Source organism: Ovis canadensis, chromosome 23 (genome assembly GCF_042477335.2).
Source record: "Ovis canadensis isolate MfBH-ARS-UI-01 breed Bighorn chromosome 23, ARS-UI_OviCan_v2, whole genome shotgun sequence".
Lineage (NCBI taxonomy): Eukaryota > Metazoa > Chordata > Mammalia > Artiodactyla > Bovidae > Ovis > Ovis canadensis.
Genome location: NC_091267.1, coordinates 20,438,398 through 20,695,952, shown reverse-complemented (window position 1 = coordinate 20,695,952; position 257,555 = coordinate 20,438,398). Strand labels below are relative to the sequence as shown.

General features: G+C 41.5%; 2 protein-coding genes across 4 annotated transcripts; one reads left to right on the top strand and one right to left on the bottom strand.

Moving 5' to 3' along the window:
* Positions 1–37,134: 37,134 nt before the first annotated feature.
* RTTN (rotatin) lies at positions 37,135–146,090 on the bottom strand. 3 transcript variants are annotated; one of them, XM_069569153.1, is made up of 49 exons: positions 145,720–146,090; positions 145,207–145,394; positions 144,191–144,368; positions 142,223–142,312; positions 140,100–140,190; positions 138,836–138,950; positions 137,735–137,885; positions 133,536–133,701; positions 131,435–131,613; positions 128,635–128,750; positions 125,217–125,387; positions 119,729–119,941; positions 118,390–118,502; positions 116,507–116,633; positions 114,714–114,839; positions 114,088–114,204; positions 113,129–113,268; positions 109,900–110,071; positions 108,209–108,308; positions 106,153–106,241; positions 105,455–105,572; positions 103,771–103,867; positions 103,079–103,147; positions 100,497–100,685; positions 99,674–99,913; positions 98,310–98,454; positions 92,286–92,440; positions 90,724–90,943; positions 82,639–82,767; positions 82,065–82,175; positions 80,004–80,162; positions 78,787–78,858; positions 74,728–74,917; positions 73,232–73,323; positions 66,558–66,651; positions 64,119–64,311; positions 62,491–62,581; positions 59,186–59,339; positions 57,692–57,829; positions 57,161–57,378; positions 56,542–56,647; positions 55,477–55,574; positions 53,722–53,799; positions 49,933–50,059; positions 48,665–48,867; positions 45,146–45,413; positions 40,127–40,230; positions 38,528–38,597; positions 37,135–37,442 (listed from the first exon to the last, which is right to left on the bottom strand). In XM_069569153.1, exons 1-49 carry the CDS (start codon positions 145,748–145,750, stop codon positions 37,357–37,359), a joined length of 6,687 nt encoding a protein of 2,228 aa, XP_069425254.1. In that variant the 5' UTR covers positions 145,751–146,090; the 3' UTR covers positions 37,135–37,356. The 3 variants fall into 3 exon arrangements, with proteins under 3 accessions (XP_069425254.1, XP_069425253.1, XP_069425255.1); XM_069569152.1 differs by having other exon boundaries at positions 140,100–140,193; positions 145,720–146,075; XM_069569154.1 differs by having other exon boundaries at positions 78,787–78,840; positions 140,100–140,193; positions 145,720–146,075.
* Positions 146,091–210,051: 63,961 nt separating this feature from the next.
* Positions 210,052–243,986, top strand: SOCS6 (suppressor of cytokine signaling 6). The gene is made up of 3 exons (XM_069569304.1): positions 210,052–210,281; positions 215,759–215,949; positions 238,359–243,986. Exon 3 carries the CDS (start codon positions 238,488–238,490, stop codon positions 240,060–240,062), a length of 1,575 nt encoding a protein of 524 aa, XP_069425405.1. The 5' UTR covers positions 210,052–210,281; positions 215,759–215,949; positions 238,359–238,487; the 3' UTR covers positions 240,063–243,986.
* Positions 243,987–257,555: the final 13,569 nt, after the last annotated feature.

Below are 257,555 nucleotides of genomic sequence, written 5' to 3'. Positions count from 1 at the left end.
TCGTCTCCAAGGCAAACTATTCAATATCACGGTTATCCAAGTCTATGCCCCAAACAGTAATGCTGAAGAAGCTGAAGTTGAATGGTTTTATGAAGACCTACAAGACCTTTTAGAACTAACACCCAAAAAAGATGTCCTTTTCATTATAGAGGACTTGAATGCAAAACTAGGAAGTTTAGAAACACCTGGAGTAAAAGGCAAATTTGGCCTTGGAATGCAGAATGAAGCAGGGCAAACACTAACAGAGTTTTACCAAGAAAATGCACTGGTCATAGCAAACACCCTCTTCTAACAACACAAGAGAAGACTCTACACATGGACATCACCAGATGGTCAACACCGAAATCAGATTGATTATATTCTATGCAGCCAAAGATGGAGAAGCTCTATACAGTCAACAAAAACAAGACCAGGAGCTGACTGTGGCTCAGATCATGAAGGCCTTATTAACAAATTCAGACTCAAATTGAAGACCGCTAGACCATTCAGGTATGACCTAAATCAAATCGCTTGTGATTATACAGTAGAAGTGAGAAATAGATTTAAGGGCCTAGATCTGATAGATAGAGTGCCTGATGAACTATGGAATGAAATTCGTGACATTGTGCAGGAGACGGGGATCAAGACCATCCCCATGGAAGAGAAATGCAAAAAAGCAAAACGGCTGTCTGGGGAGGCCTTACAAATAGCTGTGAAAAGAAGAGAGGCAAAAAACAAAGGAGAAAAGGAAAGATATAAGCATCTGAATGCAGAGTTCCAAAGAATAACAAGAAGAGATAAGAAAGCCTTCTTCAGCGATCAATGCAAAGAAATAGAGGAAAACAACAGATTGGAAACTCTAGAGATCTCTTCAAGAAACTTAGAGATACCAAGGGAACATTTCATGCAAAGATGGGCTCGATAAAGAACAGAAATGGTATGGACCTAACAGAAGCAGAAGATATTAAGAAGAGGTGGCAAGAATACACGGAAGAACTGTACAAAAAAGATCTTCATGACCCAGTCATAATGATGTGATCACTAATCTAGAACCAGACATCTTGGAATGTGAAGTCAAGTGGGCCTTAGAAAGCATCACTATGAACAAAGCTAGTGGAGGTGATGGAATTCCAGTTGAGCTATTTCAAATCCTCAAAGATGATGCTGTGAAAGTGCTACAGTCAATATGTCAGCAAATTGGGAAAACTCAGCAGTGACCACAGGACTGGAAAAGGTCAGTTTTCATTCCAATTCCAAAGAAAGGCAATGCCAAAGAATGCTCAAACTACCGCACACTTGCACTCATCTCACATGCTAGTAAAGTAATGCTCAAAATTCTCCAAGCCAGGCTTCAGCAATACATGAACCGTGAACTTCCTGATGTTCAAGCTGGTTTTAGAAAAGGCAGAGGAACCAGAGATCAAATTGTCAACATCCATTGGTTCATGGAAAAAGCAAGAGAGTTCCAGAAAAATATCTGTTTCTGCTTTATTGACTATGCCAAAGCCTTTGACTGTGTGGATCACAGTAAACTGTGGAAAATTCTGAGAGAGAGGGTAATACCAGAGCACCTGACCTGCCTGTTGAGAAATCTGTATGCAGGTCAGGAAGCAACAGTCAGAACTGGACATGGAACAACAGACTGGTTCCACATAGGAAAAGGAGTACGTCAAGGCTGTATATTGTCACCCTGCTTATTTAACTTATATGCAGTGTACATCATGATAAATGCTGGACTGGAAGAAGCACAAACTGGAATCAAAATTGCTGGGAGAAATCACAATAACCTCAGATATGAAGATGACACCACCCTTATGGCAGAAAGTGAAGAGGAGCTAAAAAGCCTCTTGATGAAAGTGAAAGAGGAGAGTGAAAAAGTTGGTCTAAAGCTCAACATTCAGAAAACGAAGATCATGGCATCCGGTCCCATCACTTCATGGGAAATAGATGGGGAAACAGTGGAAACAGTGTCAGACTTTATTTTGGGGGGCTCCAGAATCACTGCAGATGGTGATTGCAGCCATGACATTAAAAGACGCTTACTCCTTGGAAGAAAAGATATGATCAACCTAGATAGCATATTGAAAAGCAGAAACATTACTTTGCCAACTAAGGTCCGTCTAGTCAAGGCTATGGTTTTTCCAGTGGTCATGTATGGATGTGAGAGTTGGACTGTGAAGAAGGCTGAGGGCTGAAGAATTGATGCTTTTGAACTGTGTTGTTGGAGAAGACTCTTGAGGGTCTCTTGGACTACAAGGAGATCCAACCAGCCCATTCTGAAGGAGATCAAAACTGGGATTTCTTTGGAGGGAATGATGCTAAAGCTGAAACTCCAGTAAGCCCATTCTGAAGGAGATCAACCCTGGGATTTCTTCGGAGGGAATGATGCTAAAGCTGAAACTCCAGTACTTTGGCCACCTCATGAGAAGAGTTGACTCATTGGAAAAAGCTCTGATGCTGGGAGGGATTGGGGGCAGGAGGAGAAGGGGACGACTGAGGATGAGATGGCTGGATGGCATCAAGGACTCGATGGACGTGAGTCTGGATGAACTCCAGGAGATGGTGATGGACAGGGAGGCCTGGCATGCTGCGATTCATGGGGTCACAAAGAGTCGGACATGACTGTGTGACTGAACTGAACTGAACTGAACTGATTCAACATAGTTCTGGAAGTTTTGGCCACAGCAATCAGAGCAGAAAAAGAAATAAAAGGAATCCAAATTGGATAAGAAGTAAAACTCTCACAGTTTGCAGATGACATGATCCTCTACATAGAAAATCCTAAAGACTCCACCTGAAAATTATTAGAGCTAATCAATGAATATAGTAAAGTTGCGGAATGTAAAATCAACACACAGATATCCCTTGCATTCCTATACACTAATAATGAGAAAGTATAAAAAGAAATTAAGGAAACAATTCCATTCACCATTGCAACGAAAAGAATAAAATACTTAGGATATATCTACCTAAAGAGACTAAAGACCTATATATAGAAAACTATAAAACACTGATGAAAGAAATCAAAGAGGACACTAATAGATGGAGAAATATACCATGTTCATGGATCAGAAGAATCAATATATTGAAAATGAGTATACTACCCAAACCAATCTACAGATTCAATGCAATCCTTATCAAGCTACCAGCGATATTTTCACATAGCTAGAACAAATAATTTCAAGATTTGTATGGAAATACTGAAAACCTTGAATAGCCAAAGCAATCTTGAGGAAGAAGAATGGAACTGGAGGAATCAACCTGCCTGACTTCAGGCTCTACTACAAAGCCACAGTCATCAAGACAGCATGGTACTAGCACAAAAACAGAAATATAGATCAATGGAACAAAATAGAAAGCCCAGAGATAAATCCACACACCTACGGACGCCTTATCTTCAACAAAGGAGGCAAGAATATACAATGGATTAAAGACAATTTCTCTTTAACAAGTGGTCATGCTGGGAAAACTGGTCAACCACTTGTAAAAGAATGAAACTAGAACACTTTCTAACACCACACACAAAAATAAACTCAAAATGGATTAAAGATCTAAATGTAAGACTAGAAACTATAAAGCTCCTAGAGGAGAACATAGGCAAACCACTCTGAAACATAAATCACAGCAGGATCCTCTATGATCCACCTCCCAGAATACTGGAAATAAAAGTAAAATAAACAAATGGGATCCAATTAAAATTAAAAGCTTCTGCACAACAAAGGAAAATATAAGCAAGGTGAAAATACAGCCTTGGGAATGGGAGAAAATAATAGCAAATGAAGCAACTGACAAACAACTAATCTCAAAAATATACAAGCAACTTATGCAGCTCAATTCCAGAGAAATAAATGACCCAATCAAAAAATGGGCCAAAGAATTAAATAGACATTTCTCCAAAGAAGACATACGGATGGCTAACAAACACATGAAAAGATGCTCAACATCACTCATTATCAGAGGAATGCAAATCAAGACCACAATGAGGTACCATTTCACACCAGTCAGAATGGTTGCGATGCAAAAGTCTACAAGCAATAAATGCTGGAGAGGGTGTGGAGAAAAGGGAACCCTCTTACACTGTTGGTGGAAATGCAAACTAGTACAGCCACTATGGAGAACAGTGTGGAGAATCCTTAAAAAACTGGAAATGGAACTGCCATATGACCCAGCAATCTCACTGCTAGGCATACACACCAAGTTAACTAGAACTGAAAGAGACACGTGTATCTCAATGTTCATCACAGCACTGTTTATAATAGCCAGGACATGGAAGCAACCTAGATGTCCATCAGCAGAGGAATGGATAAGAAAGCTGTGGTACATATACACAACGGAGTATTACTCAGCCATTAAAAAGAATACATTTGAATCAGTTCTAATGAGGTGGATGAAACTGGAGCTGATTATACAGAGTGAAGTAAGCCAGAAAGAAAAACACCAATACAGTATACTAACACATATATATGGAATTTGCTGCTAAGTCACTTCAGTCGTGTCCAACTCTGTGTGACCCCATAGACGGCAGCCCACCAGGCTCCCTCATCCCTGGGATTCTCCAGGCAAGAACACTGGAGTGGGTTGCCATTTCCTTCTCCAATGCATGAAAGTGAAAAGTGAAAGTGAAGTCACTCATTCGTGTCCAACCCTCAGCGACCCCATGGACTGCAGCCTTCCAGGCTTTTCCGTCCATGGGATTTTCCAGGCAGGAGTACTGGAGTGGGGTGCCACTGAAAGATGGTAATGATAACCCTGTACGCGAGATAGCAAAAGAGACACAGATGTAAAGAACAGACTTTTGGACTCTGTGGGAGAGGGAGAGGGTGGGATGATTTGGGAGAATGGCATTGAAACATGTATACTATCATGTAAGAAACGAATCGCTAGTCTAGGTTCGATACAGGATACAGGATGCTTGGGGCTGGTGCACTGGGATGACCCAGAGAGATGATATGGGGAGGGTGGTGGGAGGGGGGTTCAGGGTTGGGAACTCATGTACACCTGTGGTGGATTCATGTCAATGTATGGCAAAACCAATACAGTATTGTAAAGCAAAAAAATTTAAAAAAAAATTTTTTTAATTAAAAAAAAAAAGAATGGGAGTGATGTGGTAGAGAAGTATTTGTTATAACAGGCAACACAAAGGATCCTCATGATATTGGAACTGTTTAGTATCTTGACTAAACAGTTGGGAGATATGCAAATCTACATAAGTGATAATATTGTATACATCTTAAAATAATTAATGCAATTATTCTTGTATTAGTATGATATACTTAGAGCATCTTATACACGTTAACACACTAGAACTTAACACACACAAGCACACACATGCAAATGAGTACAAGTAAAACTGGGAAAAGCTGAATAGTGTAGGTGGATTGCACCAAAGTCAGTGTCCTGGCTGTGATATTGTGCTCTAGTTTGTAAGATGTTGGGGAAAACTGAGTGAAAAATATATGGTTTCTCTGTATTATTTCTTACAACTGCATGTGAATCAATAATTATCTGAATTAAAAATTCAATTAAAATAAAGAGAGAAGGCAATACCATATCATAATTTTGATGGTTCTCTGGTGCTCCACTGCCAGGTGACTCCTGCCAAGACATTAAACTGGGGATTCATTCACCTTTTAGGTGCCATTAAGAAGGGTATTTACCTTGGGCTTTTGAGAGTTACAATTCCTGCATTTCCTGTGATTTTCTCACCTCAAACAGATGGTGATATAAAGTAGCATCAGTTCAGTTCAGTTCAGTCGCTCAGTCGTGTCCAACTCTTTGCAGTCCCATGGACTGCAGCACACCAGGCTTCCCTGTCCATCACCAACTCCTGGAGCTTGCTCAAACTCATGTCCATTTGAGTCGGTAATGCCATCCAACTATCTCATCCTCTGACATTCCCTTCTTCTGCCTTCAATCTTTCCCAGCGTCTGGGTCTTTTCCAATGAGTCAGTTCTTTGTATCAGGTGGCCAAAGTATTGGAGTTTCAGCTTCAGCTGAAACTTCCCTTCCAATATTCAGGACTGATTTCCTTTAGGATGGACTCGGATTTCCATGCAGTCCAAGGGACTCTCAAGACTCTTCTCCAACACCACCATTCAAAAGCAACAGTTCTTCAGTGCTCAGCTTTCTTTCCAACACTCACATCCATACATGACTACTGGAAAAACCATAGCTTTGACTAGATGGACCTTTGTTGGCAAAGTAATGTCTCTGATTTTTAATATGCTGTCTAGGTTGGTCATAACTTTTCTTCCAAGGAGCAAGCATCTTTTAATTTCACAGCTGCAGTCACCATCTGCACTGATTTTGGAGCCCCCAAAAATAGTCTCTCACTGTTTTCATTGTTTCCCCATCTATTTGCCATGAAGTGATGGGACCAGATGCCAAGATCTTAGTTTTTTGAATGTTGAGCTTTAAGCCAACTTTTTCACTCTCCTCTTTCACTTTCATCAAGAGGCTCTTTAGTTCTTTGCTTTCTGCCCTAAGGGTGGTGTTATATGTGTATCTGAGGTTATTGATATTTCTCCCAGCAGTCTTGATTACAGCCTGTGCTTCATCCAGTCCAGTGTTTCTCATGATGTACTCTGCACATAAGTTAAATAAGCAGAGTGACAATATACAGCCTTGACGTAATCCTTTCCCTATTTGGAATCAGTCTGTTGTTTCATGTTCAGTTCTAACTGTTGCTTCCTGACCTGCATACAGATTTCTCAGGAGGCAAATCAGGTGGTCTGGTGTTCCCATCTCTTTAGGAATTTTTCACAGTTTTTTGTGACCCACACAGTCAAAGGCTTTGGAGTAGTCAATAATGCAGAAGTGGACGTTTTTCTGGTATTCTCTTGCTTTTTGGATGATCCAACGGATGTTGGCAATTTGACCTCTGGTTCCTCTGCCTTTTCTAAAACCAGCTTGAACATCTGGAAGTTCACAGTTCATGTATTGCTGAAGCCTGGCGTGGAGAATTTTGAGCATTACTTTACTAGCTTGTGAGATGAGTGCAATTGTGTAGTAGTTTGAGCATTATTTGACATTGCCTTTCTTTGGGATTGGAATAAAAATGGACATTTTCCAGTCCTGTGGCCACTGCTGAGTTTTCCCAATTTGCTGACATATTGACTGTAGCACTTTCACAGCATCATCTTTGAGGATTTGAAATAGCTCAACTGGAATTCCATCACCTCCACTAGCTTTGTTCATAGTGATGCTTCCTAAGGCCCATTTGCCTTCACATTCCAGGATGTCTGGCTCTAGGTGAGTGATCACACCATCGTGATTATCAGGGTCATGAAGATCTTTTTTGTACAGTTCTTCTGTGTATTCTTGCCACCTCTTCTTAATATCTTCTGTTTGCTAGGTCCCTATCATTTCCGTCCTTTATTGTGCCCATCTTTGCATGAAATGGTCCCTTGGTATCTCTAATTTTCTTGAAGAGATCAGTCTTTCCCATTCTGTTGTTTTCCTCTATTTCTTTGCATTGATCGCTGAGGAAGGCTTTCTTATCTCCCCTTGTTAGTCTTTGGAACTCTGCATTCAAATGGGAATATCTTTCCTTTCCTCCTTTGCTTTTCACTTCTCTTCTTTTCACAGCTAGTTGTAAGGCCTCTTCAGACAGCCATTTTGCTTTTTTGCATTTATTTTTCTTGAGGATGGTCTTGATCTTTGTCTCCTGTACAGTGTCATGAACATGAACCTCTGTCCATAGTTCATCAAGCACTCTGTCTATCAGATCTAGTCTCTTAAATCTATTTCTCACTTCTACTATATAAGGGATTTGATTTAAGCCATATCTGAATGGTCTAGTTGTTTTCCCCACTTTCTTCAATTTAAGTCTGAATTTGGTAATAAGGAGCTCGTGATCTGAGCCACGGTCAGCTCCTGGATTTGTTTTTGCTGACTGTATAGAGCTTCTCCATCTTTGGCTGCAAAGAATATAATCAATCTGATTTCGATGTTGACCATCTGGTGATGTCCATGTGTAGAGTCTTCTCTTGTGTGTTGGAAGAGGGTGTCTGCTATGACCAGTGCGTTCTCTTGGCAAAACTCTATTAGCCTTTGCCCTGCTTCATTCCACATTCCAAGGCCAAATTTGCCTGTTACTCCAGGTGTTTCTTGACTTCCTACTTTTGCATTCCAGTCCCCTATAATGAAAAGGACATCTTTTCTGGGTGTTAGTTCTAAAAGGTCTTGTAGGTCTTCATAGAACTGTTGAACTTCAGCTTCTTCAGCGTTACTAGTTGGGGCATAGACTTGGATTACTGTGATATTGAATGGTTTGCCTTGGAGACGAACAGAGATCACTCTGTCATTTTTAAGATTGCATCCAACTACTGCATTTGGGACTCTTGTTGACTCTGAGGGCTACTCCATTTGTTCTAAGGGATTCCTGCCCACAGTAGTAGATATAATGGTCATCTGAGTTAATTCACCCATTCCAGTCCATCTTAGTTTGCTGATTCCTAGAATGTCAATATTCACTCTTGTCATCTCCTGTTTGACCACTTCCAATTTGCCTTGATTCATGGACCTAACAATCCAGGTTCCTATGTAATATTGCTGTTTACAGCATTGGACCTTGGTTCTACCACCAGTCACATCCTCAACTGGGTTTTTTTGTTTTGTTTTGTTTTGCTTTGCTTTGGCTTCATCCCTTCATTCTTTCTGGAGTTATTTCTTTACCTATCTCCAGTAGCATATTGGGCACCCACCAACCTGAGGAGTTCATCTTTCAGTGTCCTTTTTGCCTTTCATACTGTTCATGGGGTTCTCAAGGCAAGAATACTGAAGTGCTCTGCCATTCCCTTTTCCAGTGGACCACATTCTGTCAGACCTCTCCACCATGACCCCACCGTCTTGGGTGGCCCCACAAAGCGTGGCTTATTTTCATCGAGTTAGACAAGGTTGTGTTCCATGTGATCAGATTCAGTAGTTGTCTGTGATTGTGGTTTCAGTCTTTCTGCCCTCTGATGCCCTCTCTCAACACCTACCGTCTTACTTGGGTTTCCTCTTACCTTGGATGGGGGGTATCTTTTCATGGCTGCTCCAGCAAAGCGCAGCTGCTGCTCATGACCTTGGATTGGGGTATCTCCTGTAGGCCACGCTCATGACCTTGGACATGGGATATCTCCTCTAGGCCTCGCTCCTGACCTTGGGTGTGGGGTATCTCCTCTCAGCTGCCGCTCCTGACCTTGGACATGGGGTAGCTCCTCTCTGTGGCTTCTCCTGATCTTGGACGTGGGGTAGCCCCTGTGCCGCCACCCCTGTGCCGCACGCACAGCCGCTGCCCCCAGCCCCTGCCCCTGCACTGTGCAGCTGCCACAGCCAGAGATACTAAACATCCAACGAAGTTCCCTCTTCCCCATAAATTAAAAGAAATCTGGGGAATTGTGCAGGCAGGATCCATGAGCACAGGTAATACTAGCACGTGAAAGAAGATACCACACCAGTAAAACAGTGGTAAAAGTTTGATTTTCTTCTCTTATGCTTAGGAAGAAATACACTACATTGTGTTCAGGTGGTAGAATGGGTATAATATTTTCTTTTTCTTCAGAAAATGAGCATGCTTTCATTTGGTAAAGAAGAATTTTTAAAAATGAACCTGTCATTTTTTCCTGCCACTAGAGAAACACTTTACTGGAGGATTAAAAAAATGAAAATGATGCCATGATATAGATGATGGTGGTTGTCGGGGTTGATGCCTTAACGTCAATCTTTATATTTCTATTTATGAATCTCTTTAGTTACAAATTTCATGTACAATCAGACAAGAACATTTTAAATGAAAAAGGCAAATGAGTAATTATTTATCGAGTGGATTAATAAGGGCTGAAGTCAGCCTTGTATAACCTACTGCAGTAAAACCATCCATGTAAATATGGACAAAGTCTTCAATAAGTATTGATTGATCTGAATGGGTTCTGAACAAAAATATGTGAGCACAAAAAGTATATGAATGTGCTTGGTTCTGAGGAAGACAAAGTCATGGCTAAAGTCAATTTCAGAGAGATAACAACACACTGAAAGCAGTTCACTTAGACCACGTGACTGTGAACACAGTTCCCACACAGAGCAGAAACTCATTTGAGTTTGCTTTGGGCAAATGGCATATGGTGTCCTTCACAATTTGTCCACAATGGATCTTTATGAATTACCAAATTACACACTCCAGTCACATTCACAGTGGTGAATTTCAAGCTGTTCTTCAAACAAAACATTCTCTTTCAACCTCTGTGCTTTCACATTGAAACAGGCCTCCCCTCTGGGTCTAGTGAACTCCTGCATCCACCTCAGGATGAGGATGGAGACACAGGTGCTGGAGGTGGGCAGCTGTCAGTGACCTGGAAACTGAGCATCATAGCTGCGGGACTCAGGGGTGCTGGGGAGTGTGGGCCAGAGGTTACAGGCATCCTACAGCATCTCTGGGGAGACAGGTCTCACACATACTCCAGGGACAGGTGGTGGCCTAGGGGGTGGAGACCAATGCCCAACAAAGGAACCTGGGAGGAGCAACAAAACTCTCCATCTGGATTGACCCTTTGACCTGGAAATTCTAGTTCTAGGAATTTTCTCTAAACCTGTACAAGTACAAAACAACAGAGGAACAGGTTTTTAATCACTGTGGCATTACTATTATAGCAAAACATTGGGAACAACTTAATAGTCATTCATGAGAAACTAGTTGAATAAAGTTTGGCACATCCATATACTGGAGTTCTAAGAATGAGGAAGAGCCCTATGAACTCATGGAGAGTGACTTCCAGGACATACTTTAAGTGGAAAAAAGTACAAAAGAGTATGTATAGCATGCTGTCCTTGCTGTAAGAAAGAGGAGTAATTTCATATATATATGTATATATATAGCAATATATGTATTATGATGTATACACTGCAAAAAGAAATACAGAAGGAACTGGGAGAGTGGCATGGACACATGCACTATCATATGTAAAATAGACAGCCAGCAGGAATTTGCTGTGTGACGCAGGGAGCTCAACCTGGTGCTCTGTGATAACCTAGAGGGGTGGGTTGGGGGCAGTGGGAGAAAGGTTCAAGTGAGAGGGGACATGTGTATACCTATGGCTAATTCATGTTGATGTATGGCAGAAGCCAACACAATATTGTAAAGCAATTATCCTCCAACTAAAAATAAATTAAAAAAAAAGAAATATGAGGAATAAGTCATAAACTACGGTGATATTTATATGTGCAGTTGGTGGGAAGCAGGTGGGGACAAAGGGATGGGACGGAGACCTCTCAGGCTATTTCTCTTTAGATGATTTTGACTTTTGAGTTATGTATGTTTTACATAGTCAAAAGAAAAAAATTAAAGGATTTAAAAAATAAAACTAAAATTGGTCACAAAAAAATGAACCTAAGTATACATCAAAAATAGAACCACACAGAAGAAGAATTAATTCAAGCCACTTTGGAACTCAGTTCTCTGACTATGAACTTTAATACTAAGGCTATATTCTAAGTACCAAAACAACTGCAGAAAAACAAAATAGAAAAACTCAAACTTTACCTAGTAGTAAAGTAGGACCAACTTGCTGCAGGTGGTATCACTTGAGGAGTGATTCTGAAACTATTTTGCTGGGGTTGCAGGGTAGAGGAAATAATAGATACATTCGTTCTGATACTGTAGGGAACCAGGGTTCTCACTGTGAAAAAGAGATATACGAATAAGGAATGAGGCAAGGAGAAGAACTCTGTGTTCCTAGGCTAACATTAAAGTTAGCAGTGTAAACTCATGAAATTTAAAAATAAGTTTCCTGATTCTATCTACCAGAAGGGTCTAGAAGCAGGGACAGCTGAATAGCCCCATCAGCTATGAATGCATTAAAGACATTGTATATTTGATGACACAATTGGGCACTGAGGTGCCTTTTAATCTAGCCACCCACACAATGAGGTTGGGTGAATTTTCTGAATCTAATGATCTGAGGCCTTGAAGAGGAAGTGGGAGTGGAAAATTAAAGAAGGAACCACTTCTGAGAGTGTTAGTGGAGTTGCCATGAAGCGCACTCTGTTATGCTGTAATTTTAAAAAATATTTATTTGGCTGCCCCGGGTCTTAGTTGCAGCATGCAGAATCTTTAGCTACAGCATGCAACATCTTAGTTGTGACATGCAGGATCTAGTCCCCTAACCAGGGATCAAACCTAGGCCCCCCTGCCTTGGGAGCATGACGTCTTAGCCTCTTGACCACCAGGGAAGTCCTTGTTATGCTATTAATATAATTTTTGACAAGGTCAGTGGGTATGAGAGCAAAATTGTTGTCTATTGAGGATTTGGAAACATTTAGAAGAGATAAACATGAGTCTCTAGTAATATACTTTACTCCTTTTCAGAGTCACTTATCTCTTTATTATTCCTTAATTCCCACACTTGTGCTCAGACTCTCAGTCATATTCACCTCTGCAACCCCATGGAGCCATATTATTTACTCTATCAATATTCATTATGTGCAAAGTCTCTTTAGTTGTGTCCAACTGTTTGTGATCTCATGGACTGTAGCCTGCCAGGCTCCTCAGCCCATGGAATTCTCCAGGCAAGAATACTGGGGTGGGTTGCCCTTTCCTCCTCAAGGGGATCTTCTGGCCCAGAGACCGAACCTACATCTCCTGCGTCTCCTGCATTGGCAGGAGCATTCTTTTTACCACTGCGCCACCTGGGAAGCCCTTAACTCCCATAAAAATCTATGGATAAGAAGACCAGAAAACTCTCCAAGTTATTTACATGTCACGATTCTCTACCGTCTGCGCATGTCCTGCTGAGACTGTCTGTAACCTTGGTTGTGTGATCGCTGTCGTGTCAGCCTGAGCAAACTGCAGTTACGGAGACAAAGAGTAAGTGTTAACAACTGGATGTTTCCTCAATGTATTGCATGGAATGTGGAGGAAACCTTAATTCCTCTGGAATGGGTGGCTCTGTGTGTGTGTGTGTGTGTGTGTGTGTGTGTGTGTGTGTGTGAGTTGCTCAGTCATGTCCAACTTTTTGCAACCCCTGTAGCCCTCCAGGCTTCTCTGTCCATGGAATTTCCCAGGAAGAATACTGGAGTGGGTTGCCATGCCCATTCCCCAGGGGGACGGGTGGCTACTTAGGTCTAAAAGGACCTAAGAAATCAGGTCGATGTGGAGGCACGTGGACAGCGAGAAGAACGGTAGAAATGAGCCAAGGGTTTACAAGCAGAGCAGGGTCTTCCCAGTAGAGGCAATAACTGGTCAGAGGGGGTGGTGGCATGATGTCTTGGGGAAAGTACAGAGAGAGAGCTGAAGAATGTTTAAAGTAAAACTAAACCAAAAATAACACCAACCAAACCATAAACCATATGTTTCTAAAGGGTCCTTAAAAGATCAGAAGACAGATCTTAGGGTGGGTTCAAATTCTCAGAAATGAGAACCAGCCCATAGCTGAGCAGAAATAAAAGTGAAACATAAGCACTTGCCACAGTGTTTCCAATTTAGTGATCATCCTATAGCTAACAATAAATAATAGCATCTGTCTTCCATAGAGTACCAACAGGTATGCTAAATAGGGACAAAGTAATAAAAAATTTAGCCATCCTAAAATGCTAGAAGAAGAATATTATGGGCCCACAAGGCGCACGCACACATATTGAATTCAGATGTATGAAATGTCTTGCCTAATGATCAAGCAGAGGGAAGGAAATCAGTGGCTGTTGCCCGAGAACTTGGGATATATGATTCTCTGAGTACAGAATAGAAACAGACCAGTAGTTGTTTTCTTTTCAGTTTAATAACTGTATTAACTTGATCTGTGCTCTTATCAGCTCTAAGCAGAGAGGAAACAGAGCTTTAACTTCACTGGGCTGTAGAACAATAACCCATAATTCAGATGTTTCCGGAAGTGAGGTTGGTGATTACTGTCTGGCATCCAAACGTAAACTGAGGTTGAGCATCACTGTATGGTCAGCAATACCCTACTTGTGGGAGCCAGTGGACGTTCAAGTTGGAGGCGAGAGGACCTCCACTCAGTGCAAGGTGACCGGACCCAAGTAAGGGCATCAGCAGATACGGGCAGCCCCGCCTGTGACCTTGGAGACTGAGCCGCTCAGGGTGGGGGCGGGGGGTGGGGTTTGCACAGGAGCATGGCCCACCCAGCTCCAAGCAATGCTGGAGCCCAAACAGGGCATTAAGTAATCAATTTGAAGATGTTTACGCTGCTTGGTGTCTATGTCAGAAGCTTTCTCTATCTCTTTTATACTTTAATAAAACTATATTACACAAAAGCTCTGAGCAATCAAGCTTCATCACTGGCCCCAGATTGAATTCTTCTCCTCTGGAGGCAAGAATCCCAGTGTCTTCTGTGGTTCAGCAACAAACTTTCATCTTGGAGGCTCGTCCGGGATTCTTCAGGACAAGGTTAGGATGCTTGGAGCTCTAGTTCTTTGTTCTCCTAACAAACATGTTTTCTGCTGTACTTGACTAACTCTCCAGTGTGCTTGTGTGTATGACACACCCTGCGTGAAGCAAGTGAGGAGCCCTGCTCTGCCGTTCCACGGTGACCTCATATGGCTTATAGCAGAAACCCTGTCAGGGGTTTATACTGACCCACTGTTAAGACTTCCCTGGTGGCTCAGATGGTAAAGCATCTGCCTACAATGCAGGAGACAAGGGTTCAACCCCTGAGTCAGGAAGATCTCTTGGAAAAGGAAATGGCAACCCACTCCAGTATTCTTGCCTGGAAAATTCCATGGACGGAGGAACCGGGTAGTCTGCAGTCCATGGGGTTGCAAAGAGTTGAACACAACTGAGTGATTTCACTTTCACTTGCGCTGCTTGGTATCAATCTCTTCCTGTCTCTAAGTACCTTCCCCAGACTCTAATATATGCCCATGATATGTGTGTGTGTGCTGCACAAGTTGTGTGTTTCTCCTGCCCTGGAGGATAGTGGGGTCGAATCCACATATTTTCAAGTCCATCAAGAGCAAACCTCTCTCTTATCCATTCCTCTTCTTTGAGATTAAAATATGTTTAGGTCTTTCCAGTGTTCTTGCCTGGAAAATCACATGGACAGAGGAGCCTGGTTGGCTAAAGTCCATGAGGTCACAAAGAGTCAGACACGACTGAAAGAGGCAGACTCCAACGTGGAGGAGCTGGAAGGCTTTGAGCAAATACTGAAAATGTATTTGCTCCATTCATGATGAAGATTGAAAGCTGAAGTGAGCATAACAAAGGGTTATGAGCTTTCACCGAGTGCCTGAGGCTAGGAACGGATAACGAAGGGTTATACGCCCGGCCTTGAGGCGTTCGAAGGCTTCCTTCTGACCACCTGTTTCTGAGAGCAAGGACTGTTGTTTCATGATAAGGCTCCCTTTAGAGTTTCGCCAAAGCTATGTTATGGCTTGGGTGGTGGGAACTGTATTTTATGCTTAAATGCTTTGAAGTTTATCTGAAATGGCTACGTGCAAGTCTGTCTTATGCTCTATTCCCTGAAAACTATAAAACTACACAATTAGATAATAAACTTTGTCAGTCCACTAGAGGCTGTCCCTGAGTGTCCTTTTCAGAGTGCGGTTCTCCGAGCCTTACAAAGCAACTTAGCATCATGCATTCAGGTCATTTGTGGGTTGTGTCTAGAATTTCATTTGGGTTTTTCTATACCAGTTTATGGAAATACCCAAACTTTCTGGCCAACCCAATAATACTCTTTTCATTTCAGATGTAACCTAACAGCGACATGAGCTGAACTAATTTTAAGATGCCCCACAAAGTCAGCATTAACTATAAATCAGTGCCATCTTCAGCTTGAGCAGTCTGAGGCAGGCACAGTTAGCTGCCTCATCCACTGGACTCTAGGAGCTCACTGATCTTATTTGGGTCATGTCAGCCAGCAGCTGATGTGTGTATGTGTTTGTCTCTGCCCTGAGGGCTAGGAGCTGCTTAACCAGGGGCTCTGTGTTTCATACCATGGTGTCAAGGCCTGGAACATAGTGTTCGATGTGTGCTGACTTAATACAAGTCTACGGCAAGCGAAACGCACAGCAGACTCATACATAGTATTGTTTTTGAGATTTTAGACAATGATGCTCAAACTCTAGGTATGCTTTCATAATGATGAAATCCGAGAGGTTCTTTCTAAATTACAATAGGTTAAAGGCATCTTTTAAGCTTTTCAGTTTAAAAACGTTGGCCATTAGACCCCCTTTTAAGAAACATACAATTTCCATTTTTCTTGTTCTACCAATTTATTTCTCAGTTTGTTTCTGCATTAAATAATGCTTTTCTCCTGTGTTACTCATACGTAACTGGAATAAGAGAGAGGGCAGTCTTAAGCTGAAGTCTACCAAACAGACTTGCAAACCATATGAATATGTATTATCAGGTTTCATTCTGTGCATTTGTGACATGAACTTTTAAAAACCCATCACACATCTATAGCTTGGAATGTAAACTGAAGGAATCGATTCTACAAAATCAATGAAATAAAAAGCTCCAAGTGACTACTTTTACAGTTGACAGTTTGAAAGAAGAAAAATTTCCACTGTCCGTGCACACATCAAATCTCACTCAAAAGCCCTGGGCAGCCCATGTGGAAAAGAGGAAGGGAAACATGATCACCAAGGTTTGCGTCATGCACCTCATAGCCACCAGAATCAGTATCCTCTCAACAAAGGAGGCTGGGAAAACTGGATATCTACAGGCAATCTATGCTCCCTCTGTATCAGCTTCATTGAGTTTCTATTATGAATGGACACTGGATTTTGCCAAAAGTTTCTTCAGCATCTGTTAAGGTGATCATGTGATTTTCTTTATCCTTCACTTTGTTACTATGTTGTAGCATGTTGATTAATTTGAAAACTAAATCATCATTGCATCCCTGGGAAAAAATCTCCCTTAATCACGATATATGATCCTTTTGATGTATTGCTGGATTTGATTGGCTAATATTTCATCAAGGATTTTCACATTGACGTTCATCTGGGATATTACCTATAATTTTCTTCTTTGGTAGGGTCTTTGTCCTGTTCTGGTTTCAAGGTTATGATGGCCTTATAGAATGACTGTGGAAATGTTCCCCCCTTTTCAATTTATAGACTAGTTTGAGAAGGCTAGGTATTAACTCTAAGTGTTTGGTAGAGTTCCCCTATGAAACCATCTGATCCTGTTCTTTCATTTATGGAAACTGTTTTGAATAATGATTCAATTTCATTTCTAGTAATTGGTCTGTTTAGATTTCCTATTCCTTCCTGATTCAGCCTTGGAAAATTATATGCTTCTAGGAATTTAGTTATTTCTTTTAGGTCATTCAATTTATTGGCATATAACTGTTCATAGTATTCTCTTAGGATTGTATTTCTGTGATATTGGTTGTAACTTCTCTTTCTAGTTTTATTTATTTGGGCCCCTCTCTTTTTCTTGATGAGTCTGGGTTAAGGTGTATCAATTTTATCTTTGGAGAAGATAATTTTATTGATCTTTTCTATTATTGGTGGTGGTTTCTCATCCTACTTTATTTCCTTTCTTCTGCTAACTTTGGGCTCTGTTTGCTCTTCTTTTTCTAATTCCCTTAGGTGGAAATTTACGTGGACTATTTGGGACTTTTCTTATTTCTTGAGAAGGCTTGTATTGTTACTAACCATCCTCTTAGAATTGCTTTTGTTGTGTCATATAGATTTAGGAAAGTTACATTTCTATTTTCATCTGTCTCAAGGTATTTTTAGTTTTCTTTTTGATGATCATAGGATTTCTAGTAGCATGTTGGTTAGTCTCCACGTTTTTGTTTTATTCCAGTTTTCTTCCTGTAATTAATTACTAGTTTCATACCTTGAGTCAGAAAATGAAACAATATAATTTCAATTTTCTCAAATTTATTAAGGCTTCTTTAGTGCCCTAGCAGATGACTTGGAGAAAGTTCCATGTGCACTTCAAAAGACTGTCTATTGTGTTGGGGGATGGAATGTTCTGTAACTGTAAATTCCAAATGGCCTAACATGTCATTTAAGGCCACTCTCCTTACTGATTTTCTGTCTAATCTATCCACATTCATTAATGCAAGTGGAGTAATAATGTCCTCTACTATTAATGCAATACTACCAATCTCTCCCTTTATGTCTGTTAATAATTGCTTTATATATTTAGATGCTGTTAGGTACACATATATTTATGAACATTTTATATCTTCTTGGATTAACTCCTTTTTCATTACGTAATGCATTTCTTTGTCTTTTGTCATAGACTTTGTTTTATATGAGCATTGCTACCCCGCTTCCTTTTTGTATCCATTTGTATGGAATATTTCTCTCCATCCTTTCACATTCCTCTGTGTGTGTCTCCAGCTCTAAAGCAAGTCTCTTGTGTTGTTGTTGTTTAGTAGCTAAGTTGTGTCCAACTCTTTAGCAACCCTATGGACTGTATGTAGCCTGCCAGACTCCTCTATCCATGGGATTTCCCAGGCAAGAATACTGGAGTGAGTTGCCATTTACTTCTCCAGGGATCTTTCCAAGAGATGGAATCTGCATCTCCTGCTTGGCAAGTGGATTCTCTACCATTAAACCACCAGGGAAGCCCAATTCTCTTGTAGGCAGCTTATTTACAGGTCTTGCTTGTTTGCTTTTATTCATTCACTTTATGTCTTTTAATTGTGGCATTTAGTCCATTTATCATTAAAATGATTATTATTAGGTACGTACGTATTGTCATTTTGTCACTTATTTTCTGGTTGTTTTGTAGTTCTTTTAGTCTCTTCTTTGTGGTTCAATGATTTTATTTAGTGTTTTGTTTGGGTCCCTTTCTCATTTTTTGAGTATTATCTATTGTAGGTTTTTGGTTTGTGGTTACCATGAGGTTCATATATATTGATATGTTATTGATATATATTATAAATGGATACATAATATTGATTATATTTTTATTTTAAACTGATAGTGATTTAAGATCCAGCACCTTCTAAAAGCCTTTGACTATGTGGATCACAGTAAACTGAAAAATTCTGAGAGAGATGGAAATACCAGACCACCTGACCTGCCTCTTGAGAAACCTGTATGCAGGTCAGGAAGCAACAGTTAGAACTGGACATGGAACAGACTGGTTCCAAATAGGAAAAGGAGTACGTCAAGGCTGTATATTGTCACCCTGCTTATTTAACTTCTATGCAGAGTACATCATGAGAAACGCTGGGCTGGAAGAAGCACAAGCTGGAATCAGGACTGCTGGGAGAAATATCAATAACCTCAGATATGTAGATGACACCATGCTTATGGCAGAAAGTGAAGAGGAACTAAAAGGCCTCTTGATGAAAGTGAGAGAGGAGAGTGAAAAAGTTGGCTTAAAACAAAGCCAAAAGCTGGTTCTTTGAAAGGATAAATAAAATTGACAAACCATTAGCCAGACTCATTAAGAAACAAAGAGAGAAAAATCAAATCAATAAAATTAGAAATGAAAATGGAGAGATCACAACAGACAACACAGAAATACAAAGGATCATAAGAGACTACTATCAGCAATTACATGCCAATAAAATGGACAACGTGGAAGAAATGGACAAATTCTTAAAAAAGTACAACTTTCCAAAACTGAACCAGGAAGAAATAGAAAATCTTAACAGACCCATCACAAGCACGGAAATTGAAACTATAATCAGAAATCTTCCAGCAAACAAAAGCCCAGGACCAGATGGCTTCACAGCTGAATTCTACCAAAACTTTAGAGAAGAGCTAACACCTATCCCACTCAAACTCCTCCAGAAAATTGCAGAGGAAGGTAAACTTCCAAATTCGTTCTATGAGGCCACCATCACCCTAATACCAAAACCTGACAAAGATGCTACAAAAAAAGAAAACTACAGGCCAATATCACTGATGAACATAGATGCAAAAATCCTCAATAAAATTCTAGCAATCAGAATCCAGCAACACATTAAAAAGATCATACACCATGACCAAGTGGGCTTTATCCCAGGGATGCAAGGATTCTTCAATATCTGCAAATCAATCAATGTAATTCACCACAAAAACAAATTGAAAAATAAAAGCCATATGATTATCTCAATAGATGCAGAGAAGGCCTTTGACAAAATTCAACATCCATTTATGATAAAAACTCTCCAGAAAGCAAGAATAGAAGGAACATACCTCAACATAATAAAAGCTATATATGACAAACACACAGCAAACATCCTCAATGGTGAAAAATTGAAAGCATTTCCCCTACCTAAAGTCAGGAACAAGACAAGATTGCCCACTTTCACCGCTACTATTCAACATAGTTCTGGAAGTTTTGGCCACAGCAATCAGAGCAGAAAAAGAAATAAAAGGAATCCAAATTGGAAAAGAAGAAGTAAAACTCTCACTGTTTGCAGATGACATGATCCTCTACATAGAAAACCCTAAAGACTCCACCAGAAAATTATTAGAGCTAATCAATGAATATAGTAAAGTTATAGGATATAAAATCAACATACAGAAATCCCTTGCATTCCTATACACGAATAATGAGAAAGTAGAAAAAGAAATTAAGGAAACAATTCCATTCACCATTGCAACGAAAAGAATAAAATACTTAGGAATACATCTACCTAAACAAACTGAAGACCTATATATAGAAAACTATAAAACACTGATGAAAGAAATCAAAGAGGACACTAATAGATGGAGAAATATATCATGTTCATGGATCAGAAGAATCAATGTAGTGAAAATTAGTATACTACCCAAACCAATCTACAAATTCAATGCAATCCCTATCAAGCTACCAGCGATATTTTTCACAGAACTAGAACAAATAATTTCAAGATTTGTATGGAAATACAAAATACCTCGAATAGCCAAAGCAATCTTGAGAAAGAAGAATGGAACTGGAGGAATCAACCTGCCTGACTTCAGGCTCTACTACAAAGCCACAGTCATCAAGACAGTATGGTACTGGCACAAAGACAGAAATATAGATCAATGGAACAAAATAGAAAGCCCAGAGATAAATCCACACACATATGGACACCTTATCTTTGACAAAGGAGGCAAGAATATACAATGTAGTAAAGATAATCTCTTTTAACAAGTGGTCATGCTGGGAAAACTGGTCAACCACTTGTAAAAGAATGAAACTAGAACACTTTCTAACACCACACACAAAAATAAACTCAAAATGGATTAAAGATCTAAATGTAAGACCAGAAACTATAAAACTCCTAGAGGAGAACATAGGCAAAACACTCTCCGACATAAATCACAGCAGGATCCTCTATGATCCACCCCCCAGAATACTGGAAATAAAAGCAAAAATAAACAAATGGGATCTAATTAAAATTAAAAGCTTCTGCACAACAAAGGAAAATATAAGCAAGGTGAAAGACAGCCTTCGGAATGGGAGAAAATAATAGCAAATGAAGCAACTGACAACTAATCTCAAAAATATACAAGCAACTTATGCAGCTCAATTCCAGAGAAATAAACGACCCAATCAAAAAATGGGCCAAAGAACTAAATAGACATTTCTCCAAAGAAGACATATGGATGGCTAACAAACACATGAAAAGATGCTCAACATCACTCATTATTAGAGAAATGCAAATCAAAACTACAACGAGGTACCACTTCACACCAGTCAGAATGTCTGCAATCCAGAAGTCTGCAAGCAATAAATGCTGGAGAGGGTGTGGAGCAAAGGGAACCCTCCTACACTGTTGGTGGGAATGCAAACTAGTACAGCCACTATGGAGAACAGTGTGGAGATTCCTTAAAAAATTGCAAATAGAACTGCCTTATGACCCAGCAATCCCACTGCTGGGCATACACACCGAGGAAACCAGAATTGAAAGAGACATATGTACCCCAATGTTCATCGCAGCACTGTTTATAATAGCCAGGACATGGAAACAACCTAGATGTCCATCAGCAGAGGAATGGATAAGAAAGCTGTGGTACATATACACAATGGAGTATTACTCAGCCCTAAAAAAGAATTCATTTGAATCAGTTCTAATGAGATGGATGAAACTGGAGCCGATTATACAGAGTGAAGTAAGCCAGAAAGGAAAAACACCAATACAGTATACTAACACATATATATGGAATTTGGAAAGATGGCAATGATGACCCTGTATGCAAGAAAGCAAAAGAGACACAGATGTGTAGAGTGGACTTTTGGACTCAGAGGGACAGGGAGAGGGTGGGATGATTTGGGAGAATGGCATTGAAACATGTATACTATCATGTAAGAAACGAATCGCCAGTCTATGTCCGATGCAGGATACAGGATGCTTGGGGCTGGTGCACGGGGATGACCCAGAGAGATGTTATGGGGAGGGAGTTGGGAGGGGGGTTCATGTTTGGGAATGCATGTACACCCGTGGTGGATTCATGTCAATGTATGGCAAAACCAATACAGTATTGTAAAGTAAAATAAAGTAAAAATAAAAAAAATTTTAATTAAAAAAATAAATTAAGAAATGAAAAAAAAATAAATTAAAAGAAAAAAAAAGTTGGCTTAAAGCTCAACATTCGGAAAACGAAGATCATGGCATCTGGTCTCATCACTTCATGGAAAATAGATAGGGAAACACTGGAAACAGTGCCAAATTTTATCTTTTGGGCTCCAAAATCACTGCAGATGGTGATTGCAGCCATGAAATTAAAAGATGCTTACTCCTTGGAAGAAAAGTTACGACCAACCTAGACAGCATATTGAAAAGCAGAGACATTACTTTGCCAACAAAGGTCCGTCTAGGCAAGGCTATGGTTTTTCCAGTGGTCATGTATGGATGCGACAGTTGGACTGTGAAGAAAGCTGAGCACCGAAGAATTGATGCTTTTGAACTGTGGTGTTGGAGAAGACTCTTGAGAGTCCTTTGGACTGCAAGGAGATCCAACCAGTCCATTCTGAAGGAGATCAGCCCTGGGATTTCTTTGGAAGGAATGATGCTAAAGCTGAAATTCCAGTACTTTGGCCACCTCATGCGAAGAGTTGACTCATTGGAAAAGACTTTGATGTTGGGAGGGATTGGGGGCAGGAGGAGAAGGGGACGACAGAGCATGAGATGGCTGGATGGCATCACCGACTCGATGGATGTGAGTTTGAGTGAACTCCGGGAGTTGGTGATGGACAGGGAGGCCTGGCGTGCCGCGATTCATGGGGTCGCAAAGAGTCGGACATGACTGAGCAACTGAACTGACTGACCTTCTAAAAACTGCATTTTTTAGTCCCCCCTCCAAAGTTTTGTTTTTGATGACATTGTGTATTCTCTATTCATTGCAACTATAGTTGATTTTACAAATTTTTGTCCTTTATTCTTCTTTTGGTCATGCTGCATACCATGTGGAATCTTAGTTCTCATGTAAACATGTTACCCGTGTTCCCTGCAGTGGAAGTGCAGAGTCTCAGCCACTTGACCACCAGGGATGTCCCTCCTGTTTTGTTTTTTTTTTTTTTCTTTACAATACTGTATTGGTTTTGCCATACATCAACATGAATCTGCCATGGGTGTACACGTGTTCCCAATTCTGAACTCCCCTCCCACCTCCCTCTCCATACCATCTCCCTGGGTCATCCCAGTGCACCAGCTCCAAGCATCGTTTTTAAGTGTTTGATCCTCTGCCTTTACTAGATATTTGCCGTTACCATTGAGGTTTTTTTCACTCATATATTTTATTATTTCTTCTTATGACCTTCTTTTACTTAAATAATACTCTAACATATTTTTGTAAGGCTGATTTAGTGGTGATAAATTCTTTTAGCTTTGGCTTGTCTGGGAAACTATATCTCCTTCAATTTTGAATGATAATCTTGCTGAGTAGAGTCTCCTTATTGTAGATTTTTTTTTTCCTTTCAGAATTTTTAATGTATCATGCCACTCCCTTCTGGTTTGCAGCTTTTGCTAGACCTCAATATCTGTTTCCTTCTTCAGTTAGGAAAGTTTTCAGCCATTATTTCATCAAAAATATTATCTGCTCCTTTCTCTCCCTCTTATCCTTATTGGATCCCTAAATGTAAATGTTAGTATGCTTGAGGTTATCCCAAGAGGTCCCAAAAAGATTGGTGTTTTGTTTTTTGTGGGTTTTTTTTTTTTTTTGCTGTTTTGACTGGGTGATTTCCACTATTCTGTCACCCAGTTGCTTATGCATTTTTGTCACCTAATCTGCCATTAATTTCATCTCAGTTCAGTTCAGTTACTCAGTAGTGTCCAACTCTTTGTGTCTCGAAGGACTGCAGCACTCCAGGCTTCCCTGCCCATCACCAACTGCCAGAGCTTTCTCAAACTCAAGTCAAGTTGCCATCATGATGATGAAACTCATCATCGAGTCGGTGACGCCATCCAACCATCTCATGCTCTGTCATCTCCTCCTCCCACCTTCAATCCTTCCCAGCATCAGGGTCTTTTCAAATGAGTCAGTTCTCCGCATCAGGTGGCCAAAGTATTGGAGTTTCAGCTTCAGCCTCAGTCCTTCCAATGAACATTCAGGACTGATTTCCTTTAGGATCTCCTTGCAGCCCAAGGGATTCTCAAGAGTCTTCAACACCACAGTTCAAAAGCATCAATTCTTCGATGCTCAGCTTTCTTTATAGCCCAACTCTCATATCCATACATGACTACCAGAAAAACCATACCTTTAACTAGACGGGCCTTTGTTGGCAATTCTGTCTAGTGTATTTTAAATTTCAATTACTGTAGTCTTCAGTTCTAATTTTTCTTAAATTTTCTAATTCTTGATGAAGTTTTCACTGTACTCCTCTTTCTCCATGTTCAGTAAGCAATACTTTGAACTCTTTTTCAGGTCAATCAATTATCTCCATTTCATTAGGGCTTTTTTCCTGGGGTTTTATTTAGGCCAAGGCCTTTTCCAGGATGTGCTGGGGTTGTCACTTTCGTGACGGAGGGTTGGAGTGGGGTGTGGTGGCCACAGTCAGTATCAGGTATGAGCCATGGCTTCTAGGGGTGCTAAAGGTCTATGAAGGTGGGGGGCAAGGCTGAAGCTCAAGGAGTTGGGGCCACAGTCCAGTGTGAGCTGCATCTTCTCTCCTAGGGTACGTTGGCAGCTAGAGCCCCGTGTGGGCTGGGGGGTATGCTATGGTGGTCTCAGTACACTGGTCCAGAGCACCAGCCACTTTTCAGACCGATGCCTCTGTGCTGGAACCAGTAGCAAGCAAATCTGGGTGCACACTGTAAGAGTAGAGTCTTGGTTTCCTACAGCCCTCTGGTAAGCCCATCTGGTTTCTAAAACCAGCCAAGGAGGCTCCACTTCCTGGTGCTGGACCCCTGGGCTAAGGTGTCCAATGTGGAGCTGAAACCCCTGCTCCTTAGAGAGGCTCCACAAGTTTGTAACTGCCCTCCTCTTCTGGGTCACCCACGGGGCTATGGGTCCTAACCAGATGGCTTCTCTTCCCCCGTCTGTGTTTTTTCTTTATAGCCTTCATTGTAGAACAGCCATTCTGCTAGTCTTCAGGTTGTTCTCAGAAAGAGTTGTTCTACATGCAGCTGTAGTTTTGGTGTGTTCATGGGAGCAGGTGAGCTCAAGGTCTACTCTGCTGACTTGATCCTGCTTCCCCAAGTGCCAAATTGTTTTTGTTGTGTCGTTGTACTTACTTATACTTCCCCTAACAATGTATAAAAAACTCCTGTGGATTTATATCCTTGCCAATATTTGTTATTTGTCAGAGTTCTTTACTTTTTGTCAGTCTGAGTGTGGTCTTAACTTCTACTTCTCTAAATGAAACTGATATTGAAGATCTTTTCATATGTGTATTGGGCATATGCACTTTTCTTTGAAATGCCTGCTCACGATTTGTGCCTACTTTTCCACTGGACTGTTTGGGTTCTACTCACTGATTTGTAGAAGTTACTTATGTATCATTGATATTAGTCCACTGTCAGTAGCATTTGTTGTTGTTTAATCACTAAGTATAATCCAACTCTTTTGTGGTCCCATTGTCTGTGGCCCACCAAGCTCCTCTGCCCATGGGATTTCCCAGTCAAGAATACTGGAGTGGGTTGCCATTTCCTTCTCCAGTCAGTAGCATATGGTGAAAATATTTCCTTCTAGTTTATAAACATTTTCAATTACTTTTTGGTGCTTTTTAATTAATAAAGTTAATTTTTATTTATTAAAATTTATCAATCTTCTTATATTCAGTGCTTTCTAAAAACTAGTAGGAAAAAATTCTTTCCTAGCCCCAGGTCTAAAGGGTGTTCATGTTTTGTCTTTGACATATCAGTCCTTAATTATTTGTAGTTTTTACATATGTTACGAAGAAGGAATCCAACTTCATCTTTTCCCGTATGGATAACACTTTATCTTCTCCTGTTAATCAAACTGTCCTGCCTTTCTCCATTATCGTCATGCCACTTTGGACATATACCAAACTTCCATAAATATGTTTTGCTTATCTTTGCACCATGTCAAACAGTTTTAATTACCGTTATTTCATATGAAATTCTGCTGCTTGGTAGTAAGGTAAATTCCCTCCTCTTGCTATTGATCTTTAAAAACGTACTGGCTATCTCATTATTCTTTCTTGTAGACTTCAGAATAAACTCATCAAATTCTACCAGGAATACTCTGTTGAAATTCTGGGTGCAATTAAACCTATCCATCAATTTGAGAGGGCTTCCCTGGTAGCTCAGAAGGTAATGGATCTCCCTGCAATGTGGGAGGACCTGGGTTCAATCCCTCTGTCAGGAGGAAGATCCCCTGGAGAAGGGAATGACTACCATTCCAGTATTCTTGCCTGGAGAATACGACACACAGAGCAACCTGGCAGGCTACAATCCATGGGGCCCCAAAAAGCCGGACACAACTAAGTGACTAATGCTTTCACTTTCATCAGTTTGAGAAGAACTTACATTTAATGATATGAAGCAGCCACCATTTTGGTGGTCAGGAATCCAAGGATTGGGACTCAGAGGAAGCAAAGCACTGACAGTTTTTCAGCTACCGTGACATCTGGGGCCTCGGGTGGGACGATGGAAAGGCTGAAGGGGGATGCAGTGGCTAGGTGCAGGACTCGTGTGAAGGTTCCTTATTCACATGACTAACTGGCTGTTGAAGCCAGCCATCTGCAGGAAACCCAGTCGCTATCATTCAGAACACCCATTTGTGGGAATAATTTCAAGGGAATATCACTCCTCAATAACCACAAGGTATTGGCTCTAGGACCCACACAAATACCAAAATCTGCTGATACACATATCTCTAAGATGGGGCAGTATTTCCATATAACCTACGGACATCCCCCCTCACTTTAAACCATCTCTAGATTACGCAGGACACCTAATGCAAAGTGAAAGTGAAGGCTCTCAGTCGTGTCCGACTCTTTGCGACCCCATGGACTGTAGCCCACCAGGCTCCTCCGTCCATGGTATTTTCCAGGCAAGAGTACTGGAGTGGGCTGCCATTTCCTTCTCCAGGAGATCTTCCCAACCCAGGGATCGAACCTGGGTCTCCCCATGCAGACGGGTGCTTTACCATCTGAGTCACCAAGGAAGCCTGTAAGTACAATGGAAATCGTTGCTGCTGCTGCTGCTGCTGCTGCTGCTAAGTCGCTTCAGTCGTGTCCAGCTCTGTGTGATCGAGACGGCAGCCCACCAGGCTCCCCTGTCCCTGGGATTCTCCAGGCAAGAACACTGGAGTGGGTTGCCATTTCCTTCTCGTGTGACAAATCCAGGTCTGCTTTGGGGATTTTCTGGAATTTTTTCCCTAGTATTTTTACTCTGCAGTTGGTTGAATCCAAGAGTGCAGAACTGTGGATACGGCAGGCCAACTGTATGTCTGCTGTTCCTCCATTTAGAATGATGGTGCTCTATGTTTTTAAATATACTCCTTATTGTTTAACGTATTGCCTTCTACCTCTGATTCACTGAGAGCCTGCCATTAAGTAGAATATTATCAAGTACTTTTTCTACATCTTATCAGTGAAGAGAAGCATATAGATGTCTTTATATATATATATATGTATAGTCTAGGATTTTTGTCTCTATTCATAAGTGGGCCTATACTTTTCCATTCTCATATTTTCCTGGTTTGGTTTAAGTATCTGTTATACTGGCTTCATAGAATGACACATTCTTCCCTCTTTGGGCATTCTTCCCTCTTTTCCTATCACTCTTGCAAACAGCTTGACTAAAATTGGGATTGCCCTTGGAATGTTTGTTAAAATTTGCCTGAGACCATTAGTCTTGTGTTTTCTTTATGGGACAATTATAATCACTACTTCAATTTCTTTATTAGCTACAAGACTATTGAAGTCTGTTCTTTTTTAGGTCAATTCTAGTAAGTGATATCTTTCCAAGAATTTGTCAGTTTATGCTTTTAAATTTGCTCGTACAGAACTGCTGGTATTTTGTAGTAACTCTTCATGCTACTTTATCTGTATTATGTCCCCCTTTATATTCATTACACCATTTGTTCCTTTTGCTTTTTCAGTTGATCATTTATGGCAGAAATTCGTCTACTATTTTCTTCAAAGAACCAGTTTTTGCTTTGTCTTCTGTTTTGTAATATCTTTGATTCTATCTCACTACCTTCTGCTCTTGTTTCTTTATTATCTCTTCAACTTAATTTAGGTTTATTCTGTCATTAGTTTTCTAATTCTTAAGACAGGCACACGGCTTATCATTATGAGGCTGCCTTCTTCTAGACAGATCTAAAGCAAGAATTTTCTAAAGGATTAAAAAATGTGAGAGACTTTCACTTTTGCTGCATCCCATAGTTCTTTCTGTGTAGAGTTTTCATTATCATTCAGTAACTTTCCATTGTGGTTTTCTTTCATTGTCAGTTATGCAGAAGTTTTTAATTTCCAAGTATACATTCTTATTGTTTTATTAAAATTTAACTCAATTACAAAGTGGTAAGAGCTCATGCAATATGAATTTATTCTCTGAAATTTAGAGGGCTTTGTTGCCTGATACTTGAATAACTAAATGCTTTACATGGATTGAGGGGAAAATGTGTCTAATTCTTGGTTGCAGAAATCTGTAAATATCCACTAGATCAAGTTTATCAATTGTATTATTGAGATTTTCTATATCTTTTTTGAGTTACTGCCTACTAAAACTTATCAGAAATCAATAGCATGGATATACAGCTATTCTTGCAATAACAGATTCATCATTTCATCCTTATTGTTCTGTCACTTTGGGATTCAAATATTTTGAGGTTATTTTGTTAGATATATGTATGTTAAAATTGCCACATCTTCTTAAAGCATAGAATCTTTTATCATTATAGTGACCTTTTTCATACCTATATGTTTTATCTTAAGGTCAATTTCATTTCACATTAATATCAGTTTTATTTTTGCTACATTTGCTTTTTTATCCTTACTTCAGCCTTATAGATAGCATATACTTAGATTTCATCATACAATCTTTCAAGTTTGTCTTTCACTTGAGTTTAACCCATTTACTTTTATTGATATATTGATATAAGGTTCTGTCATCTTATTCCTTCAATTTGTCACTGCTTTTTTCATCCTCACTAAAAACAAAAATTGATACCTGCATTCCCCTCACAATAGCAATATAGCACTCTTTTACTTGCTTTGTTCTTCTCCTCACTAATGTCCATGCTGTTGATATTATCTAAATATAATTTTCCTTCTTTCAGGTGTCTTATTGTATGTATAATATAATATACATACAATAACATGCACATTTTTAAGACTTTTTTTTTACATATGCATGTTAACACAACCTGAATCAAGGGATAATATGCTATAGATCAGACACAGAACCAGGATGATTGCTTTGTGTCTTTTAAGTTAACACAAGACAAAAGATTATTGTTACTATAAACTCCTGCCACCAGAGGTTGGGTTTACCTGTCATTTGATTTCATGTAAGTGGAATCATCCAGTACATTCTCTGTCAGGCTTTTTTCGCCCAATTTAATGTTTTGACATTTATTCATGATGTTGTGGTTATTGGTATTGTTATTTTTTATTCCTGGGCAGTATTTTGTTCCATATAGTACAATATTTTTTAACTTATTCTTATTGATGGGCATTTAGGTTGTTTCCAGTTTGGGGTTATTATCCTTTCTATTGGGTTGTTTAGGGGCTTTTTGTCTTTGACATTCTTAGATTTTCACAATGAGTGTATAATATATATATATATTTTTTCTTCCCTGTCTTCTTCGGTTTTCTATGGGCTGTTTAAGTACAAACTTTATTGTTTCTTTTTAGTATTAGGAAAGTTATGTCCACATTTCAAGGACTTATTTTCAATTTTTTTTTTTCCATTTTTGAGACTTCTGCCATCCAGATGTGAGCACTTCTACTTTTAGCCTCCACATCTCCTAGTGTTTATATTTTTCCTTTCTATTTCCGAGTCACTGTTGTTTTCTTCTTTCTCAAAAATTTCCTCAGTCATGTTTTCTGATTAATTCATCCTCAGTTGGATCCATGTTACCACTTATCCTACCCATTGTCATCTTTCAAATTTTCATATCCATTGTACATATTTTTGTACCTTTTTCATGTTTCCTCATGTAGGTCTTTTATTTTTAATTTCTTATCTCTTTCAATGTATTTATTTGGCTAATTTAAAATTCCTGGCTCATCTGTTTTGACATTGCTGCCGCTTTAAAAAATTTATTTTCAGCATGTGATTTTCCTTCTAAAGTGGTCGTAGTTCTCAAATGTCTTGTTATTCAATATTTGGTGAGTGAGCTAATCTTCCCAAAGGAATAGCAGGAGACTACTCACAGTGAAAGGCCAGGCCTTGGTCTGTAGAGGCCCAGTCGGCTCAAGGGCTGGAGAATGGAGTCTCTGGGGCACCCATCATTCAGTCATCCCCAAACCAAAAACCACTGCTGGTCAGTGAGAAGCAGCATGAGGAAGGAACACTTCCATGACTGCATGTCCAGGCCTGGGGATCTGAAGTGTCAGGGCACAGGAGGGCCTGATGGGCATCAGAGAGACCAACTCTCTGGCAGCACAGCGGCTCTGGGTTGCAGCTTCGAGTTTGCTTGGAAGCACCCCCAGCCTAGAGATCTGAACAGAGAGGCAGGCACTGCTTCGCTCAAGGCATTGGCTGGTGGAGGCGAGAACAGGCTGTCTTCTGCCCCTGAGTCAAGACACCACCACCTGCTGCACACAGCGGTTCCAACAGCTGCCCCGTGACACCAGGGTTCGCTCACCTCGCTCCCTCTCCAACTGGAAATGAACTGGGGAAGGTGGACCCACAGTCCTGAGAGCTCAGCACTGTGGTGAATACCAGCCCCCATCTCCTTAACAACTTCAAATCTTTAATTCAGAGTAAATGTCATATGCATTGAATCTATCAGTTTTCAATTAGTCTCTGCATACTTAAAACTTCCCCATTTGGGTAAAAATGTGCAGGCACTATAGTAGTATCCTCACCTTGCAGACAGAACTGTATATTTTCAGCTGGGGATAGAAAATCTACATGAAAAACATAACGTGAAGCAATCCCAGACTTCATTCCCTATTGTAGTGGTATCAACCAAAAAAGCATTTCCCCCCATTTTAAGTCAAACTATTAAAAGTTTCCTTTCAGCCATTACCACTGCCCCCTCCTTCCTTTCTGTGCAAAGCAGTGTCACGTTTATTTTAGTCAAAGGTTCTCACAGTGCCTGCCTGCTGCTGCCAAAATGTGGGCACGAAGAAGCAAACTGGAAGAAAGCCAACAGGTTATCTGTTGGTTTGTGCTTTGTACACAGCATGGGCAATGCAAACTGGCTTCTTCTGTTCTTTCCACACTGCTGGAGCTACAGCTTATATAACTTTCAGAATTGAAGGTTCCGTTTGCAAAAAGTTGATACCTACATCCTGCCTCCCAGAAAGAATAGCCTAAATAAGATTCCTCATAAGTAATGGGCCTTGACAGTTTAGATCAGAATCTCTGTTCCATGTCAGTGATGGTTATATTTTCAAATCAGATCTAAAATATTGGGGTTTTATTCTTTCTCTACGAAACTAAAAAAAAAGAAAAATTCTACAGATTTTAAAGTGTTTTTAAGCAGTGCTTTTTGCTTTCATTCTTTAAACACCTAACAAAAATCTACTCTCATAAAAGCTTAAAATAATGCCTATTTTGACAAAGTCAACAGAATTTGAGCCTAACTTTCATGGTGAAATTCAACAGCTTTTACTAATAAAGTATTTTCTATATCCATCCATCCATTCAATTCAAGTAAATCAATATAAACTGAACACTTGCTTTGTGAGGCATTGTCGGAGGCAGAGAGTCTCAGCTGTCAGAAGTCATGTTTTGAAGCAGATGGTGGGGAAAATGACTTTATGCAAATGAGTATAATACAAAGGGAAAAGGGCTAAGTGATATAAAAGTTAAAAAAAAAAATTCGACTAAAATCAATGCGGAAACTCAAAGAGTAAAGACGTTCTTGCCAGTCGGGGAATCTGCCACAGCTTCATGGGAGAGATGACCTTTGATCTTGGCCTTTGAAAGCAGGCAGAAGTGGAAACGAAAGGTGGGTGGAGGCACGCTGGTGGAGGAAAGTTGAAGAATTAAACCAAGAGGCAGGAAGAGAAAGGGCACGGAGGAGCAAGCCAGAGAACATGAAGAGAATAAAAGGGGAGTTGACAAGGCTGCTGAAAGGGGAACAGATAGCCGGGGGAGGTCTTTCCTTCCCGAGGTCCACAGGATAACTTGCTGGAGGAAAAATGCACCAAAGAATGGGCACTTGAGACTGGAGATACTGGCACCCAAGGACTGCCTTCCAGTGGGAGGAAGTGGGTGAGGGGGGTTTCCTAGGTGTGGGAACAAAAAAACAAAAAGAACAAGAAAATAAAACTCTTCTCTCACTGAAGCCATTATCATTTTGGGCTTTCTACTTTGCATAAAGCAATCATGGCTTTTCCTAACAGATAGAAGAGGTAAGCTTTTATAAGAGGTACCATATCCATAAACTGATTCTCTGCAACTCAAGCTTTACAAATCTCATCAGAAAATGATTAAAAATAGTTTTCCACTTTATAATCTGTTTCTTTCCAGGGTAAGCCAAGGGAAGAATGTTCACAGAGGATCTGAGGAATTCATGTTTCCAGAATGTGCCCAGAATGCAGGCAATCTGCTACCAGATCACCGAGCACTGCTGCCTACATGATCGAATGGAACAAGACGCAGACGCTCCTCCAAAGGCACAGTCACGGGCAAGCCACAGGGCAAGCCACAGGGCCAGCCACAGGAAAGTGACATTGTTGGAAATGGAGAAATGCATGGAAGAATTTTCCTTGCAGTCTACATTCACATACATATATTTCTCTTAGATTAAAGAGAAATTTATGGAACATCACCATATGGAGCACTTTAAAAGAGCAAATTTCTTTTCTCAGGCAGACTTCCCAAAGGCAGGAGTGAATGAAACACAAAAACGGACGTTGAGAACATCTGAAACGGGATCACGCTGAGCTCTTTGCATCTCACTACCAAGTCTCGGGACCCAGGTCTTGGCTTGGTCTTCCATATATTCTAAGCCTCAAGGTCTACCTACTCAGCTCAGCAAACCCATCTCACTTGGAACCAGGTGACTTGTTACTTGAGTTTTAAAAGGAACATCTTGGGATGAATAACTTCTGACTTAAGAATAAACTGAAACTAAGTCTCCTAACTCCCCAAAACAATGGTCTTCTGTCATCCATTTCCCTAACTGCTTGGATCATGAGGTCAACAACAAGTGGCCAGAGGAAAAATCAGCTCCCAAACTGATGGGTTCTTTAGGCTAAGATTTTCTGTTGGCTGCTAAGATTATAATTTCATGTGTTTTTCATTTTCACAATTCAAATGGAGAAAAAGCAATATTTCACCAACTGACATTCAATCAAGACAACTTGATGGGCCAAAGAACAAGAAGCCTCAAGTCACCCAGGTGTATAAAGTGCCTCTATGCAATGCTTTACAAGACTTAGTTCTTCCTGATGACTTGCTCAGTGTCTGCCATTAGTGACCACAGGACTGTGGACATGAGCCTCCACCAGAAATGGATGATCTTTGGGGAATGTAGTTCTGAGTAAAACTCACTTTCCAGCATATCTGGAAAGGGACGGAAGTATTGCAAGGACACAAAAATGTTAATGTTTTAATGAAAGATAGTAGAGATCATAAGAATAATCAATCACTGATAATGTCCAAGAGACAATCACGTACGTACAGGGAGGACCAGGCACTCAGTCTTCTCCCTCACTTTACAAGGCGGGTGTCCGTATCCCCAAGGACAGCAGAAGCAGCAGGCTGTTCCCGGTCCCACAGCCATGTGGGGCGAGGCCAGGCTGGCCCCGGGTCCCTACACTCGAGAGCCCTAGGCCCTGAACCACTGCACCATGCTCTCTCGTTTGCCGAAAGAACTGTGGATACACCTCACGTGACAAGAGCAACTGTTATTCTTATCCATCAATCTGCCAGGTACAAGAAACATAAGGGGTCAGGCAGATCTCAAGAGAAAGGAGCAGACAGGTGCGGCCACCAAGACTGACAATGGAAAATTACTACGGATAATGAGTGCATTCAGCACTCCAAAGGGAAACTGGTGACCTGCAGTTAAACCCGCAAATTCCATCTTTCATTCCCCTATTTACAGAATACCAAAGAAAAGAACATCCAGTTATTCACTTTTGAAAGCAATTTTTGGAAGAGTGTGGAAGGGCTTCAACTAGGTCAGCTAAATATTCTATGTGTTTCCTCTGTTTTCAAAACCGGGGGCCACCTTCTCCCCCAGAGGGCTCGAGATCTAGAACACAGACACCTCAGGACCAGTGTTGGCCTGCTGTGGCTAACATGGCACAGTCTTTGAGCTCATTCTTAGCAGTTACACATACTAACCCCTCCAACAAAATGGCCAGGAAATGGGAACTCTGGAGACAGGGAGGTGTGAGCTAGTACCCTACCCCCCAACCCTGTTGTGCACTGGACCGCTGCCTAAATGAGGGATGTGTGATGGGAGGGACATCTGGCTCGCAGGCAAGAGACCCAAACTCAAGCCCTGACTTCCTCACTAAGTGACTGAGTGATGTTAAGGCATCTGTAAAGCTGAGGTATTAATCAGTGGTTCTCAAGCTGTGATTAGGATCAAGTTCATCTGGCCAGTTTGCTAATCGTTCCAGACACAGGCCTGAGACTATGGTTCAGGTGGCCCAGGCATCTGCATTTCAAGGCATCCTGGGAGATTCTGATGCTGCTGGGTCCTCAAGGTAGAGCCACGGTGGCTGCTGAAACAGCAGGCCAGTGACCTCAGGGACCGTCTGCTCAACAGCTTCCCCACTGGTTGGCTGGACACAAGCTGAAGAGACAAGGACAGGCGGGCAAGCCACCAAGGCCCTGGAACACCACATGCCCCCGAGGTTCACACCTTGGATGCGTTCTCCTAAAGCCAGGACCTCCCTCCCACTTTCCAGGGTGGCGGCCCTTCTGTAACGTCCCTGCGGGGTCACAAATCCCCCCATGGCACTGCACTACCCTGAACTGCTAAGAGAATACAATCAATTACAGTTCTCTTAGCTTCCAAGGACATGAGGCAAAGCGAACCCTGAGATGTGACTCAATCAACCAATGAACCAGAAAGGAAGTGATGACTTCCCTAAAGAAACCCAACTTTTGTAGAAAAAATGGAAGTTATCTATAAGATCCAAACACAAAGACAGGGATATCAATGAGGGGGGAAAAGAAGCAGGGGGAACAGAGTACAGTGGTTGGAACCCCCAGGCTAGTCAACAGTTATCCTGGACTCCAACCTCGCCTGCACTCTTTGTCAGCCACAGATGAGCCACCAAGCCGACTCCATTCACTCACCTCCAACCTAGCAACAAAGGCAGTATTTTACAGGAAGACAGATTAAATAATAAACATTCTGAGAATAGTGCCTGACACACTGAAAGAAGTTCTTTAAATGAAGTTACAAAGAAATCCATTTTATCATTCATCAGTGAAGACTTAAAAGGTAATACCCCCCAAATGACATAAATATAAGAAACCAAGCAAAAGGAAGAAATAATTCCTAAGGTTTCTGCTCTTAGAATTTTTCACAATACTGCCATGTCCATTGCTTCAAATTAATTTGGGCTGCCTGGAAACTTCTGAACTTCCGAGATCTACTTCTCAGATCTCTAATCAATAATTTTCAGACACTAAAAATTAATCTGCTTCTATCTCAGTATTTAATATATATTTTGTCCCCATGCTTCCAGCTTAAACATTACATGGGTTATTTTATTAATGATAGCAATTTGCTAACAGCACTTAGTAAAAAAAAAAAAGTGCTTTTTTTCTTATTAATCACAATTTATTTAGAAAACAGTTTCCTAAATAATGAGTGTGTATGTACATGTGATGGAGAAGGAAATGGCAACCCACTTCAGTATTCTTGCCTGGAGAATTCCCATGAACAGGAGCCTGGCAGGCTATATAATCCATGGGGTCACAAGAGTCAGACACGACTTAGTGACTAAATCATCATCATCAAATCACGTACAGTGAGGTATATGTGTGTATACAAACAGAGATTTGTATATACACACATACATCTATGTATTTCTGCTTTTATTTTTCTTTTTTCAGACAAAATTTTCTCTTCTTAATTTCAAAAATGTCAGGGAAACTGCTGAAAGTGATTACATCTGAAGTTCTCTTTTTTTCCCCTGCATGTAGCTTGCAGGATCTTAGTTCCCCAATCAGGGACTGAACCCAGGCCGCAGCAGTTGGATGTGCCAAGTCCTAACGGGTGGACCACCAGGGAACTCCTGACCTTAAGTTCTGAGTTTAGAACTACATGCTGGCTACGAGTTATGTCCAGAGACCTCAACAGAGTTGGTCCTATTAAATTTTTCACATTCTTTTTCTTCATGATGTTCTAAGCTGAGACAGAATTTGAATCCAGGTGTAAATGACCATACATTCCACTTCTTCCTTTTTTTTTTTTTTTTTTACTACACAGCATTTCAGAAGTTGAAAGGTGAAAATAATAAGATATAACACATTTATAAATCATATGGAAAGGAGTTAATATTACTAAAAATTGCAAAAATAAGCTACTCACCAAACTAAACACATTTACTACAAATATCCATTCACTGATGTGTATGTTTTGAAAAATAAGGATTTGTATTGACAAGAGCCAAATTTTACATACAATGTTTTTTTAAAAAAAATCAGAACACAATATCTTCTTTCCATTCCTAAAATTTATACTCATGAGACTGATAAAAGCCTGCAAGCAGAAATTGTTAGTCAATTTTCAGTTACTAAAAATATTTTATTAAATAATTGATAAATAAGATTTTTACAAAACACATTGCATAGAAAAAGGTAAAACTGCTTGTGTTTCCAGGACTCTCTACATCTTTTGTTGCGGAGGCTTAGCATGTCTTCGGGAATGGGTCTACATACAACTTGCTTCAAGGTTGGCTCACCTGTGCAGCGGCCGCCTACTTCGGAGCAGAGCACCTCAGGGCATTCATGAAGAGTTAAGCTGCTGCACAAGATTTTCAAGACATTTCAAATAATAGGCACTTAGAGGGGTTTCTTCTGAGTCTGAGAAAGCTGAGACAGAAAGATCAGAGCACAGAAGAGTAAGTTTATTTAACGTCAGCACTGCACTGAGCAGCAGACACACACACTAACCTAAGAACTGTGTATAGATTCCAGTTCTATTTCAATTCTCGATGTGCTAGTACTATAAGGACATTTTTAAATTTAATATTTAAAACACATTTTAAATATTAAGACACTGTAAAATTTGTCTTTAGTTAATGGTTTAGCCAAAGAATAGAAACAAAAAATAATATAGCTCCATAATGGACACTTAACGACCTATAAGCCCAAATGAATGTCTTGCTTTTTTATGTACCATCCCTAATACATAACTCAGTTATTCACTACCGACAGAAACCCATGGTCACAGCTAGGAAAAGAACCCCAAATCCCACAACCGAACCACTTACCAAAAAAAAAAAAATCACACTTTATAAAAACACAAATTAATAACCAATAGACACAGAGTAGTACAGGAAAGACACAGTTCAGTGTCTTAACAGAAAAAAGGTTTAGAGAATAAAGCTTGTTGAAAACTGGTGTCACTTAAAATGAAAAATGCCCTTTGAGAGGAAAACCCTGCCTCATACCATGATCACATCACAGGGCTGAGTGGGTGCAGGGATAATGGGATCTATTCTTAGACGACTGTAATTCAGCTCCCTGACGTTGGGTCAAAGTTTTCTGTTCAAGGTCAATTTTAATTGGGCCCAATTCTTATCACCCGAGAACACACTGTAGCAGTGGTAGCCATTGGCAGAAACAGATTTGGTACCAGAAAAAAAATGACCGAGAGAAAGACCACTGACATGTCTTAAGAAACTACTACATCTCAAATATTCTCACCTATTACAGCATTTTATTACTGAAAAAAATATTTACAGTGAAAAGTATAGATCAAATACTGGTCCACTTTACAATGCCTTCACAAAGAAGTCTGCTTCCTCACAATACTTTCACAAAAAAGCTCCTCAGATGTCAGTGTAAAAATCAGTGTAGGAAACTGCCATTCTGCTGTGAACTGTCCAAATATTTCATTAATCAGGGAAGTCTGTATAGATTTCAACTATAATCTCTTTAATAATAAAACTTACTTTTCTTTGCTAAGGAATATGCTTCTTCCACTCTTCTTTTTATTGATGGATTTTTCAAAGTTGTTTTTGCCTAGAGACAATACAGAGCCATCCATCAATCACGTTTAGTCCCATGTGCCTAAGAATCAGGACAGCAGAGCACTAGCTCTGCGCTTGTGGACTACAGTATTCAACAAGACACTGCAGAAGAGAAGGAGGCAGCTGGAGAAGCCGGTCTGCCCCGCTGTGCCCCCCACTCCCCTCCCCGTGTAACCAGGTTCTTCCTCCGCTGTCCCGTGCTCACTCCCCCCGCCCCCATGTAACCAGGTCCTCCCTCCGCTGTCCCGTGCTCACTCCCCCCGCCCCCGTGTAACCAGGTCCTCCCTCCGCTGTCCCGTGCTCACTCCCCCCGCCCCCGTGTAACCAGGTTCTTCCTCCGCTGTCCGCTGTCCCGTGCTCACTCCCCCCGCCCCGTGTAACCAGGTTCTTCCTCCGCTGTCCGCTGTCCCGTGCTCACTCCCCCCGCCCCGTGTAACCAGGTTCTTCCTCCGCTGTCCGCTGTCCCGTGCTCTTCCTTTCCTCCCCTCCCCCCCGCCCCCGTGTAACCAGGTCCTCCCTCCGCTGTCCGCTGTCCCGTGCTCTTCCTTTCCTCCCCTTCCCCCCGCCCCGTGTAACCAGGTCCTCCCTCCGCTGTCCCGTGCTCACTCCCCCCGCCCCGTGTAACCAGGTCCTCCCTCCGCTGTCCCGTGCTCACTCCCCCCGCCCCGTGTAACCAGGTCCTCCCTCCGCTGTCCCGTGCTCTTCCTTTCCTCCCCTCCCCCCCGCCCCCGTCTCAAGTCGCTACTCTCAACTGTGCAATCTCAGTTTCAGTGTCTCATCACTCCCTCAAACCTCCGATTTCAGATCACCAACACGGAACATGAGCAGTTGGTCAGTTGCTCACGTATTTACTGAGGGACTCCAAAACGCCAGAGCGTGTGCTGGGCCCTGGGGGTCAGGGGTGCCGGGGACAAGAGTGGCCTCTGTCCCCCTGTGCGCTGACGCAGCCAGCAGGGAGGGCAGCCCACTGGCCAGGGCCGGCTGGCTGCCTGAGCACCACTCAGGGACCCCCCTGCTGGTCACCACCTAGCCGCCAGGGACACGCAGCTATCTCTCTGAGGAGTGAGATGTCTGCCATCAGGAGAGCTGAGGCCAGAGAACCTGCCTGCCATTCTCACAGGGCTGGCCCTGTGAGAAGTGAGCTGACTCCAAAGCTCGGCGATGACATGTCTGGGAGAAAAGTGAATCCCACAATTGGATAAAAATTCACTGTCTGGCTGGATGTCAAGATGAATTTCTCCCGGACACATCCTTTAGGAAAAACGATTCATAGTAACACCGCAGGAATATGGCAAATCTAGTTCTATTAACAAGGGAGAATTCACCCAAGAGAGACACTTGGGACTGAGGCGCCTCCTATGGAAATGATAACATGAGAGATTCCAACCAATGGTTTACTAATGGTTTGAATGCACAAAGGCAACACTGTCTTTGACTTTTTTTTTTCCTTGCTTGACACTCCTCTGACATCCCGAGAAGCTTGGCGTTTGCCCCCCAGGGACAATGATTTTAACAACTGACCTTCTGGTAATTGTGAATGAGAGCCCACAGTGCGGCTGCTCCAATCCTCTGGGCGTTTTGATTCTCACTTTCCAGACAAGCAGCGAGCACACTAATCACTTTCTCTAATAATAAACAGACACAAAAAAAGAAAGGGTCAGGTCCAGACAGTAGTATTCAAATCTCAGACTAGTCAAAGATACCCACTTTTCACCCATCCAATACATACAAAGTTGGCAAAAACAATCTTTTACATCATGTGATATGTGGGAGGACAACCCTAAAACAATTTTCAGAACAGGCGCAGAACCACAGAAGCCGTGGATGCTTATCTTTTTCGTCCCTAATTCAACGAAGCCACACTCCTTTAAAGACAACGACAGGGCAGAAATAAGCAATTACACAATGAGTTTACTAATGAACTCTTTGATCATAGCTGACATTTTCACATGCAGGAAAACAGAACTTACTCTGACGATAAATTATAAAGACATTATAGGAACATATCAATAGCAAGGGCTGCTATAAAGAAAAAAAATCAAGAAATACCATAGTAGCTAAGCCTTTTAAGAAAGGACTAAACATTTCAAAGGTATTTTTGTGTGTAGGTATGTGAGGTTATTTAAAGATACAACAACATATAAGATACACCCTCTTTGAGCAAAGCTAGCCAGAATATGGAATCAAGACTTACAGATTATCTGCAGCAGCCTCCTCCTTTTAAAGTAGAGACATCTAGCCCCAAGGAGACTGTCCAAGTGTTTCAGAGCAATACATGAACCCATTTTATTACTTAACTCTATCAAATTATTTTCCCTCTTAAGAGAGTGATTTTTAAGACATAATATATTCTTAGGGTTGAAACACTTGTCATTGGGAACTCTTCCTGTGCATGACTGAGGGCAGAGTCTGTGTAGAATCTGCTCACCGGTGAATATCCACAGTGCAAGTCTACTGTAGGGGCACAATAAACTCTAGCTGGATGAAAGATACCATAATGAAAGCAAACAAGAATGCTGTTTAAGTGATCCTATCTAGAATTTTTAAAGAAATTTTAAGAAATTTAAAATCTTCTATAGGAAATAAATAAAAAGCTGCTCCATAAAGTGAACTCTGTGCAGTAAAGGGACAGACAGAGAGGAAGGGAGGTGTGGGCGCTGCAACCTTCCCGCCACCCACCCACTCCTGCTTGACCACCTTCTCTGCGTTCTCTGCTTCTCCTGCACCATAACCTACAGGAGCCAGCCTACATAAATAGCTATCTGGCGAAATTCATCATGCGAGGTCATTTCAGACGATGAAATTCATCATGGGAGGTGATGCGTGGCAGACTCTTAGGGAACAGCATCAAATGGGAGGGTGACTTCTGTGTTCTCCATCTGAGTACCAGCCAGGGACATTTTCACACTTTGCAGCAAGCCCTCAGAACATATAACCCATGGTCTATGTAAGCTGATACAACTCCTCTGTCCAGTCACTGTCTCTTATATTTTTAAAAGAAAGTACATATACAGGACAATTCATGTAGTGCCCCCTCTGATAATGCAAGTAGATCAATTTTTTAAAAAAATTTTACTGTGAAATATAACATGTACACACACAAAAAGCATATAAAACATTTTTAAATTTAACCAAGAAGTATGATGTGAACTCTCAAAGAAACATATAGATAATCTCTTATTGTTACTTATCTGCTTGGAATTATCTGAGTCTCCTGAATCTGTGGATTAGTGTCTGATGAAAACAGTTCTTGAAATGTTTAGTGATCGCTGCCTCAAACACTTTCTCTCACTTCCCCTTTTCTGTGAGGACTTCAATGCACATGCAATCAGACTGCTCCAGTATGTCCACTCTGTCACTTAGCCTTTTTTTTTTTCCCCTTAACCCTTTATTCTTCTCTGTGCTACATTCCGGAAATTGTTTCCTGATCTATCTTTGAATGCTTAAATTTTCTCCTCCACTATACCCAACTTGCTGCCAGACATGTATACTGAATTTTAAATTTTGGCTATTGAAGTTCTGTAACAGTCTTCTGTCCATCAGAACTTCCCACAGAGATGGAAATATTTATATGCCTGTAGTCTAATAACATAGCCAATAGCCACCTGCAGCTAAGTGTGATAAACAAATTGAGTATCTTAATTAATTTGCACTTAAACACCTGTAAGGGGCTGACATTATCGTACTCAACAGTGAAGTTCTGTTTGGTTCTTTTTTCACATCTTTCAATTTTTCAGTTTCTCATTCCCTGCAAATACTTTCAAGCTTGTTGTTTACTTATCTAAACGCAGCATCACTAAAGTTGTTTTCAAATCTGTGTTTCACAATTCAGGCAGGTAAGCTGGTATTTTGCCCCTGTGTTGCTGTTGCTCTTTCATGCTGCCATTTCCCTGACATGCCTGGTCATCTTTAACTGTGAATTGGCTGATGCTTTTGAAAAACTGTTTGTGGAGGTTCCCTGAGGCCTAGGATGAACCTGTCCTCCGCCCGTTAGAGGGCTGTTCAACTGAGGAGCAGCTCCCACCAAGGTCATGGGCCACTTGTCTGTGTGTCTCTGGGCTGAAGAGCTGTAAGGGGCTGTCTGTGTGGCGCCTGTTTTTCTTTATCATCGCCTGGATGAGGCTCAGGGCACCAATTTAATTCTGATTCACCTTCTTCCTTTGTGGCTCAGCTGGTAAAAAATCCGCCTGCAATGAAGGAGACGTGGGTTTGATCTCTGGGTTAGCAAGATTCCCCTGGAAAAGGGAAAGGCTATCCACTTCCATATTCTGGCCTGAAGAATTCCATGGACTGTATAGTCCATGAGGTCAAAAAAAGTCAGACTCGACAATGACTTTCACTTTTACCTTTTTCTAAGAGGTTAGTTCTTTGAGATTCCAGCTTAGTATCTGCAGGATGGCCCATAGGACTTGAGAGAGCCTGTCCTCAAGGACCCTTCCCATTTGGCACTCATGGACCAAAGCCCGAGCACACTGGCTGGCCAACGTCCCTGGAGCGGAAGAGACTTCTCCAGACTTCTTACCATCCTGGGCACAGACTGCCGATCAAAATTGGCCTGGAAGTTTCCCACTATCTTCAGTTATTTGATTTTTTTAAGGTGAATTTTAATATATTTTACCTGGCACGTTTTTGTTTTGCTCAGAGGCCTGGTCCGACATGACCGGAAACAAGACGCCCTCTGGATCTGTTCACACAGCAGTCGAGCCCCACTGCCCACTCCACTCCAGACCACCTAAACCTAAACTGGATGTTGGCTGCTGCTGATCAGAGTCACGTGGCCTTGCCGGGAAGATCTTCCAGCCTCATGACTCAGCCAAGCTCCTTCCTTCCTCTGGATCCCCAGGTGGAAATGGAGGCCGCGCCTGGGACACATCCACGGAGAAACTGCACAATCACTGCCTCCCAGCCACCTTGGAGGCCCCTCATCTCACATCTGTGGGGCTAGGGAGCTTCCTTCTTCAGGCTCATGGAGAAGAGAGAACACTGCTGACGCAAGGAAATGCTTAAAAATAAATCCTGAGTGATCCAGAAATGGAAGATGCAGGCTTCTCTCCTTCAGCTCTTCCTGACCCTCTCAATAATAAAAATACAAAGAAACGTCTTTGGTCCCCAAAGAAGAAACTTATCCTGAGAAAGGTGATGCTAATAGGCGACCGTGGAACAGGGACAGGCACCTCCCAGAGGCTCTCGTGTCCCATGAGGTAGGGTCCTATTGTCACCCTCATTTCAGCAATGTGAGGACAGAGGGGGACACAGTGAAGGAGGGCAGAAACCTGGAAACAAAGCCACCAACACTCCCGTCGATCCCTCTCCGGGAAAGGAGATGACAGTTAATTCAGGTAAGTTAAAGGCTGGCTGAGCTTCTAAAATCTTTTGCTGAATTTCTAACAATTCAATAATTATCATCAGAAAAATAGAATCATGACTATACACAATAATATAATCAGTTTTCCATTTGAGAAATTCCATGTTTTGTAGAAAAACACTTCTAAGAAAAGATTAAGTGGAAGGCATGAAAAGAAAAGAGAATTAATACATCTAGAGCACCTACCACATTCTATAGACAGGGCTGGACAGTTTATGTGTTAAAACTGATTTCTACCAAAGTCAGGAAAAGAGGGGTTCTTTTCCAGATGAAGAAACTGGACCCAGAGAACCAGCACCCAAGGCCCTGGCGTCCAGCACTGGATACATGGGGTCTAGAGTCCACCTGTCCTTTTTTTTTCTCATGATAACACATCCCCTTATAAAACCTGAAATTCACATACTCCTCACAGGAACAGCACATGGCTGCAGAAACAGAGCACTCCATTTCCCCTGTTTCAGAATTTCTGATTCCTCACCAACCCTCGCCTCCATCTGTCCCAAGGGCAGAGTGAGGTCGCTGTGGGGCTCCTGTCACCGTGCGCTCGCGGGTCCTCAACTCCGCGGCCTGCTCACTCTCCCGTGCCCCCCGGGAGCCCGCTCGTGACGGGCACGATCATAGATGCCCTGGTACACACAGCAAAAGAAGCAGAAACCTCCTGACCCGTGAGACCTTCTGCTCTAGTGCAGACAGAGGAGGGATGCACGGATGTGCACTGAACACACAGCCTATCAGCTGGTGCTGACTCTCCAGAGGAAAGTAAAACGGGGAAAGGAGGCAGAGAGAGGGTGGGGGAGGCAGGAGACGGGCACGGGGAGCACCAACCACGCAGACAGGCCGTCTGGAAAGGCTCCAAGGGCGGGGCCGTTCTTGCCCAAAGGCACAAGAATCAGAGGACCAGGAGGAGGGACGGGGGGAAGGAGGAGCCCAAACTCTCCCAGGAGCTGCCTCCTGAGCCGTGTGGCCCTCGCGCGGTGATCTGTGAACGCCAGGCGGGAGTCACGCCCGATCCGTTCCCACAGCCTCCGCCTCCAGCAGAGCCTTGAACATGGCTGGTGCTGAATGACCACCAGGCAGACTGTTTATAAAAGTACTCTGTTTTAACCTGAACATAACGCTGTGTGGATAAGCACGTGTATCAATGGATTCATCTGGTGCTCAAGGAGAAGACTCACCGTTGGCCAGGATCTTGGGCTTGTTGGCAGGACTGAAGCAGATGTTATGGAAAATAAGAAGGGGGATGGAGAGGCTGCTCTTGTGCTTGAATCTGCTCATCTCCGTGAGCAAGTCTAGACAGCCATCCAGCCGCAGAATCACCTGCTGCCCGTCTTCTTCGAAGGACATGTTCAGTAGCAGCTTCAGCCAGAGCACGCTCAGGTTACTCAGATGTTTGTTTCCCCCTTTCGGCAACGTCAGAGACAGAAAGTTCTGCAGGAAGTTACTCTGTGGATAAATGGAGAGAACGTTACTTTACTTTCTCCCTGAGTCTTTTAGAATTACTTTCCGAGTCCCAGAGAGATCAATTAACCAGCATTCTACTCCTGTTCTCCTTTAAATTAAAGAAACTTTAATTTCTCCTTCCTCCCAATACCTTCCCAATACTCCATCGACACTGTTTCCAAGTAGAAGTGAAAAAGTAAAGGAGAACAAAATAGTGCTCAAATTTTAACTCCTACTAATCAGTCCCTGACAATGGATAAAGCAACTAGTCAACTCAGTTATTTAGGATTGATCATTCGGTTTGGGGACTATTTCAGGCATCCTGGGTTTTTCTCTTCCTGTCTGCCTTCTGGCAATTTTGCTACTCACTGAGAGCTATCCTACAGGGAGGAGAAAGAAACAAAATCCCAGTCAGTCTTGGACACCAGTTAATAACTGTGGTATTACTAAGGATATTTGAATCTTTATAGCTGCAAGTGTTTTGTTTTTTTTTTAATCTGTGGGTATATCTTATACCCACTTTACCCAACCACTTATCATCACTGAAGATTTCTCATGGCTACGTGTCATTCTTGTAAACTTAGAGCAAAGAAAGCTCCAGTACTTAACTGTAAGAGTCATTTCAACCTCCAAATAAAACCCCTTCCAAAAACCACACCAAACCCTGGACTATGTGAAAGACAGTGGCTTACTGCCTAGAATAATCTACATGCAACAGGAAAGAAAGCATAAAGGTATCATCAAGAAGCAGCCTGGGCCAGCATGGGAACCAGTCAAACGAGCACTTTGATCAGGGTACAGAAATAGGAACTTAACTTTCACAACTCTCCAGGATACCCATGTCTCTTCCTGTTTAACAATCTATTCGGGCTTATTTCTTAGGTTCCTCTAAACCTACATCAAGATTTTGGCTTGAATCTATAAAATAAATTTAGCACTTTTATGTAAAAGGACTCTGAGTACGAGAACAAAACGAGCTATAGGAGCCTTAGCCACCCCACCCAAGCATCAAGGAAATGGTCAAACTACACCCTGTTCTGTCCTGCAGCCATCACTCACGTCTGCTCTCCTCTCACCCAAACGAGGGCTGGTTAGATTCACCCCTTGCCTTTCCCATTCAGCCAGGTTCTGCCGTGACCTTGGAGACCTGGAGCTGACAACGGTGATAAAATACAGAGAAGAGTGTTAAATCGTAAATAGGCTCTGGGCATTCCCTCTTTCTGCTGGGCCTAAAGACTTGCGAAGAACACGCCAGCCAATGCAGGAGACACTAGAGATGCAGGTTCAATCCCTAGGTCAGGAAGATCCTCTGGAGTTGGAAATGGCAACCCACGCTAGTATTCTTGCCTAGAGAATCCCACGGACAGAGGAGCCTGGAGCTACAGTCCACGGAGTGGCAAAGAGCTAGACACGACTGAGAGTCTGAGCATGCACACACACACAAAGACCTTTTCAGACTTCCCACACTGGTTAGGATGCAAAGAAATATGCCCTGGTAGACAGATATTTTAGAATCTTAACTGTATAACAGCATTCTTGACATTTTCTGGTAACTAAACAAGAGTTAGCGGAGGTGTAACTCCAAGTGTCTAGGGCTCGTCATGACAGAGCAGCAGAGGGAAAACAACCTGACTGGCCTCTACCTGGAGTGGGGCCTGATCGCACTGATATCAGAATATACTGAAGTTCAGCAGCCAGATCAGAGATCAGGAGTTGAAATACTTTAGAAAGCATTTTGTTTAACCTAAACATTTTTTGAGTGAAGAAACTGAAGCTTTTTAAAGGGAATAAGCACCAGTCAGTCACACGTCAGATCCGAGCGTAGCGCTTATGTTCCACTTGGAAATTCCTACTTCGCTTCCTACCAACATGTTCTCTGTAAGGAAGTGGCAGAAAGCACTGTCCCCTCACCCCCAGGCTATGCTTTCACACATGTGGAAGGATGGCAACCACAAAAATTCAGTCCAGGATAGTCATACACACATACATACAGACCAGCTATCCAGCCACATGCTAGTAAATAAACAGCTGAGGCTGAAGCAGTGGTCCTCAATTTGCGTGGAGTGACGTTCCCACCATGGCTGACTTCAAGATACCATGATGATGTCAGCTGGACTGCAAAATTCTTGAAAATGATCAACAAGACTCATGAACCAATGCTGAGTTAGCACAACATATCACTGAGAAAAGATCTTTCTTTAGTAAGACTTTTCATTTAGAGACTGTACTCAAAGTGTATTTTTTTTCGGGGGGGGAGGGATTGCAGTGATGATACAATAGAGGAAAAGGGGGCTCAATTCTTATGAGAGCTGTCAACTTTTTCAGTTTATCTTGGCCTTCATGTAAATGAAACAGAAACACTCAAATGCCTGTGGACTATTAAGTAACAATAACCTGTTCATAATCAGATTTTAAGGAATCTTCCAAACTAGGGATTCTGTTTATATATCACTAAATACAGTCTAACTGAACATGTGCAGTAGATTTTGTTTAAACCAGCAAGCCTCCTTTAAAGTGCCCTAAGTTAAAACCAGTGATAAGAATTCAAGTTTTGGCACAAGGGTCCCAGAGAACTGAAAAATCACCTGTGACATAAAGAAGTTAGGTCTAACTTGGGGAAAAAGGGCTGCAATTTCAAAAATCATTTGACAATGTCAATTGACTTGAAATTGTTACTTCTCAATTTGGTCTGTTTAAAGACCAATATATTACTTTTGGGCTTCCCTTGTGGCTCAGACAGTAACGAATCCGCCTAAAATGCGGGAGACCCAGGTCCGATCCCTGGGTTGGGAAGATCCCTTGGAGGAGGGCATGGCAACCCACTCCAGTATTCCTGACTAGAGAATCCTCATTGACAGAGGAGCCTGGTGGGCTACAATCCAAGGGATCACAAAGAGTCAGACACGACAGAGCCACTAAGCATAGCACATACTATTCTTATGATCTCAGACAGATATAAGACAGCTGTCTTTCTGAAACTATCATTTTTGAGAGAGAGAAAATACAATCCAAAAGCTAAGAAGATAAATTAAAAGGAAACAATACAGTCATATTCTAGTTTCCATCACTTTTCATGTGTCAATAGGCTGTAAACAAAGTGAACCCTTCTAATCTCTTTACAATCCTTTAAAATGCTTGAAATCATAATAAGTTTCCCTAAAAACCGAATTCTAGACTTTTCACAAATGTCCTGGGTTGGAAAGGTATTTTACGAAGTCTCTTTTTTATGAAAGGAAGACGAGTGTAATACTCACTTTCTGAATTACCCCTTTACAGTCGTGAGATAAGGCCAGGTTTGAAAGAATCATGAACACTGTCTGCTGAACAGCCGTGTTCTCTGGAGGCACTTGGGAAGCCATCTTCAGGATACACAGCATCAGGGAGCTGCCGGGGGCCCCTCGGTGTGCAGCTTGAACAGGATGCTGTCCGTAACTTGACCAACAGAGGGAACTGCAACCTTCAAAAACAGCAGCCGTCACAAGGTGGCTCAGCTTCACGCTTTGGTTCAACCACCTGAGTGGTGAGCTCGTCCGTCTGTGGAAGGACTCGGTCATTAACCCGTCAGCTGCAAGCACCCCGAAGGCCGGTACTGGTGACCTAATGGACTGAGGGGCTGGCGATCTCAATAAAGCACGGAAAGCACTATGACTCCTGTCTCCATTTTACAGAAGGGAAAAATCGAGGAACACGATAAACTGGGGCCGCGGGGGAGCACAAATGCCATCAGGATGGGTGGCTACAGAGCGGAGGCCGAGGTCAGACTCTGAGGAGTAAGCCACCCTCAGCACAGCAGTGATGAGATGGGCTGCGTACGGTCCCCAGTTCTGGTCCCTTCTGTCTTTTGATATTTGGAAAAGCCAACTGCTGAGCTGCTGAATTTGCTAGAAAAAGCAGGCGAACCCCAGACTTGCTGGCTTAAACCTCAACTCTGTACCCCTGAGTTTACATGGGAAATGCATACTGCCTGCAGGCCCGCACTTTCTTTTGCTCAGAGAGTGTTTTTCAGTTTCTCCTCCCTTCCCAAGTCGTCGCCCGCCTGCCTTTCTCACTCTCAGTTGTCGGCCACTAACAACAGGGCCTATGGGAGGCGCTCAACAAAACGCCTGACAGAGGCAGGCGAGAAAGAGGCACCCCAGTGACATCAACTGTCACCAAGCCACCCGACCCCAGGACCACCTGTCATCACACCAGCCTCCTGTTCTAGAATCTATAAAAGCTTAACCTTTACCTGGTTTTTAAGGTCTTCTATCACACTTTTCCCTCTCCCAATTCTCCTATTAAATCCAGTGTTCTCCTGTGGTATCATCAGGACAGTTTCTCCCTCTATGCCCTGAGCTGTCTGATGACTCTTCTGTCTTATCAAACCATTCACTCTTATAAATCCCTACAGAAAAGCATACCTCTAACCAACACACCTTCAAAATAACTGGAAGAAACACTTCAAAAAGTATATTCATTTTTGCACTTTAACAATACTAGTACTTTAGTACATTACTGAAAAGCAGCATCAGGCTCAGTTTACCATTTGGGAAATTTGCGGTGTAGACACAAAGCAGCTGCAGCGCAACCTGCATCAGCGAGTCATCCATCAAGAGCCAAGGCCAGAGAGCGTGCAGGACGGGGACCAGGTGAGCGTCCAGAGCCGCCTCCTGTGGCGGGAAAAGAGGCAAGGTGGCATTAGTCTGAATAATGGAAACATAAACGAAAATCACAGCCAAAACATCTTCACCAACACAGGAGACAAAACAGAATTCATTTTGTTCTGACTGGAGAACAGAATCCTGTGGACAGGTTCAGCACCCTGAAACCAGGACCACCCTGACCATGAGACCCAGTCTCAGGAACTCCCTCCAACACTGGGTGACCAGGATATGCAACTTCGGTAAGAAATGAAGAAAAACAGCTTCTGAACACGTACATTAAGCAAGACAGTGGTATCTTACAGCACTGAATGAGCCCTTGCAAATGCTGTGATACAGCTAAGAAATGGGATTCTCTGCTCAAGGAAACATGCTGATCAACTCTGAGTCCTCCCCACCTGCTCTTCTCCTGTGTACATATACATACCTAATGTGTGTGGCCAGATAGATCAGAAGATCATTGCTTTTATTTATTTATTTATTTTTACTTCATTTTACTTTACAATACTGTATTGGTTTTGCCATACATTGACATGAATCCACCACGGGTGTACATGCGTTCCCAAACATGATCCCCCTTCCTACCTCCCTCCCCATAACATCCCTCTGGGTCATCCCCGTGCACCAGCCCCAAGCATGCTGTATCCTGCATCGGACATAGACTGGTGATTCGATTCTTACATGATAGTATACATGTTTCAATGCCATTCTCCCAAATCATCCCACCCTCTCCCTCTCCCTCTGAGTCCAAAAGTCCGCTATACACATCTGTGTCTTTTTTGCTGTCTTACATACAGCGTCATCATTGCCAAGATCACTGCTTTTAAATGAGTTGAATATGGCAAAATCCAGTCAAAATATTATGCTATCTCAATAATTCTTAAGGAACTCAGTTTTCATTATGAAGATCACTGGGACAGTATTATGGATAAAATATAACTATTGGCAGCAAATGCAGCAATTTCTTCATGAACAGACTGACTAGGCAGTTTGCAGACCCACACATGCACACACGTGGGCGTTTGTTCAATGCCCTCACAACTTCACAAAGAGAGAGGCGAGTTGTTCCCAATGCTGTTCCCCTTGCTCCCCACTTTCCACGAGCCTGGAGGGCAGCCCCACGACCACAGAGGACAACCACATTTGCTGTTTCGTGGAGAAGACAGAGCCAGGCAGGGATGAGCTCCTCCTCGACTCCACATGGCTCATCTGGGTCTCCTCCCATCCCCCCTTCCCACCTGGCAGGGAGGACCCGGAGTCCCTCTTCTGGCAGCACTGATCCATCCATCCTGGACAGAGCCCACTGCCTCCTCAGGGCTCTGAGTCCATCTAGGAGGTCGTTTCTTCCTCTCTTTAATAACTAGTCCTCGATTTGCTTACTTCTGTCTATACTTAAGCACTACCTGTTAGAAGAAGTCAACATATAGGCTAGCTTCCTTTACAACTACATATTCTCAACTATAAACGATGCTTTTCATAAGCGAGCTTCTTGCTGTCATTTCCCAACCGTTATTTCATCTTCAATTTCTTTTCTGAACTGATGATGCTGGTAAAATTGTTCCTACCTTTGTAGCTGTGAAACCCTCAGGCACTATGGCATCTATTAAAGGCTCTTTTTTCTTCATTTCCATGCAGCCCTTCTATCCTTTATTACCTCCAAACTCTCCAGCATTCCCTACACAGTCTCATTTTTAAATAGTTGAATTTTCCGAGGATATGACCTAGGCTTTCACTACGTACTCTACTGGGAAATTTCAACAACAGTCACGGCTACAAACATCTCTATCCAGCGCTAACTCCTAAGACCCCCCCAGTCTGTGCTGCTCCTCAGAGCCCCAGGCCCACGTGATCCACTGACTGCCAGCCGTTCTCCACCCCGATGTCCCACAGACGGGCAGACCCCACGTGAGCATCACTCACAGCAACATTCTGCTCTGCGACTCACGCCTACGTTACACTTGAGCCTGCAAGTTGCTCCACATCTCTTCATCCCTCGGATCCTCAAGTCCGCCCCTCCCTCCCCATTCTCCTCGTCACCTCCTGCCTGACCAGCACCGTCCCCCACCTCTAACCCTCAGTCCATCGACCTGACCAGCCCTGGGCTCGTCCCAGTGTGAAACTCCTCATCGTCACACACTTACGGACATCAGGGTGGCATGGGCGTGGAGGACTTGCTGAGTCACCACAAGAGTGACCAACACTTAGTACTGGGAGTGTGTGACACCCCTCAGGTAAGCTGGAACAGGAAAAGAAACTAAGGCTGTCCGTCCCACAGAACTATGTTTATCCTCAAGAGTCATCTGAATATTCTTCTTTGGGTTTATTCGTTATTAAGCAACTTGGAAATGCACACATGCTTTGACCTGTTGAGAGATTACACTTTCATAGCTGGCTAACGTGTTACAAATGTGAGCACTACATTTACACCCAGTGCCCAGGCCAGCATCTCGTGAATCTACAGGCAGATGCCACCTGGGAAGTGCGCCAGAGTACTGCCTGAGTGAGGTGTCATGGATGAACACTAACTGCATCCAGCTGCAAGGGCACCAGCAAAGTGAGTGGCATTACTAATGAAACATATCAATACTTAATTCCCGTGAAATTGTTTTGAAATGTAAATTGTTAGGCATGTGTCTTGAGTAAATTATTTTATATAGTTTAAGGAATATGTGCTCCAAATGTTCATTTTCTAAGATATACTTTTTCCAATTTCATCATAAGTAAAATAATGAAAAAGGTAATACTATATAGCACATGGAACTCCGCTCAATGTGATATGGCAGCCTGGATGGGAGGGGAGTTTGGGGGAGAATTGGATACATGTATACGTATGGCTGAGTCCCTTCGCTGTTCATCTGAAATTATCACAGCACTGTTAATCAGCTATGCCCAAATACAAAATTAAAAGTTTAAAAAGAGGTAGGAAAAACTTTTTTTAAAAGAAAGCTTCCTTAAGTTATCTCTGACTTACTCATTTTCCACAGTGATTCTGTGTGGAGGTTAGTGCTTCAGAAGTGTCCCATCACTGACAAAGCAAATCAAAGTGTTCCAGACACTGTGTTCTGCGTAAGAGCCCCGATGGCTGTGCGGAATGACAGCACCAATGCTCACAGACGGAGCAAAACATCTCAAGGGTCCCGACAGAGGGGCTGCATCAGGGGCCCTGCGAGCGGCAGAGCTGGGACTGAAGAACCTGCCTGACATCAACACAGCGATACGTTCTCTCCTCTGAAGCAGGAGACATCCTCATCTTCTTTCCTGTGCATGCGGACACCTCCGCATGGAGAGGTGTCTGACAACTGCCTAGGCAGAAAAAAACCCTGCCTAAAAGACATGCACAGCCATTCACACCATCTTAGTTAAAATTAAATTTTAAAAAAAAATGGCTAACAGTAGGAAAAAAGAGACTCAAGTTTGCTTTAGCTGCCTCAAGTCAAAGTTTCAGGGATAAAGTTAAAATGCTGATATGAACAAGAAATGTCATCCGGGCTGATGAACAACGGTAAGATTAGGTGCATTATTTTCTGAAATCAACGCTGAGCTTATGAACCAATCAACCGTGCATCTAAGGAAACTTCAAAGAGCTTTCCAGTTTCCCTAATTATCTCATATGAAATTTAAATTGTTTCATAACAGCACTGCTTTCAAAACTGAGAAGGAGCTCTACTTACTTTACATTCTTCATTCCGATAAAGACAGTTTCTTAGGAGCTGCATGGCAATGCTTAATTCTTTAATGAAACCATCCTCCTGTTTAAACAAAAAGCATGAACGACGATGGCGTATTCCACTTTTGCATACAATAGTTCCTTCTCCCTTGGATCATGTGACACCACAACTATGCTCTTTCTGTGGCCCGACCACCACGGTTTGGAGGGGACTAACAGGCTAACGATCTCTGAAAGATGACCACATCTCGAGAAGCGCACCCACCACAAAAAAGCTATTTCTGTTCTATCAGCCCCAGAGGGACTGAGATACATGATAACCTCCATATTTCATCTCAATAAAGTAAAGCACATACTGGCTGGTTTTCAATCATATCAGGTGTTGGCTGACTTTCTCAATGATGAGGAAAACGGCCTTTGCATGAGAGGAAAAAGGAAAACAGGCAAGAAAAGAAACTGACAAACATATAAGCACCTAGACCAATAAAATGATTAAATAAGGCTTTTTCTTGGTTTCTTATTAGATGCAGTAGAAACAAGTCATTACACAGACCGCTGTAATAATGGTCTTAGATATGCAGATATGTTTATAAACACACATACATCTTTATTTCCTCAATAAGCTTCTGTGGCAGATCTTTTTAACCATATTTATTATTATTAACCACTGCTATTATATAAAAACTGTTATTTTCAACAGTTGAGTTATGAAAATAATCTAAAGGACTATTGACAGATGATGGATTAAAAAAATGTGGTGTATGTATACAATGGAGTATTAGTCAGCCACAAAAAAATCTTGCAATCTGCAACAAAAGGGATGAATTTTGAAGGTATTATGCTAAGTTAAATAAGTCAGACAGAGAAAAACAAGTGCTACATGATTATACTCATATGTGGAATATTAAAAAAAAACAACAACAAAAAAAAACCAAAATAAATGAACAAACCAAACCAGACCCAAAAACAAAACACCACACGGACTCAGAGACCAGCAGAGCGGTGACCAGGAAGGAAGGGGTGAGGGAGGGCAAAGGCAGTAGAGGGAGTCAGCTGTTTGGTGATGGACGGAAACTCAAGTTGAGTGATGAGCAGGTATAGCATACACAGAAACAGATACCATGTAGTACAGGTGAAACTGATATAATGTTATAAACAAAAGTTATTGTGATATAAAATACAGTTTTCTTAAAAACCTATGTTACATCAAGTTGACAGTGAACATGCAGCCTGTCACGAGTCCAGCAGACTCAGTGCTAAAAAGAGACACTGAGAGTCACCAAAGGATATGAACTGATACTAGGAATACCAGTTCTGCAACTGCACAGACACGGGGCAAACAGTGGCTTTACCCGTTATTGGTTCTATGATTACTGTCATGAGTGAACAGTGGATAATAAACATGAAGTGTTCAGAACAGTGCCTGCCATATAGAAAACACTTAGTAAGTTATTCTATTTCTAGTGAACCTATGAAACATATTCTTTCTGTGGAATAAAAATGTATCTTACATATCCCCAAAGGCTTAAAACAACAACATATCATATAAATCTCACTTAAAGATCTTCAAGTGAGAAATAAGGACACACACGCACAAATAAATCCCAACGCAAACCTCCTAATGTAGAAATCCCATTAATTTATGTGGCTGTACCTTTCCTCTAAAACACTGACTTCAACCAAACATGGGTGTCATTAATGAGCACAAGGACTCGAGAAATGGTCACCCCTGCCTCCCAGAGTCTGAAAACTCAGTAACCTTTTTCTTCAGCGCTGCCCTCCCCGGCTTCAGAGAGCCCAGGTTCAGCTGTGCATGAATGTGCTTCATCTGCTCCACGCAGCTGTCTACGAGATGAGCTGGAAGACAATGTCCAAAATAACCAGAAAGATACTTTATTTCCAAATAAGTTAAAACTATATACAACAACCAAAGTTCTCAAAAAATGATATTTTCTGTTTCTGACCAATTCTATTTTCACATTTTCAGTGAGACATTAATGAACCAGAGGATAAAAACACAAGAGAACTACAATGCTAAAACCCACTTATTTTTAACTTATTACTCCTCTTCACACATCTCATCTATGTTGGAGGCATGCGGAGTTTCAGTAGCAAAGTTACAACTGAAATTAGTGGACTTGATATTCTCTTTCATCTCAAACACCTGTGTTCCCTGAATCTGGATGAGAAACTACAACACTCCAGAGGGAAACTGATATGAAAATATAGGATCACCTAACGCAGTTGTTATTCCTATCGAAACTACGTGTTTTCTTTGTATGCGCAATATGTGCTTGTAGTTAACACGTGATTATTATGAAACTGAGTGATATGTTACGTTAAAAAACTTCTCTAAGATTTAATAGATTCTCTCGAGAAAGACTCATTACACAAACAGTAATCCACATATGTAATCTTCTTACTTTAAAAGAAATGCGTGTCTGGACTTCCTTCCCATTTAGGCCACCACAGAGGGTGGAGGAGCGCTCCCTGTGCCGTGCAGCCATCCTCCCTAACTGTCTGTCTGTATACGGTGGTGTACGTGTGTCAGTCCGGTCTCCCAGTTCTTCCCACCCTCTGCCCTCCCCTGGTATCCACATGTTTGTTCTCTACATCAGTGTCCCTATTTCTGCTTTGCAAATAAAACCATGGAATGCATCACAGAAAATTTTTTAAAAAAGCAAAGCGTGTTTACTATGTTTCTGTATGGGGGGGATAAAAACTATTCTTGTTAGTGACACTAAGATTTTAAGTTCTTTACACCTAAAATAAACAGGCAGTAAAATATACAAGTTAAAAACAGCTGAGGCATCAGGTGGCTCACCCTTCAGCGCGTGTCTCTGTGCTCTTCTGCTGACAGCCAGAAGTGACATCAGTGCGTTCGCAGCGACCCTCTTCAGGACATCTTTGGAGGTTTTTCCTTCATAGCACTGCAAAGAATGCAAATCAAACTGCCTTCGAGAAAAACTTAAGCTGGAGCAAAACACTTGTGAATGAAAAGATGCGTCCTACTTAAGAGCTATCGTTAGTTTTCAACTACTTCATGAAATCCACTAGAATGTGATAAATCATTAAGATTTGAGAATGTTCTGTGTGGATGAGACTGAATAAGAAGTTTATAATATAGAGAAGACCGAAAATCATTCTCAAAGACTCACCTCTAAAGAAAAAACCTATGTTGAATATTAACATACAGCAAGTTTAAGCACTTAATCAATTTCACAGGGGAATATATATACATATATGTAATTTATTTAAAAGGCCCCTTAGAAAACAGAAGAATTGGAGAACAATTATCAAATTCCTTTCTTCTATTATTTAAATGGTCGTAATAAGCATTGTTTTTTAATCCAAATGATTAAATAAAATTCTTACAAGATCAAAACTGAAAGTCAATTATTTAAAAACTAAACCAAATTTTAAAAAATCAAGAAACCACTAACCTGAAGAATTACTTCAGTAAGTCGTTCTAGAGAGTTCTGACTTTCCTGGGTTTTGTCAAGAAGTGAAGCCACTGTTGGATTGTGGCATAAGCTTGTTTTATCCTTATCCTGGAGATGCCTTTTCGCTTCTTCAGTCAAGAGAATAGAAAGGAACTGCAGGCTGGCGGTATACAGAGCGGGGCTTGTGGTAGACAAACGCGCACACCTGCAGAATGTGTCTGAAAGATAGTTTCATGTGTAAATGACTGGAAACATCTTCAAAATTAAAGAAGTCAGTCAAATTTATTTGAGTAACAAAGTTTATAGGTTTTTTAATCCTAATGAAGTTTATTAGCACAACAATAACTGCAGTGTTTAAAGATAAATTAAATAGTACCAAGACAACCTATTGATCGAGAAATTGATTTCATTTTCATCTTGTTCTTTTCATATAGGTTCCTGTTTATAAGAATGTGTGAGTGTGTGTAAACAATGGATTATCTTAATTTTATAAGCAAAAACACCCTGAGCCCAGCAAGACCATCTCCTTACCGATCACTGCTGCCCAGGACCGGGCCAGACCCATGGTCACAGATGGGAAAGAGGCAGGGCCAGCTCGCCTCAGCAGTGCAGCCAGAAGGTGGAACAGGTGAGTCCACGTCTGATAAAAAGCTGACATTAACTCTACATCTGTAAAAAACATCAATCAAAATGTTTCAAGGTATTAACACAAAGAAGAAAAAGAGCCTTTTGAAAACTAAACCTCACCCAGACACTTCATTACACTTAACGTAAAAATCACCTCTTACTCCCTGGGGTGGATCTCATCCTATTCTCTATAGAGAACACATGGTGTAACCTCGCGAGCTCATCCGGACATCACTGCCACTTGTCAAACTTGCATGTTAAGTAACTACTGCTCCCGCAGCACTGGGTGACGCAGTGCTGGTGAGACTCTGCAGACTGCCTTTGCTGGGCGTTGTAAACCCCTTCACCTACCAGACCCAAAACCTGCAAAGCCATAAGTGCAAAGGACTAAACTAGAATGAGCCAATGGGCAAAGAGAATTACCAAATGAATGACGACTTCATTATAAACTCTTTCCTATCATATTTTAATTTTGATTAAAATACGATAGTTGCTGTAGGGTTCCCCACTGCTGCTGCTGCTGCTAAGTCACTTCAGTCATGTCCGACTCTGTGTGACCCCATAGATGGCAGCCCACCAGGCTCCCCCATCTCTAGGATTCTCTAGGCAAGAACACTGGAGTGGGTTGCCATTTCTTTCTCCAATGCATGAAAGTGAAAAGTGAAAGTGAAGTCGCTCAGTTGTGTCCGACTTTTATCGACCCCATGGACTGCAGCCTACCAGGCTCCTCCATCCATGGGATTTTCCAGGCAAGAGTACTGGAGTGGGTTGCCATTGCCTTCTCCGAGTTTTCCCCACTACTAAGCACTATATTCAACATTTCATTAGAGCATATTTTTTAAGAATTTTTAAAGAATTTTTTGGAAATTTCTGATATTATATTCTGGACTTGCTTATACTTGTTACTTAGCCATAGCTTATAAGAATAATTAACACCTAACACTCACTGTACTTTCTAACATTACATAAAGAACTTTACCCTCATTTAAAATGACAGAACAGGGTAACGGTCCTTCACTATACTGCGTACTTGCCTCAAACGGTCTCCTGGAGCCACTTAAAATATCCAACCTGTAAGACACTTTATGGAAAGTCTTCCAAAAACACCAGCAAAGAACAACCCAAAATGTGACCTTGATCTGAATACTTGGTGCAAAGTTAAGATTTTTTCCTCAGTATTATTTACTTTCCTTCTAAACTAAAAAAAAAAAAAAAAAAAAAAATTAAATAAAAATAAAGCTTACTGTGGAGGGAGGTGGGACAGGGGTTCAGGATGGGGAACGCATGTACACCCATGGTTGAGTCATGTCAGTGTATAGCAAAAACCACTACAATATTGTAAAGTAATTAGCCTCCAATTAAAATAAATTAATTTAAAAATAAATATATACAGCTTACCTAATATATCTTTGGTGCATAGGGTGAGAACTTGGATGATGTTTGGGATAAGAGGTTTCAGAAGCTCATCCTGAATAACAAGGTCAGGATCCACCAATAAACATGACTGCAAAAGCCGGGATAAGGAGGACAGGTATTCTAGGAGAAAGGACACCTGCCCGAAAGAGGAGATACAGTAAAAACAAAGCACATCATACGAAAAGCCAATCTCGGTGATGAAGCGTCACTTCTTTATAATACAAGTTAATAAAAAAGTCATAAAATATCCATCTTAATTTTGAAAGACCTAAAATGAACGCACAGCAGACACAGCATTATCTTTCTCATAAGCATGTCACTAACAGTCATTAATGGTGTCAACTATAATTATGCCAAACAAAACATCGTTTTCACAGCCAAATTCTGAATTCTATTTAGAGAGTTTAGAAAGTCTTTATGGTTTTCAAGTAGCTAAACTGTGGAGTCAAAATTCGGGAAGAAGCAAAAAAAGCAGTCCAAAGCTCTACAATTCTGTAAAGAAAGATTATAACATATTCTTCAAGGTGTACAATTGAGGGGTAGGAGAAGTCAGCATAACAGCCTAGTGATTACTACAAATAAAATGAAAACATGTCCAATGTTCGCCCTCAACTATCCTTTAGCATAAAAATACCATTCTTAAGTTTTAAAAGAACAATTAAATCCTCCCTAAAATTACCAATAAAACCACCTTTGGAATGTTACTTGTTACTAATACTGTAAGAAGCATTCATGGGCAAAAATACTGAAAAAAAAAAACACACACACAAAAAAACAATTCTCTGGATATGTAATAATAAAGAACACACTGTGATGACTTATCTCTCCACCATGCCCAAGCACTGCAACAATCCATAGAAATGAACTTCACAGACACATTCTGGTGCCTCTCTTTTTGTACATGTGTGCACACACACACACTCACAGTTTTTCCTCCCAGGTTACTGTAAGAGTCAGGGACTGCCAGGCATTTGTTGAGACCTAAGTACCTACAGGGCTTCCCTCGTGACTAGCAGTAAAGAATCCACCTGCCAATGCAGAGGACATAGGTTTGCTCCCTGGGTCAGGAAGATCCCCTGGAGGAGGAAATGGCAACCCACTCCAGTATTTTTGCCTGGAAAATCCCATGGACAGAGAAGCCTGGCAGGTGATAGTCCACAGCATTGCAATAGACGCAGGTACAACTTAGCAACTAAACAACAACATAAAGTGCCTCTCTGGTGAATGGCGTCAAGACTACTTCCAAAGAGTTCTTCTGAACTACTTCTCTGGATGAAAGGTACTCCCTTTATCTAATCTGTGAACACATTTTACATAAAAGTACAGGTGGCTCTACTTTTTTCCTATCAGGTGAAATGCAAGCAGTTTGTGAAATTTAATTTCCTTATCGCTGTGAAGTACTTCCTGACCCCTTGCTAGGCCACACCACTGCAGTTACAGTGAGTCTGCCCTCTGCGTGTGCTGTGTGACCGAGAACAGACAACCCATGGGAGGGGAGAGCCTGCAGGAAGCCTGAGCGAGAATGCCTGAGCTGTCAGATTCTCCTGTGAACTACAATACTGAAGATGCAGTCAGCTACCGGTAGGATAGCTCATAAAGTAACTTTTTCTCTTACGTTCGAAACTCTTTCTTAAAAAAAAAAAAAAAAAAAGCCCAACCAAGCAACCCCCAGCATCAGCACCTCATGTCTCTGTCCCCCGCAGAGCTCCGCCGCATGCTCTGCCTCGCCACCACAGCCTGTCTCCTCAGCTCTGCTCACATCTCACCTCGCTGAGGCTTTTCCTGAGGTCTCACCCATCCTCACTGCTTTTCTATATTCATCACCACCTGATAAAACCTGTAACTGTTGTTTACTGTTTACTGTCTCCTGTTCCGAGGACCCAGACTCTGGGGCAGGGGCGTGCTGCTCTGTTCAGAGGCATCACTGGTGCCTACGGCACGATATAGCGGGGCGTATGCTCCAGAGTTTCCTGGAATGAATGAACTATCTTACTAAGGACAAACAGGCAAGAAGCAGTCAGTCTACACAGGCCACACAGTACAAGAGGAAGACTGTGGATTCCAGAAGCAGCCTGCACGGGCTGGGATCCTGGTCCTGTCTCTCACTGTGGGAGCCGTCCTGGGCAAGCTCTCCATCTCTGGGCTCGTCGCTCCCTTTATAAAACAGGCCCTAATGGCACTTCCACCTTCATGGAGCCCTGGATGCTCTGGCCTCATCTCCACCTCGCAGACTCTGCTCCAGCCACTCCGTGCAGTTTCTTGAATAGGGCAACTCTCAGGGCCCCATGAGGCCCCACTCACTTCAGGCCACATGTCACTGTCTGAAAGGCCCTCTCTGAGCACTCGACGCAGAAAAGCCCTGCCCTGCCACCTCTGACACTACTTCTTGTTCCCCCTTTAGTTTTCTTCTTAGATGTCTGTCTAAGACACCATCAGGCACATATGTGTTTGACCACCGTCTACGCTCCCAACTTGAGGGGAAGGTTCTCTATTTTATTCATTTAGGGAAGATCCTGCTACTCAGTAGGCCCCCAATAAAGATCTGCTGGATGGACAGGCCGAAAAATGGAGGCGATGGCCAATAGGCAAACAAGCACACTCACAAGTGGAAACGCCGCACCGGGCCAGCGATTGGAAGGTGATGTACCGTGTTACCCGGCCTGTAGGACACGGTCTGCCTTAAGCAGAAAGCTCGAAGAAGACATCACAGAGCAAGAGATACTGGTCTGGCCTACCTTTATTATCTCTCACCCAAATAAATCTTTTGGCCCTTTTTAAAAATCTGATCTTAAGGTACCATTTCTATTAGCAACAACTCCACTAAATATCTGTGAAGGAACAAACATAAATTTATCCTTATTAAACTGAGCTTTGAAAATACACAGAATTTACTCACTAAGTATTTCTACAACTTTAATTTAGGTAGAAATAACAGAGATATCCTAAAATCACAGAGGGGGAAAGTGGGCTATACAATGAACATTCCCTTTGTCTAATACAGTACTCAAAGGTACCCAGATCCTTGATGAAACATGTCTAGCTGGTTAATGATGGAACCAGGCATAGAATCTAGGACTTCAAACCTCTCACTGCTCTTTACTACCATTCGGAGATGTCTCCGGTTGAAATATTAAGTAACCTATTTCAAATAACCTCATCAAACCATGTATACCCTAAGAGACTTTCACTCCTCTCCTGTGGTATGTCCTCCATAATTTCTGTTTTTAGCACCAAAGGCTATAGAAACGCACACACAGACGAGGTGAGAGGGAAACCTGGGCGCTCACCTGAGCTTGAGTGTGTTCAGCAGGAAGAGACGTGGGCAGCAGGGCCCGGAGCTCCTGGACGCTTGTCTCTAGGAGGGTGGCATCTGCGATGCTGTAAGGAAGAGAAGAAGCACCCTTCAGACCATCGGGAGGCTTGTTACTGAAGATGAACAAATCAGAATTTACAGTTTGGATATGACCATGAACAGAATTCAAGAAAAGGGGTTTTTATGAAATGAAGGAAATAAATGTTTATAAAAAGTTTCCCTAAAATATTTCAGAACATGGGAAAAGATATCATCAGCTAAATGTCAGAAACCAAGAATTCTAAGGAAAATATATAATGAAACCTATTACAAGCAGAATATAATAAAGTTCTTGCAGAAGGAAAAGACAAACAAGAGAAAGACCTTGGTGCTTATGTCCCTATTTAAAACAGGAAAAACACTTTCGAGGAAGTAAGTTCTGATTTAGAAAGTAAAAACCAAAAAAAAAAAAAGAAAAAAAAAAAACAGCAAAAAAATTTAAGTCAGAAAGAACACGGATGGAAATATAAGACTTTCCTGTAAGATTCTTTAATACCTCCATGCCCTCAACGTCACGACAGACTCTTAACAGGCTCTGCTGAAGCAAAAATATTCCTAACACTCCATTTTGACCATTTTTGAGATAGGAAACATTCAAGAAGGAAAGACAATCACCTAGCAGTTTCGTTTTCCAACTCTAGTAAGACAAGAAATGTAAACAGACCAAAGTCTCATCTTGCTGCCTACTATAAAGGGTAAGGAAACGGACACCACTGAGTAAGTGAAGCACAGCAGGCTTCTTTCTCTTGAGACTGCTCTTATCCCAAAAAGAAAAAGAAAGCATTGTGCTTTGGCTAAGACAAGGGAAACAATTCAGAGAGCGGATGTTCAAAGGGCAGAAACAGAGAAAGAGAAATGCAAATAAGCATATGGGGAAAAGGAGGTGGGTATATGTGTCTGGAATAAGCAGGATGTCAGGACGGAAGGAACACTTTACTCAAGAGAGTATCATAGACAACACCTCTTTTTAATCCTAACAATTAACTAGTGTTATTAATGACGCATCAGAGATTAAAGTGCCTTTCCCAAGGCTGCAACACTAGTGAGAGAATGAACCGTAATCAAGACCTAAGCTGGACTGAATCCAATCTCCTTGGCCTTTTAACGATACCATACAGCCAATCACAAAATCAGAAAAAGTCCGTTCAGATGCCAATTAATATTAGATACATCAAAGAACCAAATCATGATTTCCTTAACTTTTATCAGACTACTTTCTATTAAAACTTTCAGCCTCCCATAACTAAACAATTCCAAATGGATTTTAAAAATGACTTTTCAACCCAATGACGTTATTCTGATATGACGACTAGGCAGATGAAACCCAGAACTCCTTCACTTCCATTCTGAACAATCAAGGAGGCTTGTATCATATTTCTTTAGTGTGGCAGAGGACAAATTTCTGAGTTTTAAAATATCAGGATGGGGTACAGGAAGTTTAACAGTTAGTGAAACAAAGCAATGCAAATGCTTTAACAGACTGAAAATAAAAACTGTCCAGACAAATCTGGCAAAAGCGAAAACCTCGGTCTCCCTGCTTCCCTGGGAGTGTTTCTCTCTTACCTACAGAGAAGCTCAATGAGACGGGTTCGTCGGAAAGCGCTGGCAGTGTCGCCTGGAGTGGCCACCAAGAGGCTGTCTAGGAGGCTGCACATCGCGGAGAGGAGGGGCGGGGTGACAAACACACACTGCCTGGGCAGAGGAGCAGAGAGGGGTGAATCAGGAGGAAGCCGTGGAGACGCAGCTTCACGCTGACCTATTATTGAGATAGGTGTGAAAATTATCACCATTTTGTTTAGCTTGTGGTTACATACAAAATTCACAAGTTCTGATAATCAGATGAAAGTTCCTAAAAGTGCTAAAGAGAGACATCTGGGGAATTCCCCTAACTGCTCGGCACACCTCAACCGTGAGGCCAGCGAGTCAGACATTCAGCTCCTCCAGAGAGAGAGAGAGAGAGAGAGAGAGAGAGAGAGAGAGTGTGTGTGTGTGTGTGTGCGTGTGTGTGTGCGCGCGCGCGCGCGCGTGCGCACATGTACAGGCATGTATCTGAGGGATACCTTGGGTGCCAATGTACTGCCCAAGACGAGAAGAGCAGGGCATGGTTTTGTGTCTCATGCACTCAGACACTGGGTAACAAACAATCTCTGGGTCAGGAATATCCCTTGGAGAAGGAAATGGCAACCCACTCCAGTACTCTTGCCTGGGAAATTCCATGGGCAGAGGAGCCTGGTGGGCTATAGTTCATAGGGTCTCAAAAGAGTCAGACACAACATAACAACTAAACAACAACCACCACTCTACACTAATTAACACCCCCAGTGGAATCTTGGGCAATGCCCCACAAGGAAACAAATCTTTCTGCAGTGCAGCAGACACATAATCAAAACAAGTAGGACAAACATATAAGCAAGTACAACTTCCAACTAGAACTGGTCAGATTTTGTACTCAAATGTATTCAGGCACAGCTAAGGCTTACTGCCACCTGAGTTCTGAGAAAAATTTTCACTTTCAGAAATTCTGGATTTTAGAACTGAAGATACAAGAGTACGGAACTTTCCTAGAAAGACTCGGCAAGGGACTGTTAACAAGACAGTTTAATCTGCCTCAAGACTCCCTCATGACCTTTACTTCTTATTCCTATTTTAAGAAAACATTCTATTTTGAATAAACCAAACTTACACAAAAGTACAAAAAAAATTCCCGAGTTACCCTCACCCTGACCCCTAAATAAGATTCCATTTATATGCAACATTCCAAACTGGCAAATCTATAAAGAGGGAAAGCAGGCTAGTGATTGCAGCAGGCTGGGGAGAGCAGGGGAAATCAGGAGTGACTGCTAGCAGGAACGAGGCTTGTTCTGGGTGATAAAAGTGTTCTACAACTGACTGCGGCAATGTTTGCACGACTGTGTGAATACATAACATTTAAACCCAAGGAATTGTACACTTACAATGAGTGAACTGTATGAATGTGAATTATATCTCAATAAAGCTGTTTAAAAAACAGTAACTCAACATACTCTTAGAAATAAATGTTTGTGAGATTCGTTATCAAATTTCATTTCATGCTCTGTGTTCTAAGCTACTTAAAACAACCTGAGTTTGCTTCTTTTGTTCTTAAGAGGATCAAATAAGTACTTTCTAAAATTAAACATTTTTATATGTTAACATGAATTACTAAAAACCAAACTGGGACACTGTTCAGGCAGTTCTGGAACAAACACTGTAATGAAAATTCAGAGTAACGTCTTACTTAGACAAATATTTCTCAAGTTTTAGAAAGCATTTTCCCTGCAGATGCTCATATTTCAGTGTTTAAAATTACATTCTTTTTAGGTAGTATATTCATTACAGATTAGGGATTTAAAGCTACTGAATAAAGGCCTATCTACTGCCTTAGAAGAAACAAAAGCTAGCTGTAATCTACACAAATATATAAAGTGTGAAGCAAACAGAGCTGGCAACAGTCCCTAAAACAAAGAATAAAATTTACACATTGTCATTAATAAAAATAAATCCTAGGCTACTCATCATGACCTTCTTATAAAATAAGGACTCGAAATATTTTGTGTGCTTTAAACCGAAAGCATCGGCTCTGAAAAACCCTTATGACCCCACTTCTCATCACTTTCAAGTGGATTCACTTTTCAAGTGGCAAACTAAGGTATGTTCCCAAAAGAAGGAAAAAAATGAAGCTAATTAACATCTATCAGTTCCTTGATTCAAATACCACATATCCATTATTATCTAATAAGGAACCATATGGCAATCAGACTACTTGATGGCCAAATTCCCATTTATTAGTTAAGAGTATTTGTTTGTTAATTCCTGAAGTACTTATTCTATTATGTTCTGTGACATTTCATTTTGTTCTTATCTGGAGAGCTTGTTCTGTGACTTAATTTGGTTCTTTTATCTAGACATTTACTTTCAAAATTTCTGTCTGGACCAACTTGTCAATCTTCTTCCTGAAAGTAGAATGCCTTCCTAAAAGGATACCTTGGGCCACCAGCTGGTCGTGTATGACTTCAGGGTGAGGCACCATGGAGAGCACGAGAGACTGAAATTCAGCACTGCCCGACGAAGCTGCCACCTAGGGATCAGCAAAGACAATTACTTTATATTTGGAGCACTCACTGGTTAACATCACCAACTGGGAAATGAAACACCAGCAACATACACACAAGATATCCTCACACAAAAAGGTTTATCACAAAAGCACACTAGTTAGTATAACTGAAAAACACTCCATGTCTTGAGAGTCATAACAGATTTTGGAATGGCATTTTCTGCTTCTTAGACCTGTTACAGTTTATGTAAATCAGTTAACTTAAAGGAGCAAAGTTTTGGTATGAAGCTCATCGAGGATTTTAAGGTCCTGAGAAAGCCCATTGCCAGGCTTCCCCAGTGGCGCAGCAGTAAAGAATCTGCCTGCAATACAGGAGTTGCAGGAGACATGGGTTCAACCCTGGGTCAAGGATTCCTGGAATAGGCATGGCAACCCACTCCAGTACTCTTGCCTGGATAATCCCATGGACAGAGGAGCCTAGTGGACTACAGTATATGGGGTTGCAAAGAGTGGGACACACGACTGAAGTGACTGAACATCCACGTAAAGCCCATTCCAACTTAACTCTCAAATGTTGAGAGGCTAAGACGCATACTACTTTAACTATAAATTGTTGAGTCTTTAAGGTATTTTGCACTTCTTAATTCATAATAAGAGTCTTTTCAGTTTCAAATGGCACACACAAATTTTAATAATGCATATAAAAGAATTAGAAGTATGAAAAGATTTTTCTCTATCTCTTCCCCATCACAAATGAACTGTTTTTAAAAATTAAGAACTATATCGACACTGTACTTCAGAAAACACTTTACAGAGTGTTAGATAGAAATTTTCTACAGAATTTCTATCATGCTTTTTGGAAACACTAAACAGGATAGAAATTTTGTAGAAAACAAACAGAATTTCACATGTAGATTTACAGATTATAAAAATTATAAAGCTGAAAAAGCCCAAACTGTCAAGTACCTTCTGTGTAAAAATTACTGAGTTCTCCCATCAGTTTCTTTTCTCTGAGACAGCATAAACTTCCCATACCTGGGTCAGCTCCAGGTCCATGCATGCACGCAAATAAGTTGTCAACAGAACTTACGAATCAACCTACCACAAACCCAGACACTGTACAGCTCACAGTATCTGTACATTGATTCTGTATTTGTCCTAATCCTTAAAGTAGGGTACCTTAGACTTGATTTGACAGGATGAAAGCAAAACCCAAGGTGATTTTCATTTGCAGTTTCTGATAGCAAAAAAAAAAAACAAACAAGAATTTGAAGAAAATGGCACATGAAATTAATAGTTTTTAAAATCCCTCTTTCAACTTCTGACCTCAATCACCTCTCACCACTTGAAGTACGACATTACAGCAGCAGCAACTAAGTGACAGAAAGCTGCAGCCAAAAGCTGTAAGCTGAGTGGATAAAGTCATCTACAGATGGAGGCTAGATAAACCTCAGTCTAGATAAATCATTCATAAATAAGCATGTATTAAATGTCTTATTTTATATAACATGAGATCCACACAGGAGGAGGGGAAAACCTAAAGACATTTTAAAATTATATCTGCCTATAACTGGCTATAAGAGATGTGTTTAAAAAAAAAAAAAAGAAAGAAAGAAATGTCCCTGTCAATGGACATCCAGATAACTTTCAGTCTGTGAAGAAACAACCACACACTGAGACTGACATCACAACCACCCAGGAGCCGCCAAACAAGCCTGGCTCCAGCTCCCTCGGCTATAGGGGAAAAAATTAAAGAGGACGAGGAGTTGAAATCCTCCATCTTTTCACTGAACATCGCTTCAACTGACAAACACTCAAGCAGTCCTCTCTACTGATGAAAATGAAGATTACACTCACTGCAGGAAAAGAGCCTCTGAGGACCCACTAAATACCTGTGTAGAAGAACGCAACAAACATCAGGCCTTAATAAACACTGGGCTCTTCCTCAGTATCAGCCAAGGAAGGGACAAACAAAGTTTGAAAAATATGATTTTACAAAGTATCTAATGGTTGCATTCTAACTTACCCCACCCCATATGATTGATAAAACGTAAGAACTTCTTTCTAGACCAATATACTGTGTTTTAAAAACTGACTGGGGTTATTTGTATTTCTACTAAACAATCTAAATTTTTAAAATTTGCTGTATTAGCATGAAACTATTAGTTGTTGAATCATGTCTGACTCTCCACAACCCCATGGACTATAACCAGCCAGGCTCTTCTGTCCATGGAATGCCCCAGGCAAGAAAACTCTAGTGGGTTGCCATTCCTTTCTCCAGGGCATCTTCCCAACCCAGGGACCGAACCCAGGTCTTGTGCAATGCAGGCATATTCTTTACCATCTGAGTCACCAAGGATTACTATTTTAATAGATAAAAGTAAAAATGTATTAAGCTGACTTGCTCTATACTGTCCTCAAATCTTGCTTGCTTGAAAATAATCTCCAAAGGACATTCATTTGACCATATTTAATAATACACATCAATATGTGAATGTGTTATTTGTCATCCTGGTCTATAAAATAACTTTTAACTATCATCGAACAAATGTCAATTCATATTTCTCTAATATCAATTATAATGTTTCATGACATTTCACTCTGCTGGAGTATCTTTACATCTTTATAGCTATTACAGATTCTCTCTTCAAAACCATAAACCCAGACTCAGGTCTCCTGGTTAATCCCATCTGGTCACACCAGTAATCAAACTTAAGCCTTTCTCCCACACTCCAAACAACTCTATGCATTTTCTGAATATCTAATGCTTTCCACCACCTCACAGCTTGGTATTCAGTTATTTTCTAATTATGCTTTATGTCTCAACTAGACTTTCAAATCTCATATGTGGGCACTGAATTCCAAGACATATTTGAGTATCATTTTCAGTTCAGTTCAGTTCAGTCGCTCAGTCGTGTCTGACTCTTTGCAACCCCATGAATCACAGCACCCTAGGCCTCCCTGTCCATCACCAACTCCTGGAGTTCACTCAGACTCACATCCATCGAGTCAGTGATACCATCCAGCCATCTCATCTTCTGTCGTCCCCTTCTCCTCCTGCCCCAGCATCAGAGTCTTTTCCAGTGAGTCAACTCTTTGCATGAGGTGGCCAAAGTACTGGAGTTTCAGCTTTAGCATCATTCCTTCCAAAGAAATCCCAGGGCTGATCTCCTTCAGAATGGACTGGTTGGATCTCCTTGCAGTCCAAGGGACTCTCAAGAGTCTTCTCTAACACCACAGTTCAAAAGCATCAATCCTTTGGTGCTCAGCCTTCTTCACAGTCCAACTCTCACATCCATACATGACCACAGAAAAAACCATAGCCCTGACTAGACAGACCTTAGTCGGCAAAGTAATGTCTCTGCTTTTGAATATGCTATCTAGGATGGTCGTAACTTTTCTTCCAAGGAGTAAGCATCTTTTAATTTCATGGCTACAATCACCATCTGAGTATCTTTTTAGCTCCTTGTAAATGTGTACATAATATAAAAAAGAAGGTGGTGATCCTTTAAAGCCCACTTCAATTGCCACTTCTCACACAAAATCACTCCCATTTCATCATTCCTTTTCACCTAAGCTCACTGCAACCTCACTGTCACATCTATTTTGGCACTAGTCACATTTGCTTTGTGGTGAAGGGGCATGACATTATGGCCAGCTTCTCTGGATTCAAATAATGCTTAACCAGTCAGCAATGCTGGAACCCTGCACAAGACACTTACTCATTCCATGCATTCATCCCTTCATTTGTAAAATGCCAATAGTAAAAATGATTTTCAGTTTTTTAAAGGGTATGAGGACCCATGGGTAAAATTTCTCTATAAATGTTTAAATAAAACCAGTGTTCCTTAAATTAGTGCTCCAGAAATTAAAGAATCACATATTTCACAAAGAAAAGCTCAAAAGGAAATGACCCACATGTCCTTTACTTTGAAAATTGATAAAACAGACATAATTTTGCTCAAGATCACAGAAAAGACCAAACTTTGCTGTTAAAGCTGTTGATACACACTGGTATGTCCAAGGAACAAACACTCATCTAGTTCGAATATCTCTGAGAAGTAGAAATGTGATTCCAAGAGGAAAAACAACTGATGCCTGATCCCCCAACTGCCACCCCTGCCCTGGGGAAGGAGACAGTGAGTTGAGGAAGCCATCTCTAAAAAGGCTTTATTTATAGGGCAATACCGCCCAAGGTAACAATGACACTCCTTACTCTATCTGTAATTCACAAAGCATACAAGCTGCAGTCGCCTATATCAATATGCATCAGATAACGCTGCTCAGGCACCTAGTGTGGCACCAATACCAGACAATGGTGCAGCCATAGTGCACTGAATGGCATGGCCCACAGCAAAAGACAGTGCCCTCCTTGGAAAGACACAGTGGAAAAACAAACTGATCAACAAGCTGTGTCTTTTCTCAATTCTGGAAGACATACAAAACTATGATTTAAATAACCAGAGAAGCTTATTAGCAAGATTTACAGCCATTTAACTGCTACCTCAACATTTTCTTATACCTGAGGAAGCATTAGTTGGTCTGGGTACGGACTGCTTAGGTTTAAAGTAACACTGACATAATGAATAAAAACTCTCCACATCTGTCTCCTGCTGGAAAAAAAAAAAAGATATGGTACCCCTCATATGATAAGGAAAACAAGACAATTCGTAGAACTGGAGTAATGAGACTACTTTTTGTGAATAAAAGTCAGCAATTTGGTGAGTAAGTTACCAACACTAAAACTCTTCCATTTGGAAACCTTGAAAGAAAGAAAGAGCTGACTGTAAAAATTCTAACAGGTAGTATTACTCTTTTGAGAAGTAAGTTTTACATAGGACTATACACAAGAATTCTTAACAACAGATTTCACTGGTATATACTTCTCAAAGTCTATGTGATATCCTCACATTAAAAAGTTAAAGACTTGCGTTAATAGTTCAGTTCAGCTCCTCAGTCATATCCAATTCTTTGTGACCCCATGGACTGCAGCATGCCAGGCTTCCCTGTCCTGGATTAATAGGGGTGTTTCTAATTTAATTATTATAAAAAGTGATATATTTACAAAGTGTTTCTCAGAAAGACTAGTATCTTAATCTATAAGATTTACATATTATTATAAAATAGAGAAATATAAATGCTTGATTTGCTTTTGGGTTTTTTAAGTCTCCTTGTATAGAAAAAATACAACTTGGTTATCTACCAAGCAGCTAAGATAACTCAGTTACTTAGAGTAATTACTATTTACTATATACCTTCTATAAACAAAGAACTGAAGTATGTACAGATTGCAAAGTTAGCCTATAGCCCTTAAAACAAAAAGGGTAAACCTAAGAATTACTATTTTTAAGCACATAATTAACACTGTCCTTCTATGAACTATTTAAATAGCCAATTACTGCAGTTCCCTTTAGCACTGAGTCATATCATTATTTCTCTTACGGAAACAAAGATACTATTTCTAGCTTGCAAAAGAGAGCATCATTCCTACTAGAATTGGGGTAATTATTCTATTTTTCTAAATAAAGGTTCAATTTAGCACTGAACATAAACTCTTCTGAGTCTGGAGACGGGGGAGGGAGGGAGACTTAAAACTTAGCAAAAAGTACCACTTTCTTGAGAAACTGCAGGAGGTGAATCTCATTAATTCCTGTATAATTATTTAATTCTCATATTATTTTTGTTCCTGGAAGCATCGGAGTCAAACCTTTGCCTTCCTAATTGGTTCTACTACACAGTGATTGTTCCAAAAATACATTGCAATGTTTTCCAGTTTAGAATGACTTTGTATGCTTCCAAAACAAATGAAACCTATAGCATGTTATTATTTAAAAATACTTAGTGTCTCAAACTTTTTAGAACAAAGCAACTTATAAATAAAAAGGAAGAAAGACAGGCAGATATACATAAATTTCAAGCATTTCAGATAATTAAAACAAGCTCCTCTCTGATGCAAGTATTTAGAAATGTGTTTAAAGTCATCAGTACCACACTGGAATCGCCTGAATGGGTCAACATTCTTCAAACTGTTTGGTCCTTAAGCAAAATTTCAGGGTAATCAAGCACTGCTAATCACATGGGGTCTGTTCTCTTCTTCAGCTACTGTGTGCTCAGTCATGTTCGACTCTGTGCGACCCCATGGACTATAGCTCACCATGCTCCTCTGTCCATGGGATTCTCCAGGCAAGAATACTGGAGTGGGTTCCCATGTCCTTCTCCAGGGGATCTTTCCACCCCAGGATCAAACCCACATCTCTTACAAATCTCCTATAATACCGGCAGGCAGGTTCTTTATCACTGCGCTACCCAGGAAGCCCTTTCTTCTGCTACTACTGATAAATATTTTAAAACTTTTGAACTTCTGTAAAAAAAAAAAAAAAAAAAAAGGTAGGAAATAGGTTGAAAATTCATCTATAAAATTATATTCAGTACACTTATTTGAGCCAGGCAGAACCTAGTTCTAGACAGACAGCAAGCCCACTGAATCCCAGTTGCCATGGTGGTCATAACCTGATTCTTCACATCCATCCTTATCCCTCCACTATGTAAATGCAAATTTTTGCAGAAATTCAAAACGCAGCACTTATGTGTTCTTTGGAAGTACCATTGTTTCCGAGGTAGAGAGAGAACTTGGATCTCGATCTTGACTGGACATTCGAGATGGAGCCCTCCAGAACTTGAACGAGTCATCTAAACCTGTGACAACAGAAAAACTGTCAACACGAACGGTCTTCTGGGCATCTTAACAATTAACAGGAAGAGTAGTCCTTACATGAAACCAGTCCAGAACTAAAGAAAAAAGTATGCCTAATTTTTATCATCTGTAATTAATTAATATATACAGCATGTTTCACACACAAAAAATTAACAATTAGTTAACTATGCTTTATAGTTTAATCTAACATGATTTATGGAGAGCACCAGTTCCCAAGCTTCAAAGTGTAGAAGAATCAAAGGGAGCTTATTAGAGAGGTTTCCTGAGTCCTATTCCCAGAGATTCCATTCCCCCAATCAAGGTGGGGTATGAGGAGCCCATAAATTGGCATTTCTAACAAGATGGGAGCAGATGTCAATGCTGCTGGTTCCAGGGCCATGCATCTAGTGACCCCAGTACAGAAAATCCAAACAATTAAACGGGTTGCTTTCCACAGGGACATTTGTTTAGAATGTTCAGAAACTTCATCAAATGTCATTCTCTTCTTAATTCCTCCAGGAAGTGAGCAGAAAAGTGAGCTAGAAACTTACACTTGAGTATTTCAGGGTAAAGAAATTTCATGTTTACAATTTACTCTTAAATGGCTCAGGAAGAAAAATGTATATATATATATGCATATAAATAAATTTTTCTTATATGTAAATACATACACATGGGAGGGCAAATACAGTAAAATGTTAATATTTGGGAATTTTTTGTTCTACTCTTAAACCTTTTCTGTGGGAAATTATGTCAAGTTTCTTTAACATTATATTAAAATTTAAATTTAAAATTTTTATTATTTATATTTTAAAAATATTTTTTCATTATTAAATTGCTATTTCTTTTTATGAGACACAATTATTATTTATAGGCACTAAGATCTTATACTTAGGAAATCCAAGAGAATCTACAAACAAGTAGAAATTGAAAGATTTCAGCAAATATTTTGATAAATAAGTAATATGCCAAAACAGGTTTTCACTATATTAGCAAAACAAATTAGAAAATTTGGTAGGAAAAATCTCATTCTTGATTGCCTGAGAAAAGCCTTCCAAAAAAAAAATTTAAGACATAAATAGAGGAAAAAACTATAAAATTTTACTGAAGGGCATGAAATAACTTATGAAACATTAATAAGATGTCAAAAATGGTTTTCATGAAGAATTTATAACAAGAAAAATTCTTAGGCAATGTTCAGTGAAAGGAGGAAATACAAAAATGTACGGAAGATTGGAAGGAAATATACACCCTAAATGCAACAGCGGCAACCTCTGGGTAGTAGAACTAGATATGAATGTTTTCCTGGTATTTTTCATTGTTTTCAAATACTTTGTAACCAACACAAAGGTTTTAAACAATTTACAAAATATATTTTACTAAAAATATAAACAGAATACACTTACCATTTAAATCATTGCCTTCAGGAGCTCCATTAAGAGCTGAAAAACTGAAATCAAATGCATACCGTCCCAGGTAACAATGTTTTACCATCTGATTCAAATGTTCATAAAAATGGCAGTGGTATAAAAGAGCCTGGAGGGCAGGTTTTCCTATGAGAGACAGGCCAGAGTCCTCATCATGGACACAGGGGCCCTGCAGGAAAAGAGGGATTTTTTTCTTTTTATGTGGAGGAATTCACCACATAATTTCTTCCAAAAGACCCTCTGTCTCCCCACAGCCCCCTTAAGGAAACAAATGCTACTACACTCCTTCACTTCTCTCTGTCCTTCCACACATACACCAGCCTGACCCTGACCTAGAAAGTTAATCCAGCTCTCTGCTGTCAAAAAATCCACTAAAGGCAGAAAGCTGATCTAGCCTCTCTTGAGGGGTCACTTAGTTTAAAATGTTTCTACAAAATGGTACAGCTCTAATCAAGTAATTACTTACTTCAGCCACAAATACAGTAAAAGTAGTGTGTTGCAACCCACACAAAACAATGAAATGGTTTGTATTAAAATATCTGAAACAACGTAATCCAAGTTATTTTATTCAAAATTATTTTTTGTGCCTATCAGTAAGCTAGATAAAGTGAAAACGCTCAGTAATATCCACAGTAAAATCTGCTTGTCACTTTATTTTCCATTGAGTGAACCCTTCTTCCAAGGGCATTTCACATGTGTGCATGCTAACACAATCATAAACACGTGTGTGCACAAACACACACACACATTTTCCAGCAGAAGGCTGAGAAGAATCTACATTGCATACTTTTAATCTCTTTGCACTTTTTTTTTCAAATAATTTTTTGAGGTGCCACTCATGACTTTTCCTATAATATCGAAATGGCTAAAACCAAGCAATCAGTTAAAAGTATGCCAAGGCTCGGTTTAAAGTATGCTAATTATCACATCACTAGATGGACAGGGAGGCCTGGTGTGCTGCAGTCCATGAGATCGCAAAGAGTCAGACACGACTAAGTGACTGAACTGAACTGAGTTCATAACTATTTCTATTTTTCTGAAAATGATAATATAGTTCAGACTTTTAAAACAGAACATAACAGAGAGAAAAATAAAAACAAAAAATAAAAAGCTAAGTGCCGACAGGAAAGGTCTGCATTATAGCATTAACTATGAAATTTGCACATGTGCCCTACTTCTCATGGCCCCTGATCACCAAGGAAAGATGAATCTTTAAAACGTACCATCCAGGAAGATGAAGCAATAGTTAAAGGTAGAGTTACAAGTTAAAGGTAGAATTACATTAAGATGAGTTTCTCCATTAACTCTCTTCTTTAATATATGCTTAAAATTAAACCTCTTACCTTCAATATGTCATGGTACTAACATATCCACTAGCTATGATTCAAAAGAAACTAAAGCAAAACAAAATTACATATGAGAAGAATGTTTTCAAGAAGAAAAAGGAATTATTTTGCTGTATACAAACTTGTAAAATGCTATAATTAATATATAAATTGAAAAAATGACCTTAATTACATAAGAAATTCCTTATGTAATTGCTTAACTACATGTTAAGAATTCAGTTAAAATGAAATTGTTTCTCTGACATGAAGCATTCACTGTTTTGTGAAATCAATACCCATAATGATTTATGATGAACACAATAGAAAGTGAAAATATGCACTGATAATTCTCCCATTAAATATGAAAATAGTACATACTACAACTATAAATGAGTCGGCCATCCCTATACAACAGACATGATCACATCTGCAGACAGTCTACCTACATCCACTGAGAGTGCACAGAAGCAGTGACCCCTTCTTAGAAACATCAGCATCTAGATATTAGTGCTACTTCCTGCTACATCCCCCAGAACACTTCGAAATGTACATCAAGACAAGTAAATGAAACGTCTTGTTGAATAAGATTATTATTCCTCATTCTACCAAAAACAGTTGTAATTTTAAAGCACTGAAAAAGGAGCATCTTCTTTCTTAGCTGTACTGAAATGGTGGAGGTCACACTTCTTGGAGATTATAAAATTCCATTGTCTACATGTGAAGATCATCTTTCTCCCTTACTAGAGCAGTTGTTTCCACACTGAGATTTAAAGTACCAGTAAACTTTTTAAAAACTGGGGGACAAATACCCCTGGAGGAGGCCATGGCAACCCACTTCAATATTCTTGTCTGGAGAATCAATCCCAAGGACAGAGGAGCCTGGAGGGCTACAGTCCATGGGGTCACAAAGAGTTAGATCCAACTGAAGCGACTTAGCACAGCACAGACTTTTTAAAACTGGGGGACAAATACTAGATTACCAACTACTTATATTGCCAACTGAGGACACATAAAAACAAAAACTAATAACCAAAACAGATAAAAAAAAAAAGACAGGAAGAAAATGAGTGCACATTAAAAATGCCCCCTGAAAATTAGACTTAAATTTTGCTTAAGACTAGCGACTGAACTGAACTGAGCAGAAGTTTCATCACCAAGTACTGTATTTCAGAGTAGCTCCCAAAATATCTTTGATTCTAGCCAACACAGGCAAAGCAGAAGACTCTGTGAAATCATACTTAAACCACTGTTTTCAACTTTTTAATAGAAAACTAATTCTGTGATGAAGAACTGGAGAATAACAAAACCAAAAAGCTGCACATCACCAGCATCAAAAAGGAACTGCAGACTATTTAACTAATTAGAAAAAAAAAATGTGAACTTCTACACATGGTTTATAATACAGAATACGGTTCTGTTCTATTTAACAAAACCAAGAAAACTTACTATGCTTGCCTTTGCATCATATTTATTTCAATTATTTTTTAAAAAATTCACTGGCAGAACATCAAGATTATAGTATAAAAAGTGTCACTAGGTTAATAATGAGAGTACAGATTATATGCATCTGAGTCAAAAACAACACATTTTTAAATCTGGTAACTGGATAATAGGCATTAAAATCACTATGCTGTTAATATAAATATTAATCCTGTATATTCTTTTCTAGTTTTTTTCCTATGGGTTTACTACAACACAGACTGTGAATAACAACCATTATCAGAAGGCCGGTTAAACAAACAAAAGGAGTCAGGGCAAAACCTGCCTGGGATATTCAATAATTGGCAGCGTTACGAGGTTTGTAAAGTCTGGAAAAATAAACTGTCCAAGAGTTAAAGGAGATCCAGGCCTTAACAACCACCTGAGTGCCCATAAAGCTGCCCTCAATACAGCTCAACTAGCTTCAGTGACTCCCCTGAAGACGTATTCTAACGAAAACTGAACAAGCAATCTTAGACCTAAGTAAGATCCTGGGGTGTGAGATGCCACAGTGTGCCGCATACACACATACATGGGATGAGGACATGTGGATGAGGAACAGGGCAGAAGAGCATGTCCCGTCTCCCCACAGACAGCACTTTTCTATCTTCCAAAACATCTAAAAAGCAGCAGGCTATAAAAAAGTTGGCTAAAACTATTTACTGACTTGACATTTAGAACATGAAACAGAAAATTAATCCAATAGAAACCAAAGAAAGGTTAAGTTATGACTCTGTGTACTAACCCAGAAAAGTAGATGTTAAAATCAATGTATATTTAACTACAAACAAATTTGCTTATTATTAGAGAAACAATATAGTCAGTGGGAAAGAGAAACTGGCTGGACTGAAAGCAAAAGGGTGTGATGTAGGGCAAACTACTTAAACTCTTTGTGCTAAATTTTCTTCTACAAAATGAGGAGAATAATGGTTCACAACTCAAGCCATTATACAGGTCGATATTTGTAATGCTTCTAGAAGAGTGCCTAGAACATAGTAAACACCATGCTAATGATTATTATTTCTGCTTAAAATTATTTTTAACACCATAGAGAACTGGTAAATATGATCAAGCATAAAAAGATCTCTATATTCTCTTTTAAGGGATCCTGTTGGCTTGTACGAAGTTTCATCACTAAGGAAATATATACCAATATAAAAATATATTTGCTGAAACTCTATCATCAATTAATCTCAAAGATCTACAAGGCTGATAACTGTTTAAAGGCACCTACCTGCCAAGTATAATCCTTTAGAATTACTGAAGGCATTGGAATTACAAGGAGATTCTGAAAAATAAATGCAGCCTGAAATTAAAGGGGAAAAAAAATGTCAATACTGCCATCTTGTTGTCATGTCTGAAATAACCAATACACTGTAATTTAATAACAAAAAAAAGCATATCCCTGGTCAGCTGAACATGCTAAGAGGTCACTGTGAGAACTCCCCAACTGTTGTAATAAGGGGAGAAACTGCTTCATCAGGGTTTCCTATTTCAGAATGTTGTCTTTCTAAAAAATGATATGTAAAACAGAAACTATCCTGGCAGCATTTAAGAAATATATTTCCTGTTTCTATTACTGTCTTTCAGATCACACACACACCTCTCTCCTCCTGTCTTTCTACCTAAGTTCCTCTCAATAAAAAATGGCAAATTAGAAACACAAACTACAAAAATCCAACTTGACCTAGGTCCTGAAGACAGCCAAGTTAAATAATCACACTAATATGAACACTGATTACCTATTCAGTGAAAGATTACATTATAACAGGAGAACCACCAGAGTAACAGCGGATCAGAGGGAGGGAAATTTTCAGCCTCTTCACTGGAGGCCAACAGGTAATCTGAACAGCTTCAAGAAGAAGCTATCCGTTTAAGCATTACTATCAAGAAACAGGTTAACAAGAAAACTACAGCTTCTGGATTTTGGAACTGGAAACTGGCTAATGGTGGTCCTGGGAGCAGATGTTTTCTTTACAAATCTCTAAGCACTATTGGATTACTGTTTCTAAAATGGTCTACGTCAATCATCTCTGATAAAAGCAGCAGTAAAGAAAATCACAAACTGTCTAGAGAGAATTAAAATAGCATTGACTTTTCCTCTTTACATGTTATGAGTACTTTGACAGCTCCTTATCTTGAGTAAAGCTTTATAAACTTGAACACTGAGATAATATAATTTTTTCCCTGTGAACTACTTTTCAACGTATAATAAAGTAGAAGAGTCCATATTAAAACAGACTCCATTTTGCTTTGATCTTTCAGAGCAAAGGACTCCAGGTTTTACTGTGAATCAATACCATTCTGTTCTCTGCAACCATTTAATTGGGTTTTTCGCAGGCAGAAGAGACAAGGGTGAGCAGTCAGTCACACAGGGAGTATGGTTTATAAGAACATTCACAACAGATTTCCAAGGGAAACAGGAAGGAAGAACTACACAGACAGGCCTACCTCCCGGCGCACCATGCTGCATTCCGACTGGTCCAGAAGAATGTTCACCACCGTTCCCCAGAGCCCACCAGAAATGTTTTGACAACTGTTTGCCAAGGCCACACAGCCAGTTTCAAGGGTGGTTAGTGCTGATCCTAATCCCAATGAAGTGAACCTCACCTGGTCAAATTAGAGAAAACGTTGTAAAATAAAAAAAAAACCTGATTCCATAACATGAATTGTTAATCTTTCTGGTACATAAAATACCATATTCTTATGACATTGTCTTGGCAATCCTAAATTATAAGACACAAAGAATACTGTACTATAAATCTATAAAGGAATAAAAATTCTATACCTAATATAAATAATAAAAGCAAATATCACAAAAAGTCAAAACCAGGTATAAATAAGAAGACTAAAAAAGCACAGTTCAAAAGCCTTTTTCGAGGGAAAGCATACAGTGCTCACATATCTTTTATGAACACAATTCTTGTTTATTTCTCATTTTTAAGAGGATACTATTATTTTGTTCCATCTTCCTTAATTTTTCAGTGTTTCTTTCAAACGAACAGTTTAAACTTCTTTGAAATTTATTTTCAAAAATAAATAACTGAATTATCTTTTTATAAGGCACTTAGTATTTCTCCCAAAATTATTTTAAAAGAAAAATGTTTCAAGTAAGATGGATAAGATATAATATGTTTGCCACGGTACTCCTGCTGCTCAAGCTATGTATTTTGGTGAACTTCCAAATTCTAATTACAAAATAGAGCTTCCCTGTGAAAACCACAGGGTAACAAAAAGCAATGCAGTCATAACACGGTGAAGCAACAAGTCCAAGTTCAACGTGGCTAAAGAATGTACCTCTAGCTGCTAACCCTATATATTTTTAATATATATGGGCTTCCCTGATGGTTCATATGGTAAAGAATCCCCCTGCAACGTGGGAGACCTGGGTTTGATCCCTGGGTTGGAAAGATCCCCTGGAGGAGGGCATGGCAATCCACTCTAGTATCCTTGCCTGGAGAATCCGCATGGACAGAGGAGCCGGCGCACTACAGTCCATGGGGTCACAAACAGTTGGGCACGAATGAGCAACTTAGCACAGGACATTATTAATATATACTTAAAAATTTGCTAAGAGCGTAGATCTTACGGTAAGTGTTCTAATCACAAAAACAAACAGTAAAGAAGACAAAATGAAACTTTTGGAGGTGAAGGACTGGTTTATGGCATTGATTCTGAAGAGGTATATTTCATGGGTGTATATCTCCAAATTCATGAAATTGCACACATTAAATATGTACAGAATTTTGTATGGCAACCATACCTCGATAAAGTGGTTTAAAAAAATAAGATCAAATGGCAAAACAGGAAAACTCCTTAATATAAAACACTGCAGTGTAGTGTGTTATAATTCTATTAAATGACACTCAAATGTCACTTGGCCACTATTCCTCTAAACTGTTCAAAAATGGCTGGACTTCTCCAATAATTTTTTCACTGTTCTTTATAAATCTCATTGACAGATTTTATAATACTTCCTCTTTCTATTTTTAATCTGCACTCTGAATTTGGCTGAATATGGAGGTGCCATCAACTATATTATGTACCCCCAAAGTTTGTATGTGGAAGCCCTAACCCCCAGTGTATCTGAGGATAGGGTTTTTCAGGGGATGATTAAGGTTAAATGAGGCCACAAGGATCGGGTCCTAATCTCACAGAACTGGTGGCCTTACAAGAGGAGGAAGAGAGAAAAGGTGCTATGAGCATGAAGTGAAAAGGGAGCCACATGAAAGCCAGAAAGAGTCCTTGCCAGACCTGACCACATGGGTAGACAACCTCATCAACTTCCCGCCTCCAGACGTGTGAGAAAATAAGTATCTTTGTTCAAACTAACCAGTCTATGGTGTCTTATTATGCAGCCCAACCTGCTCAAGATAAGGGGTAAATACAGCTTAAGGGTTAGTCACTAAAATGATCTCATTTTGGAAAATATGAACATGTGTACACATGTGTGTTTTGCTTCATCTGTTCTCTAATCCACACAAAATAGACTCGATTCTCCTTCACACTGACCTCTGGGTCTCGGTCAACCCACAGTGGAATCAGCCAAGCCAATCCCTGCTGAGTGGGAGCATGGTCTTCACTCTGACTCCCCAAAGGCAAGAACCAAAGTGACATCCACTCCTAGAATGGAAAAAGGGAAGAGAAACACACTAGGTAAGTTTCTAAGGACAAAAATAGAGTTTAAAATACCTGAATTTTAAAAAGCAAAACAAAGTAAAAATCTTTACTTAAGACTTGGCTTTAGTTCATTATTTAGCCAACATACAACAAACAAAAATCTCAGCTCCTCCTTAAGAAGTCACACGTCTCTTTTTTCTTCAGAATTGCTATTTTCCACGTAATTTAGACAAAAATCCAGTTCTCCAGTGCATGTAGATTTCAAGCAAAATAAAAAAGTAAAATTCAGATTTGTATAATATACAGCTTCTAAGAAACTGCTTAGTTAAAAATCATTTTTGTCTCCTAAAAAGGAGATATCAAAAGACATTTTTCTTGAGTAATCAGACAGGCCTGAAACCCATCAAGCACAGCACACCCCTTTCCTGGCAACCGTGGAAAGACAGACGGCTGCAAGCGCACTCACCGAGCTCTGGGCCTGGGCCATCATCTCGTGCGACAAGTGGAGCAGGCAGAGAACGGTGCTCTTTGTGACACCTTTTCCCATGAAGGACATCGCATTTCCTCCTCGCTCCACGTAGAAGGATGTGATGACCTGAAGAGCAAATGCACACAATTCAGGGGCAGCTTTACTCTTAGAGGCTAAATATATACCTTTCTACTGACTCATCTGAGCTGAACCCTAACCACATAAAGTATTCATATATCATCATATTCTCAGTTTATACATTTAAAAATGGTTCAGAAGGTAAAATTTCGTTATGTGTATTGCATCACAAGTAAACATTCTTCATATAAACCTTTTTTTCCTTTGGAATTTGTACAAAGCATATGTAGTATACTCCTAGGAGATTGTGTGATTTAAAATATGCTCATAACATATTTCCAGTATTATAATATCCTTTTGAAGTAAGAGTTCAGTTTACAAATACCTTGCTGAAAAGTATACTTAGACATTTGGTAGCTATACAGAACTCTTACTAACCACCAGAGTTAGGCTAGGTTTCTAGAATTATGGTTCAAATGTAAACAGTTTCTCCACTGATAAGCCATCTTAGATTTCTATTCTATATCTAAATATATATTAACTATTTAAATCATTGGCTGTCAGCTTTTTATCTCCCACATATCTGAAGGATTTAACACACTTCCATCAATAACAACAAAATAAATGTTTCTTATTTGAAGCTATCTCCCCTTTTCTGGGCAAAGGTCTGTATAGTCAAAGCTGTGGTTTTTCTAGTAGCTATGTACTGATGCGAGAATTGGATCATAAAGAAGACTGAGTGCCAAAGAATTGATGCTTTTGAACTGTGGTGTTGGAGAAGACTCTTGAGAGTCCCTTGGACTGCAAGGAGATCAACCCAGTCAAGCCTAAAGGAAATCAATCCTGAATATTCATTGGAAGGACTGATGTTGAAGCTCCAACACTTTGGCCACCTGAGTTGAAGAGCCGACTCACTGGAAAAGACCCTGATGCTGGGAAAGACTGAAGCAAAAGGAGAAGGGGATGACAGAGGATGAGATGGTTGGATGGCATCACCAACTCAATGGACATGAATCTGAACAAACTCCGGGAGACAGTGGAAGACAGAGGAGCCTGGAGGACTGCAGTCCATGGAGTCACAAAGAGTCGAACATGACTTAATGACTGAACAACAACCCCTTATCTGAGAAGCTGAACCAGAATGAACATAGGGAGTTAAGAGACAGCCGTTTGAGGAAAAAGTCCTTCCATCTGATTTAGAAAATCCTTTAAAATATGTTATAGACTCTTTTGAAGTATGTCTGTGTAAATCATATAATGTCTCCCATGCAGGGGTTCAATAAATATTTGCTGACACTGAATAACAGTCCTCACAGCTTTCAATTCAAGCAAACAACAATAACAAAAAAAGTTCAGAGTGACAAAAGATCACTTCACAATTCACAAAATTTTAATTTAAAAAAGACTGCTGGAACGAAAAAATTTCACAGTTCATATGGAAACACAAAAGACCCCAAATAGCGGTAGTGAGAAAGAAGAATGGATCTGGAGGAATCAACCTTCCTGACTTCAGATTCTATTACAAAGCTACAGTCATCAAGACTATAGTACTGGCACAAAACAGAAATATAGACCAATGGAACAAGAGAGAAAGCCCAGAGATAAACCCATGCACTTATGGGCACCTTATTTTTAACAAAGGAGGCAAGAATATACAATGGGGCAAAGACAGCCTCTTCAATAAATGGTGCTGGGAAAACTGGACAGCCATATGTAAAGGAATGAAACTAGAACACTTCCTAACACCATACACAAAGATAAACTCAAAATGGATTAAAGACTTAAATCTAAGACCAGAAACTATAAAACCCTTAGAGGAAAACATAGGCAGAACACTCAATGACATAAATCAAAGCAAGATCATCTATGATCCACCTCCTAGAGTAACGGAAATAAAAACTAAACTAAACAAGTGGGACCTGATTAAACTTAAAAGCTTTTGCACAGCAAAGGAAACTATAAGCAAGGTGAAAAGACAACCCTCAGAATGGGAGAAAATAATAGCAAATGAAACAACTAGACAAAGGATTTATTTCCAAAATACACAAGCAGCTCATACAATTCAATACCAGAAAAACAAACACCACAATCAAAAGTGGGAAAAAGACCTAAACAGACATTTCTCCATAGAAGACATACAGATGGCTAACAAACACATGAAAACATGCTCAACATCGCTCATTATTAGAGAATGCAAATCAAAACTACAATGAGATAGCACCTCACACCAATCAGAATGGTCATCATCAAAAAGTCTACAAACGATAAATGCTGGAGAGGGAGTGGAGAAAAGGGAACTCTCTTGCACTGTTGGTGGGAATGTAAACTGATACAGCCACTATGGAAGAGAGAGATTGCTTAAAAAAAACTAGGAATAAAATCACCATATGACCAAGCAATCCTACTCCTAGGCAGAAAACCTGAGGAAACCAAAACTGAAAAAGACACATGTATCCCATTTCATTGCAGCACTATCTACAATAGCTAGAACATGGAAGCAACCTAGATGTCCATCAACAGATGAATGCATAAAGAAGTTGTGGTACATATACACAATGGAATATTATTCAGACATAAAAAATGAACGCATTTGAGTCCGTTCTAATGAGGTGGATGAACCCAAAGTCTATTATACTGACTGAAGTAAGTCAGAAAGAGAAAGATAAGTATTGTATTCTAACCCATATACACGGAATCCAGAAAAATGGTATTGAAGAATTTATTTATAGGGCAGCAATGGAGAAACAAACAGAGAGAATAGACTTATAGACATAGGGAGAGGGGAGAAGAGGGTGAGATGTGTGGAAAGAGTAACATGGAAACTCACATTACCATACCAAAAAAAAAAAATGCTAACTATTTTTAGGTGCCAATATATTACAAAGGAAACACTTGTGAGTCAAAGCAGTCAAAACCAATTGCTATCTAATACAACAGAAAGTATTTCAATTCCTCTACCCAAGAACTCAATGCTTTTACTCAGCACAGTAAGCCATTTTGTCTTAGAGACTACTTTTTAGTTTGTATTCTTTTTAACTCATGCAACAAAGAAGGTTAGTTTAAAAAAAAAAAGCATAAATCATGTTAGGTACAGCTTATTTAACAAAAGCAATTTATTTGTAAGATAACTTGGGGATTCTGACTTAAATTAGAACTTTCATAAACCAAATAATTATACAGTGTGTCTGAAAATGACATAAGTCTGGCCAGGGGATGAAAAGCTCCAGGTGACTGCTACATGACTATTCTTTCTGCATATGTGTATGTTTAAGGTTTTCCACAATTAAAAGCTTAATATTTTAAGGGGCTATTTTTAGAAGTAAGAAATGTGAATGATTCACTAGAGAGAGCTATATTATCATGGTTTTAGTTTTGGCTTATGATGGACAAGTTAAGAACTTTGATATTATCTCCTTTCAAATTTGACTTATTGTCAGATACCTGGAACTGCACTTCATATATAATTTTTAAGGATTTAATTATCATATTTATTTACCTATCATAATGAACCATGCTTAGTCTAAAAGCCTAATTACTCAACCACAAAAGGCAAATACTTGCACCCAAATTTCACTGCATAGAAACAAAATATCTAATAATGAACTGTAGTTCCCATCTGAAAAGGAATCAGCCTTAATTAGTGAAAAATTATGAAGCAAATCATTTGGATCAACAATGACTTTGTTTCAGTGTCCATTCACATAAGTATTATTTTACTTTTTAAAAGATCAATTTAGTCAGTAGTAAAATAAAGAAACCTGTTTAGCTAGTTAAGTAAGCAGAAGAACCCAAATAAGATTAAATATGTATTACTGTCCTGTCATTAATGTAAAGATAAAGATTTTCTTCCCAAGATGTTATATTGACATGAAGATAAAACGCATTCCTCTGTTTTTTTCAAAGCTTTGTAAATAAGGTTTTCATAAAACAAGGATCATACTTTTAATCTATTCCTTAGCTGTGCTGATTTTCACTACCCCAAATACAACTGAGCTTAGAATGAAATTATTTTCTTTTTGCCTTGACTTCTTACCTAGAACTAAACCTTTTTGTTCTTCAATAACATAGAAAGCTCATTTTAATTTCAGGTGTTTGAAACACAAGCGTGATCTGAAGTCTCTCCTCTTACACAGCTTTTACAAACAAAAAGCACTTCTGACAGTTTCTAAATATAAACACCAAAATATTTCTTCCGTTACTGCTGTAGCAGGTCCTCACCTATCTCTATTTGAAACTGACAGAATCACCTCATAGAGGCAATGTGTTCCAAAAGGTTGATACATGGAATATTTATACAATGCATTATAAATAAAGCTATAAATTAGATACTTGTAAGTCAGTTCAGTTCAGTCACTCAGTCGTGCCCGAATCCTTGCAACCCCATGGACTGCAGCACGGCAGGCCTCCCTGTCCATCACCAACTCCCAGAGTTTACTCAAACTCATGTCCATTGAGTCGGTGATGCCATCCAACCATCTCATCCTCTGTTGTCCCCTTCTCCTCCTGCCTTCAAGCTTTCTCAGCATCAGGGTTTTTTCAAAAGAGTCAGTTCTTCGCATCAGGTGGCCGAAGTATTGGAGTTTCAGCTTCAGCATCAGTTCTTCCAATGAATACTTGTAGACTGAATTATATTAAAAGCATTGGAGGAGTTGACTTTTTATTTTTTTTTTATTTTTTTTAAGCCAATTCATTTTATTCAATGATAATAGAGGTTACAGTGATAACAGAGTTTTGATAAAGATTTTTTTTTGTTTTGTTTTTTAGTTTTTTATTTTTTAAATTTTAATATCTTTAATTCTTACATGCGTTCCCAAACATGAACCCCCCTCCCACCTCCCTCCCCATAACATCTCTCTGGGTCATCCCCATGCACCAGCCCCAAGCATGCTGCATCCTGCGTCAGACATAGCCTGGCGATTCAATTCTTACATGATAGTATACATGTTAGAATGTCATTCTCCCAAATCATCCCACCCTCTCCCTCTCCCTCTGAGTCCAAAAGTCCATTATACACATCTGTGTCTCTTTCCCTGTCTTGCATACAGGGTCATCATTGCCATCTTCCTAAATTCCATATATATGTGTTAGTATACTGTATTGGTGTTTTTCTTTCTGGCTTACTTCACTCTGTATAATCGGCTCCAGTTTCATCCATCTCATCAGAACTGATTCAAATGAATTCTTTTTAATGGCTGAGTAATACTCCATTGTGTATATGTACCACAGCTTTCTTATCCATTCATCTGCTGATGGACTTCAGGCTCTACTACAAAGCCACAGTCATCAAGACAGTATGGTACTGGCACAAAGACAGACATATAGATCAATGGAACAAAATAGAAAGCCCAGAGATAAATCCACACACATATGGACACCTTATCTTTGACAAAGGAGGCAAGAATATACAACGGACTAAAGACAATCTCTTTAACAAGTGGTCATGCTGGGAAAACTGGTCAACCACTTGTAAAAGAATGAAACTAGATCACTTTCTAACACCGTACACAAAAATAAACTCAAAATGGATTAAAGATCTAAATGTAAGATCAGAAACTATAAAACTCCTAGAGGAGAACATAGGCAAAACACTCTCAGACATAAATCACAGCAGGATCCTCTATGATCCACCTCCCAGAATTCTGGAAATAAAAGCAAAAATAAACAAATGGGATCTAATTAAAATTAAAAGCTTCTGCACAACAAAGGAAAATATAAGCAAGGTGAAAAGACAACCTTCTGAATGGGAGAAAATAATAGCAAATGAAGCAACTGACAAACAACTAACCTCAAAAATATACAAGCAACTTCTGCAGCTCAATTCCAGAAAAATAAACGACCCAATCAAAAAATGGGCCAAAGAACTAGACATTTCTCCAAAGAAGACATATGGATGGCTAACAAACACATGAAAAGATGCTCAACATCACTCATTATTAGAGAAATGCAAATCAAAACCACAATGAGGTACCACTTCACACCAGTCAGAATGGCTGCGATCCAAAAATCTGCAAGCAATAAATGCTGGAGAGGGTGTGGAGAAAAGGGAACCCTCCTACACTGTTGGTGGGAATGCAAACTAGTACAGCCACTATGGAGAACAGTGTGGAGATTCCTTAAAAAATTGCAAATAGAACTATCGTATGACCCAGCAATCCCACTGCTGGGCATACACACCGAGGAAACTAGAATTGAAAGAGACACATGTACCCCAATGTTCATCGCAGCACTGTTTATAATAGCCAGGACAAGGAGTTGACTTTTTAAAAAACATTATGGTAAGTATTTACTTAACGTATCTGTTCTAAAATTCCATATATTTCTGACCACAGACACCTTTAAATATAAGGTGTGTGTGTGTGTGTGTATGCTTAGTCATGCCCAACTCTCTGTGACCCCATGACTATAGCCCAGCAGGCTCCTCTGTCCATGGAATTTTTCAGGCTAGAATACTGGAATGGGTTGCTGTTTACCACTCGATAAATATGAAATAATTAATATAGTAACACTTTGCTCCTTTTCAGTATTTATAATTACTCAAAAAATATTTCATTAAAGTGACTATAACAAATTTTACATTATAGTCACATTAAATTTTAGAGGACAGCTGGGAGTATTTAAAATTTTTTTTAAAAAGTAAGATGTACTTTTGGAAACAAATCCTAGATAATATCATCTGAAGTATGATTTACAAAAGGATTAATAAACACAAATAAACAAGTTACCCAAATAAATTGGCTTAATTAAGTGTAAGCCTTACTTTTCTTAAAAATGAGTTTATTCATAAAAGTAACCTTACTTACACCTTTGCTAATAAAAATCATTAAAACATTTAATCATGATGAGCCATAAACAATACTCCAGGACACAGTGAAGGTCAGGGAAGCTTGGCATGCTACAATTCATGGGGTCACAGAGAGTCAGACACAACTGAGCGACTGACCAACAACAACGTAAACAGTAGTAATCTACATTAAATACAGTAGCACCCACAATGCACTTCATATTGTGCCTGGCACACACTGAGTGATCAACAGTGAATAGCTATAGGAAAAGGAGTACGTCAAGGCTGTATACTGTCACCCTGCTTATTTAACTTATATGCAGAGTACATCATGAGAAATGCTGGGCTGGAAGAAGCACAAGCTGGAATCAAGATTTCCAGGAGAAATATCAATAACCTCAGATATGCAGATGACACCACCCTTATGGCAGAAAGTGAAGAGGAATTAAAAAGCCTCTTGATGAAAGTGAAAGAGGAGAGTGAAAGAGTTGGCTTAAACCTCAACATTCAGAAAATGAAGATCATGGCATCTGGTCCCATCACTTCATGGGAAATAGATGGGGAAACAGTGGAAACAGTGTCAGACTTTATTTTGGGGGGCTTCCAAAATTACTGCAGATGGTGACTGCAGCCATGAAATTAAAACACGCTTACTCCTTGGAAGGAAAGTTATGACCAACCTAGATAGCATATGCAAAAGCAGAGACATTACTTTGCCAACAAGGTACGTCTAGTCAAGGCTATGGTTTTGCCAGTGGTCATGTATGGATGTGAGAGTTGGACTGTGAAGAAAGCTGAGTGCCGAAGAATTGACGCTTTTGAACTGTGGTGTTGGAGAAGACTCTTGCGAGTCCCTTGGACTGCAAGGATATCCAACCAGTCCATCCTAAAGGAGATCAGTCCTGGGTGTTCATTGGCAGGACTGATGCTGAGGCTGAAACTCCAATACTTTGGCCACCTCATGCGAAGAGTTGACTCATTGGAAAAGACCCTGATGCTGGGAGGGATTGGGGGCAGGAGGAAAAGGGGATGACAGAGGATGAGATGGCTGGATGGCATCACCAACTCGATGGACATGAGTTTGAGTGAACTCCAGGAGTTGGTGATGGACAGGGAGGCCTGGCGTGCTGCGATTCATGGGGTCGCAAAGAGTTGGACACAACTGAGCAACTGAACTGGGGTTGTATTATTGCTATTTATTGTCAGTGACTATTTTTACTTACTTCAAGGAGACCTGACAAGTACTTCCCACAAATGTCGAGTGGCTTTGTGAGAGGAGAGTGTGCGCTCCACCCCGGACATGCCGTGAGGTGGGCCATCCCCCGCAAGGTCCTCTCGAGGGACGGCAGGCCATAGAAGTGAGGAGCGTCCGTGACTCTCAGACACTGGAGTAGTTTCAGGGCCAGCTGTGTTTGGAAAACGTAAAAAAGCTCCAAGCATTTCCTGTGTACGTAAAGGAGGGAAAAAAATCAACCACTGAACAAATGTAATGGGTTTAATGAGCTTTCTTACTGGTGGTAGAGGGTTACTAACAATTCACTGTATCAGAAAAGTAGGAACTAGTGGAAATGGCAGAAAATACTCCCTCTTATGTCTTTCCAAGGAAAACATAGTGAATATACCATCCAGAATATATAATGTAAAATACAAGTAACAATTACACTGAAAAATGCATAAATGGGTATCATATTGACAACTGAAAATGAAATTAAAAGTTAACACAGAATTACCACATGAACCCACAATTCTAGTCCTAGGTATATACTCAAGAACTGAAAACATACATTCACACAGAAATTTGCAGATGAATGTTCATAACACCACAATTCACCACAGTGAAAGGAGGACTCAATGTCTACCAGCAGGTGAACAGATAAGCAGAACATGGCATATCCGTCCAGGGACTATCATTTAGTCACTGACATCTGCTATAACATGGACAGACCTTGGAAACATGATGCTAAATGAAAAGAGCCAGACATAAAATGGTCACGTATTGTTTGACTCCAGTTATATGAAATGTCCAGATTACACAAATTCATCAAGATTAATTAATGGTTACCAGGGGTCTGGATCAGGGTGAATGGGGACAGACTGCTCTGGGGTAATGAAAATGTTCTGGAATTAACCAGTGATAGTTGCACACTGTATATATATCAAAACCCACTCAATTGTATACTTTAAAATTAAAATTATGAATTTAAAATTATGGGTTAAAATTATTAATTTAAAATTTTTAAGTCAGAGCTATGGACATACATTTGAAAATCATCAATGCAAAAATTTGTAAAGTCATAGAAATGGGTATGACTGCTCAGTCAGATGTATAGAAACATAAGAGAGAACCAAGAACTAAGTGAAAGTGTTAAGCCCTTAATCATGTCCAGCTCTTTTGTGTTTGTGTGTGTGTGTGTGTCCAACTCTTTGGAACCCCGTGGACTATAGCCCGCCAGGCTCCTCTGTCCACAGAATTCTCCAGGCAAGAAGACTAGAGTGGGTTGTCATTCCCTTCTCCAGATCTTCCTGGGTCTCCTGCACTGCAGATGGATTCTTTACCATCTCAGCCACCAGGGAAGCCCCAAGAACTAAGCCTACAGACAACAAAATAGTGTGCACATGTATGTAAAATTATAGTCAGGACTGAAATAAAACAGACCACAACAACTGATTTTTACTGAAATCTTTCCTCCTCTTAACTTGAAACAAGTGAAATGACTCTTTGGAAATCAAAAGAAAACTAGGTTCTACATAAACGTCCCCAAACTTCCAATTATCCCAACGGTACCTGTCAGTAACGGCCTCAAAACTGAGCAGCAAGGTACTAAAGAGAGCAATCAGCTCTTTCTGGAGCTGCTGCCTGACCGCAGTGCGGACATCATCCGTTTCCTCTTGCGTCTGGGACTCCGTCAGAACCAGCAGGTCCAACAGTGGATTTGGACTCTAAAAAATGAAGTTTGTAAAACATGTATTTACTCTCTCATTGAGCTATATGCTGTTCCTCCAAAATGTTGGTTTTTTGGTTGTTAATCATGTTCTGGAGAAACTAAGACTCAATAATTTAACATAATACTTAATAATTTAATCCTTGTAGCATGATATTAGAGAGTAAATTCTCCTTAAGTTACTCTGCTCATGTTTAAAACTATTATTATTATTTATAACACTAGTGATGATAATATATGAGAAGACAAGATAAAAGTCTTCTAAAACAGCTTTAATACCATACAAAGTCAAATACCAAAATTCCTTTTCTAAAACTGCATTAACATTACAGTATCATCATCTACAACTCTGAAGAAATTTCATTTAAACTATGAATAAATTATGGAATATATATCAGCACTCATGACATACTATAAAACTCATAATCATTGAAATATAAAGTTTTAATTGACTATATTTACACAATTTAGGTAAATATATTTTAATTTTTCTATTGTTATATACTATTTACAGCCTTATTTACAAACATTCAACTACTGTACAGATTTTCAAGAAAAGATTCTAAAACTGAAGACCGGTATATACCTGCTATTTTCACAAACCGAAGCCACCACAACTCCCAGTGTACAAAAACTCTAACCAAAGAAGGAGATTGTTTTAAAGGTTATTCTTTTCTTAAAATGAGCAAGAATATTATGAAGTTATAGAAAAGTATATAGATCAAAAATCAAGTAATCAAAAAACTCATTCAGAGGAAAAGTTCTATAGAAATTATTTTAATATCTTAATATCTAACATCTAAAATATTTAAGCAGGCTTAAAAGTTAAAAGAACTATGACATTAGGTTTTCCTGTTTGCTTTATTAAAGATATTCAGGAAAAAAACTGCCTCTAAATGCTTTCTTAATTTTTTAGTAATTAAAGGATAAGAGAAAATAAAAGCAAATTCAGTAGTTCAAAATCATCCTTGGGAAAGTAATAGAAGAGTAAACTTTGAACAATATGTACTCTGGAAGGACAACTATCTTATTAAGAACTCAAAAATTACAATTCAGGGAAATTAGCATGTTGTCTCATTGAGTTCAGTTCAGTCGCTCAGTCACGTCTGACTCTGCGACCCCATGGACTGCAGCACGCCAGGCCTCCCTGTTCATTGTCATCTCCCAGAGTTTACTCAAACTTGCATCCGTTCAGTCAGTGATGCCATTCAGCCATCTCATCCTCTGTCATCCCCTTCTCCTCCTGCGTTCAACAGTTCCCAGCATCTGGGTCTTTTCCAATGGGTCTTTTCACTTCTGGGTCTTTTCCATCTGGGTCTTCTTCACATCAGGTAGCCAAAGAATTGGAGTTTCAGCTTCAACATCAGCACTTCCAATGAACACTCAGGACTGATCTCCTTTAGGGTGGACTGGTTGGATTTCCTTGCAGTCCAAGGGACTCTCAAGAGTCTTCTCCAACATAATAGTTCAAAAGCATCAATTCTTTGGCACTCAGCTTTCTTTATAGTCCAACTCTCACATCCATACATGACTACTAGAAAAACCACAGCTTGGACTAGACAGACCTTTGTTGGCAAAGTAATGTCTCCACTTTTTAATATGCTGTCTAGGTTAGTCATAACTTTTCTTCCAAGGAGCAAGCGTCTTTTAATTTCATGGCTGCAGTCACCATCTGCAGTGACTTTGGAGCCCCCCAAAATAAAGTCTGACACTGTTTCCACATCTATCTGCCACAAAGGGATGGGACCAGGTACCATGATCTTAGTTTTCTGAATGTCGAGCTTTAAGCCAGCTTTTTCACTCTCCTCTTTCACTTTTATCAAGAGGCTCTTTAGTTCTTCTTCACTTTCTGCCATAAGGGTGGTATCATCTGCATATCCGAGGTTATTGATATTTCTCCCAGCAATCTTGATTCCAGCTTGTGCTTCATCCAGCCCAGCGTTTCTCATGACATATAAGTTAAATAAGCAGGGTGACAATATACAGCTTTGACGTACTCCTTTCCCAATTTGGAACCAGTCTGTTGTTCCATGCCCAGTTCTATCTGTTGCCTCCTGATCTGCATACAGATTTCTCAGGAGACAGGTCAGGTGGTCTGGTACTCCCATCTCTTCAAGAATTTTCCACAGTTTGTTGTGGTCCACACAGTCAAAGGATTTGGCATAGTCAATAAAGCAGAAACAGATATTTTTCTGGAACTCTCTTGCTTTTTCAATGATCCAATGGATGTTGGCAATTTGATCTCTGGTTCCTCTGCCTTTTCTAAATCCAGCTTGAACATCTGGAATTTCACAGTTCACGTACTGTGTCTCTCATTTATCTTATAAGTATTTTTCTCAGTTTACCATGTCTTTATATTAAATGGCTCGGCCTGGGGATAGTAATGGTCAAGGGATGAGAGGTCAGGTTTTTCTCTCTCACTCTCTCACATACATATATATACACACACCACACACACCCCTGTAGACTATACCTAAATGTAGAAATTATGATCATGGAGCACAGTTTAACTACAATAAAAGATGAAAAGTAGAAACAACTAACAAAAGCTAGGAGATAAAAGGGGTGGGTAAAATAGGAAAATAACTCCAAAATACAGAAGGTCAGAAGACTAATGGAAAAAAAAAAAGTTTGTAACCCATATCACAGATAAAGGGCTAATCTAATTTATGAAGGGCTCTTCTGTTACCAAAAATGAAAGAGAAAGGGGGAGAGTGTGTGTGAGCACATATGTGCTAGAGGAGACCAAAAATCAACTGTGGGGCAAAACGTAACAAAGGCATCAAGGGACAATTCACAGAAAAGGAAACAAAAGAGCTCCAAACTTTTGGAGCTTTGTAAATATCTTTTTATCATTCAAAATAAGGGTTATCTATTTAAAACAAACTCAACAGAAACACATATACATATGTCTCTGCAATTTGTAACTGTCTCCAGCAATTATAGTTCTAGGAGTTATTATTCTACAAATATACTTACACACGTAACACGGCCCGCAGTTTCCATTTATGTTCTATTCTAACATCTTATGAAATGAGGATTATGTGTGTTTCTTGTAATTAACTACACAGCTTCCTTAATATCACATGTTTACTAGTGAGTTAATAAATGTTAACTGAAAGTTCACTTGACTTCACATTCCAGGATGTCTGGCTCTAGGTGAGTGATCACATCATCGTGGTTATCAGGGTCATGAAGATATTTTTGTATAATTCTTCTGTGTATTCTTGCCACCTCTTCCTATCTCTCATCTTCTTCTCATCTTCTGCTTCTGTTAGGTCCATACCATTTCTGTCCTTTATTGAGTCCATCTTTGAATGAAAATTTTCTTGAAGAGATCTCTAGTCTTTCCCATTCTACTGTTTTCCTCTACTTCTCTGCATTGATGACTGAGGAAAGCTTTCTTATCTCTCCTTGCTATTCTTTGGAACTCTGCATTCAAATGAGTATATCTTTCCTTTTCTCCTTTGCCTTTCATGTCTCTTCTTTTCACAGCTATTTGTAAGGCCTCCTCATTCTGAATATTAAAAAGCAGAGACATTACTTTGCCACCAAAGGTCTGTCTAGTCAAAGCTATGGTTTTTCCAGTAGTATGTATGGATGTTAGAGTTGGACCATAAAGAAAAATGAGTGCCAAAGAATTGATGCTTTTGAACTGTGGTGTTGGAGAAGACTCTTGAGAGTCCCTTGGACTGCAACGAGATCCAACCAGTTCATTCTAAAGGAAATCAGTCCTGAATATTCACTGGAAAGACTGATGCTGAAGCTGAAACTCCAATACTTTGGCCACGTGATCTGAAAAGACCCTGAGATGCTGGGAAAGACTGAACGCAGGAGGAGAAGGGGATGAGATGGTTGGATGGCATCACCGACTAAATGGACATGAGTTTGAATAAGCTCCAGGAGTTGGTGATGGACAGGGAGGCCTGGCGTGCTGCAGTCCACAGGGTCGCAAAGAGTCGGATACGACTGAGCGACCGAACTGAACTGAGAGCTCACGATGTGCAAGGCACTATGACAAATGCTGGGTATGCACTGTGAACAGAACAGTCCTCCTTTACAACGATCACAATAACGTGGAAAACAGTAAACACTAACAGTTAGAACTGGACATGGAACAACAGACTGGTTCCAAATAGGAAAAGGAGTATGTCAAGGCTGTATATTGTCACCCTGCTTATTTAACTTCTAGGCAGAGTACATCATGAGAAATGCTAGACTGGAAGAAACACAAGCTGGAATCAAGACTGCCGGGAGAAATATCAATAATCTCAGATATGCAGATGACACCACCCTTATGGCAGAAAGTGAAGAGGAACTAAAAAGCCTCTTGATGAAAGTGAAAGTAGAGAGTGAAAAAGTTGGCTTAAAGCTCAACATAGATCATGGCACCCAGTCCCATCACTTCATGGGAAATAGATGGGGAAACAGTGGAAACAGTATCAGACTTTATTTTGGGGGGCTCCAAAATCACTGCAGATGGTGATTGCAGCCATGAAATTCAAAGACGCTTACTCCTTGGAAGAAAAGTTATGACCAACCTAGACAGCGTATTGAAAAGCAGAGACATTACTTGGCTGACTAAGGTCCGTCTAGTCAAGGCTATGGTTTTCCAAGTGGTCATGTTTGGATGTGAGAGTTGGACTGTGAAGAAGGCTGAGAAACAAAGAATTGATGCTTTTGAACTGTGGTGTTGGAGAAGACTTTTGAGCATCCCTTGGACTGCAAGGAGATTCAGCCAGTCCATTCTGAAGGAGATCAGCCCTGGGATTTCTTTGGGTGGAATGGTGCGGAAGCTGAAACTCCAGTACTTTGGCCACCTCATGCGAAGAGTTGACTCATTGGAAAAGACTCTGATGCTGGGAGGGATTGGGGGCAGGAGGAGAAGGGGACGTCAGAGGATGTGATGGCTAGATGGCATCGTGGCCACTGACTCGATGGACGTGAGTCTGAGTGAACTCCAGGAGCTGGTGATGGACAGGGAGGCCTGGCGTGCTGCGATTCATGGGGTCGCAAAGAGTCAGACACGACTGAGCGACTGAACCGAACTGAACTGAAACAAGTTTTACATACAAAAACATTCATAGACATATCTTTTCAAATCTATAACTACTTTTAAAAGCATTCTCAATTAGAATTTCTAACTTACATTATATGAGCACCTTGCATTTTTATAGAGAATCGAGTCTTTAAATGAGCTTTGCAGTGCATTAACATATAATGAAACATTTTTGTTTTATAAGGTCTACTATATTCTGTTTCAGTTTAGGCCCTTTTTCCTAATTTAACTGTGTTTTTTCATGATTATGCAAAGGTTTGTCTTTAGTAGGTTAAGTAAATCTCTACAGTATCTGTAAAAATAAAACACAGCTAGCTTCCTGGGTTCTTGGCAGGTTCTTAAAACACATTCATCTACAAAAAGTAGAGAATAGTCAGGGCTGGAAGGGTAAATACTACAGTAAACTTACATTAAAGCCTGAACAGTCTGACTCATTCTTTCCAACCTCACCACCATTGTCCCTCTGCCTCCAGGCTTGGCTCCCTGCCTCTTCACAGGCCTATCTGAACTTCCCCGCTCTAAGAACCTCACTGAAAAATACGGTTGCAAGCTGAAAGTTCACACAGAGATCAGGTTTTGTTAAACACCACGACTGAAGGTCCCATTTAGTCCATAGACTTTTAACTTAAACTCAGTCATGTTAGGAAGGCATTCTGCTAAAAGCTATTGATTACAACAGAACGACTACTTTGCTAAACATGAGCCATGTAAAAATTATATTTTTCCATATTTCCATACACAGTATTAATAATCTTTATAAATACATCATCTGTCCAACCTAAAACTCAAATTCCTTAACAGCACTTACTTGTCTAAGAAGTAATTCTAGAAGCCAGTTTAGAAGTTCTACAGGTACATTTTTCCTTTGTTCCTTCAATAACTTGCTGAGAAAATGTATGATATCTATTAACAGCTTCTCATCTTCAGTGCAAGCAGGAAGAACTTGTAAAAACCTACAATAAAAGAAAACCATAACCATGGTTTCTAGTTCTTTAAAATAAGTGGCACCCAGATAAGTATTTAACAACTGGCTGAGCAGTGAGGGGGAGGCTGACTTGCTGTGCTTGCCAATTTCTACAGTGTAAATACCCTGCCGTGTCTGCCTGCCATCCACCGAGGGACCACACAGCTGTCGGGGGAGGCCTGCAGCTCACCATCACACACCGTTCCCATCACACAGGCAGATCCATATAAACAGCTTCGAGAACACAGATAACACTGAAATGTTGTAAAATAATTAGGAAGCGATGACTTTGCATAATTGTTACCTTTATCTTTCATATAATTTGACTAGAAGTTTACAAAATATAATTTTTAAGAGTGGTTGTGTTTAACAACTAACTTGCAAAAATTCAGATAATTTAACCAACAGCTCTCAAACAAGGTGGTCTAGCTGGCTCCAGCACACCACTGAAAAAGGCAAATTAGATATCCAAATTGTGAGAGCTACGCTAAACGAGCGTCCACGTTTTAGAAACTCATATAAACCTTGCATTTTGAAAACTGCACACTTTCTGTTAACAGAAAGTTATACATTTTATACTAAAGTCATATGAAGACTGAAATGTAAAATTGCTGGCAGCAGCTATTTATCAGTCTTGTTTCAAATGCAGCCATCTGCTACCAGTTAAACATGTTAAATTTACAGGCCAGGGTTTTCCAGTAACTACCAAAGGACCTCCACATGGTTATCAACTTCATGAAATTCAGAGTAAAAATATCAATGAGATAATTTACTTAAGAACAAAACAAAGCCAAAAGCAAATAAAACAGCCAGGGTTACCAAGGCTTTAATCAATTCCCTGATATCTCAGCTCATTTACAATATGGACAGGATAAGCATTCAGTTTGTTTACCCCATCTTATCCTAATCACTTACTTTCGTAAGATAAACTAAGGTTTCCTATGATAGGACCGAAAAATAGAATAACGGTAATATCTATAAAAAATTATAACAATTTATTTATAACTCCAAACTGCAGTAATTACGTTCAAATTTTCTCTTTTGCTGTTATAAGATATGCATTACAGATAATTAAAAATCCTTAAGTTTTTCTTTCTACAATCACATTTCTCCCTCACAACCCCGACAATGAGAACACATGCTCGCATCTTAAATGTGTGGAGGGAACCCAAGGGCGACCCGGCCTAGGCCTCTGGGCTGACACTGACCTGCTTAGCGCGGTGTGCCAAGACAAGGACTTCAGGGCGACCCCGCAGGGGCCTGTGCCACCCCTGAAAGACAGTCTGTCGTTCAGAAGATAAAAGCCCATCCTTGTGAGGGCAGCCCTCACTGCCCTGTGGCCTGCAGCCTGAACAACGGAGCGGAGACAGTCCTCGAGTCCACTAGGTGTGTGGGTCATCTTCAGAGTAAGGGTGTCCTCGGTGGATAACTTCAGTGTATCTAAAAATCTTAACAAAGAGCAATAGAAGCTATTTAAATAAAAGCTCACAATTATTTTTAAACAAGCTCCCCCAAATTCTGTTTTATCTTTGTTTCCTTTTAATTAAAGAGTGACTCATGGCCAAAAGAAAATCTGATGTGTATCTATCAATATTAGGGTTTTACAGTAGCTTAAGGATGTTTATATTGACATTTTACTGCTTAGAGAAATATAAAATAATTTTCATCCAAAAGAAAACATTAATTTTTAATATATTTAAAAGTCATCACCATCACAGTAATGATGACAAATGCACACAGACTTATTAAGCTTTTACACTAACCCAGAGCACTTTTCCTAGTGAATTAATCAATCAACTAACCCAACTTTATACAATCTCTAAAACAGCAGAGAACAATGTGTTGAAATTCCTTTGTGTGATAGTTTTTTAAAAGGCATGAATACACACAACCTATAAAACAAAGTAAAAATTATTATCTTCAGTGAAAAAGCAGATGACCATAAGCAAAAAAACTACTTGATCTAAAGGAAAAATAAGGACTAATTAAATTAATTAAATGTGAATGCTTTTCTACATGTGCCACACTTACTCCTGGATCTCAGCTCCGGAGTTCACTTGCTTCAACACACTGTCACTCCCGTGATACCACGACAGGTTCCAAGCCATCCTCAGCATATCTGATACCGGCTTCAAGGCCAAAGAGTCAGCAGATAACGGCAGCACCATGGAGTAAGGACTCACGGCATGGTGGCCAAGTACATGCACTGGTAGATGATACCTGAAGAAAAGGAATAAAAATAATCACGAACTTTTAAATTCTTAAATGCTACTCAAAAGGGTGAGCCACAAAGGAGAGTTAATTCTATGCCTCCCACTTTACAATAACACGATTGTAATCTCTCTCATGATCCCGATTTTGAGCAGCTGTCACGCTTTATCCTTCTGCCCTACTCCAAACTTCCCAAAACACTTGATTAAACAATTTCCTGAGCATTTACCACAGTAGGACTTCCCTGGTGGCTCAGACGGTAAAGCGTCTGTCTACAATGCAGGAGACCTGGGTTCCATCCCTGGGTCGGGAAGATCCACTGCAGAAGGAAATGGCAATCCACTCTAGTACTATTGCCTGGAAAATCCCATGGACAGAGGAGCCTGGTAGGCTACAGTCCATGGGGTCGCAAAGAGTCGGACACAACTGAGCTACTTCACTTTGTTGCATTAAAGTTGTTTGCAGAGGGAACTGACACCCCCCGAAATCAAGGCCCATGGCTACAGTGAACAACACATACATGGTGTTCAACTGAAACACAAATGTCTACTGTATGCTAACAATGTACGTTACCTTTTATTCAGTTATATGGCATGGCAGTATGATATCCATTTTACACTATCAAAATGATACTTACAGAGGCTAAATGAACTGCCTGTGTTCACAGCAGTCAATAACGGACAGAATCACAACTTAACTATTTCCGCTTGAGAACACAGTGGCATCATCAATAAATTCAATCACTCTGTGTTACCAAGAGAACCTAGAAATATTTTTAGATCTAAGAAATATTCAATAGCAGCCTCTCCTAAAGTTAACTTCACAGTGTTTAACAGTACAGCAATGTCTAGCATCTCAAATGTTAAAGAAGAATTTTGCTAATAAAATAAATCCCAAATTCCTAATTCACATATTTGTAACTGTCAGGTAAACATCCTTGAGTAGGATTTCTAAGAGGAACTTTAGCATGCTTCTTCACTTCAAGCATCTCAATGAAAGAGGCTAAGGTAGGACTCTGTATACAAATGAGACTGCACAATTTAAGAAAAGATAAATTTCAAAAATTGGAATTTTCCTTAGGAGTAACCAGGGCTCCTCAGAGAAATGGCTAACGCGAGGTCTGAGATAGGGAAATCAAAGGTGAACGATGGACGTGCCTAGTGGGGATCCAGAAGTTGTTTTCATATATGTGGTATGGAGCGGCCGGGACTGCCACATTGGAGCTGGGAGGGTGAATCACTTTGGTGGTTCCAGTGCACCACTCTGGAATACTGTTTAGGAGCCCAAGAGTCGGACACGACTTAGTGACTAAACCACCACCACCACTAAAGTTAAACGTGTAAATACCCTCTGATCCATATATGTTCGAGAATATTCTTAGCAGTTATTTATTCATAGTAGCCCCAAACAGAAAACAACGCAGTGTCCATCAGTGGTAGAATGTAAACCTCACAGCTGTATACGCTCACACAGAATACTACAGAGCAATGAAACAAAACCCAACAGTGCTTCCTGACATGACACACACAAATCTCCCCAAGTTGAACAAAAGAAGCAAAAGACAAGAATATACTTTATAAAGTGCAAGAACAATGTATAATAACAGAAACAAAAGTAGAATTACCTTTGTGGGCACAGGAAGGTAAGGAAGAAGCATGAAAGTGGTTTCCGGCATGCTAATGATATTTTGTACCTTAATCTGTGTGTTAGATGCATGCATGTATTTATCAGGAAAAATTTATGACTTGTAAACTTTGTACACACTTCCATAGAAACAACTTACTTTTTAAAAAGTCTAAAGAAGGATGAATACCAAATATAATTCATGACCTGATTGGATCTTGCTTTAAAAAAAAAATTCCATGAAGGATATTTTGGATATAATTAGAGAAACTGGATCAAATTACAGAATTACTTTTGAGTTTCTTAAATGTGACCATTCATGGTACAGTGGTTATATAAGATAATGTCTTTACTTAAGGAGGTATACGTTGGAGTAATTGGGAGGGAAGTAAGATTATGTCTGAAGCTTATCTTTAAACTGGTTGGAGAAAAAGATTACATAAACATAAATAAATGTATTGACAGAGCTGGAGAGAGGGAGGGAGGGAGGAAGGAAGACCTACATCTTAACAGTTGCTGAATGTAGACTGCAGGGTACGCGAGTGTTCACTACGCAGTTCTCTCAAGCTTTCCGTAGACGTGAACAGCATCAAACCAAACATCTGGTGACGGCGGATGCACACCTACTGAGCCCTCAGAAGCCCCCCTAAGAAGGAGACGTGAAAGTGCTACAAGACATGTGATGAAAAGCTAGATGAAATTTTAACAAACCACAGTCTTGTTTCCCTTTCAGTACCAGTATTTTACCTTTGAGAAAATCAAAGGAAGAAATTCTTTACCTTCTAGAAACTGAAACAGGCAGACTGAAGACTGATGGTGAAGATGGTGTGCAGGAAGGACTCTCAGACCTATTTCACAGCAGAAACAGAAAAGCAAAGAGACAACTGAGTGGACCGTCATCATGTCAAACAAACACAACCCGCTTCCCTCCTCGACCGACGCTCGGATCAAGAGCTGCTCCTGATTCTGTCATTCACTCCAGTTACAGCACGGCGCCCCTGCCCAACCAACTTATAAAGAGCAAACAGTGCTTTTCTTTAAGAAGTCCATATAAGAAGTGACTCAGACGATGCAAGTGCTATCTGGCAGGTGGCCTCCGTGTCTCCCTCCCAGGAATCCTGCTGAAGGTCAATGTTAATCAGATGCTACCATCCTAAACATCTTCCCCAGGGTTTTTTAAATTAGTCAAGAAAACAAAAACACAAAATTGAGAGTATATACTAAAAAATGCATTTATGATAGAATTTACTATAGTAATTATTAAATTTTGTACTTAGTAATGTTCGAAAGTAAAGTTCAGGGTGACTTTTTGAGCCAATGTGCTTTTTAATACTGCTACTCAAACCAAAAATCATACCACATACCATGGAAAGCATAAGCTTCCTAAGTCAGAAAGTTCCATGTATTGCTGCAAGACTGTATCAGAAACCTTAGACAGATATTTCAGAGCAAAATTCGTTTAATAGCTCACCACATATCCATTCTTGATACTTCATCAAATAACAGAAGACAAAACAATGCTCCAACTTCAGTCACAATCGTACAATCTTCGTGAAATATCAAGGAAACTGAGAAATAAAAAGAAGCATAACTTTTATATTTTCACCTCAAAAAAGAACGAACCTCAAATTTAAAATATCTTAACTCAAAAAGAAGAGATGCCATTCTCAGAGAAATGCAATGTTAACCCAGACAAACTGACATTACTAAAACAGTGGCTCTCAACCTTTCAAATCTATGCAAATCTCTGCAGGGCTGGTTAATAGAGGTTAATAGAGTACACTTGGAGGATACAGACACTACTGGTCTAGCACACAGCATGCAGTCAACGAATGTCTGCTGAGTAACGAATTTTCCTTGTTGAGTACCTAGGTAAAAAACTAACTTTGCCCTGAAACTAAATTCATTAATGAGAGATATTATCATTTATTCTCAGACTCAATTAAGTAATGATTGGAAATATCAATGAGACAGAAAAAGTATTAAAAAGGGTACAGATTATGTTAGCTTAGAAATCGCCTTTGAATCTAATAGGCACTCATAATTAGTTGACTGCTTGAATAATTTAAATCAAAATCATAAAGAAATGGTAAGCTGGAATTAAGTTCTGCTGAATGACATTAATAGGAAGATAATTATTAATGAGATGAAAGAAAACTACAGATCTATAACTGCTACTCTTCCACATCAATCTATAAAAAAATTATAAAATTTTACACACTACTCAAAATATATGAGGCCAAACACTCTGAGTCTCTAAAACTTTACCTGGTTAGCATGGCTAGCAGCTTTATCAATATTATTTAAACTGTGTCCTATTAACTTGACAAGCAGGAATCATTAGAAAACAAGAATATGCTAAAATAAAATGACTATATTCTAAGGATATTTTGAACATAAGTATCATTTATCTCTTAATATGTTTAATAACTGACAAAGTTAAGCATATTGAGACATTAGATCAAGACATTTCTCACAGAATATTTAAAAGCAGTGGCCTACACTTCTAGGAAAGAAAACAGCATATAATGTTACTAAGCTCTCTACTGAGAACAGTCAGAAAAGGCAAGAAAAATTAAAAAAGAGAAAAAAATTACATAGAGTTTTCCCATCTAAATATGTTACTCAATTACAATCAAACTGAAAGGGGTTAAAAAAAAACCACACTTTATAAAATGTAATATAATACATTGATGCTCAGAGCCATTGAGGATGGTCTAGCTCCCACTCCGCACAGACTGGGTTTATATAACTCAGGCCAGTTTAAGGATGTAAGCGGTTATCTCAGCAAAGCATCAGATCTAAAGGCACAAAATAAAACAATAGAGAGGAAACAGATGCTGGAAAGAAGGCAGTGGTGACATGAGCTTTAGCCCATCGCTTTGTGGGTGAGAGCTGACCACTCCTGATGGCTACCTCACCGCGCAGGGAGCCGCCAGAGGCTTCAGCCCTCCCAGCTGTGAGGCCTACTCTGAAACAGGATTTTTAAGAAAATTTCCACAAAAGTGTTAAACATTTTCCACTGCGATGGATTCTTTTACCGGCATACCCACTTTGGTATTCTGTTAGTAAAGTAGAAAGTAAATGTCACCTACAGTTAAAGAATAAACACTTAAAGCTTAAGACTGAGCTCCTTACTATCAGAATTTATGTACCTCTGAAGAGCAGGGTCAGGACAGAAGTCTGCTGGGACAGAGAAACTCGCAGGTCCGGGTCGGCGCAGAGGACCTTCCTCAGGAGCGTGAGGCTCGGCTGAGCCAGGCACTCCACCACCTGGCCGGCGGGGGAAACACAGTTGTCTATGGTCATCAGTTTTAAGATGAGATAAAATATACTTTGCATATGTGTGTGCGTGCGTGTGTGCTCAGTCGAATCCCACTCTGTGGCCCCATGGACTGCAGCCCGCCAGGCTCCTCTGTCCATGGGATTCTCCAGGCAAGAATACTGGAGTGGGTGCCATTTCCTGCTCCAGGGGAATCTCCCCGACCCAGGGATCACACCTGCATTACAGGCAGAGTCTTTCCAGCTGTGCCACCTGGGAAGCTCCAATATAACACTATCTTATTCTAAATTCATGCTTTTTCACCAAAATTATGTGAAACTAAAATGCAAACATTAAGAATTGTTTTCCACTAAAAATAAGTTTTGTATATACTTATGCTTATACATCTAATATAAATTTTAAGGTTACTTTTCCTTTAGAGACCTCACTTCTAAGAAATTAAAAAAAAAAAAAAAAAGAACAGGTTGTGGGTGTTATTCGAGACTGACACTCCAAGAACTCATCCAAATCCAGGTGAATTCATTTCAAATTTAATTAACAAAAACAGCAGTCTGTAAAAATATGTCTTACCTCACCATCCTGACCCACACATTCACTTAAATACTCAATTATCTTGTCAACTAGGTGCAATTTTTTCACCACAGCATGCATTTTAATATCTGTAGACCAAAAAAAAAAAAAAGTTACTAAAAATTAAAGAACATTTTCTATAGTCTTAAAAATACAGAACAGACATCTACACAACTTTCAAACTGTTAAAAATAGCTGAAAATTAGAGGATGACAGCTTCAACTTTTCACTTTATACACATCTCAACAATTTGAAAACTTTTAAGTAACAAGCACATCTTCTATAATGTAAAGAAACTATTTAAAAAGAATCATTAAATGAACTAGCCAGATTCTGAAAAGTACTAGAATTTTAAGTATACAAATGACTCCTTTAATTTGTACATGGAAAATTACTTTTAGTTCTTTCATTGGCATTTCTTCTCTTTTCCAAATCCATCATCTCAAAACATTTAGATTCTCCACAAGCGAATGTGTAAATATCACTTGCAACATGATTTTCCTATTAACACAAGTTCTTTAATCTCAAACTCTTAATAGCAAATACAAAAGAAAGGGTCTGTAATATATTCTACATATTTCTAAAGAACTTAAACATATTCATGCGGATATGTGTGCACACACTGCACGGTCTGAGTGTCTGTGTCCTCACAGAGCCCATCTGTGTGAAAGCCAGTCTCCAAGGTGGAGGTTCCAGGAGGTGGGGCTTCTGGGAGGTCACCAATCATGAGTGTGGAGGCTTCGTGAATGAGATTGGTGTCCTGATAAAAAGAGGAGAGCTTTGTTGCCCCTTCTCCATGTAAGGACACAGGAGGAAGACAGCCAACTACGAACCAAGAAACAGGCCCTCACCAGACACTGAACGTACAGCACCGTAACCTTGGACTTTCAGCCTCCAGAGCTGTGAGAATAAATTTCTGTTGTTTATAAATCACCCAGTCTGTGGTATTCTATTAAAAAGCCACCCTAAAACATTAAGACGTATACACACACAGGTACTAGAGACATCATTAGGACCAAAAACTCTCATTGCTTCTAAGTTAGATATAAGTATTTCATAACTTGCAGACAAATTTTCTTAATTTGTCCTCCTATACTCTCATTAAGGAAAAACATACAAACATAAAGTCGATATTGAATTAGCAGCTATCACTGTAACTACCTTCAACTGCCACTTTAAAAGGCAGCCCCACTACCCTCCAATACAGTGCATGCCACATTATGAGCTTTCTTTTTGAAATATTAGACGATGCCAAAAGAATACTCTCTGAAAGCTTTTTTTAATCTTCTTAGCGTAGGCTTTCCACATTTGCTTGAGCCTGATTTTCTGTAGTTTCAACTACTGTTATTAAAACCACAAATATGTTGAATATGCCTTTCCATGTTACTCTCTCATCCCAATCAGGATGGTAACATTCATCATATCCCACCTTCCAAGTTGAAAAAAAATACTTTTATGTAAATGCAAAGGTACTTCTTTCAAACATTAACAATAAATTATACACATCACATATAGGAAAAAACTAAAAACTAAGAATTACAACACTACAAACAAGGTAAGAGTACATTCTGCTACTTCTTTTTAAAAATAAGCCTTTAAAGAAAATACATAGTTACAGTACATTATTTTTCTTACCTACCCAAAAAGTACAATTTGATTTATTTCTTTAAGCAAGACAGAACAAACAGAACACAACATACTAGGTAAAGTGAGAAAGGAAGATGCAATTTACTGTTTGAATTTATATCAACATTTTAAAAGGAAGATAATCTTATCAAATGACATTCCACAGGGCAAATAATGATAATCTAAACAAGAGGTCAGCAAACTTTTTTCTGTAAAGAAATAGATAGTAAATATATCAGGCTTTGTGGGCCACATATGGCCTTTGTTGCACATGTGTTAAAAACATAAACATCACCCTTAACTTGAAGGCTGTTAAGAAAAACAGGCCACAGGTCAGAATGGCCTACAAACCATAGTTTGCCAATCCCCGGCACTACTGTATGCAGCAACCTGAAATTCCATTCTCAGCAGCATGTTCCTTAGACAGTACCTTGCATAATCACCACTAACTGCTCTGCGGCTGACTTTCTCAAAACAAGATCAATATCATCTGAGACAAAGATTTCATACACCTTTTCAACAGTCTCCAACTGAAAACCAAAAAGAAAAAAGAAAATTATTTTTTCATCTACTTCCAATTCTCCAGTAAAATTCTACAGAATTCAATAGTTCATACCATAAAAAGAAAAGCTCAAAAGCCAACTTATTTAAGTAATCGATATATTTATATTTGGAAGAAAGATGTGCTAGGTCAGAGAGGGAGTTAGGATCTAAAACAAAGAGTCATCATGTCAAATAAGCCTCTCCTCTTGATGTACATTTTTGCCAGGAAGTCATTCACAACCCATTAGCAGCCACTTCTAACTATTTCAAAGAAAATATTCAAGTTATACAACATCACTCCAGGTGGTAGCCTGCTAGCCTGAGAACAGTGACCCAAGATATGTGAGTCGACCCCAGTGTGACTCGGGGTTTCTCTGCTGCTCCCAGAGGCCACCAGCTGGAGTTCCCCTGGCCCACTCCCGTTCCCGTCTCAAGCACCCTGGAGCAGAGAGCTCTCTGGGATGGGCTGCCCAGCTCTCCAACCAGCCCCTGCCCTGTACCAGTCCCCAAACGTTGCTTCCTGCCAGGAGAGAGTCTAAGGACGCAAAACATAACAGGAGCAGGGGAGAGAAAAGGACACAGACCACACTCTTCCTTCCTCCCACCCACTGCCATCTGCAGCCCTAACGTGGACTCGGGAAAGAGAGTTCTAGAACCCACTCCTTCCCCCACACCACACACAGGGCCAGGAGTGACACCAGGGGCTCAGTACACAGGATGACCCCAACAGGACCTGGTATACGGTCCATGGAAGGTTCTCCAACCACCTGTCAGGACCATGACATGGCCCCACTCAGGGTAGGAGAACGCTGAGCGTGTTTCCCCATTTAAAAATCCACTGTATTATGTGTGGCTCTACAGCAGTGACACAGGCCTCAAGGGCTGGTCTAAACTTAAATAAAACTGCCGGACTGCACACTTCAAGTCACAGGAGAAGCTATGAAACCTGGGAATGAACCAATGAAGATAACCGACAGCGAGCTGTTACTGATCCCACAAGTCCACCATGATTCGGGTGCAGCCCTGGGCAGACAGGAGATGAAGGCTAAACCTCTGAAGACAGGGGAAAAGCCAAAGATTCAGAAAAAGAGATTAACAAAAATATCTCAGAACCACTGTAACATTTAAGAGAAACTGCCTTTGACTTCTATATTATTTTCCTGTGATGAAAAGGCTGAAAAATTTTATCATAGGAATATTTTCTTTTTTGAATATTTCCAAGAGAAGAGAAAGAATAGTTTTTATGTCAGTGATGTTTGTTTTTAAGAGTCATCACAGAATTTCTTTCCTCGAGATTAGCCTTATGCTGTGTTTAAGATTCTATTCAAATGAATTTGCCTTTCCAGCATATACTCTCAATGAAAAGGGACATGATGCCTGGCAGACAGTGGGCAGTCAAGAAATATCTGTTCAATAAACAAATGTACCCAGAAGCCAGAAAAAGCCAGGATACAACTTCAACTTCATACGTGAAGCTACGCCTTCTCTCCCTATCTGATGTATAATGGAATAAAGAAGGTAACACAAAATAAATCACACAATTATAAACAAATGAATAAACTTGAAAGTTAGAGTCACCTTAATCATCAGTTCTCTTCGGTCATCCAATTTGAGTTCAATAGGTTTTTTCACAATAAATAAATTAGTAACTCTGGACAGAACTCTGGCGTCTATTGAAGGGCGCTTGGTATCAGCCCCCTCTTCCCTTGTAAGGTAAGATGCTAAGAGCTTTAATGCCAGCACCCGGACCCTGCAGAAACAAAGTCTTTAAGTCAATATTTTGTAACATAAACTGAATATAAACGGCTGAAAAAAAATAAGTATAGAAATTAGAAAGGCCCATAATCACAAAGAATCATCACAAATCAACACAATTATCAGCTATGTTTATGCTTCCCTTGTGGCTTAGATGGTAAAGAATCTGCTTGCAATGCTGGGGACACAGGTTTGATCCCTGGGTTGGGACGATGCCCTGGAGAAGGAAATGGATACTCACTCTAGTACTCTTGCCTTGAGAATTCCATTGACAAAGGAGCCTGGCAGGCTACAGTCCATGGCGTCCCAAAGAGCAGACATGACTGAGTGACTAACACTTTCACTTTTTCATTTTCTACTATACTGAAATTATACATGCCATTTTACTTTTTCTATTAACATATTTACTGTATATCTACAATTATTCTTGCATTTTATATTTATAAATAGGCAGCAGAAATAAAGAATAATTGGTAATCACAAGAGAAGACGCAGACTGTGACTGCAAACTTCACAGTCAATATCGCCTCAACTCCAAGTTAAAAATTAAAAATCCTGACTCCAGCCTCCATGTCAAGTGATTTACCTCAGTCAATCATGAAAACTATCACAGACGCAGGAACACAGTCCAGACAACAGGCCAAACCTTCAGGAGAGTAATCACATTAATAGCTAAAGTGAGATATTTGGAGTGAAATAGATCTCCTCAAATATGAAAATGCAAATACTTCTAGCTCCCATCAAAACTCTATTTTATCTGGACTTGATTAGCTTTAAAGCCAGTTGAGTGGGAAGGTAGAAGATTTCAAGAAAAGGCTGACTGCTGCACACTATTAGTTCAATTCAGTTGCTCAGGTCGTATCCGCCTCTTTGCGACCCCATGAACCACAGCACGCCAGGCCTCCCTGTCCATCACCAACTGAAACGGAAAACTAGAACCATCAAGTGGACAAGCAGCAATGAGTTGGAGGATACTGAGACAGGTTCTTGAACTACATGGACACCGGGACATTCTAAGTGGTAATCCAAGTTCCAGGTTTCAGGTTCCACCTGGGAGACTACAGTTAAAACCTGCACACCCACTCAGGCCTCCCTACCACAGCAAGCCTGTGTTTCGCCACCCTGAAGTCCCCGTCACTGATCTCGCTTTGTTACAATTAGTGATGAAGTATGACTGACACGATCTCTCCTCTCAGTTACATGCCCAGTTCTAGAAGGGCCGTGTCATGTCTGTGTAGTGTGCTGCCATGTTACAGCCAACCACAGTCCTCAAGTGCTCCCCAAATCAACAGAAAGCAGGAATTTGCTGTATTACAAGCAGGTACCATCTTTGAAGGGCACATATTTGCTCAAGATGGTGTGGGAAGGCAGGCACAGCTCCCTCTCCCCTCTGCTGTGTCACCCACACGACGCTCTTCCTTAGGGCCCATGCTCTGCATTAGTGTCTGGGGTCACTGGTGCAGGGGCAGCCACCACCCCCAGGGAAAAGGCTAAAGGGGAACACGGCAAGCATGGATTTATGCATCTCTTCCTCTGGGAGACAAACTTCGCATTTTCTGGTTTAGCAAGAGCACCAGAATCCGATTATTGCCCCACACTTATTTCTTTCAATGAATGTATTTTGAGCATATTTATGCCCAAGGTGGTCAATGAAGGTCTGAGGATGTAAAGATTAGCCAGGAGACAGCGTTCCTGCCTAATAGAGTTTATGGTCTGGTGAGATGAGAGAGGATCAGTCAAATAATGAAAACAATTACACACTGATTTACACTGCTTTGAGCTCTGTGTAACTGAGAAGTACCTGACCCGAGCCCTTGGCTCCTGGGAGGGGATCTCTAAGCCACTAGAATGTCCTGCCTGAGAACAGCGTTTCTGTTTACCTGGAGACTTTGGGCTGGGAAAAGCGATCCAGAAATAAACATCTGTTTTGCTAAATCACCAAATTTGAGGAAGGGAGTACTAAATGAGCACAGTAGTAACAAAGACACTGCCTAGGGAGCACCTGCAGAAGCCCGATCCCAAGGAGCACACGCACACTGACCCCGTCTGCCCCACCCGCTCCAGCATCACCCACAGCTTCCTCTCTGCGCGATGCACATGCTCTTACAATCTCCCTATTTTCCTCCTTCCATTCTCTTATTGTTTTACTTTATTTCATCTACTTCCTTATTTTGTCATCTGACTGCCTGTTGACAAAGAAGCCACTGTATCATCCTGACTAGGCAAGGGGAAAACAAAATTACCAATCGTCAAGAGAACGTCTTGTCTATGTCCCCCAGCCTTTCCAGCCTTTCCTTTCTCGTCATCACTGCTGATCCATCTGGACATTTAAGTGTTTTTTCTCTTCTTGGTGAGGGAAAATCTAACCCCTGCTACACCAAGAGAGTAACAGAAGATTCATGCTGCACTGACCGAGAAGGAAGACAAACAATCCTTCTCTCCTCTTCTCTTTTTAGTTAAAATGACACACAAATAGTGGAGGAAAGGGCACTTCTTCAGTTTGCCTAGCAAGAGGACAAGCTAAACGATGAAAATATACCCACACGCTGGTAAGCTCCAGGAACTGGTGATGGACAGGGAAGCCTGGCATGACACAGTCCATGGGGTTGCAGAGTCAGACACGTCTGAGTGGCTGAACAGCAACAACAGACCCTGGTATGTGAGGCAACTGGTCCACCACACTTTCATGAAAAACTTTAATTTTCAGAAAAAATATTTCATTGGAGAAGTTTCACTCCATGAGGCTAACAATTTCTAAAGAGAAAAGACAGTGCGAACACTCTACAGTTCCTGCATCTGCTTCTCTGCCCGGCTCCACCCCGCCTGCAGCAGTGCTGTGACCAGCAGTGAGCGTGGCGCAGCCACAACACGGGCGGACCAGGCGCCGAGGCCGGAGGAGGATGGGGCACAGAGGAAAGCACCCACAAGACCGCCCATGGGGCCCTCTGATAAGAGAAGTGCTCTCCCTGACCTTCTCTGGTTCCACACAGATTCACTCATTTCCCTGAATGCTCTCGTGGCCCCGCACACTCAGAGGACCTGCTCTACTTACGAGGGCTTCTTCACCAGCAGGAGCCGCAGCATAGACTTCAGCCGGGCGGCAGAGGGGAGCACCCCTTCGTCGGTCTCCGGACTCTCTCTGCTGAGGTGGAGGATGCAGTTCCCCAGAGGGTCTTCAGTGTCGGCGTAGCCCTAACAGATTTCATCAAGAGGCAAGTTATGATTTGACTGTATACATAACATGCTGCTTGATTGTTTACCTTGAAATTAAGAAACTGTGTTGACCCGTCAGGCAACTCACAAATTTCTTTCAATTCAGTTGAATAAGGACTTTTCAAAATAACCGACATGAAGTAAGAAGCCTACATCCAACTGTATTTAAAAAATAATACTGGAGAACTTCAGCAAAATGTGCCAACCCTCCTGACATGTGCTAATTTTTCTCCAGGAGTCGATCTGTGGGGCTGCCCTGGATGGGGCCCCTGCAGATCTTCAGAGCTGCCCCCTGCACCTCCCACCCCGCACACACAGCAGGAGCGCCTGCAGGAAGACGGGAGCAGTCTTGTGGTGGCCGGAGGCCCCGGATCTGTCTTCTGAAGGATGGCTCCTGTGAGGGTGGGCCTTCCCCATCTTCCCCACCTTCTCATCCAAGGGAGGAGGCCCCTGCATGCCCCTCACTCCTTTACTTGAGCCCAGAAGGGCTGCTAACAAAGCTGGCTCTCTGAGAGCTCAGTAATCAACCTATCACGCTAATCCATACATAAACAAGAAGAATCCAAGAAGCCAGTTTCATTCTATCAAGCCTGCTTGAAAAGCATGGTTAGCTTTGCCTATAAGCCTTTACATGAGGCTGAGCTCTATTTTTCACAGTCGGTGCCGAAGGCCAGTGCCTCACTTCTTAACCTCACACCCAGACACACAGCACCCCAGCGTCTCGTCTCCCCCACGGCGTGCGTTTCAGTCACGCTCACCGACCAGAAACGGTGGCCTAGGCGGGTGAGCGCAGAGTACCTGCAGCACGGGGATGACGGGGCACAGGGACTCGATGAACTTGTTCCAGGTCGGCGCCGTCACCCTCAGTCGGCCCTGCAGCAGGTGCACCAGGATGGCCTTGGCTGCGGCGCTCACCTGCCCAACAACATGGACAGCAGTCCAGTGAGGCGGCCGCCAAGTCATCTTACGTACCTGGGACACTCCATGCGAAGTCTGGAAAGCTGCTACAGTCAGCACCTCTTCCTTCAGACTTCCTATGTCCACAGCATCATCTTACACTCTGTCCTCAACCAGGTTTTCCCCGTTTTAATGGTTTCCCTTTTTATCTTTACTGTACACTTTCCCACTGAATAAAAATGTTTCTTATGGGAATACTCTTACTACAACTACTGCCTCATCCCTATACCTTACATGAAAACTTACAGTTTGATCTGAGCTCTCTGAGAACAAGGATGTCCTATATTTTGAGCCTCATTTTTTTTAACATTTTTTTAACAACAATTTAACTGAACCCACACATCAAAGACAAGTTTCTTTTTACTTTCTCATCCTACTGTCTTGTTACATTAGAATATTACCTTGATTTAGCTGACTATCTACAGAATTACTCTTTTGTATTGACACTTTCTCTTAACATGCCATACCTCATTTTTGGGCTCTTGAATGCCAAATGCAGAGATTTCATACAGAACTTTTGGGTGAAGTAGAAAATGAATTCCATTACAAAGGGAAGACACAGGTTTACTGATATTATGGATGCCTAAACATTCCTGCAAAATAATACAAAAAGTTTTTAAAAATCAGTGACACTGATTTTTCCAAAGGATTCCTCTTTCTTCTCTTTATAATTCAAATCCAATTTTAGTACTTAGGTCACTAAAACTTTTCTTTTAACTGGTAGGAGATAAAGATTCTCTTGACAAGTTTTGAGTCTCCATGACATACCTATTACAAAGTCATACTGCAATGAAACTGAAGAACAGCAGAGTTAAGGAAAAGATCTTAAAAGCAGGTAGAGGGGAAAAAAATACAAAGAAATGATCATTTAACTGACAGCAGACTTCTCAACAGTGACAGAAGCCTATCAAGAGCAAAGGAGTGTTGGAAAAGTGCTAAGAAAACACAGCAGTCCATCTACAATTCTATATGCAGCTAATCCATCATTCAGGAGTAAGATGGAATCAAGACATTTTCAAACATGCACTATCAGTTACAGACTGTTATTGAAAATACTGAAAAACTTTATTTCAGTAAAAAGTAGACCAAACCTAAATACTTAACTATAAACAGAAGAAAATACATTCAAAGTAAAGAGCAGTTAAGATGAATGAACCAGGTAGATTGAATGAAAAGAACAGGCCATAAAAACATGTGTACAGCATGAAATTATTTACTTTAAAAAGGCAGAAACAATAATATATATGATTTATAGAGACATGTATGTAAAACACATGGATGGGAAGGATAAACACCAACTTTTAAGAATAGTTATATTGGTGGCGAAAGGGAAGAAGCCTCAGTTGTTACTAATATTTTTACTTCCCTGCAAAAAAAAATGATAAGTAAAAATGGCAAAACGTACACATTATACCTAGATAGTACTTATAAAAGTATTGAGTACAAGAGGACATTTTCAAGAGTACATGGGAACATATATATTTTTCTATATTGTCCTTTGTACAGTGTTCTTTTCAATATCAAAATAGTTAATATTTATGTACTACTCTATCCTAAAATATTTTATACTTTAAAATATAGGAAATATTTGTTTCAAAAGAAAGAAAAGAAAAATATTACTAAGAAAACAGATCTGAAACTGCAAAATTTAAGCTGTAATAACCTAAAACTTTTCCTGTGCACAGAAATCACTTTGAATACTTGACAGAAGTCAACTTTCCCTTACAATTTTTCCATCATTAAATAATACAACATAAATGTAATTCTTAATAAAACTTCTAATAAAGCAATTCAGATGCTAGACTTACCAAGTTTGCAGTTACAGAATTTAATAGTATAAAGTTTTCAGAGTTGACTAACAATTTTGGGGGGCTTCCCAGAAGTCGCTAATGGTAAAGAACCTGCCTGCCAATGCAGGAGACTTAAGAGACACGGGTTCAATCCTTGGGTCGGGAAGATCTCCTGAAGGAGGGTACAGTAATCCACTCCAGTATTCTTGCCTGGAGAATCCCAAGGACAGAGGAGCCTAGCAGGCTATGGTCCATAGGGTCACAAAGAGTCAGACATGACTGAAGTGACTTAGTGCACACGCACACACACACATAGCACGCATGCAATAATATAAATTTTTTAGAGTTGACTAATGATTACCATCTATTTTTATGGTAATAATTCTTAGTTTTAGTGTTTTAATAATAAGAGAATCCACTGTTAATGCTTCCCCCTCAAAAGAAAACCCACAAAAACCAAAACAACCTACCTTAACAATTTCCAGACAGCAGTGGTAAGTTTCAACTTTCACTTGCAGCAAAGGGTGAGACAACATCCGCAGAAACACCTTCTGACTTTCTCCCTGTAGTAAAGGGCTGGCCTGCACGGACTTCCAGCTGGTAGGAAGGTAAACATCCAAGAAATCTAAGGCAAGTAAGTTACTAAACATGACATTGAAAAGCACAGTGAACGGGATTTCCTCCCACTCCAATTCCTCCACCTGGGGTCTTCTTTAACCAACCTAGAATTAATATTCAGCCAAGTTTACTTGTTTTAAGTAGACTTAAAACAAGGTGGGCTTCCCAGGTGGCTCAGTGGTAAAACAACATGGGAGATGAGAGTTCAATCCCTGGGTTGGGAAGATTCCCTGGAGAAGGAATGGCAACCCACTCCAATATTCTTGCCTGGGAAATCCCATGCTTAGAGGAGCCTGGTGGGCTACAGTGCATGCGGGTAGCAAAGAGTCAGACACGACTGAAGTAACAGCACATGACTTGCTTTAAGAAAGAGAATATTCTCTCTTAAAGAGAACAAAAAAAAGTCTTTAGAAAATTATATTTAGAATGTAAAATGGTACAGCCATTATGGAAAACAGTATGGAAGTTCCTCTAAAAACTAAAAATAGAACTACCGTATGAGCCAGCAGTCCCACTGTTAAGTATGTAACCAAAGGGAATGACATTGGTTTCTCAAAGAGATATCTGCAGTCCCATGCTCACTCTAGAATTATTCACAATAGCCAATACATGAAAATAATCAGTGTTTAAATATGTACAATGGAATACTGCTGTTGTTTAGTCCCTAAGTCACGTCCAGCTCTTTGCAACCCCATGGACTGTAGCCCGCCCGGCTCTTCTGTCCATGGGGTCTCTAGGCAAGGATACTGGAGTGGGTTGCCATTTCCTTCTCTACGGGGTCTTCCTGACCCAGGGATTGAACCTGTGTCTCCAGGACTGGCAAGCAGATTCTTCACCACTGAGCCACCAGGGAAGCCCCATAATGGAACACCATTCAGCCTGAAAACGGAAGGAAATCCCATCATTTGTGACAATACAGATGAAGCTGAACGACACGCTAAGTGGCATGGGCCAAGAAACAGGAAACCAAATACTGTATGATCTGACCTATATGTGGAATCTGCAAAAGTCAACTCACAGGAGCAGAATGTAGAACTGGTGATTGCCAGGGACCGGATGGAATGCAGAGATGTGGGTCAAAGACACAAGGTCTCAGTTACACGGGGCAGGGAAGTTTTGGGGACCATGGTTAATAATGCTGTCTTGTACACTTGATATGTATTAAGAGTAAATCTTCAATGTAGTTCTCACCAGGTAATTATATGAGGTGACTGACTTGACAGAGCAGGAGAGAGATAGAAAAATAAATTCCATATTTAATGGATATTTATCACCATGGAACTTACTCTATCCAAAAGCAATGAAAATACTAGGTTTTAAAGCAAACTCTGCTCCAATGTCCCCAAAATAAGTTAATCAATGCATTATATTTTCCAAAAATCTATATAAAAGATAGGATAATGAAACTTACATTTAAAAAACCCTCAATTCAAGTTATTAATTACAATGTTAAAGATAAATTAACAAATTTGGACACTTATTTGGAAAGACATCAGAAAGTGTAAAAATCTAAGGATAATTAATGTTGATTACAAGCACATTTCTAATTTACTCCTGAAGAAAACATTTAACTGTCTAATGCAGCTATACACCCACAGTTTAAAAATCAGAACATATAAAAGCAATTTAAATGAAAAAATAATAAGACTGAAAGCCAGTTTCATTTTCATTGTCCCTAAACTTACACACACACACACCCCATATAATAATATAATCATAATAAGAAAAAAATTACATTTTTGAACAAATGGAGATGATTTCCTTTATTAGGGGGAAATGCTGATGGTAGGAAAAGCTACGTAAGGCTTGATCTGCCAGCTCCACTAACTCTAAGAGATTCTTTTCTCCCTAAAAAAGAAGCAGAATGCAACAGTAAATGTCAAGGTCATATACAGTAAGATTCTCAACAGCTAACAAAGCAGCTTCAAGAAATTGGATCATCCAGAGGCCCTGAGCCTGTTCACATTTGCTTAAGTCAACCGTCTCCACAAGCAGACCGAAAAGGTCAGCCTCAGAGGAAAAACGAGGAGAAAATGCCCAACTCAACAGCACCTGAGACTTTATTCTATTCACCTCTGAGCGGCATGTTCTTTGACGGTGAGCCTGTGCCCTTGTCTCCCTATTAACTGCAGCTCAAGGCAGGACCCATGTATTTTAAGATCTACCTCCCCCCTCTAACATCCTGACAGGTTCTAGGAAAACAGGGTACGATCAATACATGTGTGATTAACTGGCCATGCAAAATGCCACAGGAATAATTCAACTAAACAGCAATTCAAAATTCTCTCATGGAGGAAACAAGATACAGCGGCATCAAGGTGAAGGGAAAAGAAAATAAAAATAAATAATAATTGGTAAATAAGGAAAATTTAAAATATGAGGCTCCCAAAAAGTCCACTGTAGGGGCCAAAAGGAGTAAGAATTTTGCTCCTAATTTTTCGAAATCTTCAGGACCCATTTTGGTATATCAGACAGTAAACAACTACTGAAGCAATGTCTATTTTAAAACTCATTAACACTTTCATTTAGAAAGTGCTACTTATTTATATTACTTAGATAACATACTAAGTAATATCCTAAAAGGGATAAATAACAAATACATAATTACTACTGTAACAGGGTACCGAAAGTAGACCTTCTACCTTACAATGCTGTTCATAATTTTATTTAACAAAAGAACAAGCTCTTTATATAAATAAATAAAGATCTATAAAATATTAAGGGGAAAATATGCCTACAAAGAAGCACTAAATTTGCCCTTATAATTCTGTTTATGTCACTTGTCACACTGTTCACACATTAAACCACTTCAAAGAGGAACTCAATCTAATAAAGATACTAATTGTTCTAAAAAATACCACTGGTCTCATGAAAATATACCATTCATTAAGCCAAATCTTCATTTTATTTTATATAAATCATATCCTTAATCTTATAATTGGGCCATTAAGTAATGATGAATCCTATCCAGAAGAATTCAATTGTTAAATGTCCATCAGTTTGAAAACTATAGGTTATATTTTCTAAACATTTTATTAAAGGAATTTTAAGGAGACGTTAACAAAACTTTTTACCTCCTTCCCAACATCAGACAGGAAGTTACAGGTACACTCAATTGAATAAGCAGCCTCTGCAGTTCGTTTATAAATACTGTAGTTTTCAGAATTCAGCTGTTCCAAATAGGCCACAACAGCTTCGTGAATGTCTGGATATTCCAAAGAAACTGGCATATCCAAAGAAATAAAAAATAATGCTGCTGACATAGGTTCCGGTAAAAAGCGGCTTGCCTTGATAAATTAAGAGAAAAAAAAAATTAACCGTTGTCAGATAAATACAGTAAACTATAATCTTAATGCACTTCAACTTTTTTTTAGTCATTTTCTATCACAAAATCTGTGCTTTTCCAAAGAAAATTCTATCCCCCAAGACTTAATTTACCTCTACACTTTTGTTCAATGCAATTTTTTCTAAGCCTAAAATATCCCAAGTCCAAATTTCAACTCCTTTCCAAAGCCTGGGGTCCGGAATACCTCCCCTCCCCCATAGCAACCCTTAGCATTCCTCTCTCCGGAGCCCACACCTTATGCTTAACAGGAGAGAGCAGAAGAGAAGGCACTAGGTCTCTCTCTCTCTCTCTCTCTCTTTCTCTCTCTCTCTCTCTCTCTCTCAGGCGCACACAGACGGCCAGGAAAAAATGCAGCAAACCCCTGAGGAGACAGCCCAGGGCTTACTAACTACACACTGAATTGAACAGCACTAAATCAAGTATAACTAAACACTGATTTGAACAGAAATTAATTTCTATTTGGTTTTGTGTTTTACAAGGGAAAGGAGAAATTCAACGTATTTAAAAGTTTTAGAACACTCACAAAAAATTGACCTTTAATTAGTATAAAATCAAGGGGCCCATTTTATAACTTAATTGATTTAAAACTAAGAAAACCCTGTTAGATTTTTTCTTTTAATGATTCTAGCTTTGTGATAGGATTCTATACATCAACTAAGAAAATGAAAAGGACTGAAAACTCAACACTCAGAGAAAACCATTTGAGAAGAGTTCAGTACTATGCTGCCTTTGTTTTAGTAGGTTTGGTCATAATATTTTCATGGATAACCTATTTTAAGGATAATCATTAACTGTCTGAAGGCCTAAGAGCTAAATCAGCTAAACAATGCTTTTACATGAAATAAAGTTGCCAAATGAAAGTCAAAAACTAAAGGAATCAAAATTGTGTTACTAAGCATGGGAAAAAAAAAACTATTAAGAGAGCAGCCATTATAAAGTCAAGAGAAATTTCTCTTATTCTGTAAAGAACACTCCTAATGGAAAAAAAGAGAGAAACTAAATCACCTCTTGACTGATTATTCGCTCCCCTGGCAAACACTCCCTGAGCCCCCACTGTGCGCGGGTACCATTTCAGCTCCTAGGAACACAGCGGGAAGAGACAGAACCTCTGCCCTCACAAAGCTAACATTCCAGCGGAGAAAGCAAAGAGTAAGCCACACTTGTCAGGTGCGGCTGGGGGTGCTGAGAAAATTCTAAAAACAGGAGACAGGAAGGATGGACAGGGACCGAGGAGTGACAGGAGGGGGCGCAGAGGAAGGACTCTGACAAGGCAACATGTAAGTGGAGACCTGGGAGTCAGGAGCCACGTGGCCATCTGAGGGAAAAGCAGCCACAGCGCAGGGAACAGCGAGTACAAAGGCTCAGACATGGAGCATCTTTGGCAGCAAGGAGGCCAGCGGACCTAGCGCAGGGCGATGGCCTCCAGGGGCAGTGGTGCCAGATCAGGGAAGGCTTCAGGTCATCAAAAGGACTTGTCCTCCAAGGGGGCACTGGAAGGCTTCGGCCAAACATCATGATCAGTCCAAACGAACAGGTGGAGAGGGGCAATGGTGGAAGCTGAGGGACCAAGGAGGAGGTCAGAGCAACAGCACAGGCAAGACGCGATAGCAGCTTCCACTCAGGCCGTAGCGGTGGGAGTGGTGAGAAGTACTCAGGTTCTGGACCGATGGTCAAAGGAAAACGACACTTTGTCCAGGGATTGGACCTAAGTGTATGAAAGACAGGAATCAAGGATGCCTGTAAGGTTTTCTCACGATCAACTACCAACCAGAATGAAAGTGTCATTTACTGAGATGGGAAGACCACAGGATGAACACACTTGGGAGGGAAGTGAAGAACTAGGCTTGGGGCCTGTTAAGCTGGAGATATGAACGGTCAAGGGAAGATGTAAGAAGGATACAGTATGTACATAGGACTTTGGGGTTCAGACGACACATGCAGTCTGGAAATATAAGTTTGGGAGGTGTCCCCAAATAAATGGCATTTAAAGACTCAAAATGGGATGACATTTCATGAGAGGCATGGCCTGTCTTGGGGTTCTGCCGCTTTAAGAGGTTAAGAAGACAGAGAGGAATTAGCAAAAAAGAATGAGTAAGGTGGGCACTGCACTGAGATAGCAAATCCTAGTGGATCAACTCCAAAGACACTGTGTTCTAGTTTAAAAGAGCTTTCTCTGACTTTAGGCAGAAAAATATAAATAGCTGACATGAGGATTAAACAAGTAAGAGTATGTGGTATATCCCACTCAATAAATATTAATTTCCTCTCTTTCCTCTTCTCACCCATTACTCAGGAATTTCTACATTCCTACATCTGAAACTCATCTCAGGAACTCAGAGCACCAAGGGAAGGGTGTACATTTAATCCTCGTAAGGGCCAGAGGACCCGTCACGGTTTACACCCCAGACTGAAGACAGTAGTCCTCCAAGCATTAGTCACATGTCAGTGAGGTGGGACTAAAAGTGAAGATATTTCAGTGGAATGCCATTACCACCATTAGGTAAAAAAGAGTCAACATCATTTGTTTCACCAATTTGATTTACCCAAGCAGAGCACTTTTCATAAGATTACCAATGCCTCCTTTTAACCTGTATGCGGATATTCTCCAAATTCATCTAACAACCAGCAATTATCAATTTCAAAAAAGGTCTTCCAGGGCATTCTGTCAAAATGTTAAAATTCAGGAAATCCTTACATAGAGTCATACTATCATTTTCCAACTTCCAATTACATATTTGGTAAGTGGCAACTCAAATATTTAAAAGCTACTTTCAGTGTAGAAAGTTTCAGAGTTCAGATTCAAGTTCAGTTTCTGGTGGGCTAGCAACAGGCAGAGGGCAGCAAAACCTTGTATTTTTATCAATTAAAGGACAAATTTAACAGCAACGGAAGAAGAGCATTTTTGTTTAAATTTCACTTTAAAGTTCTCAATCAAAGCAATGATAACCATCTATAAGCTGATACTTTTATTACAATCTCTTCATTGACCCATTTACTGCTCTAATGAAGTTCCAAGCTATATATTTAAGACAGCTACCAAAAATTGCAGATATTGATTTGCCTTCAAAACCAAGAAAAGTAAGTATCTTAAGAAAGCAAAAAAGTCATTGAGAGTTGGCTTTGCATTATTCTATACAAATAAATTACTGATTTGTATTTTAATTGATTCTTGCCCAAATAAGCATATAGATGAAAAACATCTATAATCAAAAAAGCAAAAATTAAGCTCTATGGTACAATTAACAAGTAACTTTTCCAACAACTTTCAACATATAGAATGTTGAGTCTGGTAACACTTAATAAGTTATTGTAGCACTATTAAGTTTTCATTTATATGATAGTATCTAAAGTGAGACACCTATATTTCAAACGTAATTCCAGTCTTTTATGACTAAAATCCTTCAAATTATGTTTATCCTTTGGGATTTATTAAATTAAAAGATGCTTGCTCCTTGGAAGAAAAGTTATAACAAACCTAGACACCGTATTAAAAAGCAGAGACATCACTTTACCGACAAAGGTACATACAATCAAAGCTAAGACTTTTCCAGTAGTCATGTACAGATGTGAATGTTGACCATAAAGAAGGCTGAGTGCTGAAGACCTGATGCTTACGAACTACAGTGCTGGAGAAGACTCTTGAGAGTCCCTTGGACTCCAAGGAGAACAAACCAGTCAATCCTATAGGAAATCAACCCTGAATATTCATTGAAAGGACTGATGCTGAAGCTGAAGCTCCAATACTTTGGCCACCTGATGCAAAGAACCAACTCACTGGAAAAGACCATGATCCTGGGAAAGATTAAGGACAGGAGGAGAAGGGAGTAACAGAGGATGAGATGGCTGAAAGGCAACACTGACTCAATGGACATGAGTTTGAGCAAACTCCAGAAAATAGCAAAGGACAGGGAAGCCTGGCGTGTTGCAGTCCATGGGATCACAAAGAGTCAGATATGACTGAGTGACTAAACAACAACAAATGCCTTGGAAAATTATCACTCTTTAACAGAATGTTACGCTTTTCAGAAATATAACGACTAGGGAATAAAAGTTAAAAATAAAATCAACAGAAATGATGTTACTTTTCCCTAAAGCAAAATACTATATTTAAAGTTTAATGTTTTAGTCTGATTTTCTCAGATGGCCTGGTAATATATTACATATATTGCATATGTGCTATTAAATGGAGTTTAGACTACGTGCTCTGCAGATTCTAGGAACCAAAAGGGAAAGTACCTACAACAAAGAACAAGAAGACACAGGAAACAGTTCTTTAGCTACATTAATTTCTCCCATACCTTCAGCTAAGCATGATGCCACACCCTTTTTTTTGCAGTAAGTCCACTGCACAACACTTGCATATGAGTCATTTGAGATATTTTTACTACTAACATTCAAATGCAGAGATATATCCTCCAATTAAAAGTACAGTCAATAAGGGGATTTAAAAGAAACAGTCACGCTGATTAAAATCACATTTAACATACAGTCACATAATGGAGTAATATTTTGTGATAAAAATTAACAACCTCCTACAAGCAACAAGGATGAATCTCAAAAGAAAATCTTGAGTGAGTAAACACTTTGTAAGTCCATTTATATAAAGTTCAAAAACAGACAAATTCTTCTATGGTGACAGATGTCAGAAAGGAGTTTAGCTGGGGGTGGGGGTGAGGGCAGGAGAGAGAAAGGACAGGAGGGGCGGTGAAATGCTGGCCATGTTCCACCTCATGTTTTGGGGTGGTGGTTATTTTTCAAATAGAGATATAGTTACTTAGAATGAAGACAAAAGGAGAAGGGGACAGAAGAGGATGAGATGGATAGACAGCACCACCGACTCAGTGGACATGAATCTGAGCAAACTCTGGGAGACGGTGAAGGACAGGGGAGCCTGGCGTGCTGCAGTCCACGCGGCTGCAAACAGTCAGACACAAGTTAGTGACCGAACAACAACACAGTCACTTAGTAAGAATGTACTTTTCTAAATATGCTTCACAAGAATTTTTAAAAATCACCTTAAAAAAAAAAACTTTACAAAATGAGTGCTTTTTTCTATCAACAGATTTGTCAAAACTAGTCAAATATGCTAAAATTAGCCATTTCTCAACTTCTACATTTCCAGTATAATCTCTGTACACTGTGAAATGATCAGAAGGAATTACAACAGGGACCGTAACACCCAGTAAACTACAACTAAGCCACACTACCCGCCTTACCTTTTCCACAGGGAGCAGCGTCTGCAGGAGCCGGACGGCAAACAGCGAGATGCTGACAAAGGCCATCCTGTGGTGCACAACCAGCGCCTCCGGCTGCTCCAGACTGACGCTGCTTTTATGGTAGCACATGGTGTCTCCAAGGGACGCCAACACCACGAGCAGCTTCTCTTTCTGCAAACGTTTAAACACCAATCAGGGACCACAGTCAACTGCAGGGGCCAGTATGCAAACATCATGGAGAATGACATAAAATGTCATCATTAAATAACACAAATGTACTCCTCTCGGTAAGAATAAACAATACATGCTGAGATTCCTTTAATGGCAGGAGAGAATAAGCAGCACACCTAAATTTTTTAAAAGCTACAAGTTTTAAGAAATTAACATGATGAACTCTAATAATAAACAAAACATAAAACCTTAAGGGACCATAAATTCCTCCTAGTTTCTCATGCTTAATTGTTCCAACTTTGAACATTACATGTAAACCTCCCATCCAGTAACTTACTGGACTTATTGTCTCCTGAACACAGTCCTAAGTATGTGGGGGAAAAGGCACTAGTTTAGGAGACATGGTCTCTGCCCTCAAAGGGATCCCAAATTTGCTTAAGACATGAAACAGGCACAGCCAAATAGTTTAAAAAACAATGAAATATTACATTATATAATCTCTCTTCAGGGAACAAGGCCAATTTAGAGCAAATGTTCCACCATCATAAATTTCTAGATAGCTTACGACTCCAACAGTAGTTGTATCTTTTAAACTGAAAGGTACAAGTAAAGTATGAAGAGACAAGACTGGCAAATCATAACAACATGTATCTATAAACGTCCTGCTAAAAGGACAGTGTTAGGAGATGGCAGAAGAAAAAAAAAACACTGTGGTTCTCATCTCAACTTTCCACAGAAAAGATATGAAAACTAAAATGAAAAATGATTTATACAAAGTAAACCTGTCACATGGATCATTCGATAAATCTAAAATATGGCACCAAAAAAACCCACCTACAAAACAGAAACAGACTCACAGACAAGAGAACAGACTTGTGGTTGTCACGGGGGAAGCGAGGAAGAAAAGGGATGAAATGAGAGTCTGGGCTTGGCAGGTGCCAACTATTCCATTTAGAATGCGTAAACAACAAGGTTTTGGTGTACAGCATAGCGAACTATATTAAATATCCTGGGATAAGCCATAATGGAAAAGATTATTGAAAAAAAGAAAGTATATATGTGTATAACCGAATTAGTTTGCTGTGTAGCAAAGATTCAAACAGTGCCATATATCAACTACACTTCAAGTAAAAAAATTAGCGTAGTGAAATATGAAAGAAATCTCTAAGGTATAAATAATGAATAATTCAGAACAAAAGAATTCGATAAAGTGGTAACTGTCTATTGATGAAATGCGTAATAGACAGTAAAGACGCAACACAAATGAGTCTTTGTGGTCTGAATAATACAAATATCAAGCAAAACCTGAAGTTGGATTTTAGGTTTTAACTCAATCTTTTTCAACTTAATAAATTAAACAGATATAAACTTTGGTTCAATTACCCTTCTTGAGCCCTTACTGGATACCAAGCCCCTCTCTCTAGAATCTTTCACAATCCTCACAATTTCACTTGAACTTCAACCAGCAACTCTTCTAACAAACCGGGAAATCTAAGTTACCAGCTCACAGCAGGTCAGGCAGGAATTTAGAAGGAATGAGTAAGAAAGAAGGAGCAAAGACTGCTTTTCGTGACAATGAGTGACAGCAGTGACAGAGAGGAAAAGGGCAAAAGTTGAAGAGAAGCAGCCCCAGGAGTCTGGAGTCAGCTGGCAAGGGGAAGAGAGCCTCACTCCATGAGCCTAACTTACCAGGCCAATAAGGAAAAATAAACACAACTTCCTAGGGAGGCAGAGGAGAGATGACATCCTTCAAGTCTTCTAACGTTTACAAACTTATCAATAAATTTTAAATTTTAACAAAATATAACAATTTCAATGAAAATATTTTATTTGCTTCAAGTGAAATAAAAATATTCAATTTATAGAGAAAAAAATTCCTTTGACTATGTTTACACAAACTGAGTTATGGGATTTCATGAGTGTTATTAGCAATATTTGGAAAGCTCTAGAGAATTTATTACACATCTTCAGGTATTCAATTACTGAACTGCTCAACTTTTATTATATTGTTCCTTTAACGACACAACAAAAATATACCTCTGTTCTCTTTTTAAACTTTGAAAGAGTAAGGACATTAAGAAATTCTACATAATTGTCTGCTTCTATTAATATATAGCCTAAAGGAATGAGACTTTTTTTCCTAGGGAGCATTTTTTTCTTTTTAAATAAGTGGATCAAATATAATTTCAAGCAGTACTGTTTTATTTAACATTTCTAACATACCAATTGGCTCTTGTACAACAGATTTAACCTTTAAAGTAAAAATAATTCATTGAATCATAAAAGATCAGCAGCCAAAAGTTAAAAGTGAATGACTAACTTTTACAGATAAATGCTCTGGCCAAGAAATTTAAGCTATTTTAAGAAGCAACTGATAAAACATTCTTCACACTTCTCAGGAAAAACTCACTTGTTGAAAATCTTCAATATGTGAAAATCTTCTAAAAGTACTACAAAATAGTGGGATAACCTTAAGAACGATCAGAAAACTAAGATTAAGAACTATAATCCCTATTTTATAAACAAGGAAATTGAAGGGCACAAAACAATTTATTAAACCTATTGTAAAAGATTTAAATCCTTTTTCTTCTCAAGAGATTTGTGTATATTGAAAAATTGGGGGATTTCTTCACACATAGATGCTGGTATAAAGTAAACCAGGATTTTATTTAGTTTTTCTGTTTTAACGTCTATACACAACGATTTCAAGCAGCCTATAGCAAAGATCAATAAAATGTAGACAGATCTAGGTAGGTCAAAATAACATAAAGAGGAAAAAATGGTAACTCTAGGAAGCAATATATACATTTTTATGACTAATAAATTTTACTTCCAATTCTCTGATGAAGGCAAAAAAAAAGGAAAAGTGAGGCATAAGTTACAAATTTACATTAATAGAAAAACAGAACACCAGTTCTACCCAGAAAAGCAAGCTCATTCGATGATAATTTGAAATTAAAAGATATAAAAAAGCAAATGATTTATGATATACAGGAAATGTAAAAAATGATATGGTTTCCATTACATGGAAGCCTGCATTAAGTGTAACTGAAGTGACTTAGCAGCAGCAGAATCTCTTGAGAAATAGTCGATTCTAGACACTGCAAAATAAGCCTGGGATCTACTGCATCTAAAACAAAGAAAGATTTCAAAGGCTAATGAGACAATGAAGCCAGCTTGAAAGGACCAAGATAAAACAGAAGACTGATACTGTTACCCACGCTGCAAGGAAAACCTTGAGTCTCACCATATCTATTGCAAAAAGACTGCTGTCATCCCACAGATGTGCTGAAATCGCTTCACCAATAAGCACCACAACTTCTGCGAGCAACTCCAGAACTCTTATTATCATCTGTCTACTACCTGGGAATACAAACAGGAGAAAGAAGGGGAAAAAGTTAACTTCTGGGTAAAGCTGAATAGCATACTGTTCAATCCTCTGGTTAGCTAATGCCCCCAAATTCCTATTTCTCTTCTTATTTTTTGGTGTCTTTAGAACTGTTAAAAGAGAGATGACTAGGGAAACCACAGTATACAGTCACTATTAGGCTTCTGTTTCAATCGTAACACTATTCAGCTACAAAAAAAAACAAATGTGCTCATAAGTAGGAAAGATAGCCAGGAAGAGAATAACAATATAACTAAAAGCACTGTGAGACAGAGTAAAGTAAGTTTTCAAATTCAGAGACCATCCACGTTACATGTAATATGTTGACAAGGCACAGGTCAGTTGAGAAGATATGGTCTAATAAATTCCCCACTTAGGACTAGGAGGTTTAAGCCTTGTCATGAATTAGTAGTTTCCCACACAAGAGTTTGGGAAACCTACCCTCACCTTAAACTCTAAAAACATTCCAGAAAACAGGGTGCTGTTAACGCACCTGAGCAGCCTCCTTCTCCACAGAGAAAGAACAACAAAGGAATTCCACCACCCATAATCCTAAGTGAGTATTCAATCAGGACTTTCCTGCCCCACATACCAAAGGTCAATTTCTAATGAATGAGAGTAAAACAAACTACCAGATCATGAGGGCCCAGATCAATTGCTTCACTGGAACAGCTGGAGCAAATTCTCTTAGAAATCTCTTATGACATTGAACAATTACAAATTAAGCAATAATGTGCCTTTACCAAAGGGCAAGAGAACATTTAGAAAATTTTATGTACCATGATACAGCTTTATAATTATCAATCTGACTTTCTACAGCAAATTAAGAAAAGGTTAAATGCAAAACCATTAAATCTAAAAGTGTTCTCCTCAGTACACCATGCAGACAAACATATACACCTGATGCTGAAGAAGTTCAGGTATTCCTTCATGTCACTTTATTAGTAAATGAATTAATCTGTTCTCCTCCCTCCCGAAGCAGAGTTCTCCAGTCAGTAAGAAGTTAAGGTATACTGTTCTCAGAATAAAAAATAAAAATTGTTAATGTTTCCAAATATACACTTACCTCCTGCCCCTTCCACATCACTTCCAAGCAAGCAAAAAATAGCCACAGGACTTATAGAACCATTAGCGTGGGATACACTTATCACTCAGCCAGTATAAAGCAAACAAAGCAAAATTTATCTTGTGTTTATATTTTGACAAGTTTATCAATTACTTAAAATGTATACACTTAGAGAATACAAATACAAAGGAGACTGCAAATGTTCCTTTACCTTGCAAAGTGTTAAGTGCATGGATTTTGGTCTCAGAACTGAAGTTCAAGTCTCTGGTTTTTGCTGTCTGACTTTGGATGAGTTTCTAAAGCACTCTAAACCTCAGCTTCCTTGTAAAACAGGGAGAAGAGCAGTAACTACCACTGAGGGGTGAACTGAATAGGCTGGTGTGAGGAGCACGTGGAATAACATGCACCAGACCCTGTTCGGAGAGGGCAATGGCACCCCACTCCAGTACTCTTGCCTGGAAAATCCCACAGGTGGAGGAGCCGGGTAGGCTGCAGTCCACAGGGCTGCTAAGAGTCGAACACGACTGAGCGACTTCACTTTCACTTGTCACTTTCATGCATTGGAGAAGGAAATGGCAACCCACTCCAGTGTTCTTGCCTGGAGAATCCCAGGGACGAGGGAACCTGGTGAGCTGCCATCCATGGAGTCGCACAGAGTCGGACACAACTGAAGCGACGCAGCAGCAACAGCAGACCCCATCCAGCAGCTGAGCACAGCGGGCCTTGGTGTGTGGTAACCTGCCCTGGACATTGGCCACGCTATTCTTTCTCCAGGAAGATCACAGCCAATTCCCAGAGTTCACTGCAGGACATCTGCGCAAACCTACCCAGCATAGTGGTAAGGAAATGTCATTCCAGAAGGTCTGGGTTTTCTGAACTCTGGTTTGTTTTTTAAGAGGAAGCTATTACTGCAAAGGTACAGTCCAGTGTTGGGACTGTTCTGGTTTTTAACATGTCCCCATCACTCAGGCTTCCCTCATAACTCAGTTGATAAAGAATCCGCCTGCAATGCAGGAGACCCCAGTTTGATTCCTGAGTCAGGAAGATCCACTGGAGAAGGGATAGGCTACCCACTCCAGTATTCCAGCCTGGAGAATTCCATGGACTGTATAGCCTATGGAGTCACAAACAGTCAGACACAACTGAGCGACTTTCACTTTCACTTATCACTCAAGTCAAAACTGAGTGGGAAGAGTGAACAACTGGAAGCAACTCAAAAAATCTCTAAAGAGCAAAACCAAGGAGTTTTTCTTTTGGTCTATTCCTGCCAGTCCATCTTCTCTAACTCACTTCAGTTGTGCTGTTTTCTTTCTCACTGCTTACCTTTAAAATAGCCACACACAAGTGGATGTCTGTGCCATAAAAGGCCAGAAGTGAAAGGGGACACTCTATCTGAACAGTGTTCCGTGACATCCACGTTTAACTGAAAGACAATAAAGCCCTTACTAAGTCCTCAGTAATGTAAACTCACTAAGTAAATACAGATTTTTAAAGATCGTAAGACAGAAGGTGAAAAAGAGAAAAACGAGAGTCCTAGAAAACAGAAACAAACACAAAGCGCACAGGCGAGCTCTGGCCCCAAGGCCCACCGACCTGTCCTCAGGAGGGGCGTGGCGGCCTCCAGGAGGGAGGCGCAGAGCTGGGGCAGGCTCAGCTGCTGCAGCTGCAGCTCCAGCGTGTCCTCCGCCAGCTCCGGCAGGTCCACGGGCGCCAGGTCCAGAGGCGAGGGGGCAGAGACCCGCGAGCTGACGTGAGCGTGGCTGCTACTCCCACTGTAAAGCAAGCAAAGACAATCACGACCCTGGGGTGGGGAAACCGCCTGCAGACAGACTACTGCACGGCTGCTGTCTGCCTTATTAAGCAGCTTCGAACTGGGCTCGACTATACTGTTCCATGGAACAACTGTGGTCAGACTGCTAGAAACCTTGACAAGTTTATGACATTAAACTCCATAAAGATGGCTCAAAATTGTAAGCGAAACCAAGAATGCATTTATATTTTGTTCTTCAAACTGATATTCTCCAAACATGTCAACATTCCTGTAGCAATAATAGACATAAGTACTGAAAACCCATCCACCTCTAAAGGAAAGCAAACAGATTCATAGCAAAGTTCTTCCATAACTTATAAAGGCAAAAACTAAATAGTTCATATGGCTCCCTAGACTTTCTGTGATTTTCACCAAATGTTCGAACGAAGCCAATGTTAGCAACTGAAGAATGCAAGAAAATGCCAGAAAAACATGATGAGAAATGGATTACTTTATTTAGGACGGTCAACATCATATGATTTTGAAAATGTACCCAAAAGTGGAACATCCCATCTTTCTTAGCTTTATTTAAAAAAAAAAAAATTTTACCTTGGGTATACAGGGTGGGGTGGGGATCAAAGTGCCATAGAAAGGCTTGAAACATCATGTTTACAAAGCATCCCAAAATGTTGACTTTTGATGTTACCCACAGCTGAAGCTGAATCACAGAGACAGACTGACGCTACTGAACACGTACAATTTAATACACGTTGTCATTCCTTCAGCAATTTACCAAGCATCCAAAAACATGGAAATGAGCTGGGCTTCTCTCTAACTCTGAAAGAGGCTGGAAGGAAGTTCACTCAGGAGTGAAAATTTAAAGCACGCAGCACACTACTTACAGCTCAGAGAACGAGCTGAGGAGGAAAACCACGCTGACCAACAGCAGCCGCGCTTTCAGCAGAGGAGCCATCTCGGACCGCACTGCCCAGCCCCTGTGCAGTGCAAACTGGGGTTGGCCCCCAGCCCTCCCAGCCTCAGGTTTGTCTATAAAATGATGATAATAATCATTCCAATCATAGCACAGGACTCCTATGAGGACACCACAGGAGACAAAGCACGTGAAGCCCTTGAGGTAACACCAAGAACACAGCAAGCATGAGTCGGTGTTAGCCTGGAGCGGCCACACTAGTCATGTCAGGAGAAAAGAATCAGGCCGACACACAAGTGTTGGTCTCAGGGAGCATTCAGTGTAACGAATCTAAGGAAGAGCCTAAGAGGTTTTTAAGATGCTTATAGCCTAAGGATGAGGTAATACACAAACACCGTGCCAGTTCCTTTAAGGAAACGATGTGCAAAAATCTTCTTTGTACAAACAAATAAATAAAACACCATAAACACCATGAACTCTGCACCTTGAAGGGGACTTTGTTTTAATTCTCCAATCATTCCCTTAAACAGTAAACACCAATATATTTAAATTACAATTAAATGAAACCCAGAAGTGGGTTTCATTAAAATGTTATCAAGATGTATCCAACATTTAAAAACTATGCTCTTAAACTAGATCACAGTCCATTTGTGGCTGCTACAAACAATTCAGTGGGTCAGAATCACCATTTTCTTGACAAAATAGAAATGAACAAATAATGCAATTCACTCTGTAATATGCAAAATCAGAGAATAGTTCTGTGAACATTTTGTTTTGGTGTACGGACACAGGGACACACACACACACACACATACTCAGGGTATATGTCTGTGCTTTGAGTGCTGGGTTGCAGTATAATACTTATTTCTTACTGGAGGTCATGGTCAAAGTATGAAAGCCACTGGTTAACACAAGACCAACATCTGAGTTAACGCTTCAAAAGATAAGACAGAGGAGAAAGGCGATCTCCCTCTAGCACTGACACGCGCTAGAGCTCCCTCGGCCCCGGTCACCTGGAGGACACGGCGTCCCAGTCCTGGCCGTCCCCCCGCGGCCGCTGACCCGTGCGCCCCACCACGGAGGGCCGCGGGCTGCTGCTTCCGGGAGACGGGTTCTGGGAATGCGGAGCCGCCCTGGCGTCAGGACAGTAAGACAGGGAAGAGTTCTGGGACACGGCATCTGAGGGAGAAAAAATAAAATTACTCCCTGGTACAGACAAATGACTGATTATGAGCTTTTTGTCATTAAAAAAAAATGGAAATAGTAGAAATGCTTCTCTGAGGGAAAAGTGAAGGTCAACCTTTTCGGCAGTGCTCCCTTAGCACGTGAGGTTCATATGAAACTGACCTGATTACACAGAACCTTCTAGCCAGCACCGTTCACCTACAACATCAGAAACCAAACCATCTACTCTCCTGCTTAAAGCCCTCTTAGAGACCATACCTCAAACCATGTGCAAAAATGAGCTCAAAATGAATTAACAACCAAAATATGAGTTAAAACCATAAAGCTCTTTAGCAGAAAACATAGGGGTGAATCCTCATGACCTTGGATTTATAACGAATTTTTAGATAATACAGGAAAAATACAAACAAACAAAGAAAACAGAGATAAACTGGACTTTATCAAAACTTTAAACTTGTATGCATCAAAGGACATTATCAACAAAGGAACAACCTACAGAATGGGAGAAAAATATCTGCAAGTCAAACACCTGCTAAGGATTTAATATCCAGGATATATAAATAACTCCCAAAACTCACAACAAAAAAAGTCAAATATCCCAACTTAAAAATGAGCAAAAAACTTTGATGGACATTTCTCTAAAAATCTATGGCCAATAAGCACACGAAAAGTCACTAGAGAACCCCTAGTCATTAATTAACAGCCATTAGGGAATCAAAACCACAATGAGATACCACCTCACTCCTAGTAGGATGACTATGATTAAAAAGAAAAAACTGTCAGAGAGGCTGTGGAGAAACTGGACGCCTCATACACTATTGGTGGGAATGTAAAATTGTACAGCCACTGTGGAAAATATTTTGGTGGTTCTTCAGAAAGCTAAGGGCTTCCCAGGTGGCTCAGCAGTAAAGAATCTGCCTGCTAATGCAGGAGACAGATTTGATCCCTGGGTCGAAGATCCCCTGGAGAAGGGAATGGCTACCCACTCCAGTACACTTGCTTGGAAAATCCCATGAACAGAGGAGCCTGGCTGGCTACAGTCCATAGGGTCGCAAAGACTAGGACATGACTAAGCATGCACACACACAGAGAGACAAACAGAAGTAGCACAAGACTCAGTATGTCTCTTCTTGGGTATACACCCGAAAGAACTGAATGCAAGGACTTGAACAGATATGCCAATGTTCACGAGAGCATCACTCAATAGTCAGAAGCTGGGAACAACCCCCACATCCATCCACAGATGAATGAATAAATAAAACGTGGTGTGTACATACAATAAAATATTATTCAGCCATAAAAGTGAATAAAGTTCTGACATCTGCTACAACATAGATGAACCTTGAAAACACTAAACTAAATGAAATCAGCCAGAAAAATATTGTATGATCCCATTTAAATGAAGAACCTAGCCAGAAAATAGGTTAGAGATTAGCGGGGGCTGCAGACGGAAGGAGAAATGGGGGTTCTGCTGTGCTCACAGAGTCTCCGTTCAGGATGAAGAGAAAGGTCTGGAAACACAGGATGGTGATGAGGGCGCAGCAGCATGAATGCAGTGAGCGCACCAAACTGCATGTTTATAATGGCACAGTTTATGCCATGTGTATTTTACCGTAATTTTTTTTAAAGAATTAGGTAAAACAAAGACATCTGCGGAGGGAGGAACAATAACAACTCTCCAAGAGCCTCTCACTGCACTTCAAAGAAAATACAAAGTCATACCAAGAGCTGCAAATCCCAATACCCGCTGCCCCAGGCCACCTCCCGCCTTCCCCTCCTGCACCCCCACCTAGTTAACCACCTCACTCACTCCAGCCTGACTTCTGCTCCTCAAGCAGGTCGCCCTTGTGCCTGAGGCCTCTGCTGCTGCTGCTAAGTTGCTTCAGTCATGTCCAACTATGTCTGACCCCACAGACAGCAGCCCACCAGGCTCCTCCGTTCCTGGGATTCTCCAGGCAAGAACACTGGAGTGGGTTGCCATTTCCTTCTCCAATGCGTGAAAGTGAAAAGTAAAAGTGAAGTCACTCAGTCATGTCTGACTCTTAGCGACCCCATGGACTGCAGCCTACCAGGCTCCTCCACCCGTGGGATTTTCCAGGGAAGAGTACTGGAGTAGGTTGCCGAGGCCTCTGGCCTCCCTGAATTCTCCTCCTGCAGCCCCTCAAATGGAGGTTCCTACTCACTGTCAGGCCACCTCCTCCTGGAGGCCCTCCCTGACCATCCTACCCAGGTGACCCGTCTCCCGGGTCACGTTCTGTCACAGCACCCTTCCTATCCCCTTCAGGCACGACCTACCTGAACACTCCTGTGTTTGCGGCCTGTACCAGCCTTCCACAGCATAAGCTCCAACAGGTGGCACCACACTTGCCCTGTTCAGTGCTTCACCTCTAGAGCTGTGGCCCCCAACCTTTCTGGCACCAGGAGCCGGTTTCATGGGAGACAGTTTTTCCAGGGACGGGAGGCCACAGGTGGATGGATGGTTTCAGGATGATTCAAGCACAGTGCACGTACTGTGTGCTTCACTTCTAACATATTGCCGCCACTGATCTGACAAGAGGTGCCGCCACCCCTGATCTGACGAGAGGTACCCCTGCCCACAAGCACTGGTTGGCACAGAATCGGTGATAAACATTTATTTAATAGATGAGTAAGTCTTCTGATTTATCTACTACTTTAACCAACCAAATTGCACTTAACTCTTTCTCTGATGAAATATGGGGTACCCACAAGCTCTCAAGAATGTTACTGAGGAAACTCCAGGTCCCCTGAAGTCCATAATAAAGCTGATATAAAGCATAACTATTCAAGTAGCACAGGATCAGTGATGCTCTCAACAAAACAGGTCTTAACTATGAGCATGACAAGTCACTGTAATTAAACATTCAACTTTCAATGGATACTGCACAAGAATACAGAAACCCTGAACTGAAGTGCGGGTGTGACAAGGCCAGCCCAGAGTGCTCCTGGTGGCCATTAGGTGGTGCTCTTTCCCTGAGGAGTCTGGCACTGCTACCATATTAACCACCTATACCACAAGTTGCATTAAAATAGTTTCCATAAAATACAGACAGGTATTTTTCAAACCGAACAATTTCTTAACACAACGTATAACTTGCTAAAATGCCCAAAGCCCTACGTGATCAGCTGGACTTACAATCCCAGTCCTTAGTTCCTATCGCCACTGCACGCATGGGAGAAACACATCGTGCAGAAGTCTCATATCAAAAAAGAGGACGCGGGGACTTCCCTGGCCACCCAGGAAACGCCTGGCAATGCAGGGACGCAGGTTCCCTCCCTGGAACAATTAAGATCCCACATGCCGGGGTGAAACTAAGCCAGTGTGCTCCGAGAACCCAGCCCGCGAGCCACAGTGAGAGCGTCCACATGCTGCGACAAAAGATCCCAAGGTCCCACATGATGAGGAAGACCCGCGTGCTACAACTACAACGAGACACAGCCAAACAAACAGAAATACAGCTACGACCAGACACAGCCAAACAGAGAGAAATACAGCTACAACCAGACACAGCCAAACAACAAACACAAATACAGCTACAACCAGACACAGCCAAACAAACAGAAATACAGCTACGACCAGACACAGCCAAACAGACAGAAATACAGCTACAACCAGACATAGCCAAACAACACACACAAATACAGCTACAACCAGACACAGCCAAACAAATACATCTACAACCAGACACAGCCAAACAGAAATACAGCTACAACCAGACATAGCCAAACAAACAGAAATACAGCTACGACCAGACACAGCCAAACAAACAAATTTTTTAAACAAAGTTAATGAGTTCATTCTGTTTAAAGAAAAAAAAGGGGATGGGCTCATGAGTTCTTCCGTCATTAATACACTGTTTTCAAAGATTAATTTGATAAACACTCAGGATGGGGCATTTCCTCTGTGAACATGTACACACACAGTAAGCCTGACAGTAAGTACAATGGGGAGTTCTTGGAAGAATCTACAAACACCACCAGTGCACAGGGAATAAACAAACAGAAATACCTTGTTTATTAGAGAAGAAACTTGGATCTCTGTGGAAATTGAGTCTGTTTCTTAAACACGTGCATAGCTGCTGCAGGCAGGACACTGACTGTAATGCCAGACGATGCTTCCCGTCTCCTCCAAAGGCCAGTTTCAACAGAGATAAAAGGCTCTGAAATGAAGAGTGAGGAAAACGACCATGGGAACAAAGTGCTCAACTGCAAAGACAGACACAAAGCTTACTCAAGGTTAAATGGACAATCAAAGAAATCACAATAAGGTGCCAAACATTTATAAGAAAGAAGTGGCAGAAACGGGTAAAAATGACAGCGTACTGCTGGAAGACGGGTTGAAGAACTAATTTAAAAGGAACAGTCAGCGTTTCTCATTTCTGAACTGTTAGTTGAGTACCTATCCCGAAGAACACAGGAAAAAAGTCAACATTCGAGACATTGTTACAGAGTATTTTTTTTTTTTAAGTACAGCAAGGCTTTTTCATATCAAACAGCCAAATCATTTGGCATGTTTTGCTGATTAACAGCTGTTCCTCTGCTATCACTTGGAGCTGGGACAGCATGTATTCACAGCCGCCACTCACAGCACCCATCTCAGCCTGGTAACTGCAGAGCAAGGGTGCCGGGCCTGACCGGACGCTGTGGACAGGCTGCAGCCCAGAGCAGGCTCCAGCATCTCTGCCGCACATGGGTGTGGCAGGCTGCAGCCTGGCGCCTAGAAGGCAGCCACACTGCTCACCTCTGCCGTCCCCACAGCAGCCGGCACTGCATGTTCGAACCCACACGCTCAGAGTGAGTCTCACTGATCAGACTGGTCACGGCCACCCAACGTCAGTGCCCCACGTCTGTCCTCCCCATCAAGTGACCCATCAATGGTGAGGCCAAGGTGGCCAAACTGGACTGAGTGTGCCAAATGAGACCATTGCCCATCAGGAGAACAACCTCTGTCCAAGTAAGTTAGAGAATAATGGGTCTGAAAAGTCCGGTAGTTCATTATCTAAATATGAGAGTGTACACTTGCCTCCCAAGGATTCCTACTTTGCACAATGTGTTTCACTGCAAAAAGTCCCCTATTTCAAAATCTAAAATAATTACAGAGGAAACGCACCTGAACAATTTTTGGCCTTTGAAGGAATATCTCAGCAGGAAAATCTTGCATGATAACATCTTTCAACAGTTCACAGGAGTTCCAGATTACAGTGTGGTTACTACTTCTTAAAGAGCTACAAAATATACAAAATACAGTCTTTATTTTTAAAAAATGTTTATCCATGCCAGATTCTATGGAACCAGGCAGCATAATGACCCTATCAGAACCCTTCAGGTCTCGGCTGATACATCGTCCCCTGGGAAACCTTCCCAGCTCTCCTCCCTAACCAATGAGCAAGCCTGGGCGAGGTGTTCTTTCACGTGCCCAGAATTTGTGCTGCAGTTACTGCCTGTTGACTTTGCAGGCCCCTGGGCCCTCCTCAAGAGCAGGGACATCACAGTGCCCACCGCTGTGTGCCCAGGGACCATCACAATGCCATGAAATGAGGTCAATGAAATCTGCTAAATGAATTAGGAAATAAAACAGAGGAAATCAGAGTAGATCCAGAATTAAATTCTAGGCATTAGATTCCTTACTGCTCTTCCCTACCCAACGCAGAACTGACAGATCAATGCCACCCGGGCCCAACCCCAGCTGCATGCAACCTCTTCAGCATGTTTTTCCAAAAAAATTCACTGCAGGCCTAGAACGGCCATCATCAGAAGTCACTTAATAGCATCCCCCTATTTGGTCCAAACTCTAGACATTGATCTTTATTTTTCAGACTCTCACCAAAACAAGGCAGACAACACATTTGGTGTGACATTCATTGAAATTAAGTTTTAGCAAAAAGTGAAACTAGACACTCTCCAAACTTCTAGATATCATCTCTCTATTTTGAGGATTAGTGACCAAATAAAATCCATTACATAAGATCAGATCAGAGGTCTCCAACCTTCCCCTAACAGAGTCCATGTTTTGAAATATACTGTCTACTAAAAAGACTGCATTTATGTTTAATTGCTCCATTTTTATACACCAAGGGCCTAAGCAATGGCCAGCTAATCTGGTTGATAAGAGATGACTCATGTCACCAAAGCATGCACAGGATTCCAAGCACATAAAAGAAACTTGATGTGAAGCCTGATTAAAGGCAAAGGGGAATTTTCTGGCTTGCTTTTTGAAATACTGAAAATCATTCATATATTCCCATTACTACCAACCACAGCCACTTTTAGAATCTTTTTTTTTTTTCCTGATGAAAATGTATAGCAATAACTCTCAGACTTCATGGCTACAAATACCAGAAGCCAAAACACCTGCCATACATCGGGCATAGTACCTTTCGTTGGACGAGAGAACATGTCTGTCAGCTGCAGTCAGGGGGAGCCAGGGGAAAGTAGAAAACTTCAAACACTTCGCAGTCCGATTCGCTGCTAACGGAAGAGCAAAACATAAGGCAGCGAAGGAGGCAACGTGGACAGATTTGCAATGTTCCGAGGAACGCTTTGCCTTCAAAACAAGTCCCCAAATAAAGTTACAGCTCACAGTTCCCTGAAGTATGTCAAAAAGATCAGCTGCAAATTTGTCTCCTCAAAGAAAAAATAACATCTCTTTTCACAATTTAAACACAATTCTTATTATTTTTAGAAACCAATATTGAACGACATTTACAGCAGCAACTATTTATTCTATCACGTGGCTACCCAGAACAAAGACCTTAAACAAAAAAGAAACTGGTATTTGGCGATCTCTAACTGTAGAAATTAAAAATGATATAAATGTAATCATACACTGTATTTAGTAAGTCAAGTTCAAATATCATAAATAGGGTTCGATATTTTAACAGTTACTCTTTGAGGATGACTTGAAGACCATAAGGTTAAAGATCAAATATCAGTGCTCAAACAAAATTAAAAGAAATCCAAGAAACCGAATGCAATTTTATACTACCCTCCTTCAAATTATTTTTAAACAGATCTTCTCGTGTACAACTTAAGGTGGCAACACAGAAGCCCTTCCAAATGGCAAATAGTCTTTCTGCCACATGCTTTAAAAAGAGCATGGGATTGCTAAATTCAGGTAATGATATTATTAAATTCCCAAACACAGCACAGTTGCTTCTTTCAAAACTGTTAACATAAAAGCAGGGCTTACCGTCTAAGAGAAAAGCAAGAGTTGGGAAGGACATAAAGATGCGTCTAAAAGAATCCACACCATCAAATCCACAAACTACAACTCACACAAAAATGCGTCACCGTCTCAGTCTTCCTGGATGCTTTCAACAGCTTCACTCAAATACCCCCCCTTCCCAGCCCTGGAGACACTCCCTTCCGATGTCTCCGGTTATCACTACATTAAGCCTCTCAGCCACAAACACAAAGAACTACCATATCAAACCTAAGCTCCCAAGAAATCTAACACAACTTTTACAGAAAGGAAAGGCCAAGTATTTTAACAGCTGAGCAAGTCTTCTGTTCCCTCTTACACTGTACTCAATCTGAGAATTTCTACAAAATCTTTTCTGTAACAGAGGGCTTCCAAACTGAGTTGCTCTGAATACTTGATGTCCATAGAAATATCACCGGAAACAGCCTTTTCATTTCAACTTCACAGGCAATAAAATATAAAGTTCACGCTCACTTAACCATGCCCTAACTGTGTCATCTACTACAAAGATTTTATCCTTTTCTAAGTCCAAAGGTCCTCACTAGTAAAATGGGGTTATTAAGAGTATCAATCTGGGACTCCATGAAGATTCACTCATTCATTCAAAAAATACATACTGAACACCTAGTGCATTTCCAGCATTGTTCCCCACACCCACACCAGACGAAGCGGTTCTTGTGGCTGCCATTAAGCTTACAACAAGGGAGACAAACAAGACGTAAATAAACACAGAGTTTAATAAACACATGTAAGAAGAAAACCAAAGACAGAGAAAAAGTGACCCTAGCTGGAGTCGTCAGGAAGGCCTCTTTGAGGAGGTGGCACGTGAGCAGAGGTCAGACACAGGAAGCCCTGGATGAGGTTCCCGGGAGAGGCTCTAAACCAGAACTCGCAGGTCAACCGATGTGGGGATAACGACAGAGGGAAAAACAAACGTGATCCAGAGTCTTTGGCTTGTGTCAGTGGATGGACAGTCCTGCTGGGTGAGCTGGAGAATTCACGAGGTGACGTGAATTCTCATGAGGTGACAGGGCACAGCTCAGCTCCTAACAGAGACTCCCCGCTCAACAAGCTCCAAGGACCTCGGCACCATTACCACACCCACAGGGCAGCTCAAAGGCAGTAAGAACAATTAAGTTGGACCCTTTAGACTATCCTAATCTAATTAGAGGAAATAAACAGTTTGGTGCTGAAACATTTAAGTCTGACCACAACATGTCTTCAGAACAATGAGGAAAAGTATATTATGTTCCAATTTCCGAGGTCAACAGTATCTACTTCACCACAGACACTCACCCACAGGTCGTGAAGGTATTTCTGTCTGCTGCAAAGTACTTTTCTCTTGAGGAAAATATCCTGTTACGATTTCAGGTTGATGCAGCAAATCTGAAAAGAAAATATATATATTATTAACGCATTACTTGCTGAAAGAAAAACTTGCTCTTTTCATATGTTAATGGTTTAAGTCTCTGGATCATTTTAAAAACTAAAAAAAATGCAGTTATGTTTCTCTGAATAATCTGTCCTCCTAAAGAGGGAAAAAATGTGACTGCTGAGTCAATTTCAAACTCAGGGAGTTTCTTCTTTTACTGTTAAGTAATTGCAATTATTTCTTAGAATGAAAACATGCACAATATACATAAAGAATTCGCTGCAAGGATTAATTCAAGGACTGTTCACCTCTGCTTCTTAGTCCATCTCTCTCCTCTTTTACGCCACATAGTTCCCCATCACTTCAATTTTCCATTCACGTTTTTAAGAAAAAAGTTGCCAAGGCAAGATTCAGGCACTACCTTTCAGTAACTCTGACTATCCCCTATCATACATGACCGCATATTCAGCACTTCAATTGTAATGAGACTGAGAATGAAGAAAAGGCTAAAACTCAATTTTGTAATTTTCCATTTGCAATTTTCATGCCAATGGTCCTCAGACTGATACAGATAACTATAAATTAGCCCACGACCACTCCTCTAACATTACCTGCAGGAACTACGTTGAAAATTCATGATATAAGATTATCCTTTCTTTGTTATGCCTTACAAAGAAATTCTAAAATACACTGTTAAAAATCACAATCACACAAGAATTCAGTAAATGGCAGCTGCTATTGTTATTTCCTGTTGTGAGCAGGCCCAAGGGTCACAGCAGGGACAGCAGAGCACTGCATAGAGAAACATCAAGTCTAACAGATTAAATGAGCAAAAACACACTTGTTTATACTTCTACTTCAATTTCATACTCAAGAGTATGAAAATCTTATACTTTTCACAAATTTCAGGAGCATTTGCTTTTCTTCACATCAATTTAAATGCTTTCCATGAGCAAGGAACTACTGGACATCAAATAGGAGTTCTGGGCTTAATAGACGCTGGGCTCTATGCTAAGTACTGTCTCACTTAACCCTCACAAAAATCTTGTAAGATGTTCTCGTTTATTGTACCTATTTCTAGAAGAGAAAACAAAGCCTAGAGGGACTGAGGCCCTTAGCCAAGACCACACAGCTAGTGGCAGACCTGGGACATAAATCTAGTCTCTTTGACTCTGATTTTAGCAGGTATACTAAATGTGTAGCTCATTTTGATTGTATCCCATAACAAAATCATGAGTATCACTATGAAGAACACAGTTCCAAAATGAAAGTATAAAACATTTAAAACAATGCCTGGCACTTAGTAATGAGTGCTCAATGAATATTTCTTATCGTTTAAAAAACAATCCGTCAAAGTAGTCTCACATAAAGAAAGTTACTTGCATCTTTTTATGCCCCTCAACCAAAAAGGCAAAATTACACAACTGTCCTCCTGTCTATAATGTTGGTGGTGTTAGTTGCTCAGTCGGGTCTGACTCTTTGCGACCCCATGGACTGTAGCCCGCCAGGCTCCTCTGTCCATGGGATTCTCCAGGCAAGAATACTGGAGTGGGTTGCCATTTCCTTCTCCAGAGGATCTTCCAACCCAGAGATTGAACCTGGGTCTCCTGCACTGCATGCAGATTCTTTACCATATGACCTACACGCAAGTCCCTGTATAATGTTAGAGGAGGAGAGTTATGGTCAAATTCATATAAATTAATACAAGAAAAGTAAGTTGTAACAGAGGAGCCTGGTGTGCTATAGTCCGTGGGGTCACAAAGAGTCGGACATGACTGAGCAACTACCACCACCACCACCAAGGTCCCTTTCCTTAGAATTAACCATTAGAAGCAATATATTAACAGAATGATTGATTAATTGACTTCATCAGTTTGATTTCAGAGAGTTACCAGTTTGACTGGTCTGATAAGATGAAGTATATGTTTCAGGAACTTCTGAAGGAAGACTAAAAAGTCCATCCAGAATGCCATCAATTTCCGCCTGCAGATTCGGCTCCACATTAGGGCGAAGTTTAGATAAGAATTCGACTGCACCAAGATCAACCAAATGCTGCACTGCTGGAGGATACTGCAATCAGAAAAGGAGAATCTTGAGAAAACCTACGAATATCAAAACCTCTAGAGTTTATGCTACAGCAAGTAAAACATGAAACTATTTTTGGTATATCAGATGTTCCCTTTTTAAAACATAAAACTTGCAATGATGTACATGACACACAGATTCATACAGACATATATGAAATATTCGGTCAAACTGACGAGAGAAAAGCCCAGACAATGAATATTAGAAATGCACATTATCAAACCCTACTTTTATTTATTAAACTGATTACTTCTCTCCACTGACACTGACCCTATCCTTTCCTACCTCCAACCACTCACAGGATGCCAAAGTAATAAGTACCCCCTACAACTGCACATGATTTATAAAGTTTGGAAACCTTAAACTAGCACTGAGCTATTCGACCCTGACAACTAACTACTCTCAAGACAGAAAAATAATCTGAAAACCAGGTATGAGAAACAAAACAGAACAACACGTGTGCTGTCTACCATCGGGATCTGTAACATCATCTTTCATGTGTTCTTTTATACAAAAGTACCTCTAATTTTTAACATGTAAACAACAGACCATAAGGGAAAACAGCATGACAAATAGTAACCTCCCAAGATGATGCCAAAATAAGGGGGACATCCCTGAACTCAGAAACCGTGTTAACTTCAGAGCATATGAGACCCTGGGAGGGTCAACATCACACATAAGAGGAAAGGAGGAAAATTATATACCCTGACGAATTAAAATTCAACATCTCCAGTTGTGATTCTTTTTTTAAAATTAATAATTTTCAACAGAAACTCCAACTAAGCGACTACGGAACACTTGCTTATTTCGAAGGGATGCTAACCTTAACCAGTCTGCTCAGCAGACCCAGGACCTCGTCCTTCATTGGGACGGACGGGAAATTGAACCATTCCAGCAAGTGGAGAAACAGCAGCCTGTGCGAAGCCAGGTCCGCGCCGCAAACCAAGCTGTGCTCGAGCTTGCAGAGAATACTCCTGAGCGCGCGCTCCCGGATCTCGGCCAGGGGGTGACCTGTCAAAGCAGCACAGCACACGTCTGTTTCCCGACCCCGAGAGCCGCCCGCCAAGGATCCCCCCCAACGCTTTCCCTATCCAGGCCGGGGGCGGCAGCCGGCTGAAGAGGCAAAGGAACAAGCCGGTTCCGTCTACACGCGCAGGCCGTGACGCGAACGCCCGGGTATCTACACCGAGTCCGACGTGGGTCCCCGGGGGGCTGCCCGGCCGCCACGGGAAGTCGTCGCCGCGGTGGCCCGGCCTCCGTGAGCGTGGCCCGGCCATCCTCGGCGAGCGGCCGCCTCAGCCGGGCGGCCCGGGCGCGGGGGGACGCGGACGGTTACCGAGTTTCCGGATGAGCCCGGTCAGGACCATCTCGTCTCTTCTCCACTCGCTCGGCCGCCGCCGGAGAATTAAACCGCCGCGCCACCGCGTCCGGCCACAATTACCGTCCCCCCGAGAAACACTGCCGCTCCGAAGGCGGGTTCTGCACCGTGGGCACGAAAGACCCAACGAGTGAGAGGTATACTCCGTGAGCTCTCCGCGCCCCCCGCACTGCCAGGAGAGCGTATACGGTCTCCACGGTTACGTATGCAGTTCTTAGACGGTGGTCTCCATCATAAGCACTGGACAGAGAGGGGACAAGCGGGGAGAGAACGGGCTTCGTGCTGTGCATCTCGGGAGTTGTAGTCTTCGCACTGTAGTGCCCCTTCCCGGAATTCCGGGCCCGCCCCCGCGCCCGCCTGTCCGAGGTTCCGAAATGCCCGCGGTTCCGGCCTGCCCGCGCGGGCTGCGGCGCGGGTTCTGCAGAAACTCAACCCCGCCCTGCGTCCTGCCTCCGCGAGGGCTGGCTCAGCACCCTGCCAGTCTGAATTATCACCTCCCAGAGAAGTCCAGCTCCCTTACCATTCAGAATGCAGGCTCGTGTTAGGATTACCCACCCTTACTTGCCTCCCTCCCGTGACTAAACGACCCAACGTCTTTAACTGTGGGATGTAACACATCCAGGTGGATGTAACCCGTCAAGTCGTGGTTCAGAGTAAACAAGTGGTAAAAGGCGTGAGTGCGGCGGAGGGGAAGTGCATAGGAGAGAAGGGGGCTGTAGAAAGAAAAGGACTGAGGAGGGGGTGGAATTCTTTTTGAATGCCACTGAGGTTGACTGCTGCACTTCGATCTCAACAGGAAAGAAAAATATATATATAGGCAATGGCAAAAGCGTTGACAACAAAACGAAATTTGTACAGTGATTTGCATTTTAGAGAACACTTTACCTCGGGGACCTGTTCATCCTGGGAAAAGGGATGTCGAGGCACCAATTCCCATTCTTATTTTGAAGGGAAAACAAAAGAGGCACTTAAAAATCTAAAGTTCCTGGCACACAGTCACATCAACTAGTAAGTGGCTGACTGAGGATTCGTTTCTTTGTCCCGTTTTTCGGAGTCGGCTACTTCTACAAGTGTATAGGTAAAACACACGCTTGTGGTGACATTTGAGCTGAATCTTGAGGGGTAAGTAGGAGTTTGGGCTTTGTTTGTTTGTTTTCCATGCAGTGAAAAGAGGTGAGAGAATTTCTGCCAGAGAAAACAATATATCAGTTCAGTTCAGTCCAGTCGCTCAGGCATGTCTGACTCTTTGCAACCCCATGGACTGCAGCACACCAGGACTCCCTGTCCATCACCAACTCCTGGAGCTTACTCAAACTCATGTCCATTGAGTCGGTGGTGCCATCCAGCTATCTCATCCTCTGTCATCCCCTTCTCCTGCCTTCAATCTTTCCCAGCATCAGGGTCTTTTCAAATGAGTCAGTTCTTCGTATCAGGTGGCCAAAGTATTGGAGTTTCAGCTTCAGCATCAGTCCTTCCAATGAATATTCAGAACTGATTTCCTTCAGAATGGACTGGTTGGATCTCTTGGCAGTCCAAGGGACTCTCAAGAGTCTTCTCCAACACGACAGTTCAAAAGCATCAATTCTTCAGTGGTTAGCTTTCTTTATAGTCCAACTCTCACATCCATACATGACTACTGGAAAAACCATAGCTTTGACTAGACGGACCTTTGTAATGTCTCTGTTTTTTTAATATGCTGTCTAGGTTGGTGATAGGTTTTCTTCCAAGGAGCAAGTGTCTGAATTTCACGGCTGCAGTGACCATCTGCAGTGATTTTTGGAAACAGTATATACAAAGGCCCAAAATCAGAGTGAGTCTGTCAGAGTCACTCTGAAAATGAGAAAGTCTTGGTGGCTGGATGAGGTCTGGGAGTAAGGGAAGGGGCAGCCGGCCTGCCAGTTCCTCTCCACGTGACCCCTCCAGTGGCTCTGCTCCGCTTGCCGGACCCTGCAAGTAATTTGTCCACGTGAAAAGGCTGCACCATCCAGGCAGCGGGGCCTCCAGCCCTGAGTTGACCGTGGCCAGTGAGAGGCACCAGGAGGAAATCGAGGGAGTGGGGAGGGGGGGATATTTAACCAAGACCCCACCAGCTGGGACCTAAGGTGGCCTGGTGCCCACTGAAAAAATATGCACAACTTAAAACACTGAGAGTTATGTTTTATTCGGTGGGAATTTTTAAAACTTCAAGCCCAAGAGGCAGAATCTCAGGAAAACCCTGAGAGAACTGCTCCAAGGAGGCGAAGGGGTAGCCGGGTTATATAGAAGTTTTGCAACAAGCAGGTAGTCTGAACGGAAAACCGGGTATCGCAAGTGAAGGAATTTAGTGCTTTTCTAGGCATATGAGAAAATGCAGGAGTCTGGGCTCCCTGGCATCACTCCTGTGACGTGCACCTCACCTATCTGGCGCCAGTATCCTGGGTTTTCACAACCCTCTGCCAGTGGCTGCAATCTGATGGCTGCCAGGAGGCAGGGAGTCTTTCCTCCCTGAGTTCCTGATCAGGTGGTGGCTGCAACTGCTGAAGACCATGATAGTCTTCATTTACTGATACAGCAAGAAATATTCCATACCTGATCCTAGGTTACCTGTTCACTCTCTAAGCAGTAGTGAGTTACTCACTCAGTCATGTCTGATTCTTTTGGACCCCATGGACTGTAGCCCGCCAGGCTCCTCTGTCCATGGCATTCTCCAGGCAAGAATACTGGAGTGGGTTGCCCTTTCCTTCTTCAGGGGATCTTGACTACCCAGGGATCGAACCTGTGGCTACTGCATTGCAGGCAGATTCTTTATCATTTGAGCCCACATCAAGGAAGACCCATCTAAGAGCAGAAGAGGCTGCTGCTGCTGCTAAGTCATTTCAGTCGTGTCCGACTCTGTGCGACCCCATAGACGGCAGCCCACCAGGCTCCCCCGTCCCTGGGATTCTCCAGGCAAGAACACTGGAGTTGGTTGCCATTTCCTTTTCCAGTGCATGAAAGTGAAAAGTGAAAATGAAGTCGCTCAGTCATGTCCGACTCTTCGAGACCACATGGACTGCAACCTGCCAGGCCCCTCTGTCCACGGAATTCTCCAGGCAAGAGTACTGGAGTGGGTTGCCATCGCCTTCTCCACAGAAGAGGATAACTAGATGTTATAACAAGATACTATGCAAGGATCACAAGGAGATGGGAAGACTTCCACTAAGGAAAAGAAGGGATATTAACATAAAACAAGGGGAAAGAATTGGGAGTAAGGGAGAAAAACTGATGCCTCTATAACCTCAACTTCTACAAGTAGAAATTGACATTAATAATTGTACCTTCTGATAGGACCAAAGCAGGTAACAGCATGCACCCCAGGACCTCCATAACCTGTAGTAACTACTAACAACAAACATTTTAGCAGCTGTGGCAATGGCACCCCACTCCAGTACTCTTGCCTGGAAAATCCCATGGATGGAGGAGCCTGGTAGGCTGCAGTCCATGAGGTCGCTAGGAGTTGGACACGACTCAGTGACTTCACTTTGACTTTTCACTTTCATGCATTGGAGAAGGAAATGGTAACCCACTCCAGTATTTTTGCCTGGAGAATCCCGGGAACGGGGGAGTCTGGTGGGCTGCTATCTATGGGGTCGCACAGAGTCGGACACAACTGAAGCGACTTAGTAGTAGTAGTAGTAAGTGAAGGGTGCTTCTTTGCCATGGACTGAACGTTTGTCCCATTACCCCCACAGCAAAAAAAAAAAAAAATCATATTAAAATCTAATCTCCACTGTGATGGCATTAGGAAGTGGGACCTTCAGGAGCAGATTGCGTCCTAAGGGTGGAGTTCTCATGAGTGGGATTTGTGCTTGTATATTATTATAAAAGAGGTTTCTGAGAGGAAAGGTTTCCTCCCTTTTGCCAAGTGAGGACACAGAAAAACAGCCATCTAAGAACCAGGAGGGCTTCCAAGGTGGCTCAGCATAAAAGAATCCACCTGCCGATGCAGAAGATGTGGGTTCCACATCCTGGATCGGGAAGATCCCCTAGAGGAGGAAATGGCAACCCACTCCAGTATGCTTGCCTGGAAAATCCCATGGACAGAGGAGCCTGGCGAGCTACAGTCCACCGGGTCGCAAAAGTGTCAGACATGTCTAAGTGACTGAGCATGCGCACAGGAACCAGGAAGCTGGTCTTCACCAGATGCCCAATCTGCCAGGGCCTTGATCTTACCAGCCTCCAGAACCATGAGAAATACATTTGTTTACAAGCCATCCATTCTATTTTGTTACAGTAGCCCAAAAGGCGGAGAAGGCAATGGCACCCCACTCCAGTTCTTTTGCCTGGAAAATCCCATGGACAGAGGAGCCTGGAAGGCTGCAGTCCATAGGGTCGCTGAGGGTTGGACACAACTGAGCAACTTCACTTTCACTTTTCACTTTCATGCTTTGGAGAAGGAGATGGCAACCCACTCCAGTGTTCTTGCCTGGAGAATCCCAGGGATGGGGGAGCCTGGTGGGCTGCCGTCTATGGGGTCGCACAGAGTCGGACACGACTGAAGTGGCTTCGCAGCAGCAGCCCAAAAGGACTGAAATAATCCTCTTTCTAAGAATCAAAGGCAATGTCAAGTCATATCCCAGTACTACCTGCAAGTGGAACCACAAGGTAGACGCTCCATCAGAGGAACCCTGGGCCCCAGCAATGACTTTGCTGCTTGGTGAGGGAGGCTCTGTGGTTGGAGGTGACTGCAGCCTTACAGCCATTTGTAGAGCCATATCCAGGAGATATTTCCAGCAAAACAACAGCAACAACAAAAACCCCCGCAGTACTTTGACCCCTTTTCCTCATTTTTCAGAGGGAAGAAATTATTGGTCCAAAGGGCAAATCGTTTTCAGGCTACTTTTGCATTAACTGGGAAACTCAGTTATTTATGGAGACAATGCAAGCAGGAGCCCTAAACAGAAGGCGCTCTCCCCAGCAGACGCGTGGGAGTTCTTCACAGGCCCCCAGGGGCAGCGAGCACTCTGTGTGCCTTCCGGGAAAGTCGCCTGGACCCCGGCCTGCCTTATTTAAAACTGAAGATCATGATTTATTAATAATTCTGATCTCTAAGAAGGAAAAGTGGTTGAGGCCTGAGGTTTCATTCCCCACTCATGAATTTTCCTAATCATGCCCCGTAACTTTGTCCTATGAATTTACATAATGTTTAATTTTTAAGGGGATTGTCAAATTCTAATTTATTGTCCCCATACCAAAATAGAACGTTCATAAATATTTCATGCCCTTTTAAAGTGGAAGGATGGAAACAAGATATATTCATGTTCCATTTCAAATAGCAGAGCAACATAAATTTGAACCCTGCTTTTTTTAAAATACAATTTAATAAGTAAGGGTCTTATTTATAGACGTAGAAAAGCAGACACAGATGTCTGCTATTGATATTTCTGTTCAATTTTGTCCTGGAAGTTTTTATTTAGGGTGATTGGGCAAGAAAAAGAAAAGTCCTCCAGATTAGAAAGAAAAAGTACATCTATTTCTGTTTTTTCATTGACATGATCTTATTTAGAGAAAAATCCTAAAGAATCAAAACAGAAACTATTGGAGGTAAAAAAAAGACCTTAGCAAGGTTAAAGGTACAAAATCAATATATAAAATCAATTATATGTCTATATACTGGCAATAAACAATTCAAAAATTAAGAAAGTTATTCCATTTATAGTAACATCAAAAAGAATAAAACACCTAGAAATAAATTTAAGACAGTAAATGTAATACTTCTACACTGAAAACTATATGATTGAAGGAAATTAAAGAAGACCTAAATAAATGGGAAGACATCCTGTGTCCTTGATTAAAATATTTACTGCTTTTAAGATGGCGATACTCTCCAAATTAAGCTACAGATGCATAGCAATTTCTATCAAATACCCAACTGCCTTTTCAGTGAAAATTGACAAGCTTATCTATCGGAAAATAATATTCACGTGGAAATAAAATCAGACTGACCAAAACAATCTCAAAAAAAGCAAAATTGAAGGATTTGTACTTCCCCATTTCAAAACTTACTGCAAAGCTACAGTGTTCATGAATGCTTGGTACTGACATAGGGACAGAGATATTGACTAATGAAATAGAATTGAAAGTCCAGAAATAATCATTCGCATGTATAATCAATTGGTTATCAATCAGTGTTCCCAGACAATTCAATGGGGGAAGGAATAGTGATTTTGTTTTGTGTTTTTACAACAAATGGAATCGGGTATCTACATGCAAAAGAATGAATTTGGATCTATTCCTCACATCGTCTATACAATTAACTCAAAATAGATCAAAATCCTAAATGCAAGAGCTAAAACTATAAAATTATCAGACAAGAATATAAGCATAAATCTCAAGGAGTGTGAATTAGGCAATGGTTTCTTAGACATGAAAGAAAAGCATAGGCAAAAAAATATACAGATAATTTAGACCATCACATTTGAAACTTTTTTGGTTCTAGGGACACTATCAAGAAAGTGAAAAGATAACCTGAGAGTGAAAGAAAATATGTACAAATCATATATGTAATAAAGATCTATTATCAGAAATATACACAGAACCTTCACAGCTCCACATTAAGAGGACACATGACTGAATTTTAATGCATAAAGATTCTAAATAGTTCTTCAAAAAAAGATGTAGCTATGGCTAGGAAACACATTAAATGATCCTAAACATTATTAGTCATCAAAGAAATGAAAATCAAAAACCAGAATGAGATACTACTCACACCCTCTAGGATGGCTATAATAAAAAATGTTGAAGATAACATTGTTGGCAAGGATATGGAGAAACTGTGAACCTCATATACATTGCTGGTGGAAGTGGAAAATGGTACAGCCACTGTGGAAAACAGCCTGGCAGTTTTTCAAAACAACAACACAGAATCAACGTGTGTGTGTGTGCTTTCTGTTCAGTCATGTCTGATTTTTTGCAACTCCATGAACTGTAGCCCACCAGGCTCCTCGTAGAGCAGGTTGACATTTCCTCCTCCAGGAGATCTTCCCAACCCAGGTATCCAACCCAAGTCTCTTGCATCTCCTGCATTGGCAGGCAGATTCTTTACGACTAGCACCACCTGGGAAGCCCCATGGAATCAAAATATGACTGAGCAATTCTGTTCCTAGATTTATGCATTCTAAGTCATTTCAGTTGTGTTCAACTCTTGGCAACCCTCTGGGCCATAGCCCACCAGGCTCCTCTGTCTATGGGATTCTCCAGGCAAGAATACTGGAGTGGGTTTCCACGCCCTCCTCCAGGCAATCCTCCCAACTCGAGGATCGAACCTGTGTTTTTGGCATCTTCTACCCCAAGATTATTGAAAACAGGAATTCAAGGAAGTACTTGCACATAAGTATCCATAACAACACTATTTACAATAGCCAAAGGTGAAAAGAACTCGCATGTCCATAAATGGAGGAATGGAAACAAAATACAGCAAATCTGTACAATTGAATAGTACTCAGCCATGAAAAAGGAGTGAAGGAGTGGTCCATACCATCACACGGATGATCTTTGAAAACATTATATTTGGTGAAAGATGCAAGTCACATAAGGCCACATATTTCATGGTTTCAACTATCTGTGTGTTAGTCTGCTCCAGATGGCAAAACAAAAATGTTACAGGCTGAGCGGCATAAACAAAAGAAACATATTTTCACACCGTTCCTGAGGCAAGAAGTCAAAATGCCTGAAAATGTAGTTTCTGGGGAAGCCTGTCTTTCTGGCCTGAAGAAGGCTGCCTTCCGACTATGTTTCTTCCTCTGTACGTATTGGTGGGGGGAGAGGGATGGAGTGGGAGGTGCTTTCTGGTGACTCTGCTTCTTCTTATAAGGATACCAGTCCTATTGGATTGAGGCCTCACCTTTTGACCTCATTAAACCTTAATTACTTCCTTTTTCTTTATTTGTTGCTCTAAGTCATGTCCAACTCTTTGCTATCCCATGGACTGTAGCCTGCCAAACTCCTCTGTCCATGGAATTTCCCAGGCAAGAATACTGGAGTAAGTTGCCGCTTCTTCTCCAAGGGATCTTCCCAACTCAGGGATTGAGCCTGCATCTCCTGAATTGGCAAACTTTACCACTGAGCTACCAAGAAAACCCTTTCTTTGGTATTCCTGCCGAATACTGGGTTGGCCAAAAAGTTCTCTAGGATCCAATCTTTTCCATAAGATAGGACAGAAAAACTTGAATGAACTTTTTGGTCAACCCAACACAATCACATTGGGAGTCAGAACTTCAACATATGGATTTAGGGGGCAAACCATTCAGTTTATAACAGCATGAAATATCCAAAAACAGGCAAATTTATAGACCCATACAGCAGATTGCTGGTTGCTAGGGGTTGGTGGGAGGGGCAATGGGGAGAAACTGATAAGTGACTACAAAGTATCCTTTTGTGGGTATTGAAGATGTTCTGGACCCAGATAATGATGGTGGTCACCCAATATGGTGAAAGGTACTAAATGCAGTTGAATGGTAAACTTTAAAATGTTAACTCTAGGTCATGTGAATTTTCCCTCAAGAAAAATTTAATCGAAACTTTAAAAGTAAAAAGTCAAAGAATAAATAATAAGAGAGAATCTGGAGAAATCACAACCCTGCTACACTGCTGGTGAACTGTAAAATAATGACAGCAACTTTGAAAAAGAGTCAAACAGTGCTAAACACAGAGTTAGCATAGGACCCAGCAATTCTGCTTGTAAGTGTAGACCCCCTCAAGTGAAAACATACATAGCTGCTAAACTTGACAAAGGAATGTTTAGATCAGCATTGTTCATGAGAGCCCAAAGGTAAAAACAACCCAAGGTCCATCAAGTCACAAAGAGAGAAACCAAAAAAGTATGGAATGGATAAATCATAGCTATAGAATAAAATACTGTGTAGCTAAAAGAGGAATGAAATAGTGATGCGGGCTACAGCGTGGATGAACCTTGGAAACACTGAGTCGAGTGAAAGTAGCCAGATGCGGATGACCGCAAGTTATATGATCTTATTTATAGGAAATGTCCAGAATAGGCGCTGTAGAGAGAGAAAATGGTTTCCTGCTTCCTTAGATTCGGGGTTCATTGGAGGCACAGAGGGGTAACAGCTAAGGGGTGAGGGGTTTCTTTGTGAAATGATGAAAATGTTCTAAAATTGCTTGTGGTTATGGTTGCACTTCTGTGAATATATTAAAAGCCATTGATATGTACTCTTTAAATTGGTGAGGTATATGCTACATGAATTATATCTCAGTAAAGTGTTACAAAATGAAAAGCAGTAAGGAGACATTCAGTTGAGAACAAGAATTTCTTTTATAAAAAGCTTATTTTTGTAAAGACACACAGCACCCTTTCCCACAAATCTGTGAGTGTTTTTCCCTTCTATCTGGTGACATTTTTATGTGGCCCTTCTTAAGTGATAGATTAGATGGGTGGTCCTTACGTGAACCTTGAAGATTCATTAAATTTATCATCTACGTTATTCGGTAAATGCAAGATGTACCTGCCCCATTCCTCTACTTCCTTTCCATTGGGATAACTGTCTACTCTATATTTTAACTTCCCCAAACATTCTCTTTGTTAAAATGAGGTAAATGTATGCTTTGATTTCCAAACTGTGAAATTTAACCGGCTAATGATGGGGAAGTCCTTGGATAAAGAGTGCAGGGCAAGTTCAAAGCAATCTTGTAACTATGTTCAGATATTTTTTCAACGTGTAAATTCACATAACCTCATTATAACCATCAGTTATATGTTGCTGGTCAAGTGTTACTTCCAGGAAAATGTAATAAAAGCCAGTTCCAAAAAAAAATAAAATAAAAACAGGCAGCTCCGTTGAGATCCAGCACACAGATATAGATTCCTGTGATCTTCAGGTGATTCCCATGTGGGTAACCTCTCTCAACTCAGCTTTAATAATAATGAACTCCATTTGTGCTCCAGCGAAAGTAATCTATTTAATCTATGTTCTGAAAATGACCCTGACTTTGAGTCCTGCTTTGGCTGATGAAACAGCTGTACTGAATATATCTTGGCTCTGTAAATAAAATACTGATTCCAACCACTGCCACAGAATGCATTTTGATACCGCAGATATTTTTCTGGCTCAGTTTTAAAATTAGGTATCTCTAAGGAAGAATGAGACATCACTTAAGGCAAAAACGTAGTCCAGAGCCTAAAGTGGTAATTTTAAAATAATTTTGATCTTCTCTTTAATTGGGAAGGTAATTTTCTACAGATATTAGATTAAACCCTGTGTCATTCTGACTCCCAAATGAAGACAGAAGTCTTGGAATTCCAAAGAACAGCTCTCATAGGGCTGGTGTCCAGTCAATAGACTTTATTTATAGTATCTCAGGACACCTCCTATGGCCCTGGACAGGCTGGGTATCAAGGAGGCCTATAGCAGATCCCTGGAAACTCTCCATCTTTGCATTTCTGTAGGAATCTCATCCACGATATCTGCTTAGTAAATACTCCAATGGAATAAATGGATGAATTTCCTGATGCTGCTTAGGTCATTGTGCTGGTAGTTTCGGAACTAAATTTTCTAAGTGTTAGTGTTCCTCCTTCTAGAAGTTTGCATATCCCCTGTCTTGTTCTGGTGTGTTCCTGGTGGACAGAATGATGGTTCTCCCAAAGAAGTCAATGTATTAAGTCCTGGCACATATGTTCTTTCCCAGGGCAAAGGAAAATTAAGATTCCTAACTAGCTAACTTTTAGAATAGGGAGATTATCCTAGATAGTGCAAGTGGGCTCTATGTGGTTACCAGGGGCTTTAAAGGTGGAAAAGGGAGCTAGAAAGGGAGGTCAGAGTGAGGCAATGTGAGAAAGATAAACCTGATTTTTCTAGCTTTGAAGAAGCAGGAAGGGGCCATGAGCCCAGGAACATCGGCACCTCTAGAAGCTAGAAAAGCTAAGAGACAGAGTCTCCTCAAGAGTCTGCAGAGGGTACAGAACCCTGCAGAAACAACTTTGATTTTAGCCCAGTGAGACCCACATCAGACTTCTGACCTACTAAACTGTACAGTGTAAATCTGTGTTATTTCAAGGCACCAAGTTTACAGTCATTTGTAATCATAGCATACAGAACATGAATACCATTCCCCATCTTGTTCTTGTTGACTGACGAGAGTCCTTTCATAATCTAGATGTTGCTCTATGCCCGCGTTTTGCACGTTGAAAATATCCTTTCTGGTCTGTCACTCACTTAACTTTTCCAGTGTTGTCCTTCATTCAACAAAGGTCCTCCCTTAATTTTTACGTAGGCAAATCTCTCTCGTTTTTAGTCACTATGGATGGTACTTTGGGGGATCTTTTAAACACCTCCTCCACCCCAAGTTTCAGAGACATTTCCCTTGCCTTCCTTGGTTAGTGTCATGGCTTGCCATGTCACTTCACGGAGGTGAAGTTTATCTTGTAAGAGGTGTGAAGTGATTGGAATACTGGCTCAGCTGTTCCAACAGAGACCAAACTATCTGCGGCTTAAGACAGACAGAAATGTAGACTTCCCTGGCAGTCCAGTGCCTAAGACTGCACGCTGAGTGCAGAGGAGTCGGATTTGATACCCAGCCAGGGAACTAGATCCCGCATGTCGCAACTAAGACCAGGCACAGCCACATAAATATTTAAAAGAGAAAGAAAGACAGGAATGTATTTCCATCTCACAGAAGCACAGATATCAGCAGGCGATACTGATGTGTGAGGCCTGCTTATATGCCTTGCATTTCCGAGGCCAGCAGCTGGTCTAGGACATGGCTGAACTCTAAGGACAGGGAATGTCTTTATTCTCATCTGCTTTCTGACAAATGTATCCAAAGGCATAAATTTATATTTTGCTTTAGATTTGTCCCCAAATTTTTGGCATGTCATGCTTTAAGTGTGAGCCACCAGGGAAGCCATTTATCTCGGAGTGTTGTAAGCGTCCCAGGAAACAGACTCACTCAGAAGGACAATATAGATAGTGGAGTGCAGTTTATTGCACCTGCGGACCCAAGGCAGAGTCTCTTAGCCAAGGACTCCGGCCGACTTTTGCGAAAAACTTATACACCCTAAGTGTACTGCTCAAGCCCACATCCACAAATTGCTTAAACCTAGCCTGGAAAGTGTTAAAGGGAGATTCAATCAGGTTACAGCCCTGATTCATAATCAGAAGGGTCAGCTGGTTATACAGTGTAGCCTACATCAAAGCGTGCCATAAAGATCACAAAGGTGATTGACCACATAGGAGAATATTACATTCTTTTTGGCGACGGGAAAGCTTGGTATGGAATCTGGTGTTTATCAGTCCGGGAGGACAGTTTGGCCGTAGGTATGTTATCCCCATGGCGACCAGGCACATAGTCCAAAGCTCACTGAAAGTGCGAGATGCAATTTCCTTCTTTTTCAAGATGGAATCAGCTCAGCCTGTTCCTTTCCTCCCTCATGAGTATTTTATAATTTCTAATGAATTTCTATGACAATTCGGCAGATATCGCCGGTTTTTTTGTTTTTCATTACATTCCCTGGTATATAACAGTCTTCTGTGAGATCTTTTTCTTTTGGTTTCAATGTTACACCGTGGTGTAATTTTTTGTAGACATGTATTTAATAATTAGTGAGCAAAGTGTTAATTACAATTTAACCCTGTGAACTGGCATCGATGGAAATAAGTAAGCTAATCTGATCAATGCATAAAATCTTCAAAGTGTGTCTACATTAGTAGGCAGATAGGCAATGATAATTGTTTTATAACTGACAGTAGGCAAGTTTCTTCTGTTGCTTATTTTTTTTAGGAGTTTGGATTTATTTATTTTTTTATAAATTTATTCATTTTAATTGGAGGCTAATTACTTTACAATATTGTAGTGGTTTTGCCATACATTGACATGAATCAACCATGGGTGTACATGTGTTCCCCATCCTGAACCCTCCTCCCACCTCCCTCCCCATCCCATCCCTCGGGGTCATCCCAATGCACCAGCCCAGAGCACCCTGTCTCATGCATCAAACCTGGACTGACAATCCATTTCACGTATTATGATATACATGTTTCAATGTCATGCTCCCAAATCATCCCACCCTCGCCCTCTCCCACAGAGTCCAGAAGACTGTTCTGTACATCTGTGTCTCTTGCCATCTCCCATATAGGGTTATCATTACTATCTTTCTAAATTCCATATATATGTATTAGTATACTGTATTGATGTTTTTCTTTCTGGCTTACTTCACTCTGTATAATCGGCTCCAGTTTCATCCACTTCATTAGAACGGATTCAAATGTATTCTTTCTAATGGCTGAATATTATTCCATTGTGTATATGTACCACAGCTTTCTTATCCATTCATCTGCTGATGGACATCTAGGTTGCTTCCATGTCCTGGCTATTATAAACAGTGCTGAGATGAACATTGGGATACACATGACTCTTTCAGTTCAGGTTTCCTTGGTGTGTATGCCCAGCAGTGGGATTGCTGGGTTGTATGGCAGTTCTATTTCCAGTTTTTTAAGGAATCTCCACACTCTTCTCCATAGTGGCTGTACTAGTTTGCATTTCCACCAACAGTGTAAGAGGGTTCCCTTTTCTCCACACCCTCTCCAGCATTTATTGCTTGTAGACATTTGGATCGCAGCCATTCTGACTGGCATGAAATGGTACCTCATTGTGGTTTTGATTTGCATCTCTGATAATGAGTGTGTTGCTTATTTCAATTTCAGGAACAAAAATGCAATAACAGTAATAGTAATAAATAAGAGAAAACTAAGCAATTGTTCTTTTTTTAAACACTAAAGTGAAGGTGAAAGTAAAAGTCACTCAGTTGTGTCCGACTCTTTGTGACCCCATGGACTACACAGCCCATGGAATTCTCCAGGCCAGAATCCTAGAGTGGATAGCCATTCCCTTCTCCAGTGGATTTTCCCAACCCAGGGATCAAACCAGGGTCTCCTGCATTGCAGGTGGATTCTTTACCAGCTGAGCTACCAGGGAAGCTCCCCTTTAACACTAAAGTCTACCACAGAATTAAATTATATGGGTATCTAACACCACTGACTGATCAAAAATCTAAAACAGAGAAAAGGACCAGAAAATAAAGCACAGGAAAATGTAGAGGTTGGAGTTAAAAAGGAAGAAAGAACTTGAATAAACATTTCTCCAAAGAAGAACTGCAAACGGCAGCTAAGCGCAGGAAAAGATGCTCAACAACACTAATCATTAGGGAAATCCAAATTAAAACCACAGAGAGATATCACCTTACCCATTAGGATGTCTACTATTATCACCCATTAGGATGTCTACTACTAACAAAAATATCAAGTGGTAAGTGCTGTCGAAGATATGGAAAAATTGGAATGTTTGAGCAGTGGTGCTGGGAATGTATGATGGTATCGCTGCTATGGAAACCGGTACAGCAGTTCCTCAGAAAATGAAACACTGAATTGCCAGCATATACCCCAAATAAATGAAAGCAAGGGCTTACACAGATATTTATTTATACCTTTTCCTAGCAGCTTTACTCACAATAGCCAACCCGCAGAGGCAACCCAAGTGTCCCTCAACAGGTGAACAGACAAGCAAAATGTTTTTTCACATATACAATAAAATAATATTCAGCCTTATATATGGAATCTAGACAATCTAGTGGTGATAAAGCTATTTGCAGAGCAGAAATAGAAACTCAGATGTGGCGAACAGAGGGGTGGATGCACGAGGGAAAGGAGAAGGTGGGGTGAATTGAGAGAGCAGCTCTGACATATATACGCTGCTGCTGCTGCTGCTGCTGCTGCTGCTGCTGCTGCTGCTGCTGCTGCTGCTGCTGCTGCTGCTGCTATGTCGCTTCAGTCGTGTCCGACTCTGCGCAACCCCATAGACGGCAGCCCACCAGGCTCCCCCGTCCCTGGGATTCTCCAGGCAAGAACACTGGAGTGGGTTGCCATTTCCTTCTCCAATATATACGCTGCTGTGTGTCAAATAGAAGCTGGTGGAACGCTGCTGTGTAGCACAGGGAACTCAGCTCTTTGGCAATCTACAGAGTGGGGATGGGAGGGTGGGAGGGAGGCTCAAGAGGAGGAGACACACATATATATACACATATTTACAGCGCATTCATGCTGCTATACATCAGAAACTGACACAACATTGTCAAGCATTATACTCCAATTTTTTTTTAAAGGCGATGGAATTCTGACACATGTTACAATGTGGATGGACCACAAGGACCAAGGCAAAATAAGAAAACACAGAACAAATACTGTATGATTCCAGTTACATGAAATACCTAGAGTGGTCAAATTTAAAGAGATGGAAAGTAGAAGAGTGGCTGCCAGGACCTGGAGGAATGAAGGGTTATTGTTTAATGAGTCCAGAGTTTCCGAAGATTTTTTTAAAAGTTCTTCCGAAGATTTTTTTTAAATTCTGAAGATGAATAATGGTGATGGCTGTATAGCAATGTGAATATATGTATGCCAATGAGCTCTACAGGTAAAAATAACTAAGATGGTAAACTTTATATCTTACCACAATTTTTAAAAATAATTTTTAAAAAAGAGATATGAGGATGTCCCTGGTCGTTCAGTGGTTGAGAGTCCACCTGCCAATGCAGAGGACAGGGTTGGATCCCTGGTCTGGGAGGATTCCACATGCCACCAAGCAGCTAAGCCCATGAGCCACAACTAGGAAGGAGCCCACGTGCTGCAGCTAGCAAGCCCAAGCGCCTAGAGCCTGTGCTCCGCGACTCGCGAGACCGCGGCATTGAGAGGCCAGTGCACCGCAACCAGTGTAGCCCCCTCTCACCGTAACTAGAGAAAGCCCACCGAGCAGCAAAGACCCAGCGCAGCCCGAAATAAATAAGAATAAAAAAGAGAAATTTCAGAAGTGAAAAGACATGGCCAATGATCGAGTCCTATAGTGTCTCATCTGAGGTTTCATGATTTTTCCCCAAAGTGTCACTTTACAGTTGGCCCAGACGGTTAAGCGTCTGTCTACAATATGGGAGACCTGGGTTTGATCCCTGGGTTGGGAAGATCCCCTGGAGAATGAAATGGCAATCCACTCCAGTACTATTGCCTGGAAAATCCCATGGACAGAGGAGCCTGGTAGGCTACAGTCCATGGGGTCGCAAAGAGTCGGACACGACTGAGTGACTTTAAAAAAAAAAAAAAAGGGAAATGCATACATGATGTCACATAGAAATGAGGCATCAGGGACGGCTGAGGATATTCAAGGCAGGTCAAGAGCCTGAACCAAAGAGGCTGGAGTCACAGGACACGGATCATCAAAGTGAACTTAGAGGTTGTGTTTCTGGTTTTGCTTATTTCCTTCTTTTTTTTTTTTTTTTTTTAAACCCAGTGGCCTTAGACCTCCAGGGTGCCAGTCAATCCCTAACTTTTAATAATATTTTCTTATTTGTCTGTGTGCACTATTTCAAGAGAAAGAACATGGGCTTCATTAGATTCCCAAAGCGCTGATCCATTGGCAGGAAATAAAGCTTCAAGGCTTCAAGGCTTCAAGGCTTCAAGCCCAAGGTCACAGAGTTAGTTAGGGAAAGTCTGCGGCGGCTTTTTCACTCAGGTATGCTGAGTTTCAGGTGATTTCCCCTGAGGGAGTACTTCCCCGTTTTCAAGCCGGGTCTGCTGGAACCATCTGTCCCAGGACAAAAGAAACAGATGATAACTCGACCCCTGACTTTGCGGGCCCTGCCCCCTGATTCCAATGGGAGTCCTTTCAGCAGGGAGGGAGGCGGGCGGCTGGGAGGGGACCAGTGGGAGGGGCGGTGCTTGCTGACCGCGGTGGGGAGGGGGAGGTGCAGACTGTATCTCCTTGCCTGTCCTTGGACCGGAACAACTCCCCTGAGAAGGTGGCAGGAACTAGAACCATTGTATTCATATCATGGCACAATCTCGCTGCAGGGCTGGGCACAGCACGATCCAGCTTCTAAGAGGAGGGATGGAAACTGATTCATGGCAGGGCCTTCCCAGAACAAAGCGAGAAGGAAGAAATTTGGACTGAGCACCGCAGGGACAAAGCCCAGACAGGCACCCTGATAAAGCATCAAGCCAGCCAATGAAACATAAACCCGCCTCTTGGCAAGGACTAGCTGTGTTTTAGAAACAAGATCCTTTCTCAGGAAAGCAGGTGCTTTGTACACAACTGGTCATTAAGAGCATGCATCAATAGGTCTGGCTGAACACCTTCCAATCCCAAAGAACAGAAGAGTTATTTCAAATAATGTCGGTGCCATATTGGTTCAGTGAATGAAGGCACCCTGCCCAGAAACTGTATGTTTTCCCATGAAGTCTTAAAATGTTGGGCCAAGTGACACAATGCTCAAAAGAAGTTAAACTAGTAAATTAGAATGATCAGCTAATTAAATTATGGGGCATATAGTCTTTCCATCATGAAGTTAGAAGCAAAACCCTATTCCAGTTTAGGGAGTCATGACATTTTCAGGATGAAGAGCTCAGATACGCTCCAACCTCTGCACAGCATCAGCTCAGAGGATTTGGCTAGTGAGAGACGAGTTTTAAGGATGGGGGAGATTCAAGCAATAAATCATTTTTCTATGAAAAAATTGTTAGTCGCTTAGTTGTGTCTGACCCTTTGGACTGTTAGCCCGCCAGGCTCCTCTGTCCGTGGGACTATCCAGGCAAGAATACTGGAGTGGATTGCCGAGCCCTCCTCCAGGGGATCTTACTGATCTAGGGAGGGAACCTAACTTGTGTCCCCTGCATTGCAGGTGATTCTTTACCCATGGGCGGTCAGGGAAGCCCTATGCACAACTATAAATCTGCTTCAGGTGATGTGGACAGCAAATATAAGAGACATTGGTTTGTTTTTCCTCATAAGCATGAAATGACTAGTCATGAGTTTTGAGGGATCAGACTGTCCTGAGCAGCCAGAATTTGAATTATTTACCCCAAGAGAAATAAAAATGATTTCCTTAGATGCCAAATGCACAATTTGCTGCTCATAAACTTTTTTAAACAACATACACTAACTATTGAGTAACCTAAGTATTCTCCATAGTAATGTATAGCATGAGTAAGCTTTAATGAGGAATAAAAATGAAACTGAAACCTATTCGGCCGAAAAAGAAAAACAAACCTAGTAAGTAGAATAGAAATGATTTGACTCTAAACAGTATATAAATGAATGCACCTGAGCTACTTAACATTAGAAATTGCAAAAAAAAAAAAATTATACAATTACCTGATGTCAATTTGACATTAAATGCAGCAGCTTTATTTTCAGCGTTGAAGAAACAAACATGCAGTAAGCTCTTGAAAAGAATGAATTGTACTTTCCATAGTTCAGTCTGCATATTTTATTTATTTAATTTTTTTTTCAGTCTGGGTATTTTAAGTTTCCAAATAGTTTTAGATCATTGAACTTTTAAAATTATATGCTTGCAGCTTTCACTTTATAGTAGAATGATTATTGTCATCAAAGACATGTTTGAAATTGCAAAAAGGTTAAAAAGGTAAAATTATATTTTGCTTTAGGATTTTTTTTTTTGGTACAGGTTAATTTGCTAAATAAATGTGTGAACTAAAAACCGTAAAACTCTTAGAAGACAGTCTAGGTCTGAATCTTTATGACCTAGACCTCAGTTCAGTTCAGTCGCTCAGTCATGTCTGACTCTTTGTGACCCCATGGACTGCAGCACGCCAGGTTTCCCTCCATCATCAACTCCTGGAGTTTACTCAAACTCATGTCCATTGAGTCGGTGATGCCATCCAACATCCCATCTTCTGTCATCCCCTTCTCCTCCCACCTTCAATCTTTCCCAGCATCAGGGTCTTTTCAAATGAGTTAGCTCTTTGCATCAAATGGCCAAAGTATTGGAGTTTCAGCTTCAGCCTCAGTCCTTCCAATGAATATTCAGGACTGATTTCCTTTAGGATGGACTGGTTGGATCTCCTTGCTGTCCAAGGGACTCTCACGAGTCTTCTTCAACACCACAATTCAAAAGCATCAATTCTTTGGTGCTCAGCTTTCTTTATAGTCCAACTCTTGCATCCATACATGACTACTGGAAAAACCATAGCTTTGACTAGACGGACCTTTGTTGGCAAAGTAATGTCTCTTGACTTAGGCAATGGTTTCTTAGATATGACACCACAAGTGCAAGCAACCAAGGAAAAAAACTGGACTTCACCACTTCCTTTTTATGAAATATCATAAGCTTAGGCATTTGACCTTCCAAGTAAGTGTGGACCTCTGTAAATTCCCAGCTGTTATATAGTTGATGGTTTTTGTATAGTTGAATGGTTTTCATCCCTTTCTTGTAAGTATACTTGTGTCAATCAAGAGACAGAAATGACATTTTTTTTAAACGTAGTTTAATGGAAAGAATCGTAAATTATGGGGACTTCCCTGGTGGTCCAGTGGATAAGACCCTGTGCTTCCACCGCAGGGGGCACGGGTTCGATCCCTGGTTGGGGAACTATGATCCTTTGAGCTTCGCAGTGAGGCCGAAGGAAAGGAAGGGGAAGAAAGAAAGGAAGAGACTATTGTTCACTATGTCTGAAGTGCTGAACAGGTTAAAAGGAGAACACTAATCCACTGCCACAGTAACAACTGCAGGGTGTTCCCTCCTCTTTGAGGAACTGGAACTTGTGTGGGGAGGTCCCTTAGAGCTGACGCCCTGAGAAGGGTTTGTTCCTCGGCACCGGGATTGAGACTTCTGCAAGCTGGCTGATGCTGGTGTGTCTTGAGGACGTACTGTGAGGCTAGCCCTTCATGGGTTAGAAAAACTGCAGACTGGCTCATCTTCTGCTGTCGTTGCTGGGGTGGCAACAGAGTAACAGGAGCAGACTGGACCCTCAGGAAGGGGGGTCCTCGTCCCCAGCCTGCCAGCCTCTCTCCACCGCCCCCGCCCCCACCACAGGCAGGACCCCCGGGAACCAATAGGCGGAGCTGAGACATGGATTGCAGAGACCCCAACGCCGTGTCAGGAAGCCTTGTAGAGAGGGTGCTTTGGCACTGAGAGCCAATGACTCTGTAACTAGTACCACCATTCTGCCCGCTATGGTTAGATAGTTTGTTATATGTTATTAATTTTACTCCTTGGAGAAGGTAATAGGAACCCACTCCAGTGTTCTTGCCTAGAAAATCCCATGGACAGAGGAGCCTGGCGAGGTATACAGTTCATGGGGCTCGCAAACAGTCAGATACAACTGATGGACTGAGCACAATATTATTATTTAAAAACACATGGCAATTCCTCCCTGACATCAGAGCCGCATGTGTACTGAAGTGACGAGGGCCAATCTTTGTTTCTATGTGTGATAAACTGGTATTCTTTTGTAGGTGAAGCCTAAGAATAGGTCCCCAAAGGAGTAATATATTTTTCCTCTCTTGAATAGGGAAACTATCATGAATTGTCAGCTAATGGTCGATTCTTTATCCTCCTGAATGTTTAATTTATAACCCATTTTTACTTTCAGGCTTTCAGAAAGGTATATTATCGGTGGCTCTTGTAGAATATAATGGTAAGATACTTCTAAGCATTAAACCTCTAGTAACTGCTCCATTTTCAGCAAATCTATAAAGGGTACCTCTCCATTGCCATGTGAATTTTTATCTCTATCACATGGGCTATTACATCTGGCTGTCAATTCTTTCCTTGATGCCACCCTTCTACTGAAATGCTGAGACGGTTGTTCAGAAGGAATTCCATTCAAGGTATATTATTATACTGGTTATGTTTAGTTACTTCTGTAGCATAAAGCTCAGTTTAACGATCAAGGAAATTATATCAGTATCATTAATCACAGATCTGCAGCTTGAGGGACTTCCCAGGTGGCGCTAGTGGTGGAAAACCTGCCTACCTATCAGGAGATGCAAGAGATGCGGGTTTGATCCCTGGGTCCGGGAGAGTCCCCTGGAGGAGGGCGTGGCACTCCACTCCAGTATTCTTGCCTGAAGAATCCAATGGACAGAGGAGCCTGGCTGGCTACAGTCCATAGGGTCGCACAGAGTCAGACACGACTGAAGTGACTTAGCACACACGCACCCACGTAGCTTGAATTGTTTTTAAATAGCAGTAGAAATTCAAGACTATATTGAAATTTTAATAATTAATCAGAAATATGCAATGTTAATGAAGCCCCATATACTCTGTATGACTTCTTATAACACAGAAGAATATGCATCATACTGTTTAAATGAGACCGCAGAGTTGGTGGAAAAACCCCACAATCCATCGAGGTAACATCTTCCCTGTTTTAATTTGAAGCAGGTTTGCATCATATTACTGAAAGCAGTGTAAAACTGGGGCTTTCCTGGTGGTCCAGTGGTTAAGAATCCATCTGCCAACGCAGGGGACACGGTTCAGCCCCTGGTCTGGCGAGATCCCACGTGCCAGAACAACCAAGCCCTTGAATTGTAACAAAAGAAGCACCTCAGTGAGAAGTCCGCGCTTCGTAAGGAAGAGTAGCCCCAGCTCGTGGCAACTCGAGAAAGCCCGTGAGCAGCGACAAAGACCCTGAGCACCCCCCAAAATAAAAACTTATTAAAAAAAAAAGCAGAGTAAAACCAAACCTAGGATTGGCCTCAGAGAGCTGTTAACTGCACACTCTACTTATCATAAGTGTCTTCAAAGTATTATTTGTTGATGTTATTGTTCAGTCAATAGGTCGTGTCTGACTCTTTTGTGACCCCATGGACTATAGCCCGCCAGGCTCCTCTGTCTTCCACTATCTCCCAGAGTTTGCTTAAATATTAGTAATATCAATAATAATACTCTTCTTTAGTTTTACATATCTGTCAGCTAAAATAATAATGATTCATCACCTCCGTCATAACAGAAGAATATGCAAGAACTGTGCACTATAGCAAGAGATACTGTTTTCATGAAGAATATCATTTTGCCAACGATAAATGTCGTCTCCATTGTGAAAATAGTTTTCGAAAGATACATGTCCAGATTTGAACCACTTTAGGGAATCCCCTGAGAGTCCAGTGGTTAGGACGCCGCAGTTTCAATACAGGGTGCACAAGTTTGATCCCTGGATGGAGAACTAAGATCCCGCATGCCGCAAAGAAAAAAAAAAGAGAGAGAAATTTTTGTTTAATATATATGAAGTAACAATTTTTATGCATTATCAATTATCCATTCAAAATGTCTTTCTTACAGAGATACAAAAATGATGTTACTGCTTGCTCCTGCCCCAAGTTTTACTGAACTTGGAGTTCAGTAAAATCTAAGATTTTAGTTCTATCCTTCATGTGCATTCATATACCTTCTACAATCTTTGAATCCAATCATTGGCTTGAGAAAGCGCCTGGTTTCAGATCCAAATGTAGTGCTTACAGATCCAAATAGTGTCACAATGTTACTCATCCGGTCTGGTCTCTGCATCCCGCCTTAGTGAGAAAGTACCTGCGATATGGTATCAGTTTAATCGACATGTTCAAGCACTGTTTATAGCACATACACAGGGATACAGAAAAGGCAAAGTCAAACAAGAATTTTTTCCAGTGAGATTGAGTCATTGATCAGACCCACCAGATTATTTTCACTAGATAATCTATAGTTTTCTCCTCTGTTTAACCACTTACATTAGTTTTTTGTTGATGTGGTTACAGTAGGAATTTTTAAGAACTTGTTATTGCTGCTTGCAGTAATTGAATTTAATGAAGTCTTAGTTTAAAGACATAAACAAATGATGATTGCGCCAACAGATGAGAGTTTTATTTATGATACTTTGAAGACTGTACCTCCTTTAAAATCAGAAATTCCTGGCAATTTTTAGATGACTGATGGGCGTGCAGGTTGCTTAACCATAGCAGTGCAGTGAGTAAACATGCCTATATTTAGTTCAGTGGTAGGGCTCTGGGATTTCAGGAAGATTGTGGAATAATTATTAACATCACAGACTCTCCATCTTGAAAATGCTTCAGTTTAGTTCAGTTCAGTCACTCAGTTGTGTCCAACTCCTTGCACCCCATGAATCGTAGCAAGCCAGGCCTCCCTGTCCATCACCAACTGCCAGAGTTCACTCAGACTCATGTCCATCTAGTCTGTGATGCCATCCAGCCATCTCATCCTCTGTCGTCCCCTTCTCCTCCTGCCCCCAATCCCTCCCAGCATCAGAGTCTTTTCCAATGAGTCAGCTCTTCCCATGAGGTGGCCAAAGTTTCAGTTTTAGCATCATCCCTTCCAAAGAAATCCCAGGGCTGATCTCCTTCAGAATGGACTGGTTGGATCTCCTTGCAGTCCAAGGGACTCTCAAGAGTCTTCTCCAACACCACAGTTCAAAAGCATCAATTCTTCAGTGCTCAGCTTTCTTCACAGTCCAACTCTCACATCCATACATGACCACTGGAAAAACCATAGCCTTGACTAGACAGACCTTTTTTGGCAAAGTAATGTCTCTGCTTTTGAATATGCTATCTAGGTTGGTCATAACTTTTCTTCCAAGGAGTAAGCGTCTTTTAATTTCATGGCTGCAGTCACCATCTGCAGTGATTTTGGAGCCCAAAAAAATAAAGTCTGACACTGTTTCCACTATTTCCCCATCTATTTCCCATGAAGTGATGGGACCAGATGCCATGATCTTCGTTTTCTGAATGTTGAGCTTTAAGCCAACTTTTCACTCTCCACTTTCACTTTCATCAAGAGGCTTTTTAGTTCCTCTTCACTTTCTGCCATAAGGGTGATGTCATCTGCATATCTGAGGTTATTGAGATTTCTCCCAGAAATCTTGATTCCAGCTTGTGTTTCTTCCAGTCCAGCGTTTCTCATGATGTACCCTGCATATAAGTTAAATAAGCAGGGTGACAATATACAGCCTTGACGTACTCCTTTTCCTATTTGGAACCAGTCTGTTTTCCATGTCCAGTCCTAACTGTTGCTTCCTGACCTGCATACACATTTCTCAAGAGGCAAGTCAGGTGGCCTGGTATTCCCATCTCTCTCAGAATTTTCCACAGCTTATTGTGATCCACACAGTCAAAGGCTTTGGCATAGTCAATAAAGCAGAAATAGATGTTTTTCTGGAACTCTCTTGCTTTTTCCATGATCCAGCAGATGTTGGCAATTTGACCTCTGGTTCCTCTGCCTTTTCTAAAACCAGCTTGAACATCAGGGAGTTCACGGTTCACGTATTGCTGAAGCCTGGCTTGGAGAATTTTGAGCATTATTTTACTAGCATGTGAGATGAGTGCAATTGTGTGGCAGTTTGAGCATTCTTTGGCATTGTCTTTCTTTGGGATTGGAATGAAAACTGACCTTTTCCAGTCCTGTAGCCACTGCTGAGTTTTCCAAATTTGTTGGCATATTGAGTGCAGCACTTTCACAGCATCATCTTTCAGGATTTGCAATAGCTCAACTGGAATTCCATCACCTCCACTAGCTTTGTTCGTAGTGATGCTTTCTAAGGCCCACTTGACTTCACATTCCAGGATGTAAATGCTTATGCTTAATAATTATGACTTGAATTGAATATATGTGTGTCCACAACTTAACCTCTCATTGAATCTCCATGATTTTATAAGGAGGTTGTTTACACATGAGTAAACAACTTTAACTCATTAAAAAGCTTAAAGACATTTGTCTAGGATTGACTAGTTAAAAAGCTTAAAGACATTTGTCTAGGATTGTCTTCCCAAGGGGCTCAGTGATGAAGAATCCACCTGCCAATGCAGGAGACTCAGGTTTCAATTGCTGAGTTGGGAAGATCCTCTGGAGGAGGAAATGGCAACCCACTCCAATATTCTTGCCTGGAGAATCCCATGGACAGAGGGGCCTGTCGGGATCCAGTCCCTGGGGTCACAAAGAGTCTGACACGACTGAGCACGCATGCACACACACAGCTAGTAAGTGACAGTTTCACTCTCCCCATAAAAGTACGTGAGAGCTGGTGTTCCTTAGAAAGGTTTTCTTTTCCCAGAGTTTCAAGGGGTCATTACACATGTCATGACCATGTAAAACTCCGGAACTTGCCAGGAGCAGCAGAACCTCTCGGTTCAAAGTCTGCTGTTGAACCTCATGTTGAAAACCTACAAGACCAAACTCAGTCATCGTTTTTTTATTTGACGTCGCTAGGGACCGGAGCTCCACTCATTTGTCCCTGTCACCTGTCACCTTCCTGACGGCGTGCGATCAGCCTCACGCTAGAGGTCTTTCCGTGGAGCTTTACCCTGTGCTCTCAAATTCTGAACGTGACTCTCCTAGGTCCGATTCCCTCTTCAGCCTTCAACCTCATCTCTGCTAAGGTTTCAGCTGACATCATCAAGTATGTTTATCCTTAGCTCATGAAAGGATCTCTACCTAGTACTTGACACAGAGTAGAATGTGTTGAATGGATACATAAGCAAATAAGTGGTTGAATGAAAATGTGTCCCAATAACTAGGGAGAAGCTATCATTTTAACATTTACTCTGAGTCTGGCTCAGCAACCAAAGCTAGAGAGAGAAGCAACATGCCTATTGCACTGGAACTATCCATCTTCTCTTGGTCATTTACTCTACCCTGTTTTGTCTTTCCTGTTGGTATTTTAAGACAAAAACAGCTCTCTCAACTCTCTCTCGCCCACTCTCCCCAAAAGACACACCTTTCTACTTAGGGAGTTAGCACAAAAATCAGTACATCACTGGGACTTCCCTGGTGCTTCAGTGGTTAAGAATCTGCCTTGCAATGCAGGGGATGCAGGCTCCATCCTTGGTCTGGGAACTAGGATCCCACAGGCTGGGGGAAAACTAATCGCTGGTGTGCCACAATTACAGAGCCCCAAAGCCGCAAGTAGAGAGAGACCCACACGCCACAGTGAAAGATCCCACATGATGCGATGAAGACCCTGCATGCAGTGACTGGGACCCGTCACAGCCAAATAAATACATAATGTTTAAGACGGTCCATCACCTCTAGTCGGTGGGGGGTGGGGAGGCCCTGAACGACAGGCTGGGGAGGCAAAGGAAACGTGAGGTCGGTGCAAACCGCCAAAGACGCTCCCCCCATGAGAATGCAAGTGCTTCACGTTCTAGAAATGAAAGCCCTTTGGAAGTAAGTTATCTCATCCAATGCTTTCTCTGTTTTACAAGAAAAACCCGAGACTGAGCAAGAAGGAACTCCTCAAGATGGCAGAGGGAGGGCTAGAGACCAGGTCCCTCCGCCGCCGCCCCCGCGGGTGCTTCTGAAGCGCCACTCCGCGCATGCTGTGTGCTGGAGTCATCTTTCTACAGCGAATCGACAAAGAAGGTTAAGTATGTACACTCACTTTCATTTAGCGCTTCCCTCGTCCATGAATAATATAAAATGAAGGTGCCCCATCCTCTTCATATTAGCAGCTACTCTAACGTCACACCACTCTGTAGCACGCCTATCATTACACTTTAAAAATATTTTTTTATTGGGATATAGTTAGTCGGGGTATAGTTGCTGTACAATGTTCTGTTGGTTTTTGCTGTACAACAGCATGAATCAGCTCTAGGTATACATATATCCACGCCATGTTCAGTCTCCCTCCCACCCTCCTCCCTCTTTATACTTTTAATTAAAGCCACTACTGTGTCTGAGGTCAAAATCAATTGCCAAGATGGAAAAGGAATCAAGCAACACCAGTGTCTGGTAACCGTGGAAGTGTGAAAATGTTAGTCACTCAGTCCTGTCATAGACTGTAGCTCGCCAAGCTTCTCTGTCCATGGGATTCTCCAGGCAAGAATACTGGAGTGGGTGGCCTTGCCCTCCTCCAGCAGATCTTCCTGACCCAGGGATCAAACCGAGGTCTCTGGAAGCCCAAAATGCAACTGCAGAAATCCTGATTGAACCAGGGACCTTTAGATCTTCAGCATGATTATCTCCCAACTGAGCTATTTCAGCATCTGATGAACAGTGCCTTTACTCAACTTTAAGTAATATAAGGAGAGACCCCTCCACGGTATTTTTCAAGACTCTAAGCTAGTTTTTATGACTTCACCAAAGAAAGTAAGGATCAGACTCTGCATTTCAAAAGTAGGTATGAGACCAGTGAAAATGGCCCCTAGGGTCAATGAAATATAAACTTTAGTACTTTGTTTCTAATCAGAAGTATCTTGAAGTCTATTAAATAATAACACTGCTAAATAACATTTGTATTTTTCCATTTATAAGTGGTTTCCCTGGTGGCTCAGCTGATAAAGACTGCAGCTGCAATGCAGGAGACCTGGGTTTGATCCCTGGGTTGGGAAGGTTCCCTGGAGAAGGGAAAGGCTACCCATTCCAGTATTCTGGCCTAGAGAATTCCATAGACAGAGAAGCCTGACAGGGTACAGTCCACTGGTTTGCAAAGAGTTGGACACAACTGAGCAATTCTCACACATGCAGTATAAGAAATTCTATAATGAATAGAACACTGCTGCTGCTGCTAAGTCACTTCAGTCGTGTCCGACTCTGTGCGACCCCATAGACGGCAGCCCACCAGGCTCCTCTGTCCCTGGGATTCTCCAGGCAAGAACACGGGAGTAGGGCGCCATTTCCTTCTTCAATGCATGCACGCATGCTAAGTCACTTCAGTTCATGTCCGACTCTGTGTGACCCTGTGGACAGCATCCCGCCAGGCTCCTCTGTCCACGGAATTCTCCAGGCAAGAATACTGGAGTGGGTTGCCATTTCCTTCTCCTGTACAGAACACTAACTAACAATTATTTGAAGATTCCCAATAATTACCAATAATTTCCCATTTAAAAAAAGCAACTCAATATTTGGTGTTTTTCATGCCAGTCATATTCTTATAAAAATATTTGGATGTGTTTATATATGTTAATTTTGACTTTAAATATAGTAAAAATAAAATATATACCTTACCAAAAAAAGTGGGTATGAGAGTTCCAAAAAGTTCTCCCATTACTTTCCCAGCAATCGTTTACAGATTTAGGAAAGAAACCCACACTTTCACTTTGGGTATTTATGCCAACAGTCCCTCTGACAGGTTCATGTTCACTAATTCAAAAAGAACAGGTTACTGAGTCAAAAGATCTGAATTTCAGTGTCTAGCTCTGCCCTGGCTGAGTAGCTGAACTCCATCCCTGAACCTCCACCTCCATCTGTGGAATGAAAATGATGTGAACACTTCTTTATCTTTTAGTTTTATGAAAATCAAAAGTGGTGATGCATGAGAAACGACCTAGTAAATATACTGCTCTAGTATTTACCAATCTATCTTCCAGAGAGGAAAAGTAATGTATTTAAAATAGATCTGCCTTTAGAAAATAAATCAAAACAATTTTGTTAATAATCTGCTTGTGAAGTATGCCAACTTCCAATTTTGAGAATTGATCACCACACAAAAGATAAGCAAAATATGATATATTTATCTGAAGTGAAGATCAGTGTTAGATGAGTTCACTCCCATTTTGTCAAACAGAGGCAAATAGTAGTAAATTCCTTAGAAGTTTCTGAACTTCACAAAGATCTTACAAAAATAAGTTTATGAAGAATTGCAGTGTGGTTAATTTATTGCTTTTCCCACAGTTATTATATTTTTAGTCTTGAAAAAAAAATCACAGAAAACAGCCAAGAAAGAATAAATGACATTAAGATTTCTTAAACTCTGAGTAAATGTGTCTTGAATAATGCATAAGTTCCTTTGTGGCTACATCTACAGTTTACTCAGCATTGCTTTCTATCTGAAAGCCCAAACGACTGTATTTCCCAATCACAGTCACTAAAATTCTGTGACTATTTTCAAATTAAGTTCTACTGATACATGGTTTATTCATTTTTCTCCACACATGGGAATGAAGGTAATGAACAAGTTTTGTTCTTAATTGAAAAATTGCCTCTCAAAACAGTATTGAATTCAATGGCTATCACGTGTTTGAGGAAGTTTAATCATCTTTTTTTTTAGGGTGGTGAAGTCCATTCTGAAGGAGATCAGCCCTGGGATTTCTTCTGAAGGAATGATGCTAAAGCTGAAACTCCAGTACTTTGGCCACCTCATGCAAAGAGTTGACTCATTGGAAAAGACTCTGATGCTGGGAGGGATTGGGGGCAGGAGGAGAAGGGGACGACAGAGGGTGAGATGGCTGGATGGCATCACTGACTAGATGGACGTGAGTCTGAGTGAACTCCGGGAGTTGGTGATGGAGAGGGAGGCCTGGCGTGCTGCGATTCATGGGGTCTCAAAGAGTCGGACACGACTGAGCGACTGAACTGAACTGAACTGGGGGTAAAGAATCCACCTGTCAATGAACACATCACTAAATTGCTTCAGTTTTGTTTTTTTTTTCAACATGACTCATCTTCCCCCGGGTGGAAATTGCGTCAGCATCAGTGGATGCTAGGCCCACTGACAGCTTATCTGTGGGCATGAAATCACCATTTTGCCTCGTTTGCTGCTGCTGCTGCTGCTAAGTCACTTCAGTCGTATCCAACTCTGTGCGACCCCGTAGACGGCAGCCCACCAGGCTCCACCATCCCTGAGATTCTCCAGGCAAGAACACTGGAGTGGGTTGCCATTTCCTTCTCCAGTGCATGAAAGTGAAAAGTGAAAGTGAAGTCACTCAGTCGTGTCCAACTCTTTGTGACCCCATGAACTGCAGCCTACCAGGCTCCTCAATCCATGGGATTTTCCAGGCAAGAGTACTGGAGTGGGTTGCCATTGCCTTCTCCGTTTTGCCTCTTTTACCTGGATTTAATTTCTGCTCAGATCCTGATAACAGGGACTAACCAGGGCTGGTAAAGGAATTTGAAATTACTCTGTGTGTGTGTGTGCTGGGCTGCTCAGTCGTGTCTGACTCTTTGCAACCCCATGGACTGTTGTCCACCAGGCTCCTCTGTCCATGGGATTTCCCAGACAAGAGTACTAGGGTGGGTTGCCATGCCCTCTTCCAGGGGATCTTCCTGACCGAGGGATCAAACCCATCCACATCTCTTGTGTCTCCTGCATTGGCAGGCAGATTCTTTACCTCTAGTGCCCCCTGGGAAGCAGAAGTTACTATAGATGGAGTGAAAAGCCACAGGCTCACTTCTCGGGGAACCTGGCGCTGGGGAGTCGCTGAGCCCCAAGTCTGCCCCCCTGCCCGCTCAGCTGGTTTCAGTCCCTCACCTGATGGGCCCTGAGGGCTTGGAGCTCGTGACGCCCGGTGCAGGGCAGAGCAGGGCTGGGCGTCAGCCCTCACTCAGATGCTTGCTTTGAAGCTCACTGGCTGTAAGTAACCTGGGCAAAACGACTTGTTCAGCCACACTCCCCCTTACATCAGAGGTGGGTGGATGGGAAGTTTAGGCAGAGGAAGGAAACCAAATCACAGAAAGTCCCGTTCCTATTCCTCATAAAATGTGGGTGGAAACACGAGTGAGAAGAAAAAGGCAAAATGCACCCACAATATCAAAAAGAGCCTGGCTTCATGATGAAGGGGAGCAGTTTAGTTAGGAAGCAACTCTTGGAGAAACTCCCACCAAAGTCATTAAGAGTTGGGAAAAGTCACACGAACATGTCAATTGGAGAGTAATACGGGGCTTCCTGCCTGCCAACATAAGAGACATGGGTTCCATCCCTGGGTCAAGAGGGATCAACCCAGAGGAGGGCATGGCAACCCACTCCAGTGTTCTTGCCTGGGAAATCCCATGGACAGAGGAGCCTGCCCGGCTACAGTCCATGGGGTCACAAAGGGTCAAACATGACACTAAACACCTGCAGCAGGAGAGGTCTGGCTTTCTCAGCCTAAAGCAGAGCCTCTGGTGTGCGAGCCTGGATTGATTGAGCAACCACCTGAATCCTGAATCCGGGGGGCAGATGGACTCTGGTATACATCCTGCAGGCTCTCTGGGTAAAAGGAACAACGGGACAGGACATTTACCAAAATCTGATAAAAGAGTAAAACACGGTAAGTTCGGCTCGCAAAGCATTCCATTTGGCCATCATGAGTAACTCCAACTTGTTCGGGAGCAGAAAAAAGGGACTCTGAGATAAGAATCTCTTTGAAGGGCACGTTCAATAAATGAGTAAAAGTCTTTGGCAAGAACGGTTTTCATTTGAACATTTATAGCCATTTCCAACCATTGCACTGCTGTTAGAATAAACAAGAAATGACTCTCTATTCATCATAGCTTTATGCAATTGCTTAAACACCAACAGCATCGTCACTCCATGGTGAGATTGTATAACAAGGAAACACCGACAGCACATCCTACATTCTTCTCAAAGGTGTGCCTCTGTGAATAAAGACTAGCTGGGGTGTGGCGGAGCCCACAGTCTTCGTGGAATTAAAGGCTTATAAAAACAAAAGCATAAGAGGATACCTAATTCACAGACAATGGAAAACTAACAAATTAGTGCACTGCTTACTCTGATGTTCAACCTGGAGCTAGAAACAGATAAAAGAATAGTCTCACTGAAAGTTTTGAAGTCATTCTTTTTAATATGGCATTTTTCCTTAATACACAGATTTGCAGGGCATTACGATGCAAGGCAAAATACTGGCCAAGCTTGAAGGAATTACAAATAATTCCCTGGATTTGTGTGAAGACCAATAATTAACAGTGAATACCAACAAACGACATTGTTTGCTAACTTGGGCACACCTGAAAACTTAATGGGACCTGCCACAGAGTAGTAAGAGGAACTGCTCTGTTTACCTTCTCCATATCCAGAAACAAAAGATCCACACATGATTTACCTGTGCTAACAAATAAAGTCTTTAGTGCTCTATTTCTTTCTTAAAATTATGTTTCTTACAATCTAATGACAATGGTGTGCAAGACAAAAGTCTATAATGTAATATTCACTCCCTTCACCCTAGTACAGAATTAAGAGGGAAAAAAAGACTATCACAGGAATTTCTGAAAATGTTTCAGGGAAAAAAAAAGTGACATTTTTTGAGTAGCAATGGAATGTTTTTTTAGTGGGTGGAAAGAGTAACAACAGACACTCAGAAACATAGTACTTTACTCTTTATTTAACAGTTTTCAAACAGATTACAGTTTATCTATTTAAAAAAAACCAGTGTACAAAAAAGTGACATGTATTGAAAAGTGAAATAATTTTCAGAATCGTAAAAATCAGACAAAATATAAGAACTTTTATTGATGTGGAGAATGTATCAAAACCTCAGATGTAAAGAAATATTTTTTTAAATAGTCATTGTGTTAAGGTGATCAGGTAATTAATGCCTTTCTTTGTTTTTACAAATATTCTGATGTAGATATATAAAAATAAGTAGCGATATATAGATATTAAAAAGAATCAATTTATATCAGTGGTTTTCCATATGTATATTTTAAGTATAAGAGAACATTTAAACAGAATCATTTACTCAACTTAAAGCTGTGTTGCATCATCTTCTATGGCATTGCTCAGGATCACGGGTTGTTGGTATAACTATCAATACCTATTAAACGTCCACAGTACTCTGTAAAACAACCAGCCAGACACTTTTATGCCAAAAATGCATCAAATGAAAAAAACAAAAAACAAAAAACCATGAATTCCAAGCTTACCATTTCCTTTTTGCTAACACCCACATTCCCATAACGTCATACAGGAAGACTTCTGCAGAATTTATTTCATCTACGCATGCAGCCTTTGCTGTAATTCCTATTATAGCCAACATACTGATGAGACGGGAACCTAGAAGTCAGATCACGGCCAGTGGTTCCAAGTCTAGATGGACATCGCAATTACACTGGGAGCTGTTTCTGAAAATTATGATAAAGCCGTGAAAAGTATAGAGCTGCAAGAACTAGGCACTGGAAGTCCCCACTCTCTTCCTTCTCCCCACAATCCATTTCCTAGAGATAACCCTGTTAATGGCACAATGTATATTTTTCCAGATATTGTGAATGCCTATACAAACATATAGGAGGTATGTGGAAATAGGATGTGGGCAGAGTAATTTGTAGATAACTTGTATCCTATTGTACGTATTAAACACTTGTTTCCTCCCTTCATGCATGGTGAAGACTAGAGGTTTATTCATGGAATGCACTGAAGTAGAGGGTTCTTGATGACAGATTTCTAGCAAAGCCAAAAGTACAGCAGGCTGGGTCTTGGCAGGAAACAGATGCACACTTTCCCCCGTACTGAGAAGTCGGGGCGGGGGGTGCAGATTAAGTGAAAGTCCTCATTATGGAAGTGTCTTTTGTCCCCTCCTTGAGAACACAAGCAGCCACGTCTTCCTTTCTGAGGAAACCGGCCAGTCTTAAAAAAAGAGAACATGATCACGTACACAAACAAACAAAAAAAAACAACCTTAAAGATACGTCTGTGTCCCAGGCACCTCCAAGACAAAAAGTCCAGCTCAAACACATAGAGCTTCCGAATAACTCTTGTAAAGCCTCATTTTAAAGTAGGAGTAGACCAGGAGAGCTCACTACTTATTTGAAGAAACTCAGAAATGCAGGAGATGTGAATTTAATCCCCGGGTCGGGAAGATCCCCTGGAGAAAGAAATGGCAACCCACTCCAGGATTCTTTCCTGGGAAAACCAACAGAAGGAGGAGCCTGGCGGGCTACAGTCCATGGGTTGCAAAGAGTCGGATACGACTGAGTAATTGAGCACACACTCACAGAAATGAAAGATCAAGAACAAAACAAAGAAACCTGGAAGGGGGAAGCAGTGGGGGGAAAAAAGTAGATTCTCAGAGTTACACAAGAATATATTTCCTCTATGAAACAAAGTCTGGTCTTGCATAAAAGGGAGCATTCCTAAAACCAAAACAGCTCTGGGAAATTAATATTATGATAGTGTTGTAGGAAGGGGGCCCCAAGAGTAGGCTTTTGCCTAACACTCAGAAAAGAATTGTCTGAGGAGACATCTGCTGACAAAGCAAGAGATTTTATTGGGAAAGGGCATCTGGGTGGAGGGCAGTAGGGTAAGGGAACCCAGGAGAACTGCTCTGCTGCGTGGATTGCAGTCTCAGGTTTTATGGTGATGGGATTAGTTTCCGGGTGGTCTTTGGCCGATTACTCTAATTCAGTGCCTTTCCTGGTGGCGCACGCATCACTCAGCCAAGATGGATGCTAGCGAGAGGGATTCTGGGAAGTGGACGGACATGCAGTGTCTCCTTTCGACCTTTCCCGAACTCTTCCTGCTGGTGGTGGCTTATTAGTTCTGTATTCCTTACCAGGATCTCTTATCAGAAAACAACTCATGCGAATGGTTACTAAAGAGCCTGGCCAGGGTGGGCGGGTTCAATCAGTGTGCTTCCCCTAACAATAGCAGAAATAAAACATACAATCGAAGGATTGGAAGATAAAGGAGAGCACACCTCTCAGAGAATTACAAGCATAGAAAGAATACATGAGAAAAGTATGAAAAGAATAAAGTCACAACATAAAGAGCCAACATCCAACTGGTAAGAATTCCAGAAAGAGAGAACAGAAAAAATAGACTTATCAAAGGTGTAACAGAAATTCACACAGACTGAAAAATAAGACCAATAAACCCCCTATCAACAGCACAGTGCAATGAATGGGAAAACGACCAAAGTCAAAGAATATCTTGGTGGGACTTCCCCAGAGATTCAGTGGTTGCAACTTCCCCTTCCAGGGCAAGGGGTGTGGGTTTAAATCCTGGTTGAGGGGCTACGATCCCACATGCCTCGTGCCCCAAAACCCAAAATATAAAACGGAGGCCATATCATAACAAATTCAATAAAGACTTTAAAAATGATCCACATTTTTAAAAAAAAGTAATAATAACTAGGGCCTCAGTGGCTCAGTGGTAAAGAACCTGCCTGCCAATACAGGAGACAAGGGTTAGAAGGTCCCATTCTAACCCTTTCATTTGCAAGGTCCCACGTGTGGAGGAGCAACTAAGCCGTGCCCCGAAACTATTGTGCCTGTACACTAACACCCATGAGTCACGAGGGCTGAGCCCACGTGCCTCAGTGACTGGAGCCTGCCAGCCCTAGATCCTGCGCTCTGCAGCAGGAGAAGCCCCCACAAAGAGAAGCTCGAGCCCTGCTGCTGAAGAGTGGCCCCTGCCCGCTGCAACTAGAGAAAGCCCGAGCAGCAGCGAAGGCCCAGCACGGCCACAAGTAAAAAATCAAATAGGAATAAAAAATGTCTAAGTCTTTAAAAAGATCTAAAATAAAACAGAAACTATTTTATGACATTTCAAAGCAATGGGGATAAGAGGAGGATCTTACTTGCTCCTAGAAGGAAAAAAAAAAAGAAAGCAAAAACAGATCCTATGTAAAGGCAGGGAATTCAATAGCTGGAAGACCATAGGGCCATGCGGTCACCCTTTAGAGGAAAAATTCCAACCTAGAATTATAAACCTACCCTAAACTCAAAGAAGGATGCAGCATGATGGTTAGTTTTATGTCTCCAGTCGACGGGGCTAAATGATACCTCAATAACCGGTGAAACATTATACCTGGGTGAGTCTTTGAGGGTGTTTCTGGGAACAGGTGCAAGGGTGTTACCTGGAAGAGATTAGCATTTGAATCAGTAGATTAAGTAAAGAAGGTTGTCCTGCCCTTGCAGGTGGCGTCCTCCATTGGAGGACAGAAAGGCAGGGAAAGGGTGAAAATTTGCTGTTTGCTTGAGCTGGGATGTCCATCTCCTCCTGCCTTCAGACATCAGCACTAAAGCTTCTTAGGACTTAAGACTGGGACTTCAATTTACATCATTAGCCTTTCTGATTCTTCAGCTTGTACATGACCCTGAGACTTCCTGAACTCTGTAATCACATCAGCGAGTTCTTATAATACATCTCTCTCTCTAGCTCTCTATTGGTTTTATTGGTTTTGCTTCTGTGGAGAAACTTGACTATCAAAAAAAAATAGTTATTAGCTGTATGCAGGCTCACAGTCACCTTCTGCATGTAATCTGCCAGATGAAGCAAATGTCCTGATGACGAGTGACAAGGTACACAACTGACTTCCAGAAAACTATTCCTACCTTCTGTTTTGCCTATGGATCATAGCCTGCTACATTCTAGAAGTTAACGATCTGCCAACAATGACTTCTTTTTAGAATCACTCAGGTAGCTTGTAAAGTATGTGTATTCAGGTGCTCAGTCGTGTCCAGCTCTTTTGCAACCTCTCGGACTGTAACCCACCAGTCTCCTCTGTCCATGGGATTTCTCAGGCAAGAATACTGGAGTGGGTTGCCATTTCCTTCTCTAGAGGATATTCCTGACCCAGGGATCAAACCCACCTCTCTTGTATCTCCTGCACTGGCAGGCAGGTTCTTTACCAACTCCTCCATAGTGACAGCTTTTTAAAGGTATATGAGCCCCAGAATCCAATAGACGTTGATTTCTACACTGGCTGTGCCTTTTACTGTGTGCCTTTGGGCACACCCGTTAACCTCTTTTTAAACGTGGACATTAATATCATTATTATGTGAAAGTTTTGTAAGGATTAAATGGGACAACAGAGAGTACCAGAGTGCCTGAGTAAATACTTAAACAAGCTCCTGTTTTAAAAATTGTTGTTACTGCTAAATTATTTAACCTCTCTATACCTCTTTATTGTCATCTATGAATAAGAAGAATAATAGATTCTAATTCATAGTAAAACCCTATGAGTTAGAATAAAATACTAAGGAAATAAAATACAGCATTATGCTTAGCACAGAAAAAAAGCATACTCAAAAAAGCTTGCTATTATTTAGCAGTTTAAAAAATAATTTAGAATTAATATTATAATTCATTAAATTGAATGTTGAAAAAGGACAAATAGTGACTTAATCTTACCTAGAAAAGGAGTTTGCCATTATGATTCCCATAAGTTTTTGAAATTCAATAAAACAATACCTGTCTTGTCTACCCTTCTGTGTTTCGTAATATTCAAATGAGCTCCTGTGAGTGAAAAGTACTGCTCTTAAAATATATATATATATATTTGTGTTGTGCTTAGTCACTCAGTCATGTCTGACTCTTTGAAATCCCGTGGACTGTAGCCCTCCAGGCTCCCCGTCCATGGGATTCACCAGGCAAGAATATTGGAGTGGATTGCCCTGCCCTCCTCCAGGAAATCTTCCTGACCCAGGGATTGAACCCGTATCTCTTGAGTCTCCTTCACTGTTAGGCAGATTCTTTACCACTAGCACCATCTTGGAATCTCAAACAGCATGAGTACAGTACACATGTAAGACACGTGAGTATGACCATGTATACATATCTCTGTGTGTATATATACACAATGTATTCATAAAACAGCTGTGGAAATCCCTCCCTGAGCCTGACTCAATACTGGCCCTCTCCTGCAAAGATTCACGTCCAAGTTCTCCAGACATGTGACCATGTGACCTTACATGGTAAAGAGATTTTGCAGATGTGGTTAAATCAAGGATTCTGAGATAGATCGAGATTATACTGGATTCCCAGAGTGAACCCAATGTAGTCACTAGGATCAGATAGAAGAAACAGAAAAATCAGAGTGAGTCCTCCGGCGTGTGATGATGGAACAGGAAGTGGGGGTGATGTGAAAACAGGGTCATGAGTCAAGGAAGGCCAGGGACTTCTAGAACAATGCATTCTCCCCAGAAGCACCAAGGAGGAACCAGCCCTGTTGACCTCTTGATTTTAGCCCCAACAGATTCATTTTGGATTTGTGACAGGTAGAACTATAAGAGAATAAATGTGTTTTGTGTTAAGCCACTAAGGTTGTATAATTTGTTACAGCAGTAACTGGAAACTAATATATTTCCCTTGAAGTCAAAGAAAATGAGAAATAAAAATTAAGGTGGGTGATCTGATGATTATTTTTAGATACAGTATGTTCATTGTTTTTCTGAAGTAGGGACATACACTGACTCAAAAAATTGTTTTTAACTCTTCTAAGAAAGAAGAAAATCGCACATCAATTAAACAAGTGTTTAAGACTTAGCTATGCAAAATTTTGTGTATTTGTTACCTGCTAGATATGAAATTTTATAGCAAGTATTCTATGGTTTCACACAATGAAAAGTTGGAAAGATAGAACATGATTATCTCAACAGCAAGTTCAGTTCAGTTTAGTCACTCAGTCGTATCCAACTCCTTGTGACCCCATGGACTGCAGCATGCCAGGCTTCCCTGTCTATTAACAACTCCCAGAGATTACTCAAACTCATGTCCATTGCATCAGTGATGTCATCCAGCCATCTCGTCCTCTGTTGTCCCCTTCTCCTTCTGCCCTCAATCTTTCCCAGCATCACAGTCTTTTCAGATGTGTCAGTTCTTAATATCAAGTGGCCAAAGTACTGGAGTTTCAGCTTCAGTTTCAGTCCTTCCAATGAATATTCAGGACTGATTTCCTTGAGGACTGACTGGTTGGATCTCCTTGCAGTCCAAAGGACTCTCCAGAGTCTTCTCCAATACCACAGTTCAAAAGCATTAATTCTTTGGCACTCAGCTTTCTTTATAGTCCAACTCTCACATCCATACATGACTACTGGAAAAACCATAGCTTTGACTAGACGGACCTTTGTTGGCAAAGTAATGGCTCTGCTTTTTAATATGCTGTCTAGATTGGTCATAGCTTTTCTTCCAAGGATTAAGCCTCTTTTAATTTTATGGCTGCAATCACCATTGGCAGTGATTTTAGAGCCCAGGGAAATAAAGTCTGTCACTGTTTCCATTGTTTGCCCATCTATTTGCCATGAAGTGATGGGATCAGATGCCATGATCTTAGTTTTCTGAAAGTTTAGCTTTAAGCCAACTTATTCACTCTTCTCTTTCACTTTCATCAAGAGGCTTTCTAGTTCTCCTTTGCTTTCTGCCATAAGGGTAGTGTCATCTGCATATCTGAGGTTATTGATGTTTCTCCCAGCAGTCTTGATTCCAGCTTGTGCTTCATCCTACCCATTTCACATGATGTACTCTGCAAGTAAGTTAAATAAGCAGAGTGACAATATACAGCTTGGACGTACTCCTTTCCTGATTTGGAACCAATCTGTTATTCCATGTGCAGTTCTAAATGTTACTTCTTGACCTGCATACAGTATCTCAGGAGGTAGGTCAGGTCTGGTATTCCTATATCTTTAAGAATTTTTCACAGTTTGTTGTGATACACACAGTCAAAGGTTTTGGTGTACTAAGTAAAGCAAAAGTAAATGATTTTCTGGGACTCTCTTGCTTCCAATGACCATCGGATGTTGGCAGTTTGATCTCTGGTTCCCCTGCCTTTTCTAAATCCAGCTTGAACATCTGGAAGTTCATGGTTCACATCCTGTTGAAGCCTGGCTTGGAGAATTTTGAGTATTATTTTGCTAGCATGTGAGATGAGTGCAATTGTGTGGTAGTTTGAGCATTCTTTGGCATTGCCTTTCTTTCGGATTGGAATCCAGTTCTGTGGCCACTGCTGAGTTTTCCAGATTTGCTGGTGTATTGAGTACAGCACTTTTACAGCATCATCTTTCAGGATTTGAAATAGCTCAACTGGAATTCCATCACCTCCACTAGCTTTGTTCATAGTGATGCTTCCTAAGGCCCCGTTGACTTTGCATTCCAGAATGTCTGACTCTAGGTGAGTGATCACACTATCGTGATTATTGGGGTCATGAAGATCTTTTTTGTACAGTTCTTCTGTGTATTCTTGCTACCTCTTCTTAATATCTTCTGCTTCTGTTAGGTCCATACTATTTCTGTCCTTTATTGTGCCCATCTTTGCATTAGATGTTCCCTTGGTATCTCTAATATTCTTGAAGAGATCTCTAGCCTTCTCCATTCTATTGTTTTCCTCTATTTCTTTGCATTGATCACTGAGGAAGGCTTTCTTATCTCTCCCTGCTATTCTTTGGAACTCTGCTTTCAAATGGGTATATCTTCCCTTTTTTCTTTTGCCTTTAGCTTCTCTTCTTTTCTCAGCTATTTGTAAGGCCTCCTCAAACAATCATTTTGCCTTTTTGCATTTCGTTTTCTTGGGGATGGTCTTATCACTGCCTCCTTACAATGTCACAAACCTCCATCCATAGTCCTTCAGGCACTGTGTCTATCAGATCTAATCCCTTGAATCTATTTGTCACTTTCACTGTATAATTGTAAGGGATTTTATTTAGATCATACCTGAATGGTCTAGTGGTTTTCCCTACTTTCTTCAACTTCGGTCTGAATTTGGTAGTAAGGAGTTCACGATCTGAGCCACAGTCAGCTCCTGGTCTTGTTTTTGCTGACTGTATCTGCTGAGCTTCTCTATCTTTGGCTGCAAAGAATATAGTTAATCTGATTTCAGTATTGACCATCTGGTGATGTCCATGTGTAGATTCCTCTCTTGTGTTGTTGAAAGACAGTGTTTACTATAACAAGTGCATTCTCTTGGCAAAACTCTGTTAGCCTTTGCCCTGCTTCATTCTGTACTCCAGGGCAAAATTTGCCTGTTACTTGGTATCTCTTGACTTCCTACTTTTGCATTCCAGTCCCCTATAATTAAGAGGACATCTTTTTTTGATGTTAGTTCTAGAAGGTCTTGTAGAAAGTGAAAGTCAACACTGTTTCCTGGTACTACTGATAAAGTCATTCAAGATTATATATAGATAAGGCTGTTTATATTTTATAGACAAAGAAATCTGAAAAGACTTAAGTAATTCCAAGTAAAGCAATTACTTTCAAAATTATAAAAAATATATTTTAAAGAGTATTCGTGGTTAACATAGGAAACCCTTGTTACCAGTAGACTATTATGTGGTTGTTTTGATTTTGTATGTAGTTGTATACACATATGTATTCAGGATTGCCAGATTTAGCAAATAAAAATACAGAGCACTTGGTTAAATTTCAATTTCATATAAACAATAAATATTCTTATAAATATGTCCCCGAAATATTGTATGTGTACTTATATACCAAATTATTTGCTGTTTTCCTGAAATTTAGAAAAAAATAGAAAAAAACTTTGTTTTCTATTTAAGTTCTTCTATGTTTTATTTGGCAATCCTAGCTGGATGGTTATTGTTAAAACCAGTTTAACATATAAGCAACTGCTACTTTTTACTATAGTTCATGAAAATCACATCAGAGAAGTGTCAAATAAAGATCATTTTAATCTTCCTAAACATAAGCGTTTACTTAGCCAGAAATCACCATGTGTATTATCAGATCCCACTATATATCGGTCAATTAAAATGCAAATGAAGGCTGTTTTTCCTGATGAACATACTTCAGACATGAATAAAACTCATGAATAACTGATTAATGGTGAAAAATGATACATGGGTTTTAAAGGCGTGGTTAGATAAGTTAATCAGTCAGATTGGGAGCAGGAAAAGGAATAAATGGCTATATAATTATAAGATGCTGTATGGACTACACAAGGGCAAAACATCTCCTTAGGGGAATTTGGTCCACGGGGCTATTTCTAGGAAGTACTGGGGCACACATAATCACATTATATGCTTCTTTCTCTTCCTATCAATTTTGTCCAGCTGAAATCTAGTTAAATAAATTTCAGTCTCCCTTGAGGAAAAACCAAGGCCACAAAAAGGCAGAGGGTGAGGGGAGGACAGTTTCCTCGACTGCTTTAGAAATGTGGTGGAAGCGTGGAAAGTAAGTATATATACCAATCAAATAAGCCATAATCAACGAAGAGAAGAGGTGGAAAAACACGGAGGGAACTTTCTTTCCTCCTGCCCATCTCCAGCACTGAGCCCCTCGAAGACAGAGGGTGGATGGTATCTATGGTCTAGGGAGGACAAGACCCTGCAAACTGTAGGGGATTCCCAGGTGGTTCAGTGGTTAGGACTCTGCTGCTTTCAATGTCTCGGGTTTGATCCCTGGTCAGGCAACTAAGATCCCACAAGCTTCGGGGCAAGGCAAAAAAGAAAGAAAGAAACTGTAAACTGTGGCCAGCTCTCAGTTAAAATTGAGACGTCAGAGTTCTAGAAGTTACCGACTTCGGGGAAGAAGAGATAAGTTATCTGTTATGCAAAAGTAATAGACATATTTTGGCTATAAACAATGGTGCAAGGGGACTTACCTGGTTGTCCAATGGTTAAAACATCACCGTCCAAGGCAGGGGGTGTGGATTCAATCCCTGGTCAGAGAGCTAAGATCCCACATGCCACGTGACCAAAAAAAAATCAAAACATAACGCAAACAATATTGTAACAAACTCAATAAAGTAATTTTTTAAATAGTGAACATCAAAAGAAAAGACCTTTAAAAAAATATGATGCAAAAAAGTCATCTCCAAGATGTATGCAAGCACCAATGTGTGAAATGTACTAGTCCTCTTGGCTTCTTGATATTGTCCCCAAATCCTCTTTCTTTTCTCTAGCACCTTGGTGTCAGACGCAGCAGCACAGAAAGCCCTTATCTGGAGTGGCCAATGTGAACCCAGGCTCACTTCCCCCACTTTCTGTCTCATTCGCAACCCACAGGATTCAGAACCTAGAACCAGTTCCCATTTTCCCAGTATTCTTCTCCGTAAGAATTAATTTTGCTTTACCCTGTGACTCTATGAGAGAGAGGTCAACCCTATTATATGAAAATTTTGTTCTGAATGAAAAACTGGAAGGTAACAATTTGTCTTATAATTTTGACACGGCGGTGGTGCAGTCACTAAGTCGTGTCTGATTCTTGCACCCTCATGGACTGTAGCCCACCAGGCTTCTCTGTCCATGGGATTTTCCAGGCAAGAATACTAGAGTGGGTTGCCATTTCCTCCTCCAGGGGATCTTCCTGATCCAGACTCGGGTATCAAACCCATGTCACCTGCATTGCAGGCAGGTTCTTTACCATCTGAGTGACCAGGGAAGCCCCAGTTTTTATACGTGTGTGTGTTAGTCTCTCAGTCATGTGTGACTCCATGAACTGTGGCCCGCCAGGCTCCTCTGTCTGTGGGATTTTCCAGGCAAGAAAACTGGAGTGGGTTGCCATTCCCTTCTCCAGGGTCTCTTGTGGACCCCAGGGATCAAACGCAGGTCTCCCCCATTGTGGGCAGATTCTTAACCATCTGAGCCACCAGGGAATCCCAGAAGTCATCATAAGGGTTAAAAACTGAGAGAGTAGCATCTTCTCAACCTGGATCTTCCTGACCTCGGGATTGAACCTGCATCTCCCACACTGCAGGCAGATTCTTTACTGTCTGAATCACCAGGAAAGCCCCACTTTTGATATACTGATCCCCAATTTTGGGGTTTGGGAAATAAGCTGATATTTAACAGTCTTAGATTTATGTAAATAAATTGACTTCCTTCCCGTCGGTAGGGAAAATGTAAAAAGAACAATTCAAAGTAAAGCCAAAGTCTAAGAAAAGCAAAGCTCTGTCAGTGGTGAAGAGCTGTAATAAATCACAAGTGACTACAGTGGGATCATAGTTTATCACACTTGGTTCTAAATCTCAAAGAGTAAAATCAGATTTATATAATATGGGCCATGTAACTGACATTTTTCCCTAATGAGTTTATCTTTTTTACCAGTTGAAAAAGAATCTGTCTTATTAAAAACTTGAGATAGCTTTTACCTGAGATGAGCTTCTATGACTGTATCTTCTCTGACATAGTCTTCTCTAAGCAGTAGGGCAGACTGACGCGTTATGGCCGAGACAAGACTTGCAGGCAGAGAGACCTCATGATGATTCTTTTAGAATCAAGACTTTGTGCCAATGTGTTAGTAGGTTTTGCTTTTGTCTTACTTTAACAAATGGCCCCTAAAAGTCTTTGCTTATTTTTTCACACCAATGCTATTGTTCCTCAGAATACCCTTCTCTCCTTATAATCATAAAAAATGTTAGTTGCGCAGTCACGTCCGACTCTCTGTAACCCCATGAACTGTAGCCCACCAATCTCCTCTGTCCAGGAATATTCCAGGCAAGAATACTGGAGTTGGTAGCCATTCCCTTCTCTGAGGGATCTTCCCAACCCAAGGATCAAAGTCACATCCCCTGTGTTGCAGGAGAATTCTTTACTGCCTGAGCCACCAGGGAAGGCTTATCATCATAGGTTTCACACAAATGAACCATTTCTTTATTTCATGGCCTTCCGATACAATTCCCTGAAACCCATGATTCAATGAAGGGGGCTGTATTTTTGAATATCAGGCACTGTAATATTGGCTTGACAGTAATTACTTTCATTTTTCTCTAGTAAACAAATTTGAATGTATGTATATATGTCAATGCCACTCTCTCAATTCATCCCGCCCTCTCCTTCCCCTGCGGTGTCCACAAGTACGTTCTGCACTTCTGTAAGTATGCCTGCACAAAATGTGGTTTTAAAATAAGTATGACAGCAGAAAGTAACCTTTTGATACCATACAAATACCCTGTTTCTCACCAACCTTCCTCTTCCTAGTTTTAGTGTCCATTGATTATCCTGGATTGAGCCAATGATTTCAATCACAGTGAAGTGCTGACTTGCTAGTTCCATCAATCCTTTTACATTTATGGGCTTCCCTGGGTGGCTCAGACTGTAAAGAATCTGCCTGCAGTGCAGGAGACCAGAGTTTGATTCCTGAGTCGGTGGGTCGGGAAGATCCCCAGGAGAAAGGAATGGCTACCCATTCCAGTATTTCTTGCCTGGAGAATTCCACGGACAGAAGAGCCTGGTGGGTTACAGTCCATGGGGTCTCAAAGAGTCAGACATGACTGAGTGACTAACGCTTCTTCAAGTATAATAAGCTAACGTTGATCTGCAGGAAGAGCTTCTCCTCTTCTGTAAGGAGAATCATCAGTGTTTTCCCTTGGGATGAGACAGGAGTCTAATCCTCGTTTTCCCGGCCATTCTTCAAATGCTGTAAAGCCACGATTTTATATTCTCTAGTCTTCTTGTCTCCCAATTCAATGCCCTCATTTCTTCAGCTGTTTCCCAGATCATATGCTTTTGGAATTCCTTTACCATTTTGGTTGCTTTCTTTTGAAGAAGCTCCAATTTGCACACAGAAATTATAATTTCCAAGTGGGGTCTGATTGAGTGGATTGAAGCAATTGTCTTCTTCACTCTGGATATTATAGTCCCAGTAATATAGCCCAAGGTCAGGGTGGCTTTGCCGACGTCCTAACATATAGCTGATTTATATATCCACTAAAATTGCTGAGCTAAATTTCCTCCAACCACATGTGTTCAAAAAATTTTTTTAAAGACCAAGGACTATGAACTTATTGGATTAAATCCCACTTTTGTAAATTCAACCCAATTGTCCAGGTCATTCTATTCAGATGTTTATACAGGCTGTAAATCTAAAGGGCTCTTTAGCTAAATCACTAATAAACTGGATCAGCAAAGGTCCAAAGACCAAGTTTGCTCTTGATGATGATCGTTAATCTAGAGCTCTTTCCAGCAATGTGTCTTTGACTCCAGCTAGCATTTCTCTGTTGATCCTCAAAGACATTATGTGAGAGAACTTGTCAAATGTTTTGCTCAAGTCCAGAAATCCTGGGTCTACAGCATGCCCTTTAATTTCCCCTTTAGTCACACTGCCTAAAAAAGAAATAAAGTTAGCGCAGCATGACTTGATTTTAGTGAAACCATGCCATAGCCTTATGATCCTGGCTTTCTTTCCGAAAAGTTCACAAACTGCTGGATATCAACAACTCATTCATCAATGTAACAAAAGATCCTTTTAAAAACTAAACACACTTAGAATTACCTTGAAATTCAGATAAAATACTAAGTTGTAACACTTGATTATTTAGAATTTTATAAATTTCCACTGTGCTCTGACCACAGAAGAAATTTGCAAAAGCATCAAAATATAATTTATGGTAAGAAGTATATGATTAATGTCAAAAGAAAGCTTTTCATTTTTGTTTTTGATGCACTATATTGTTTGCATTTCATTTATTTTTAAGATGTTCTCATTATTTTCAAGGATTTGCAATTTTCTAAGAAAAATAAAAATGTTAAAGGTGGTCCTAGACTCTAAACCTGCTTTTAAAATTTTCACATCATACTTTCTAACACAGTCTGTGCAGCCTTGTTGAGGAACATTTCTACATTACTAGCTTTATGTGATGTTTAATAGGTCTATAAATCTATCTAAAAGGAAGAGAAGTAATCAGTTAACAGGGCCCAACCGAAGGGATCAATCAGTAATTTCATGACAGACAATTCTGCAAATAGATTGGCCTCTACTAAAGGTTGAGCATTGCAGTTATATTCTGGAGTAGAAACCCGTGCAGGAGAGTTAAGGTAACTTATTTCATAACATTAAAATACAGGTGAGAAAAAGTCCAGTGACTCTTTTTGTATAGACTTGGAACACTAAAGATGTGTTTCTGGCAATAAAATTTCCTAGACTTAAACCTCCATCTTTGTCTTTGAATTCATGTAGGAAAATCAATCCGAATGGCATCATACAAAATTTCCCTTGTAACTTAGTGCTGCTGAAGCCAACAGTGAAGGATCTGGTCAAAATTCCAGACATGTAAATATGCTCACACTGATGCACTTAAATGGTTTTCTGTTCATTTTAATATATTAAGAAAGTTAAAGAGCTAGCATTCATGAGTAAGGTATGGGGGATTGAAAGTGATATAACTTTAATATAAACTAGAATGCTAGGTATCTAATCCAAGAAAAATAATATGCTTAATATTATCACACTATGTGAAAGGATCATTTCAATGTTACAAATTACAAAATATTGAAATCACCTTAGATCAATGCAAAAGGAATTTTTAAAAAATCAGTCTTATTTAAAAGAAGATAATTTAATTACTCTGTTTTCCTGAAAAGGAAAGTAGCATTTTAATTTATCTGTTGGAATTCCACCAGGAATTCTGGATCTAAGATTACGTGGTCATTTTCTTTTGTTGAAATATTAATCTTTTCTTTTTCTCCAAAATGTCCAATAATTGTTCCATTAAGCGAGGAATAAAATGCATAGGGCAAATGTCCCTTCCTTTCTCTCCACATTGAAAACAGAAATTGTCTGCTTCTTTTCCAGTGATTTTTTAAAATCTAGGTAATGACTGTTTTTGGTATCATTGTTGATCATGCTAGTCTATATTTTACAGAATTATGGGATATATATCACACAAATAAAATCAACTTGCTAGTGGTATATTATACAAAATATATTTTACTGTGGAAAGTTTAATATTAATTTCAGATGCCGTTATTATGAATTTATTTCTCTCTCCTTCTTTCAGCCCATCAAAACAAACTCTGTGTTAACTACAAACTTAGCTCTCACTCAGAACTGACCATGCTTCTCATCTCTTTGTAGTAAGTACCCCAAGAATATAAAATTAGTGGAATAGAACACTGGCCAATTAATCACTTTTAAAATAAATATCTTTTAACTAAAATGAACACTATGCCAATATATCTATTGGATTTAGAAAATGATTTTTAAAATTAGAAGAAAGTCTTGGCTTAGTTTCTGCAATGGTCTACCATTACTCAAGTGCAGTATCCTCTTCAGATTGATGAGTTCCACTGTGGATGGCATTTAATTAAATAAGATAATGTATGTCCTTATTAATATGAATGTTCTTACTTATCTCTTGCTGCTGCTGCTCCGGCTGCTGCTGCTAAGTCGGTTCAGTCGTGTCCGACTCTGTGCGACCCCAGAGATGGCAACTTATCTCTTAAGATGGAGTAAAAAAAAAATGGTTACATTAAATAATATTTTCAGACTGGTGCATATAAAAAGATGTTTAAAGTATAACTTTTCCCAAATAATGATTGTGCTATACTTAGCTAACCTCACAAATTAACAAGTTAAGATTCAGATTTTGCTCACTCACTTTCCTTTATGAAATAAACAAAAGCTCTTATGATTCTTAGGTATGCTGATCATGTTTATTACACTTATCTTTGAAAAAATAAACATTTCCCTTTTCTAATATGAAAATATTTGGGTGCCATCCACAACATCACATAATCCATAAAAGCAAAGATGTTCATAAATAAAGTCCCAACCTAATTTGTTCTGAATATTATTACCTAACATCATATCACCTTTTTTTAAAATCAGATGTGGATATCAGACAATGAATAAACTACACATCTGAGTCTTAACTTTGAAGGATAAATTCCAAAGTAAGAAAAAAATAGGAATGTAGCCACATCTAGAATTTATTTTTTAGTACACTAATTAGCATCCTTTGTTTCTTATGCCCACAAAGGGCATGGGTGACATAATAATGAGTTTCAAATATGTGGAATATGAAAGATGTTTCTGTGATTGCAAAGGATGTCACAATCAGAAATGTGTTCACACGGATGGATTTTTACTGGTCTAATTATAGAAGGTCTTTACCTTTCCCTGGTAAAATACGAATGAAAAGATGCTGCTTACTAGTTTAATAAAATAATAAATAACACCCATTTTCTGCCCAAATTAGACATCCATGTGGCACTAGTGGTAAAGAATTCGTCTGCCAATGCAGGAGGCACAAGAGATGAGGATCCTGTCCCTGGGTGGGGAAGATCTCCTGGAGGAGGAAACCAGTATTCTTGCCTGGAAAATTCCATGAACAGAGGAGCCTGGCGGACTGCAGCCATGGTGTCACAAGAATCAGACAAGGCTGAGCAACTAAACCACCACTATGGTGTAATACACTAGTACTTCTGACCAATTTAGGCACCCATAAGCAAAAGAGAAACAAGATGACAGGGAAAGAATGGGATTAACACAGCTAAGTGAAATGCACAGAACATTTCAAAGTTATAAGTTAATGATTTTTAAAATAATTTTAAAAAACCTAATAACCATCATACAACAGTTTGAGAAAAATGAAAAATAGCTAATTTGAATTTTAATGTCCAAATCTTAGCTTCTGTGAGGATGCTAATGGCCTCAAATCAGGTATCCAGACTGATGCTAATTACTTAATTATGTTCTCAGAGAGAATACAGTCTCACAGCGCTATTTCTAAGATATTTTAGAAGGTAATGAGTCTCTGAAATGAGTTGAAACGGCATTAATGAAGAAGAGAGATAAAAATATAACAAAAGGATTTGAACCTCTAATGTACACATGGGAAGATAAGAGAATAGTAGTGTCACTGTGAGGGTTTTAGCAGAGACACAGAACCACTATATATATATATATATTCATTATCATTCAAATATGGTTATGTTATGAAGATTGACCTCCCACAATCCTGGCAACTGGTTACGCAGTGCTTGACCTTCTGCCTACAGGGCCAGGGGCAGAAAGGGAAGAAGGTAAAGGGTTGGAGGACAGGAAAGGGAACTAACTGGGTGCATGAACTTGAATTGGAGCCCGCAGAGACACGTGGGGACCTGGCACTTTTCAGCTTAGAGCTAAACACACATCCCTGGTCCAGGTATCACAAAAGTGAAATGCAGAATGTGGCGATGATGGAGCAGCTGCAGACACCCACGAGGTGGGCTGGAAGGTACACGACACCGGGAGTGAACTGCCCCATAGGCCTCTCCACCGATCTCCCAGGCATAAGAGTAATATAACTGCAACTTCACTTCCCTTTTTCAAATGTCTTTGTGGCCAGCCCTAACCAGAAATACACACGGACGAGAATTCCGGGAACTGCTGGTTAGCCTTAGCCAAGTTAGCATATTGCCAGGCCACCAGAGGATGCTTAGAGATTATCCAGAAAATGAAATGACAGCATTTCTAAGATGTATGATCCAGTAAAACTCCTCCAAACTAGATAGCTGAACTGCAGCCATTTGGACACTGTGTCAATAAGAGGTGCTGTATCACTCAGAGCACTGGCAAAACACAAAGGGCTTCACCTAAGGAAGCTTAAGAAAGGAAGAGTAGCTCTAATACTGTGGCCACCTGATGCAAAGAGCTGACTCATTGGAAGAGACCGTGATGCTGAGAAAGATCGAAGGCAAGAGAAGGGGGCGACAGAGGATGAGATGGTTGGATGGCATCATTTACTCAACAGAGATGAGTTTGAGCAAACTCCGGGAGATGGTGAAGGACAGGGAAGCCTGGTGTGCTGCAGTCCATGGGGTCACAAAGAGTTGGACACGACTGAGCAACTTGAACAACAACACCAAGGAAGAGTACATAGCGTGGTGAGCACAGTTAAGGACTAACACAGGACAATGACACCCAGGAACTGGCAACAATGGGAAGTCCATTACCACCCAAAATGGTGAGATGAGGGAACATCCCCCATGAACCAGGGAGTGGTGGCCGAGAGACCTAGAACCGAGGAAGGCAGCCTCTGCAAGGACCAACCAGGGGAACAAGCTCCCAAATTCTCTCTGTTGCAGGTCTCTACTCACATCCTCTTTCCTAACGTTGCTGGACCTACTTGGACGCCAGTGGGCAAGGAAGCCCAGAGAAGGGGAGCCCAAGAGGACAGCCTCCTGAACACGGCACAGACAGGAGCAGCGTCAGTGTGGATTTGAGCTGAAAACAACTTATACCAAAACGACCCCCTGACATAAGCAAATGTGTGCGTGCTAAGTTGTTTCACTCATGTCCTACTCTGTGTGATAGCCTGCCAGGCTCTTCTGTCCATGGGATTCTCCAGGCAAGAATACTGGAGGGGGTTGCTATTTCCTACTCCAGGGGATCTTCCCAACGCAAGAATCGAACCCATGTCTCTCACATCTACCTGCATTGGCAGGTGGGTTCTTTACTACTAGCGCCGCCTGGGCAGCCCCTGATAAGCAACATCTATACCTATATAGATAGTTGCTTATGACTGGTGGCTCAGATGGTAAAGCATCTGCCCTCAATGTGGGAGACCCAGGTTCCATCCCTGGGTTGGGAAGATCCCCTGGAGAAGGAAACGGCAACTCACTCCAGTATTCTCGCGTGGAAAGTTCCATGAACAGAGGAGCCTGGTTAGCTACAGTCCATGGGGTTGCAAAGAGTCAGACACGACTGAGCGACTTCACTTTCTTTTCATTCTTATCCCACTGAAGTTACAAATCAGTAACAGAATTGTGTAAATTTTACTAAGGTTGACAAATGTCTCAGACATACTATTTAGAAGATACTTGTTCCTAAGGGTCTCTCTACCATATTGGTGTGTTTTAATTTGCTGTTTGATGCCACGCTTCCTCGGGCCCCAGGACACTTGCAGAACTAGTGCAGACCCTCAGAGATGCCCCTACCCCAGACTTGGTGTGCGTGCAGGTCATCCACGATTGGGTCCCGGCTCCCTCTCTGAGTCTCTTGTCCCTGGCATCAAACCATCATGCCTTGCCTTCATTGTCTGGAAGCAGAGGCAACATCTCTCCTGCCCCTGGGCCGGCTGCCCCCCTCCCAAGGCCAAAGATGTTGCAACTTCCTCTGAGGGAAGCTCTAGGGACCTGGAAGGAGGAGGGCAAGAGCCTAGTCCTGCACGTCATTCGCGAAGAACCAAGGTGCGGCCAGCCCTGGGTGAGCCACGCCCCCCGCAGGGATGTGCTGCGCATGCGCTTCTGGCCCCAGTTCCCGCCTGCATCACCGCGCAGGCGAACCTCAGGCAGAGACTAGGCCGGGTGAACAGCAGGGCCTGGGGCCAGGCTCATGGAGCAAGTGACTTAGAGCCTGACTGGGAGACAGTGGAAGCTGGAGTACGTGTGAGCTGAGGCTCCAAGCTCCTAGAGCACGCTTCACTTAAAAAACTCAAATGCTAAAAGAAAGCCACTTTGAATTCCACGACAGAGCGTTAACCTTTGTGGGACCTTCTGACTTGGATGCCAAGCAGCAGCGCTTGTCCCAAGCCCATGAAAGGAGCCCAGAATGGCCTTTACAGTAATGTTTTTTTTGTTGTTGTTTGTTTGTTTTTAAGAAATTCTCTCAAGGACTTTAACCATGGTTCAAATGAAGCCAGTTTCCTGAAGCGATCCCTAGTGGCTGGAACATCTCGCAAATATTCTTGAAATGAGGCATCTTTTTTGAGTGTTTCAGACCTTGAGATAAAGTTTTTTTGTTCTTTTTTTTTCTTCTTAATTTAGTGATAGGGTTTTCTATTTGTTAATTATTCATTGATCGATGCTTTCTTAGAATGTGGCTATATTTTCAGTAACAAGAAATGTTTAATACTGACATAGGATGAGGAAAATTTTATCTTGAGAGACATTCAAGTTAGCTTTGATAAACAGCTAAAGGTATTCTTACAGAGTTACAGCTTCAATTTTCAGTTCAAAAAAAGCAACAACACTATTCTGCTTCTTTCTGGATGTTAAAAATTTGAATTTTTATTCTGACACTGATAAGAGCATTACTACTCTTGGACAAACATTTGACTCTTTTTTACAGACAAACACTAAAAATAGAAAATCCTACGAAAACATTTCTGAAACCTACCTGAGTTTCTCAAAACTAAGCTACTGGTATCAATTAATTTAATTAGAACTGAATGTCCATTTCAATGTGTCTATTTCCACTGATTTGATGATCGGAAAGGAACTGCCAAATTTTTTCTTTCTGTTCTTTGATATGAGATTTTAAAAGTTTGAGAAATTAACAAGAAAGCTCTGGTCTTGCCTTATAAAGTATGAATTAGAGTAAAATAATTTTAGTTTTTTTCCTTCCTTTCTTATAGTAATTACTTAGGAAACACTTCATTCTTATAATAGTCTTGAATTACAAGATGGAATTAAATATATATATATATCATATATATATTAGGTAATTGATTTAAAAGCCTCTGATGCAGGAAACTAAAAGGTATAAATAAGATTAGAGAGGAAATTGCCTTTTGGATTCTTCTATTCACTAGTTTAAAATAAACCAAAAATTAAAATTCAACCAAAATATTTTGAAACAGTGAGTTGTTCTAAACGGACAGCATTCATGTTAAAATATTTAACCAGAGTATTTTTGAAATTTAGGTGTTATTTAAGCCTGCATGGGTATTTCTTCATTTTTACCATATGGATTCTCAACTCCTGTTTCAAAATAAGAAGGGACACTTAAGGATATAATCAACAAAAAGCTTAGGAAATGCAAAGAGAGTTTATGTCATCCCACAGAAAATGTCTGAGTTTTGTGTTGCTTTATACACGTTTTAGTTGGTAGAAGTTTTTGCCGTGTTAAAGCATGGCTTTGAACTCTGGGACTTCCATTGCCTGTCAGAATGACAGAGCAGGGGTGAAATTAAAGGGTGTTTTCGGCCTGCCCTCAGGAAGGCCCTGGAACAACCTGGGGGCCCCTGTAGGAAGAAACTTGAATTCAGATCTATCCTTGTGTCCTTTCTCAAGCTTCCCTGTGTGTGTCTGGCCTACTCTCAACCTGTCCAAAAGTTAAGCCGACTTCTCTGCACTGGCCGGAAATAAAGACTTAAATACTCTCCAGCCATTTGTCAGGAATAAAGTGTTTATACTTCTGCCTCTCAAGCTTAGCAGTGACTGAGCTGAGGCATGTTCCTGTGGTGGTGACCTGTCAGGGCTCCAGCGAGTCCTCTGAAAAGCAACGGGTAAGTGCTGGGATGGCTATTGTTTGCTCCCCATCCCAGGAGAATTGTTTTCAAACAAAACTGAACCTGAAAATAGTCAGTGACAGAAGGAAGTCTGAATCACACTGATGTTTCCTTAATAGCTCCCCAGGTCTTCTGCTGCTTTCTCTTTTCAAGTTAAATCCTGGAGGTGCCAGATTTTTCCTGAGTTTACGCATACTCAGCAGTTATTTTAAAGGGCAAATCTGTGAGAAGACTATTTCTGAAGATCTGGGTCCAAATTATTCATTGACTATTTTTAACGGGTGTTAGTTTGCTAACATACTAAAGTACGCACTGTGTGCTAATGAAAATGTAATAGTCAAATATGTATTTATTGCTAGGCATTTCCTTAGTTCCTTGCGTAATGAAGAATTCTTTGCAAAGTGCTATTCTTAAGTGAGTGTAAGCCCTTTTCTACTTCTGGGTTTCATTTGAAGTCATACTTTTTCACGAGAACCACCATGCGGTAAGAAAAGGAGAGAGGAAAGAGGTGCCTAGGTGGCTGACTCAGCATTTACTGAGTTGTGATCATTATTAAAATACAACCAAACGTTAACTCTACTTCCGAGTTATTCCCAATGCTGCTGGAGCAAAAGTTTTAGCAATAAGATGATGCTGAAAACTGGTTTGCCCCTTCCCCCCTTTTTTCATATAATTATTGCCTCATTTCTTCTCTGCAAATCATGGTTACCACCGGCACAGCAAGGGGGTAATCTTGATATCAAGAGTAAAGAGAAACTAAGGAGAGAGATTAACAAAGAATGAGGTGAGGGTGTGGGGGTCTTTTTGGTGGTGGTGGGGTGTTGGTTGGTTTTTTAATGAGAACATTGGGTTAAGAAATGAAGCAGTTTCTATATTTTGAACTCTCACATGCGGATATTGAAGGTTATTTTCTTAATATGTTTATATTTCATTGGGTTATTTAAATTAAACATTTAGTCTATCACAAATTAAATTTTATAATCCAGGCTCATATGAATGGAGAAGGGAGGTTAATCAGGGTAAAAGAAATATATTCCCTCCACTCACCACCCCCCCACATACAAAAGTTAATGAAAAGAGCATAGAAAAATATTTATTATAGGAACTTCCCTGATGGCCCAGTGGTTAAAACTCCACACTTTTATTACAAAAGGTGTGAGTTTGATCCCTGGTCAGAGAGCTAAGATCTGATCCCCCCAAAAACATCCTTATTATAAAACATTCAATCAAGCATTGTCAGCTTCTGAGTACGTCAAATACCTGCAAAGCCTTGATGATTAAAAAAATAATCAGCTATTTTTCTCTAAAGTTTGTTTAAAATTCTGAAAAAAAATCATAAAATACAATAGTGTCATTGGGATACTCAGATAGCTATTGGCTAGTTAGAAATCTATTTGTCTCCAGGCTGTGCATTGCACTTCCCATTCTTTCAGTGGCAGAGACATAGCATGTGATGATTAACGCAGGGTATGAACTCTATTATATTAGTTTCTTTGGGTCAAAAATTCAGAAACAGCTTAGCTGTGTGATTCTGATTTAGGGCCTCAGGTGTGGACGGCAGTCATTCCAAGGCTCGTCTGCAGCTAGGGTTCCCACTAACCTTCACCCATGTGGTGCGGGTTTTGGGTTTTGGGTAGGGGGCCTCTGTTCCCGTCCACGTGGGCTTCTTCCTCTCGGGCTGCTTGAGTCCCCTCGCAAGATGGGGGTGGTTTAGCAAGGACCCTCCTGCCCTTCATGCCTCCTCTTCATAGTTTTCTCTGCACTGACTCCCTTCACCTTGCTCACTGACTATAAATCCCTGTCTTTACTGTTCCCAGAGTTAAAGCCCAATCACTTGGCCCTATTGCTGTCGTCTTGACCCCTATGAAAATAAAGCCCTCCTTACTATCTTAACAAGTGTCAGAGTACGGTAAGTCCCCTGCACACAAACCTTCAAGTTTAGAACTTTCAAAGGTGCAAACATGTGTCCACATGTCCGGTCACATCAGTTGGTTCATGTGTCTGGTGTGCATGGTCATATGCATGCCTTCTCTGCGAGTGGTTGTGGTCCGTGTAGTCTACTGTATAGTACGCTATAGACTACAGTAGTATACAGTACCTTTATATCAAGCCCAGGGTATCCAGAAGCAAGCATAAAAGCAGCGGTGCTATAGTTGGTCTGCTTGGTTGCTCAGTTGTGTCTGACTCTTTGCCACCCCATGGACTGTAGCCCAACAGGTTGCTCTGTCTATTGGATTCTCCAAGCAAGAATACTGGAATGGGTAGCCATGCCCTCCTCCAGGGGATCTTCCCGACCCAGAGATCACACCCAGGTCTCCTGTGCATGGCAGGCGGATTCTTTACTGACTGAGCCCCCAGGGAAGTAGCTGGTACTACTGTAGTTTTCAAGGTACCACACTGTAAGATTAAAAATGTGTTTTTTTTTTTGCATTTTTTATGTACTACTTTCTGCTTTATTTAAAACATCTATTTGATTTAAAACATCTTTATTTAAAACATCTATTTCTGCTTTATTGACTATGCCAAAGCCTTTGACTGTGTGGGTCACAATAAACTGTGGAAAATTCTTCAAGAGGTGGGAATACCAGACCACCTGACCTACCTCTTGAGAAACCTATATGCAGGTAAGGAAGCAACAGTTAGAATTGGACATGGAACAACAGACTGGTTCCAAATAGGAAAAGGAGTACATCAAGGCTGTATACTGTCATCCTGCTTATTTAACTTATATGCAGAGTACATCATGAGAAACACTGGGCTGGAGGAAGCACAGGCTGGAATCAAGATTGCCGGGAGAAATATCAATAACCTCAGATATGCAGATGACACTACCCTTATGGCAGAAAGTGAAGAAGAACTAAAGAGCCTCTTAATGAAGGTGAAAGAGGAGAGTAAAAAAGTTGGCTTAAAGCTCAACATTCAGAAAATGAAGATCATGGTCCCATCACCTCATGGCAAATAGATGGGTAAACAGTGGAAACAGTGGCTGACTTTATTTTTCTGGGCTCCCAAATCACTATAGATGGTGATTGCAGCCATGACATTAAAAGACGCTTACTCCTTGGAAGGAAAGTTATGACCAACCTAGACAGCATGTTAAAAAGCAGAGATATTACCTTACCAACAAAGGTCCGTCTAGTCAAGGCTATGGTTTTTCCAGTGGTCATGTATGGATGTGAGAGTTGGACTATAAAGAAAGCTGAGTGCAGAAGAATTGATGCTTTTGAACTGTGGTGTTGGAGAAGACTCTTGAGAGTCCCTTGGACTGCAAGGAGATCCAATCAGTTCATCCTAAAGGAAATCAGTCCTGAATATTCATTGGAAGGACTGAGGCTGAAGCTAAAACTCCAATACTTTGGCTACCTGATGCAAAGAGCTGACTCATTTGAAAAGAGCGTGATGCTGGGAAAGACTGAAGGCAGGAGAAGGAGAAGATAGAGGATGAGACGGCATCACCAACTCAATGGACATGGGTTTGGGTGAACTCTGGGAGTTGGTGATGGACAGGGAGGCCTGGCGTGCTGCGGTTCATGGGGTCGCAAAGACTCGGACATGACTGAGCGACTGAACTGAACTGATGTATTACATTCTGTGAAAAGTGTTATAAACTTATTACAATACTCTATAGCAAATTGTGTTAGTTGGATACCTAGGCTAACTTTGTTGGACTTATGAACAAAGTGGACTTACAAAGCCACTCTCAGAATGTTTGTATGTGAGGGACTTACTGTATTTCCTTCTTTAGCACCCTTTTAGGACAGAAAGAAGTCCTCTGTGATTTCCTGCCCCCAGCTCATATCTCTCTCTATTTCGCTGTGCTCAGATGCTCAGTCCTGTCTGACTCTTTGCAACCCCTTGGATGGTAAAGCCTGCCGGTCTCCTCTGTCTGTGGGGTTTTCCAGGCAAGAATCCGGCCTCGAATACTCCAGGCAATATTGGACTTGGTTACCATTTCCTTTTCCAAGAGATCTTCTCAACCCAGAGATCCACCCATTTCCAGTGGATTCTTTACCAGCTGAGCCACCAGGGTAGCCTACACAGCCCAAGGGTGCATCCTTGGCTTGCCACACCTGGGGCTGTGGGCCCGTCTCCTCTTTCTCTTGCTGGGGGAGGGCCGCTCAGGCCAGGCTATAGTCTCAGCATTTTCCTGTCCTACAGCACGTCCTCCAAGGGCATAGGTCCAGAGCTCTGGTTTTCCTGAAGCTTTCCCTTACATGGTTTCAAATAGGGATGAGACAGCCCCTTCCCTCCCTCATTGGAGGACGGGATGCATACAGCCTCTTCTGCACCCTGAAGCTATGTAGGTGGGCAAATTCAGGCAAAACAGGTTTTGAAGTCATTCCTTTTGCGATTAGATTAGCACTTAACATCAGGGTACTTAACACCTATGAATCCCAGTCTCCAGCAAAACTCAAGGCCAGGGGGACATTCAAATGGATCCTGTTGGAAAGTCATTTGCAGGAAATTCTATGGCAGGTATTGTTTCAACGAGAGAGTTCCTTCTGATCTCAAGTTCTCTGTCAGTCGCTAACAGGTGACTCAGGATGGAAAATGTGTGCATGCCAATTCCAGGTGTGTTCCTTATTGTTATGTGACAAGACATTTGAATGACCAATATTTCTTTTTGCCCTCGGAGAAATCTCACACTTTTTAAATGTCTGCCGTTAATTAAAAAGAGCAAAATGAATTTCATATAAACTATAGGCGAATGGTGAAACAGAGATATGAAAAGTTAAAAATGATGCAAAAATCAAATAACAATGTGATAGTAATATTTAGGTTACAGAATATAAACAACTGATGATGTCTAAAAGTCATATTGCTTCTAGGGAGAAATTTTTACTTTAATGACTCCAAATATAATGGAACAGTGCTCTAATAGAGGGTTTTAATCCATCCATAGAAGGTACAGTATTATTTCTCTTTTTTTATGGATCATTAGGTCTTCCTGATGCTTCAAAATTACGAACATAGGTAGAAGTTTACTTTTCTATAAAATGCTGATCCTACTTTGTATTTCTAGCTTTTGAATTCAGTGCGTATCTTGCTGTAAAGAAGAGTTCTTTAACAAATGGGATGCTCTGGTACAGAAGTGGCTGGGCCTAGAGACTGCCATACAGAGTGAAGTAAGACAGAAAGAGAAAAATAACACATATGTGGAATCTAGGAAAATGAAGAATAAATAGGAAACTAAGCCTACAAGGGACAGTCACCATATAGAGGTGATAATTTGAGGAAGTGCCACCTTTCTGAACAAACAAATAGGTTCCCACATACCTCCTGCCAGGTCTTAAAAACCCTCAGATCCTATCATTTGGGAGGTAGGCACCATTCCTTCACAGTCAGCATATCCCCACTGAGCAGAATCTAGCTACTGATTGAAATAGCCCAGGAAAATTATTTAGTTCAGTTCAGTCACTCAGCTGTGTCCAACTCCTTGCGACCCTATGGACTGCAGCACTTCCTCTTAATAATTGCCAACTGAAAAAAAAATTGCACAAGCTAGAAGTCGAGAATTATCTTTTATTCAGTGGCTTTCTGAGGACAATAGCCTGAGCTTCAGCCTCTCGGAGAGCTCTGAGGAACTGTTGCAAAGAGTCAGAGGAGGAGTAAGGATATACTGAAGCTTCACAGTAAAGATCCTGCCTATCAATGCAGGAGACATATGAGACGCAGGTTTGATCCCTGGGTCAGGAAGATCCCCTGGAGAAAGAATTGGCAACCCCCTCGAGTTATTCTTGCCTGGGAAATCCCATGGACAGAGGAGCCTGGCAGGCTACAGTTCATGGAGTCACAAAGAGTTGGACACGACTGAACGCATGTGAGCGTGCGCACGCACACACACACACACACACACACACACACAAGGATATACAGCAGTTTTTGCTTCAAACATATGTAGTTGAACATCAAAAACCTACTGCTAATCACACCAAAACATCCAGGCATCCCAAGATAATGATTCAGTGCCTTTCCATGCAGGGGAAGATGCTGCAAGTGTTTGGCGTCACTTCGATGATTCCTTTGATAAGCATCTCAACTAATCCAGTGGCAATATCCTGTTTTCTCATCCTGAATCTTCCTCGGGGTGCACCTTCAGAGCTGCTACTGTGGTTGAAAGCTTGACAGTGGGCAACTTGTTGGACGTTTACTGACGTGGCAGGCAATATTTTTTTGGGTAATTATGCTCTGGAGATCAGGTACCTGTCACTTGCTGAAGGACAAACTAGCCACTCTTCTATATTAAAGTGTCTCTTTAAAAGGGTTTTGAAAACTCGTTTATGACCAGGCTATTCTCAAATAGATGGAGAGAGGAATGAAATATTCAAATTTATTCATCAAAGATTTCCTGAGTCCCTACTGTGTGAACATTTTTCATTCTAGGTACTAGTAGCATAATAGAAAGATGAATAAGACAACGTACCTGCACTCAAAGGAGAAGAGAGGAGAATTGCTACAATTCAGGGTAGAGTATAGGAAGTGCTGTAAAACCCAACGTGCGCTTTCTCGATAGCATGATGTCTTTTCTGATGGCGTGGATCTGAGCCTTGACAGATGATGAATAAGGTTTTCAATGTATAGAAATAATCAGTGTGTGTTTGCTGGCGGGGTGGTGGTATGGTGAGACGGAAGAACATTCTAGGCGAAGAGAAAAGCACAGGGTGGGACTGCTTGCAGATGGAGCTACCCAGCTTGGCCGGGCAAAGTGTAATATGAGGAAACAGTGGACAGCAGGGCTGGAGAAGTGGGTTGAGTCCAATTCTCTCTTTGAATGCCAAGTAACTGAGTCACTCTTCTGTGCTTTACGGAGAAGGCAGGGTGAACACAAAATTTATTTTCCAAACAGGAACAACTTTGGGATGAAAGGTGGCACCATTCACATTTGTGCCAGACTGATAGTTATAACCTGGTGCCGTCCTGGGCAAACTGGGACGTTTGGAGACTCTAGTAATTGGGAAGCTCTACAAGGAGAAGCTTTGCCTGGGAGGCGATTGCAATGACTTCATTCCAGGGAACAGGCCTTCAGGGTGAAAGGGGTAGTGGGGAAGGCGAGGGGTGGGCAGGTCTAGGACTCCCTATAGCTGTCACAACAAAGCACCACAAACTGGGTTGTTGTTGTTTAGTCATGTCCACCTCTTTTTGCGACCCCATGGACTGTAGCCCGCTAGGTTCCTCTGTCTGTGAGATTCTCCAGGCAAGAATACTGGAGTGGGTAGCCATTTTGTTTTCCAGGGGCTCTTCCCAACCTAGGGATTGAACCTGAGTCTCTTGCATTGCAGGCAGATTCTTTACCACTGAACCACTGGGTAAGCTCCACAAACTGGGTGCTTTAACACCACAGAAGTAGTTCCTCTCCTGGTCCTGGAGGATAAAGAAACAGAAAATCAGGCTCCTGTAGGGTTACGCTCTCCCTGAAGCTGTAGGGGAGCATCCTTCCTTGCCTCTTCCAGCTCCAGGTGTTGGCAGCAGTCTTGGCAGTCCTTGGCTTGTGGGCACATCGCTGCCTTCTCTGACTGCCTGGATTCTCCCTGAGCGTCTCTGCATGCCTGTCCCTGTGTCTCTTTCCCTCTTATGAAGTCAACAATCAAATGGGAGGAATGGCCCACTCTACTCCAGTATGACCAAATACCAACTTAATGACATCTGCAAAGACCCCACTTTCAAACAAGGTCACACTCAGAGGTTCTGCGAAGGACATGAATCTTTGGGGAAACTCTTCCACCCAGTACAAATACTGATCAGGGAACTCTGCATGAGTGGAGGACCTCTCATGAGCCTCAAAGACAGGAAGGTGAGAGGCAGCAGAATGGCAGTGGGAAGCAAGACGATGTAGAAAGTGTGTGGTGTTGCTTACTTGGGCCAAATTCCCCCAGGGCTTTTAGCACCAAGGATGGACTTGCAATGTCAGGATGAGTTTGTAAGGCTACCCACCACGTCCCATCCTGCTTCTTCTATCCAGTTTTCTCCAGTCCAAGGTCCACATTTTTTCTCTTCTCCCCTGGAGGAGGAAATGGCAACCCATTCCAGTATTTTAGCCTGAAATACCCCATGGCCAGAGGAGCCTGGCGGACTACAGTCCACAGGGTCTCAAAGAGTCGGACACGACTAAGCATATGATGTATCAGACAGTGCTGACTAAAGCCAAAATGTTGGAATTCAGCCAAACGTGGAGACTTTCTTTTAAAACTTTTTTTAGTGATTAGTGTGTTATTTATTTCTTATCTACAGCACTATTTCTATTTTTTAATTTTTTTAAATTGGAGGATAAATGCTATACAAAGTTGTGTTAGTGTCTGCTACACAACAAAGTGAATCAGCTATAAGTCTATATATATCCCCTCTCTCTTGAACCTCCCTCCCATCCCCCTCCATCCCACCTCTCTCAGTCATCACAGAGCACCAAGCTGAACTCCTAGTGTAACATAGCAGCTTGCCACCAGCTATCTATTTAATATTTGACAATGCTATTCTCTCAACTTGTCCCACCTTCTCCTTCCCCTACGGTGTCCACAAGTTGGTACTCTACGTCTGCATCTCTGTTCCTGCCCTGCAAATACGTTCATCAGTACCATTTTTCTAGGTTAGCATGGAGACTTTACTTTATTCACTGGGGTATCTCTACCCTAAAGTTGTTGTTGTATTATTCATACTGTTATCACTATTATTTTAGTGGTTAAGAGCTCATATTTTGGAGTCAGAGAGACCTAAGTCTGCATTCCAACTCTGCCTCCTAGCAGGGTGTAACCTGGGAAGTTTACTTACTACTTATAACCAAGAAGGCACAGTTTTCTCACCTGTAATGTGAAGATGATGATAATACAGATCTTACAAATTGACTGTTAAAATAAAGTGGATAATATAAGCCCCAAAACATTTGCATACCTTGCTTGTAAAATACACTGCTACTGCTAAGTCACTTCAGTCGTGTCCGACTCTGTGCGACCCCACAGACAGCAGCCCACCAGGCTCCCCCGTCCCTGGGATTCTCCAGGCAAGAACACTGGAGTGGGTTGCCATTTCCTTCTCCAATGCATGAAAGTGAAAAGTGAAAGTAAAGTCTCTCAGTCGTGTCTGACCCTCAGCGACCCCATGGACTGCAGCCTTCCAGGCCCCTCCCTCCATGAGATTTTCCAGGCAGGAGTACTGGAGTGGGGTGCCATTGCCTTCTCCGTGTAAAATACACATTACCTAGTAATAGCAATCATTATGGACCAGGTACCAAGTTAAACGGTTTGACCACTATCTCAAGCAATCGCCACAACTGTTTAATATAGAGTCGATAAGATCCCCTGGAGGAGGAAATGGCAACCCACTCCAACATACTTGCCTGGAGACTTCCATGGACAGAGGAGCCTGGGTTACAGGCCATGGGGTCTCAAAGAGTTGGGAATGAACTCATTTAATAGAGTTAATACAAAAATATAAAAACGCCTCCCCCATTCTCACCCCCCTTCTTCTAAGAAACTGAGGTTACAACTGAGAAGCTTGGTTAAGCTCACACCTCTGTATGAATTGTCAAGGCTGAGACGCCACACCAGCTCTGCCAGACTCAGAAGCCGGGGTCTTGATCCTGTCTTCTGGAGAAGCAGCCAGCCCATTGCCACCTTCATGCTCATCAGCCCTGCTCTCTGGCCTCCAACTGCTGGCCTTCTTCAGATCAGCTAAGGAAACACCAGTCCGATTTCCAGTCTGTCCCGCATCTTCTCTTTCTGAACGGGCTTACCACAAGAGGGGTGGGTTGAAAAGTTTGTTTCATCTCTGTTGTTGTTCAGTGGCTCAGTTGTGTCTGACTCTTCTCGACCTCGTGGACTGCAGCAGGCTTCCCTGTCCTTCACTCTTTCTCAGGCTTTGTTCAAACTCATGTCCATTGAGTCGGTGATGCCATCCAACCATCTCATCCTCTGTCCTGTTTCATCTCTAATTAATAAGTACTATTTTCACTAACCTGACTGGTCTATTTCAGTCAACATTCACTGTGATTGGACATCTGAGAACTGAGTTGCATTTAAATCAGATTAACAATAATAATAGGAGTTTATTTTTACTTATTTTTCGGCCTCTCTCTGGGCATGTGGGGCTATTAGTTCCCAGATCACGGATGAAATCTGCACCCCTTGCAATGCAAGCAGGGAGTCTTAACCAGTGGACCACCAGGGAAGACCCTGCAGGAATTTAACAACAAATTGAAATAAGAGCTAAAGATGACAGCGGTCTGGTGAATCACATGTAACAGATGACATCAACCTTATATATATACTATTCAGTCATACGAACCAGCTGAATCACCTGACAATGCAATTTTTAAATTATTAATCTAGATTTGGTGTCTAGATGAGAATTATATATTCAACATTCATAAGAATTAAGATCAATTACTTGAACTTTTGAAAAACTAACAGCTTTACTGAGGTATAACTTTGGAAAAACTTTAAGACTTTCTCCCCCTAGCCTTGTTTCCTTTGTAAAAGCTCCATGCTATTCAAGAAATACAACTTTCAAAGCCAACACTAATTCTCAAGTTAGACTTTAATGATACTTATCTTTAACTACTTTTCTTCGAATGAAAAGAGAAATAAAAAATAAAAAATGCTTCTCGTTGACAAAAGTCCAATTTGCTGTTAATTCTATATGCAGGTAGCAAAGAATCCACAGAGTTTGGTTCCCAAAAAGTGAGTCAAGTTACCAACACGCAACTTAACATCACACTCCCTTGGAACTCGGCGGCACAAACAATAAACTATTTCTGCATAAAAAAAAACCCACTAACAAGGACTAAAGGGAAAAGCAGATGGGCTGAAACAAGGAGTAAGTTTTTCTTTTAATCAGCACATCTTACGGTTAAGCTAGAGAAAGGTGTGGGAAGGGCCCGGCTCGGGCGCGCGCGCTCGGCCACTCTGTCCCGCTGTCCGCGGGGGCCGGGTGGTCCCGGTCACTGCGCCAGGTAAGCGGACCCTCGACCGCAGGGGACGAGGCCGGGGCCGGCGCCCGAGGGCCGAGGACACGGTCCTTCCCACGTCCGCCCGGCCGCCGCGGAGGCGAGGCTGCAAAGGCGGCGGATGAGCGGGCGGGCGGGCGGGCGCGTAGGGGCCGGGGGCGCCCGGAGGGCGGGTGCGGGCGCCCGGACCCCGGCGCGCACCGGCCCCGGCCCCGCCCCGCCCCGCCGGCCCGCCCCCCGCGCCGACGCCTGCCTGCGCCGCGGGCCGAGAGGTGGGCGCGGGGCGGCCCGCTCGGCTCCTCGGCGGCGGCTCCTCTCGGGCCGGCGGCCGGCGCGCCGCTCCTGAAGGAGGCGGCGAGGCGGGAGGAAGAGGAGGAGGAAGGCGGCGGGAGGCGGAGTTGCGGGCGAGCAGGGCCGAGCGCGGCAGTCGCGCCGGCGCGGGGCGAGGACGCGGAGCGGCCGCCGCCGGGTGAGCGTCTGCGGCGCGGGGCTGGGCCGCCCGCCCGCTCCCCTCGGGCGCCGGGGGCGCCGCGGCTCCGCGGGCCGGCGCGGGGCTGCTCCGGCGCGGGCGGCCCGGGGAGCGGCCAGGGCCTCGGCGGGTCCGCGGGCGGGCTTCGGGCCGGCGGGGAGCGGCGTCCGGGAAGCCGGGCCGGGGCGCCGGGCTGGGGAGGCCCGCGGCCTGCTTCCGCCGCGCGCGCCGGCCCGACCCCGCGGCCTCTGGCCCTTCGCCGCGCGCGCCGGGCCCTGGCCGCTGCCTTTGTTGCCCGCAGCCCGGGAGGGAGAGGCCGGGGCTCGGCGAGGCCTGGGGCGGCGGCGCGGGGCCTGCGCGCTCGGACCCCGGGGCCGGCGGGCGCGCGCGGGAGGCCCGGGCCGCGGCGTGGCCGGGACCCCGGTGGGCTCCGCGCGGGGACGCGCCGCCGGACCCTCGTGGCCGTGGGGACGGGAGGACGTGAGCCCGCCCCCGGGTCCAGGCCGGGTCGCGGCGTTCGGTTCGCTTCGCGGACACCTTGGTGCCTCTCTTCTGGGTCACATCTATTGACATTTGTCCCGGGGCAGGTCCCGGCCCAGAACTTGGAACGTGTGCGGTCGTCTGCAGGCCAACTTCACGTTTAGTCGGCATGTGGAATTCGGGGTTCCCAGCCCCACTTTTTGGAACTCAGGGCCAGGTGGGAATATGGGGACAGACCTCAGGCTTCCGGTAGTGAAATATAATAATGTTGGATTCAGTTCCACGAATGTTTTCTTGAAACGTCTGCCCTGGAAAAGGAGACCTGCCACTTTACTGTGGATGAGGATGGAGAACGTAGTAATCACAGTTACGATGTGAATGAGACATAAAACGTTGCCCAAATACGTTCTTCATGGACTGCGGTCCTTGGCTGCACACATGTCTGTCATCAAACAAAAGTAAACTGCCCTCTCCTTTAAGATGAAACGGCCGAGGTGTTCCCAGCCGCAGTAGGTGTGCAGTGATCTTGACTTTTTTTTTTCTTTTTCTGGTTAAAGCAACAAATATCACAACATGAAATCTACTTAGCTTACTTGAATGAATGAGTGTTCAGTGGAATATGTAGTGCTGTGGGGAATGTTTTATTTAAAAACATGAATGGCGCTGTTTATCAAGTTTCACAGAGAAAACCTGGAAACAGCCTGTGATCTGCTTCCGGTGCGGTCTTATTCCTCAGTATTTCTGCATCAGGTAGCATGGATATGGTTAAGTTTCAGAGGCCACGCCTGCTCCAAGCAGAATATGTGACCAACCCTTTGGTTCCGACAGGGTCCCTCAGGGTTTCTTGTTGCCTTTGGGGAGGCTGTCAGACTGGCCTTGGACTTAACTAGGATTCTTAGAAGAGCTCACCTGTGACCTGACAAGTACTTTCTACCGGTCTGGATAGGATCCCCCATCTTATTCACCGAAACCTTTACCTTTTGGGGGCCTTCCTTCAGTATCTCTTTTGAAGAACTTTTTCCCCTTGTGATCTTTAAATACCTCCTGAATTGGTGGGAAGTACCTGGCACTGCCCCTTTCCCTTCTCTTACTGGGAAGGTGGGCAGGCCTTAGACATGGCCTCCCCAGGACCCAGGGGCACACCCTTGGGTGTCACCTGACACCCTCCCCTGTAGCACCTTGTCGGGGAGTGGCCCAGCAGGGGTTGAGGTGCCATTGACCTGGGCTACAGCCAACCTGGGCAGTGCCCTGGGAGGAAAACTCAGCTGTGCTGACTGGATTCCTAATCATCTCAGGCTCCTTTTAATGGCCCTCTTTTTAGGGAGCAGAAGCAAGCATCTTCTTAAAGCCTGTCTTGCTAGGTAACCATCACTCTTTAGAGAAAACTCTGGTAATTTTCTCCCTTGTGATCAGTTTTCAAGAAGCTGTTTTTTTTTACTAGTATTTCCTTTTATTTGGCTCATGGAAGTAATCCTGTGATCTTATTTCAGAGTTATAATGTAGCTTCCCTGGTGGCTCAGATGGTAAAGACTCCGCCTGCAATGTGGAAGATCCGGGTTTGATCCCTGGGTTGGGAAGATCCCCTGGAGAAGAAAATGGCAACCCACTCCAGTGTTCTTGGCTGGGAAATCTCAGTAGTCTGGTGGGCTACTGTCCATGGGATCGCAAAGAGTTGGACACACTGAGCGACTAATACAGTACTCCAAAAAAAAGGAAACTGTCAGGATCATTTCTGAGTTTGTGTCAATACTGTTATTATTCGCTCATAAATATGCAGTCGTGCAAAATGGGTCATGCACACACACAAGATACATACAAATATGTTGAAGTATGAGGTCAAGTATTCAACAAATATGTTGAAGTATGAGGCATCCCTGGTTGCTCAGATGGTAAAGAATCTGCCCACAATGCAGGAGACCTAGGTTCAATCCCTGGGTTGGGAAGATTCCTTGGAGAAGGGAATGTCTACCCACTCCAGTATTCTTGCCTGCAGAATCCCATGGACAGAGGATACTGGCAGGCTGTAATCCATGGGGTTGCAAAGAGTTGGACATGGCTGAGCAACTAACACACACACGTGAGGTCAGATTCCCCATGTTATTTATAATCTGGTGTAACTAATGGATGTGTTTGCATCTATTTTAAAAAGGGCAGGTAGGTAAATGACCTAGAGATAAAAAGATCGCCTTTTGCTGTTTTCTGCTTGTTGCATCTTTTATGGGAAATGAAGATTGTCTATTTCAGTTCTCCGTCCTCATTCCTAACTTCTTCCACTTCAGGACATGGCACGTCTGTGGTGTCCAGTTACTTTAATAAAATTGTGAAAGTCATTTTGCAAGGGAGACATTTATGATATTAGTGTGTCATGATAAGGGGAAACTTTCTTGTATGACTAGCTTGATTGAAAGAGTTATCTAGGTAGTAAAAGAGAAACAACACTGGGCCGTGTTCTAGAGTGTACTGAGAGTGAAATTGTCATTAGTGTTTTTATGGTTAATTTATTATGCTCCATAACATGTTGCTTTATCTGTTAAGTAGGAAAGACTTTTGGACTAAGGGCACATTTCACGTTAAACCGATGTCAGGGTCGAATTGATGATTCATAAAGACTTTACATTTACTTTGTTGTGACATTTGTTTTGGGTGACTGTTGGCCTCATTGATGTTTGAAGAATAGACATAGAATAGTCGGAGATAGATAAGTCATTGAAGATTTCCACGCTCCCTTTGCACACGGAGGATGTTTTGGAGGTGTTAAGTCTTTAGGGGGATGTGTACGTTGCTAGCTTGTGACCTTGAATACACTGTATATCCCCTTGGAGTTTTATTCCTCATTTGGGGCCAAGATGGGGGTAATAATCCATCTGACAGAGTTACTGTGAGTACGCAGATGTTTTGTGTAAAGTGACATTCAAACTGTTTACCATTGTCACAAATGAGACTTCTGCCCGACTCCTCAGTTGGTCTTGAAGAACCCACTCTGCCTCAGTGCGGTCACGGTCCAGCCCTTCTCTTCCTTGGCATTCCAGGCTGCGTCTCAGTCCTCACCTTGCACAGGGCTGTTCTTCAGTGGCTCTTCCTGGGGTTGGCTCATCCTCGGATCGTAATACCAGGGTCACCGTCTCAGGGAAGCCTTCCCTGGCTCCCATTCCTCGTAGCTCCAGGGACCCCATTTATCAGTTCGTGTGTTTCTGATCTAAGGTTCATCACCGAGTTCCTTGTGGAGGGCTGGGCCTGTGGTCTTTCTCCTCTATCCGCCTCAGACTCCTCATGCTTCCTGTCCACTGAGTGGGGACGCGGGGTGCAGAAAGCTCCTGTGGTTTCTACGTGGTTGTCCACACAGTAAAGGCAGAGGTGTGCTGCCTGGGTCTTGGACGTCTGTTGGTTTTTGTGTTTTTCTTCGTTACCCCTGGCTGTGCCTATCTGCTCAGCTGGATAAATCATAGCACTAGTAAGGCCTGAGTTCTTGAAACTCCGTGGCCTACATAGCCGCATGTGGGGAGAGTCACCTCTACCTGTCGGGCCGAGGTGTTTGTCTGAATTCACTCACACACCTGGCTGGCTCATCCATCTCGTCTGGAATCACAGTTGCCTGGAGTGCGAGGAGAGGATCCGCCCCAGGGCACGTTTCCCTTGAAGTTGCCTTACAGAACTTGATGGGATGAGACTTCAGTTGTCTGGAACCTCTGGCACCCTCAGGATGGGGCAAGAAGGAAGAACTCATTTGGAATTAGACCAGCTAGAGACCTAGGTGGCTGTGAGCATAGCTAGTGAAGGCACGCTCTCACAGGGCTGCAGATCAAGGCCTGACTTTCAGCCCTGTGATTTTATAGGGCAGTGATTTTTAAAATAAAAATCTTATTTATCTTCTTGTAAAATAATACTAGTGTGCCTTCCTCCACATCAGTGTAAAAATTAAGTGAGATAATGCATGTAAGGGGCTTCCCTGGTGGCTTAGATGGTCCACCAGCAATGCAGGAGACATGGGTTTGATCCCTGGGTCGGGCAGATTCCCCAGAAAAGGGCATGGCAACCCACTCCAGTACTGTTGCCTGGAGAATCCCATGGACGGAGGAGCCTGGGGGGCTCAGTCCATGGGATCACTGAGTTGGACACGACTTAGCCACTGAGCACCCACAATAGTAATAATTAGTTTAAGCTATACCATAATTGGTGGCTTCCCTGGTGGCTCAGACGGTAAAGCATCCTCCTGCAATGCGGGAGACCCAGGCTCGATCTCTGGATCGGGAAGATCCCCTGGAGAAGGAAATGGAAACCCACTCCAGTACTTTTGCCTGGAAAATTCCATGGACGGAGGAGCCTGGTAGGCGACAGTCCATGGGGTCGCAAAGAGTCGGACAGGACTGAGTGACTTCACTTCACTTATACCGTGATTAGTTAAAAGAAGTATTCTGATTAACCTGCAGTATCTGCATAAGACTTGGTTTTTTCTTGCTGAAGAAACCTTCTGTGGGGAAAAGGTGTGAAATGAAGAAGATGAGAAAAATGGACATAAAAGAGGAAGGAGAATGGGAGTCTACAGAAGTACTGCTGGTGCAGCTACTAGAATTTGAGGATTACACATGGCTATAGTGGGGCGTCCCTCGTGGCTCAGGTGGTAAAGAATCTGCCTGCAAGGCAGGAGACCTGGGTTCGATCCCTGGGTTCGATCCCTGGGTCGGGAAGATCCCATAGAGAGGGGAATGGCAACCACTCCAGTATTCTTGCCTGGAGAATTCCATGGACAGAGGCTACAGTCCATAGAGTCGCAAAGAGTCAGACATGACTGGGTGACTGACACTTTGACAGTGTGAGCAGCGGTGGGCTAACTGGCCCCGGGTCATCGTGGTTGGTTGGTGGGAAATCTTGAGCAGGAACATACCGCCCACGGCCGCTCACAAGGTCCCTGGCTCTTGTTCTCCTACTGTGTGTTTTAATATTGTGTTATCACTCTTAACAGCCATCCCACTGAAATTTTTTCTTAAAATTATTAAAAGGACATCACACTTGGAGACTATGTTTGGGGAGCGGTGGCTATTCCATCGTCCTGGGGAGCCGACTCTTGCGTAGTAGAGAACGAGGAACGCTGAAGACGAGACCGCATCTCTGCAGGCCTGGGAGCCGAAGCCATCCGAGCATCAGAAAACTCCTGCCGGCATCACCATGCCGTCCTGAAGTCTGCCACCAGGTGAGTCTGGTCGTGTGAAGAGACGGCTGTCTGTCTGGAGTGGTTTAGTGGCAGCGTGAGGTTATGTACATGCTTGTTTGTAAAGTGTCTCTTCCAAGAACGCAGTGGAATATATAGCTGCTCTTAGATAACAGTTCTGGCAAAACCAGTTTAATGTTACTCTTTAGAACTATTTGGAAAAGGTGTATGCAGCAGGTGCTGCAGATTGCCGTTTGGTGCTGCCTGCTGTTGTTCTTATGTGATGGGTGGTATTCTGGCCACATTAGCAACACGCTGGGTGGTGAGAGAGCAGGATTAATAAATACTCTTTTAAAAAACGGAAGATGAATTTTTTACTGGTAGACTTGTCACTTCATGTGATTTCCCTTTTGTTTTGATGTTTATAATAATAATGAAAGTGTTTTTGGTTTTAAAGATATCGTCCCTCTGATTAAAGTCATTTCTGTCTATTCACATTGCTTTTAACATAAAAATATACGTATATATATTTAGGGAATAACATTACTACCAAGTATCACTGACTGTCAGAGTGTATAAATGTATACCAAACAAAAGAATTATATTAGGATTTTAGTGCTTTTGTTCATTTGAAGAATTACTGCCTTTCTCAAATTAGAGGGCACCTTCTGATAACATTATCCTCATGCAGACGATGAGGAGGCAGGTAAGAGTGGTTACGTAATGTGCCTGAGTCGCGTACCACGTTGCTGGCAGATTTCAGAATGCAGCTCCCCTGGCCGTCTGTGCAGGATGTATGACTTCTGGTAGCCAGGGAACGTGGACTGTGTCTTCAAGGAGGATGTCACAGTTGAGCTGACTCTGGGACAGCAATCGGCAAGGCTGTCTGTGCAAGGACGGTATCGAAGACAGGCTGAGCGGCAGGAGCTGTCAACCTAGAGGCTGCTTTCTCCTCTCTCTAGGTGACGTTGCCTGGTCTCTGTTTCTTGGTTTACTTCCTTGATTTGATGGAGCTCATCCTTGTAACTTCCTAGAAAGGTGATGGAGTGTGAGATCTTATATGTCAGAAAATGTCTGTGTTCTAAGTATTTGATTTGTTGTCTGGCTGTGTTCAGGCTTCCTAGGTGGCTCAGACAGTAAAGAATCTGCCAGCAGTGCAGGAGACCAGGGTCTCTGGGTCTGGAAGATCCCCGGGAGGAGGGCACAGCAGCCCACTCCAGTGTTCTTGCCTGGAGAATCGCAAGGTCCCTGTGTTAGTCGGCACAGAATAGGTTATGCTGCAGTGGCAGATAAATGTCTGAAACCTCAGTATGTAAATGATGCTTCTTGCTCTCTTTCACCAAGTCCATTGCTGGGGGCTCCCCTGGCGTCTTCCTGCAGTTCCCCGTCGTATCACCTGGTGGCCCCAGGTTACCCCAGCAGGTGCAGAAGAGAGCTGATAAGCTAGCACGAGATGTCTCGCCCAGAAGTGACTCGTGTCCTTGTTGCTCGGAGTCCGTTGGCCGGAACCCGTCACGTGGCGGTGTGGGGGGTGTGCTCAGGCAGAGTTGTTGATGTGCACGTGGGCTGCACTGGAAGCGGGTTTCCTCCTGAAGTTGAAGGCTGACTTCCAGCTTTCAGTGTTACCACTGTGTCAGCTGCCATCTCTTTCCCTGTCATGTGTGTGTGATTTTTTTTTCTCTTTCTGGAAGCTTTATAATATCTTTCTATTATCACCTAAATTTTAAAATTTCACCACAATGTGCCTGATTATTATTTATTTTCTTGGGTGTGTGTACTGAGCATTCCATGGAGTCTTTAATTTTTTTTCCCCCTTCATTCGCTTTCTTTTCCTGATCAAAACTATTCTTTGTTGAGTGTTGGGTCTCCTAGATTGAAGTGTTAATTTTTTTTTTTTTTTTTAGCTTTTTCTCAAATATTTAGTTTGGTTTATTTTGTGATTTTCTTGGGGGGGAGGATTTTCTCAGTTTTTCTTCTATTGAATTTTAATTTTGGCTGTAAGAGTTTTTGTTTTCTGTTTTCTACTCCCACTTTTTAATGGCTAGCATCTGACTCTTGTTTCAGATTTGTGATATTTTTTCTTAGGTTTGTTTTTCTGTTGCCTGCCCTTGTAGCAGGCTTAAATTTCATTTATCTGAGCTGGTTAACACTGTTGTCATCTGCTGTTGTTTGCATTCCAGTTTTCATTGTCCTTGTGTTTTTTAAAAATTTTATTTAATTTTTAAATTTTTTAATGTTTTGGCTGAGTGGCTGGTGGGATTGAACCAAGGCCCCCTGCAGTGGAAGTGCAGGGTCCTAACCACTGGACCGCCAGGAAATTCCACATTCCTTGTGGGTTTTTTTGTGGTGATAAAGAAGTGTATGTTTCATCAGAAGCTTGTCCAAAGTGTTTGTTTTGCCAGCATCAGGGAATAATAAAGTCTTTTACTTTGGGGGAAACCCAAGTCTGATTTTTCTTTAAATAAAGATTTTCATCGTGTTTTCAGTTAGTGCTGTCATGAAGCCACACCCATGCCACTGAGCTTTGTGGAGCTTAATTTACGAAATACCTGCTGGTCTGCAGTGCGCAACATGAATTATTTTCACTTGGATCATTTTAAAAGTATTAGAGGTCCCCTGTTCGCCAGCCTTGAATTAGTGATTACTTTTGATAATTAACTTATCATTTTACAATGTGTATGACCTTTTCCATTTTGTAAGATATTTCTATTTACTTAATAGGGCTGCATCATGCATTTGAATAATTATTGCTCTACGGGATCTCCTTTATCACTAATTATCAATGAATGAAGTTTGCATTCACTCTTAAATCTTATGTGGATTACTTTTTGTATCCCAAATGTGCTATTCTTTATTTGTGTATACTTACATAAAATGAGGAAAAGATTGTTATAGCTAAAAACTCTTATTGTCTAATGCAAATCACATGAAAAACTTAAATGTTCTGTGCAAAAGCACTTGAGCACATGATTGACAAATTGCCTTTTAAATTGGAGCTTAGTGTTGAGACCTAAATGCTGAGCACAGTCAAAGCAGTTGCGTTACTTTTCAGTTATTTTTATGTGCATGTTGCCACTAGGAGTTAAAAATTTTTGCTTTAGTAGTTCAGTATATTTAAGAGACTTTATGTATAAACAAATCTTGAAGAATGAAAAGTAGTGAAAGAACTTCATCATTACATTGTTTGGTACAGCACCCCTGCCCCTGAATAAAAGTAAATATCAGACAGACAGTTCAGTTCAGTCGTGTCCGACTCTTTGCAACCCCTTGAATCGCAGCATGCCAGGCCTCCCTGTCCATCACCAACTCCCGGAGTTCACTCAGACTCGCGTCCATCGAGTCCGTGATGCTATCCAGCCATCTCATCCTCTGTCGTCCCCTTCTCCTCCTGCCCCCAATCCCTCTCAGCATCAGAGTCTTTTCCAGTGAGTCAACTCTTTGCATGAGGTGGCCAAAGTACTGGAGTTTCAGCTTTAGCATCATTCCTTCCAAAGAAATCCCAGGGCTGATCTCCTTCAGAATGGACTGGTTGGATCTCCTTGCAGTCCAAGGGGCTCTCAAGAGTCTTCTCCAACACCACAGTTCAAAAGCATCAATTCTTCGGCGCTTGGGCCCTGCTTAATTGTCAACAGTTGGTCAAAATTCTCAAAGGATCTTACCTACTTGGTAGTTTAATCAGTAGTATACAACTTCCTTGTAGGCAGTGAAAGTGGTGAGATTATTTGGGAATTTGCTGTTTTTTAGCTAAGACATTGGTAAGTGCCTGGAAAGGTGTAAAAATGTGTACATTTAGAAAATGATCAGCCTCCTCTGGTGGCTCAGTTGTAAAGAATCTGCCTTCCAGTGCAGGACACAGGCTCGATCCCTGGTTCGGGAGAACCCACGTGCTGTGGGGCAGTTAAGCCCATGCACCCAGCTCCTGAGCTTGTGCTCTAGAGTAGCAGGAGATACCACCACAGCGAGAGGCCCACACACCACAGCTCGAGAGGAGCCCCTGTCCTCAGCTGGAGAGAAGGCCCGAGCAGCAGCGGAGAACCAGCACCATAAACAAACAGTTTAAAAGTAAATAGTATATCATCAATTTGAAAATAAATGATAAGAATAAATAATTTAAAAATTAGCCTGTATATACATGGAGACAGTAATGAATTGATAATAGGTATACTACTTTTTAATGGGTAACTGGTGGTGCGGTGGTGAAGGATCTGCCTGTCAGTGCAGAAGATGTGGGTTTAATCCCTGGGTTCTGAAGATCCCCTGGAATAGGAAATGGCAACCCACTCCAGTATTCTTGCCTGGAAAATGCCATGGACAGAGAAGCTTGGCAGGCTACAGTCCATGGGGTTGCGAAGAGTTGGACACGACTGAGCAAGTGAGCACACACACACTTTTCAAATCCAACGTGTTAAAATCTCAGTAAAAAAATCAAGGAGCGGGTTTATTTCAATAATCAAATCTTATAAACTAGCTCCACGGATGGTTTAAATGACTGAATTTATGAATTTTTCTATATTTAATAGGAATGTGTTGGACACAGTAATAGGAAAATGTATTTAGAAATGCTCACATAAAAGTTCTCTACAGGTTAAATTTCTAAGTCTCTGCATATTTTTGTTCTCATTGAATCAGATAATTTTAGAGCTTCGTGTGTTTTAGAGATCATCGTCTTCATTTTATGTGGGAAATTTGAGACTCTGGAGATTCGCTGTGTCACACAGAAAACAGTGCCACGGTATGGTTTTGTATCTAGCCCACAAAGTGGGGGTTGGAACTTGAAAATTTATTAGAGCTTTTGTTGTACTCATAAACATCATTCTTAATTTTAAATTATATAGCAACTTAAGTCTATTCTTCCCAACTTGATTATCCGATATGACTGAGCGACTTAAGTCAACACAGTGTGTGCTTGCTCAATTGTGTCTGACTCTGTAGCTCCATGAACTGTAGCCAGCCAGGCTCCTCTATCCATGGGATTCTCCAGGCAAGAATACTGGAGTGCATTGCCATTTCCTTCTCCAGGGTATCTTCCCCACCCAGGGATTGATCCCCCATCTCCAGTACTCTTGCTTGGAAAATTCCATGGACAGAGGAACCTGGTAGGCTGCAGTCCATGGGGTCGCTAAGAGTCGGACACGACTGAACAACTTCACTTTCACTTTTCACTTTCATGCATTGGAGAAGGAAATGGCAACCCACTCCAGTGTTCTTGCCTGGAGAATCCCAGGGACAGCAGAGCCTGGTAGGCTGCCATCAATGGGGTCGCACAGAGTCGGACCTTTGTAGCCATCCTTTATGGCTACATCCATTTGTGGCTACCTTTATAGCCATCCAAATATTCATATGACTTCTTAAAGCTTATTGTGCAAAGATCAGAGACTCTAAAAGAAGTCAAAGCCATTCTATTATGTTTACTACACTTCACTTATTTAGTGAGTCAGAGATTTTATGCTACTTGCAAGCTACCAAGTTAGCCAAAAACAGTTCCATTGCTGCTGCCAGAAGACATGAGACTCCTGGGTCAGAGATAAAGGACTTTATTACTCAGGATAGTAACAGGCATCTGTTGCCAGTTCCCTGAGCACTGGTGCCCTTTTGAGAGAAGATGTGGGGGTGGAGGGGGTGGAGATGGAGCAGGAAACCAGTGAGGAGGCTGTGGCAGTGAGGCCCATGGCCAGTGTGGTGATTGGACCCACAAGTGAGAGGGCTCTGCCTATGGTTTGAAGATAGAGATTGAGATTGGATGTGAGTGAGAGAAAGAGGAGAGCCCTGGATGGCGCTGAAGGTTTTGATCTGAGCAACTGGAAGAATGGAGTAGCCATGAATGAAAGTGGGAAAGAATGCAGCTTGAGCAGGTTTAGGGCTGGGATGGGGGAAAAAAAATCCAGATTTTCATTTTGAATGTGCTTGAGTCTCAGGTATCCATAAGACAGCGCAGCGGCAGAGTCCAGAGAGGAACTGGCTGGAACTGCATTGCACAGAGGCGCGGTTCGGGAGCGGGCTGCACATCAGTGTTACCTCGTGCGTGAGAATGAGGGACGTGAGTGCAGACGGAGAAGTGACCGGAGTCTGAGTGCCGGCCCGAGTGTGCCTGGGGTGCTGCTGGTCCGCGGGAGGTCAGCGCTGAGAGGCGGTGCTGGATTTGCAGCGCAGCCAGCATTAGTGACCTTGGCAAGAGCGGTCCCTGTAACCGCCGGGGAGAAGGTCTTGGGTGGGAGTTTCAGAAAAATGGGGGCAAGGGGGTCCTCACGTGTACGCGTGGTTCCCCCAAGGTGTTACACTGCAAGGGGATTAAAGAGAGAAGCATAGACGGGGGGGGGTGGGGTGGGGGGGGGGAAGGTTGGTTTTTATCTTTGAGGAGTGGCCCAGCAGAGGGGACTCGCTGGCAGGTGGAGGAGACGGCCGCAAAGCGGAGCGGCCCGGTGGAAAGGTCCGTGGGTTTATGGTAACGGGGTGGGCGTGGGCTGCTGCGGCGCTGCAGAGTTACGTTTGCTTCTGAAGGTGTCGATTGTCTTCGGGAAGTAGGAAGCCGGGCCTTCAGCTCAGATTGAAGGTGGGGGAGATGTAGGAGGTCTGAGGGAAGATGAGACGTACTCGGCTAGGAAGGGGAGAGCGGAGTGGATCAGGGGATGAACGTGACTTCCAGGCGGCGTTCAGGCTGCCCCTGAGGCTCACGGAGGTGACTGCACACTGAGAGCAGCCAGACGGCCCGTGTTTCTCCAGCCCCGTTCCCGGGGAGGGTGCAGGCAGAGTCGGTGTCCCCAGGGTTGTGGTTCGGCCAGGAGAGTTTTTCAGAGTGAGAATGGGGGAAGGGAATTGAAGGAATGTTCCATGGAATGACGGTGATTAACCGTGGAATACAAGCCACTGAAGAGCTGGTGGGGTTATTACTCTTAACGTTTAAACTTTGACTATTTCAGTCCAGACTACATATACACTAAATAAAATGTAATGTCAGATTGGCAAAAAGTTATTACAGCAAAAATAATAACTGTTTTTACCTGTCGACATGCTTTTTCGTTTGGTGGTCATGCTGTGCCTAAAAAGCGAGGAAAGGCTTTGCACTCTGCTCTGACTTGATGGATTTACTCACCCATCCCCTTCTAAACAGTGCCTTACCAACAAACAAGCCTACAGACCTTGTTCTGAAGAAAACACTCCATGTTTTTTGTAAAATATTTTGAAAATAAGGTATTGGACATAATACCTAAACAAAGTCTTCTGTGATCCGGTTGACAGTTACGTTGTATTTCTTTCTGGTCTGATTTTCCTCCCTATTCTTTCTACATAATTGAGGCCACACTTTACATAAGATTTCATTTCCTGTGTTTTTGCATGTAACAAATGAACAATATGAACTTTTCCCCCATGTTATTTATAACTCTGTATGAATATCAGTTTTAGTGGTTCCCTAAAGTTCCATTGTGTAGATGTGCAAGAATTTTGTTTACAGTTCTCATAATGTTGGAAATTAGAATGTTTCTGATTTTTTAAATTTAAATTTATTTATCTTTTTACTACATTATAAATGAAGGAGATGTTATTATGCTTTGTTTTCCTATTCAGGATTTATAAAAATAGCATTATTGGGTCAAAGAGTATGTTTTTAAGAGTTGCATATAGCCAAGTGATGTTTTACAACTATATTAAGATGTTTTCAACTAATGAATATCATTATTTAAAAGAATCTTTGCTGATTTGACTTGTGAAAAAAGTCAAGACACAAGTACTATACAGTGTAGAAAAAATAAAGGAGACTATCTATACAGACTGCCACGGGGTGATTCCTAGGGGTCTGAAATGCCCCTGCCTTGTCATAAGTCTTTGTGGTGTGCACATCTAGTTACGCATTTTAATCATTTTCCATATAATAAAGAAAAAAAGAAGAATGTTTAAAAGCCAGCCTATTTTACATTGTCACCAGCAATGTGGGAGGGTTCCCCTTTCTCTCCCTTCTTGCTGACTCTAGGTCTTGCCTGTCTTGGGGTGGGTCGTGGTCCCTCATTTGCATTTTCCTCACCACCAGTAGTGTCAAGCACCTTTTCATGTACTTACTAGCCATTTGTATGTCTTTGGTAAAAGGTCTTATTTAAATCTTTTGCCCACTTAAGAACAGGTTGTCTTATCATTCAGTTTTAAGAGTTCTTTATATATTTGTTGTGGCTACAAATCCTTTATTAGATACATGGTAAGCAAATATTTCCTCCCAATCTGTAGCTTCTCTTTTCTCTTAATGATACATTTTGGAGCACGGAAGTTTTTAATTTTCATAAAGTCCCAATGCTTAGTGGTTTTTATGAATAAGTTCTTGGTTGTATGCAGTTAGCTTATCTCTAAAATGCATCACTTCATGGGAAATGGATGGGGAAACAGTGGAAACAGTGTCAGACTTTAATTTTTTGGGCTCCAAAATCACTGCAGATGGTGATTGCAGCCATGAAATTAAAAGACGCTTACTTCTTGGAAGAAAAGTTATGACCAAGCTAGATAGCATATTCAAAAGCAGAGATATTACTTTGCCGACTAAGGTCTGTCTAGTCAAGGCTATGGTTATTCTGTGGTCATGTATGGATGTGAGAATTGGACTGTGAAGAAGGCTGAGCGCCGAAGAATTGATGCCTTTGAACTGTGGTGTTGGAGAAGACTCTTGAGAGTCCCTTGGACTGCAAGGAGATCCAACCAGTCCATTCTGAAGGAGATCAACCCTGGGATTTCTTTGGAAGGAATGATGCTAAAGCTGAAACTCCAATACTTTGGCCACCTCATGCAAAGAGTTGACTCACTGGAAAAGACTCTGATGCTGGAAGGGAACGGGAGCAGGAGGAGAAGGGGACGACAGAGGATGAGATGGCTGGATGGCATCACGGACTCGATGGATGCAAGTCTGAGTGAACTCCGGGAGATGGTGATGGGCAGGGAGGCCTGACGTGCTGCGATTCATGGGGTTGCAAAGAGTCGGACACGACTGAGTGACTGAACTAACTAACTAAAATGCTGAAATGGTCGCTCTTGACAGTTTGGCTCAGCTTTATAGTTTTTACAGAGAAAAAAACTTTATATAGTTTTTATAGAGTTTTTCTCTGCTTTTTGCAGAGAAGATTTATCAGTCTCCCTTTCCATCACGCCAGAAGTGGATCCCCCTTGGTACATACTTTTAAATTCTCATTTTCAGATGAGGAAACTGAGGCATGGTGCCCAGGGTCATTAGGCAGTGGTGACTGCAGAGTCCTGCTCAGAACCACAAGGCTTTGTCCTCCCAGCTCCATACAGTGTTAACACAGTCAGATAAAATGACATGTCATCGGAAACTGCCGACGGTCAGCTCTTGTGTCTGTTGCTTGGCAAATTCGTTTGCAACTTCAGGCCAATTGTTAAACATTCTAAGGTTTAGTTTACTCTTCTATAAAATAGAAATAAAGCTGGAACCTTGAAAATAGAGCTATTCTGGGGATTCAGGAAGATTAGTGTGCGTTTTTTTGTGCGCAGTAATCCCCCTGGAGTTGGTGGTTGTGGCGGGCGGTGGAAGTAAGTCAGCCAGCAGAAGTGATTGCAGTGGGTGGCAGAGAGCCTCTGCCTCCTGGGGAGCGGGGTCTCTCCTCAAGGATGAGAGCGCCATTTGGGCTGTAAATGTGTGTCTTTTACAACCCTTCTGCAGATGTTTGCTTACTTACATTCTGCACTAGGATCGAAGGCCCTGGAGGGTCAGGACTTTATCTTTCAGCTCTGCTTTGCAGCTCTCTCCTCACACTGGTGGAGGACGTGCAGTGTTTTATCAGTGTGAAGACACGTGTGTGAGCTGGAGTGATAATACCGCAGGAGAGGGAGGCAAAGAGGTGAGCACAGTTAAGGGAACTTACAGAAGCCTTGTCTGGGGTGAGCTCAGGTCCAGGGGTTGTTAGGCACCAGAGCTTTCTTGGGTCAGGTAGGAGCGGAGCCCCGGGGGAGTCTCAGTGGGAAGCGGAAGACTGAAATGAGAGTGGGGTACCGGGGGCGAGGCCAGGCCAGGCCCGGGGTTGGGGGGGGGCGGTGCATCAGGAGCTTGGAAGCTGGGGAGGACTGGAAGCAGTTCCAAGAGGGTCCACAGAGATGGCTGATTCAGGAAAGCTCTTGAGACCTTTGACCCCGAGGGCATCAGCGTCCTGCTTTTGTGACCCCAGGTGGCGAAAACACACAGACAGACGCTGTTTACCAAGCCTGCGGGGAGGAGGAAGTGGTGGTGGCTCCGTATAAAGTAAAACCTCAGTGGTCACGGGAAGGTCCTCTGTGGGAAACGTACATCTCCTTGCAGGTGTGGCTTCCTGATCCCATGTCCACCGCCTGGACGTGTGGTCACTGATACCTGGAGACTTTTACTGTATATATTTAACCATATAAATACACACATGGAGTCATATTTGCCTTTTCTTTTGTAGCTGGCCTTTTTCCAGTGTCTCTTGGACCCTTTTCTTTATGTATATAATACTCCATGGTATTGATGGACTATAACTTACTAAACTAGTTCACTAACTTTTGATGTATGTTTTCACTGTTGCTCCTGATATCCAGATCAATTCCACGTTTTGACCAGAATGCATTATGCAGCAGAAGTCTCGCGCAGTTTAGGTTAAGGGGATCATCCTGCAGAATCAGGGTGTGATCAGAGGCGAGTGCTGTGATCTCTGCCTCAGCTTCCCCACTCGTACAGAGCGGGCGTTACTCTTGTTCTTGCCGCCTTGAGCTGCAAGCACCTGTGTCGCTTAATCTGTGGGCGGCATTTTTAAGGGCATCACATTTACGAGCACTTTGAAACCTCACTGCTAACTTGCGTGATGGACACCGATACCTCTAAGGTGACACAGCTGATGAAGTTGGAGCTGGGGTGCAGGTGACCCGGAGCAGTCTAGCTCCAGGTGAGTGCTTCCTGCTGTGTCAGACTTGGTACTCCTTATGCCTAGAACTAAACTCACTGGGTTATGAGGATTAAATGAGATGCAGTATATTCCAAGGCCTGGCACATAGTAGGCCAATATGTGGCCTATATTTGCTAATAGTAGGTCATTGGAGAAGGAAATAGAAACCCACTCCAGTATTCTCACCTGGAGAATCCCATGGACAGAGGAGCCTGACAGGCCATGGTCCATGAGATCACAGTTGGACACGACTGAAGCAACTAAGCATGCACACACGTAGGTCATTACTAGGTAAATGATGAAGTAATATTAGTTTCTGTTTTTTTTTAAAAAATTCTCTGTAGCACATCATTTTCCATATGTCCCTGTTTTTGGCATGTATATATATCTAAAAGACAAATTCCTAATAGCATAATTATTTGGCTCAAGCATATGTGAATTCTAAAATTTTGATAAATATTTTCAAGTAATCCTCCACAAGTTGTACTAGTTTACACTTGAGGAGTTAGTTAACGGTCAGGGCTAGTTCCCCATATCCTTGCCAGTGTTGTTATTGATTTAGTTTTTTCAAACTCACCAGTGAAGGATATTATCTTGTTTTGTTTTGAATTTTCTTGTTAGTGAATTTTTTAAGTTAACATATAGTTTCAGTCAGTCCAACTCTGTGACTCTATTTACTGCAGCATGCCAGGCTTCCTTGTCCATCACCAACTCCCAGAGCTTGCTCAAACTCATGTCCATCGAGTTGGTGATGCCATCCAACCATCCCATCCTCAGTCGTCCCCTTCTCCTCCTGCTGTCAGTCTTTCCCAGCATCAGGCTCTTTTCAAATGAGTCAGTTCTTTGCATCAGGTGGCCAAAGTATTGGAGCTTCAGCATCTGTCCTCCCAATGCATATTCAGGACTGATTTCTTCTGGGACTGACTGGTTGGATCTCCTTGCAGTCCAAGGAACTCTCAAGAGTCTTCTCCAACACCACAGTTCAAAAGCATCAGTTCTTTGGTGCTCAGCTTTCTTCTTAGTCCAACTCATATATCCATAAATGACTATTGGAAAAACCATAGCCTTGATTAGATGGACCTTTGTTGGCATAGTAATATCTCTGCTTTTTAATATGCTGTCTAGGTTGGTCATAGCTTTTCTTTCAAGGAGCCAAGCATCTTTTAATTTCATGGCTGCAGTCACCATCTGCAGTGATTTTGGAGCCCAAGAAAATAAAGTCTCTTACTGTTTGTCCATCTATTTGCCATGAAGTGATGGGACTGGATGCCGTGATCTTCGTTTTTGAATGTTGAGTTTTAAGCCAGCTTTTTCGCTCTCCTCTTTAACTTTCATCAAGAGGCTCTTTAGTTCTTCTTCACTTTCTGCCTTAAGGGTGGTGTCATCTGCCTGTCTGAGGTTATCGATATTTCTCCCGGCAGTCTTGCTTTCAGCTTGTGCTTCATCCAGCCCAGTATTTCGCATGATATACTCTGCATTATAAGTTAAATAAGCAGCATGACAAGATGCAGCCTTGACATACTTGTTTTCTGATTTGGAACCAGTTCGTTGTTCCATGTCCAGTTCTAACTGTTGCTTCTTGACCTGCATAAAGATTTCTCAGGAGGCAGGTAAGGTGGTCTGGTATTCCCATCTCTTTAATAGTTTACATACAGTGAAACTCATGCTTTATAGTGTACAATCTGTTGAGTTTATACAAATGCATTCAGTCATGTGCTATCACCACAGTCTCAGTGTATCAGTAGAGTTCCATCAGGCCCAAATTCCTTTAATTTCTTTGTGGTAGATGAGTTGAAAATCTTCTAGGGTGTTAACTGGCCACTTGAATTTGTCTCCTTCTCTTGCTTTCTTGATTTCTCCCTTGCTTGCTTTTTTGACTTTCCTTCTGTCCTTTGTGTCAGTTTTTCCTTTTTATATTTTGCTCATTTGCTTCTAGAACTGTGTACCTTTCTCTTGCTGATTGCTAAGAGCATGGTCTATGTGACAGAAATTCATCCTTGGTCATGTGTGTTTACAGGCTTCTCTGATAGCTCAGTGTGTTTTTTAAAGGAAAACAAAACAAAACAAAACAAAAAACCTGCCTGCCAACTCAAGTTTGATCCCTGGGTCAGGAAGATCCCCTGGAGAAGGGAATGGCAACCCACTCCAGTATTCTTGCCTGGGAAATCCTGTAGACGGAGGAGCCTGGTGGCCTTCAGTCCACGGAGGTCACAAAAAAAGTCAGGTATGACTTAGAGACTAAACGATAGCAACATATGTGTTTGCAGTTTTCCTCCAGCTTGTGTTTTGGGTTTATTTGTTAACGTTTGTTGATCTTTTACTTTATGGATTCAAGCTTTTATGTTATGCATAGAAACTTGCCGTCTTAAGTTTTTTAAAGGTTCTTTCAACTTTCATTCATTTATCTATTTTGTTTGCAAATCTGATCCTCCTGAAATTTATAGTTGCATAAGAAATGAAGTCAAAGTCTTGCTTTCCCCACTGCGCTCAAGTGGCTTTCCAGCCTTCTCTCCTCGCTTCCTTAGTAACCCACCTTCCGTCCAGTAGTTCAAGTTGTCTTCCTTGTCACAGACTCCTTCCGTGTGTTGTGGTCTGTCTCTTGAGTTTCCAGCCTTCCTTCGGGTCTGAGCTCCCACAGTGCGTGGTGATCCTGTGCAGCTCATCCTTTTCATTTGTCCTGCAGCGTCTTCCTTAGTTCTCTTTTCATCATTTGTATGTCTGAGCTCAACATCATCTTGTCAGGTTTCTTGCAAAAACATCATTGATATTTTCATGGGGTCTTGAGCCTAGTATTTTGACAGGATTGAACTGTTTTATTGAAGAACATAATGTGTCTTTAGGTCTTTTATGCTCCCTTCTGAGGAGTTTGAGAATTTTTTTCATAAAGTTCAGGACATTTAAGAAATTAATTTCATCTTTTTTTTTTTTCCCATGGGTGTACATTTGTTCCCCATGCTGATCGTCCATCTTTTAAAAACCATTATAAGAAGAATCTAGTCTTTTATTATATTTTCTTATCAGCTTTTTAGAAAATATAGAATTACTAGTGATTTTTGTGTATACAGTTTATAAGTAGTTACTTGACTGACTTCCCCCCCCCCAATAGTTTTTCAGCTGCATCTGTTGTGATTCCAAGTATTCAGTCATGTCATTTGTAATAATGACAAGTTGTTTCCTCCTTTCCAATATTTATGCTTCTTACTGTTGACAGATTAACTGGCTACTCAGTTAAAATAATGCTAATTAATAGTATTGATAATTGGCTTCCTTGTTGCCGCCTGTCAGCATTTATTCATTATGGTTCATAATTTTGTTATGGTTATTGTGTTAAATGTCCATCTGTTTCTATTCTGCAAAGACTACTTTTGAGGTGAATCAAGAATTAATGTTATTTCTTTCAGATCTTTCTTGTTATTTACAGCTGTGATCATAATATTTCTTCTTGATCTATGGTAGATTATATTAGTAGATTTACAAATACACAGTCATACCAGCAAACCTGGGATCTATCTTATTGAGTTGTTTCTCCCTACCACTCTCAATGTTTGCTGATATTTAAGAGTTCTGTTTTGGTATTCATAAGTTAGATTGGTGTTTTGGGTGTTATTATTTTTTTTTAATTTGTTGTCTTAGTTCAGTTGTGGTATCAATGTTCTTTTGACTTCAAAATAAATTTGAGAGTCAATTTTTTCCCTCTCTGCCCTGAAGTAGTTTAGTGAGATTGGATGTAGTTTAGTATTGGAATATTGGACGAATGTCTTCAGTGACTTGTCACTTTATCTCCTCGGGAAGAGAAGGCCGTGCTAGTTCCTGGGTACTTTCTCAGGTTCTTTGACGCTTCAGCCTCTTTTGGGTTCTTGCCTCCTGTGATAGAATTTTGGTATAGTATATATCAGCCATAAAATTTTCCATTTCATCTGAGTTTCAGCTTAATTTTGATAGCATCTCCACATACTTTTACATATTTTGATTTCTTATAGATTTATTGTTAACTGCTCTTCCCATTCGGAGAAGGCAATGGCACCCCACTCCAGTACTCTTGCCTGAAAAATCCCATGGATGAAGAAGCCTGGTGGGCTGCAGTCCATGGGGTCGCTAAGAGTCGGACACGACTGAGTGACTTCACTTTCACGCATTGGAGAAGGAAATGACAACCTACTCCAATGTTCTCGCCTGGAGAACCCCAGGGACAGGGGAGCCTGGTGGGCTACCGTCTATGGGGTCGCACAGAGTCAGACACGACTGAAGCGACTTAGCAGCAGCAGCTCTTTGCATTTCTATTTTGCGTAAATCCATTTCCCCCTTTTTCTTGATTCTCACAGTCAGTTGTCATTAGCATATACCTTTTTTCACAAATTCTTTTCTGTTAGAGGATCTTTTCCGAAAATAATTAGTATTGATATTAACTAGTTCATTGAAAAACTGCATGAAACTGTACTTTTAAACATTTTATTTTAAATTAAAAAAAGTAAATATGCACTCTTTGTTTCCAAGTGTAGGACCAATGTCTTTCTTTAAATATTCGGTGACTAAACTTGGTTTGAATTATGTCATCTCTGGCTTTACATAATGCGTCATTATGATTTTCCAGTTTGGCACTTAACTTTTAAGTAAAATGAGAAGTTAATCACATTTGCAAAGCAGTCTTCATACAAAGGCATGGATTTTTTTTTTCTTTTTTTTTTAAAGTACTGTTTTCATAGTTCTTTAGAGTGGTTTTGTTTACATCTAATTTCACAGAAAAAAATTTAGCTGTCTGCATTTATTTAGTGTTTACAAATCAATTAACTTTTTTTTTTTTTAATAAAAAGAACTTAAAAAAAAAAGAATCTTAAGTTTAGCCAAGTTTGGATGAATGTCAGCAGTGCCCAGGAGCTATTTCAGGTACAGGGGTCCAACTAGTGACCAAGTGATAGTGCTCCCGATGTAAAGCAGTAAATAAGCAGATATAATTCAACTGATTATAACATATGATTGGAGTTTTAAAAACCAGCTCTGAAAGTCATTTTCTTCTTATAGTTGGGTATATCCTCTGCATATTTATTGTCGAAACAAGCACTGGGCCCTAAATTCCATGGCATCTCATTTACATTGGCCATTACCCTTCTTTTCTTTTTTATTGGTCTGTTCCTTTCTCTCATTTCTGTTTCTCCCTTCATGGAAAGGCTTTAGTATCTGGTTTTTATTTTCCCTGTTTTTAGGTAAAGGTGATGACAGGTAGTGAGCTGACAGATTCAGGAGCAGGGAGTGGGATCCAGGGCACTGACCTGGAAGGGCATGAGCCATAGCGTGCGGGAAGACCGGCTGGACATTGACCTGCAGAGAGATTTACAGCAGTGAACTAGCCTCCTGTCTTGCTGACTTTTTATGTGGATGCTTTGCCTACATTAAAAGTCTTTCTCTTTTAAACTGTCTTCACAGATAGTTTTAACTTATCAATCCTCAGAATACGGTCTGTGGATCCTCTTTCATCACAGCGCTAAAACATTGTTTGCCTTTTCCACGGTTTTTGCCATTTCTGCTGAGGGTGCAAAAGTGCCGTGAATGAAAATGATGGTGCCTGTTCAGAAGCAAGGCCGGGGCGCCACGTGTGGCAGTGTTGAGCTCTCATGATGGCCGCATGTCCTTCACCTCCAAGCACTTGCAGTAGGAAGAAGATTCCAGTTACATTTAAGAACGTCATTGATGTAGCTAGGAAAATAATTCATCTTACCGAATTTTGACCCTGAGTACACATCTTTTTAAAATGCTTATGATGAAATGGAAGTGTGTAGAAAGCACTTTTATCACATACTAAAAGAAGGTGTCCACAGGGAAGCCTTGTGTGAGCAACTGACTTAACTAGCTGCTTTGTCATGATGGACTACTTTTACCTAAAAGAACAATTGACAGATTATGCTTAATCATCTTGAGTGCTTAGTAGATGGTTTCTCATAAATGGTCAAAGTACAGCCTTTTACTTCACTGACAGTGTTGTTGCCCATGTTAAATTCAAGCTTTCAAGCAAAAATCAACTGCAAAACAACTTCTACCTACCGCTCTTAGCTTTGCAGCTTTGCAATACTTAAGACTTTGCTTATGAGATCAGTGGTAATACTAATTTTTTCATATTGTATGATGAGATAACTAATGCATGATGTTAAAAACTCAGGAATGTATAAAAGATTCATTCAAAGTGTGACCTAGACCAATAGATTTAAATGTAATAGAGTAAAAAAAAAAGTGATATGGTTATAGATTTCTTAGCAATACTGACTCTTAAGAAACTATCCCCTGACTTTGTTCTGTTATCACAAGAAGACCACCCACAGTTACACGGAAGGTTATTAAAGTACCCTGCCTTTCCAGTTCTGCTTCTATCAGAGGTTGGGTTTTCTTCTTCCACTTTAAGACAACATATTGTAACACATTCAATATAAACACCGACGAGAGTCCAGTTGTCTTAATAAATTGGACAGGTAAAGATTTACAATCATGTAAAACAGTGCCTCTTCTCTCTGAATTCGAATTCTTTGGGAAAAGGTATCTGTTTTTCTTGAAAAGTGGTTTATGTTATCATGTAATGAATACACTGTCATTTTAAATGAATTAATATTTTTAAATCTCAGTTTTAATTTCTAATAGGAATTGAATGTAATAGGGTTAAAAAAAAGCTCTCAGATTTCCCAGAGCAACTGACTGTTAAGAAATGATTTCTGTATAACCTACACAGACAGAGCTTTTTGTAATCTTCAGTAATGTTTAAGAGGACAGAGAGGTCCCGAGACCCAAAAGTTTGGGAACCACTGACTTCAACGCTAGCACAACCAACAGGGCCGCTGTCAGAGGAGAAAATGTGTGTTTCGGTGCTAGCAACTGGCTTTAAGGTCTGATTTGCTGTTTTTCCTAGAGGCAAGTTATCTAATGTATTGGGGCAAATTTTATCTCTCTGATACCTAGTTTCCTTACTTGTAAAAATTGACAGTAATAAAGCTGTTTTGTTCGTTGAAGGTTAGGTGGTAGTTTTGATGTTGTCTTTTAAAAGTTTTTTCATTAGGTGTTACAATGCCAAGCATGACTACCACCAATCATTTATTTAAAAAGAGATTGTGAAATTATTTGAAAATGTTATCTTCTGCCTGGGTGGCGTATTCACGTCTAAAACTTCCCCTTGAACCTTTATGCACATTTTCAAGTATTGGGTTGGCCAAAAAGTTTGTTCAGGTTTTCTTGTGAGCACTTATGAAAAACCCGAGTGAACTTTTTGGCCAAGCCAATACATGTGTAAACTTAAAATTTTACAATTAGAAAAGCAGTGAAACTAATTCAGAACATTTACTTAGGCATGATGAGACAGATGGTAGTCCTATAAAAAGATGGCATATATTTTTGGAAGTGCAAACAGAAAAACAGATACTCTTAAGAATTCCAGAGTAATTTAATCTTTGCCTAGAAAATGAAAGGAAGAGATAAAAGACCATATGGCCTGATAGAACTTTGTGTGTTTCTCATGTTTGGGATTGAATTTTATTTATTGAATGTTATTATTAAGTTGCATATGGATTTATAGTTGAAAAAAGAAATTATCATCAAGTGATAAATTGCCAAGTGCTTTTACTATAGTTATCAGTCTTGTTTTCTGTGAAATGGATGCGACAGTGGGAAGCAGAGATGTTTGAACCTCAGACCTAGTAGTTAGTTAGTTAGTGTTAGTCACTCAGTTGTACCCGACTCTTTGCGACCCCATGGACCGCAGCCCACCAGGCTCTTCTGTCCATGGGATTTTCCAGGCAGGGATACTGGAGTGGGTTGCCATTTCCTTCTCCACGGGAACTTCCTGACCCAGGGATCTAACCTGGGTCTCCTACCCTGCAGGCAGATTCTTTACCATCTGAACTATGAGGGAAGCCAGACCTAGTAAGGGTGAGTTAAAAATGATGCTTGCACATCCGAGTCAGTTACTGATTGTGCTGTTGAGACAACTGCGTACATCAGCATCAAGTCGTCTGTCACTGTGGACCTTTCCTTTGAGTGTTCTCACTCATCTTACTTTGTTGTTTATTGAGCAGTTATCTGTGGCCTGCCTTCTTTGGGCCAGATCCATGATGAGTGCTGGGATAACACGCTGAGAAAAAAATGGACACTAGTCTCTGCTTTTGTCAGTTACAGCCTTCTGGGGTCATAGGTATTAATCAAGTAGTTATACAAATAGATGTAAGCATACATCCCAGATGGAAATTCGAAGCTGGAGAGGTGTGCAGTGTCCTCGGATCCCCTAATTGGAGGATTTCACCTAATCAGGAAGAGCAGTTTATGTTCCCTGAGGAATTGACAGATGAGCTGAGGTTCAAAGGAATTAGTCAAAGAGGAGAAGGAAAACGGAAACAGTTCAGGTCCAAGGAGCAGTATGTTAAAAAGTTCTATGTTGAGTGGGAATATGGTGAATATGAATGGAGCAGAAATCACCCAAGACAGCCAGACTGTGTAGAACTTTATTGGCCCTGTTAAGGAGCTGTGTAACCTTTTCCTATGATGATGAATTACCTCTTGAGGTGAGGTGTGAGGAAAGTGGAGGTGGGCGGGGTGTTTGATCACTGTACCTCCTGGGCCCCTGCCACAGTCCTGGATGCCTGGGACACATCAGTGAGTGGAAGAGGAGAGGGGTGACAGAGAGCCTGTTAAAGCAAGACACTTCTGTTGTCCTGGGTAAGAGGGTTTGCCGTGTAGCCTGAATGGCAAGATCAGGGCAGGTCTCATCGAGACAGTGACGTCGGGAAGACTTGACCGAAGCTGGGGGCGGGGGGTTGTTGTATGACGTTTGCAGCCAGCTCCCAGGCCCTCAGTGGCAGTGTGTTTATAGTGTTCTCAGAGCACCGGGAGGTGAGTGAAGAGAGCACTGGAGGAACAGGGTGAGGACAGGAGCCTCAGCCCCTGTTGTCCTTCACTGAGGGAGCTGAGAAGCTGTTTCAGGTTGTCGTCGTCCTGCAGCGGGGCAGGCAGGATTTGAGGGAGGCCAGTGCCTCTGGGCAGGATCAGGCAGTCCAGATCCTGCCGTGGATTCTCTCCTAGTCAGGCCTCCTTTCCGCATCGTGTTCTGGATCTTTCTTCATCTACTGGACTTGCTTTTCAGAACTTAACCTCCTTATTCATCTCTGAAGCTTGGACTTACAGCATGTGGCACGTGCCGCAGATGTTTTCCCTCCAGCCCTGGGACAAGTCTGTGTGTGTTCCTCACTGCATTAACTGTGTCTACGCACACACGTTTCTAGTGGTTAGTATATCCTTAACTGGGGGACCTAGAAGGGTTGCAACTGCAACTGCTGCCTGCCAGAACTGAGGCTGAATGTTACTTAATGTCACTAAAATTATGTCACAAAATTGGGACCTTATGAAGAATTACTTGCAAATGGAAGTTAGCTGTGAATAAAATGCAGTTTTAAAATTCAACTCTACATGCAGTTGACTCACATTTGAGTCTCTCTAGTGCTTATACGTTGAACTTGAGCTCTCCTTGCCCATCCATTGTTAGAAAATTTTAGAGGCAACATGACCTGCTGGGGAAGCTTGGATAGCCCTCCCTGAGCGCTCCAAGTGACTCCAGGGGATTGTTTTTTAACATTTTAACATCTTACATTTTATTCAGAAACGATTCATCTGTTTTTCAGATGAGGCGGTTTTCCATTATGGCTTGGCAGAGGATATTGACTGGTTCCCTGTGCTCTGTGCCACACAGTAGGGCCTTTTTTATCCGTTATGTATGCAATGGTTTACATCTGCCAACTCCAGCCTCCCAGTCCGTGCCTCCCCACCCTCAAGCCCCCTTGGCAACCACAGGTCTGTTCTCTGTGAGTCTTTCTGTCCCACAGCTAGGCTCATTTCTGTCCTATTTCAGACTCCACATGCGCATGGCACCATACGGCATTTGTCTTTCTACTTAGTCCACTTAGTATGACCGTCTCCAGTTGCATCCATGCTGCCTCAAATGGTGTTATTTTGTTCTTCTTTAATGGCTGAGTAGTATTCCATTGTGTTTATAAACCGCATCTTCTTCATCCATTCATCTATTGATGAACATTTAGGTTATTTCTATGTCTTGGCTGTTGTGAATAGTGCTGCTATACACATAGGGGTGCGTGTATCTTTTTGAATTAGAGTTTTCTCTGGATATGTGCCCAGGAGTGGGATTGCTGGATCATATGGTAATTCTATTTTTAGTTTTCTAAGGAACCTCCATACTGTTTTCCATAGTGGCTGTACCAATTTGCATTCCCACCAATGGTGTAGGAGGGGGTTCCCTTTTCTTCACATCTTCTCTAGCACCTATTATTTGTAGAGGTTTTTTTTTTTTAAACCATTTATCATTTATTTATTATTATTATTATTTTTTTACTTTACAATATTGTATTGGTTGTAGAGGTTTTAATGATGGCCAGTCTGAGGAGTGTGATCTGGTACCTCGTTGTAGTTTTGATTTGCTTTTTTCTAATAATAGAGAGCTGAACTAGCATTTTATACCATTCATAGAAAGCCAGTGGGGCCTGACCCACTAGGTCAAGCTTTAAGTGGAATAGGTTTACCTGCTGGGGTTTGGGAGTTTGGGGGTAACACTCCAGACACACCAGACATAATCCATTTTGGATACTGAGCCATTGATCTAGTTTATCAAGAATTTGCTGATTTTCAGTTCTTATTATAAATGGTACTTTCTTTACAGCATTCCTGTTTTGGGGGCTAAACATGTTTGTTTTCTCTTGTATTCACGGCCTCTAGTTTTATGGATATTGGTAATTAAGTTTTCTTAATCTCTGTAAATTGACGGGTTTTTTTTTGGTGGACAAAATTGGATTCGTTGCTAGTGAGCCAGAAAATGATCACTTAACACAGGGAGGTTTTTATTAGTCTTCTCATCACCATTTTCTGCCTGTTAAGACAAATAACGCAGTTTCTCTTACTGTGAAGAACTGTACTTATTGTTACGGGTGTCCCCTGTAGGTGAAAGCACCTGTCTTGGGAGGTCTGGGCTGGCCGGGCTCTGGGATCGTGCAGGTGGACAGACCCTGTTCTCAGTAGACTTGTGGCTGTGGAGGGCATGTCTAGGCTTTCCCCAGATAACTTGTCACAGATTATGGACTTCCTTTAATTCATTTTTACAGCTGTTTAAAGATTTAAAAATACACCTAGGTTGTTGAAGAATTGCTTGGGCTTGTTATGGACGTGGTGCCTTCTTTGCTGAGTGTTGGCTCTCTGCAGGACACACGCTGGTGGCTGGGACCGTGTGGGTCATTGTGAAAAGGGCGACTGACTCAGTGTTAGGAAGGACAGGCACGTGGACCATAATTAGGGTTAAATCAAAGTGAGGTGCAAGGCGAAAAACGTTAGGGTTTGTTCCTGAAGCATTATCAGATGTTGGTCAAATAGGCGGTGATCTATTGTGCTGCGTGAAATGGGGGAAAAAAAAAATCTGTCCAAATGGAGCTTACCTTCTTATACTCAGGTATCTTTGTTCAGAAACTGAAGAATTAAAACTAAGACTTGTTGTGGAGACATTATTTAATGTGACCTTTTAATTTTTTTTTTTTTTTTTAGACAGTGACTCTAGAGGGGAAATGAAGCTGGAAAAACGCATGGATGCAGCCTCGCCTGCAGCCTGCCCAGATGTCCGTGGATAATCTCCCCGAGAGAAATTGAGCCCCTCGGATCAGGTAGCTCGTCAGAATGAAGAAAATCAGCCTTAAGACCTTCCGGAAATCTTTCAACTTGAGTAAGAGCAAAGAAGACGCGGAATTCATGGTCGTACAACAGCCAGCACTAGCCGGCGACTTCGGCAAAGAGGAGTCCTTGTTCGGGAGCTGCTACGGGAAGGAGATGGCCGGCTGCGAGCTGCACGGCGAGGACGAAAAGGGCGGCGGCAAGAACCGGGCCAAGAGCGAGAGCCTCATGGGCACGCTCAAGAGGCGGCTGAGCGCCAAGCAGAAGGCCAAGGGCAAGGGCGGCGCGGCCGCTGGGGGCGCTGCGGACGAGGACACATTCTCGTCGTCGTCGGCGCCGCTGGTGTTCAAGGACGCGCGGGCGCCGCGGCCCATGCGCTCCACGTCGCTGCGCAGCCACCACTACAGCCCCACGCCCTGGCCGCTGCGGCCCACCGCCTCGGAGGAGACGTGTATCCGGATGGAGGTGCGGGTCAAGGCGCTGGTGCACTCACCCGGCGCGGGCCCGGCCCTCAACGGCGTGCGCAAGGACTTCGGCGAGCTCCGCCCGGCGGCCGAGCCCGCCTGCCCGTGCCCGGAGCCGCCCGCCGCGCCCGGGAGCCCAGCGCCTGCGGCCGGGGACCTGCGCCTGCGCCTGGGCGAGCACGTGCCTGTGGTCCTGGGCCTGCTGCCTCAGGACTACCTCCCGTACACCGTGCCTTTGGACGGCTCCTCCCCGATGGAGGTCTCGGCCGTCCCGCCGCCCCCGGCCGCCGGGGGCCCCTGCCCCACCCGCCGCGACGAGGACCCCGGGCGCCCAGCGCCCGAGCTCTTCGGCGACCCGCCGGTGGGCGGCCTGCTGGCGGGCCCCGCGGCGGGGATGCTGCCGAGCCCGCGGGCGGGCCCCGACGACGGGCCCCCCCTCTCCCCGCTGCTACCTCCGCTGCAGACCGACCCGAGCCAAAGGACCTTCGCCGGGCTTGCTGGCCCGGACGCCCACGCGGCCGACAGCGTGCGCTGCCACTTGAATTTCGACCCCACCTCGGCGCCCGGGGTGGCCAGGGTGTACGACTCGGTGCAGAGCAGCGGCCCCCTGGCGGTGACCAGCCTGACGGAGGAGCTCAAGAAGCTGGCCAAGCAGGGCTGGTACTGGGGGCCCATCACGCGCTGGGAGGCGGAGGGCAAGCTGGCCAACGTGCCCGACGGCTCCTTCCTGGTGCGGGACAGCTCGGACGACCGCTACCTGCTCAGCCTGAGCTTCCGCTCGCACGGCAAGACCCTGCACACCCGGATCGAGCACTCGAACGGCCGGTTCAGCTTCTACGAGCAGCCGGACGTGGAGGGGCACACGTCCATCGTGGACCTCATCGAGCACTCCATCAGGGACTCGGAGAACGGCGCCTTCTGCTACTCGCGCTCGCGCCTGCCGGGCTCCGCCACCTACCCGGTGCGGCTCACCAACCCGGTGTCGCGCTTCATGCAGGTGCGCTCGCTGCAGTACCTGTGCCGCTTCGTCATCCGCCAGTACACCCGGATAGACCTGATCCAGAAGCTGCCCCTGCCCAACAAAATGAAGGATTACCTACAGGAGAAGCACTACTGACAGGGCCCGCAGCCCGGCATCGTGCACTTTGGGAGAGAGAGAGAGAGACTGAGATACAGTTTACAGACTTTTCATCGCCATCAGAATCTTTCGCTGCCATACTCTTTATTTCAGTTTTGTGTGTAAAAGAGTGTCCGGTCCTTTTAGGGGTGGGGAACCGTCTGCGAGGTGTCTTGGGTTCATTTTCGTTCTTTACAAAAGGGAAGTCTGGAGGTTTGAGGTGTGAAGTCTTTTCCATCAGCGTGCAGACTAATCACAATGTGAATGATCAGATTCTCTTTACCCACCCACCCCCAGTCCTTTGCTGCTATCCACTGTGATTTTATGCATTAAAAGCACATTTCATGTGTATCCAATCCTGAGTAAAGTTGAATGAAACTTGCAGAATGAACCTGTTATGTCTCTCTTTCAGTGGCCCATCTTCAAAGATCGTGTTGAGTCAGCATAGCCGTGTGATTAATCACAAGAGTTTACACCTACATCGAAAATGATTTTTAATTTCATGCTCTACAAAGGTTTATTTAGAATTGTGAACTGACATAACCTTGGGTATTGGAATGCAGGTCTGTGACATATCTTTCTGCCACATTCGTTTCTAAATTGTTTGAGGTTGTGCTGTCTTTTGGTTATGAGAAGCTGGATTTTTCTGTTGCCTTCATTTTCATCTTGTGGTTTGTCTGTTTTTAATAAATGGCCTTACATTAAAAAGTTGTAAAGAAATGTATACCACCAATTTAAAAATTGTTGCCTTTTCTGTCATTAAACTCTGGTACAAATTGGCATAACGTATAAAGACCTATGGAACTAGAACTATCAAAGAAATTATTAGATGATCTTAGTTTCCTGTGATAAGCAATTTTTTGTTATCTATACTTTCCTCTGGTAAAATGTTTTATCTGTGATTTCTTTAGCTTAGACAACATTTTCTTGGGTGAACTTGATGTAGAAATGCTTTTCATAAATGGACTAGATCTCTTGCAACATTAAAGTCTATATAAAGTTTTAAATTGATCTGAATAGAAAGAAAATGTTTTAAAGTTGGGTTTATATTTTTCATTTATGTAGTCACCATTAAAATGTGCTAGATTTAACACTTCCGTCCCCCACCAAAAAAACAAAAGCAACAAAACCAAAAAATCCCAGTGACTTTAGTTTAAAAATTGTGGAAATTGTGGTGCACCGTTTAACAAAAATGTTAACACGGAATCAGGTGTGTGCATTTACCTACCATATATACTGCCATTTATCCATGGGTTTCTATTTTTAATTTAGCTAAGTCTTAAGTAAATTAGCATCATTAGTTTTTTCATCTCTCTTGATTCAGTCCTTTGCAGGGTGGGGGTAGTATGTTATATCCAATAGTTTTTAGTTATTTTGAAATGCAGTACTTATTCACTGCAGATTCTTTAGTATTTTGAAATTGTTCCATCCAGAAGATGTTTCTAGCTACATAACTTTAAAGAAAATATTTCCCCTTCCAGTGAAACATGTAATTTAAGACATTTCTTCCTTTTCCTATCTCCTGTCCCTATTGAAAAAAAAAAAAGGGTGAAGGTCTTAAGTCAAATTTAATAGCTTTGTCATTCAGACATATCAGTATCCCCATTTTTTTTTCTGTTTCTGTTTTTTTTTTTTTTGAGTCAACTGAGAATTACCAAGAAAAGGCCCAGTGTATTAATACCTGTGTTATGGTATTTTGACTTAAAGGGGAAAAGGTACTTAATTTTGGTGGAATGTTTGATTGTACCTTGTTGCAAAGACTCCTCTTTCATTTTCTGATATGTTTTCACCTAACAAGATGGAATATGGAGTATACTGTAATAATATAATTTAAGTGTTCATTATAAGCTATTTGGATTAAGAACTATTACAGAGTTGTAAACTTGTTATCAAATTAATGCAAGACATTTAAACTATTTTTTTGCAAAACTATTTATTTTTAAACAATTTAAAATATATCTAGGGTGAGTTAAAAGTCCCTGTGCATCTATATTAGATGGCAGGTATTGTCACAGAGTCACTGTGTATTAATAATAAGTGTTGAGATGGCTTCTCCGTGTTTCTAGAAGCATTGACATGTACTCTTTGTGAGACCGTGGTGCACAGAGGTCTTTGGACTGCCCTGAACCCTGTCTTATGTGGGCATAGCCTGTTCCCCACACCTTCCTCATGATAACCATGTGTTTAAGATCGAGCCATTTGGTTTCAAGTTAAGATCATCCTGATTTCCATATAAATGTCTTGAAAATTGTATTTTGTGTTTTTATGGAGGGCAAGTCTTGATACTGTTCTGATTCAGAAAGCCAATTCGTAGTGTGCTTTTGTATGTTCATAATCTAAAATTCCTTTAAGTAAAATCCCCTATTCTAATCCAATTTCAGATTGCTAGGGTCTGATAGTGTATCAATAAAAATAAAAGTGTTTGTAAAGAAATCATTTACAAACAGAGAGGAATATTGCAATGTTTTTTGCTTCTGTTTAGAGAACCATTTGGCCGAGGCAGCACAATATACTGAACAATTGGCTTTATAGGCTAGTAAAACATTCTGGTTAAAAATTGAAAGGGAAAAAAGAGAAGGCTTCATCCTGTAGCTTTTGTGCAGGTAGCGTTTGGGTGAATTTCTGGATTCTGCTGAATGGTGGCTTAGATGACATGGGTGCTGCTTGTAAGTGATTTCTTAAATGTTTGCTTCTGAAAATCTGAGCTCAAGGCAAGAGAACACAGGAAAGCTGTATCCTTCTGCCATACGAAATGAATCAGAGTTGCTTTTTATCAAATATCTCATCCCAGAAACATGATGGAAGCCAGAAGCTATTTCCAGGCTTCCTAGGACACTGTTGTGCTTTTTTTTTTTTTTTTTTTACAAATAATAAGAAAGCATAGAAAGTACTTGAAAAAGTCTCCTTTCTCTAAGGAAAACTGTGCCCCATTTTGGTGCAATAATCTGAAAATTTTAGAAGGTCAAAAAATGTCACAGGAAACGATCATAGAATTTAAAATAGTTTTTAAGGAAACCAGCTACACAGGGCAACCATCTTGCTGTTAAAAGAAATCGTGCCAAAAGGCTAAACCATTGGAATATAGGAAATAAAACCCAAGTACAATATACAGGATAATTTCTGAGCCAGTATTACTAAAACAGGATAAAAGTTACTGAAATCTTCAGTAGGTTATATTCAGTGTCCCTGCTAGTGCTACCAGTCCGAATCTCTTTCTTAACAGTGCTTTCAGAAATGCCAGTTTTGATCCTTGTACAGTTCACATTGTATATGAGAGAGATTTGCTTTATGAATGATTCAAAATAATCCGTTTTAAATCTTCATGGCTTTTCATCCAACGTGAAGTCTTAATTTGAAGTCACACTACCAGCAATAGACAGTTTCGCTGAAAACTCTAATAAGGAACACTTGCCAGTTCCATAAATAACTTTAAAATTCTAAAACAAAGTATTGGTACGCTAGTAATCACAAATTCGGTTTCTTTTAATACTTTTTTAATCCTGTAAAGATTTTTTATAAACATCCTTTTTATTAATCAGTCATAACATGGCGAGTGTGTAGTTGCTGTTTCTGAAAAGTGATTCAACCTCTACTTCCAGAGATGATGAAAAATTCTTATAGAATTTTGTAATAAGTATACATGTTGGGTTAAAGAAATTTTATAGTTGTCGGAGTGCCATGGAATTAATACTTGCAATCCAGATTGCTGTAGTTTACACTTTTTCTGTATGTTTCGAATCAGGTGTGTACCATTTGTACTGAGAACACCACAGAATGAATTATCCAAAGTCCATTGATTTTAATACGTGTTTTGGTTTGTAAACAAACTATAGTAATTTCTTGCACATTTTTGGAGATTAATCGTATAAAGAATTTATGTATCTGCTTCTAGATACAACATGTAAATAAAAATTTCGTTCACAAGATCTGCCTTGTGGTCTGTTTAATAATCAGATGCAGAGTTTGACTTGTAATTAGTATAGAGCTAACTGAGTTATTTCTGGGCGTCCCATATACTGGGCAGAGACTGGAGGTAGGGACCAACAAGTTTTAGTAAAACAGGAAAAGTGAAATGGTGACAGGGGAGACAGCCAGTGTTGCTAAAGCCTTCAGCACAAAGGATGGAGCGAGTTGGCAGAACATTTGCAAAGCAAAGACTAATTAAAATAACACAGTAATAATAAAACCTCTAACAGAATGTTAGGCCAAATGATAAAAAATGTTTGGATTTTGACATTTAAAAAATATGTCCCTTATTACTTCATGATGTTCAATAGAATCAGGTGATCTTTCTGTAGGAGTTACTTAAAAATCCTTTCATAGACAATGATACCTAATAGCCACTGAGTTGCCGTATATGTTTTGAAGTTCTTGAAACACCACATTGGGTTGAACGTTCACTTGAAAATTTGTTGTTCAGTTACGTTTTAACAGGTCATTTATCCTAGCTAATACAAAGATAAATTTTTAAATGACCTGGTTGAGAATATATCACAAATTTTGACTTTCATAGAATGCAAATAATGTGTTGTTCTAACCATGTTTTCTAGAACGGGTATCAATTGACAGCATTGATTCCAGTATCAGACTTTACTGATGGTGGTGCTAATGAAATGGGAAATTAAGGGAAAGAGATGGTCAGGTCTCGGGATCTATGTAGAAGTTTAGACTTTACAGACTTAACACCCTAGCCAAATAGATTCTTACTCATCCAAACAGAGCTGAACTGTTGCTACAGTAGAGTCGCTCAGTCGTGTCCGACTCTGCGACCCCGTGGACTGTAACTGCCAGTCTCCTTTATCCATGGGATTCTCCAGGCAAAAATGCTGGAGTGGGTTGCCATTTCCTTCTCCAGGGGATCTTCCTGAGCCATGGATAGAAGAACATGGGTCTCTTGCATTGCAGGCAGATTCTTTACCATCTGAGCCACCAGGGGAGCTTACTATTAAGAGACTTTTCTAAGTATAAAGACAGGTCAGCTTAAAAAGTATCAGCAGATACGTGCTTGACTTTATCTTATAATCTATAGACAATACATTAGAATATGTAATGAATCTGTACACCTTTTCCAAAGGAATACTCGAGACAGAAGTATCTATAAAGTGATAAATGACAGTCATCAATCAGATGAAATAGTATAGATGAAGCTCCTCTTGATGGTCATGCAGACAGTGCTCACTGCCACCTCATCTTTAAATTATTTTTTTAACCTCACAGGTTTTACTTACGCTTTCCAACTTTTCCGAATCAAAAATATTTTAACTTTTATTTCACTTGAATTTAGTCCTTATCCTGCTATTTTAATCTCCAATCTTTTTTTTTTTTAACTCTTTAGCTTCATTTAAACTTCATGTTTTAAAAATCCTTTAATTCTTTTAGTGTATTTGTATTCCAGTTTCCAGTTTTAAGGGCTTCCTAACCTGTAACATCTTTAAAAAAAAAACTTGACTTCTGTTTTTCCTGCTCTTTTTGCATGACTTGTCTTACTAATGGATGTTTTTGCCTCATCTGCGTTCCCCATCCCCTTTCCCCAGGCTGCTGCTGCTGCTGCTGCTAAGTTGCTTCAGTCATGTCTGACTCTTAGACCCCATAGACGGCTGCCCGCCAGGCTCCCCCGTCCCTGGGATTCTCCAGGCAAGAACACTGGAGTGGGTTGCCATTTCCTTCTCCAATGCATGAAAGTGAAAAGTCAAAGTGAAGTCGCTCAGTCGTGTCCGACTCTTAGCGACCCCATGGACTGTAGCCCACCAGGCTCCTCCATCCATGGGATTTTCCAGGCAAGAGTACTGGAGTGGGGGGCCATTGCCTTCTCCATTCCCCATACTACCTCCCCTGAATCCAGGGCCTCCTGATAGCACCAGAGCCTGACACTGACAAAGAGCCCAGCAGCAGCGGCATCTACATTAAATATCCATATCTGAGCATAGCTGAATTTTGTAGTCATTAGACTCCTGGAGTTTTGTTTTGAATTGCATTTTCCCTACATCATACCAGGTAGCCTCCCACCTCTTCTGGAAGAATTAGAGGAGTCTCCTCTTAGGTGAGGCTCCTTCAGATTGTAAAAGCTCAGGAGAGGTTGACCAGAGCAGGGATTATCAATATTTTTACAGAGTTTATGAACAGGTCAGTTGCCTTTGCATAGAGGTCATTTGGGGCTGTCAAATTCTGTCCTTGGTAACTGGCTTGCAAATAAGGGTACATCTCAAGCTGGAAAGAGACTCTGATCACGAGCCATGGATTTCACACCAAGGAAATTTTTAGTAAGCACAGATTCTTCTAGGAAGCTAGCCTTTTCTGGTCTCTGTTCTGTAAGTCTAATGTATGTGTGTGTGTTAGGTCGCTTCAGTCGTGTCCAACTCTCTGCGACCCTATGAAAGTCTAGGGTCGCGCTAGTTTTTGATAACAGCTTAGGTCATAAGTTATGTGTGTGTGTGCTCAGTCGTGTCCGACTCTGCAACCCCATGGACTGTAGCTTGCTAGGCTCCTCTGTCCATAGAATTTTCCAGGCAAGGATACTGGAGTCGGTGGCCATTTCCCACTCCAGTATCCTGGGTCCCACTTCCCGACCCAGAGATCAAACCCTTGCTTCTCCTGCCATTGGCTTGCGTCTCCTTGCTTTGGTCTCTTGCATCCCCTGCCCTGGTAGGCAGATTCTTTTTCTTTACCACTGGTGCCACCTGGGAAGCCCATAAACTGTTCTTTTAAGTATATGGGATTCCATCCTAGAGTGTCATTAAAGAGAACCTCTCCTCCTTTGTGTAAATAATCCTCCTTCTGTCCCCAGTGCACGTCTAACAGCTTCAGGACGTGGAGTCTGTCTCTAGTCCTCTCTGCTGAGAAGTGTCACTGAAGCCTCCTGCTCACCTAAATGGGCTTTACTGCAGCCCATTTCTCACTGTAGTCTTCGACACCTTTTTTCTTGTGGCTGGCAAATTGTTAGCTCCATTTGGCACTGAGAATTACAAGCCTAACTGTGACTATGGGTTATGACACTTGCCTAGAAAATCAATAGATGCATTGATATATCTTTAAAGGCAGAAGAATCCATTACTTTGCAAAAAAAAAAAAAAAAAAAGAGTTCTCCCAGAATGCAGTTAATGAAATCAGTGTATGAAACGAGGGCTGGATTTTACAGCATTTCTCAATTATAATACAAATGAATTGTGCTTCAGTGTTGGTCAGTCGCTAAGTTGTGTCCGCTAAGTCATACTTCTAATACCTAATACTTTAATGCTCAATGTTTATTTCTCATTTCCTAAGCCCTATGCAAGGCAGACACCTGAAGGTTATACAAAATGAAAGTGAAGCACAGAGGTGAACCTTCCCATAGCCACACACACATACCAAAAAAAAAAAACCAAACCCAGTTTTAAAGCCATACCGTCTGGCTCCAAAAATCTATGTTCGAAGCCAGTAGGATATACTTCCTTCCTTCCTTCAGGGCTTTCTATTATTTGAAGCGTTTCCATCTGTGATTGTCTGGGAAAGAACTGTAGCGTAAGTAAATGAATGACCAACTATCTTCTCTAGGGGATTACTCTGCCGCTTAAATAAAACATACTCTTGTCTAAGCCATGGCAGAAAACCTCTGACACAGGCCTGGCTGGTGGTGTATCTGGGGGGCTTTATCTTCTGTTACTGGGGGAGGTGACCACTGCTGTCCCTTGTATGGCTTCATCAAGTTTTCTTTTAACTACCGAATATACTAACATAGGAACAAGATTCAGTGAAGTTGAACTCTTGGGAGGACTTTTCCACATGTTTGGTGCATAAGGAAAAGTGTTAATTCTGACTTTTTTTTTGCTAATAAATAATGAGATTGCCCTATTGTACTAGTAGCCATGGTGGTTCACCTTTTTTCATTTCTTTTACCCATGCTCAGCCAATTCTCTTTCCACACCCTGAGCAAGAACTTCCTTACAGAAGTTCTAGCTATACTTAAAGCCTGTCTTTAGCTTCTCTGCCTGCACTTACATGGGTAGAAAAATGTACCACCTGTTCATATGATAAATGGTGTGATCAATCTAAGGGACATTCCCCTCCACACTTCTGGGAAATAACGATTTATACCTGCTTTATGGGCTCCCCCGTGGCTTAGGGGTAAAGAACCCGCCTAGGATGCAGGAGACGCAGGTTCAGTCCCTGGGTCGGGAAGATCCCCTGGAGAAGGGAATGGCTACCCATTCCACTATTCTTGCCTGGAGAATTCCGTGGACAGAGGAGCCTGGTGGGCTACAGTCTATGGGGTCGCAAAGAGTCAGACACAACTGAGCAACTAACACTTTCACGCTTTTCCTGTTCCATTGCTAATGAATTCCTTTAGTCATTGGTTCACTCATTGATGCTGAAAGTATTTCTTGAGCTTCTATTATGTGTCCAAACTGCAAAAGTAATTATAAGTGAAATGAGTTGTCATAGAAAGGTAAGGTTCAGTAAGACCTAATGTAATATTGAGAGAGGTGATTATCAAGGAACTGAAGATGGTTTATTCCATCTTTAAATAAGCAATGCCTTTACTCCCCCAAACCATAGATGATAATAACTTCATGGTATGGTGGGTGGCTCACTCCCAGAACTCGAACCAGGGATTCCATGCCATCCTGACCTTTTCCTTTCGCCTGTCGTCTCTGGATGTCAGCTCTGTTCTCAAGCTTTCCATGTGATGAGGGTCCTGATTGCTGGTAGCCCTCGAGACACATTGTTATAGTTTTGTAATCAGTGGAGAAAAGGTGTTTCTTTCCTCTCAGGTGCAGCAGAGAGATCCTAGCCAAGACTCCAAATTGCTTAAACTGGATCCTATATTCCTTCTTGAACTGATATCTGTGGCCAGAATAATAAAATTCTCAGATGCGTCCAGTGGGGTCACATGGCTACTCCACAGTGGGAAGACAGGAGTCTGTTCCAACAGGACCTGCCCCTTCTTGTTCCCAGAGGGGAAGGTGATACCTAATGTTTCACTATGTTAATGAACCAAAAAATGTGCTAATGAAATCAAAATAGTTCAATATGTATAAAAATGTGAGCACTTTCCCATGAGTAGCTTTGTGTTAAATATGATCACTTTTTATTAAGCACATTCAAATGTAGATCTTTCACATTCTATTTTATGAGGTAATCAAGTAGGATTACCTACTGTAGGCATGATTAGATTTATTTATTTATTTTGTACAATAGTGAGATTACCTGGCTAACTCGTCCCCATCAGATAATAAAGTATCTAGAAGGCAGAGATGTGGGACAGTATACCAGTGTTGACCATTTCTTGAAAAATTATGTGAAAACATTTGAATTCTTTTCAGTGCCTTGTATTATAATTAAAAATAAACAATCTCTAATAGATTTCACTGGAGAAGGAAATGGCAACCCACTCCAGTATTCTTGCCTGGAGAATTCCACGGACAGAGGAGCCTGGCAGGCTACAGTCCATGGGGTTGCAAAGAGTCAGGCATGACTGAGTAACTATCAATAGGTTTCACTAGTGAAGAACCCGCCTGCCAATAGAGGAGACGTAAGAGACGTGGGTTTGATCCCTGGGTCAGGAGGATCCCGTGGAGAAAGAAATGGCAATTCACTCCAGTATTCTTGCCTGGAGAATCCCACGGACAGTGGAGCCTGGAGGGCTATCGTCCACGGGGTCACAAATAGTTGGACATGACTGAAATGACTAAGTGCACACAATTATTGACCCATTAGTGGCAGATGAACTTCATTGACTGAAAAGTTTCTTCTCACTCTAAGAGATTCCCTCCGCTAGTCAGAAATTGTTTTGTTAGTTTTTTCCAGCTATGACTTATGAATCTTGTAAGTCTACTGATATCAGTCAGTTTATGTTGAGTTTTGATAGAGATAAAAGAAAAGTGAAAATCCTCTTAAAATAAAGCCATCTCATTAAAATGAGGAACAGAGAGGAGGTTATTTGAATTTCACTTCCGATTTTTCTATATTTTGACTTTAATAAATATTGCCTAAACTAAAACACTTAAAACAATTTGAAGTATCTTAATCAAAAATAATTAAAGATGCTTACTCCTTGGAAGAAAAGTTATGACCAACCTATACAGCATATTAAAAAGCAGAGACATTACTTTGCCAACAAAGTTCGGTCTGGTCAAAGCTAAGGTTTTTCCAGTAGTCAGGTGTGGATGTGACAGTTGGACTATGAAGAAAGCTGAGCACCAAAGAATTGATGCTTTTGAACTGTGGTGTTGGAGAAGACTCTTGAGAGTCCCTTGGACTGCAAGGAGATCCAACCAGTCCATCCTAAAGGAAATCAGTCCTGAATATTCATTGGAAGGACTGATGCTGAAGCTGAAACTCCAAAACTTTGGCCACCTGATATGAAGATGTGACTCATTTGAAAAGATCCTGATGCAGGGAAAAATTGAAGGCAGGAGGAGAAGTGGACGATAGAGGATAAGATGGTTGGGTGGCATCACTGACTCAATGGACAAGTTTCAGTAAACTCCAGGAGTTGGTTATGGACAGGGAAGCTTGGCATGCTGCATTCCATGGGGTCAAAAAAGAGTTAGACATGACTGAGTGACTGAACTGAACTGAACTGAATTCAAAATAATTCTGATTGACAATCATTTGATAACTAATAATTTTTAGGTATATTAGCTGCAGAATAGATACAAGATTCCCTTAGAATGAAATTTTCTATGTTATTTTTATTTTTTGTTTTCTTTTTTTCCCTAAACGAATTGTTTGCAGGGTTATGAACAGTCTGCTGTGCTCAGAGTGTTTGAGCGTTATCAGTTCCTGCATATACCTTTGACCCATTTATGGAAATAAAGAAAAGCCTTTGTTTTATTGAATTATTTAAAGGGACAACTTTTATTATAACAAGGTTAAGAACTTAGCATTGCCTAAAGGGCAGAACTTTTTTTTTCCATTTAGTTAAATGTTTAGTTGTAACAGTGTTTCTCCTGGCGAGTATGATTTGTAACAGTGTTTTTGGTTGTTTAAAAGTTCTGGGCCAACCCAATCTATAACCAAGAGAACTTTTCCCAACCCTTTCCTTGTCAGTAGATGAATTAGCTCTGGATGGAAAACATCCTGTTATTAATTTGCTTTTATTCTGTTCTTGTCACCCCCCCACCCCATCCAGAAGTCTTCTAACTGTAACTCAGCCTTTTTTTTTCTTATTTCCAGAAATAACATTTTAATTCATTCTATATTGATTTGTGCAAGATGAGCACAAATCTAACAAAATTCCCTGTTCAAAAATAAGAATTGATTTTTGGGGAGAGGTAAAAATTCATTTCCAGAATATTTATTCCACATGAATAGATTAAAGGTAAAAAAGGAAATCTAAATGATTCCATGAAAGGTTAAAATATACAGCCTCTTTGCCTTCTTTTGGTACAACACTGCCTTTCCCTATAGGTCTTCAAACGAAGCCGTTTCAGTGAAAATTATAAAGCATAAGGCAAAAATATACTTCAGTACTTTTCTCTGCTGTGACCTTGGAACTCTTAGTAGAGTGTGTTTGCATGCCCCTCAATAATTTACAAAATGACTTTTTCACGACTTTGATTGCTTTCTGAGCTGGTGTCTTGATTTACCAGGTGATGACCTCACTTTTGCATGAGAATGCCACTTCAGGAAGCAACAAGATTGCTTAAAGAATCCAAACTTTGATCTATATCCTTTGATTATGGAAAAAATACAAATTTATTTCACTTGTTGTTGAGCCGCTAACATATCTGATTCTTTTGTGACCCCGTGGACTGTAGTCCCCAGGCTCCTCTGTCCATGGGATTTTCCAGGCAAGAATACTGGAGTGGGTTGCAATTTCCTTCTCCAAGGGATATTCCCAACCCAGGGGCTGAACCCTCGTCTCCTGAGTTGCAGGCAGATTGTTTACCACTGAGCCACCAGGGAAGCCCAATTCACTTATTAGAAATCATGTAATTTTTGGAGACTTCGGTTGAGAAGTACAGCTAAGGTGTGGTATGCAGAATTTTATATTTAGGTCTCACTGGAACCCTGACTACTTATTTCCCCAGTAATGATGGTTGGTGGTTGGGTTTCATTGCTTTAAAGGTGATTTCATTTTCTTTCTTTTCTTGGTCTACTTCTGAAGAAGTAGTTTTTCACTGCTTACAACTTAAGAGACAATTGGTGGAATCCAGACGTGTGGCAAATGCTGACTGAAAAGGGAAGTCTGAACTTGAGTTTTTAGAAAAATGTGAACCAGATACTGATTTTTTTTTCTTTTCTACATACTGAAATAGCTACATACATATCTAATCATTTGTGGCCTTTCAAGCTATTGGCATTTGCCGTGTGATGAAAAGATAAGTTTGCCATGGAACAAGAAGATTAAATGTTAATTTTGATTTTAACTAAATTAATAATTTAATTAATATGCATTACTAGCTCAAGGGCATGAAAGAATTTATCTAAGTACATTAAATATGTAACATTTATCAACTACTAAATTGCTAAACTTCATGATTAATTGATAGAATCTTGGATATTAACCTTTTTGTAAACTGTTTCAGTTGAAAGGATTTCTCTATAGGAACTGGGAGATAAAATTGTAATAGGGTGGGAATGTTTGTCTATTGTTTTCAGAGGAAGTTAAAATGTAAGAAGTTTGAATGTTCAAATAGCTTTAAACTCTTCATAAAACTCTGAATAAAATAAATAAATATACCATATTGTGCTGTAGTTTTTCAATATTCATTTCTGTGTAGGCATTAGACTAAAATTCAATTTTAGTATTATGATGTTGGTTTCTATTCAGAACTTGTGGTAGAAATGAATATGCGTAGACCCAGAGGTTGAATATATATTAAGGTAATCTCTTTGAATTTTAGTATGAACTTTTCAGTTGCATTTCTCAGCAATTCACAGCTTAGTAAAATTTATTTTTCATCTAAATAAATGACAAGACAAGGTTCTGGAGCAAATTTCCTAATAGTCTAAGTCTTTAATGATACTGAATCAGATATTTTCTTTTTTTTTTAGACATTATATTTTCATAGCTCTCATTTCAGCAATTAATCATACACTGTTTAACTGATTAACTGTCTGGTCTCCACAAAGAGATGATAAGAACCTGGAAAGTATGGTTACAATGTTTCCATAATATTCAGCATCTAGGGTTTGGTGACTTTCTCAAAATTTTACTAAAATTAATAATAATATTCTTTAGCAGGGACATATGCCAGAATTGTTCACAATAAAGATAAGGGTGATTAGAGAATTATTGAAATCTTTCTTTTCTTCTTTATCTTGAATTCTTAAAATCATCTTTATCTTAAAATCCTTAAATATCATGAATCTCTCTTTTTTTAAATCTATAATGTACATATACATCTTAAAATGTTCGCATCTTGCCAACAGGACCATAGATGTTTCCAGTAAAAATTTTAAACTGAGAAAAAAAGAATGGATATTTTAAGAGAATCATTTCCCAGATTGTCAAGCGCTGTGTCTGTTGTTGTTTCCTAAAAGTGATCTGCTTGAGAACATGCATGATGGAGGTGCCGTTCTGGGCAGCGCCTTCACAGCTGTTCTCTGTTAGTCCACGGCTGCAGGCTGCGGTAGAGACCATTCTCCACACTGCGCTCACTCAGTCGTGTCTGACTCTTTGCGACCCCATGGACTGTAGCCTGCCAGGCTCCTCTGTCCGTGGGATTCTCCAGGCAAGGATACAGGAGTGGGTTGCCATTTCCTTCAGGGAATTATCCTTATCCAGGGATAGAATCTGTGTCTCCTATGTCCTCTGCATTGCAGGTGGGTTCTCTACCAACATGAGCCATCAGGGAAATGTTTACATGCGTATAATAATGTAAACACCTGGATAATGATTTAACCAAGCATTGGATGTAATATTTGGTTAAATCACTGATAAATTGGTAGAATGGGGAAAGGACTGGGTAGGATGTGAGTGTGTGAGCACAGAGAAGAGTTAGATCTTTGTCTTAATGTTAAGGCTTACATGAGAAATTCAGAAATAATAGGATATACTCATAAAATACTCTAAAACAGACTTTGGCATTTGGATTTTTTGTTCAGTCACTCAGTCGTGTCTGACCCTTTAAGATCCCATGGACTGCAGCTCTCCAGGCTTCCCTGTCCTTCACCATCTCAAGTTTGCTCAAACTCCTGTCCATTGAGTCAGTGATGCCACCCAACAGTCTCATCCTCTGTGGTCCCCTTCTCTTCCTGCCTTCAATCTTTCCCAGCATCAAGGTCTTTTCAAAGGAGTCAGTTCTTCCCATCAACTCCCTGACAGGAGATTGAACGTGGGCACCTTGCTCTGGAAACGTGGAGTCTTAACTATTGGGCCACCAGGGAAGTCCCTGGCTATGTTTATGTGGGGCTGAATGTTGACTATGATGTATAAGTGATCACTTAATCTCATGTTCTTTGTATCTTTTTCCCTATAAAATGGCAGTAATTATTCTTTATCCCACTCCACATGGGATATTGCAAAGACTATGCGCTTAGTCCCTCAGTTGTGTCTGACTCTTGCGACTGCATGGACTGTAGCTTGCCAGGTTCCTCTGTCCATGGAATTTTTCAGGCAAGAAAACTGGAGTGGGTTGCCGTTTCCTCCTCCAGGGAATCTTTGCAGCCCAGGGATTGAACCCGAGTGGCCTGTGTCTCCTGCATTGCAGGCAGACCATTTCCCTGATGAGCCGTCAGGGAAGTCCAATGAATTACTATTAAAAACAAAATTGCCAATCTTTCTGGAGGTGTTTCTTACATAAGAAACAATTCTCATTATTTCCTTGGTCTTTTAAAAAAAGAGTATATCTTTATTTTAAATATGTACTTGGCTGTGCCAAGTGTCGGTTGCAAGCATGCAAGATATTTTAGTTGTGGCACGTGGGATATAGTTCCCCGGCCAGGGATGGAACCTGGGCCCCCTGCACTGGGAGCCAGGGGCTTAGCCACTGCACCACCAGGGAAGTCCCTCCTTGGTCTTTATAGCTGTGTTTGTAGGGTAAGTCAGCACATTCTCAGTGAAGAGGATGTTGTGAAATTCCTTCCAGAGAAGTCTGGCATTCATTCTAAATTGACCTGGAGGCTAGGAACTCTGGAACTTATTCTTATAAGGTTCTTATTCAAGGTTCTTATTCTTGCCAGGTAAAATTTCCATGAACTACAAGCTGTTTAAACTGGTTGTTCATCGATTTGGCCATTACTGTTGCCAGGTCTTGAGTTATTTTTGTGTTATATTTTTAGAACCCCTATGATTTGGTAGATCCCAATGCTAAAACTGTGGAGAACGTGATGGCACCCCACTCCAGTACTCTTGCCTGGAAAATCTCATGGATGAAGAAGCCTGGTGGGCTGCAGTCCATGGGGTCGTGAAGAGTCGGACATACTGAGCGACTTCACTTTCACTTTTCACTTTCATGCATTGGAGAAGGAAATGGCAACCCGCTCCAGTGTTCTTGCCTGGAGAATCCCAGGGACGGGGGAGCCTGGTGGGCTGCCGTCTATGGGGTCACACAGAGTGACCCCACACATGACTGAAGCGACTTAGCAGCAGCAGCAGCAGCAATGCTAAAACTGAGTCACTGTTGTTCTTTTAGGTGTCCTGTTAAGAAAGCACATTTATTGCAAATTTGATAAGATGTTTAGCAGGAGGTGCTTCTGGATTAGTTTGTGATTTAGCATCATGGGGGTCCCAGGCTCTTTTCTTTCCTTATGTTTCCCTTTTTTTTTTTTTTAAATTTACTTTTATTTCTTTATTTTGGCTGGGCTCAGTGTTAGTTGCAGCATACGGGATCTTTCGCTGTGTTATGTGAATGCTTTATCTAGTTCCCTGACTAGAGATCGAACCTGGGCCCCCTGCATTGGGGACATGGAATCTTAGCCACTGGACCACCAGGGAAGTCACATTTCCTTAATTTCAACATCTGTCGCAGGTTCAGGTTTTATCCTTAGGTGGCATGCTTCAAGGCCACCAGGTCGTTGCCACACCCACAGACAGCAGGTCTTCATGCGGCCAGGTGTGAATGCAGGAGAGGAGGGCTGTCAGGGTGGAAAAGGCCACCCTTCCCACAACACCTGTCTCCTGTATCCACGGAGAAATATCTTTCCCGGAGGTCGCTCTGCCTACATCTCTCTGGGCAGAGGGGGTCTCATGGCCTCCCTCCCTGAACCACAAAACTGGCTGGAAAAGGAAGGATCTCGCTTTTTCGGCATCTGCATTTGGAGGTGGGTGAGGAGAAGGGGTGGAGAACTGCTGACCAAAGCATTTGTTACAACTAACCAGCTCCCTTTATTTCTCTCCCTTCTACTCTGTTTACAGACGGCATCATCTGACAGCAGCCTCCCCTGCTCAGGAAGGGACTTGGAGAAAGTTACGACAGTGGCTGCTGACACTTCCTATCAAGCATGGAAGAGTGGGGTTTCCAACCTGGCTACATGAAAGGTGATCAGGTCCATTTAAATCGCTTTGAAGTTTATCCAAAGCACCACAGAACTGTGCAAGCTGAAGAATCGAGGGGTAAAGCTCTACTGCTGGGGATCTTTTCCTCTTAACTGCCTTGTGAAGGGAGCAGGCAGCCATTAATGCTACTGATTTTACAAATAGTGATGAGCAATTAAAGGAGTGTGCTGTGTGTGTCTGTGTGCTCAGTTGCTCAGTCATGTCTGACTCTTTGCGACCCCATGGACTGTAGCCCCTCAGGCTCCTTCGTCCATGGAATTTTCCAGACAAGAACAGTGGAGTGGGTTGCCATGCCCTTCTCCAGGGGATCTTCCTGATTCATGGATCAAACCCGCATCTCTTGCATCTCCTGCATTGGCAGGTGGATTCTTAACCACTGCACCACGTGGGAAGCCCCAATTAAAGGGGCAACAGTTCAGATTCTAGGAACCAGGTGTGAACAATTTCATTTCTAGGCTCTGAATGACCAAAGGTGCCTGGACTATAAATTTTCTGTCCAAAACATGTTTGGTATATGATCATGGACAGCTGGAATTCATCTGAAATTCACGGGCCTGACATTTTAAATCACTGTTTCTGATTTCCATGCTTTTATAGTGAAGTTTGTATTTTGTTGGCTCCAAACAGTTGAAGAATGGCATAGGATGAGCTTGTCATCAGGCAATATACAGCACAATCAATTCTATGTGTTCCTTCTAGATTAGTTCCCATGGATAGGAAAGTAGGAAGCATATCCTGGCATCCTTATCCTGGGTATTCTCTCTGTTTTTATTGTAGCCAATAAAATATTGACTTCAGCAGCTCACCTTGCAAGAGGAGTGTGATGGACTTTAGAGGACTTCCCTGGTGCTCCTGAAGCAAGGGGCCTGGGGTTTGATCCCCGGTCAGAGAACTAGATTGCACAAGCCACAGTTCAGAGCTTGCATGCTACACTAAGGATCCCGCATGCCGCAGTGAAGACCAAAGGTCCTGTGCGCCACAAATAAAGCACAGTCAAATAAAAAATGTCAAGTGGAATGAATGAAGATGTGGTGTATATATATATATATATACACACACACACACACACA

Bases quoted from the DNA above. Each gene is read 5' to 3' on its own strand.
- RTTN (XM_069569152.1), bottom strand. From the start codon at position 145,750: ATGGTCCTGACCGGGCTCATCCGGAAACTCG. The intron at 114,205-114,713 runs GTATGGCATGTT...GTTGTTGGGCAG, and splicing joins TTCAAGAGCCCAAAAATGAG to GTGAGCGCCGCAGCCAAGGC. The intron at 50,060-53,721 runs GTAAGTAGAGCT...TTCCCGCCACAG, and splicing joins ATCGGAATGAAGAATGTAAA to GAGGCGGCTCTGGACGCTCA.
- SOCS6 (XM_069569304.1), top strand. From the start codon at position 238,488: ATGAAGAAAATCAGCCTTAAGACCTTCCGGAAATCTTTCAACTTGAGT.